Source organism: Hesperophylax consimilis, chromosome 13 (assembly GCF_061612785.1).
Source record: "Hesperophylax consimilis isolate HC1 chromosome 13, BYU_Hcon_1.0, whole genome shotgun sequence".
In the NCBI taxonomy this organism is placed as follows: domain Eukaryota; kingdom Metazoa; phylum Arthropoda; class Insecta; order Trichoptera; family Limnephilidae; genus Hesperophylax; species Hesperophylax consimilis.
In genome coordinates, this window is record NC_142848.1 from 11681894 (window position 1) to 11970251 (window position 288358).

Here is a 288358-nt window from a genome sequence, read left to right on the forward strand (position 1 = left end):
GACCAAATTACAACGTTCATTTTTACCCCTTTAGTTTTGGACAAATGCGTTATTATGATGAAATTACAACGTTTATTTTTACCCCTTTAGTTTTGGACAAATGCGTTATTATGAAGAAATTACAACGTTAATTTTTACCCCTTTAGTTTTGGACAAATGCGTTATTATGATGAAATTACAAAGTTAATTTTTACCCCTTTAGTTTTGGACAAATGCGTTATTATGATGAAATTACAACGGTAATTTTTACCCCTTTAGTTTTGGACAAATGCGTTTTTATGAAGAAATTGCAACGTTAATTTTTACCTCCTTAGTTTTGGACAAATGCGTTTTTATGAAGAAATTACAACGTTAATTTTTACCCCTTTAGTTTTGGACAAATGCGTTTTTATGAAGAAATTACAACGTTAATTCTTACCCCCTTACTTGGACAAATGCGTTATTATGAAGAAATTACAACGTTAATTCTTACCCCTTTAGTTTTGGACAAATGCGTTTTTGTGAAGAAATTGCAACGTTAATTCTTACCCCTTTAGTTTTGGACAAATGCGTTATTATGATGAAATTACAACGTTAATTTTTACCCCTTTAGTTTTGGACAAATGCGTTATTATGATGAAATTACAACGGTAATTTTTACCCCTTTAGTTTTGGACAAATGCGTTTTTATGAAGAAATTGCAACGTTAATTCTTACCCCCTTACTTGGACAAATGCGTTATTATGAAGAAATTACAACGTTAATTCTTATCCCTTTAGTTTTGAACAAATGCGTTTTTATGAAGAAATTACAACTTTAATTTAAAACTACATCTAGTCTTAGTGTTTATATTCTTACACCTTTAATTATGGGCGTGTATTAGATTTTTTGCAGCTGAGAAACAACCATTAATTACTCTACATTAAGGGTTGGTTATCAGTTGTGTAGGGTTTGAGACACGTTTATTAGTAAGGCCCAAAACCTTAATTTATATTGTTTACCCTTTGTTCAAAATCACTATAATGTAATGGTAACCATCAAAAAGGCAGTTGCCTTATTTGGTGATTAAATCTATCAATATCTTGTAAATGTTAAATAAAAAACCACGTATTTTATAAATAAAAAAATATGATGCAGATAAAATGAAAGAACCTTCCAAGTTCGATGACACTCCGAAGACTGGCTTTATGTGATTTAAAAAACACGTGTTGGGGTCGTAATGTTAGTCATTTATTATTATGATACCCGGTCTTCACATATCGACTCCTTAGTCAAAAGCTTATTGACTGGCTTAGTACTTTTAAGCAAGTACTTTTAATTTACTCGCCTTTAGGGTAGAGATATCTACAGGGACTGTTCAAATAAGGATAATAACATACTTACTGATATGAAATATTGCTAGTTTATTTAAAATCTGGTCAAATTATTCGTTTTCATGTTAAAAATGGGACTAGAGGCCTATAACGAATGATTTGACAACTTTTATAATAAACTATCAGTTAACACAAATAATAATATTTTCGAATGTCGTCCATTATTCGGACAAGGCAACCGAACAGATATATTCTGAATGACTAATATTTTATTAGGAAATGGTCAGGTAGTCACATTTTCAACAGTATCTTGATAAAACAAAGCCGTACTCATTTTTTATCTGTGTACTCTGCGTATGAAAAGGTAGAAATTAATCAAATATTTATTTAATTTTTTTGTCTATATTCCGTGTAAATTTATAATTTTAAATTACTCATGTGAATAATACATAACCCCACTTATTGTTAAACGTCTTTTAAATTTTACTTAACTAATAAACAACTGTTTATCAACGGTTTAAAATTTAAAACACGTTTATTTGTTAGGTCTTACAACACTTAACATAATTCATGCATAGGACGCGCAATAAGTTTTTGAACTTATATAAACTTAATAAAAAGAAAACTACAAGTCGTATGAAAATGAATGTTTATTTTAATAAATAATGTAGACAAATTTAAAAAAAGTCCTCTAAATGTTCACTATCGCGCCGCTGGCATTCCTGGGGGGGGGGGGGAATTAGAGTTTTCCTTGCTCCAGAACCTACAATTTTTTTTAATTAACGTTCCTGTTCATGTGAAAATGGGCAAAGTCCTAACACAAGATGTTGTAAACCGGGGTAACCTTTTGAGCAATGTGTCAACGTATATTTTTCATTGAAATCAAAAAAGGTTTAAATCTTGCACCAATTGGATCTTGTAAGGGTGTGATTGTAAATTGAATTTTAGTGCCTCGATTCTCGACGAAGCCATTCCACACGAAAAATGAGTGGTTCGACTCACTCGTTGTTCGAGTAGAATGACGTTTGCCGTGTGTACCTTCGACGAGAGTCAACGTCGAACAGTGTATGTACTTTAGACGGCGATTGCGAACGGCCTGGATTAGAGAATCGATACCCTGGTATCACCGAAGCAGCCGAACGCTTGCGGATCGACAGGCTCTTACTTCTCGTACAGTATAGACTAGTTAACTTGCACGACATGCTCATATCTCCTCCTGATCTTTAGCCGACCTGTTTATTTTTTAAATTTTGGTTTAAATCGGTTGCCACGAACTAATTGATCAATTTTAAATTAAATTAATACTGTGACACTGATTTACGTCGTGTTTTCGATAATGAACAGGAAACAGAAAAATCCCGCGTTAAAAATTCTAACGTAAAAAAACAATAAATAAAAAAAATAAAAAATCGTTGTCCGCAAAATAATTTTTACACAGAAAGTGCGGTGTTACCCATAAAGCCATCCAAGGCGAAAAAAATTCCAATTGCATTGCCTTGTGTTCATTGTTAAATGATTTAAAGCACGTAGCTTTTTGTGGTTCGGCCACACTACTGGAGTCAAAATCATAATTTGTTAATTAAAAATTTGCTAAAAAAGATTATAATATGATTTACTAGATAACTAAAAAAATGTCTATTGATCATCACCGAAAACATCTTATAATATGTAAAAGTCAAGCAAATTAATGATTTGTTGTGCTCGGTTATCGGTGTTCAACAAATATAACGAAGATGAGTCAACATGAACACGGGATTATTAATGACTATTTATTTATTAATGATTCGTTTGGGTTCTCGATGTCATCAAAATTCGTCTGGTATCAAAGTGATTAATATTTCTAGATATTTTTGAAATTTTTTCCTTATTTTTTGAGGTAAACAACACCATTTTAATGTCGGAAGATGTTGAGGCAGGATCTTTGTATGCTTTTTTTAATAGAGGTCACTGTCAAATAGAGGTCTGAGCCAAACGGCGCCTGGCGCTAGTAAATATGTTGGGTGTTAGGTATTATCAGCGCCTTGACTCATTGGCGCTGTGGAAAGTCGGCGCCCGTAGAGGACTGCTGCAGTTGCCCCTGCGCAGCCGACCCTGGTCGTACCAGGGCAGGTAAGGAATATCAAATTAAAGGCGTTGGCACAACCAGAAAACAGATACATATGAAATACTGTTAATTTCGAGGAAGTGAATGGAAGAAGAAGTCGAGTACGTCCTAGGAAGACACAACACATTCGAAAAGGGCAGACATTCATTATATGTGAAGGGGCTTCACGATGGAAACGCAAAGGAAACACCACACTTTATGTTTGAAACTATTCAAAATCTGTCCAATTTTACATTTTCCTGTTAAAAACCTGACTGCAGGCTTTTCAAGAATGAATTTTATTTTATTTATTTATTTATTAACGCCGATTATAGCGGCTTTTACAAAAGAATAACAATTGTTTTACATATGAATACAGAATATACATATATAAAAAAAAATATAAAATACATAAAAGAGAACAATAGAAATATTAGTATCAACATAAAAAAGTACAATGAGTAGGTTATTATAAATACAATACAATATATTATAAATCCCGGATATTATGTAATGAGTGTTAAGAAATTAATAATTTAAAACTGTATTTGATTATAGCCAATCTGAGAAGCGCTGACATAGTGTTTTTATGAGGTTAAACTAGCAATGTTTATAGGTTCATCTAAAATATATTTATTTTCAAGTACATGCAGGCGATTCATTATGGAATTGAGTTCAGCGTTAGATCCTGTATTGTTGCAATGATAGGGTAATTTGAAACGAACTGATCGACTAGGTACATGTAAACATATTAACGAAAGAAGTTCAGAGGAGTTCAACAGGTTGGTAACGATTTTAAATAAATTGATGAATTGACAGAGTTCCCAAGGTATCATACAAGTTCATACAAACATTGATAATCATATTGACATACTGATATCGTCGCATACCGTGATGACATTTATTATGAAAAGAACGTGTATTCTCCATATATTTTGAGTAACTAATATTTTATCAGGAAATTGCCACGCTATCACTTTTTTAACAGGATTATTTTCCTCCGTGTTAGATTCATCCAGGTATCAAAAGTTGAGTGAAACGTGTCGGGTGCCCACTTCATAAGCAGGCATCACGGGTTCCGTCCTCTGCCTAGTGTGCTAAGTCTTCCATCATTGCACGAATAATATTTTCTGCTTGTAATGACGGTAGTAGGAAGAAATAAGGTTATTAAACAAAATCGTAAGGCGCCGAAACAATGTACCCATTTGCCAAATGTTGCCACAAAAATCATGAAAAAATCGACATCTTTCACGACCTATGTTTAACGAGTAGGTGTGCCTATAACAAAAAAAAAACTGCATTATACTAGACACGGGTCTTACCTTTTGTTTTAAAAAAAGATAACTCAGCTTAGTTGTTTTAGCAGCCGATAAAAAAATTCTCTAAAAAAGGCACCGCGTGCGACTTGAAAAACTTCCCATTCGTTCGATCTCTTAGAACAATGAATGGAAAATATTAAATTATTTAATTTCCATTTGCTGTGCGTTTTTATGAAAACGATTATATTATTATGGTAATCCGACGACACTTCATCCCCCGGACAGTCGATCCCTCGAACAGTAGATCTCTCCGCCAGTTGATCCCTCGAGTTCTCATTGGTAAAATGCATAGTAGATATATGGCTTTATAACTGTTGTGTTCCCACAAACGGTTCTCCAACTCGTCATGGAAGGAGATTATAAATAAATGGTTTTTTGTGATAAAACAGGGACTTATTAATACTTCGCGTATTACAATGGTGACTCGTTAGTCGACCCAACTAGAAGCTGGCTAATTGAGATCTGAAACAGTAAGTTTGTCTGGGAGCATTCTCACTGGCCCTGGCGACTACTGGCCCCTAGCTGCCATCTTACGGACTTCCAAGCAAGCTCTTTGCACTGCCCTCTATGAGTGCATCTATGAAGCTCTTACTTCCCAACAATAACCAAAGTTGATCTGTAGGTGTCTTCAGTGGAAGTAATGAGGTACATGCAAGGATATTGTTCTTCCGGATAAAAAAGACTACATAATTATGTATAGTACAGTCAGCTTAAGAAAAAAATACGCTATATCATCATACTCAAAATATAACTAAGTGTCCCTGAAGTGGTAAAACAAAAACCATTATCTATTATTACCTATATCTGCAGATATCTTGTCTTGAAATCCGCTGTACAAATATTTTTGCTAATAATAATACGGTGTCCCCGAAGGAGTGCGTAGTGAGGACATAAAAAAGAAAACTTGAAATAAGTAGGTAATTATTTTCGTTTTAGCGCTTTTTACAATAACAGATATCAACAGAAGAGGTCATCCATGGATGGGGGTTTCCGAAAATGTCGTCGAAGAAATCTATCTTCCCTTGGTTCGTCTTCCATCACCTTCCACCTAATTAAGTAACCTTGTATACGGTGCCCCTCGTATTTTTGCAATTTTGACAAAGCCAAAACATCGTAATTCGACAAAAATCCTTGACATTGATCAAACTATTTTTTCCTTACATTTGGACATGCAGGACCGGCTCTGGCCAAACGACGCCTGGCGCGAGTAAAACTTTGACGCTCCTTGTCAAAACCAGTAGACGCCTGGGTAGGTGATCACTGTAATCAATAATATTAGAATAATTTGTATTTTAGTGTTGCGGTGCTTTTGTGAAAACTAGTATAAGGCGATGTGTTAGGACTGTTGAAGTGTTAGGTATTTTCAGCGCCTTGGCGCCTTGAGAATTTGGCGCCCGGAGCGGACTGGTCCGGCCCTGTGGACGTGTCCATCTGTTTGTATTTATACAATACAACACCTAATACCTATATACTATAAGTATTCGTAAATAAAAAACAGAAGCTTATTTACACAAAATTACAAGAACTTGACTGTCCTGTCCAACAGACAAAAATAAAGTTAATTGTGAATAATGAATTAAAAATAATTGTTCCGTAACTCGCTTACTGCCTCATTAAACACAACAAATCGATTTTTATTTAACTAGAACGTTACGCCATGGAATGGAACATGACTCCAAAGACGAAGAATGTCGGTTATGGTGAAGTGCCCATCATCATCATTGCAGAGGTCATTACCACCAACACAACTTCGAGGACATTGCAAACATGCAATTTGTTATTTGAATATTGCACAAGTGTTCCAACTACTCCCCACTGGCTGTCGGAGCCAGTGGGGAAATGACATTCCCATTGGGGTACGTTGGGAGGCTGAAGAGGGTGGGGAATGGAATGAGATATTGGGAAGTACCTAGCTGGCTCTTCAAATCTAGTCACCAAAGAGGGCTAAAGCAATTCCAATTCAGTGATGGTCACCAGGTCGATACTGAGAGTATTTAAAACTGCTGAGGTATATTGAAAAAAGAAAACTTAATAAAATAATAGTCTTTCCATATAGATTTAACCCTTTAGTACTTTACACACTTTTGTGCAGTTTGGAATGTTTTCTTTGTATTTCAAATGCGCTAAATACATCTTTTTTTATTTTACGTAAAAACAAGTACTGTTTTAGAAACAAGATAAAATTATCTTTACGGAGAACTCATTTAAAATAAACCTTACTATTTCAAAATATACATTTTTAATATAAAACGTGAAAAATGTTGTCAAAAACGCTAACAACATTTATACTTAATTTTTAACTCCAATCGTAGAAAAATTGAGAAAACTCGATATTTCGAAAACACATTCGTTTTGTTTAGGGAATTTTTAAGAAAACTGTAATTTCCCTTTTACCTCGTTCATATAATAAAAAACTAAGAAATATTTTTTAAAGTTAAGCCGATTGTTAGGATAGCTACGCGAAATAGGAATTATTCAGTTTGGCTATTTTTAGGATTTTATTAATGGCATCCAGTATAAATATTTGAGGCATACCAGGAGGAAATATTATTTTTCTTTCTAACGTTAAAAAAATTACGTATTTCTCCATGATAGAAAAAAAGATAAAAATACTTTTATAAAATATGTATGCCCGGTCATATATGACCCTAAAAGCTGGAGGGGAACCAATGTCGCCATTGACTGAATACCTTTTGGTTCTACCCCTTTTATCACTCCCTTACACTTACTTACCTGACATCATATGTCGCCACCCTATGTGAATTTCATGATGATGGTGAAACAGAGTTCTGCATTTCGTTGGCTCAATTCGTAGAATGCGTAACTTCAATTTGTCAAATTCTAGTGAAAAAAATTAAGGACATGTCATTATTTTTATTTGTGTTCAAAACATAACATATTTTCGATCACTTAACATTTGTAATTTAAGTTTTTATAACTTAAAACGGAGTTAGAAAGTTTAATTATTTCTACAAAATGGACATTTTACTACTTTGTGTTTAAAAACGAAGTGGATTACTGTTCGAAGCGAGGCTAATTTAAACACAAAATGGCATTAAAATCTTGTTTTAGAGAAAAAACGGATGCGTCTATTGGGTTGCGTTTTCAAGTGGTTTATATGTAGAAACGTTTCAAAGGTATTTATAATTAGTTAACCTATTTTTGGCGGCGTAATTTTCTTTAGCCTTCCTAAATATATACGTCCTATCGTCTGCGACGATATGAAATTTAAGCAAATAATGGTCAAACTTTTTGATCACGTTTTAAATAATTTTATATAATATTTAGTAAAAAATCATTACCAATCGGACGACGTTGGAATTGGATTGTCTGTAGCAGAGAGGTAAGATATTTTATTTAAGGGTGTACGGGTTTGAATCCCTCCTAAAGTGCAAATACAAGTGCGTAAAAATAAATAAAAAATCAGTTTTACATATGTAAGAAATCACCTTTCAGTCTCAGCAATAAAAAAAAAACGCTTTACCCTTCTGACAATAGTGGGAATTATAGACAAGTTTGTATGAATGTGGATGAAATATGAGATTTCATACATTTATAGAACACATTTTTAAGATCTCCACATTCAACGAATTTCTAAAGTCTTCAATCCGAGATAATATTTTCATCCTTATTTTTATCAGTTTCCAGTTTATAGGTATCATTTTCGATTGTAAATTCACGTTGTTTACGTTTTGCTTTAAATGTTAGAATATAAAAAAAATATAGATAAAGATTAATCAAAACCTCTGTAATAATAAATGGTGTCGTAAAACAGGTATTTTGCATGACAAATGTAGGCTCTCCGGTCGTTATTTTAGTAATCATTATCATAAAAAATAACTTAATCTATCTGAAATCCTACCGGTTCGCGGCTGCGCCAATGTTATTGGAAGAATAGAGTGTAGGATTATACAAATATTTTTCAGTACATGAAAATATTTATTGATTACGCGATACAAGTAACAATGGATATTGCGAGAACCAATTTCTGAGCTAGTGAATTTCTGGGTTCAAAAGAAGGCGAACGAGCACGCACTGTAGGTATATAGAACTTTGCCTGTTACTGTATCACTCTGACAGTGCAGAAGTCAAACTGACAACTTTATTATTCCACATAAAAATAGTTAATGTTGGTAGTTGAGTTTTTTCAAATATTTTGAAGTTATTCGTAACCCGCGAATTTTGCACTTTTTTAATTTTTTAAATAATTAGATACCTAAATCTTTTACCAATATTTTAATTTGTCACTTTGTTAAAATAAATTTAGGCGAAACAGCTATCACCCATAGATAGATTGAATTTTAAATATTTTTATCAAGTTTTCCAAAGCATTTGAAGGAAAATCTGTTCATGTGGATGACACTGCGTTTTACGACAAGGATGCTGCGATGGTCCTATGTCTTTGTCATCTGTCCAGGTACATTATATTATATTATAATATATATTATGTACTTAACCGTGTGTTTCAAGGTGAAATTCCTGACAGGAACACAAATCACCAGGTATTTCATTAACAACAGTTTGCTTTGAGTGGAATGCGTGGGTGCATTGATATCTCCAACATAATATTCCAACAGGCAAACAAGGTGGCGCAAAAGTCATCACCCTATCGGAAGACGCTTTCATTTTTGAAAACGGCATCTGGTGTTATCAAGACTTTAACATCTGCGAAGTAAACAGAAGCAGAATACTCGTTAATAAACTATGGATCACTACACTCCTCAAGAACGTGGAATTATTGTTGTGTCAGAATAATAAATTTGTTTACAAAGTTTTCTCAGAATATCGACTTGACTTTTGAATCGAAATCGAATTGACTTTTGCGCCATCATGTATTACCTCCTAAATCCCACACCTCAAAAATTCTGAAGATGGTCTGTGACCATCCTAAATTCTGATTGATGGCATTTAAAAATATATCTCTTACTAATAACTAAGCAGGTTTATTATAATAGAATACTTTTTGTGTTTATGATTTTATAACTCGTTTGTTTCTAAATTGACGATGATAAAACTTCGCGATTAACAATATTTACATCATGAAATAGAAATATCTAACATCTGCTTTTATAGCTAAGGCCGAGAATTTATTTATAGTATTATAAAAAAATACAAAGACACACTGTATAAAGCTCAGAAAACCTTAATAAAAGTAATACTTAAAGTACCAATACTAACACCCACTTCAACCATATTTAAAAAATTCCCAGTGTTGAAGATTCAAAAATTATATTCGAAACAAATACTTACTTTCCTTTACAAGAACCTAAACACATTTAAAACTTCACAAACTTCTCGCAATACCAGAACAAGACATGCACACCAACTACTAATACCAAAAACCAACACATCCTTTGGACAAAAACACTACAGATTCCAGGCTATAAAACTATACAATTCACTTCCAACACAATATAAAACATCTAATCTTACAGAATACAAAAAACACATATGGAACTGGCTACAATCCTTTTAATATTTAATTTTTTTTATATTTCACTTTTTTGGAATAACTATGGAAAAACTACTGTTATAACTATGGAAAAATCGATTTTATATTTTAATTTTTAATGTTTCTCTGTATTACCAACTCCACTGTATTGTTTTAGAATTATATAACTTTACAATTGAAAAAGTCCTCCACAACACAGGTGAACTCCTAGCGTGGAGGACAATATACTATACCATTATATAACAAATATATTAAAGAATAAATTTAAAAAAAAAATAAAATAATAATAATGTTTTATTTTATTCGGAACGATAGCGCAATCTGATATAGGTACATGTTGCATAAAAAAATAGACTGTAAATATAGAAGTCCCACTTTATTTGACCTTAGTTTAAATATTAATTAAAGTTTCAGGTCTTGAAGAAAGTGTAAATAACTCGTCGATAATGATATTCACTTAGATTATGTTTTATGTATGAGAGACAATGTACCTACATAAAATCTCTAATTTAGCTTTAAGCCCCCTCAAACCCAATTTCTACCTATTTATAACAAGTTTCTCGTCAACTCTTTAAGTTTTTAAGTTCCAAATAATGTACCTATGTTGTTTCTGAAGATAATATCTAGGCATTTGTTTTGCCGAAATGTTAAATATATGAAATTCCCTCGATAGAAAAAAAATCGCAAAGTAAGCTCCGAAAATTATTAAAAACACGTTTTGTTCTGTTATTTAATATGTTATAGGCATGAAAAAATTCACAGTGTATCTTTAAATACAACTAAAGCATTTGACAAAAGATTTTTGCTCTATTTCAAACGAGTCGTGTTTTATTAAATATTTTCGCTTCATTACTATCGTTTTTTAAAAACGATAATAATGAAAAAACTCCATTTCAAATCATCTTTGAAAGCTTACTTCGGGCTTTAAAGTGATAATAATTAGCAGACTAATACCATTATTTTGTAGGATTTACGCAGAGAGCGTTGGCTCCAATAAAAAGTTCGCATTGTATATTTGTGCATCGGTATGCGCTTCCACTGGCAAGGAACAGCCTTTGTCTGGTTAATCTTGTTTACGTTTACTTATTGTCACTAGCGGAAGGGGGACAGTAAGTGTACATGATACTTGCAAAATAATATTGTTAGGAAGATTATAGGGCGTCCTATTCATATCGGATTCGGTTCGATCGGGTGCATGATATTGCGAATGCAATAATTCCAGCTCTCATTATTTTCATTTCATGTCAGGGGTATTTTGTTGTTTTGTATGAAGTATTTTGTACTGATTCTGTACAACATGAGAATATCGGGTTGCTCCTCGACCGTATTTTTCTGTCATAACGTGCTAATATGATTATATTGCAAGTTTGTCTTATTTTCTCATCTTTTGAATGAGGATTCACTGCATAAGCGCACTTTAGAGAAAACCGCCACCGTTTTTGAGTACTGTATATGAATACAACTTAGGTTGATAGATATGTATATAAAATGGAATGTTTCTTTGTTTATCCCTTACGTGTTCCTATAACGCATTCATCCGATTAAGATGAAAATTTGAAAGTTAGTTCTTATTAGTGCCAGAAGTGTTTAGAGAGTGGTTTGAATGGTGGAAGAAGTCGGGGACGCCCGAGGATGATTTTTACGCATTATCTCTGCATTTGAATGAGATACAGAGGGGAAATAAATTGATATCATGTAGTTTTTTAATAGTGTAACAATATGGTATACAGTAGGGTGTATCGATTTTTAACTTTTTTTTTGTTTTCAAATTCCAAGTTCAAAAAAAGTTGCTACTAGGTACCACAACTTACCACAAAAAATTTTCGATTTTTAAAAAAATGTTTAGGTCTCCCGCACAAGGCCTAAAGTTTTAATTTTTTTCAAAAAATATCAAATTTTTTTTAAATTTAAAAAAATTAAATCGTAATTTTTGTGTTTATTCCAAGTTAAAAAACAGTAATATAAGGGCATAAAAATAAGTAAGAAACGATTTTTATTTATAAAAAATGGATTTTAGGTCTCCCGCACAAGCCCTAAAGTTTGTTAATTTTGATGAACTTTTGTAATTTTGTGTACATATATGAACCATGTTTTTTTAGTTTAAACCACCGGAATTAATTGTACTTTTCTTACAGAAGGCATAAAATGAGATAATATATAATACATAATTCATATATACATATAGTAAAAATGTATACCACTTATATACTATATATATATAATATGTTTTATACCTGAAAAAATATAGTTGGACGGTGTAAATTGTATGAGAAAGGTGTTGAAAGTTAAAGAGTTAAAAAAAAGTTAAAAATCGATACACCCTAGTATACAGTAGCGAATGGTATAAAAAGTCAGGACGCCCGAGGAAGACATACCGCGTTATCTCTGCACTAGAATGAGATACGTAGTCTATTTAAAGTCGATATAATATAACAGTAACAATATGGTATACATTTGTGATCGAAAGAAAAAGTTGAGGAAGCCCGGGGAAGACTTGAATCAAATAATTATTTGTGGTAAAATGAGTAATGGTTCAAGAAGTCGGGATCGCCCAAGGAAGACATGGCACTATCCAATTAATCAAATACTTATATGTGGTAAAATGAGTAATGGTTCAAGAAGTCGGGATCGCCCAAGGAAGACATGGCACTATCCAATTAATCAAATACTTATATGTGGTAAAATGAGTAATGGTTCAAGAAGTCGGGATCGCCCAAGGAAGACATGGCACTATCCAATTAATCAAATACTTATATGTGGTAAAATGAGTAATGGTTCAAGAAGTCGGGATCGCCCAAGGAAGACATGGCACTATCCAATTAATCAAATACTTATATGTGGTAAAATGAGTAATGGTTCAAGAAGTCGGGATCGCCCAAGGAAGACATGGCACTATCCAATTAATCAAATACTTATATGTGGTAAAATGAGTAATGGTTCAAGAAGTCGGGATCGCCCAAGGAAGACATGGCACTATCCAATTAATCAAATACTTATATGTGGTAAAATGAGTAATGGTTCAAGAAGTCGGGATCGCCCAAGGAAGACATGGCACTATCCAATTAATCAAATACTTATGTGTGGTAAAATGTGGTGTTTGTGATGAATGACGAATGGGATGTAAGAAGAATGTATGAGGTGGAACAGAATGGCAGGAGAATTCAAGATAGCCCGAGGAAGACAGGCACGTCCATGTGAAATAAATATTACAATACAAAAATGTTATTTCCACATTAAAAGGGCCCCTAGTTTTTAGGTGCACTAGAATTCAAAACACGTCAGTTAGTTATTCATAAATATGAAATAAATAAATAAAAAAAAACGGAAAAATTCCAAACGAAAGTGTTTTATTTACCAACTATAACAGGTATTGTATGCGCTCGTGATCACCAACGAAAAAATTAGCGATTGATAAATGATAAGGAGAGATCATTAATTCGTATAATACATAATATGTATATTATTATACTGAACTTCCTTATTTTGCAACATCCACTGGGGACTTTTTATGTTGGTTTTATGTTTTACGAATTTGTGGCTTTATCAATTTGAAAACAGATAAAATTAATTCAAAATAAAATAAGTCTGTCATTTAGTTTTTGATATCAAACTTGAGCGTGCCGATTTCGATAATTCTTTGATGGTATTCTAGAAATTTAAAATAATAAAAAAAATTATTAGTAATATAAAAAAAAAAAACATACGAGCTATGAACTGCTACTAGTACTAGTTGGCTACTGGTACTTAGAGGTGAGGCGTATTTATCGTACCCAGTAAAAGTACCGGTTATTTTCATGCGATACTTTGTACTTGTGACAATTCTCCAAAATACATACCTGGTTCCAAAATACTAACAAGTATTTTGTATTGGGACTAATATGATTTAAGATTTTCACGGTATTTTTGCAAAAGTATTTTTGCTATTCGTTTTTGGGGTGTTATGCCGTGTTGCGCTAACTCCTTCTTTAGCCAACGTTTCGGACAGCATTGCAGTGTCCATCATCAGGGCAGATGTGTTATTTGAGGTTGTGGTGAAATTTGAGCTTATGTATGAGGTTGTGATACCGTGTTGCCAGCTCCAACCCTCTGAGCTAACATTAGCGTATCATTTTTTTTATTTAAAGTGGTTTTCTTCGTTTAGCTCTGGTGTCAATTACCGGATACCAAGAACTATTGAGCTTAGCTCCATCGTCTCTATTAATGTTTACGGGATTTTTATGGATTTCAATGGCCTCCGTAATTAGCCGTGCTCTATAAGTTTTGGGTCTCCCCAGGACTTCAGGAACAAATCCAAAGTAATGCCCGGTGTCAATCAAATGCTCGGCAATTGCCGACTTGTCAGGGTGGCCAAGTTTACAAGCTCTGAAGTGTTCTGAGATCCTTTTGGAGATAGTCCGCTCTGTCTGGCCTACATAGACTTTGTCACATCCGGAACAGCTGAGTTTATACACTCCATCTGTTTCCAGAGGAAACTTAGCCTTTGCAGACCTCAGTAAGTCCTGTATCTTTGTCGTTGTTCCGAAGACAGTCTTGATACTTTCCTTTCTCAAAAGCCTGGCAATTCTGTCTGTCACATTGTGCACATAAGGCAGGAAGGCACAGCCTTTCGACTCTTGTTCAATTCTGTCTTCGTTTGGTGCAGATTTGGCTCTTATGATTTGCCTTGTCTGACTTGCTGGGTAACCGTTACGCTCCAGTGCATCGGTCAGCTTCGTAAGTTCCGCTCCGATTTTATGTTCTTCACATATTCTGGTCGTTCGGGTCACCAATGTATGGATAAGTCCTCTCTTCTGCGCTGGGTGGTGGTGCGAATCAGCGTGTAAGTACCGATTCGTATGGGTTGGTTTCCTATATACGGTATGCTCTAGGCTACCATCGTGTTTTCGCAACACCTCCACATCTAGAAAAGGCAGGATTTTATCTTCGTTTTGTAAATAAAGATTATTTTTGATGGGTATTTTTTATGGTCATTTTTAATAGTTATTTTTGATGGGTATTTTTTATTTTTGATCGGAAAAATGTGGGGAATTTTTCGACAGGGAATTATGTGGCCACCCCCCCCCCCCCATGGATTTTGGAAAATTATTATGTGAAATAACATATGAAATTTTGTTTTTGGGGATTTAGAATAATTAATGGGGGAATCGAGGTTACGTAGAAAATTTGTGGGGAATATGTGGGTAGTACTGGATAGAATTTATGTGAGTGTAATTTAGAAACTCCTTCTGAATCAATCCTCAGGTCGGTATTAAATACTTTTGAGTATTTTGTCACCGGTATTTTTACCAGGTATTTCTTTGTACCTGTACTCATTGTACCCAGTAACGAAAAGTACGCATAGGACCCACCTCTACTAGTACTACTAAATAGTATACTTTCAAATGTGAAAAATCAAATTTCCTATATAAAGTAGACACTAATCAGACACTACAGGAATTTTTTTTTTTTTTTTTTCAGTCTGTCAATATTTTATTTTCATAGTATAACATCAATCAACTAGCACTTATAGCACTGTTTTATGGTAAAGGCAACACCAACCGGTTTCTGTACCGATTCTTGGATTTAATATTTTAAACTGTAGACATTCTCTGCTATGTTGGAATATTATGGGTTATTTTTTTATGCTTCCGATTTTGTTGTCCGGGTTAAATCTTCCCCATAGGAAAAACTAAACCCTTCCACTCACTTTTCCACAAATGATCAGCTAGTCAATCAACACTATGCAAGTGCATTATATAAGTAAAATAAATACAAAACAATACAAGAACAACAACACGTCAACTCACCAGATATCAAATGGGAAAAAAAAATCACCGTCTCCAGATATTTTCATATCAGAGGGTTCGGCTCGGTAGAACTTCTAACAGGGCCTATAAATCCTACTGATCCCTCAACATAAATATTTAAAAAATCTTTTGTTATCCTACATGTATTCAAAATGACCGACTTTTGCATCTTTATACATTTATAAATTTTTTGATAGATCTAATACGCCTAAATTTTTAATTAGAGAGCTAGGTATAATGCCAGTAGCCGAAATAACGAATGGTAATATTTTTATAGTCTGAGAATGCCAAAGTCTTTTTATTTCATTTCCTAAATCTGTGTATTTTCTTATTTTTTCGCTAACAGATTTTTGAATATTACAGGAATTTGGTATAGCGACATCAATGATATAAGTTATTTTTTTAATTTTGTCATGTAAAACTATATCGGGTCTATTATACAGGGTGTCCGGAAACTCGTAGTACAAGCGGGAAACTGGTGAATCTACATCACATTTGGAGTCGATTTTGTAGTATATTTTTTTTTGATTTGAGCTTTCGTTATCGAGTAAATCGAGTTAGAAGTTGATTTTTTTTTTTTTTTTTTTAATCAAATTCTTATAAATTATTACTGAAGATCAAAGTACCCAACTAATTAAAACTATTTGAAAGTAAAACAAATGAAGAAACTCGGATTTGAAGCATTATTTTGAAATCACCCTTCATTTAATCCGGTGTAATCATAAAATATTTCTGCTCTGCAGGGTTAAAACATCTGTTGTTCAACCCTAAACACCAGAAAAAACTTTAACCCTAAAATAGCCGAAAAATATTTTTTTTGTTTTTTTTTTTTTTTTTGTGAAAATGCCCATTCAAAAAACTTTATGTTTATTTGGGTTCCCCATGTGGTGTAGATTCTCCAGTTTCCCGCTTGTACTACGAGTTTCCGGACACCGTGTATATGTTATTATTATTATGGGTAGGTACCTAAGTATGGAGTTATCTTGTGTAGCACCAGCCAATTAATAGGCTCTGCCACACGTACACTTCGGAGCGACGGTACCACGCGTCACTCCAGGCCGCCGCGCAGAAAAGTAAGGTAAGGGCCCGTTCCCACTTCCGTTTTCAAATCGGAGGCGGGTACCGTTTTAAAAACGGATGGCCAATGGCCCTGTTCACACTTCCGTTTTAAAAACGGATCCGTTTTAAAAACGGACCATACTCTACGAAAAAAAATAATTGTCGATTCAACAAAAACATGTTATTTGCTCATTCTTCAGTAATGGTTCGCAATGGACGACGATAAAGCTCTTGTTGTCATGTTGTACTTATTAAAAAGAAGGAAAAAAGTGAAAAGAAAATTTTGGGTACACCCAATCATAGCCGAATGATTTTCTGTAGGAATTTACCAAGTGTTAATTGGTGAGTTGAGAAGTGATGAACTAAAGTTCTTTAATTATTTTAGAATAATAATGATTGGATTATTTATATAGCGCCGTTTTCACCATGAGAAAATCACCTCAAGGGCGCTTAATGGCTAAGAGAATGTCTATCACTTCCTTTAACCATCTACTGGAATGAGTTTCAGAGAGCTTAACATATCAAAATACAAAATTGAGAAAGTGCATTTGTCCTGAAGAAAGGCTATCGATATTTTAAAGTAAGAAAACAATAAACACTCAAATATTTTTTATTATGTGTTTATTTAACTAATACGCTCTTCCGTGCATCTCATTAAAGCTTTAAAATTTAAAAAAAGTAAACTTAAAAAAATAAAAATAAAAATTTTGATGTACAAAAGTTGTGTACACCAAGTGTTTTGTTTTTATTTAGTTAAAGATGAAATATTATTATACTCTTTCTTCGACCAGTGGTATTAAATTTTCGGGATTTATTTATCTTTATCCATTATTGTAGTTTTGATTTATTTACTTAACAAAATAACCAAATACAAGCACGCAGCGTGTCTGCTTCCTTGCGACAGGGAGCGGGCGGGGAGGGGTCGGGGTTTGGCGGGGACTCTGCCGGAACGACTGGACGACAAGTGTGAACAGCTCCATACAACACTATGAGCGAGCGTGTTCCGACACGATTTGAAAACGGACGCGCTGCGTAGGCGAGCCATCCGACAAAAAATGTCGGATCCGTTTTCAAATCGTGTTGACAAGTGTGAACAGCTCCATACATCCACTACAGCCACTAGGGCATCCGTTTTTAAAACGGGACAGCCTCCGATTTGAAAACGGAAGTGGGAACGGGCCCTAACAGCAGAGACTATTGGGGAAAACATGCATACCTACGATAGTTTAAGAGCGCTCGCAGACGAGAGACTTTAGATGGGTATAATATATTATGGAGATGCTCACACAAGCGACGCTAGTAGGGAGACTTTTTGAATTTTGGAAAGCTTCCAACTGTCTCGCGGGTGCCCTATGTTTAGAGTTATCCAGCGGTTCCACTGGGTCGCTATCGGTGAGCAATCGGCATTAACCGTACACGCTGTGCAGAAAAGTAAAGTTCGCTACGGTTTGCAGAGCAGCCATTGTGTCAATTACTTACCAATACCTGACCCAGTGGGACGTCGGCTTTCGTAGGTAAAAATAATATTAAGTTCTCTTTTATAATGAAATTAATTCTCTTTTATAAATCTTGCAGTACCTAACTAAAGACGATGAAAACATGTTCGGGAACATTTTTTGAAATTTCCTAATTTATGGAAATCGAGAATTTGATAAAGTTTAATGCATTTGTGACTTTTTCATGTAAAAGCAACTATTTCAAGCTAGTAACGTCAATTCCACCATGAGCATCGGAGCCCTGAAATATTCATAACTGCACTTATTCATGGTCCACTCTAAATCTAATATCCACTAAGATCCAATGTAAATTTGCAGATGCATAGCTGTTAACGGAACTAATTGCCAGGTTTATTCACCTACCTAAACATTTGTCGAGCTTTGGTAACATTTATTTATTTAAGGATTCTAATATTGACATAAAACATTCCCAAGACTTTCCGTTATGATTTCCTTGAGAAATTTTACACAAACTGAACAGATATAAGCAGGATATTTCTTACAAGACAATACACCTATATTGTACTATACCAACCGGTCATTTGAAATAATTGATTTTTTTTTTTGGATTTAAAACCCAGTGAAGTGCAAATTAACTTTGTGTTTATTGATATGGGATTTTTCACGTAGGTAGTTACATGATATAAGTTGTAAATTTTTTGGACCCATCCCAGAATGATCTACTATCAGTATATCTCTGGAAATTTTTGTACTTCTTACAACCATGTCAATAGTCAGAATAACAGAATGGTATGTATGAATGTGAATGAAGTAAGGAGTGTGTGCCAAGACCGAGTTATACTGCATGATGGTTAGTTTTTTTTTTACTTACAAACATTAAGAGCAGAATTATTGTTTGAAGTGGCTCCTTGAGTCCGGAAACCACATATGGATGCCATAGTTCCACTGGTTCTGGGCAGTTGGGAGTCTTGTGCAGTAGAAATGGGCAGATTTATTCACTGCAGTGATTCGATTCAATCTTATTTCCCTGGTCTTGCGAATCGATTCTTTTTATTGTTGATTCTGATTATTTAATTTCCACAACAAAAAAGATTTATACCAATAATATATTATTTAGAAAAGTCGCGAAGAAGGCTTCCCTCAAGAAAATTTTGATTAAGACGCGATGAAAAAAAAAGTCATTGATTTTAGTGTTTTTTTTTTTTTCTAGATTCTGCACCATTCCGTGCAGTGGTACCATTATGTGGGGGTTGACAAAAAATAAAATAAAATTTTGGATAAATTTATTGAGGATGAAAAAAAGATTATAAAAAACAATTACATGTTTGTTTGCTAAAATGAAATTTGGGTAAGATCTCAATGATATTTCACAAAACAAAAATGTCCCAAAACCAAGAAACTTAAAAAATTTGCAGAAAAATATATTATATGAATAAAATCCATGAATGATTGATTCTTTGACTTTGAGGCAAATAAATACATTATTATTCTTAAATGCTACAGAATTTAATATATTTTTCTTTAAAGGTATTGTCCAAGTGGAGTATGATACATAAACCATGTAGATAAAATACTTAATTAATAGTGTTCAACAGAGGTAGAAACTAAGAGAAAAATATAAATTTAATTAAATTATTCTGTACAAATTTATACAAATCATAGACTAGATTAGTGCAAACAAAATATAGTTGCATTGTGAAATGAAAGAATAATGCTTAGTAATAATAATTTGTATAGCGCCCTTTTTCATCAAAAAAATCACTTGAAGGGCGCTGAAACTAGTTTATAATATACCTTATTCAAAACTATGAATGTACCAAGTGAAAGGAAAATTCAATTTTATTGGAACAATTTTTCTATAACTTTTTGAAGGTTTTACTCATCAATGTAATATATCATTGAAGAAGAAGATAATACTAACAAATATAAACGAAACACGAAACAGAACAAGGTACAGAAAATATTTTTTTAATTTTTATTTCTGTGTCTTGTTCTGTTTCAGGTTTCGTTTATATTTGTTAATATAATATTCTTCCGAGAAAATTTTTGGGTTCATTGAGAAGAAATAAATAAAAAAAATAATATATTAGACACAAATCGCCTCGCAAAATAAAGAAAGTATATATTATTGAATGCAATTAAAAACTTTATATTAATTGATCTGTAATTACTTTCGGTCACATATAATTACTGGAATTTAAACTGAGTTACTTCATTAACCTCTCAGGCCTATTTGTTCAGTTTTGCAAACAAGCAGCTATAACCTGTAGAGTCAATTTGTTCACTTTTTCGAACAGCTCATATGGTCACATAGAAATCACTGTCTCACTAACTGTCATGGTGAGAAATATGATCTAAACGGTGTTAGAAAGAGAAAACACCATACTTTAAATTGAAATCTAAAAGATAACCACAGAATAATTATGAAACAAAAGCTTCCATCTGCAATTTGTGAAACGGTCTGACAATTATCAAGAGTTGTCAGTTAAATATAAAAAAAATAGGAAGGAGACAAAAATGTTTATAACACGTTTGTCTAGCAAAATTTTGTGTTTTTTTTCATTATCAGCAATTTTAGTTCAGCGTTAGACGAAAAACATAAGGTGAGCCATTTTTAAAATGTTTTTAAGTTTGCATTAAAAAATTTCAATATTTCACAAATTATGTTTAGTTTTTGGAAAACATACGTGATCAACTTTCAAAATCAGTTTTTAGTTTTCGGATACAAGAAAATTTCCATTTATTTTATTTTTATTGCAAAGCAGAAATAAACACAAATACTACGATCTTCTGACAGCGTATTTAAGAAATATAAAGGTAAATTAAAAAAAGCGCCACAGAAAGATCGAAAATGGTACCGAAAACGAAATAAATTGAACTAATAAACACTTTTAAATAAAAGCGAATAATGTATGTATACCTATTTGGTCACTAATTAATTTCTTATATGAAATTTATTTAATTTTAAAGTGATTCTTATTTGGGTGAAAATGGACAGAACATAATTAGCGTGATTGGAATGCAATTATAAAATAACATTTTACATGTGTCAAAATCATGTTAGGTTCGGAACCTTAACATTATGTGCTATTTGAAAACATTGTGAACTTAAATAATGTTAGTATTTTTTAAAATCTTGTGCTATTTAAATAAAACACAAGAATAATAATAATAAATTGAGACCACATGATATTCCAATAATATTTGAAACTGAACCTTTTCCGTGTACGCATTTGTGTAACATCGGATTCAACAATTTTTTTATACCTTAATTTGTTCTGTATCACACGTCGGTTGGATTCTCTCTGAATGGTTGATTAACTGCCACAAGTTAAAAACATAATTAAAGATTGGGTTTATATTAGGTAATTGTGTAATTTTATTTATCCTACGAAGTACAGTAGAGTCAATGTATCAGATATTTTCATTTTATTACAATCGGGATACAGGAATACAATATTTTTTGATTCTCTGGCATTTCTTCAGCAAAAATATTAAATTAAATATAATTTGTTTTACATATATATCATGTATACATTTCTTACATTATTTATGTAGCGGATACTTAAAAAAGCAATTGGTTTTACAATATAAGTTAGTAAACTTCAAAAGACAGAATAAATTGAAACAAGTATCATTACAGTAAGTATCAAAACAGTTTAAAGTTTTCAGAAATATTCCATTTATTTGGATTTCATTGCAAAGCCGAAATACTCTGATCTTCTAACAGAATACATCAATAAGCCTGAGACTGCTGAGGGGTAAAATTAAGTTGAACCATTGAACTCAAAATATTGAAAACAATTATACACACCTAACAGATATTAAAGTTTTTTGAAATCTTGCAAAAAAACCAAACATGTATTGTTGATGTCCAAAAAATGACAGGAAAACTTATAATGCAGCAAATAAATATCGTTAATTTAATGAGTCATCAAATTGGTCAGTGATATATTTTTGAGGATAAAAATTAAGTTTATTCAGTTAGAATGCGCCAAGGCTAGCAGGTTTTAAAATTATTCATTTTAGCTAGATTTGGGGCAGTAGAATGATTAAATTTATACTTTTATTTGGGTACATAAATAAAAATTAGCATTCATTAGGGTAATAAAAATTTCATATGGTAGAACTAATGCAGAAATCAATAGTTATAATGAAAAGATTATTATTGAAAAATTTAAAAAATGTAAATGTTTGAATAATGTTTAATATTATAAATGACTACTCAAGAACATATTTTATGTATTTTTATTTTAAATTTATATATGACAATATTATGAACATTGTTTATAAGAAATTTCTTGTAAAAATAAGGGAATGTGAGTTCATACAATATTTCGCCTTGTGAAATCTAAATTAAAATGAACTTTAAAGGTTGCAAATCGGGAGGATATTTCAAATACATAAAGACAAAAATTATTGCAAACGGACCAGGAAAACGATGGACATCTTGAAATAAAACACTACTGTTGGATTTGAATTATTCAGCAGTTTATATTAAAAATTAATGACTGACTTAAAAGAAAACACTGGAAAATCAATCAAAATGACAGATTTGACTATTTAACTTACAATACGGCAAGCTGTCATAAAGCGGTCTCTAGAGCAGTGCCTTTCAAACTAGGGTAAAAATTACACATACATTAAACCATTTTTTTCTTCATAAAACTATGTACGAGGCGTATCCAGAAAGTAAGTGTACTGAGGCTCTCACGACCGAATGAATTTTATTTTCGATATGTTGGCTACACTTAGGTGTAGCCTGACTCTTCCCCTCCGAAACGAGACCTGTTCAAGGTCAGTACGTTGAGAAGTGTCGACGCGACAACACGTTTCGTGAAAAATGTCGATCCAATCTCCCGCCAAGTGCGAAATACGCGGCGTCATCCGTTATCTCGTTTGGAAGGAAAAACCTCCGTTTGAGGTTTATAATGAGGATAAAGCTATGAATTGTACGAGTGTGCACAAGTGGTATCGCGAGTTTAAAAACGGTTCTCACCTCTTCACCCTCCGCCAAAAAGTTCAAAACCACAATTTCAGCCAAGAAAATCGTGGCATCCGTGTTTTGGGACTGTCAAGGCATAATTTTGATTGAATATCTGCCTCAAGGGGAGACCATCAACTCTGCAAGATACTGTGAGACCCTAAAAAAATTGCGGAAGGCGATTCATAACAAGAGGAGAGGCATGCTGACAAAGGGAGTCAGCCTGCTGCACGACAATGCCAGACCACACACGGCCAACGCCACGAAGGAACTGCTTGCTTCGTTTAAATGGGATATCCTGAACCACCCCGAGCATTCCCTTAACCTAGCACCTTCAGATTATTATCTCTTTACCTCCCTGAAGCTGTACATGGGTGGAAAAAGGTTTTTAATCGACGAGGAGGTAAAGGAGGAGGTGGAAAAGTGGACGAAGGTGTTGGCGGGAAACTACTTCGAGGAAGGCATCAAAAAGTTGATCCCCCGCTTCACCACCTGCATTGAGAGGAATGGCGACTATGTCGAAAAATAGCTTACATATGTACTACGATAACCATGTAATTTTTTTGTTTCAATAAAAAAATTTGTAACCTACAAAAATTCAGTACACTTACTTTCTGGATACGCCTCGTATATGATAAAATAATTTTTTGTATGTATTTTGATACCGCATTGCTTCCTTAGTTTTTTTTGTAAAGAGTTAAAAATTAAGGATGATTTGATGTTTGTTTTCACGTTGCGTGAAAATAAAATTGATGATATTTATTTGAATTGATGTGTGTGGTAGATACTTGATTATTGCTGTTCAGATTACCAAAAAAAAAATAATGTACCCACTACTGTTTGAAAAGCACTGCTCTTGCGAATTATTCAGATTCATTGGAGGTAAAAGCTGCAATATTTTGTTTGTAACTGTTGAAATCTGCAAATGCATAAATATTTAATTGAATAAATGCAATACATTTTTAATAGTAGGAATAATTAAACCATAATAATATTATATTTGTAGGATATTATTGGTTTGAGGGTAAATAAAAAAGTATAAGTACAAAAAAGAAATCACATAACAAACTATACAGGTTTTTAGGGTAATTTTACTAATAAGTAACTTTATATGTTTACATATTTTTATGTGGACCTCACATTATAATATAAATACAAATATATTTAATATAACATGTTGCGTCGATAAATAAAAAATATTGCCCAAGCGATAGCATGAAGAAAATTTGCTTATTCAAATAAACATTGTCAATTTGGGCTCTATCATTTGTTCATCAAAGTTGTAATAATATAGGTATTAAAAAAAGAAAGAAAAATAGAGAGAAACGCAATTACGTATATGAGAAATAAAAAAACATATAATTTCATATTATATTATTAGTACTGTTTTTAATAAAATTAAACTGATTATTAAAGTATTTAAATAAAAATATAATGCAACAAAAATAATAATAGTATTATAAACATAGGATTTTAGTTTAGGATCACAGGGGCCTATCTACAAAAAACTGAAATTTCCAACAGTATCTGTGAAAGGGCTGTATGTACCATTGTGTCACTAATATGTATATATGATTATAGCATTACCGAAATCAAGCTTAACTAAAAACATCAGTTTTTGTAGTTAGGCCCCTGTGATTCTAAGACTCCGAACAGTAGAATATATTTTATAAAATATTATGTGCATTAACTAAAAATATTGTGACTAAATAAGAGTTAGCTGGTATCATTGTGAGATTATATCAAATATTAATAATGTAAGTTACAATATGTATACTTGTACACACTGGACTAACGAAATACACATATTTGTTTATAGGAGAGTTCATAGGCAATCTTAGGAAGGCATACATTTATAAACACTATCTATAACTTATTTATGTATGTACACATAAGGTAAAATTTAAAATATTTATTTTATAATGGGACTTTTATAAATTACTAGCTACGTTATTTAATTTAAACTTTAAACGCAAGATGAATACTTCCCCTTCTGCTCCAACTGAAATGAACTACATGAAAGATGTACATAATTTATATGTCAATAATATGTATTACTGTTATCAATAAAATTGGTTCCAGTACGCTTTGTCTAAAGGTGCTACGTTCAAAGCCGTCTTGAAGAAATGATAATGTCCAAATACCCTTTTTACAAGATTATTAAAAATAGGTATGAACACTGGTGTTTTTTTTTAAATATTTACTAGTACATAGTTACATGTCCAAAAAAGTATGTGTCTAATTTTATCTTATTTAATAAATTGAAACCAAAAATTCCTCTTAAAATCATAAGATTTGTAAGTAGGTACTTAAATACCTACATACTTATATATTTTAATTTTTAATAATTGTCCAAAAAAATGTGAATTAAAATGAAAATTCTATTTTTTTAAACCTTCTTCAGGCCGGTAGGTACCATATAATTGATTTCGATTTTACAGCTGGTAGTAAGAACCACGATCATGCGAACTCTGGCACGATAAAAGATAGTATCCAACCAAAACCTCCTAGATCAAAAGGCCGGGACACTCATTCAAAGCAGCCTCCTAACTTGTATGAGTTTCTGCAAAAAAAAAAAAAATTAATTTATTCATATTAATTAAAACATTTTAAAATTTTTCAGTTAATGTAAAAATATAAATAAAATTACATTTACTGGAAGTTCTCATACAAGTTAAAAGGCTGATTTGATTTAGTGTCCCGGCCTTGTGATCTAGGAGGTTTTGATCCAACAAGGCCACCCTCTTGAAATTGAAACCCTGATAAAATGCCAAATGGTCAAATTAAAACAGGACTTTCATTCTAACACAAGCACATAAGTCTGTTATTTTAAAACATGAGATTTATTCTTTACGCATATTTAACATAAGTTGAAAGTGATAAGAATTGGGAAATTATTAAATTATTATACAAATAAAAGTTAGGTTAGGTTCTATGGGCTCACAGCTCTATGGGCCTTGGTTATACATATTGGGAATCTTTTAGTGCCACGCAAAAATGACTATCCCAATTTTATGTGAAATCTGACATGGTTCCAATTTTGTCGCCGTAAATTTTAAAAGCTGCAGACTTATGCAACTAACTTCAACATCAATGACTTTGAATGCAACTTAGATGAAACTCTCTTGTAAACTTGGGTTATTGTTTCACAGATATAATATTATTGTATACATGTATACTTGTACATGAGAAAAAAATTTCATGACTTTGGACACAATATCTTTGGACAATTAACCGATTACTAGAAACAGATTTGAATAATTCACACCAAAGCTGCCTGCACATTTTCCATATCATCTAGTCTAGAATGCAAAACGAAAATAGTTACCCCTGACAGCGGAGGAAAAGGTTAGGTTTAATAATGTTACATTATTATTCATCTTGCGTGTTTGTGACCCCTGCCTTGTCTAGATTGTTCGCATGTAAATGACACCGGAGTGTTTACATTTTTTCAAAATTGGCACTGTCTCTGTTTCAACAGATAACCTGGTATACTTGGGTAAAAAAATATTGGCAATTCGCTTTGAGAAAAAATATAATATATACATGTCTATATCCAATAACGCCAGATTTTTACATTACACTTTTATGTTAGGGTGTTTCACAGAAAATCAAATGTAACATTGTCATCAAATGGTCAATCAGCTCCATTTTTTTTTTACATTTGAAACATTCCCGTTAAATACTGTTTCTAGGCCCGTTTCATCTTTTGGACAAAATGTGATCAGTTGACAAGCTTATAAACATGACAGTTGTGCCTTTCTGATCGCAAATTGTTCAAAAGCTGAAATGAACACACAATCCACGTTTAACGGGAATGTTTCAAATGTCAAAAAAACAATACGGCGCTTTTGGCAATTTGATAACAACATTACATTTAAATTGATTTGAAACACCTCAACCTTAGTTGTGTTAAACAGTATTGCACCTAACCTATCTATGCAAAATGAAAAAACTCATGACCATAGAAGGGTTGCTTGCTCGCAAGCGTAAATATGACAATTTAAATTTAAACCAAAAAAAACGGAAATTTCACGAAAGATCGATAACGGTTTTGTTTGTTTTACAAAACACCTGTTTTAATTTTTGTCATATTTTGTATGTATGCACTATAATCGACACTTGGCGAATTAATGAGAGAGGTACTGTAACATAATTTCCACAGTAAGTAAGAACTGAATAATTTTTTGTTGTCAGATGAAAATGGAAGTTAATTATATGAAATTATAATCTTATATAATAATTGGTAATCTTTGCACACAGAGGCATATAATTTACACCTTTTTACTTGACAGCATGCTACTGCCGCAGTTATGAAAATAAAAAATCCACACAAGTTAATTTGTAAAAAAAAAAAAGATATTTCACCAATTTGGAGGAATGTTAAATAATTGTGTTTTTCTACAAGGAAAAATATTAAAATAAGTACATATTTATTATTTGGACACAAGATTCCTATTAAATACGTACTAAAATGGTCATTATAAATGAATGTCAGATAATTATGGAGATTACAATTTCAAATCACTTTTGACAATCGTAACTTGAGTGATTAACAGGTAGAAACAGAATAATTGGTACGTCGGCTATAACGCTTTCTCTACGGGACGGAGATCAAATCAACATTACTGTACTCTAGTCACATTCAATTATTTCATTTAGAAATAAGTAAATTTAAGATAATACATCTATGATTAGGTAACAATAAGTATTTTGCATGAAGGTACACAAATACAATAATTAAAACGTCATTCAAATAAATATGCATGGTTTCAATACATGGTGCAATCTAATGGAATCAATAATATTATTATCATAATTTTTTTTTTAATATTCTTCAAAAGAAATCGGTACATAATAATAAAAAAACTTGAGCAGAATATGTAGCAACACTTTTTAATACTTAAGATGAAAAAACTTGTTGAAGAAACTTATGTTAGGTTCATAAAAACTATGATTTAGGAATTGGTAATGTTTTGATTTTGCTCAAGAAATAAGTACTAAATTAAATGTGTCTAATTTCCAAAATTGGAGGAATGTTTTCAGCCATACATTCGTACATCGTAATTATTGAATTAAATTATTGTACATTTGTACATTGTAAGGTTTGTATCTGTACATTTGTACGTTGTAATGCTTGAATCTGTACATTGTAATGCTTGAACTTGAACATTCGTACATTGTAAGGTTTGAACTTGTATATTGTAATGTTTGAATCTATACCTTATAATGTTTGAATCTGAACATTGTAATGCTTGAATATGTACATTGTAATACTTGAACTTGAACATTCATATATTGTAAGGCTTTAACTTGTATATTATAATGTTTGAATCTGTACATTATAATGTTTTAATCTGTACATTGTATGTTTGAATCGGTACATTGTAAAGTTTGGATCTGTATAATGAAATTGCTAAATTTATAAATTGTCCTCATAAAAGCAAAGCCCCGACCGCACCTCATTATCACGGTGAATCATTGTAAGTCTCGAATAAAGCTCACCCTAGTAATGGGTTACAACGAAATAATACATTAGACGAAAATGAGAATATTAAGTGTTGGGAAACTGAAATATTCCTGTGTTTGTGCACTAACTAATATTTAAGCTTCGTGGTCCTCGGGACAGGAATTGATGCCAATGAGGGCCTCTGTTTGTTCGTCCAAGTCTTGTACTCTGCAAATAAACAATTACAATTAATAAATATAGATTAGAAGAAATATAGAGGGCTTAAAGTTGCCGCAAATTTTTGTAAAATGATGTTTTTGTAAACGTAACCTTTTACCAGATAATGTGTTTACATATTTACAAAAATAGTATATAATCTTTCATATCTTCTTATTACCCGTAATACCATCAACATGAAAAAATAATATTTTACAGGAGAACGAAAAAACCATTTTTGAAGCAGGAAAATGAAAGTGGACCTCCAAATAATTCTTATTTATATTAATAATGCATACGTTATTTGTAGATAACGTTGTATGACTTAACGCCCTCGATGTGATATGGTCATAAAGGCTGATTAATGCCATGCCTGTTGTACCATGAAGCCATGAAGGGCAGCATCTTCCTCAGCTATGTCTTCCATCAATCTTCCCCTGGATTATTTTTATTTATTTATTACATTACATTAGATACATGTATATAGCAAAAATGACAAAATAATAATATTGTAATAACTGTATAAGTATATTAAAAATAAGTACAAGTGTTATTATGAATTGTCGATATTAGTTGCTAGCTAGGAAGATTGCCCGTTCTAAGGAACCAAATGCTGTTAAAATGGCTAAAAATTTATTCTGTAAAATTAGTGTTGTTGTTTTTTTTTTTTATAAAAAATGAATACATACATATTAAGTATTTAATAAATGAGACATTAATAGGCAACCATGTAAAATTTTAAGTGACATTATTTAATAGTTTTTCAGACTCCACCCTCCCCAAGCCAATCAACCATTTAGTTATTATTGAATCGATGAAGGACATTTTGCACGTTTTAATATTTAATTCTTTGGGGATTTTATTATATAATTTCGGTCCCAGATATGTATACGACTTTTTATAATTTGACGTATTGCTCCCTGGGACCACGAGATCCTTTCGGGTGTGACTTCTTGTGATATATTTGTGATCAATTTTATCAAGATTTTATAGATTTTTGTGTGCCTAAATAATAACCCTTTTTATGTAATTTTGACAAACATCAAGTACATTAAATTTTATTTAGAGTTAATCGCTAGAGTACCTATAGGGTTTACGCAAAATGACTAATAACGGATTTCTGGGCCTTCACAAGCGGATCTAAAATTGTTCTACCTGACGCTCCCCAACCAATTGCAACCATACGTTAAGATGGGGTTGCACAATCCGAAATATATTTTTCTTAGGTCTTATTGTTTAATTATATTTCGTAATGCAAAGAATATGCGTATTCATTTTCTTACCCTTATTGAAAGGTTTTCAATATGATATTTCCACTTAAGATTATTGTCTATAATAATACCTAGATATTTTTTATTTTTTTTTACACATTCCAAATCTTCACAGTTGCAGTTAGAATCAATATTATCGGAATTACAATTGCATGTGTATTTTTATTGTGTGTGGTGTGCTAGGTTGTCCTATCAGGTTCTATGGTCAGGTTCGCTGCCGCCTATGCACAATATAACTGATCCTAGGTGCCAAGCGGCACCACGGTTGAAAATCACTTAGCAGGTGCCGGCGGTTTCGTCCGTTTAGTCGCACTCTTTTTACTCTCTTCTTATTATTTTTATAAAACAAAAATAGACAATTTTTTTTTGTCTTTTGTTCAAATAATAACTAAAATACAAGTAGCAAATCAAATAAGATAACGAAAGTAATACACATCTCATGAAGAAAAAATATTTATAAAATTTGGTGGTACTCATTGAAGCACTCAAGTTCATTTTCTAACTCCCTCTCAATGTCTTCAACTTGCAGAGATTTACGTAAGGGACGAGACTTTTTAGGACGAGATGGTCCAGCATCATCACTCATTATGACAATAAGAAGATTTTTACACAAAAAAATTAAAAAACACAAACTTATCGTTTTCTTTTTTAAATGGCCCTTTACAACAATAACCTAATTTTTTCTTGAAAACCAATTGCTATAAAATGTTGGTACAATTGTCAACAACAACGCCAGCTACAGAAACAACCGTTCGCCGCGAGTGCCGGCAGGAAAATGATGTTTGTGCAGACATACTACTCATGGCTCCGGCTGGAGCCGCCGGCACCCAGTGCCAGACGCCGAATGGCTCCGACCGGAGTCGCCGGCAGCGAACCTGTTAAAAGTTGAGCTGAATCTTATTTTTGTCAAGCCACTGTTTTTTTATCGCATTGATTCCACTTCCAGCATGTTTATGAGTTTGAGTCCAATCCTCTCCTTCAAATATAACTACTGTATCATCTGCGAATGTAATAATTTTTCCGCCCACTGTTAGCTCGCATTACTCATTGATGTAAATTATAAATAGAAGAGGTCCCAATGTGCTTCCCTGTGATACCCCAAAGTAAGTGTCCAGTGAATTACTCACCTTTTTGCCCATTTTGAATTGCTGGCTTCGACCCTTTAAGTAACTTTTTAATGGTTCATAGGGCGTAGTTTATGCGATATTGTATCAAAAGCCTTGGCTAAGTCTAAGAACAGTTTTTATGTTTTTTCTATGTTTTTCTTTCCGCGATCTATATTTAAAAATAATGGCGCCAGGCATGTTACAGGAGTACAAATATGAAGAAGATTGATCAGTAGGTACCTTAAACTTCTATTATGCACAGCCAGTTTGTGCGTGATGCTGGAGTGGATCTTTTTCAGCAGCACCATGGCCGGGTCCCAGTTCTCATAATGTGCCAGCAGCGTGACGGCAAACACCGACAGGAACATAGGGAACGTGCCCGCGTAGAACAAGCCCGGATACGTGATGCGCTTCAGAATCACGTCCGCCAGCATAGACATGGGGATGGTCAGGCTGATGGAGACAGTCGCTATCAGGGATGACGTCAGGAAGCAACCCCTAAAATGGGATGCTGATTAAAAACAGTAAATGTGGCATGTTTTAGAATCACTTGGCAGTGACGTACAGCACTAAGACCAAAGGTAAGATATGTGTAGATTTTCAAGATCAGGTTTGATTATTATAGTGTGATATAAACAGATATTAGGACCAGATACAGGATTAATTTTGAGTGATGCATCCCATTTTTTCTAAAAATACTGTCTTGGGGAAGATCAGAGAGAGCTCATAATATGTACATCATTGATAAAAAACCTCCCTTCTCGCACATCTTTTATGAAAACGAAAAAGACATGATAGAACAATGACATCATACCTCTCTCTGGGACTACTATATCCAAACCCCAAAAATGACAAAGGCCCCGCGGGAAATTATTTTCCTCAGGGCCACCTGTGTGGGGTTAATGTAAAAAAAAAGAAGATATTATATATCTCTATAAACCATGGCTGGTGGCAGCAGAAAAGTAGAAATTTGTTGAGTTGAAATATTTTAGTATGGTAGAATGATTTAAAATTTAAAAAAAACTCATGGAAAAAATATACTTTTATCAGAGTGAATTTTAAAACATAAAATTAATTTTAAAGCTCGTTTTTCTTACGGTAGGCACAGAATTTCAGCTTTATGGACTGCACGCCACTGAATGTCACTTGGTGAAGAATAAATGGAATGCCTTCTCTTCGTGGGCCCGAAAATGAGTTTTTTTTATTGAGAAATAAGCAATAAAAATATTCTAATGTCTGGTAGGGATGAGCTGAAGAATGTACATATTTTACATGACAGTGAGGTGTAAAATAAGGTACATGTGACATATTGCCATCTCAGTACCCACAGTACAAATGTGAACAATGAAGGACTCCTTACCACAGCCAAAGCACCTCGGACAGAACGGTCCCGACTAGACCGTTGAGCAGCAGCCAGGCCCACTGCTGGCGGTTGGGCCACTCAAATGACTCCCAGGAGGTCAGGTGAAAGATGAAGAACATCGGCCAGAGAAGGAGCATATTAAAGAGCCCCACGAATCCTGCAAAAAATATGATATTTAACCTTCCCCTGACAATAAAATACCTTTGCGAAGGAGAAAAATATAGTAGTATGCTTATGTTCATAATGCCCGGGGAGTTGCCTGATTGATAAAAAGAGCTTGGTTAATATAAGCTCGCAGACTGCGTGTATCAGACCGGAGTCCTTTACATTGACTGTAAATAGGCGGTGTTGGGTTTTCTAGTCGGTGAGCTGCTTTATGTTCAGGGCTTGATCCGGTTGCTGTGATGTCGAATATCCACGGAGGGAGCAGTCGGTAGTCCAAGGAAGCACAAGGTCGGTTACAGTGGTTCCAGCGGGAGAAGCAGTCCAGAGTGAAGCGGTCAGAGTAGATGTCGGAAGAGAGATACTTGAGATTGCTGTTCGCGCAGTATATAAAGGGGATAGCGGGACCGTGCACAGATCGGTGTGCGCGCGTCAGGTGCGTTTTTGTGCAGCTTCGTGTGTTTTCACATGACTTTAGTAGTCAATATTAAATGATTTATTCAGTAGTACTGTTTACGCCGCTTCATCTCATGAAAACTGCTTTTCCCTAGCATTAATATATAGTTTTATAATAAATTGTACAATATGAATCATTGGGTCCTCAGCCCGACATTGGTGTGAGGAAATCCTTATAACTACTTAGTATTAATGTTTACATATTTCAATCTTACTTTACAAAAATATTTTTATTTTGGATTACTGCGGCGAGACTCACGCAAATCTAACATTAATTTGCGCAATTATATGTGAACAGAGAAATATAATACTAGCTATTTCGTGCATTGGGATGATTGGCTTACAGTCGCCGGTTTGTTTCGACAGTCGACAGTGTTTGGCCTGGCTTCGTCTGGCAAAAAAAAGGGAATGCGACGTAAATACTGTGACCGCAGCGCGCGCCGTGCTCAGTACTCTCCGGCCCGGGAGAGGATACGATGTAAATACTAGCATTCTCATCCTTCTACGGTCAGAAAGCTGCTTTGTGGCTTTTGGGTAGCATTGCTTTCGATACAACGCGCATATTGTTCTCATATTTGGCCTCCGTGGTCGAGGGGTAAGGCTCTTGACTGGCAATAAGAAGGTTGTGGTTTCTAATCTCGGCGTGCGCAAGTAAACTTTATTAGATGGATTTGTGTTATTTCACAATTTATTCATTTATAATTATATTTAGTATTGCGGCACGTTCCAGAGTGGAAGATACTCTAAGTATGGCCCTGGTGTAAGACTACCATTAAAAAATGAAATGTTTCTTGAAATGTGGAATATCTCAAATATAATATTCAAATCGGAATAGCCAGGTACTTCCCAGGTATACCCCAATTGGGGATACCAGTCTCACTGGCTCCAGACAGTTGGGAGCAATTGGGACTCTTGTGAGGTATTAAAAAAAATATATAAAATATAAATATTATTATAGGAAATTAACTTCGATTTTTGCATGTTTTTATTACACTAATACGAAAAACACAAATGCTAAAAGCATAATATATTAAAACCTAATAAACTACTATTTATTGTTAAAATAAAAGTCGTATTTTATAAATTCTTATTCTTTACCTAGTTATTTTTCAAGAATGGCAGTTTTTTTTATTATAGTGACTATTTAAACATTGCACATACAAAATATGATGTGAAATATATGTATTTCTTAGTCCTTCTCACTACTGACTAGGGTGACCTGTGCTGAGGCAGACTAAAGTTATTTATTTCTGTTATTGTAGAAAGCAATCACTTTGTGGTTTGACATATTTAATAAAATAAAATACTTTTTTGTTTTAAAACCACGATATTTATTAATTTAAGAACCGACCGGTTTCGCTTTACTTAAGCATCATCAGGGTACAAATTAATACTAAACAAGAAGTACATAATGTGTGTATATATATAACAAAATATAGAGGGAGACAACATGATACAAATATAAGCAACACAAAGACGGTCATAAAATACATTAACATAAGTGCACAAGTAATGGAAAAACCGCTAGATAATTATGTAGACTAATGGGTTATATCAATAAATCGGGAGAAACAAAGCATCAACTGGCATGGTGGTAAGGAAGTAAGGAGAACTGGGATTTTTTATGGGTTTATTGGAAACAGACCTAATATTGGACTACTTGATATGTCTAATTGATTATTAAGTATCTGACTTTTGGTTTTTACAGCTTTTTTAATTTCTAGTGCCTCTAAGTTGTTTAGTCTGTTACCATGCCCGTTTTTATGTAAGATGTTAGCACCGGTGCTATGACAGAATGTATGATCTTTATCGATCAAATGATTTGCGAATTCGGAAAACCCGTTATTATTGAGGCAACGAAGATGCTCCTTTATCCTAATATTAACATTACGTGATGTCTTACCGATATAGAAAGCCGAACAATTATTGCAATTTAATTTATAAATCCCCGAATGACTTAATTTATCGTCCTTATCTTTAGAATTAATTAGAAATTTACCTATATTGTTATTAGTATAAAAGGCCGGTTTGACTTCAGAAGGAAGGTTTTTTACACTTAAGGTAGAAAAGTGATTAATAAATAAAATTCGCCGCCATTGATAATTAATATTATTATCATTGATTTGAGGACAAGGACTAGCAAAGAGGAAGCGATTAATGGCTATTTGTTTTAGCTTTTTATTTAAGATTAAATCTATAAAATTCGATTCATATCCATTATTTACTGCTATGTTTTTAATTAGTTTTAGTTCACTATCAAAATTACTATCGGACATTGGAATTGTGACTAAACGATGGACCATTGAATGGAATGCGGAGTGCTTATGTGAAATAGGGTGATTGGAGGTGCTGTGTATGACAACGTCAGTATAGGAGGGTTTACGAAAAATGTTAAAATTAATTCTGTTATTAACGATCGATAAGGTAAGGTCTAAAAAATTTAAGGTTGAATTTATGCCTATTTCTAATGTGAATTTAATCTTATTATGAAAAGAGTTTATAAGTTTGAGGAAGGAATTCAGTTGACGCTTAGTCCCTGTCCATATACACAAAACATCATCAACGTATCTTTTCCAGTACAAGACATTTTTAATAAGATGTGAGGTACTAGATAAAATTTTATTTTCTAAGTTATCCATGAATATATCAGCAATCAGAGGACTGGTAGGGCTCCCCATAGCTAGGCCGTCACGTTGCTGATATATAACATTATTAAATTGAAAATAATTTTGATTCAGGCATATATTAAACAAGGAAGTTAAATCTTTTATAAAATCTATAGAGAGATCGGAACTATTTAATAAATCAGAAATTAAACATTTACTCTCTTCTATGGGAACATTGGGGAACAAATTTACAACATCAAAAGAAATTAGTGTAGAATTACTAGGGAGAATCATATCTTTCAATTCTTCTACTAATGAAAAAGAGTTTTTAAGGGTATGTTTAGGTGAAAAAACATTGGTATTTTGAAACACATTAGTAATAACGGATGATATTTTAAAATTTGGGGCGTTACAACATGAAACTACTGGCCTGACTATACTCTACTGACTATACTATACTGGCCTATATGACTATACTATACTGACTATACTATACTATACCTGACTATACTATACTATATGACTATACTATACTGACTATACTATACTATACCTGACTATACTATACTGGCCATACTCCCTCGAAATGAATATAATTCTAAAGTGGCGGACTTCATTGACAGTGACAATTTCGCAATACTTGCGAAAGACCCAACCAATAAGTTCCAAGAAAATGTGAAACAAACACTTCAAGCATGTAAAACTAAAATATTCAAAGATGAATCATATCACAAAGTTAAATTTTTAACTAAAAATCCCAAAACCCCTAAATTATACGGGTTCCTTAAAATACACAAGAATAATTGCCCCGTCAGGCCAGTAGTTTCATGTTGTAACGCCCCAAATTTTAAAATATCATCCGTTATTACTACAGTAGAACCTCGTTAATTCGAAATCCACGGGACATCAAAAATCAAATTTCGAATTAACGAATTCCCACGTAATTCGAAATTTTATGAAAAAAAAAAAAAAAAAAGACGCCGAAAATCGATTTTCTCGGCCGCCTCTTCAAATCCCGGTGGTATTTTAGTTGTAAATTCGTATTAAAACCAATTATTTCTTTATTTTCGCGGCCGATTACCATAGCGGCGGGCCCTTTAAATTCAGATATTCGCAATAAATTCGTAAAAATGCTATATATTTACGCGTAAATCGAGATTTCGCTGCCGATTTCGGTCGCGGCCTAACCTTTAAATTAAGATATTCGTAAAAATACTATATATTTCCGCGTAAATCGAGAATTCGCGGTAATTTTCCGTCGCGGCCGGCCCTTTATTTCTAATATCTGAATTTAAATTCGTAAAAATACGATATATTTCCGCGTAAACCGGGAATTCGCGGCCGTATTCCGTCGCGGCCGGCTCTTTAAATTCAGATATTCGTAATAAATTCCCAAAAATACGATATATTTCCTTGTAAATCGAGAATGCGCAGCCGATTTCCGTCGCGGCCGACCCTTTAAATTCAGATATTTGATGTAAATTCGTAAAAATATGAAATATTTCCGCGTAAATCGAATTTTATCGGCAGTTTTTCGTCGCGGCCGGCCTTTTAAGTTTCGATATTTGAAGTAAATTCGTAAAAATATATCATATTTCGGCGTGAATCGAAATTTTTCGGCTGATTTTCGTCGCGCCGTATTTTTTAACTCGGATATTCGAAGTAAAGTTAGTAAAAATACTATATATTTCCGCGTAAATAGAAATTTTGCGTCCGATTTCCGTCGCGGCGGGCCCTTTAAAATTCAGATATTCGAAATAAATTCGTAAAAATACAATACATTTACGCGTAAAACGAAATTTCGCGGCCGAGTTTCGTCGCGGCCGACCCTTTAAATACACATATTTGGTGTAAACTCGTAAAACTACGACATATATCCGCGTAAAACGTATTTTCTCGGCCCTTCAAACTCGGATATTCGAAATAAATTTGAAAAAGTTCTACATTCCAGTGTAAATCGATTCAGATTTACAAAATAATAATACCAATTAGGACGATGTATAACCACGTAAAAATACATTTTTCGGCGTTTTACCGCCACGGCTGACTTTTAGATACAGATTTACGAAATATTATGATTTATTTTTGCAAAAATCAATTTTTTTCGAATTACACGAACAAATTTTCGTGCGCGGACAAAAATAAATTTCGAATTACGAATTAACGAATTTCGAATTAAAAAAAATTTTGTATGAAAAAAATTTTCAGCGGAAATTTTTTTGGCGAAAATTTCGAATTACGCGTTTTTTCGAATTATCGGGGTTCGAATTAACGGGGTTCTACTGTAATGTGTTTCAAAATACCAATGTTTTTTCACCTAAACATACCCTTAAAAACTCTTTTTCATTAGTAGAAGAATTGAAAGATATGATTCTCCCTAGTAATTCTACACTAATTTCTTTTGATGTTGTAAATTTGTTCCCCAATGTTCCCATAGAAGAGAGTAAATGTTTAATTTCTGATTTATTAAATAGTTCCGATCTCTCTATAGATTTTATAAAAGATTTAACTTCCTTGTTTAATATATGCCTGAATCAAAATTATTTTCAATTTAATAATGTTATATATCAGCAACGTGACGGCCTAGCTATGGGGAGCCCTACCAGTCCTCTGATTGCTGATATATTCATGGATAACTTAGAAAATAAAATTTTATCTAGTACCTCACATCTTATTAAAAATGTCTTGTACTGGAAAAGATACGTTGATGATGTTTTGTGTATATGGACAGGGACTAAGCGTCAACTGAATTCCTTCCTCAAACTTATAAACTCTTTTCATAATAAGATTAAATTCACATTAGAAATAGGCATAAATTCAACCTTAAATTTTTTAGACCTTACCTTATCGATCGTTAATAACAGAATTAATTTTAACATTTTTCGTAAACCCTCCTATACTGACGTTGTCATACACAGCACCTCCAATCACCCTATTTCACATAAGCACTCCGCATTCCATTCAATGGTCCATCGTTTAGTCACAATTCCAATGTCCGATAGTAATTTTGATAGTGAACTAAAACTAATTAAAAACATAGCAGTAAATAATGGATATGAATCGAATTTTATAGATTTAATCTTAAATAAAAAGCTAAAACAAATAGCCATTAATCGCTTCCTCTTTGCTAGTCCTTGTCCTCAAATCAATGATAATAATATTAATTATCAATGGCGGCGAATTTTATTTATTAATCACTTTTCTACCTTAAGTGTAAAAAACCTTCCTTCTGAAGTCAAACCGGCCTTTTATACTAATAACAATATAGGTAAATTTCTAATTAATTCTAAAGATAAGGACGATAAATTAAGTCATTCGGGGATTTATAAATTAAATTGCAATAATTGTTCGGCTTTCTATATCGGTAAGACATCACGTAATGTTAATATTAGGATAAAGGAGCATCTTCGTTGCCTCAATAATAACGGGTTTTCCGAATTCGCAAATCATTTGATCGATAAAGATCATACATTCTGTCATAGCACCGGTGCTAACATCTTACATAAAAACGGGCATGGTAACAGACTAAACAACTTAGAGGCACTAGAAATTAAAAAAGCTGTAAAAACCAAAAGTCAGATACTTAATAATCAATTAGACATATCAAGTAGTCCAATATTAGGTCTGTTTCCAATAAACCCATAAAAAATCCCAGTTCTCCTTACTTCCTTACCACCATGCCAGTTGATGCTTTGTTTCTCCCGATTTATTGATATAACCCATTAGTCTACATAATTATCTAGCGGTTTTTCCATTACTTGTGCACTTATGTTAATGTATTTTATGACCGTCTTTGTGTTGCTTATATTTGTATCATGTTGTCTCCCTCTATATTTTGTTATATATATACACACATTATGTACTTCTTGTTTAGTATTAATTTGTACCCTGATGATGCTTAAGTAAAGCGAAACCGGTCGGTTCTTAAATTAATAAATATCGTGGTTTTAAAACAAAAAAGTATTTTATTTTATTATTTATTTCTGTTTTATTAGTTTTTATTTTGTTTTTAATATTTTGTTCAGAGTTTTTTCATTAATCTCTTTCAGCCAGATTTTTATTCTTGATTTGTAATCATTCAAATTTTCTATTTGCTTCATATCAGGGGGAAGAATATCGTGGAGTTTCATTGCAAAATAAATATAATTTCTTTGCCCGAATGTGGTTTTATGACCTGGAATATTTTTTATGTCATTGTGATTTGACCTTGTTTGACGAATAAGCGGTATTGTAGAGGATTCAGTATAGTATAGCATAGTTAGGTATATAACTTCAATAATTTGATTAGATTTTGATTTGATTGAATTAGAAGATGTAGCAAACCATCTGGTTATTATGCTAGTTCCAATCATATATTGATTAGTATCATTCCCGCATCGCTTCGTCTCTTACTAATCAGAGCGAGGGTCATAAGGTCACGTTTTGCTCTAGAAACTTCGGTTACCTCTGGCAGGTCTGGTCGGCTTCGAGATCAACTAAGCCAGAGAGGGAAAACACCCTTCTTGTAAAATACCCTTTTTGTAAAGGAACATATTACGTTCCTTTGGGAGGAATGACACAGGTGTAACTTGTTTCCTCATTAAACCCATAGAGGGGCTGTTAAAGTTTATTAAACTGTCTAACTATTGAACTGCTATAAATGCGTGTCATACTTGCAAATTGATTTTACCCAAAATAAAGACTAATTGTGTTCACCGTTAAAATTGTGCATTTTATTTATCAATCCTGTTACAGAGGTGTGATTTACTCACCAAAGAACAGTGGGATATCCATCTTATCCTCGTGATCCACCTTCCTCCGCAGGAACACCAGGTAGGCTGCGTAGAAGAAGGCACTGACCAGGGCCAAAATCACACCGGTCGGTACCCTCTTGGTTTCCGCGCTCATATCGGAAAGCGTTACAAGCACCTTGAAAAAATACACTATTGAATAATAGGTACATACATATTACTAGAATCCTACAATACGACTACCTTTATGATGAACATTTTCTGAAACCTGTGCAAAACGAAGACGACTGCCAACCCTTAATTTTCCATTTTCATCCATAAATTAAAATGAACACACATTATGTGAAATTATTTTGTCTTAATCTTGTTTAAAAAAAATAGTTTGAACTTGAAATCGAACATTGAAACTGATACTCCATTTCGAAAGTAATTTATTAATAAATTGAAGACACCGAGATATAACACGTAATTATTTCCATTATGAAGAAACTCCCAATAAGAACTCTTGGTCATGAGTTGACACATTCATTGATAATGAAATTTTTTTTTTTCGATTTGTAATCTGATAATTGTTCTACTGGAATATTTTTCCATTTCTCTAACGGTGACAACATAATGTTAGGACCGCACCAACATGATGATGCGTCAGCGATTTCACTTGGGAAAATTCCTTATCATCCACGAGATTTCAAGTCTGCCGAATTTTCTTCTGAAATGTTCATACGATATATCTTGAATTATAGTTTCAACGCGATTTGCGATAAAACTGTTTTTAAAAATTTTATATCTAGTTTACATCTATTCTAAAACTACTATAAAAATATTCTATTACCAACGTACTAGCATTGAAACTTCACAACAATGAGACATAGCCCACGAAAAAGATTTTTGGTTGAATCTATTAAAGCGATAATTCTTTCTATTTGAATTTCTAAGAGACTAGTAATATTAGCATTAATCAGGGTTAGCGATACTTTGAATCCATAGTTCATAGTATAAAAACATGTAAAAATAGAAGTGAAGGAAAACAAAAATACAAGTTCAATTTAAGGTACATTAAACTACATTTCCATGTCACACTAATACAAACAGATTGTGGTATTGAACTTTGTATCGCTCTCTAACACTTACAAGAGAACAATGTGAATTCTGTGGCAGAGTAAATAATTATACAATTATTATGAAAAAGGTCAAACAAATTACATTGTGCACACATATTTGTAAACAAGTACTACATACATTGATATTATGCTGTATTTAAATTATGAATACATATAATCAGTGTGGATTGTGTGTATTTGTTTTTCGGAATTAGAGAATTATTAACTTGAATAAAGCTTGCTATTGTAAAAAATTACATCTCGTTTACTAGATTTCATTTTTGATTACAGTTGTTCAAATGTGTCCTAGACTTACAGATTAATTTAATTTAATTTAGAACCAGGCCTAATGGTACCAATGCTGTTTCCCCAACTCTGATTCACACAAGTTATACATCTCTGTAAATATTCTTTATTCACTAAAAATAAAACAGTGAAAGTAAAAGTCATGAGTTTTTGACACCCCGCTCTCCTAATGGTCAAAGTTTAAGCAGTGTAATACTGTCTACGGACCAGTTATAGAGACTTGAGGCAACATATATTACAGTGGTCACAATGCGGGCTTCTATCAGTGCCGGTGATACTTCAAAAGTATTATATTTTACACTCACCACTCCCCCGATTGTCACACAGACGGCTATCAACTTAGACAGGGTGATCCTGTCTCCAGGCTGGCTGGGGAATATGGCAGCCAGCGCCAAGGTGAAGAGGCTCGATGCAGAAGATAGAGCCGTCACGATCCCAGCTTCAGTCAAGGCAAGCGAAACTTGGAATGTGTAGTTGGCTAGGAACCACTGGAAAGAAACAATGTTATTGACAAATCAAGTAGGCTTAGCAAATTTCTACATAATTATGGTTAATGACTTATGGTTGTAAAAACAAACATAAATTCTCCAGCAGTATTTTAAGATGATTAAAATAGTATGTACGTAATAAGGACAACGGTAAAAAAGTAGTCGAAATTACTGTCACAACCGGTTAGTATCCGAGTGGTCCAAATGACGAGTTCCCATCCAGGTGTCGTGGGTTCAATTCTGGGCTAGCCAAGTCTTCCATCAATGCACAAGCACATTTTCCGCTGATAATAATGAAAGTATGAGGAATTTCAATATCGTCAGGATATTTGTAATGTGGGAAAGTGTGTTTATCTATTAAAAAAAACATAATCACACTATGTTTGGGAATAAGTGTCAGACGACCTTTAGAATTCCAACACTACTGGATGGTGACTATGTGTACGAACACAAAGAACGCGTGTTTCGGCTTTCAGATTAGCCGGCAAGTAAGCGGCAGACTGGCGCAGGCGCGCCGACAAGAATGTTTGTATCTAAACGTGTGAGAACGCACATAGTGAAGCCAGGTTCAGATTTGTGTCCGCGCGCTGGCCCGCCGAGAAGCTTTACCGGAATGAATTCTTAATTCCGGCTCGCCGGTGCGGCTGGTTAGTGAGGCTTGTTTTGGAAGCTAGTGTCAAAACATAAACTAAACAAGTCCTGTCAAAATGAGCGACTTACTAATTGCTGCTGTTTTTAACAAATCGCCGATCTGGGATAAAAGAAACAGTTTACATAGCAACAGAAATGTTGTCGACAAGTGCTGGAAAGAAATCAGTTAGGATATGAATGAAAACGGTACGGAGAAAATTTTATAATAACCTCAAATGTCACGAGTGAAATAAAGTTTACCTATATAAAAAATCTTTCATCGTCCGCCTTAAGCTCACTAAACAAGTGATGATATTCACCATGACTTTTTCTACTACTATTAATTTGATGAATACCAATTGTTTTATTTCTTAATTCCAAGAAAGAATTCTACAAAAGTAAAAAATCTTCCGACGAGCTTGACATTTTGTTAAAACTGACAGCTGCTATCAGGCTACCGCGCAAATGGCGCGGATTTTACCGGCGTTCTATGTGTCCACAACTCGGCGCTCATCTTCTCCGGCGGACTCAGGCACTGAGTGCTGGTAATCTGAAAGCCGAAACACGCGTTCTTTGTGTTCGTACACTTTGGTTGGGAAAGAGAAACAGAAGTTGCCACCAGTTGAGATGGCTGATGACCTAAATATAACTGTCATCTTTGGATGATCGGCAAAAATGAAGACCTTCGAGGAAGCCATATATCTAAAGCTGGACACAGCAAAGGCTTATGAAAAACAAGAATAATACATAGTATGTAATAATAATAAAAAAAATATATTACAGTTATACCTTTTGATATACACAAGAATGCCTATTTTAATTTACCTTTAATATCCGTTTTCAATATCAAAGTATACTTACAAGGAGGCAGAAGCAGAGGGCAACTTTGGCCTGCCGTCTAGCGCTAAGTTTGGCAGCGCGTCGTCTAGCGGCTTCACTAGCCCGCAAAGACGCGGCGTGAGACAGTCGAGCAAGGAGAGACTCCACTGCACAGCTCTCAGACATGTGTCGGACCTGCAACGGAAGTTTATTTTATAGTAAAAGAACGAATAGTGGAAAAAAAACGGTGATAGTAATAGTATTTCAGTGCAATTATTTTCAGCTGAAATGTCATTTACATCAAGAGCTATGGAGTTTTAAAAGAGAGATTTAACAATCTGAAAATAAGTCAAGATGCCATATATCTTGTATGTTCCATAATAAAATATAAGTTAGAAATTTATTAGATAAACATTAAGGACGTGTTGTTTCACAGAATTTGAACAATTCATCAAATTTCAAAGTTGATTTTCAAGTTCTGTGAAGGTTCTATTATTATATCATTACTGACCAGTTACTTCACAAAACTGACATAGCAACAAAACTTGAACTTTTAACTGATATAATGTTGATTTTACAATATCAACCATTACATTCAGTATTATTATAATTTTATTTCAATTCATCTTCCTTTCTTAGTTTTAAGTTCATGCCAACATTATTTGTTTTCTACCAATTATGTACTTACATAATTTTTATTTACACAGCCATATTTAATATTTTTATGTAAAAGCCCCAGAGGGCGTAAATACATAAAAATTCCATTTCCCTTTTCCTCAATCGACAGGTTGGTACATCGAGTTCCCACAGTCATGGGTTCAATACCTCGACTGACTAAATCCTCATTTTACAAGCAACATCTTCTGCTAATAAGAGATTTTTGTCTTTATTTAAAAAAATATTAAAAAGTTAAATTAAAAACTTTAATGAAGCCGTGTAGTAAGGCTACTATAATTATTTCTAATATCTGTTAATCTGTCAATTATTTGATGTATTATGACTCACCTCGGCAACTTTGCTGAACCTAACAGATCTCTGTGCAGACTCATCGCTTTCCGTGACGGCCACTTCACTAGTTGCAGCCTCCCGCTCTGGAGTTCGAATGGGCACAAATGTAGAGTCACTCTGCAAAACGTAGCAGAGTGTAATATGAGGAAGAAAGCAAATATTATATTGGGTGTAGCAAAAATCAGCTGAAATTTTTAATGGCCCTTCACGCAATAGACCAACTATTATAAAAGCATTTCGAATTTTAAGATTCAATCGAAGACCTAAGCTTAAAAGGAAAATCTAAAATGCTTCTCTGCTACCTTAACATAAATATACATTTTAAGCTAACATAAATATATTTTTTACCATAATATAAATATATTTTTTACCCTAGCATAAATATATTTTTTACCCTAACATAAAACATTGAGTTCCGTATTTTAATTTCTAATTAATATTAAGACTGGTAAACAAGCAAGTTTTTACTGTAATTACTTGTTCTTGTTTTGTATTTTTAAGCACGATTTTTTTCAAACATCTTCTATAAGAAAAAATACAAAATAAAAACATTTAAGAAATACAGTTCAAAATTAAAAGAAGTGCAGTTCAAAATTAAAAGAAGTACAGTTCAAAATTAAAAGAAGTACAGTTATAAAATAATCTCGGTAAGTACTTTCTCATATACAAATAATACATTTTTCATACATATCTTATGAAAAGTACAAAGATTTGTGGTTTTCTTTAAGGCTTTTGGTAGATTACATTGTTTTTTGTCCTTTTTTTCTGGATAGCAAGATATTGCCGTCAAGGTTTCCGTATTTTCGGGCAAGATTGTTATGCATTGCTTATTCTTTTCATCTTATTGCCAGTGAGTAAGCTCGGCTACCGATATTACGACAGTATTGCTGTGTCAAATCTATTACATTCTCGCTTGGTTACATATTCGCATTTCTGCTCGCCACCTACCCACTACCAAAACTGCTGTAATTTCGAAAGCTATCAATTAATAATTTTGGGATTTTGCCTCCAACTTTATACGAGTTGAAATTACGGCAATATTTACGGCCAAAATCTTGCCTGGCAAGACAATTGACGGGCAAGACAATTGTTCAGCAATAGGCAAAATTAAGCAATGTATCTTGTTCTTTTTGCGTTTACCAGTACCTTTAGTTAAATACAAAAAAACAAATATTTAATTCAATCTGATATAGTTAGAAAATGTAAAGAGTTTCATAATAAGGTAGTTAGGTAATACAAATTAGAAATTAAAATACGGACATTGATAAAAAAAACTTTTATAAGAATTTAGTCACTACTGTGGAGAGGTCTGACAAGCGCTGGAATTACATGACGAATTACATAATTGCTCCAATTTAACATCAATTTTGTTACACAATCCAAAACAATTTTATTTATTTGAATAACCAACACTGCCTCACAGTAGAGTGTACAGCGGCAGAAACTTTGAAAGATGAAATTAAATTAGACGCAAGATTTTTAGTTGCACCACGTCGTATAACATTTGGAATCGGGACGCTAACACACCTTATGTAGATGGCGATAATGTTTCAATTCACACTTAACACCTGTTTTGATTTATGCAAGAAAAAAACATGGCCAAAAACTGTGTTTTATTATATTTTAAGAAGTTCACGCAAAAATATTCAAATGTAAATCATATGCTAAAGAACTTAATTTGCCACATTTTACAATAAAACCATAACCGAAAACGGGTTCCTAAACAGGAGATTTTGAACTTTAAAGCAGTTTTCATAGGTCCGATACTTACTTTATTTTTTTTCTGGACTTAAAAAAATACTTGATTATTTCAAAGGCCAAGACGTGTTCTATTCGCAGTATTTAATTAAAACATCTAAAATATTTCTAAGCAATCAAATTTTAAAACCAAAACACATGATTTTGCATTAATTCATAGTTTTTAGCCTTTAATTACTTTTAGTGAAAACTGAATTGCAATAAGTATTAGTCTAAAATTGAATCCATATTCAAAGTCCAAGCAATTCCTCAACAAAAAGAGTGCTGTGCAAACCTTATTGTTATTATACAGGGTGTATCGGCACTAACCCGACAAACTTTAACCAGCTATTCCTTAGCACATTTGGAGTAAAAAATGTTATGGGCACTTTGCTGTCCGGTAGCATTTTTTTTTCAATTAAAAATTTCCACACTACATCACTGTCATTGGCATTGCTTTTCGTGTTCAACAGCAAGTATGTCGAAAAGCGTCTTCGCTCTTTCGCACACACCAAATAATAATAGTTAAAAATGAGACGAATGGTGCTGTGCCATTTCGTTGTGATTGTAAAAGTGCGCCAATATAGGTACACACGTGCATTATTCAACGGAATTCGAATAAAATATTGCCAGATGGGTTTTCAAACTTTGACAAAGGATAAAACAGTGGTGACATGTGGTGAAAATATGAATAATAAATTTTTTATTAAAAAAAAACCTTACCGGACAGCAAAGTGCACATAAGATTTTTTACTCCAAATATGCTAAGGAATAGCTGGTTAAAGTTTGTCGGGTACGTGCCGATACACCCTGTATATGCACTGGGAATGCGGTTAAAAGGATATTATGGTTCAAATGAGTTAATTTGTACATCTTACCAAGCTCATTATGATTCAAATGAGTTTATTTGTATATCTTACCAAGCTCATTATGATTCAAATGAGTTTATTTTTATATCTTACCGAGCTCATTATGATTCAAATGAATTTATTCGTATATCTTACCAAGCTCATGTTGACATCTGCATAGAAGTTGTCATCTTCTGCATTGGGATCGACAAGCTGAAACATTAAGAAGAACACATTGATAATGCCTCAACGACTGGTAACGTTATTTCACTGCGGATATAATGTCAAATGTTGATTACACAGTTTTATAAAGCAATAGATGTACATACTAATACGTAAGAGCATTATCAATCTAATTTATCTGTTAGAGCAAACACACTTATTGAATTTATTGGTAGTAAATGTTTAGATCAACGTTATCTACTCTTGAGGAAAAACGAATAATTAATTTTAATTTATTGATATTACACCTGCGAGACATGATATTTCCAAAGCGTATTGTGTAAACCATGATGGGGCTGACACACTTGCGCTATACTCTATACGTATATATGCCTATTTCAGCATATCGCTCTCAGTACATTCCAAATGGGAATGTGTGGAGACCGTGGGCAAATGATATGCTGAAATAGAAAGCCATAAGAATATAGCGTGGTCTGAAACAAGCTGGAATCACTGTGTTATGGATGATGAAAGAAAGATGTGCAAGGTCGATGTTAGTGTAATAAATAAGGTTAAGAAAGGGAAAATGGTTTTATTTAATTACGGCGGATACTGCACGAAGAAAGGAGTATTGGGAGAAAAAAATTTGATGCGGAAGGAGATGAATGGAGCACGAAAGCCTGGAAAGTTATAGGCATTTGTCGGCCTTCATGGTCGAGGGTTAAATCTCTCGACTAGCATTTTGGAGGTAGCGAGGTCAAATCCCGGCGGGCGCAAGAAAATTTAATTTGATAATTTGTGTTATTCCACAATTTATTAATTTACAATAATATACAGGGTGTATCGGCACTAACCCGACAAACTTTAACCAGCTATTCCTTAGCACATTTGGAGTAAAAAATGTTATGGGCACTTTGCTGTCCGGTAGCATTTTTTTTTCAATTAAAAACAAAAAAATTTAAAATTTCCACACTACATCACTGTCATTGGCATTGCGTTTCGTGTTCAACAGCTGTTATAAGCAAGTATGTCAAAAAGCGTATTCGCTCTTTCGCACACACTAAATAATAATAGTTAAAAATGAAACGAATGGTGCCGTGCTATTTCGTTGTGACTGTAAACGTGCGCCAATATAGGTACACACGTGCATTATTCAACGGAATTCGAATAAAATATTTGCCAGATGGGTTTTCAAACTTTGTCAAAGGGTAAAACAGTGGTGACATGTGGTGAAAATATGAATAATATTTTTTTTATTAAAAAAAAACGTTACCGGACAGCAAAGTGCACATAAGATTTTTTACTCCAAATATGCTAAGGAATAGCTGGTTAAAGTTTGTCGGGTACGTGCCGATACACCCTGTATAGTACATTTGCGGCACGTTCCAGAGTGGAAGATACTCTCAGTATCGCCCTGGTTTGAGACCACCATTCAGAATTGAAACGGTGCTTGAAATGACTTATAAAATGGCAGATCTGAATAGCCAGATACTTCCCACATTCCTCTTGTCTATCTTCTTCCCCTCCCCACTAACTTCAGCCTCACAACATACCCCAATTGGGGATGCCTATGGATTTTTTTCAAAGTCAAGTAAATCATATGGTATAGACGGGACATAAGAGTTAAAATAATAAAGGATAATATAAGATATGAAGCAAGGAGTGTGTGAGAGAAGATAAACTTGTGGATTCCATTATCTTCCTTGCAGAGATTTATGGTAAATGATTATTTGCTGCTTTAGATAAAGTTAGTGCCGCAATAGACAAGCAGCTAATAGCTGTCGACATCGCCAGCTCCGAGTAGTCGCATCTCGGCAGTTTTCATAAAAAAATCTGATTTACAACACAAAGGATGTTTTGAGCTGTCCGCGTGCTCTTAGTTGGTAGCAGATGTTGCATTGCATTGATCACAACAACATTTATTCGGCCCATAATGGATTGCTACAAGCTGCTCATCTATTGCGGCCCCGAGGTTGAGTAGGATTAGATCAGGATAATGTTTTGAGCTGTCCGCATGCTGTCAAGTTGGCAGCTGATGTTGCATTGCTGGTGCGACATTCATTCTGCCTATAATGGATTGCAACAAGCTGCTCATCTATTGCGGCCCCGAGGTTGAGTAGGATTAGATCAGGATAATGTTTTGAGCTGTCTGCGTGCTGTCAAGTCGGCAGCTGATGTTGCATTGCTGGTGCGAAATTAATTCTGCCCATAATGGATTGCTACAATCTGGTAGTCTATTGCGGCCCCGAGGTTGAGTAGAATTAAATTAGGATAATTTTTTCATTCTCAAGTAGCTGATATATATAGCCTCATAAATAACAAATTTAAAGCATTGGTCGATTACGACTGGTTCAAAATTTATCATATTTATTTGTTGTTATAGAATAAAAGGAAATTTACCATGTAGGCTGGGGGCCTATTGCAGTTGTCCCTCCATGGGGGCCAGAAGCAGAGGCCAAACAAGTACAGGGTGAACATGGAAGTCTTGACGTAGGTGCTGAAGAATGGCTTCTCGTACTTTTCATTGTGGTAGATGTACTGGAAATAAAACTCTCGTTACATATGTAGCATGTTTTAATAATTATGTATCCAAATTGTTATTCCTCCTATATTTTAAACCAATATTTGGAATAACTAACACGCATTTTCGTTATCATTTTTGTAAGTTTAATGTGCAAATACCAAATATATCCACATACCTAAGTGAAGTAAAGTAATTAAGTAAGTAAGTAACGCAAATGTAACACAATGGAATATTGGATGACTCTTGTTATTTTTCTCAACAAAAAGCTGGAAAAAACAAGTTTTTCCGATAACCATGTTGTTCAGGAAAAAAAGTCCAGCACATCAGTAGTACAACGGTATTTATTGAGCAGCGGGTGAAGAAAATGTTTAGCCATAATATTCATTTGGGCATTGACCCAAGATTTGAAATGACATATTTTCTAATTACCTGAAACTCGGAGCAGGTACAATTAAATGCAATCATTAAAAGGTCTTATAATTTTTGTAATGCACTTTACTTAACCCTTTACAACCGGCTTCACACTAGAGTGAGTTTGTGTTTGAAGACAGAAAATAAATTTGTTTTTGTGAACGGAACCGGTGTCAATTGAACGTGCGGAGCTGCTTATTTAGGGTACTTTCAAGCGCACATGTTTCAACCAGTAAGTCGCCCAGCCCTATGAGATCATAACTAAGAGCTTTCACAATGTGGCCAATCACAATTTTAAAATTTTTTGCCGGTTGCAAAGGGTTAATCAATTATCTACAGAAGCGCCGACTTACACTATTATTGTTGTTAAAAGATAGTAAGTTAGGTTAAAACAATGATATTTTGCTAACATTGTCACATTGTCATTAGAAGGCATATTGAGGGTAAAAAACGAATTATGCGGTTTTAAACTAGCTTTATCAGTGGAAAAACAGAGTTGAAGAAAACAAGACAGAAAACAAATTACATGATAAATTTAAGGAATAACTTCCCAATCCTTCAAAGGAAATGTTTGTGTACATAAACCATAAATATACAACATCAAAAATAGTCAAATCCACTCAACATTATTGTCGATATCGGTCAAATCCTCTGTAGCCAATCAGGACGCTAGAAAGACATCACATGGATGAGGCATTAGTGCCGTATTCCAAGATGGCTGTTGTCCCGATGTTCTTGATGTTGTCTTGGACATTATTATATTTTTAATTGTGTATACATTGTATACCATGGTTATTTGTAAAAGATAAGGTAGAAAAACAATATACTATCTGTTAGGTTAGCACAACTGTAGGTACTTATGGATATATACGAATATAAATAATGGTGAAGTATTCTTATGATAAACATAAATGACCAATAATACAGGGTTTTCCAATAAGAGGGGTTATTTTGATATTCAATCGTAAAAGATCAATGGTTTCGTTGGTTGTGTGGCACGCAGCGCCGTCTTGTTGAAAGTAAACGTTGTCCAGATCAATACCATCCAATTCCGGCCATAAATAATCATTAATAATCTCTCGATAGCGCAATCCATTCACCGTAACTGTTGCTCCAGCCTCATTTTCGAAAAAGTAAGGTCCAATGACTCCGCCGGACCATAAACCGCACCAAACAGTCACACGTTGAGGATAGAGAGGCTTTTCAACAATAAATCTTGGGTTTTCCGAGCCCCAGATGCGACATTTTTGCTTGTTGACGAAGCCACCGAGGTGGAAATTGGCCTCATCACTCAAGATGATTTGCATTTGATTCACTCAAGTGAATTTTAATAATTTCAATGCGTTGTTGAAGCGTATATCGTTCCATTTTTATTAATGGCATAGTTTCTACTTGTCAAATGTCAAAAAATGACAGCTTCAAAAGTAACATCTACCGAAATAGCGGGCTATTCAAAATAACACCTCTTATTGGAAACCCTGTATTATGTTGGCATTAATAGTATTAAGCAGTCATTATCATTATCCCAGCAAATTATTAACAGTGTAAAATATTGGCTTAAGAAAGATGAAGAAGTGCAACAAGGTAATAAGTAATAACTCCAAACATAATAAATAATGCTGTAGTTAGAGACGAAATATGTACAATATGTTGGAAAAAGATCGGTGTAAACCATGTACAACTAACCTTTGTGAGTTCGGAAGAAGAAACCCAAATAATGTCCACAAGGAGCAGGATGAACAGCCCCAAAATGAGGCGTTGCGTTTTATTAAGCATGTTATCTTTTCCTTTCGAAATGTCAACCATTACGAAGTAAACAAAACGAGAAATCAGTGCCAAACATTTTAAATGCACTGATCATACATCACTAGATTGGAAAAATAAACAGCAAAATTCTAATAATTGGTTAAAAACCATTTTAAGTTCACATAACGCACGATTGTTCGTATTTTACTATTTGTTTAGCACATTGATCACGATAAATTATTAAAAAACAAACGCAGTTTGAAAAGAAATCAGACCGTTACGACGCACCAAATAAATTATGAATAAACCGTAATCCGATAGAAAAGTTTATTTAGTCGCATATGTTATTAACATAACCGTAATTATTGTAATATTGAGACTTGGAATAAGGAAACGTCACGGCAGTACGATATGAACGCAAACGTCAAAAACTGAATCGGCCATGTTAATTTCGTTCACGTTCATAAATGCTCGCAACTAAAACCATAGATTTGAAGTGCTAAATTTCAAAGTAAGAACTTATTGAACATTTCCGGACACACATAAAAACCGTTGCCATGGTGATATTTTCAAAGTAAACAAACAAAAGATTGCTACCATTATTTGTGCTCAATTTGTTTCTGCGTTCATGAATTGAATTGTAATTATCATGGATTCTACTGAAGCTCGACATTCTGTTAACAATGGATTACACTTGACGGATTCAAGGAGAGCGTCGACAAATAATAGAGGTTAGAAAATACGTACCTAGTCTGTGTCGCCATACAATAACAGATACATATTATTATGTGCGTATACATTTGCGACCCGAACGCTAGATATAAATGTTTGGTAGATATGTAGATGTTTCACTTTATGAAATGTTATCATTTTATATTACACAACATAAAGCAGGTAAATAAATAAAGGGAGGAATGCAGATCACGCCAAACTCTGGGAATTGACTAAAAATGCACTTTCTAGATGAAAAAAGTGTGTAGAAATTCATTAAAAAAATAATTAAGGCGCGGAAGAATAAATTGAGGGAGATACAGCCGATCAAAATTTAATAAATTGCACTTCGCGATCTGATATTATCACCATATTCGGACAGTCCGCCGCCATATTTTGTCACGAAAATCAAATTAAAAACTTTTAATACTTTTGAAATTTCAGTAGTGCCATCCAAAAAATAAAAAGTGTTGCCATATAATAATATCAATGCATGGAAAATTCTGAAAATTAAATATCATTTGCCAGATTGGTAGTTTATTATTTAAAATCTTGTAAATACTTAATTTATGTATATATATAACCTAACCTAACTGTGATTTTCTATAACAAAAAAATGACCCTTTAATAACGCCCACTCGCGTCCCCTTTAGAGTTTTATCCCAGTTTTCAAGTAGTTTGTGGGCTACGCTAGGTTTGTATAGACGGTTTGTGATTTAATACTAATACCTTTTTTCCATGTTATTTCCTGTTACACAAAATTGCCCCTTTAATAACGCCTGCTCGCGTCCCCTTTAGAGTTATATCCCAGTTTTCAAGTAGTTTGTGGGCTACGCTAGGTTTGTATAGACTGGTTTGTGATTTAATTCTAATACCTTTTTCCCATGTTCTTCTGCCTACTCTAACCCAAACTAAACACCTAACCTATTTTGTAAAAAAATATTATTATTATATGGCAACACTTTTCTTTTTTTGGTTGGCACTACTGAAATTTCAAAAGTAAATAGTTGCTAATTTGATTTTCTTAAGTCATAATTGATAAATAAAACATGGTTCCTATGTATCGCGTACGATGTTTCAAAACCCTATAACTCAGTTAATAGTGCCGACCCCCACCTAATTCTTTCAGATTCGGATTCCCCAGCCCTAAATTAGTCTAAATCAAGTTCAATTTCGGTTATACTCCCATAAACCGAATATTACCCTCAGATCGCGAAGTGCAATTTTATTAAACTTTGATCGGCTGTATCTCCCTCAATTTATTCTTCCGCGCCTTAATTCTTTTTTTAATGAGTTTCTACACACTTTTCTCATCTAGAAAGTGCATTTTTATTCAATTCCCAGAGTTTGGCGTGATCTGCATTTCACCCTAAATAAATTTTTAAACTCTGAATTTGCGATTTCGTACACAACAACATAGAGAATAAGAATAAAGAAAGAAAAAAATTGAGTACTGACTACATGTCCCGTGTGGCTTCTTATTTATACAGGTCTACAGTTTTATTCTGAGATCGATGAAATTTTGCACAATATTCGACCTTAAAACCAAGAGGTTTTCCTTTTCCCTTTTCCCGATCAGAATTTTACACATTCGTCCTTCAAATCAAGAGATTTTCATTTTCTTTTTCCCAACCCTTAGAGCAGAATTTTGCACATTCGACTTTCAATTTTTGTAGAGTTGAGGCGTATGTATCGTACCCAGTAAAAGTACCGGGTATTTCCATGCGATACTTTGTACTTGTGACAGATCTCTAAAATACCTGGTTCCAAAATACTCATGAGTATTTTATACCGGGACTAAATATTTTTAATGGTAGGTAGGTACTTTTACCAGGTATTTTTGGTAGGTATTTTTGACAAGTATTTTTAATAGGTATTTGTGATGGGTATTTTTAGAAGGTATTTTTGATGGATATTTTCAGTAGGTATTTTTGATAGGTATTTTCGATGGGTATTTTTGATGGGTATTTTTGATGTGTATTTTCAGTAGGTATTTTTGATAGGTATTTTGGATGGGTATTTTTGCTGGGTATTTTTAGTAGGTATTTATGATAGGTATTTATGATAGGTATTTTCTTGATGGCTAGTATTTGTGACTGGTATTTGATCTGATATTTAGCGACGGGAAAAATGTGGGGAATTTTTTCGAAATGGAATTCCGTAGCTACCGCCCCCCCCATGGATTTTTCAAAATTGTGTGGGGAGTACTTATTTGGAAAAAAAATTGTGGGGAATAATGTTTTTCAGAAATTCTGTAAAAACTCCCCCCCACCGATTTCTCGAATAATAAAACGGGGAATCAAGCTCCCGTAGAATATTTGTGGGGAATATGTGGGCAGAATTTATGCGAGTTCATTACAATTACTTATTCTGAATCAATCCTCAGGTCGGTATTAAATACTTTTGAGTATTTTGTCACCGGTATTTTTACCAGGTATTTTTTTGTACCTGTACTCATTGTACCCAGTAACGAAAAGTACTCATAGGACCCACCTCTAATTTTTTGAACATTTAACAAAATTAGAAAAAAATTTCGGTGTACAACTGATTTCAAAAAACTCTGCAAAAAGCCCGGGCAACGCTGACTTCGGCATGTTTCTGATTTTTCCAATTTATATAGGTGTTTCAGGCTAATAATAATAATAATAATTTATTTTTTTATTTATTCTTAAATATATTTGTATTACAAAGGTACAGTATATTGTCCTCCACGCTAGGAGTTCACCTGTGTTGTGAAGAACTTTTTCAATTGTAAAGTTATATAATATTAAAACACTACAGTGGAGTTAGTTACACAGAGAAACAATAAAAATTAAAATATAAAATCGATTATTCCATAGTTATAACAAAAAAAAGTGAAATATAAAAAATTAAATATTAAAAGGATTTTAGCCAGTTCCATGTGTTTTTTGTATTCTGTAAGATTATATGTTTTATATTGTGTTGGAAGTGAATTGTATAGTTTTATAGTCTGGAATCTGTAGTGTTTTTGTCCAAAGGATGTGTTGGTTTTTGGTATTAGTAGTTGGTGTGCATGTCTTGTTCTAGTATTGCGAGAAGTTTGTGAAGTTTTAAATGTGTTTAGGTTCTTGTAAAGGAAAGTAAAAGTAAAAGTTGCTTGAAAACAATTGTTACCCTTTGTGCTATCCATTAAAACCTTGTCTCGTAAACATTAGTTTATCATTAAAAATAATAATAGATAAATAATTGTAATTTTTCCTCTTATTTTGAACGTCAAATAGTGCAAAATTTCATAAAAAATATGAAAATACTGCTATAAAGGTAGGTATAGACTATAGGGGATGTGGGTTGTTTTTCTAAATCTTGTGTGGACAGTGAACTTCTTATTTTGAAGGTCTAACAAAACATATATTGTATTTTTTATGTGTCCCTGTGGAATACTCGTCTTTGATTCTATCTATGTTCAATAAATTATTAGGAAAATTCATTTTGATGTTGATTTCAGAGTCATCATGGCTGTCGCCCATGGAAAGTCACAACTGGTTGATGCATTTACACTATACTAGAGGAGAGACAGAAAAGGCGAGAGGCTTGATATTTGATCAGTTGGAGAAGAGTGCTGGGAACAATGAATTTGCACACTATTTACTGGTAAAAACGTTTTATTTTATTTCTCTCAATTATTTCTTCTGTATTTCAACCGTCTTAATTGCTTTTTGGGGTGATGCAACATTTTTTTAATAATATTATTAAAAATTATTTATTATTTATTTATTATTACACGCCCTAATGGGCTTTTACACACTACAAAGTTTAATAGTAGAGTATCACAGTTATTATAAATTCTACAAAATTAAAACAATAAAGGAAACATAATACAACGAAAAAAGAAAAAAATATTAAATGTTACAACAAAAACATATAATAAAATAATATACATTAGTAAAAATGATAAGAACTCTCACATAAATAGATATTCAAAATAAAAATAAATATATTGCGGAAATTATAGATGTCTATTTGTGTCTCGATATATAAAAGAATTGAAATAAACAATATTTATATTGATTATTTTTAAGATGAAATATATCTCCCAGATCAGAATATTTATTTCCGAGACTGTGAAGTCTTGGAATCGGGGAATTTTCTGGTATTGTAAAAATAAAAGGGTAGCAAATTTCGGCAAGATCTTTTGGGTATGTGGATGCTGATTAATTGGAGTAACTCAGGACAGTCAATTTTGTAATGAAGTATTTTATGTAGTACTATTAAATCTGTGTTTATTCTTCTTTCTGAAAGTTTTAATAGGGACAATTTATCTAGTAAGTAGTTATAATCAATGTTTTCTACAGGAATATTCAATTTATAGTTTATATACTCGTACTTCAGAAACTTATGTTGAATCTTTTCAATGTTATCGGAATTAATATTGTTATAGGTACACTTAAACAGTCTTTAGGAGTAAAAATCTATTTTTTCTAGCATTTTTATATTTCACAAATTTATAAAATTTACCTTAAACATATATCACGAAATATTTAACATTATTTTATTAGTTATCAAAGGCCATAACCAAATTATGTTAAAATAATATTCTATTATCCAAATGAAATTTCAATAATAATTGATCAATCGCTTTGATTCCACTAAGGTATTTATTTCAATATGCAGTTATGATTACAATTTGTTGATGTAGATAGTCATTGTCGATTCCCAAAACTACAGTAACAATAATTATATTAAAAGGATATTGAAATTGAAATTAACTTCAAACGTTCCTACCACTAATTAATGAATTTAAATCCAAGCATCAGAATATTTTGAAATGTTTCTGCATTACGCCCATCGATATTGGTCTGAATTTATTTCAAACCTCATTAAATTCAGTACCTACAAGTACTAGGAACCTATTCTTAAGTGTCAGCTACACTACTCGCTTCGACGCTTCGACGAAGTCCTCGACGAAGTTAGCCGAAGTTCGAAGTGCGTGCCCACACACTCGTGCAACTTCGCGAGTAACGCTTCGAGTCCTTTGACTCGGGCGCATTTACCGACAACAATCGGAAGTCGGGCGAAGCGAAGCGAAGTTGCCCGAAGCGAAGTGAAGTTCGTGCCCACACTATCGTATTCGGTCAACTTCGATCAACTTCACGAGTAGTGTAGCTGGGCTTTTATGGCAAGTTGTATGACTGACCATACCATTATTATGTGACAACAACACGAATCCGTGATCGACGCCACTTTGATTATTTTGACATTAAAATGGTCCCGGTATAACCATCGATTCTCGGGGCGGTTTGTAAAATTTTAAGTAAGGTTGTTGGATCAGCCATTGATTAAGACTTCATAGTAATGCCTGAATTACACCTGCCGAGTTCTTGGCCGAGACAGCGCATTCGGCCGAGTGCTCGACTGATGTGATCAGTACAGTCAGTACTCTGTATGGTTGCGAACGAGTGATTCGGGCGAGACGGTGTACAGAAGCAAGGTCAAATGACTGTCGAGTAAGCACACCCCCCACCTGCATACTCAACTCGGCGCTTCACTCGCTCTCCACCAAAATATCAGGAGATCTGTGATCTAGGAGGTTTTGTCTCCACTCGGTCAGTGCGATCAGCCGAGTCAGTCGGTGAAAGAAATAAAAAAAATGTTGAAGTTTGTTGTCATAATTTTTATCGTTCTCATACTTGGCGAAATTATGGCAACAGCGCTATAAACTAATCTCACCGAACCGACTCACCCACTGTCTCTTCTACATGTGATCACCTCTACTCTCCAATAAGTTGCTCGGCCGAGTAACAAAGCGAATGACTCGGCCGAGCATTCGTCGGGTATAAAATAATAACAATATGTTTCGAAAGGGAGATAATTTAAATACGAATGTTTTGCTGTGTATAATTTGCTGTGTATAAATTAACTTAGGAGAGGAACGAAGCAAAAGCGGCGTTTTGTGACGTCAAATAGCATTTAAAAACACTGAGTATTTTTCATACCTGTAACATGTTAAATAACATAATCAGATGTGTTTTTTAAATAAAATAACGAATAGCGATTCTTTTATATCGATGAACTTTCAACTTGGCAAGTGTATTGAGATTATCTTCAAAAATAATTTTTAAGAGCTTAAAACTTAAAAGTGTTCACGGAAAATATGTAGAATATATGTACAATATAAGTACCTCTTTATCATTCTGGAAGTAAATATTTACCATTTTGAAAGTATCTATTTACCATTCTGAAAGTACCTATTTACCATTCTGAATGTACCTCTTTATCATTCTAGAAGTGCCTATTTACCACTCAGAAAGTACCTATTTACCATTCTGGAAGTACGTATTTACCATTCTGGAAGTACCTATTCACCATTCTGAAAGTACGTATTTACCGTTCTGAAAGTATCCATTTACCAATCTGGAAGAACCTATTTACCATTCTGGAGGTACCAATTCATCATTTTGAAAGTACCTATTTACCATTTTAAAAGTATAAATTTACCAATCTGGAAGAACCTATTTACCATTCTGGAAGTAATTTAATAAATTTAACATTCTGGAAGTTATTTAATAAATGATCCGCAAATTCTGATTCACAGTTTCCCTTTAAAGCCCTAAGATGTTCTTTAATTCTGATCTCAAAGTTTCTATTAGTTTTTCCTATATAAAAGGAATTACAATCATTACAGTTGAGTTTATAAACACCTGATTTTTTTAGTTTGACTATCAATATCTTTATTATTAAGAATATATTTTTTAAATTTGTTATTCGTATAAAACGCCGGTTGAATAGTGAAGGGGATGTTTTTATTTATAATTTTGGAAGTATCATTATCTACAAATAAAATTCTACGCCATTGTTTGTTTGTATCTTTATAAATAGGATAAATATAAAGTTTAAAGAATTTATTTATTTATTTGTTTATTTAGACGCCGTAAAAGGCTTTTACAATATACATGATTTATGTTTACAGTGGTTCACAGGAGCGAAACAGTATTATGTTAAACAGAATAATTACTGAGAAATTATGTTGAAAATTAAACAAAAATAACATCTGGTATACATAGGTATATTAGCATTTTTATTTTCAATACGTATAGTAGTTTAGTATTGAGGTTATTGTTACCTTCAATATTGAAATTGGTTGAATTTGCTGAGAACTAAGAGTTAGCTCTATTGAATCAGGGCTGTCAGTAAGACATCTCATAACAATTTTGGGAAAAATTATAGTTTTGATTAAGTATATAAAATTATTAGATAACACTCTAACTACATTGATAATTACGACATAGGTATGTTATTATAACCTTCTTATAGCTATATTCCGTGCAGTTGAACACATCTACTACTTCTGAGAAAGCATTGCCAACTGCATGCAATCTAGGTATAAGGGAGTTTCTAAATGACGCAGTCCTGATATTGTTATTAAAATTAAAAAGAATTTTGGATCAAGTGGTTCTAGTGGGTATATGGAAGGTAATTAGGCTTAATATATCAGGGCTGTCTATAATACCATTGAAAATTTTAAAAATAAAAGTCAAATCGGAAATAAGTCTTCTATCTGAGAGTTTAAGTAGGTTTAATTCTTTCATCAAGTGATTGTAATTTATTGATTCTATAGGTAGACCGAGTTTATAGTTAATGTATCTTAGGAATTTATGCTGAATTTTTTCAATAGAATCGGAGTGGATTTTAAAGTAAGGACACCAAATAGGAGAATTGTATTCGATTTAACTTCGAACAAGTGAGGAATATAAGATTTTTAGTGTTGAAATATTTTTAAAGTCTCTGCCATTTCGGAGAATGAAGCCGAGCATTTTTAATCCTTTGTTGGTGACTGTTTCTACATGTGAAAGAAAGTTAAATTTTGATTCGAAAATAATGCCGAGATCGTTAATTTCACTTACAGAGGCGAGAGAAACATTGTTAATTTTGTATTGATAGTTAAGGGGTTGTTTTGTTCTGAAAAATCTTATAATGTGGCATTTACTAATATTGAGATAAAGTTTGTTAGTTTTGCACCAATCTTGAAGTTTAATTAAATTTATTTGAATGTGAATACAGTCATTTATTGTTTTTATAATTTTAAATAGTTTAAGGTCATCGGCAAAAAGTAGCACTTCAACATTTTTATCAAATACAGTAACAATATCGTTTATGAAAAGGAGAAACAGTATTGGGCCTAAATGTGACCCTTGGGGTACACCGCTAGTAGCTATGAATTTGTGTGAAAGGTTAGAATTATTTTTTACTTGAAGATTTCTATTTGTTAAGTAGCTATTTATCCATTCCAATAGTTTACCCTCAATTCCGATTTGACTAAGTTTATTGAGAAGAATTTTGTGGTTAACTTTGTCAAACGCTTTTACAAAGTCTGTATATATTGAGTCGACTTGGGTTTTGTTTTCGAGTGAACATGCTATAAAATTTTCATATAAGGAGAGATTTGTTAGTGTGGATCTGCCTGGCATAAATCCATGTTGATTAGTTACAATGATGTTGTTAATATGTATGGAGATTTTATCGAGGATAAGTTTTTCAAACAGTTTGGGGATAGTTGAGAGCATGCAAATGGGTCGGTAATTAGTGACATCATGAATATCGCCTTTTTTAAATACAGGTGTTAGATAGCCATTTTTCCATAGGTCGGGGAAGCAGCCAGAATTTAATGATTGGTTAAATATATGACATAGTGGATTGGCTATTATTGATGCACAGTTAATTAGAAAGGCAGGACTAATTTTGTCAGGACCCGCTTTTTTCTGTGTTTTTATTTTGCGTATAACATCAGGAACATTTATATGTAAAGCGGGAATGTGGACCGATTTCTTTGGATGAAAGGGTGGAAGTTGAACATTTGGGATATCATTATCATAAACATTTTTGAAGAAGTCGGCAAACAAATTAACGATGTCATTAGTATCACTACTACTTTTCCCTTCGAAATACATGTATGTTGGTAGGCTAGGTTTGTTTTTTCTTAGTGAGTTTACATGTGTAAAAAAGTTTTTGGTATTTGAAGGAATAGACTTTTCTGTGTTGAGTATGTATGATTGATATAATTTTTTGGAGAGCTTTTTACAGTCAGTTCTATATTTATGAAATATTTTGTAGTCTGAGATAGAGTTGCTCTCTTTGAAATTTTTGTGTCAGATTTTTTTGTTAATTATTAAGTGTTTTAAGTCATTATTAAACCATTTGGGGAACTTTGATGGTTTGAATTGAATTAAGGGAACATATTTTTCAATAGCCGTGTTGATGATGGAGTAGAAAGATTTTAAATTTTGGTTAACATTTGTGTTTTTGTCTAAAAAGGACCAGTCTGTACTTTCTAAGTATTTTGTTATCAGTGGATAATCTGCCCTTGCAAAATTGTATGAATATTTAGGAACACTATTAGAGTAAATGTTTAGGAAGTTGTTAGTAATGGTGATGTTTAAGGGAGGATGGTGGGAATCTTCGGGAAGAAGGGGGTCTATGGATTTACATAATTTTACTGAAGGATCGCTACTAAATGCAAGATCTAGTAAGTGGTGATTAGAATTGTATACGTTATTAATTTGTTTAAGACCTAGGAAATTTGACATATTTATAATTTCACGAGCATTAGCAGATGCATTAAAATGAGTTGTTGAGTTATCACTATGGGTAATCCAGTCTATATTGGGAGTATTGTAGTCGCCGATTAGCAGCATTCTAGCTTCCGGATATTTGAGCTTGAGGGCCTCTACATCTTCAATGTGGTTTACGTAAATTTGTGTAATTGATCCGGGAGGAATATAAACACATCCAAGAATGATTTTTCCTAGGTTCGTCTTGAGTAGTAGGAAAATTTGTTCTATATTTTTGTGTTTGCATTTTAGCCTGGATGAAGTTATAGATTTGGTGACTGATATTAATACACCTCCTCCTCTTGATTTGGTGCTGGTGGCGGTACTTCTATCTAAGCGGTAGGTGTTGTGTGAAGTGAAGCCTAGTTCTTCTGTGTTAAAGGACGGATCCAACCAAGTTTCAGTCAGGAAATATATATTTATTTATTAAATATATATTTTATATTTTTAAATATATATATTATGTTTAATTTTTTTTATTTAGTATTTCATCTATCAATTTATTAGGATAGCCGTTATTAGATGCTATTTGTTTTATGATATTTAATTCTGAGATATAATTAGGATCCGACAAAGGAATAGAAATTAATCTATTAAGCATAGAATGGAAAGCTGCGACTTTTTGAGAAAAGGGATAATTTCATTTTCTTAACAACATTATATTAAATGGTTTACGTAAGTTACTTCAATTGAATTGATTTGAAGGTTTGATGTTTTGTTTTGAAGTTTTGTTTGAAATTTTTTAAAAAATCCAATAATGCAGAAAAACTCAACCCTTTCCCCGTGTTATATTCAAGTGTTTGAAACAAATTTACGTGGTTCTGGTCCTGGATAATAACAATGATAACCACATGCGTTGTAACTTCGGCTGTATTTAACAATAAAATTGCACAATAAATTATTCGCACCAAACCAACCCAGGTCTATTAAATAACGCATTATTATTGTGAAGGCAGATATTCGTATATTGTGGCAAACGCAGATGTATCTAATGAGTTTTGTGATTTTATTTATTTAGAATTTTCGGGAACTGGTTGTCTAAAGGTAGTAAGTTTATCGGGGGCGAATCAAACCCTTTTACAATTATAAAAACCGTTAACAAGTATTTTTCAAAGTTTTCCTGGAGGAAATGATGTCTTTGCCAGTAAACATGTTTTTGAAAATTGAAAAACTTCTCTGAACATCTATTGATGTAAGTAACAGGAACAAATTTAAGTTTTAGAATGATTTTTCTTTGTACAAGTACCTAAATGAAGCACACCAAGAAAAGTCAAAGTAAAATTAAATAAAAATTAAGAGGTAAAATATTAAAAAAAAGTTTTTTGCTAAAATACAATAAAAAATATGAATTTTTGGTTTGATTGAACATTCACGTTTTTCCCCAGGGACTGGCTTTTAACTGCTGTGAACTTTTATAATTTTTTTTTGGTTTGACTGAAGATTGAACCTTTATCCTCAAGGAGTCAACAAAGTTAATACACAAGCCTCGTATATTAACCCCTTTAATTAAAAAAATAAATAAATATGATCATGTCATCCAATTTCAGAAAAAACGCGTATGTGCGAGCGAGTGTTTGCACAAGTACCACTAAATAATGTATGATAGAATGCATTGTCATCGACAAAGAGTCTATCTGCCAAGTTTCAGCTCGATTGGATGCATTGTCATCGACAAAGAGTCTATCTGCCAAGTTTCAGCTCTATTGGATGCATTGTCATCGACAAAGAGTATATCTGCCAAGTTTCAACTCGATTGGATGCATTGTCATCGACAAAGAGTCTATCTGCCAAGTTTCAGCTCGATTGGATGCATTGTCATCGACAAAGAGTCTATCTGCCAAGTTTCAGCTCGATTGGATGCATTGTCATCGACAAAGAGTCTATCTGCCAAGTTTCAGCTCTATTGGATGCATTGTCATCGACAAAGAGTCTATCTGCCAAGTTTCAGCTCGATTGGATGTGGGTTAATTTCCAGTTTCAAGATTCCACCTCATTCATTCAATCAAGAATAGAAAATCGTAGTTCAAATAGATGTACGATTTATAGATGTATGGATTTAAAAAAAAAGTCGGCCGATAAGAATATCGCCCTACGATGGCAAAACTATACATTTTTATCTACGATGTAGACGTAATCCGTTGTAAATGTGTTTGAGCTAGCGATAGTCGACTAATCACCGATAATATTGGTAAAAAATAGTTATCTTGTCAATGATGTCAATTCTAGGCACCTCAGAATGGAAATGGTTAATCGTACAGTATGTAATATATGAAACATCGTCATGACAGCGTTACATCAGCGTCGAATAAAGGGGGTGACAGATTATGCTATAAGTTCAAAGCGTTTCATATAACTCCTATTGCTTGCCATACAATCCCATACAGACCTGTCACACCTAAAAAGATAATGTACTAAAAGTGTGGGCGTGGCGACGATATGCGATGTGATCTGTTAGCCAGGCTATATTAAGGATTACAACAATTTACGGAGCGCCGTAATTACGCTACGCGGCTGTCATCTGCTAAGGTGACAGATCCCATACAAATAAATGATATTCCGCGGCAGTCTCTCAATTTATATGACCCCCTCTCCTGGGGAATATTATAGCGTAGTTCAGCCCAACATAAAATACGTAAATGCTACGCCCAATGTGTGCGCGCAAAATATAGCGTAATGTGTATAAGGCTTAATACTTTCTACATCAATGGTGTAATTGAGATAACAAGATACGCTTACTCGCTTACACTATACGACGAACACGGAATACTGTATGAAACGACATTATTTTTTTATTTTTATTTTTTTATTAATGCAATAAACAACATAATATATTATAATTTTACTGGTCTTCCATTAAAAGCCTTAGCTTGTGGATGGAAGAAGAGTTAACATTTCACATATTATGTACAAATAAAGTCACGTGTACAGTTAATACAATGCAGTTAATACAGTTAATACATTTCATATAATTACAATTACTATTTACTATAATCATGTATTTCAATATATATGTATGTGTAGGTAATATAGACACATGGCAATCAGACCCGTTAACTAAAATATGTAAACATAAATGTATTCAGTAAGAAGAAAAACAAGTAAGATTTTTAGTGTGACATTCTCTAAAATACTTTTTGATGGAGTTCAACAATTGAATTTTGTTCCTAATGCTTCTGATTTCTATTGGTAGGTTATTGAAAAAGAATTTTCCTTGGTGAGTATAATGGTGTTGTGCAAAAGAAGTGTTTAATTTGGGGCACACAAATACATGTTTAAGTCTAGTACGATTTTCAGTTATGAATGCGTATTTATCTTTTTCTTTTATAATTTGTATAATTGAATTTTTTATAAATAAGTTTTTAAATGTTGGAACTTTGAATTCTTCGAATATGCTGTCGGTTGGGAAGTCTGGAGGTTTTTTTAGTATAATTTTTATTATTAGTTTTTGAACAATTTCTATGGGGGTCAGATTAGTTTTGTAAGTTGCTCCCCAACTGATAATGGCATACTGAAGAATAGACTGTACTAATGCGTAGTATATTGAGTATAGGTTTTTCGTTGATAAAAAGTTTCGTATCCGTAAGAATATATGAATTAACTTCCTAACTCTTTTTATTGTATGGTCGATGTGATCTTTCCATTTTAGGTTTTTATCTATGATTATTCCAAGATATGTAATTTTATCCGCTATTTTCAGAAGTGAACATTTTTGTTGGCAGTGATTAGTATCGTGTTGTGCGAGAGAATGATTATGTAAGAATATTTGAAGATTTGGAGGTACAATGTTAGTGTTAATTTCGAAAGGAATGACATATGTTTTATCACTATTTAACGACAAGAGGTTATTGTCAAACCATATTTTTAGATTATTTATGTCTTCTGTAGCTTTTAGATTAATTTTTTCCCAAGTTTTTTCTTTTATTATAAGGACTGTATCATCAGCGTAAGAGATAATTTGGCCATGCAATGGTTGAATAAATATGTCGTTTACATACAAAATGAACAATATTGGTCCAAGCACGGTGCCCTGTGGGATACCAAAATTTGATGTTTCTTGGTCGCTAGTTTGGTCATTTATTTTAACAAATTGTGCACGATTGTTCAAATAACTTTCTATCCATTGGACGGCTTTATCATTGATGTTATTTAATTTCAGTTTTTTGATAAGCTTTGCGTGTGAGATACTATCGAATGCTTTTCTTAGGTCTATGAATATTCCTGCGCATTTATTTCCTTCATCAAGTGCAGAGTATATAAATGATGTTACATTTGCTATTGCATCTTGTGTGCTTTTTGTTTTTAAGAATCCGAATTGATTGGAATGTAATATTTTATTGTTTTCTAGAAAATCAACAACCCTTTTTTTCACAATCTTTTCAAATATTTTTGCTATATTCGATATTAGTGATATCGGTCGATAATTTGAAACATTTTGCGGGTCGCCGGTTTTAAAGATAGGGGATATTATAGATTTTTTATAATTTGTTGGGAATATGCCTTTAGTCAGACTGAGATTGATAAGGTGGTTTAGTGGTTTCAGTAGATACATTTTCATTTCTTTAAGAATTTTTACAGAAATGTGGTCGAAACCTGGAGAGGATCCGTCTTTCATGCTTTCTATTACAAGTTGTATTTCAGTTTCGGTAGTTTTTTTAAAAGTGGATAGTGTATTTTGTTTTTGGGTATTAGTTGTTATAGTTTTTGGTGTGTGTACAGATTTAGTGATTTTATCAGCGAGATTGTTTCCTACTTTAGAGAAATAAGAATTAAAAATGTTTGCTGTTAGTTTTGGGTCTTTGGATACATCTATGATATTATTTTCATGTTTTAAATATTTTATAGAATTATTTTTTTTCTTATTTTCAATTGCATAATTTACCGTTTTCCAAATAACTTTTAGATTGTTTTCTGAAGTAGAGATTATTTTTTTAAAGAAGTCGTCTTTACTTTTTTTAATTAAAGCTGTTAATTTATTTCTATATTTTTTGAGAACTATCTTAGCATTTTCATCGTGTGGATTTTTAATTGTATTTTTATATAGCCTTTCTTTTTCTCTGATAGATTTTATTAGGCCACAAGTGATCCAAGGTTTTATACGTCTGAATTTTGAATTCGTGTATAATGAGACCTCTGTTGTGGAGGTTTCAATATGATCCATAATTTGTTTTTCAAACATATTTGAGCATTGTTCGACATCTTTAGATTGTAGTATCGTACACCAAGTTTCTGCTTTCAATTTTTTCTCTAAAGTGGCAATATTTGTGGTTTTTTTAATAGTAATTGGAGCCTTAATTTGTGATTTTATTTCATTATCATACAATAATAAGCAAGTGTGGTGGTCAGTAATATTCGTTTGCCAAATCATTGTTTTGATTTTATATAGGTTTTGTAATTTTATGTTTATCCAAATATGATCTAAGCAAAGACGATTTTTGTCCGTGCATTTCTCTAGTATTTTTGTTTATGCATGATTTAAAATCTAATTCAGTCATACAATTTAGGAACTCATTTTTGAAAATATTTTCTGATTTTTCGTTAATGTTAATATTAAAATCACCCGCGATAAAACAGGTTTTATTTTTAAGCGGTAGTAATATATTTTTCAGTTGAGTTATAAAATGTGAGATATTTGATTCGTGTGTTCTGTAAATGGCAATTATGTGATAAATATATTTATCGAGTTTAATTTCGATTTGAATACAGTTAGTCAGTAATATTGGGTGTTCTAAAGTCATGACAATACTGAATTTGGTGTGAACGAATATTGCGATTCCACTATTTTTATTGATATTTATTTTAGTTGGGATGTATGTATGGTTAGGAAGCTGAAAAGCTGGTGACTCATCATTTGTAAATGTCTCTGTTAATATTATACAGTCTGGTTGTAATATTAGATTATTGATTTTAATAATAAATTCATCAAAATTTTGAAACATACTACGAATATTTTGGTGTAATATGAATAATCCGTTAAATTTGTGTGGGAAAAATTCATTACATGTCTCTGTGCTTGCACATTCGTATTCATGGATTTTGTAGAAATTTTCTATTTGGCTAGCTATAAAATCATCCATTGAAAATTAATTTTAATTCATTTAGAGCAATTGATAGCACAAACATCCATAAGCTTGCCAAAACTATGAAAAATTAAATTAAAAGAATTACGCTCCGTTATTATAATTATATCGGTATCGTGTCTATTAGTGAATAAAGTGTACTTATATCTGTTGCGAATGTATAACATGAGCATATAAATAATACATAACATAAGCATATAAATAATATAAAATATAAGCATAAAGAGAAAATAAAACATGAGCTTAAAGAGATTAAAAAACATAAGCATATAAAGAAAATAAAACATAAGCATATAAAGTATACCAGTGATATATGGATTTGGTTGTTGCGGATATTTAACATAAGCGTGAAAAGTATGCATAACATTGGCATAAGTATACAGAGTATGCATATAGTTGTTGCGAGTATATATCACGAGCATATAAAGAATAAGCATATAAAGCATATAGAACATAAGTATATAGAGAAAATAAAACATAAGCATAAGCATGTAAAGTACACAGGTGTTATAGGGATTTAGTTGTTGTAAGTATTTTACATAATTATAGCAGGCATATAGTGTAACTATGAATTGAAGATACATAGTACAAGATTTATATTGGTTAATGCTAAAACTAAATGTATTGTTTGGGTAAAGAGATAAAAGAAAACTAGAGAAATACAAATTAAATAATTTAAATTCCCCTGTAACCATATACCTGTGCCCTTCTGTTTCATATAATAGGTTGAGATTAATAGTTAAAATAGTGATGTTAATGAATTTTGAGTAAAGTAAAAAATATTTTATCAACATAAATACAATAGTTACAGTTCTTTTACAAGTTATTGGGTGTGTGAGATAAGATGTGTTTGTTTTTGTCATTGATAATAATGACTGGTGTTCCAATATCTCTACGGACGTACACTTGCCCTCCACGGGTCCAGGCGAATTTATATAAGTTTTCCCGTGTAGCCTTACGTGCAAGGAACCACAAGTGTTTCGCACGAAACGTCAGGTGTTCCGAGACGTATATGTGAGAGCGAGGTCCTGCAATTCCGACGAGGGTGGTGTTGAGTTTTTCCTCTCTATTGTTAGCTTGTTTGTTGAACTTTTTTATGTCTGACAGGAAAACATCACGGTCAATACTGGTTTTAAATGATATGATTATGGGCCTACATTGGTCTTTAGGTATTTTTTGGGAGATGCGGTAAGCTGCGTCAATCCTGTTCATTTCCACGTTTGAATTAGTAGTTTTTTGGATGTTGAATATGAGGTTATTTAAGTTTTCCCCATTATTTTCCGGGATCCCCCTGATTTCAGCGTTTTTAGACATACTGCTATTAAGTTGTGCTTATCATGCTTATGTGTTGCTACGTTCGCTATCTCACTTTCTATAATGGCGCTGGAAATTTGGGGGAAACAATCGAAATAATTGTATTTATAAAATTTATAAAATAATTTTTGTATACGAGTATTTACAAACGAAATCTTGTTTCTTGGCTTTTACCAGTGTTTGCCGAGTAAACATATTCTCATCACACACGAGGGCATTTTGGCACTTTTCAAATGAGGTAGCACACGACCTTACGCGACAGACAGTAGCAGTTTAGTACTAAAACTACGAAATCGGAAGCACTACAATTTACTCGCTTTTGGCTTCCCACGTTGAGATTTCTACAGCACATCTATAATATATTACATAGTATGTTGAAACTTCATTGTCCACCAAAGTTTAATTTTCTTAAAAAATCAATTTTTGTGGACAACTTATGAATACCCGCAGCAAGTGGATGAGTTTGCGTGTTTTGGAAGTTTGTTTATGAGAGATTTAAAGGCTGATAAGGATATTGAATGAAGGGCAAATTCAGGAAACTCGACAATTAATGGAGAATTGAGTGCCATTAGCGATGGTAAAAAAATCAAATAAGCGAAGCAAGCAGGTCGCAATGGAGTGGTGATGACAAAATGGATGTATGGCAGTGAGGCATTGAAATTGCAAAGGAAGGTTAAAAGTAGACCAGTAGAAATGTGACCCCTGAGGCGCACGCATGTGAAACCATGTAAGACGATATGTACCTACTGCAATTACCACAATGAAACAAGACCCAGGCAATACTTTCGCTAGTTAATACGAATTTTTTAGAGGTAATTTTAAATGTAATCATAAATCTAAAGCATGACATAAAACAACTGCTCACAATGTGCTAACCAAGGGTTGCCAAGCTATCGAACGTTGATTTCCGTACGCACTTACATTATTTTCTAGCGCGAAGCAGTCTTATAAGTTTGTCTCTTTCTCGCTTAGGAAACTCTCACTTACACATTGAAGTCGCGGTGTGTATCGGTATACAATGAATACTTTATGACGTGTTTTGAGTAAAAAAAATGACCTGTGATCAGACGACCGTCTAATAACACGTAGGTTGGGACAGCCATAAAGCGTGAGCCCACTTCAGACCAACGCTACCCAAGCCAACATAAATCATTCATAAAACCACATAAAACAACAATACAATTTACACACCTAAAAACCTGGTCTGTGCTTTCCGATTAACATTTTTACGGTCGATATTTTTATGATACCATTATTTTATTCTGTGGGCTGCCCAATAACTTCGTAGAAATTGAATTTCCCTTTCGGAAGTCAGTAAAGAATAAACATATTTCATTTTAATTAAAGCAAAACAAACTGTTGACGTTGACGGACAGAAAACACATTCTGACTAAAAGCTTTCATCCATATTAAAAAAATATATTTTTAGTGTCGAATTTCAATATGTACCTACTGTTTGAGCCATTTTTTCCTGTAGGTTTTGCATTAATTACAATATTTCACCGTTCCAAAAAATAATATCATTAAAAAAAACATTAAGGGCCATGTTTGTTTTGTTAGCAAATGATCACACATAGTCATCTCGTTTGGAGCGTGAGAATTGGTAAAGTATCTATTACAATTTATTATACATATACAACGTGAATTCAATGAACATTGTTAGGTGTTATTTGAATATACTGAATATCCATGAAATGGACTATCCTAAAAAACGTAAGGTGATCGGTTTTTAACTTTATGGGTTTGTTTTCAAAATTTTGATATTTAAAATACTATTATCGAGAAATATTATATTTTGTTACTAAGTATAATATATTGAGAAATACCAAGTAGGTACCTAATGTAAAAGTATTTTTTATCATACTTCTGAATCTTGTATAAATTGTTTCTAATCTTATACTGAGTGTAATTGGTTATTTTAATTTTATTTTAAGTTAAAAGAAATATAAAAATTTCACTTACTTAACTTAAAAATTCATACTAAAAATCTATATATTATTGTTTACTACCTAACTTAGGTACATAATACATTTTGTTTACTACCTAACTTACATAATACATTTTTGTCCCAGATGTGACCGTTTCCTTTTCTGATTTTTCTGTTTCAGATTTGCGTTTAAAAATCACTAATATTGTCTTCAATATTTAAATAATACATTTTAATTTTGCGAAGCTACAAGACAAAAATGTGTATATTCTTGGTATACCTACCTTATATTGTAGGTAATAGGCAATAAAATCGCTTGACAAACGGAGTCAAGAAACGTTCGATTTCAAGCACAAAACTGGTTTTTATTTATTTTGTAAATAATTTTATAAAAAAGCAAAAAAAAAATCAAATGAAACTGTCACAGATAATCTTAGCTATAATACTTTATTTTTTTAAAGTTGTTCCATTTACGCGTTCATACATAACTATTGAAAAAAAAAATTTAGTAGGTTACATTTTTTATTGAGTAATTTATTTTTTTTATTTGTATTCTACTCAAGCGAAACGATAGGAAAAACTTCAATTTATCTAAAGCTATCTATTTATCTAGGTATTCATTATGTACACCAATTCGTTATAAAGATTATTTATTTATTTATTATTATTATTTTTTTTAAATTTTTATTCCAGATCTCGGAGAGGGTGGTGCAATCCCACGAGCTCCATATTATACATAGAATATATATAAAGTAAATATAAAAAAAAATATTGTAAGATAATACATACACAATAAACGAAAACAAAAGACCATAATAATAATACCAAAAAACATAATGAGATTAAAGTTTTTTTTTTTTTTTTTAAAGAAAAAATATTTTAAAATATATATATATGTACATTTTTTTTTTCTCTCTATGACATCAGGATTTGGCTCCATCGCTTGTAAATAGGTCCCTGCCAGAAGTGCAGTGCTGCCATCACAAGACCGTTTTAAAATTAAAATAGTGATTTAGCATTAAGCTTCGCCTTAAGAGCAAACAGTTTTTCTTAAATATATTCATTATATTTACTGGTGTCAGGCTACTGGGAAGGAGATCGTATATGTGTACACCTTCGTGGCCTATCTTTTTACCACTTTCAGTCTTTGCTGAATGTGTGTATAGTTTATTATGTTGTCTCGTGTAGTGTTCATGTAGGGGGAACGTTTTTAAGTTCACGGAATGGGGGGTGGGGAGTGGAAATAAAAATCCAAATTTATTTTTCCTCTTATTTGTGATGTTGTTATAAATGTTGTATTCGTGTGTATAAATCTGTAAAAAGGTTAAACCATTTTACTCTGATATATAAGACTGATTGATTAAACAGGCAGATGGCAACGACGCAAAATAATAACGCCTGACGCACACGTTGAATCAATTTTACCTTTTTACATGAAAAACTCCCCTAAAATATGGAATTTCGAAAAAATTATCTATTTTTTAAACTTTCGATTTTGTTGTCCGGGTTAAATCTTCCCCAAAGGAAAAACTTAACCCTTCCACACACTTTTCCACAAATGATCATCTAGTCAATCAACACTATGTAAGTGCATTATATAAGCAAAATAAATACAAAACAATACAAGAACAACACGTCAACTCACCAGAGATCAAATGGGAAAATAATTCACCGACTCCAGATATTTTCATATCAGAGGGTTCGGCTCGGTAGAACTTCTAACAGGGCCTATAAATCCTACTGATCCCTCAACATAAATATTTAAAAAATCTTTTGTTATCCTACATGTATTCAAAATGACCGACTTTTGCATCTTTATGTATAAATTTTTTGATAGATCTAATACGCCTAAATTTTTAATGAGAGAGCTAGGTATAATGCCAGTAGCCGAAATAACGAATGGTAATATTTTTATAGTCTGAGAATGCCAAATTATTTTTATTTAATTTCCTAAATCTGTGTATTTTGGAATATTATATAACAGATTTTTGAATATTAGAGGAATTTGGAATAGCGACATCAATGATATAAGTTAATTTTTTAATTTTGTCATGTAAAATTATATCGGGTCTATTATGACTAATCGTTCGGTCTGTTAGTATAAATATATATAATTGCTATATTATATACTCAGTGGCGGATCCAGGGGGGGGGTCACGGTGGTCATGACCCCCCCCCCTGGGCCCCAGCCCAGGGGGGGTCATGACTACCTAGGTCCTGGGCCCATCCAGGACCTAGGTGGACCACTAATTAAAATTGTTAAACATAATGTTTTTATATATTTTTTGTCACAATATAAATTTTATTTAAGTACTTTCAATATTTAATTAATTTAATATAATACTTTACGGGGGTTCTAATACGGGGTTCGAACCCGCGATATCTATTGTATTTGTTTTAATAATGCTCTTTTAGGATAAATTCAGAATAGCTAGATGCAAGTTATTTATTTTAACCTTTTTTTTTAAGTGTATGTATCCATAAATTGATGCATCTATTGTAGAATATATTTAAACCTAGCTGTGAGTTGTTCCATCATCATTTCTAATATTGAGATTGGTTTGTTGATTTGTTTCCAAAAAATTTATTTGTAAATAAATTTTACAAAAATTTTAGATGTGGAAATTTGATAAAGTGTATGTAAATTTGATAAAAGTACATATACCTAGTTTTGTAAAAGAACGTATTAGTTACATTTTGTTAATATATATATACATATTATATTTAACTTAATCAAGTTTCTTTTTATTAATATTTATATGTACCTATTAATAATTCACTTTCAGAATATTTTTGTTTGGATTGTAAATAAATAAAATCAATTCAAATTTTATAAATATTTACTTTTATTAGCGTTCCCATAGTTTGAGGATTGTCGATAATATTGACTACGCTGCCGGCTCGGCCGCTGCTGGCAAAATAGAATGGACGGTATTCATCCACCAGGTAACAAGGTATTAACAAGTGTATGGAAGCATCGGCGAACGGAGATCTCGCTGGGCGCTTCTTACGTATTGCAAGCACCGCGTCATGGCAACAATATTTATTTCAAATTACTTGCCTCGTGCAAATCAGGCCAAAATATGACGGTGCAAGGCGCTCGGTTTTAAAATTTATAAAGCACAAGAATCGAAATATTTCCAGCGTTTATATTCCTCTTAAATATGGAAGTACAGTACTTACATTTATAAATAACATTTGCTGCACACGATTGGTCTTAAAGGAGTTCAAATTTTTAATTCATTCGGCCTCACTATTGAGAAGAGCACGCTGGAAGGCATTATTCTACTCTTCGATAGACTGGATAGACACTTCATACCTACAGTGAATATTACAGTGGAACGATTCAAATTCTTTACCAGGAAGCAAAGAAATAACGGTCAACAAGCTGTTATTATTTGTCTATTTTGTCGTGACAAGCAAAGTGTTACAATAATAATGTCGAGTCAAATTCTGCAAATTCAGAATGCTACGGATATGGTTGGCGAGTGGAAACGTTTTAAGCAATCATTTCTTTTATATATGATGGCGAATAACTACAACGAGGAAAAGGAAATTCAAAAAGTTGCAAGATTCCTACACACAATACTATGTTGAAGACACACCTGACACCATGTTATATTGTGGTGAAATAAGAACACGATTAATAATTGTAATCTGTACTGTATTGGTTGACAATTGACATTACACGAGCCTACGCCGCCCGGGCTTGCGGAGCAAAAGACAATCTTAATGATATACCTAGTGTTACCATATCCAACAATACCTACTTTTTACTTGTATATATTATTATCAAAATTAAATTATAACTTCTTGTAACTTTAACTGACCGGACCCGAAAAAATTTATTTGTAAATAAATTTTACAAAAATTTTAGATGTGGAAATTTGATAAAGTGTATGTAAATTTGATAAAAGTACATATACCTAGTTTTGTAAAAGAACGTATTAGTTACATTTTGTTAATATATATATACATATTATATTTAACTTAATCAAGTTTCTTTTTATTAATATTTATATGTACCTATTAATAATTCACTTTCAGAATATTTTTGTTTGGATTGTAAATAAATAAAATCAATTCAAATTTTATAAATATTTACTTTTATTAGCGTTCCCATAGTTTGAGGATTCCTCCATCACAACACGAGCAAGCATTTTCGGCTTTCTGTTGTGGTGGTAGGAGTTATTGTTGGGTTATTCGTAACCCGGGAATGTTTGTCTTTCTTTAAAAAAAAAAAAAAAAACTTGACCACGACTACGTGACCCCCCCCTGGCGCCAAAGCTGGATCCGCCCTTGTATATACTATAATTGTATTACATGTAAGTAAATGCACTTTACCACTTTGTAAATAAGCACTATTTTAAAAATATCCTCTCTTTACAACATTTACGCTCTGTGAAAATCGTCTGAAAATTGTTATTTCTTTCGTAAGCCGCCAATCTGAAAATAACAAAACTTATTTCTCATCATTTCGTAAATACATACGTTCATAAGAAAACTATACAATAGATTGCGGTTATAAACAAACCAAGTCACTTCTCCAAATTACTTTTGCATTTATATTAGCCGCCAATCTGAAAATAACAAAACTTATTTCTCATCTTATTCTGTCATAAGTATATACATATATACGTATATACTTATGTATTACTTATATTTACTATTTAGATACATACGTTTACGAGAAAACAATATGAAATAGATTGCGGTTACAAACAAACCAAGTCACTTCTCCAAATTACTTTTACAATTATATATGTCAATATAATAACTTCTTGGCACTACTATCACCATACTTATCATCCATTTTTTAAATACTTAAAACATTGTCTTTTTAACCGTAATACATAGCTGTCATATGATGCAAATGATAACTAACCACATCAGCGACATGTTTGCAGCTTTCCAGATGAGCTGTTATTGGGCAAAGATTATCAATAAATAATGTAGGTACTTGGAACTGTGAAGCGGGTCGTTTGATAAAAAAATTTCCATTTAATTTAATAAAGCTCATGTCCCGGGCTTGAAGCCCCTTTAGCTACAATTTTCATAAAGCGTTTGTTCACCCGCCGTGAAAGCCTTTGATATTGTGATTGAGGGGTCAATCACGGTGAAAAGCTTATTTAAAAAGTTAAATTCTCAATCAGCCTGTCTAGGGTTTGTGGGAACAAATCTGTCATAAAGCTCACACGTAAAATGGCCAAATGAGTTAGGTACAAGCAGCGGCAGCCGAAAAAACATAACAGTTACTAAATAGAAAATTTTAATAAGAATATCTTCAAATTATTCGCAATCCAGTTAAAAGCGAGATTGCAGACCCTTAACGAATGAATTGATAGGTTTCGTGATAAGCTTTTAGTAAAATACGAATGTATTCTCACGATGCGATGTCGGAACACGTGTTCATAAAAATCCTAATATTATCGCATTTTGTCATTTTATATTATCACGGCAAATGCAGATGCGTGAACACGTGTTCCGATATATTAAGAATTTACACTAAAATTTTATCAGGAAACGGCCTGCAATCCCATTTTAACTGGATTGCCAATAATTTGAAGAGATTCTTCATATTTTTTCTCCGTCATCTTTGATTAGGTGACGTTAGATTAGTTTTGTTTTTAATTATTTTATATCACCTTTCAAAAGTAAGTCTCGGAACCAAAGCAATAGTGGGGGAAATACAAAGTAAAAGGTGCGGGTTGTGATCAGCGAGTAAATTGAGGTTAGGTGGATTAGGTGCTTTAGAGTGGTGTCACTTTGCTGGTTGCTGTCAGTCTAAATTATTCTTGATTGATGGATTTTCAAGGAAAACTGATCGCACAGTGAAAATGTCTATCCAGTAGGTAACAGTGGCGTGATCTACATAATATTACATTATTTATCAATATTTAATTAGTTTATTATTTTATAAGATTCAATATATTCATATCTCCAACTTAATTACTAAAGTACCTAAGCCCGTTTTAGCAACTCTGCAAGAGAAAAAAATAACTTTTTAATAACATAATAATCGAAAATTTAGTGGGAACAAAATTTGTAACGCACGACCAGTTGTTTCATAGAATTCGAACAATTCATCAATTTTTGAAGTTCATTTTCAAATTATGTTCTATTAAAGTTCAGCTTTTATTTCGGTTTTGTGAAGCAACTGGTCCATAATAACAGAACTTGAATAGAACTTTCACAGAACTTGAAAATTTATATATTTTTTAAAGAAAATATTGTCAATTGATTCAGTTCATTTTCGAATCGCTTTAGGTACGTATATCGCATTCATAGCTTTTTGCGCATGGACCGAATATGTTGGTACTTACTTTTGTTTTTTATTTAACTTAAATTAGTATCCAATAATTGTATTGTATTGACGGCACGCCCCTGATACCGAGCCAGCATTTTGATAAATAGGATAGATTATCTGTCATGTTTCATGTCCCGCCATCGTTAGTAATAATTACGTTCACTATTCAACATTACAATATTGTTACAACATTCAAAGTAAAAGAGTGTCGAAGATTCCGAAGGCGTTTGATTCACTCCGAGCTTGCAACATATAGTGGTACGAATCTGGATTCACTCTCAATGGTTTCGAACTTGGAGTTGATCTAAATTTGACAGCAGAGAGATTGTTTTGCAAAAACGTTTTTTAAAAAGAAAGTCGCATGTCGTTATCTTGCAATAAAAAGAAAACAAGCAAATTTAAGTCTTCCAAACATCCAGCAAATTTTCGCCAACGGAATTCCAGTGAAGTTACTTAGATATTATTACTAGCTTTATAAAAACAATATCTATTTATAGGTCAAGAACAAATCACTGTTTAAATGTTCCATCTACTTAAATGAAATAATGTTTTAAGTCGTCGGATGACATGATGTTCAGATTTTTGTATATATTCCAAAGCCATCCCTGTCTTTGGGATCAGAAGCAAGAAGTTTATAAAAATAATAATGCCCGTGACATTGCAATTAATAATATATTGACCGGTCGGTGGCCGAGTTGACATCGCGTTTGGGTCCCACCCAGGCGTAGTATGTTCAATTCTTTGGCTGGCTTCCATCACAACACAAGCAACATTTTCAGCTTACTGTGGTGGTAGTAGGAGATTTTCAAATATTGTCAGGTTATTCGTAACCCGGGAATGTTTGTCTTTCTTTTTTAAAATAAATATTTTTTTTAAAATGTGTTCTGTGACTTAATATTTATTATTATTAAATGACACGTCTCTGAATGTTTCAAAAAATAATTATTTTTTATCTTCAAAACAAAATTTAGGGCATCAACTATTGCAACGAATACTTCTTTTATAAACAATGATATCGTATTTTTTGGAACTCTGCATATAAGCCAGACTTGAAAAAGAATCTCCCGTTGCCAGGTATCTAGCGTAATTTCTAACTTAGTTTTTGCCGGGACTGCCGCTCGCACAACTGTGTCATGTTTTTTTGATTTTTTCTTGAATCTTAGACAACAGTACATCAAATTGTTCTTCCGAAATTCGCAAATGATTGCGATAGCCTTCGGTATCTTCTAACGCCATCTCTCTCAATATAGTGTTAGAAGCACCCAATTCGTTTCTCCGTATAATTAATTTTCTAGCCCACATTCAACGTTTTTTGCGCTTTTTCATATTCTATAGTTTGTTCCGTAAAAGTTCCGAAATCATAGGGACGCACTGAGCGATAACTTCACTTGACATCTTGATTAACAATATCGGTTCGAGTTAAATTGAAACGTCTGAACGATATCTTGTTCAAATTTTGTCGTTCGATAAAAGTCGTTCAACTAAAATCACTCTTTCTGAACGGGGTATAAGTAAATGTGATAAGTTCAAGACTCCTATCGTTCCCGAACTCCGTGGCGTTCCATCGGCTCCGGCGAGTCCGGCGGAACGCATACACAATGAGTTTCGTTCCAACGGATTCGGTGAGTCTGGCGGAATGAAAGGAACGAGTCCAAGGAATCGAGTCCGTTCGGATAAACTCGGAATCGGACTCGAGTTTGTTAAATAAGTGGATCGACTTGCCATTAATTCAATGTATTTATTATTACCTTCCTTTCCTCCATGCCAAAACAGTTCACAATGCCGGAAAATTGTGAAAGGAAGCTGAAATAATTTAAAAGTAATTATACCCGCTGGGCCAAATATTATTTGTGTTTATTTTTCTTATTTGATGGAATAGAAAGGCACTTTTTTTCTGATTTTAATGCCATACAATTGAGACGTCAAACTAACATCCATTCATTGTAAATTATAATCAGAGCTGGAATAAGGATGGGGTAGGTAACTATTGGGTTTCTGGGGGCGAAATCCGAAGTACGATACTATCGCCTGAAAAATTCTTAACTAAAACAATATTATTTTAATCCCTTGGGTGATTTTGGGAGATATTATTTACAGAAAATAAACAGCCGTAGAGTCTTTTTGGACAATATAATATATATCCGAGCCTGACACGTTGACAAAAAAGTTGCTATCTCATTTTGTATTAAGGTGAGAAATAATATCGCGCTTTCAGATTTCATTGTTGCCTCATGTTGCGGGGGCTTAATTCTTGTAGTACAGGGTTGAACGCGTTGTATTTTGAACACCATTTAGCACTTCGGACACATCGTTGTATCTAATATAATTTATATCTCATGCGTAAAACGTAACAAATATTTTTCGTACACAATAAAAAAGTTCGTAAGGATTCCAGAAAACTACTTACTGTGATTTCTAACGTAAAATGGTAGATATCCGCATATTTGTGTGAGGTAATTTTAGTATTTTTTTAACATACGTTTTAAAGTAGTTGCGTGATTCCGTTTCAAATGGGAAGTAGTTATTGAATAATTGAACCATTCTTTGGCCGTAACATCGTTTATGGGTAGGGTATCTCGTATACTTACATTTAAGTTAATGTGTGACTGTAAATATCTCCTGTTTAAAACACGGCTTAACAATTAATAATAGCGTTTCTTAAACTAAAATTTGAAACAGAAAAAGATTTTTCTGTTACTAATTTTCGTTTGTGAATCGCTAATAATGTAATCAATAATAACAATTTGATTAGTTATTAAAAAATAGTACATTCATATTTATATGTATTCTTTAATGCAACAGTAATCAGCGCAGAAGAATAGTATTATGCTTAGCATAGTTATTAATATTATTGAGGTATGTTACTACAGCCTTCTTGTAACTATATTCCGTGCAATCTAGGTCCAGGTGATTATCTAAATGACGCAGTACTGATGTCGTTGCAGTGAAAAAAGTTAAAACCTTTTTATACGAGTGTGTTTTCGGTAAGTGGCTCAGCTATCAAGAAAAGTTGAAACAGATGTTTTTGCCATATAAAATATCTTTTTTAAATTGATAAAGTAACATTGGAAAAATTCTGTGGCTTTAATCGTGCAATGGATATCGATGTCTGAAATACGACAAAATTTAACGTAAATACCTTCCAAAAGTATCCATTGTCCCACTCGGTTGTGCGGTTTGACAGAAGTATAGGTTTTACACACCCGTTATAACGATAAGTCCCTACCTATAAAGGGTTACGCTAAACGTTTACAGACTTATTATTTTACGCCACCGTTTGCCGAACATCCCCCGAGTACGTCCGCCTCTAAACGAATTCAGATATTCAAAGCCGCCCTTCCGTCTCCCATGGGTCAGTATTTTTCCTAGGAATTCCATTTATATTTTCATATAAAAAAGGTTATCTCGTGAGAGGTCGGTTGGCTGTATCTACCAATTTCCCCTCGAGTCTTTAGCGACGAGATCTTTCCTCCCAGACAATGTGTCGCCAGGAAACTAAATAACGACTGGCATTCGCCGGCTTGCGCACCCAAAGGAACATATATTATTATTTATATAATACAAATTCACTAATGATCGCTGAAAATCTTTCCTCGATTTTTCAGAATAACGTGACGAGCGAACTCTCTAGAGAAAAAAATATATAAATCTGAGTCGTAAAATTAACCGTCACGCTATTTTACCGCCTAGGACAGACATGACGGAACGTTGAACCCTAGACATCTTCGTTTTGATATATAGTATGTATGTTAGTAGTATTTCTAAACTATTTTATATGTTTTCAACTTTTGACATGATTTTTTTTTACTCTTGCTTATTGAAATTATAATAGTATAAACATTTACTTATGTAAAAATAATATTTAATTATTTAGAATTAACGGCAGTAGTAGTATGGCAAGCATTTACGCACATGATAGTTATTGATGGTCATAGTACAATACAGAAAAAAAACATTATACGATTATACAAGTATAACAAGACGAAAGAAAAACGAATACCTATACATATGTACAAAGTTAACGAAAGCAATGAGGAAGAAACAATAACAAAAATCCTTTTTTGTAGTGGCCTTGTTCAATAAGTACTGCTAAAATGTTTCATCGGTACAGCTTTATACTCAGCTATAAAAACATGAGCTATCATTGCATAAGAGTTACCAATGGTGTGTAATCTATTTATAATAGAATTGTAGCCTGAGTCTGTAGTATAATTGTCACAATAATATATGCTCGTATATGCTCGTATGCTCGGAGATGATGAACAATATCCAAAATGGTTTACTGGAGAGATCATTCATCACATACGAGAGAAAAATAAAATGCACCATCTTTGGAAAAAATCTAAATCCGAACATGCCTTAACAAACTTTAAAAAATCACGAAAATTAATCAAGCAATTAATTGGTAAGGCCTACACTGACTTTACACGTGAAGCAGAGAATAGTATTATAACAGACCCCACTCGATTTTGGTCTTACACGAACGATAAACGCCGCGGCTGTGACAAACTTAATCACATGACCTTTGATGAAAATCAATACAATGGATATTCTGAAATCGCAGAAGGTTTCGCAGATTATTTTCAATCAGTATTCAGCGACAATATTCCCAAACTTGACATTTCCTCTATAGCTTCTTCGTCACACAATGCTTTACCTGTTCAAATTCACGAAATTAACGATGATGATATTGTTGCCGCTTTTCACAAGCTAAAACCTAAATACTCTGTCGGTCCAGATTTTATACCACCCATCATACTCAAAAGATCCTCAAAACATTTAATTCAACCTCTAAAGCACATTTTTAACCTTTCACTTCGTAATAATACCTTCCCTGAAATGTGGAAACTAACAAAAGTCACGCCTATACACAAAAAAGGAAAAAAAATCGGCAATCGATAATTACAGACCTGTAGCTGTCTTATCAGCACCCGCAAAACTTTTAGAAACCATAATTTACTCACAAATATATAATCAAACAAAACATACACTCACCGAGAATCAGCATGGATTTCGCCCCACTCTATCACCCTCAACAAACTTTATGAATCTCACCACCTATATAAATAAATCGTTTGAAAATTTTTTACATGTCGATGTGCTTTATACAGACTTCGAAAAAGCATTTGATAAAGTCGACCATGATATTTTACTAATAAAATTGAGTGACATCGGATTCTCTCAGGATTTTCTCGCTTTCGTAGCTAGCTACTTACACAATCGTCGTCAGTATGTCAGTTACGGACACCAGTTCTCTCACAAATACAAAACTAACTCCGGGATTCCCCAGGTATGGAATCTAGGACCCCTCCTCTTTCTTTTATTCATTAATGATATAGGCAAGACCATTAACCGCTCAAAATATCTACTCTTTGCTGACGATATCAAACTTTTCAGAGCTATCAAAAGTTATATCGATTCCATTCTTCTGCAGAATGATCTTGATTCTCTTGTCAAATGGTCGGAATTAAATAAATTACCCTTCAGCATCCAGAAATGCAGTGTAGTTACATTTACAAGATCCAAAGATACATTTCTATTCCCTTATCACATTAATAGAAATATATTAACACGCAAAAACGAGATTCGTGACCTTGGAGTGATCTTCGAAGCAAATCTCTCTTTCAAATCCCACATATATGACATTGTCTCCCGCGCCAACAAAATGCTTGGATTTGTTCTTCGTAATGCGAGATCATTTACTAATGGAATTAATTACGGAGAACATATGAAGCGCTTGTCCGCAGTATCCTGGAATACAGCTCCATTATTTGGGCCCCTTCTGAACAAAACCATATCTTAGAAATAGAAAAAGTACAGAAAAGATTTATGCGTTACCTGTATATGAGGGAATATACATACTATCCATTCCTGTATCCATCCTTGTTCTTAACAGGAATGCTCGATTTCAATACATTAGAAGCCCGCAGAAAAATATTTTTAGGCAAACACTTTTTTAAGTTAATCTCTGGTACAATACATAATCCGCCTATGTTGAAAGAGGTGTACTTTTATGTCCCTAACAATTATACTCGAGGGAGATCCCATGCACTCTTATATGCTCCGAAAGCGAGGACTTCTGCCTATCAGAACGCGCCAATAAACAGAGCGACTCAACTCCTTAACGATTCTGCATTAGCCATCGACATTTTCAATGTTACCTACAGACAATTCAGTAACTATCTTATAACGCATGTGACAAAATAGTAAAACTGCCTGTGTAAACCTTTTAATTTGTAATCTTCTCTATGATATATTGGTGTATAACCGTTTCATGGAGAACATGAAAAAATAAATAAATAAATAAATATACTAAAGAACCTTGTCCTAATGGTTGAAACATGAAAGTGAATCAACATAAATATATCAGGGCTATTCAATTTATATGTAGTGGTACGCCACTACTTGATTCGAACGGCATTCTAGAAGTTTCGGCTTTTTCCAAACAAGCTTCTAGGATGTTCTTTTATTTTTTAATTTTAGTTTGGCAATATCTACATAGCAACCAAAATGTTTGAGAAGCTTCTTCACCTTATAAAAGCGGCAGCGTGAAGGAACTAGTCAGTCAGTCATCAGTCAGCCGTCAGTTAACAAGTTTCGCGAGTGTTAAGCCGCGCACCTTTGCGCGAAGGACAATATTCCCGGCTCCGCCCGGTTTTCAACTATGGACTCCATCGGGACATAATCCTAGCGCCTTGGCCACCGTCCCTGGCCAGCGCTACAACGGATTACAGCGCCCTGGTTCCAGCGCCTCTGACCAGCGCTTCATCCACGCACCATGACCACCACGAGGACACGCAGCATCCTCACTGGTCTACGCAGCTCCCGCTCAACCGCTTACAAGGTCCACTGCACCTTTGGCCTTCCCGTCAGCACTGGAGCGCTGGAGACGGATACTGATTGCCAAAATTGCCAGCGCCTGACAGTCAACGAGTCCGGTCAACAGTGCCCGGCGTCGACTCACTGACCCGCGCTTGACCAGCCATCACAGCCTGCATCCGGAGAATACTACATCTGTCCTATGTCAACTCGCATCACGGCTACCTGACTCACAAATAAACACTGTGACTTTCACGACAAGTCTTTCATTTCGTGCCTCTCGCTAGATCCCCAAAAATAATTTACAATTTTGTATACAAAATATAAGATCTTATACTTTTCTCCTTCTTTTCTCTATAGATATTGTATAAAGATCCATTAAAATAATCATTTTGTGTACTTTAAATGATTTAAATAATATTATAGTGATAAAATAAAACACTTTTTTGTTTTAAAACCACGATATTTATTAATTTAAGAACCGACCGGTTTCGCTTTACTTAAGCATCATCAGGGTACAAATTAATACTAAACAAGAAGTACATAATGTGTGTATATATATATAACAAAATATAGAGGGAGACAACATGATACAAATATAAGCAACACAAAGACGGTCATAAAATACATTAACATAAGTGCACAAGTAATGGAAAAACCGCTAGATAATTATGTAGACTAATGGGTTATATCAATAAATCGGGAGAAACAAAGCATCAACTGGCATGGTGGTAAGGAGGTAAGGAGAACTGGGATTTTTTTATGGGTTTATTGGAAACAGACCTAATATTGGACTACTTGATATGTCTAATTGATTATTAAGTATCTGACTTTTGGTTTTTACAGCTTTTTTAATTTCTAGTGCCTCTAAGTTGTTTAGTCTGTTACCATGCCCGTTTTTATGTAAGATGTTAGCACCGGTGCTATGACAGAATGTATGATCTTTATCGATCAAATGATTTGCGAATTCAGAAAACCCGTTATTATTGAGGCAACGAAGATGCTCCTTTATCCTAATATTAACATTACGTGATGTCTTACCGATATAGAAAGCCGAACAATTATTGCAATTTAATTTATAAATCCCCGAATGACTTAATTTATCGTCCTTATCTTTAGAATTAATTAGAAATTTACCTATATTGTTATTGGTATAAAAGGCCGGTTTGACTTCAGAAAGAAGGTTTTTTACACTTAAGGTAGAAAAGTGATTAATAAATAAAATTCGCCGCCAAAACCAAAAGTCAGATACTTAATAATCAATTAGACATATCAAGTAGTCCAATATTAGGTCTGTTTCCAATAAACCCATAAAAAAATCCCAGTTCTCCTTACCTCCTTACCACCATGCCAGTTGATGCTTTGTTTCTCCCGATTTATTGATATAACCCATTAGTCTACATAATTATCTAGCGGTTTTTCCATTACTTGTGCACTTATGTTAATGTATTTTATGACCGTCTTTGTGTTGCTTATATTTGTATCATGTTGTCTCCCTCTATATTTTGTTATATATATATACACACATTATGTACTTCTTGTTTAGTATTAATTTGTACCCTGATGATGAAGTAAAGCGAAACCGGTCGGTTCTTAAATTAATAAATATCGTGGTTTTAAAAGAAAAAGTATTTTATTTTATTAAATATGTCAAACCACAAAGTGATTGCTTTCTACAATAATATTATAGTGTTTCGTGAACTCCTCACTAGGAGAACCTGTACTGAGGTGTTCATGTAATGTTGTAGGTAGTTTGAAGATGTGGTGAGTAGACTAATGAAAGAAAGATGTGTGTGGTATCCTAGCAGCGGCTTTAATGAGGTAGTCGATTTACGTAGTCTAATATAGTAACAATGTCGTCATGGTAGTTGATGTGCATAATGATGGGGTGCATGTAGGTCATATCACGGTGGGATGTTAGTCCGTGGTCCATGATTAGTGTCGGTGTCTCGACACCGCGTCGGTGGAGACGGACTTGCAGGTGATGTTTATCACTGGCCTTGGGTCTTCCTGGTACTTCAGTGTGAAGTAAGCCAAATGTACGCTAGACCTGGTTGGCTGATGATTGTGAGCTCGAACCGCGGGCGAAGCCGGATACGCTTGTAGGTACCTGCGGACCGTTGCGGGAGCGGGTAGCGCCGTGCGGTACAAGGTACTTTTCTATTGGCTGCCGCTACAGTAGTAATTTTGTGCATTGATTGTGTTTTACGTTCAAGAATATTATGAGATATTATAAGAAAGACAAAAAAAAACAAAATTGATTATATCTACGTTTGATAACGTGCAGGTTCCGTAAATGATTTAAAAATATAATAGTTTATGTTAACGTATATAATAAGTAATAATGTGTATAACGTATGTAATAAAGGGTTAACGTATAGTCAATTAAATATTATTAATAACCACATCTTTTTGAAATAGCCATCTCTTAAATTATTTTCAAATTAATAACTATGTTGAAAATATATTTTTTTGTTATTTAAACATCTTAGTTGCTCCATCATTCTTTTGTGTTGATTTGTAAATTTTTTGATATAACTATAGGTATATGCAATAATTACCTATTGTATACTAATATTATTTGTTTAATGTAATTGTTTTTTTTTAATGTAAATAACCACTTCTCCATAATCTTTAAATACTCAGCAGTCAACGAGATTTTAAAGCACTTTACTCTGTATAATGTCTCAGAATGATAAATGGAGTTTTGCACTTTAAATTAAATTTTGCTTGCTGCAGTGTAGATATTGAAACGAAGTCCTCGTATAATAAGAAGTAAATTTTGACTGTGCCATCTTTTCACAGTGGACCCAACTAATTTATTTTTCATTTTCTTTGAATCAAAATACTATAAAATGTCTATGCAGCAAAATGTAACGCCAAATGTCGCGAGTAACTAAAATTTAATTTTAAAAAAGCTTTCCGAAAGCGTCCGACAAACTTTCCAAAATGGATAATTATTTTCTTGAATTAAAACTTGCAATACGTGAACAGGTTTCTTGTGAGATCTATGAGAAATTTAGGAAATCTAATCAACTTGGAATTTCCTCACTGAGGAAATGCAGACAATTTTTTTTAAATTTCCTTCAACTTAAATACCTCTACATATATTTATATTTTTTAAGTTAGTATTAATATTTAAAATAATTATCAAAGTTTTAATTTTCCAATATCTGCTAATATGCCCGTGACGTCACAACGAGCCATGTGACGTCATAAGAAGCTTTTGTATCAACAGGGTCAACTCTGTACTAAATTGAAACGGACTCATAATATAGTTGTTACATTGACCTGGAAACGAGAATCGACGTCCTAGAAAACCAAATGGAACAAATTGACAGGCAAAATAAGTAAAAAAAATGAAGAAATTAGGGGGATCCCCGAAATTAATGGGGAAAACTTAAATAATTACATTTTTAACATTAAAAAAATAACCAAATCCAATAACGAATGCAATAATATCGATGCAGCTTACCGTATCAACCCAAAGTCCAAAAAGATCAACGCAGGCCAATCGTAGTGAAATTCAAAACCAGCGTCGACCGTGATGATTTCCTGAGAGACATTAAAAACTACAACAAACAAGCCCCGAACCGTAAAGACAAACTTAACACCGCCCTTATCGGAATGGCAGGACCAAGTTCGCAAATTTACATCTCGGAACACCTGACTTTTCGCGCAAAACATTTATGGTTTCTCGCGAGAAAAGCTACTCACGAAAATCGGTTTAAGTTCGCCTGGACAAAGGGAGGTCAAGTATATGTCCGCAAAGACAACGGAACACCTGCTATTATTATTAACGAAACAAACAAAAACATTTTGTCTCCCTCAATCAATATCTAATAAACAAAGCTCGTTTAGATATACTCATATAACTTACTCTCATATGTTTATACTTTTTCACATAAATCTCTATGTAAAACACAGAATCAAGAAGTATATGTTGTGTTTTAACATACTCATGCTCTATATACTTTATATGCTTATGTTATATATTCGCAGCAACTATATATATATATATATATACTCTCTATACTTATGATTTTGTTATATTTACCTTATATCGTTATGTAAAACATTCACAACAGCCAAATCCTTATATCTGTTGTATACTTTACATGCTTATGTTTTCGTTTCATATTCTTTATATATGCTTTTGTTTTATAATTTTTATAAGCTCATGTCTTACTTACTTAATATGGTTATACTAACTTATATCTCTTATGTACTTTATATGCTTATGTTTTCGTTTCTTATTCTTTATATACTTATGTTTTGGAAATATTTTTTTCCCACATTGCTTAACCATACTGTATTTTTATCCACCAACTTTATTCTTATCAACTTCACCTTATCTCTTATCACCAAATCTTTACTTGAAATTCATTTAAACATTGCATATAGCTATAGTTTTACTACATATAAATCTTGTATTTATGATATTGACTATAAGTGTCAAAATTTTTATATTATTATCATTATAAATGCCACTGTTATTGCTTATTATATATCTGTAATCGCTATAAAGGTCACTGTCATTGCTTATTTTGTTATTGCTTTTAATAACTGGCGAACTCCTTCTCGACTATTACCAACAACAGAAACCAGTGGTACAACTTATTTTAATAATATTCGACACATTGATACGATCATTCTTAAATGCAATATTACTTTAATTACTTACAAAAGTGAAATTAACTTTTTAAATGTTATTTTTTTTAGTTCTGCGAACAATAAGAATTTTTGGAAATATTTTTTCTTGCATTACTTAACCGTGCGTTATTTTTATCTAAAAACAATTTTTTTATCTCAAAATCATTATTTAAAAAATGGAAGACATTACAAATTTATTAGATAACATCTCACAGATTCCATGTACCGAAACAAATAGTGCTGTAGAAGTTCGTCAAATCTTAAATCAATCAAACTTAAAAATATTTTCCATGAATATCAGATCAATTAATAAAAAATTCAATGAACTCCTTATACTACTCACAGACCTTTATTCAGATTTTGACTTACTTATCCTGACCGAATGCTGGATCGAAGATAACTTTATTCCAAAAACTATAAAAGACTATAATCAAAATAGCACACAGAATAATAAATCTCAAAATGATGGCGTAATCATTTACATCAAAAATCACATACAACACTCTGTTGAAGAAATCTCAATCACAAATTCAAATTGTCTTAAACTCGAAATAGAAAATAGTGTAACGATATTATCTATATACCGATCACCGAGTGCGTCTAATATAACACCATTCCTAAACTCACTTGACAAATCCTTATCGTGTATGAGTGATCGTGAAAATGTTCTAATTACACTGGTCAACACATTTTTTGTCTCTTTAACGAAAGTAGCCAAATCTGACAGGAAATTTCACGCCGATTTCAGATATGTGATTAGTTTTTTTATATCACGTCAGGTTTTTATGGGTTTTAAGTTTTACTAAAATGTGTATTAATTCATTTTTATTCGTGAATTATCATTGATTTTTTGATTTTTGACCATCCATTCCATTTGGTCATGCTGCAAACATGAAAGAGAACTATGACAACATGAAGCTGCTGTAAACAAAAAATAAATTTGTAAAATACGAATGGAAAATATGTGGTGATCTAAAAATAATAGGGCTCCTACTAGGACTGCAAGCGGGATACACAAAGTATTGTTGTTTTCTGTGCGATTGGGACAGCAGAGACAGGAAAAACCAAGGACTGGCCTTCTAGAAAGCACCTTAAACCTGCCACGAAGAATGTTCAACATGCTCCCTTAGTAAAATTCAAAGATATCTTACTTACACCCTTACACGTTAAATTGGGTTTGATGAATTTTTTTCAAAAGGCTTCTCTAAGGATGGAAATGGCATGATTTACTTAAAGCAAAAGTTTCCTAAGGTCAGCGACGCCAAAATTAAAGAATGAATATTTGTGGGACCACAAATAAGGGAGGTCTTGACTGATCCGAATTTTATAACAGTGTTGAGACCAGTCGAGCTAGCCGCTTGGTCAGCCTTCAAGAATGTTGTCGAGAACTTTATTGGAAGTCATTAAAGTGAAGACTATATCAGCATTGTGTCTGAAATGCTCATAGTCTATAAAAATATGGGATGTAACATGTCACTAAAAATACACTTCCTTCAATCTCATTTGAATTTTTTCCCCGAAAATATGGGAGATGTCAGTGACGAGCACGGCGAACGATTTTACCAGGACATTGCGGATATGGAAAAGTGATACCAAGGAAAGTGGAGTCCATCTATGATAGCAGACTATTGCTGGACTCCGCAGAGAGACTCTCAAAATACTCACAAGCGCAAATCAGGAGCAAAAAAATTAAATTGGATTAGTTTTGAAATTTTGTTAAGTAAGTACCCGTCATACTATGGAAGGATTATGTAAAAAAACTTTGTTAAATAATAAAAAAAACTGACCTATTTTAAAAAATAATTGTTTCATTTCGTGTTTATGGATACTAAATACACATAAAAAAATTAGCTATGCTTAAGGGACAGCACTTAAAAAAATATAAATAATGTCGACCAGTGTTATTGGTGACCTTAATATTAATATCACAAATACGATGCATCCCCAAGCAAATGACTACATGAACTTACTAACTCTACAAGGTTTTATTCCAGCTATTACGGCCCCCACTCGGGTATCAGAATTATGCGTCAGTTGCATTGACCATGTTTTTGCTAAATGTAAATTGAATACCGAATCTCTCGTATACGGTCGCACGGTTACAGACCACTACGCCACTATCACCTCCCTTTCACATGCTATTAAAAAATTACCTGCATCGAAAATACCCACGAAGAAAATTTGCTATGACACTCTTTTTAAACTGGTCTCCAAGGAAAACTGGTCAAATTTTTATAAACTCACCGACCCAAACATAGCGTGCGAATTTCTTATCGACACCATACATAACCATTTGAAAAGTTCCACATCCAACATTGACGACAAACAAAGTAGTCGCACAATTAAACTTAAGCCTTGGATTAAAAATGGCATCCTACACTGTATTCACAAGCGTAATAAACTTCACAAATTTTGTAAAAACAACCCCAATAATCACGAATCTCTCCTATTTTATAAACGTTACAGAAATGCATGTAAAAAAATAATCTGCAGAGCTAGAGACGAATATTATAGGAAACAGATCAAGGAAGCTGCCAATGACAATAAACAAATCTGGAATATTGTCAAAGAGATCTGCTTTACCAACAAAACTACCGCACCTATAAATAAAATAACCATTGCAGACCAAACACTAGATACAACAAATCATTAAAAAAAATCGCAAATCATTTCAATAAATTCTTCTCCACAGTCGGATCAGACTTAGCAAATAGTATTTTAGATAAAAACGGAAAGACAGAATATAACCTTGCAAATAATATATCGATTGAAAATCTTTGTTATGATCCATTTAATCTCACTCCTACTACAGAACAAGAAATCACTGAAAATATTTCATCACTCAAAAACACACATTCAACTGGAATCGACAATATATCCACTAAATTGATCAAACACCTCAAACCAATCATCACAAAGCCCCTTGAACATGTAATAAATCTAAGCTTTCAAACTGGCCTCTTCCCAAATTCTTTAAAACACTCAAAAATTATTCCTATCTATAAATCAGGGGACAGATCATCAGTGAATAACTATAGACCAATATCCTTGCTGAGTCCGATATCAAAAATAGTTGAAAAAACGGTAAAACGAAGGCTATACAAATTTCTTGAAGACAATAACATTCTTTCAGGAAATCAATATGGCTTCCGCAAAGGTCGTAGTGCCGCAGATGCAATTGCAAATTTTACAAAAGTAGTCTCTGATAACCTTGATAAAGGCCGCAAGCCCCTTGCTGTTTTCTTGGATCTCGCCAAAGCCTTTGATACTGTCTCTCACCGCATACTTTTTTCTTGGATCTCGCCAAAGCCTTTGATACTGTCTCTCACCGCATACTTTTGAAGAAACTCCTTCAGATAGGAATAAAAGGTACTCCCCTTAAATGGTTTGAGAACTATTTAACAAATAGATCGCAATCGTCTCTTATAAATTCTGCTAAAGAATATAGAAGTACAAGTTTACCAATCACGTACGGTGTGCCTCAAGGCAGTGTATTAGGCCCACTTCTCTTTCTAATATATATAAACACTTTATGTAACTTGGCAATTGATGGAAATATAATTTCTTTTGCTGATGATACGGTAATCATCTTTGAATCTGATAATTGGAACTCAACTATAGAAAAATCAAATAAGGGCCTAAATAAAGTAAAACATTGGTTAGACCTAATTAGTTAGTTAAACCTTTTGACTCTTAATATTGACAAAACAAAATACTTACTTTTCTCCATACGCAAAGTCACTACTCCTCAAAACTGTCTTAATCTTATCATTCACTCATGCCCACAAAATCATATTACCCCTACGCCTCTCCTCAATAATTGCTCATGCACCAACCTAAAAAAATCCGACCAAATTAAATATCTAGGGGTTGTTATAGATGATCAACTACGTTGGGAGGATCATGTCAATTTCACAACAAAAAGACTCTTCAAATTTTGCTATATATTTCTCTCTCTCAGATCAATCCTGTACCTTCAAACAATGAGATGCATATATTTTGCACTTTTCCAATCAATAGCTACATACGGTATCGTGGGATGGGGAGGCTGTGCAGCTTCAATTATTAATCTCATGATCTTAATTCAAAAACTGCTACTAAGGATTATATTAAAATGTCACCCATCTCACCCTTCAGACCCACTTATAAAAAAATTCGCAATCCTAGACATTAGACAGTTATACGTTAAGACAATTCTTATACATATAAGGAAAAATGATTTAACACTCAAAACTCAACACAATATTTGCACCCGCTACTCATCACACCAAAAATGTAAAATTCCTCCAACAAAAACAGCCTTCGCCCAGCGACAGTTCTCTTATATAGCGCCTAAAATGTTCAACTTACTGAGTATTGATATTAAGACATCGAAAACTGATGATCTTTATGCCATTAGTGTACAGAACTGGTTATTTGCTCAAGGAAGGAAATATTATAAAGAATACCTTACAACTTAATAGTGTTCTTATTTTTCGAGTAAAAATTTTATCTCTAAATTAACTTTCAACAAAAACTTTATATTACGCTGATGCGATTATTTTTATTTCTATTATCCCTAGCATTATCTATTATGTTTATTAGTATCCTACCTTATTTTTATTTTTATCTTTATGTTTACAAGATTCACCTACTCCAATTCCTTTCCTGTATGTGATCATGTACATAATATTATATATTCAGTATTGGTTATTTATGAAGGGAAAGAACTATTTTAAAGAATACCTGACATCATTAAATAAGTTCATTTGCTTTCTTATTCTTTTTTTTCCATTTCAATTCTGTTTACAATTTCTTTTTAAAATAATTATTTAATTTATCTTTATTTTCATCGCTTTCTTATTTTCAGTTAAACCTATTTAACCTATACCTATTTCACAACTGAATGAATCATGTATTACATTTATATAATTATACACAAATTTTGACTACCATAATACGGACATGTGTCTAGTATGGTAGTCGAAAAGCATGTAAAAAACCTGTATCCAAATATATTTTGATGAATAAAGAAAAAAAAATACCTTTTGCATTACGGTGAGATATATGATTTAAGCAGTCTTTGAAAGAAATAACACCACGCTTTGAATTTTAATCTAAAAACTTACCATACAATTCCAAATAATTATAATATATTCCAAAAAGTTATCGTAAAACTTCACATGTTCGCGAAAGATTTTCCAAAGTTTGTGATTTATTTTTATTTTTATATGAAACGAAAAAAGTGAAATGAGTTAACCTTTATAATACGTCTGTGTAATTAAATATGTTTTTCAGTTTTATTCAGAAATAAACCTACTACCCGATCGATCTGAAACTCGCGATCTTAAAACTATCGAGCAGATAGACTCGTTATCGATGGCAATAATAATAATAATAATTTTTATTCCAGGATGTGGGGAGGTAAGTGCAATCCCACACGTCCCATATATATATACATATTTTTTTGTACATTAGGTATGTGAAATTGAAATATATATGACGAAGAATAAATTAACAACAACGTAATTAACAACTATGCAGGGCGTGGTCTTGAGTGAGCTTGGGCCCAGCGCTCACTCAGTAGTGGCGCTTGGTGCTGGTAGGCTGCGGTCACCTACGTATTGGCGGAGGCCATTAGCCGCATCCTGGCTCCAGTGACCCGGTGTTTCGTCAGGCCGGCAAATCCATTTAGTCATAGTTCCATGAACATTGTCGATTCGCTGCTGTATCTTCGGTATCCAAATATGATTCTACAGGCGTCATTATATTGAATTCGGAGTCGTTCCATCGAGCAAGTTCGGTAGTGACACCATGTCTCACACGTATTTATATATTTTTTTATTATTTATTTCTATACATACATTACAGTGTCTACCAAATATTTACATTTGTATATAATACATAAATTTAGAACTGTTGTTAATATGGTGTTTTTTTATTATTTTTTATGCTGGGTGTGAGGTAGGTTTGAGTAGGTGACACTGTGGTGGGTAATGTTATATGTTTCGTGAACACCTCACTGGGAGAACCTGTGCTGAGGTATACAGGCCAGTACAGAATGCGTTGCAATGCATTCTATCAATTTTTTGGCAGTCACGCATACACACGTGGACATACACGTATTTCTCTGAAACCAGATGACATTACTGCAGTCAATATACGAAATAAATGTCGGTCAAACTCGATTGGAATATTCTTATTTTTAGCGCGGTTGATAGAGTTTGCGACTCCAGTTCCTGGGTACGGAGGTTCAGTTTTAAGTATTTTTTTTTAATATTCGAAAAAATAAATATTTTAGTAAAAAAGAAAAAGTGTTGATTTAAAAAAAAAGTAAATTATGTTGACATTCACATTACATTTTACCACAAGTTTTAAGGTACTAAATATTAAATTATACGTAGTTAATGTACCTATTACTTATGTCCATAAAATGTCAATGAAATTTCGTCTGGGATGAAAATTATTGTTCTTATTAATCATGTAAGTACGATTCATAACAACAAAAAATATTAAATGGAATGAAGTAGTATAATGGTGTGAGAGATGAAGAGAATATGCACGGAGCTCACGAATTGTAAGCGACTATTAATACATTTTATTGAAAAATTAGTGCAAATGGTTTTAAAATGATTTATCATGCAAAAAAATGATATTTGCTTTGTATGTTAGCAAAGAATCATAAAAAAAGTCTAAGGTATTTCACAGTCTCTCAAAACATTGAAATCTAAACTAATTCTTCATTGAAAACTATAAATATGTCACTCCTGAATGATTTTTAGCGTACGATCTTCGCTTACTTGCAAATGCTTTTCCACCATTTGCACAATTCCGCTGTGAATGGAATAGTTTTTTAGAGAAAAGACTTAAAATTGAAATGCAAAACTTAACCCCTTTTCCACTATTTTAAAAAGTGTTATTTCACCTTTAAAATTTTTTATGTTTTCTGATATACTATTTCTTAACATTCCGACATCCAATTTCCAACGAAATTCGTTCATTCAAAGAACATGAGGTCACATTCTTAGGCACTGAAATTTTCCACATCTTCTTTGTCAATTATTGAAACTCTTGCAGGAATTTGTGTTTGTTGTATGGAGGGACCTTTGAGAAAAGAAAGGATGTTCTGGGAAAGAAAGGGGTATGAGTGGTGGGTAGCTAGTATCTGTAAGTCTGTGTGTACAAGAAGGACGACGTGAAGCCATATTGAAACCATGTTTCAATTAAAAACTGCTAGTGGAACACAACATTTTTTTGACAATTCATTTTATAAGCTCAGAAAAATATAAATTATCAAGCCTACGAAAACTGCTTTAAAGTTCAAAATTTCCTACTTACGAACCCGTTTTTGGTTATGGTTTTATTGTATAATGTGACAAATTAAATATTTTGGCAAAATGAATATGCGACATTTTGCCGGGGCATATAAACACATTACTGGCGCGGATAGAATCCCTCACCACTTTTTGACTCGCAGCCCAATGTCGGGTGCGAGTCATGCTTATTGCATATAAGCAGCCACATAAAAAAACAAAAATTAGTTCATCTTTACCACCGAAACTAAGCGTTTTATTTATCAACAAGTGACTCCTGCCCACCATCTGCCTCACCTCGCCAAGTCTTCTGCTCCAAACCTTCTGGCGTTACCTCCTCAAGACCAGCCGGCCCTTCTCTGGAAAACCGCCAACGCCAGGAGCGAGCAGAGACGAAAGCACACCCAGTGCCCAACATTCACCAAGCCTGGGTGCGGGAGGCAGATTTCATCATAAATATTTCTACTATCATCATCATCGGCCGTAAAGGAGCATTCTCATCGGTTGAAGACACGGTTTGGAACCGGCGCCCAAATCTACAGTCTTGTGCGGACTCCCGTCCAGTACAAGAATCTTCACTTTGAGAAAAAATGACATTTGACATTCGCGAAAGAAAAAAAAGGTGATACCACTCGATAAAATAAATTACCGTGAACTTGATAATTCTAAAACGACATGCATTAAGTATACACCAAAGAGTTAAAGGTGGTTCGAACGGTATGTTGCAGTTTTGCAACAGTATGCATTTAAGGGTTAAATAATTATCAGGTGATTCGCTATCCGGGAATTTTTGTCTTTCATTTTTTTTAAAGAAAAAAAAATTACGAAACTCACTCGAATTACAAAAATACATAATCTGGTTCTGTTATTGTATATAAAAAAAATCACAGTATTTTCTTAAATGCTACTTAAAATATTATATATTTACATTAGCGTGCTCCATGCTCCCCCTAACTCATTCATATTTACATATCATCTGCTGGAATAAAGTGTCAATTTTATTGTAAAATCCCAATCGAAAGTTAATAAATAACAACATGAAAATAAAATAAAATACAGCGCAAACGGCTTGCACAAAAGTTAATTTGCGCAAGCTAAATTTGCAATAATTTGCATAAGTAAGCATGTAGGTAAAGACGGAAAAAACTGTATTATGTGCTAATGGCTTGCGTACACGTCAAATGATTGCGACAGGTTTGCACAAACTGTTTGAAAGCAAGTTTTTTTAGTATTGACGCCGCACAGTGCACTGTGTTGTTTTGTGCAAACTTTTGCACAAACTGTTAACGTATTCAAGTTGCTGCGTGTAGACAGACCTTTAGCCAACAATACAATAAACGTTAACAGGCACTCAAACACACCGGGTGTCAAATTGAACTCGACGAGAGTCCAGTCTATTTTTTGAACTCAGATTTAACATTGTTTCCTCGGGAAAAAGGGGGGAGATTATTAAATTTTGAAAAACTTTCCTGTTGAATGCTCAGCTAGAATTTTATATAAAGGGGCAGTTAAAATAGAAGTAGCGTTGTCAAAATCTCGAGGTTTACTTTCGTAATATTTGCGCTTTGGGATATGGAACGTAATGAGATTGTTCCTTTCTGCCGTAACATGTGCCATTAACATACGTATAAACAACTATACTGTGTATGTGGATGAATTAAGAGTTTGCCTCGACTATGTGGGTTTCATTTATGCATTAAATATTATAATATAATATATTTTAATATGTTATTCATTATTTATACAAATATTTATCAAATTCCGCACAAATCGCATTATCGATCGTATAATTAATTTCTAGTTGCAACTGTGTTCTTCAAAATTTGATTCATTGAGTGTACGTAAATAGTTTGCAGATATTATTATGTAGCGTCGAGAAAAAAACTAGATTAAATAATTAATAATAAACCGCTCGACCTACTTAGCACCTACTCCCGAATTATGTACCTGCAATCCAATTCGCATCGTAAACAGAACAACCTACGTACTTCAAACACCTACTTGTCTACCAGGTGACAATACGTCACGGGCCGTCCTACACATACGAGAACTCGCCAGAAGGAACGAGTCTGCCGCCTATGCATAATTGCCACGCTATCGAAGGTTCCTGAAACATACAGTCTGTGCGAGTGCCTAGGATTTAGTTGCCATCCACCTACCTACTGCCGCCGTCGGCCGTGTAGTATAAATATGCCCGACGCAGCGAGTCAGTCAGTCAGTCATCTATCAGCCGTCAGTCTACAAGGCTCAACGAGTGATCACCCGCGCTCTTCTTACTAGCGCGAAAGACAACGTACCCGGCTTCGCCCGTACCACCATGGACTCCATCGGGACATCATCATAGCGCCTTGTCCAGATCGCCGTCCCTGGCAAGCGCCACTCGGATTACAAGCGCCCTGGTTCCAGCGTCTCTGACCAGCGCTTTTTCCACGCCATCATGACCATCACGAGGACACGCAGCATCCTCACTGGTCACGCCGTTCCCGTTCAACCGCCTACAAGGTCCGCCGCACCTTCGGCCGTCTCGTCAGCACTGGAGTGCCTGAAGACCTACGTTCTTCACCAGTGCCTGACCTTCATCGAGTCCCGATCACCAGCGCTCGGCGTCGCCTCACTGACCCGCGCCTGACCAGCACATCACCGCAGCGTCCGGAGTATTTCAACTTTTGTCCTACATCATCTCCTCGTCACGGCAACTGACTCAATAAACACTGTGACCTTCACGACACGCCTTTTATTTTGTGCCTTCACCATGGATCCCCAAAATTATACAAAATCGTAAGAAAACTTCACCTTACTGAATGTTTCAAATTATTAAATGAATTGAATTGAAAATACCCACGCGGCACAAGCATTTATGATTTATTTTTAATGAAAAACGTGGTAGACGAATTCGAATCAAAATGCTTAAGATTATGTTCAACATAATATAATAATATTCTCTCTGAAGTAAATATCTTCAATTGCAAAGAAAATAAATTATAAATATCTGTTAAAAATGTATTCTTATCCCAAGTAAACCAAAGTACATGCATTATAATAATAATATTTAGATGATTTGTATAGCGCACCTCAAGGGCGCTGTATAAATATATAATACATTTCTACAATGATCTATGTTATTACTAACTAAATATGGAGATAATATACAGTACAATACTTACCTGGTAGGTCACTTGAGATTAACACTTAGGATGGGTTGTTTCGGAGAATTTGAACAATTCATCAAATTTCAACGTTCATTTTCGGGTTCTGTGAAAGACTTATTCAAGTTCTGTTTTTATATCATTGTAGGCTAGTTGCTTGACAAAACTGAAATAAAAACAGAACTTGAAAAAATCTATCACAGTACTTGAAAATGACCGTTGAAATTTGATGAATTGTTCAGATTCTCCGAAACAACCCGTCCTTAGTTAACATTAACTAATTGTTTATTAGCGAAATTTAGATACAGGATTATAGGGTAACTCTTCTTGTAATTTTTTAATAACATGTAGTAGCTATACTGTATTATTATTAAATACATAATGTGTTAGTATAGTAATAAAATCTGTAATTAATTTCTCAGGTAAATTACAAATGTACGTCTACTATATTAGTACGTAGGAAATAGAATATTATTGTAGTAGTTTTAGAATAGGTATATACTAGATAAAAAATGTAAAATTTTATAGCTAAATAAAATATAATTAAAAATGTAGAATACAATATTATCTAAGTTTTCGTTCGTTGAAATTCGCTTCGAACTTTCAAATACAATTCTATTGAATGTGGAAAGTCAATACTGAAGTTTTAGTCTAATTGAATACCCAAGCGCAAGGTCTTATGAATTATTCTAGATCACGTATTATTTCAGTGCACTAGTGCAGTGGGATTACCTCTCACTTACTATGCCAGAAAATCTCCGAGCTTCGGTGCTGTGTAGGTACTCTGTACACATAGTACCTCCACATACGGGATTTCAATTTTTCGAAACTGGTTTTTAAGAATAATATTTTCAATCATTCATTATCTTCTATTTAAAAATGAATGTTTCTTTGTTTGTAACCTAATATTCAAAAACTACTGAACCGATTTCGTGAAAATTTCTAAGTTTGTTTTTATTACTGCCAGGAGTGTTTAGAGTGGTAGAAACAGTCAGGGACGCCCGGGGAAGGCTTCGCATTATTCGCAGTACTGTATGAGATACGGAGCCGAATAAAAGTAGATTTAATGTATTTTTTTTAGTAGTAGTTTTTTACATCTTGGAAATAGAGCCAGTTTTCAGGTACACTAGAGTTCACAACTACAACACCTTACTCCAAACCATTCATGACCAACGCCGGGTACAAGTCATTTTTAGAAATTCTAATAGCGGTTATTTCCGTGAAATCTTCTGAATCCTTTGGAAGTTTTGTTGTTAATCTCAATCATGCTTCTATGGCCAACAATTATTGAATGTACTCGTACCTTCAGTAGTAAGAAGAGAACTTTGTAAGATTAAAAACTTTTTCGAGTTTTTTTACCTGTTAGATTTATTTAGACATTTCTGATTCTAATGTCAGTGCTTTTCACAATTTTTTAATTTTTACAAAATTATTAAAAAAAAAATATCTGTATAACATGTATTATTTCGAACGCCTTATAAATTGGTAACTTCTAGAATAATTAGCATCCATAAAAAGACAAAAGCTTCTGGAATTGTGTGATATGAGTTACCGGATTACCTTGTAAAGTATTTGTACTTCATTTTATTTCTTTCATGTAGGTCCTGAAATTCATACTTGAGGGCAATTAAATAAACTATATTTTAAATATGGAACCTTCTTGAGAGACTTTACCTGTACCTTTTTTGTCGAGTTTGGACTATGAGCGATCAGAGAGTTCGTTTGTCGTTGACTACCTATAACATTATTTTACGTATATTTCACTAGCTGACGTGTACCCGGCGTTGCTGAATATAATCGTAATATGCATGAATTGTATATTTATTCAAACCTTCCAGAAGAAATTGTACCCGGCGTTGCTGAATATAATCGTAATATGCATGAATTGTATATTTATTAAAACCTTCCAGAAGAAATTGTACCCGGCGTTGCTGAATATAATCGTAATATGCATGAATTGTATATTTATTCAAACCTTCCAGAAGAAATTGTACCCGGCGTTGCTGAATATAATCGTAATATGCATGAATTGTATATTTATTAAAACCTTCCAGAAGAAATTGTACCCGGCGTTGCTGAATATAATCGTAATATGCATGAATTGTATATTTATTCAAACCTTCCAGAAGAAATTATCTAAATGATAGTGAAAACCCTATCAAAATCCGTTGCGTATTTTGGAAGAACTAAACGCACAAACAGACAGACGCGTATAGCGACTTTGTTTTATACTATTTAGAGATTTTTCAAAATTAAGACTTATAATAATTTATTTTCACCAGGGGATTATCTACTCCGATGAAGAAAAGCTGAATGAAGCCATCGTAGAGTTCAGATCGTGCAATCGTCTCAGTCCCACAAACATCGATTACATCAAAGAAATCGCCAAATGCTTGTAAGTTAAAAAATGTTTTTTTTTCATCCTTTCGCCTAACTAGTTAGATAACGTATTTTCGAGTATAGAGTACCAAACCAGTAAGGCCCCTTTAAAGTGCTCGAATATCATTAGTTTTTGGTTTCAGCAATAAAATCGTTTTCCTAAATTATTTTGAAAATAGATGCAAGACCAATCCTTCCATTGAATTTTTTCGATATTTTTTGATATGGTGTCTTTTTAAATATAACTATTTGTTTAAATTTCAATTTTAATACAATGGAATTCCACCACGAATTAACAGTCCAAAAACTAGACTCTTTATAACTATTTCAATTTTACTCTTTTTCGGGAATGAATGAATGCAAATCTTGCAAGTGGAAATTAACCCACTTGCTTGGCAGATAGATTTGTTGTCGATGCCATTGCATTGAAAAAACATTGTATATACGGGTTGATTTTTTACTCGATATTAAAATGGGACAGTTGAATCAATTTGAAAAAAGGATAGCCTGATATGGATAAAATTTCTAGGGCTAAAAATTCATGGAAAGTGATGAAACAAAAACTTTATTAACTGGGTTAAGTAGGTTCGGTTAGGTTAGGTGAGGTTTAAATTTTATTTTTTTCATCGTTTAAAATGACTTTATATCACTTTTTAAATGTGTGTTGAATTGTCACTGTATTGAGTTATCATGGAACCGTTTAATAATTATACTTCGTTGTAAGGAAAAATTTTGTCACTTTATCTACAGAAGGTCATACAGGTCAACATTGATGGCCTCTTCACCTTTCAATCTCACGATGACGTCACTACTCTACAGTCTCTCTTTGATTCCTTATCAGACATTGCAAGCACTCCGCCACTAGTCTCCGCTGCTCCTTTGTGCGCCTTGGTGCCCAAAGCGCACCGAGCAACAGAGCAACATGGAACGCAACATAAAGTTCAGAATATTTTTCACTTGCACCACTAATGGAAATTTATTTCGACGTGGCCATATTATCAACAAATGTTTTTTCATTTTATTATATTGATTTATCCCATATGATGATATAAAATACGATGGCCAATAAAATATGTTCGCCGGAACTATGAAAAAGTAAAAAAAAACAGGTGTGAAATATGTTGCAATTTCCGGCCAGCCTTAACCATGGCAGTAATTTATTGACCCCTTAAAACGGGGCGGTTTATGGGGCGGTAAAGGGGTGGTTATGGGAGGGGGACAGTCACATAGAAAAGTTTATTTCAATAAAATAAAATATTATTCCCGCCGCCGACTTTCTTCCAGATCTAAAAAATAGAAACTCTCCCTGTTTTTTGTTTGATCTGCGGTAAAATATTGCTTTTTACTTCGGATTATGTTCTTCACTTTATTTGTGAACCTTAATATATGTTTAATTCAGCGCTCTTGAAGTTATTTTTCACAACAAGTCACCTAATAAATTATCCAATTATCTGATAGTATTATTGTCCCAGCGTCTGGACGATGTAAGCCCTCTGATTGGTCAAATTAAAATTGTCTGTTTCGGGTAACTTGAATATTAAGACACGATTCCATACTAAAATAGGATCGCCTCATAATAATACGAAATTTCTTCAAAAGCATCGTTTCTGCTCATATAATTTTTGGATAATATCGAAGAAAATATGTTTTAGAAAGTTCATAATCCATTGGATTAATTACATTACAATGAAAATTCTCCACAGTTACGTGATTATGTTTGACGTTTATAAAAATTCACGCGTTTCTTCAAGATGGCCGACAGAGCGCACCTCTGGCGGTTTAAAAACGAACCAAATGCCTGGCGCGAATATTTAAATATGCAGCTCACAATACTTGACTACTTACCATTAACAAGCGTTTTATAAGAAGATTTCTTCTGGAAGATTATCACTTTGTAATGGCATTTATCATTATTATTTATATATTTTTTTCTTATTAATTATATCTGATTTTATATTGACATGTTTTCTAATTTCTAAAATTTCAAAATTATTTATTTACGATGCTTTATATCCTGAGTGAAGTATTTTAAGACCTGAATTTTTATCGAAAGTGTGATCATTATTCAAAAGATTATTTGCAAACTCAGATTCACTATTTCCATTTATAGCCCTGCAATATTCTTTAGTTCTGACTTCAAAGTTTCTATTGGTTCTACCTTTGTAAAAGAAATTAAAATCATCTCAATTGAGTTTTTAAACTCCTGATTTTTTTGTTTGAATTTTGCTATCTTTATTATTAAGAATATATTTCTTCATTGTTATTAGTGTAAAACGCCAGTTGAATGGTACCAGGATTGTTTATATATATAATTTTAGAAGTATCGTTATCCACAAACAGAATTCTACGCCATTGTTTATTTCTATCTTTAGAAAGACCGTTTGAAGAGAATGTGTTTAATTTTTTTATTTAGTATTTCAACTATCAATTTATTAGAATAACCGTTATTAAATGCTATTTGTCTTATGAATATATGCTATTTGTTTTTTTCAGGTCTTAAAATACTTCACTATAAATAATTTTGAAATTTTAGAAATGAGGAAACATATTAATATAAAAGCAGATATAATTAACAAGAATTTTTTTATAAACTCTCTTTTAAATATTTTCCCACTCAACTGGTCTTTCCCGTCTAACGATATTGTAATTCCTAATTATTATAAACCCAGCCTACTCTTACCCCTCCCCCCTCCTTCCACTTCTTCTTTCCCAATTGCAATCTATATTTAATTTTCGACTTCGGTGTATACACAATAAAATGTAAACATTATATTTATTTATTTATTGGACAATTTGCATAGCGCCGCTTTTGTGAGATATCACCTCAGGGGCGCTATATTGTAATAATCTACCTTTATATATAGATTTTTACTCTCCTGATAAAGGTGTATATATAATCTAGCTTTAAAAACTTTATTAGATACAGTAACAGTTGTAGGTAAAGAATTACCACCAGTTGGAGTAAAATTAACACATTTTAATTAAACCGAATGCTAATGTCATCGCACAATTACCCTCCTTTTATTCATAAACACGGGTACAATTAATCAATATGTAATAATCTATTATTTAAGTCAACTTTGTTAAAACTATCTTTAATTGTGACAAACTAAACGATATTGATTCAACTTCTAGACATTGACGGTTGTTACACATATTCAAGCACTGCAAGTCTCCTATGAGCTAATTATATTAGGTACGATAACAGTTAATATCAGTTGTAGACATGTAGTCAATAATAGTGTTTCATTTGAAATAATCCATCACAAATACGTAAAATTTCATTTATTCAAACAACTGTCATTCTTATTATGCGTAAATTTAGCATGTTATTATTAATTAACTCCTTCCTGTTCCGTGTTTTAACAATATATATACCTACTCACCCTCTCTCTGTGAATGTTCTAATATCTATCTATTAAATGTAACTGTTGTTAATATCACTTAAAATGGGCGAAGCCCAACTAAGAGCCGCCGCAGGGCCTAGCAGAAAAAAACCCGCGTAGCGGGTTTTTAACTGCTAGTTATTATTATTATTGTAACTAACAATATGTTGGGTGATTTTTATGTTTCACATTTTCATTCCTCATTTTTAAGCAAAAAATATTATTTTATGAAGCATCAAAACACTCTCACGGTGAACTCTGCTATCGTGAATTTTGTATATCTCTTATCATGTGAAATTTGTGATCACTGTAATTATTCAGTTCCACAAAAATTAGGGTAAATATCCAGAAGCGTTCTTTATTTAAAAAGAGGCTTCGTGTGAGTTTAATTATTTTAATTCTATAATAACTATTTCGTTCAAATTAAAACGACACAGTGCTCTAAAACATGGGTGGCCAACCTTTTCGCCAAAGCAAACAAGAAATATATTGTTTTATTTAGAAGATGTAACAAAAAAAACATATTTATTAGATTAGAGTTACGCAATACATTGTAAGAAAGTGAGTGAAGATTTTTGTTCTTAAGAGGAAGCTACATGCCGAAAATGTGTATATTCTTGGTATACCTTATACTGTAGGTAATAGGCATTAAAATAGCCTGACAAACGGAGTCTAGAAACGTTCGATTTCAAGCACAAAACTGGTTTTTATTTATTTTGTAAATAATTTTATAAGAAAGCAAAAAAGTTAAGTAGGTGAAACTGTCACAGATAGTCATAGCTATAATAGTGTATTTTAAAAGTTGTTTCCTTTACGCGTTCATAGATTTCTATTGAAAAACAATATTTTTAGTACTTTAAATTTATAATTTTTATTTAGTAATTTTTATTTTTTATTAGCATTCTACTCAAGCAAAACGATAGGAAAACCTTCAATTTATCTAAAGCATATTTTTTGGTATTCATAAGATACACCAATTCATTATAAAGTTTAATCAAAATAGTGATTTGGCATTAAGCTTCGCCTTAACTGTTGTTCCCAAAGCCCAAATTTTATTTGGAATGCGGAAATAAGATCATAGATGTTATTAATTAGTTGATCTTTCTCTTATAGACGAGTATTAATAACATTTGGGTGGTTAACTATACCGACCAGAAATGCACAGTCGCTAACCCACTCCTTGTCTTCAAATCATGGGATACTTGAATTGCTTGCGAAGAATGATTGCTTCAAATCAAACACTCTTTCCAGCATTTTGGCACGGTTCAGCCATCTTACTTCTGCATAAAATGTAAGGTCATTATAATGTGAATCCAAAACTAGAGAAACTATTGGAACAGACGGTGATTCAACCCCTTCGACTTAATAAAGTTCACTGTTTTGATGACCACCTTCATGCAAAGATATTAGAAGAACGAGATATGCTATGTTGGCCGCCGGACCGTAGCCGGAGTACTACCTAATTAGGGTACTTTGAACGGTATCGGGACGTGTACGCACAGAAATCTGTTCTATGTATTAGTGCGGATACCTTAGCGCAAGCGAAGGTGTGCAGTAGTATTGGTGAACAAAACCGGCGACACTCGGCAAAACAATTCCACTCAGTACGAACTGCGCGTAGCACATCTCGTTCTTCTAATATCTTTGCCTTCATGACATGATCCATTTTAAGGGACTTGGAACACAAATTCTCCTGATGATTAATGCTACAAAAATTTAACATCGAAGTATTACCAACTTCGCAGGCCTCATTTTCAATCAATTTTACTAAACCTTCGTGTTTCCAAACCATTGCTGGAGCACCATCTGTTGGTAAGCCCGATAGGTTGTTGAGTTGCAACAAAAAGCGATTCAATGTCGATGTAATAGCTCCTAACAAATCTCGTGAGCGAGTAGTGCCTTAAGTGGATACAGTGCCGCTAATTCTTCTATTTATTTTTTAAATGGACATCAACCAACACCCCTGATAAAAATCGCCACTTCGGCGATATCCATTAGGTCTGTGTTTTCATCCAATGCTAGAGCATAAAATATGAACTTGGATTCTCGATTTTTAGGTCTGTGTTTTCATCCAATGCTAGAGCATAAAATATGAACTTGGATTCTCGATTTTTCAAATTTTCTTCAATATGTTTTCCAATGTCATCGACACGCCTAGTAATTGTTTTCAACACGAATGTACGATAAAGAAAATCGTCACGGTAGTTGAATCAATGTACTGAAATACTTCCATGTGAATTACGCAAGTTAGAATGTTCTTTTGGTAGTTTTATGTACACTAAAAGAAAAAAAATGTGTGCATATGCAGCGCGGGCCAAGGGTTGGCCACCCTTTCTCTAAAATAAGTCAAAAATATTCGGCGCGGCCCCGGCGTTATTTATTTATTTTAATTTTCGGGAAATAGACAGTTTACATTTCATTCGTTTGTTCATAAGTATTATATCGCCAAAATAAAACCAATCATGGATTTCCTCCTTGTGACTTTACTGCGACAGCATAATATGGAATAAGTAAATTGAATTTGTAAGAAAGGAATATGAATTGACAAAATTATACAAAACAAAAGATTCTATAAAACTAAAAATTTAAAAAACAATACATGTATAGCCATGGAGAGGGGTTGTAAATATAAATCAAATCATAATTGAGATAGACAGTTATGGACAGGCCTACGGTCGAATTTGCATTAGCAGGCCTAAAAAATTGATCTTTCCTCGGGGTCCATTTTAATTAATTCTGATAAACTCATAAATAAAATTTCAGAGGATTCTTACTGAATACCTCTGAAATTTACTAATTAATTTTAAAAATACGAAACTTACAAGATAGGGTAGCGAAGGCGAAGTTGTCAAATTTCAATTCTCGTAAAATATTAATTGATTTTTTTTTTGCGGTGACTGAAATATGTAGTTTTAATCATTGTAATTTAACTGAGAGGAAACGTTTTTATTAAATTATTTGTGCGTATCTGAATAATTATCAAAAATATATTGGTGTTTCATTTGAACTGACAATATTTTCCATTAATTTACCCAACAGAAAAAAGATTTCGAAAAATTGTGTTGAATTCTATTTCCTTTGTTATGCGCTATTCGAAATCCACTTCCCTAAAAGATAAAACGTACGTATTTTGTTATTTAGTATGTTCTTCATTTATTGATTCGAATTTTTTTATTTAGTTGTATTTTCGTTTAACGGTATCCGGTTACCCGTGGTAGATCACATGCCAAAAATTGGAAACCGCGCTAAGGGCCGATTTGATCGTCAATCACAAAATGTGACGGGGATTCGAGTTCGAGCATTCATAAACGAAAATAAATCCATCTAGCATTCGAGTATGGTGCATTGCATTAGAGGTGAAATACGATAAAGCAAACGATGTAATAATGTTCACACATTATTACTAGGCATCTGCGAACGTAATTCAAGTCAGTTTAGTAATTCGAATAAAGAATTAAATAATTGCATTTCAATGTTTATATTTATTAAATTTATCTATTTCACCAAAAAAATTACAGAATATATAATATATCATGTAGGTAAGTAAAATACCTATATGTAAGTTAGTAACAATGACATTCTTGAAAAACTAATGTTACAATGATAGAACACTTTCTAATAGAAGAAAAAGTAAATATGTATATAAGAGTGTTGTATAGATATGGCATAATATACTCTATTTCAAGTTGTGCATAACCTGCCTCACTAGGCAAACCTGTGTTGAGGCAGATTTTTTAGTTAATTATTTCTGGCATTTTGTCTATGGTTTACTTATAGATGTTTAATATAGGTTCCTATACAGCAATTGTACATTATTTTAGGTTACATTTTTATTAGCATATACACAATACAAATAGAGCAAGTTTTAGCACAATACATACTATAATAACTATCAATGACAAGGCGTTTGGTTAGGTTACATTATTGTTTGCATATACGCAATACAAATACAGCAAGTTTTAGCGCCATACATACTACAATGACTGTCAGTGACAAGGCGTTTGGGTGAGGGCACCAGTATATGCTCGATCATTTGAATACATACAAATTTTAATATTATCAACTAGTGTATGTACAATATTGATTCAAATTATGAAATAATGATTTTTTATGTACACAGTTTTAACCGGGAGCAAAAAATTGCCAACGCTAATTGACCAAATATTTTGTGAAAGGCAACGTACATTTATTGGTATCACAATACGCAATCTCTTACGCATGATTTATGATATACAGGGTGCGCCAGAGAAACTTACTTATTTGAAAGCACAATAAAAACAAAAGCACTGTAGTGATTGTTGTAATTATTTTTTTATTTGAAAATGCAATGTACCAAGTTTTTTTTCATACTTTTTAAAAAATTACATCTTTTAAATGGCGACCCTCATCGCGCATACACTGGTTAAGTCGTTTTTTGAAGTTTTCGTCCACTCTTCTCAGCATATCAATCGGAATATTGGCAATAGCATCAGGAATGTTGTTCTTCAGGTGATCTATGGTCCGTGGTCGATCGACATAAACAAGGAATTTCAAATAACCCCATAAAAAAAATCACATGGAGTCAAATCCGGAGAGCGCGCCGGCCATGGGAGATCGTCTCGGAGAGAGATGAGGCGGTTGGGGAAATGTTGTTGCAGCAAATTCATGCCCGCTGCTCTCTAGACCACAGCATAATGGCAACTGACGAGAATGGGAAACAAACTTGGGGACGTCCTCCTCCAGATGCGCCCCCTCCCGCCCCTCTACTTGCTCAACTCAATGGTCGGGAATTTTTTCAAATAAGTAAGTTTTTCTGGCGCACCCTGTACTATTGATAAGTTAGTTGGTCCAAAGCGTTGAGGCATCTCGCAGCCTCAATCCTTTTATTTATTGCTTCTCACAGAATGTAAAGTATAATTTTTCACATAATAATCAACTTCACTCAGGACTAGGCCTGTGTCCTTTGCCTAGATAAAGCCCCATGATTGCTCAAGCATTCCGTTGGTTGCAAAAGGAATTCAAATTTAAATTGTCAGGTTATTCGTAAAATTCGTTTCATCGAAAGAAAAAGAAAAACAAGTAAACAAAAATCAAGAATTTTTTCTACTTTTACTATCATATATTTTTACGTCGGTGTGAAAATATATTTCATAGTTTTTACCTAGTATTGCCCGAGTTTCAATACACCTTTTAATTTTTGAAGAAAAGTTTGGCGTGTTGTCGTATGAAAGATAAAAGGATACATGTAATCAACTTCGATCATGTGGTGAAGATATTAAGCTAATTTAAAAATACTGCTATTGTCTTTAAAATTTTAAGGCATATTCAAAACGTTAGTGCTCACCGTTCGATGTTTTTTAAAACTTGTTTGGCCAGCAGTTTTTTAAATTTTTGATTTTTATTTTCAAATATTTCTAGATTCAAGCAAAAGCGCTACAAATTAGGGTTGGAAGCTCTCATGGAGGCCGAGAATCTCAGCAAGAAACTGGACTGGGAGATACACTTCTGGATTGGTAAGTACACTTAAGTAACAAAATAACTTAGTCATTTTAGATGAACGAAGTATCTGGATTGGTAAGTACTCTTAACTAACACAATAAGTTAGTAATTTTAGATGAACGAAGTATCTGGATTGGTAAGTACTCTTAAGTAACACAATAACTTAGTAATTTTAGATGAACGAAGTATATGGATTGGCAAGTACACTTAAGTAACACAATAACTTAGTCATTTTAGATGAACGAAGTATATGGATTGGCAAGTACACTTAAGTAACACAATAACTTAGACATTTTAGATGAACGAAGTATATGGATTGGCAAGTACACTTAAGTAACACAATAACTTAGTCATTTTAGATGAACGAAGTATGTAAGTATGCAGTGTGATTGAATGGTATTTAACAACGATTGTTAAGGTATATTTTCGTTCACATAATACTAAGAATTTGTTAAGTGCTTAATAATTTGTACGTATTGTATCGGCAATTTCTGGCAACCAAAACGTACGCTTATAGGCATCGCCATCAGAATTGACCCGAACACAATACTAAGACATTTGGAACAGATGCCAGTTCCGGTAAGACTAGAGGATCTGGGTTCGAGTCCCAGTTGCTACCGTCATCTTTTTATTTCTGGGCCTTTGTCTGTTTCATATTTTTAAACTAACATTTTTTTAAATTAATCTCTGCAACTATACTTAAACCACTTATATTGAAAGAGGTTAACTTATATGTCCCTAACAAGTATACTTGTGGGAGATCCCATGTACTTTTTTTATATTCTGAATGCGAGGACTTCTTTCAGAACGCTACAATCAACAGAGCGACTCAACTACTTCGATTAATATTTCTGCATTGACTATCGACAATTTCAACTTCAGTTACAGATAGTTCGGCAACTATCTTCTGACGTATGTCACAAAAAAGTAAAACTGCCTCACATGACCTGTACCATGTGCCTCAAATTTGTGATCTTCTTCCTAATATATTTGTGCATCACCGTTTTATCTTCTTCAATGATTAAACATTAATTTTTTAGCAATTAGTGACCAAATAGCCTAGTACTTCCCGATATTGGTCGTCTCTTCTGTTATCCCTTGCTCACGGAATATAATATTCTCTTTCTCACAAGTTTTAGTTTTAACCTGGTTTCATTTACAAGAATTCGATCCTGTTATCGTCATGTACCTTTATTGAGATGTAGTAAGTCAAAATGGTGAGGTGAGGCAAACCCGTTGAGACACAACTTAGTGATATTTCTGCACGTGCAATTGGGTGGGTCAGACACGTAAACTTAACAACAAATATGATTTTGTTATTTAAACCTTCACTCGAGATCATGCCATTCTTAGGAATATAATTTAGATCTCAATCTTTATTTACCTCTTTTGCGAAGAATTAAAATCAAACTCAGAAGTAGTAATTATTTTCTGCTCATTGCCTTTTTGTAGAAATTTTGTTGTGTTTCTGACCATTCGAACTAATAACATAACAACTAATAACAATTCTCCGTGGAAATATTCTCCCAGAGACATTTCAAAGCGATTTATCATATTTCGATACTTGATGATAAACAGACATCAAAACCAAATACGTAGAAGGATAGATTTTAGTTTGACGAATAATTTTCTACTTACTGTTGGGCAATTTGCGCTTCTGCAATCACCCCGGGAGTTTCCAGAAATGAGGTATAGATTTATGAAATATTATGTACAAACGGAAACTAAGCTCCTTAGTTTCGCATGCAGATAGCAATCCCCTATAATCAATAATAATTTCAAACCGTTAAAAATCTCTAGAATTCAAATTTATGGGCTCAAATCATTAAAATAGCAAGAGAAAAAACATTAGCAATAATTCGACTATTTAATATAAACGTTCTACCGAAATGTACTTACCCAAGATTGATTACACTGAATAATCAATAACGACATCGAAATGATGATTTTGGAATTTTTTCATCTTAAAAAATCTACTTAACATCGTTGGCTGATGTTAACGTCACTAATATCAGCAAATAATTTACTGAAGGATACGTTGTGATACAGATTTACATATCAACTTATATCTTATATTTATATAAATAGGAGTGTCTGTGGCGGTGTCAATTTTATACAGCTGATTTCTCTAAGCCCGAAGCTTTCATATTATTACGTCACTCTTTTGATTTTCTTCACTGTCTTAGTAAGAAGTAATTTATAATACAATTCTCCTGTTTGGTCATCATACTAAAACACAGCAAATACAAATTAATAGAGTGCAACACAAATTATTATGGAACTATCTATGAATCAATAAACTTTGTTAATTGAAATGACTTATTTATTTATTTATTTATTTAACGCCCAGAGGGCTTTTACATGTAGGTGGTACAATTTTAATGACAGTTTTGAAACATAAGAAAGAAATAATAAAAATAAAATTACATCAAAAAATAATATGTGAAAGAAACAAAATTAAAAATAACAAGAACATAAATTAAGAAGTACAGCGATTTGACTGGTTTACAAAAATATAACTTCCATTTAGGAATAGTGTTGAAATAAGTCTTTTACGTAATCCACAAAATTCGCAAAGTTAATATTAAATATATCGATATCATCTAAGTATTGGTTTCCCATAGTGTGAAACCGTTGTATTGTTTGACTTTATTTAATCTTATTTAGCCGAAGAACAAAGAGCGATTTGGCAATATTTTGCAAATAAGTTAATGGCTGAATGGATTCACTCATTCCCCGGTCCAAGGGCTTCATAGGCTTGGAAATAAATTCAGTTTTGTTGATAATTTCTAAAACTTAATTTATTTTCGTTTCATTGAAGTAATTTGTAACATACTTTTAGGTTTTTTTTTTACCATATACCTTACATTTTCTTTTATTGATGATTTTTATTATTTATTGTTGGCAGCATAGACATATGAATATTAGTAGACCTGCCTAAGTGATTAAAAGCGTATTATCCCCACTCCCCATACCGGTTACATTGGAGCCGGCTGGGCTCGCGTATGGCCTCAAGTGAAATTTGAAAACGTGACGTCATCATTCTTGTGCGAACTATGGTCGAGGCATCATCGGTTCATTTTACGAAATAACACGGCAAAATGTTCACTTGTGATATGAAAACTTGTAAAAATAGATGTGAAAAAGAGAATAAACCCAATTGTCGTATTACATTCCATAAGTAAGCATTATTTTACTCTATTTTAAGCTTATTCACACCGTATTATATGGATCAGTTTTAGAAACATATACTATCACATCACAATGTAGCGATTCTCAAGTGTGCTCATCGTTGTTTACTGGGGTAAGTAAATTATGAAACATTTGTAAAAGTGTCTTAACTAAATACTCTGAAACTAACTACGACTCTGCAAACAGAAGAAATTTACTTTGCCGAATTTGGACTTCGCAAATTAGTTCATAACGTGGCGAGTAATTTGCGCTCCCATGTAAAAATGTCTATTCATTCAAAAGCAGATTTTACTTTTAAGAAGTAAATGGTGATATTATAATGCGAGATGCCTATTTACTGTCAGATTGATTTATTGACGAATCACAGTCAGCTTCACCCCCTTCGTTCTTCAACAGTTGATTTTACCCCTCGCCATTATCTTCTCGTCTATTAATTCCTATGTCTGTGGTTGGCAGGCATATTCACACCATTTTTTCTCTTCTCCTTTCTTTGTATTTGTTGTCTTACGTTGATTCATTTTTTTCTCATCTTATTTTTTTAAATATTCTATTGTTTGTTAGTGGCAATACAGATAAATTGTATTGCATATCCCATTTATGTAGGAAATCAAAAAAATATATTGATTAAGTTAACTTTAATGCAATTATTAAGATAATGTAATTTATTAAGACTTATATATGGGGGTAAATAAATAAATAAATTTATGTCTTTGTTTGTTATAATACATATTTCTTGCTCTCTTGCTCTACTCTTAAGAGGAAACTACAAGCCAAAAATATGTATATTTTCGGTATTCCTTATATTGTAGATAATAGGCATTAAAATCGCTTGACAAACGGAGTCTAGAAACGTTCGATTTCAAGCACAAAACTGGTTTTTATTTATTTTGTAAATAATTTTATAAGAAAGCAAAAAAGTTAATCAAGTGAAACTGTCACAGATAATCTTAGCTATAATACTGTAATTTTTTTATGTTGTTTCCTTTACGCGTTCATACATTTCTATTGAAAAAATATTTTTTTGTAGCTTACATTTATATTTTTAATTGAGTAATTTACCTTTTTATTTGTATTCTACTCAAACGAAACGATGGGAAAACCTCTAATTAAACTAAATCATATTTTTTGGTATTCATAATGTAAGCCAATTCGTTATAAAGATTAATCAAAATAGTGATTTAGCATGCTCCGCCTTAAGTTGTTTTCTCTTCTTTATTGTAATTAATTTCTAAAAACGTTATTACATTAACTACAATTATTGCTTTTTTTAACCGTCGATCTCATTGTATTTTGCTAAGATTTTTAAATAAATTATATGATGTAGAATAGAAGGTAGAAGATGTCGTGACTCCCAAGGAAGACATGGCACGATCAAGTGATTCAAATACATTCAATTAAACCCTTTCAATTCTAAATAATATTATTATTTACACATTAAAACTACATCCAGTTTAATTCATCACCTTAAAACTTTATTCCGAACCGTTCATAACCCCGAGCAAAGCGGTGTTCACTTCGGCATAAACAATACTTGTACAAGTATTATGAAGATATGTTTTGAGAATCATTCGTAGACCCGACAAATGTGAATTGCAAGTCTGTTATAAGTTATATTCACTAAATAATATGTACGTCATAATAATTAACTTTTTTTACATTAACCCCACACAGGACAGAATATCAATCCCGCCGGGGAATAAATGCAGCGTGTGTTCTTTGACTTTCTTTTAAGTATTTTTAAAAGAGAAGTTCTGGAAAGATAGATGGTATGAGGGTTGGTTAGGAATCTAGGAATCAGTGTGTCCAGGAATGACGGAAATATTTTATTTTTATTTTTTTATTACAAGATAATACATTACAAAATGATAACAAAGTTATAATGTATTATTCCCAGTTAGTTTATAAAACTCATTTCGGGAAAGACAACATTAGATTAAAGACAAGACAAATAAATAAAATACATTAAAATAAATAAACACTAAAATAGTAAAATATAATATATTATTGTTAAAATAGTAAAATATAATATATTATTGTGGCGCCTTGCGCCACAGTGGGAAGGATATTATCCTTCCCACTGTGGCGCAAGGCGATGGGTCAAGATATCAGTTAGCTTCTCCAGATCTGGCACGTCACGCAGCTGGGGGGCAGGCGCATCCTGAACACACCTCACCCAATGAACCCGGGCACCCCTGATAATTCACTAAACGTAGAAAACCACTTGGTGTGACATATGGCCGAAGTGTTGGTTATCCGATAAATGGTTTCCGGGGCGGCGGTACCCAAACCCGCCTCTCAAATTAACCTCGAGTTCAGGAGCCAACTGAATGAAGTAGTTTTATATGTTTGATTAAGCGAATATAGATTAAAACATTGAATTAAATAGAAAACTACGAATGGCAAGGTAAGCGGCTATTACAGATTAATTTTACATTTATTTGAGATGTACCCATAGCCTCAAGCTTCTATTGAAACTCTAACAATACTGCATGAATTTGACCACTGGTATGAGGAGAGCCGTTATTGAAGAATAATAGGTATTATAAGAATGTTATTACTTATTACTTCCTAGTGAAATAGTATAATAGAGCGGCGTAATAAAAACATTTGTAACGTGGATCCGTTTTAATAATGGTAGAAGAAGAAGCACAATAAATTGTGTATTGGGTATCGACTATTCAATCCAGAACAAAAACTGGTCGACATTAATATTATACCTCTGTATTTAATAGCCACTATGGTATATTTGGGACTGTTTTATTGTCATCGGTAGCACATCAATATTTATAAATATCGTAAGGCGACTCCTTGAGGTAATTTTCCCACGAAAATGGCGCTACAAAGGTAAGAGTTCTTCGACCGAATTTATTGTGTCATTTCGGGTCCTATTCCTTCATTACGAAAATTGGGACTGCTATATTTGTTTTATTTTGTATTGTTTATTCATATTATGGACATAAATTGTACATTGGTTACATGAAACAATGTTCCGCGTATTAAATATTTCATAATGGTTAACTAAACCTTTATTAAATTACCTTGAAATATCTTTTTTTGTGGTTGGTATATTGAGTAATTACTGGGTAACTGGTGTAGTATACATGTAAGTATGTGTGGGAGTATATTTATAGGTAAGTGAAGTGGAGGTCTTTATAAGGGAAACGATATGCACACGTGCTAGTGAATCTTTAAGTTATTCTGCACCATAAATAAACCACTGACTTCTGCACGCTGTTGCTCGGCCACATGTAGCCACGGTCGGCTAGGTCCGGAAAAGGTTGGAACCATTCGGATGTGCACGCGCTCCTTGGGGTGTTGCTAGCTAGTTAATAAATGATAAATAAAGCAAGTTCCTCTTGATTGACACTTCATGACTCTTTCGAAGCGGTGATAAATATAATGATTGATGGATGGAAGAGAGAAACAGAGAATAAAAATCACCATTGCAGCATTCTTAGATTTCAAGAGAGCATTTTAAACGATAGAATTTTAAACATATATACTAGAACAATAGGTTGATTGGCCTAGCTCTAAACTTTTAAATACAATCTCCCATGAAGAAAACAGGTAACAAAAGTTGAAAGTTGAAAATCAGAACCGATAGAAAACAAACTGGATGTTCCAAAAAGGTTGGTATTTTAAATTATTAATTTTATTCATAATTTATATAAATAATATAATATAAACCCTAAAACGTTAGTAAATTAGACTATACACAGACGATACTTTAATCCATGTTTCATGTGAGGAGTATACAGACGCAACAAATCAAAAAGTGTGTATCTACAAAATGTAGCAAAATGGCTGAAATCAATCCCGCTGTGGAATAAATGCAGCGGGCATTCTTTGACCACATGTTCGGTGGGTCTTTTTTTAAGGAAAAGAACTTCTGGGAAGATAAAGGGTATGAGGGTTGGGTAGGAATCTAGGAATCAGTGTGTCAAAGAATATATAAATATATATAATATATAAATATGAATTTATCTTACCTACTGCGACGCAAGGCGATGATTCGAGAGACCTATTGGAGAGGTCATAGTGTCAACCCAAACCAGCCCCCCCCCCCGATCTGGCACGCCACGCAACTGGTGGGCAGACGCATCATGAACACACCTCACCCGATAAACCTGAGCACCCCTGCTAAATCACCAAACGTAGCGAAGCTCTTGTGACCTATGCCAGAGATGTTAGTTATCCAATAAATGGTTCCCGGGGCGGAGGTACCCAAACCAGCCTCCCATGTGCTCGTTGATTACCTTATATTATTATTATTAGATTACCCTTGCCTGAAGGTTGGTTGCACCTCTGTGGCTTATCCGAAAGATGCACTTCTGTGTGATTACTGTATGGCTGAGAAAATTTTCGAAATAGCGTACATTAAATTAAAAAAATTAAAAGAATATAAAAGTAAGAAGATGATAGGGGCTCAATGTTATTCACTATGACAATGTTATTCATTATTCATTATGACTACTGAATGAGTAACCCCTGAAGTGTGATCCATCGATTTGAAAGAAAACTGATGTCTACAATTCACATAAGACCTCTCAAACCTTAGACCCCATACAAGACAATGAAATGGAATATCTGCTCAAGAAAACAATTAGACATTTGAAAATGATTCCTCAATTTCAACAGAAAATTTAAGTTTACTAATTTGACTCCTCTACAAAACTGATTTTTCACTTTTCCTCATCAGTGAGTCTGGCATTTAAATTTCAAAGGCTCTCTAAGTAAGATTTGTGGCTTTAGAAGATATCCTCATAACATTTCCTAACTAACTAAAATTACGCTCTGATAAAATAATAAATATATATTTATATTCTCCATCTGGCTCAATTCGATTAATGAGAATAAAAGCAGCTTAGGTTCATTCAATCTAAATAATTTATTGTTAGAGGACTGATCGAGGCTTTTTCCATGTAAAGATTACAATCATCCCACTCTAACCCCGTCTGGAAAATTCAGTTTCTGGTACCTGCCTAGTAATACACGATTCTGCCGAAATAACCCACTGCTCTGTATTCTCTCATTCCAAATACGTGGCCAGGAGGATAAATAAATCAGCAGTGAATCCACATAGCCACACGGATGCCGCAAATCTGTTTTTCATATAAATGTGGACACAACACCTGGAACTACTTTTATCCATGCATACACATGGTCACCAAATAACTAACGAACGAACCTAAGATATGATATATGATTTTTAAATTTGAATTTTTTTCATGAAATTTGAAAATTTGCAATATTTTTAAATTCTTTGGAATTTGTATGGTACTTTAATGTGCATGAAGCAAAGGAGTGTGTGTCTACTTTTATATTTATGATTTTATGGTTGAATGTGGATAATGCAATGAGGGACAAAGCTATCATCTCGGATTGTGTAGGTAAAGACGTGCAGTTTGGTAACCATCTCGGGTACTTCACGGTTCCTTAATTAAATATTTAAAGAAAAATAATTCGTACTTACAGTACCTACCTACTCAGTAAACCAATGTACTCTAGGTAGGTAACTACGTATTTAATTTAACTTCATAAATGCATCGAAAAATGTTTGGTACATAATACGCAAGTAGATATCTACTTATAAAAAATAAAAGTATCAACAATTATTATTGATAAACAAAAATAAACAGTTAAATGTTAAGAATTACTAACTATTTTTTGATTCGTCAATGAAAAATCTTTATGTGGTGGGTCCACTTTTCACTTCACCATTTATTTTATTTTAGTACCTGTCTAATGACTGTCTAACCTGCACCTAATTTTAATTTTAAAAAAATATATAGATATGGATCCTACGCGTTTTTAGTAGGTACCTAACTGCCGCGAATATTCTATAATAATTATTTAATCCAGCAATACTGGACGTTTCTAATTTTAGTTTGTGTAAATGGAACATGCAAAATCGCGCCAGGCTCCAGCGGATGGAAATAGTACTAAGGCCGTTTTCCATAGACATTTAAATGCTCGGTAAAAAAACTTATTTTGATAACTCACCGCTAGATGTCTGTGTTATAAACTTGGCGTATGAACTTTTTTTCAGAATGAAATCTTTGAATCTTTTATTATTATTCGATATGACGAAAGTTTAAAACGTTATCGCGGAACAGTTTAAACGTAAAGTGTCGTAATGCGTCCTATTTTTAACCTTCTCAATCCTTCCGACCGCGATAAAAAAGGCGTACTCATTTTTCTCCGTGCAGATACTCCAGTCGAGCCATGTCAAGAGTTGGAATAACAGAATATTATGGTTCCATGATAACTCAACACAGTGACAATTCAACACACTTTTAAAAGGTGATATAAAGTCATAGGGAACGATGAATTTTTTTTAACCTAACCTAACCTACTTAACCCAGTTAATAAAGTTTTTTTATTTCATCACTTTCCATGACTTAATATAACTTTTTAAAGATGTGATGAATTATCATTGTGATGATTTATCCGGTCACCAAGTATTGTATAGCTAAAATGAAACCAATCATGGATTTTCTCCTTGTGACTACCTTTACTTAGACAGCATAATATGGAATAAGTAAATAAATTTGTGAGAAATGCAATATGAATTAAAAAATTTATACAAAATGAAAGATTATATAAAACGAAAAATTTACAAAACAATACATTTATAGCCGTGGAGAGAGGTTAGATAGATATAAAGGTAGATATAAATCAAATCATAATAGAGATATAAACAATAGAGACATAAACATTATTCACAAACCATCAGAGAAATAAAAATAAGACACGTGTAGGGGAGACCTGTACAAAACCGTATACCGGGGTAAAACCGTATTTCTCTATAAAAGCTTTATTTCTTTAAATATTCCCGCCACGCATTCCGCCCATGTTAAGCCCCCAAATCAACGCAAGTCAGCAGAAACTTGTCAAAACAAGCGATAATACGCTTATTAAGTTTTTCGGTGATCTGATTTAATTTTACGGTTATTGAAATAATTAATAGTGAAGTTTATATCATTTGCAGGTGAGTGACATATCACATACTATAATTATGTATATTTTAAATTTGATTTAGTAAAACATTTGGGTGATTTTCGTTAAAAGTTTAACATTTGTGAAAGAATGTGTGAATAGAAATTTCTCGGGCACAACCGTACGGGGTAAAACCGGCCAGTATACGATTTTGACCAGGAGTATTTTCGAAGCATTTTTTTATGTGTTTACAGACGTTATCATCATGCCTCGTAATTACCAAAGAAAAACTACAAGCCAAGACTAGAATACGGAAAAAATTAGGAAAGCCATTAAGAGTGTCGTCCTAGGAACTATGGGTTACCTAAAAGCATCAGAAATCTACGGAGTGCCGAAATCACTCGTTGATTACGTTCTTACCATGGAACGTCGCCTATTTGGGATAACTTACAAAGATCTTCGAAGCTTAGCATTCGAGTTGGCGGAATCCAACCAAATGGTGCATAATTTCAACAAAACTGATAAACTGTATATGGTATACGGTTTTACCCACCCCCCGGGGCAAAACCGGAAAAAATGGAAGTTTTGTTTTTTTTTTTTTAAACATATTTACGAATAAGATTTTCGTAAATTTTTCTATTATGTTTTGTACCTTATTAAATTTATTAATAAAAATAATTACTATCAACCTTATCTTATTTTTAATTACTGAACTACAGAGCTTCTGCCTTAGCTATACGGTTTTGGACAGGTCTCCCCTACTTAATAATAATGGGTTAAGCATGAATATAGGTAACTGTTGGTTGCATTGCATATTATATTCACATTTGGTAGAACAAAATAAAAAAAAGAACAAACTTAGTCCTGCATACATATATTGTAAGAGGAAGAAAAGTTGACATCAAAATATCAAAATTTGAAGTTCTGTTCTTTTTTTGTGTTTTGTTTTTGTTATATGGTGCTACATACATATTTTGTTATATGGTGCTACATACATATTTTGTTTATAAAAGAACTAAAAAGGGAAGAGAAGAGCAAGAATATAATAACATATACTATGAGAATAAAAGTTAGGTATATTTACTAAAGGATTAAAATATGTATTAGATTACAACATTAGGGGTATCGATTGGTACTCGACGAATGGACTGTAATTTTTAACAGGAAAATAATAATGAACAACCGTGTTTATCACAAGGAAAAAATAGGGTGGGAAAGGAGGTCTTTACCTTGTGAATGTTGTGGCTTCAATTGGAAGTTCAGATGTTGGTTTTGAATGTTATGTGGGCACTATAGTTTATAGATGTACATCTAATATTGTTTCACCACATGAACTCTATAATATACAATATTTTTTTTTATTTACGATGATTGGGGCTTATCAGTTATGCTGTTTTCAGATAATTATTAGGAGTGCGCGACAAATAAGCAACGACGAAAATAACATCATTAAAAAAGACACTTGCTTTTGGCTTTCCATTGTCTAAATCTTCTTGCTTCTTTTTTAGAAGGTAAGACCTCTATGAAATTGAATAAAAACAAAGGGAGGGCAATTTAGGTAGGAATGGAATTATTGGAATAACCATAAAAGTACGTATTTGTAAAAAGCATTAACTTTGTGGCTCGTCATAATTTACAATAAAAAACACATGACTTTGTTTTTGAGCACTTCAATTTTATTTAAGCTCTACCGTTTTCAGCAGAACCCTTTCTTCATCAGGAGAATATTAAAAACTAATCTACGATACAAAATATTGACATATATACCCATACAAAAAACTTGAGGGTATGTCGGTTTACGATAAATGTTAAATTCAATTCTATTATTATTATAATGTGTTTTAACTCTTATTTTGAAGGTTATTTTAGGTAAGCGGTTTTGTTGACGATCCTGGATGCAATTTAAATGTGATATTTATTCATCTTCGATTTTAACACCACATGCAGCAGTTATTTGTTGAATCTTTTTTAGTGTCATGTGAGCATTATGGTCTTAAATGCCTGTAATTTCTAGATAACATTTCAGTGTTGTCTGTTCCATCTCTGTTGTTTTCTTCACAATGCTTTTGAATTCTCTTGAGAAGATTCTTCTCTTCTTGAGATTACGTTCTCGAATCCTGGGATTTGCATTTATTGCATTCCCGATTGTCTCTGAGTATTTTTTTATTTTTTATATTTTTTTTATATATACAATAATATTATTATTGGGTTTATAAAAACAGTTTATTTTTAAACAAGTTCTGCTGTGTAACGTTTTAAAATAAACTGTTTTTATAAACCCAATAATAATATTATTGTATATATAAAAAAAAAAAAAAAAAAATGGAGTTCTACAAATTAAACCTCTGAGTATTTTTGTCATATAAAAACATATCTGTAATGCTATTAATACATGTGGAATGAAATGCATCGTAGCATCTGCTGCATTTTAGGCCTTTGTCGGGACTAAAGGAGGAAACACATTATTAAAACGCGACACGACGCCACATCTCGACACCCGATGTGCTGCGTGCACATTACCAACACGCGACGCCACGACATACTAGCAATTTCTGAATACAGTTAGCTAACAGCAGTGGAAGTGAATGGTTTTGAACTATGGATTTAATAAATAACGAGTCAGATGAAGACTTTGAAGAAGATTTGATGCAAATTATGGGTACATATATGATACTTAAACGACTCAAGAAAAAGAGAATAACTAGGCGTTAATGGGTTCATGAAATAAATCAAAAGAGAAGTATGTGTGGTGAATATCATACTCATGTATCCAGACTTACTTCAAGATTATGAAAGATTTCATATGTATTTTCAGGTTACTAAAACACAATTTGAAGAAATACACGAATTTATTCAAAGTGACATACACAAGATTATTTGTCACAGTATGATCCCTGTATATAGCTATACTCATGTCATATAGAACAGGATATTCTCACAGTATGATCCCTGTTTATAGCTAAACTCATGTCATATAGAACAGGATATTCTCACAGTATGATCCCTGTTTATAGCTAAACTCATGTCATATAGAACAGGATATCGTTTTACCAACTCAATTAATTGTTCGTCGGTCATTTCGCTAAATAAATGCAAAAATAATATTAAATTGGCATAAATTCCGTATATGCTCTGAGACAGTTCTCGAACGACTGACGCATGACTGACGCGTGGCGTCAGGTGTTGTCTAGAAACATACTGCGCAGGCCGCGTCGGGTGGCGTGTTTACCCCCACCATGGGCAACACCGACCTGGCACGTCTGGATCGGGTGGCGTGTGCGTGCATGGCGCCGCGTCGGATGTTCATAGTGTGATTCTGGTCTATAGAAAACAATACATTTGATTCGACTCAACACGCATCGCGTTTCATCGGGTCGCGTCGGGTTTTAATAATGTGTTTCCACCTTAATACTGTTGTTGCAACTATAACAGTCCATTTTTATTATACCAATAAAAAATGCCTTTTGTTTTGGAAATAGTGCACAGATTTTGGTTTTTTTTTTATCTATGAACACTGAATTTAATTTGAAACGTCAAACTCTTATGTTTATTTTTACTACTTCAAAAAGCCCCGTTTATTTTAGTTATAAGGAGAATATTTTTAACTGTGAATTTTTTGAACTGAACGGATCAATAACACAGTTTTTTAAGCTACTTACGAGTACTTCAGTTTGAGTATTTTATCAGAGGAGTATTCATACACGACTTGTCACAATAAAATTTCTGTGTGATAATTATTCTGATACTTTTAAACATGAATTAAATACAAAAACTTAACGATATCGTCAAATACAATCAGTAGAAACCGTCTCACCGATTTTGCCCCAGATTTGGATGTTTGCAAAATATGTAAATTTAACGTTTCCATATACTTCTTAGAGAAATGTTGAATAAAAATGGTGCTTGCTAGTAAAAAAACCGCGAGATGTGATTTCAACAAAAATAATTTTCTTATTCAAACACAGCAAACTTATTTTGAGGCATCATTTTAACTAAAAAAACACTTGATTTAACTACTTTTGTTGTTTAGGAGGTAAAACCGATATGTTTCGTAAGCTCTTCGGTGTTTACTTAAAACTAAATTACAAATACAGGTTAAAAAAAATTGTAGTTACTTTTGGATTTTCGTAGTGATGATGAATTTTTACAGTATATAGTATTAATGCTATTCATTAAAATAAACTTGACTATTTAAAAATTAAGAGAGAGTGTAAAGAAGAATTTAAATATCATCAATAATAGTCGGTTCTTCTTGGTGTGGGGTGTAACCACTGAAGAGATAAGCAAGTAGAAGAGTGTTGCGGGTGGTTCTGTTTTTTTATTTATTTTATGTATGTATGAATACCACACAAGAGTCCCAACTGCTCTCAACCATCTGGAGTCATGTTGTGAGGCTGAAGATATTGGAGAGGGGAAGGAGATAGGGGTAAAGGTGGGTGAGTACCTGGTTATTACAGATCTGGTCACCAAGGTAGCTAAAGCCATTTTAAGTGACATTTCAATTCTGATTGGACAATTACACCAGAGCGATACTGAGAGTATCGTTCACTCGGAAAGTGCTCGAGGCAAAGCTAATTTTTTTCCTTACTTCTGGTGAAATTGATCAAACATTTTGAAATATCGAAATTCTTTATTGATCTGAGCAATTTCACTGTCTTGTCTCTAGGGCCGAGGAGTCTAGAAATCGAATGGTGAATTGTTGACACAAGTTTTCTTCCAAATCATTGATCATTCTTCAGATTAGTCATATTAGAATGTTCAGATCATTTAAAACATATTTTTATAATTACTACTTTTCTGAAATATTCGTCCGGGAATTTCTCCATTCGTTTGGAATATATTTCTTTGTCATTAACATATTTTTAGCTTCAGTCAGCTGCCTAACTGCTATTTGGGAGATCAGGAGACGCGTCGTGGAATAGTAATGTGGGACCACAGAGTAAAGAACCCACAGAGATCATTATTCAAAAATGTTCCCGAAGGGAACAAACTCTCAAAAGCGGGGTTGTGAGACGCGTGGGGTGTAATTCTTCCGCTTGGTGCGAGGCAAGCGGACGAGGCAACCTAGCAACGTCAACACCGAGAGGCACGCGAGGCTAACTCGTGGGCGAAAATCGGGCGAAAAAAAAAAGAAAAATATATTTCGTCTCCGTAACTCCATCCTACCCTTCATCTCTCCCGATGTAACAAGCGACTAATTGTCATTCTTATTATGCCTAATAACGAATGGCTTATTATTGATCTGGGAAAAAAGGAGTGCCAGAACATGTTAAAAATATTACCTTTTTATTTCTTAACTCGTATAACGTACAATTTTAAAACCCACTGAATAACAAAAACAAACAAAAAAAACACATTACAACTAAACTCAATATTACTTCAACTTACACACACTTTAAAAAATGTATTTAATGTAATAGACACTATTTACAAAATTTTATACGCTTAATTCCCTTACACTTAATATCAATAAAACAAAATATCTAACATTTTCTATAAGAGTCAGAGGAGAGCCGAGGACATATTTAAAAACTTAAGTTTTCAATGTTTTATTTAAGCTTAGGATGACACAAGACACTAATAACGGGGGTTTCATTGGGGCTCATATTTTTATTGATTTCGACGAATTTGTAACTATAATACGTCCTTTTCCAGACCAACACCCAAGGATGCAAGTTATCTACGAGTATATTTAAGATTAATAAAAACAGTACCTTATAATTAATATTTTACGTAAAATGGTTTGAAAAATAAAAAAAATATATATTTTTCAACTATAAAATCAGCGGTAAGAATTTATTTTTTTAGGCGATAAATTGATAACTTCCCGAGGTGTTCATTTAAAAAGATGTGCGATTTTGGTAATGAATTAATTTAAAATAAACCCCGCGGAAAGAAACATTTTCTAGACCTGCTAGGGAAAATTCGACCGTAGAGCTCTCCAATTCTCCGGGCCGTGCGCCGAATATTTTAGTAGACGTATTCTAGTACGTTAAGATTCCCACTATATTTAAGCACATTTGTTAGGGCAAATTCGACTGTAGAGCTCTCCAATACGCAGGGCCGTGCGCCGAATATTTTAGTAGACGTATTCTTTACGTACGTTAATATTCCCACTATATTTAAGCACATTTGATAGGGCAAATTCGACTGTAGAGCTGTACAATACGCCGGGTTGTGCGCCGAATATTTTAGTGGACGCCTTCTTTACTCACGTAAGATTTCCACCATATTTTAGCGTATTTGTTGGGGCGAATTCGACCGTAGGTGCGTTCAAAATACCGCTTATATTCGTAGACGCGTTCTTCACTTACATCGTTAAGATTCCAACTTTATGTAAGGATATTGTGTCGTCTTAGAAAAAAAACTTAAATTAATATACCACTGCCCAACATCAAAACTCAACCAGGTCAATAAACCAAAATTTACTGGTTCCCAATTTGCGTACATTTTTTAGGGTTCCATGATAACTCAACACACTTTTAAAGTGATATAAAGTCATTGGAAACGATGAATTTTTTTTTAACATAACCTAACCTACTTAACCCAGTTAATAAAGTTTTTGTTGCATCACTTTTTATGACTTTATATAACTTTTTAAAGATGTGATGAATTATCATTGTTATGATTTATACGGTCACCATTTTTTTAGATAGAGGTATAAATAATGAATTTAATGATGCTAAAGTGTATAATGCGCTACCAAATCAACCAAAAAATAATAAAATAAACGAATCTATTTAAAACTAAACTAAAAATATTGATGAGTTGGTTAAATGACTGAGATAACTTTATGAAGACAATATAGATACAACTAGAGACTAACTACAAAAAATATATCGTAAAAACTACAGCCCGCCTCAGAACGGGAAAACCTAGTGCGAAAGACTGAAAGCTGTGGCTTTATTCTTAGGATATTACTTACTGGCTTTGAGCCGCAGCTTTGCTGGCATGGTATTAGGGAGAAATTACTGTACAAAGTTTTTTTCCCACAGCAATGAAATCTTTTTTAAATGAAAACCAACCTTTGTCCTTTCACAGCCCTCAAACTACATTTACGGAAAAAATCACGTCCATCGCTCGCTCCCAGCGACGTGAAAGAAGAACAAACAAACACACACACTTTCGCATTTTGTAATATTAATTAGGATAAGCTTTAGACTTACATCATGACAAACTGTACCATAGAATCTAATAAATAAAAATGCATATATTTCTATTAATCAAAGTAATAATACTTAATACTTGCTTTACTCCATGCTCTAGCCGAGTGCCTGGCCGCCTTGGGCAACAGGGAAGCCGCCCTGCAGTGGTCTCAAAGGGCGGCCCGAGCGGGCGGGAGGCTGCCGGCCTGCAGGCAGCTGGGGGACCTGCTGGCTGGAGCGGGAGACTTGCCCGGGGCCATACAGGCTTACACCACCGCCCTGGAGTAAGCTAACCTTCTCTGTAAATATGCCCCACTGCTTTCGATTATGGAAACCCTTAGAATCTTTAAATTTAAGTCAGTTCATCAGTTCAATAGTTAGGAGCCGTTACATGTAATTCTTAGAGACATCAGTAGTTCAAGCAATTCGCTCAAAAAAAAAAAAGGAGTATTTTCATAATAATGACCTCATGTCGCTAAAACAGATTCTTTAGACAAGTGCTTCTTATTTATACACGGTGTCCGGAAACTCGTAGTACGAGCAGGCAACTAAAGTGTTAAAAAAACTTTTGGAGCCGGGTCCAAGCTTTGACGCTTTAAAAGTCAGATTAACTTCCTAGCAACCCGTTTTTTTACAAATTTGACCTAAACATTTTTAACTTCAGCTATACCACAAAATGGACATCAAATGTCAAACCCGCCTCAGAACAGAAATTCCCGCTTCAGAACAAAAATTTTCTAGTGAGGCGGGTTACTTTCATATTTGTAATATTGATCATGTTACTGCAATAAACGCCCGGGTTGCCGGCAATTAAAAAAAAAAGTGAAGTAGTTTAATTAGTTTTCCCTTGTATTGTGAGTTTCCGGACAACGTGTATTTTACCCTTTATTCACCCGTAAACACTAACTTAACCACTTTTTAATTTATGACCAGTCTGAAGATGGCTTTGACGAGCTGAAACCGGTTACGGTCAAAATAAAATTAAGTGGAATAAAGTTTTTTATTTGTTTTATTATAATATATTATGAAAAAGAATTCGTCTTCATTTGAAAGAATAATTTATTTTATTTTATTTTATTTGGTACATTATTTTTTACAATTTATGTTTTCCAGTAATGTATGCCTCACTGGGTGGCTTGCCCGTGCTGAGGCCTTCATTTTATAATATGAAAATATAATCTACAAATTATTTAAAGAGAAAATAATACATTTAAAAAGAAAATAATACATTTAAAAAGAAAATAATACATATAAAATTAAAAATACGAAATACATAATAATACATTTAAAATTTAAAAAAAATAATACAATGAAAATAATCTTGTGTGTTTGTGAGTGATGTGTGTTTATATTGGTTTTGTGTGTTACGTGTAGGTTTTATTTTTATTTTATGCTATGACATTTTGGTAATATTGTCTTTTTTGTTCTTTAATCCATTTTGTAATTTTGTGTGTGAATTTATTTTTATTTTCCTCAATTTTAATTTCAAGTTTTACACTGTTGTAAGCTTTTATAGCATGGTATTGGTAGTGTCTTTGTCCAAAGCTTGAATTTACTGTCGGAGTTTTTATGTTTTCTTTGTACGATTGTCTAACTGGTCTGTTAGTGTTATTTTGTGTATGTTGAAATTTATTTTTTTTTGTCAAAAATGTAGTTTAGTAGTTTTTAACGTATAATTGGCGTATATCTAGTACGTCACAGCTGTTGAATATTTGGTCTGTATCAGTCAGTCTATGTTTTTTTAGTATTATCTTTAAGATCGTTTTCTGTGCGGTTTCTATGTAATTGATAGCCGAGTTTGTTGCTCCTCCCCAAGCAATAATTCTACATTCTATTAGTGATTGGCAAAGTGCAAAATATATTGTTTTCAATTGTTTTATTTTATATATGTTTCTTATGTTTAGGAAAATGTGTATTGTTTTGAGAAGTTTATTTGTGATTTGTTTGATGTGAGGTATCCATCTAAGGTTATGGTCCATTACGATTCCTAGATACTTTATTTGTTCTGTTTTTCTTGAGGAGGGCAATCGCAGATGTTGGTGTTTAAACATTCGTGTATTTTTATGGTGTTTGTGTTGTTTTGTGGCTGTCCCGTGCTATTTATACTGTATGTTGTGAATTTTGTCTTTGATATGTTAAGTGTAAGTATGTTTGAGTCTAGCCATGTTTTCACTTGCGAGATTCCCAAATTTGCTATGTTATATACATTATAATGTAATAGTAACATCACAGGCGGCTTCAGAGGTAAAAAAGATCGTCGTCTTCATTTGAAATAATAATGTAATAGTAACATCACAGGCGACTCCAGAGGTAAAAAAATTAATATGAAATGTTAATACATATCGATAATGCGTAATGAATATTATGAAAAAGTCAATGTATGTAATTAATTTGCCGGTACCCACATATTCTGAAGCCGGTAATACAATATTGTTTAATTTATAATTATTTATTTACACATAAATCTAATTAATGTTATTTTCTTCTTTTAAAGATCTTTTCCTATTAATTTAAATTTGTATTAACTCCTAACTCAGTCAGTAGACTTAAAAAGTAAACAATGATAGCAAAAATATCTATACGTTCATTTTATTGCACCCGCAAATGCACTGACAAAAATGATAACTTTTGTTCGTAACCTCTTATTTTTCTATCTTGCAACATAAACTAATTGTCACTTTATTTGAATACGTTTGTCATAATTCAATGAATTGTTTGCGATTTCTTTCGATGTGATATATCCACAGAATTTGATATTTTAAATTATTCCATGCAAGTTACGTCAACAATGGATAAACATAATTTCAAGTTCAAGATGGCTATCATTTATAACACAAAAAACTTACGACTGATATTTTTTACATCTCCCTCTAATACCTTAGTAATCTTAGGTCGTAGATATCTCTATCTCAACGCGGTCATGTCCAAAAATCCCTTGAAAATAAATTTTGTATGATACTAAGCACACGTTAGACATGATAGTATTGTCTCCTTTGTCTGTATAGCAAAGAGAAAGAAAGGAGATAGCTTCGGGATAAAACTTGAAGTGACCCAAGCTAGGAAACATACAGCAGCTTCTCATTTGGACCTTAGATGGCACTGGAACTCGCTATCACCGTACGAATATGCACGAGTGTTAAAAATATATTCATAATCGGGAAGTTCGTTAAATCCTTTTTATATTAATACTATTGCAGCATGTTTTGGCAGGACCAAAAGACCATCGTAGACGAGCCGCCACCGAGTAACATGATAACTACCAACTGGACTATTACTCGTTATATTCTATTTGGTTAGGTTATATTAGGCTATGTGAGGTTGTTGTGATAAGAATTATATTTATAATTTATGATTATAATTATATTTATAATTTATACTGGTTCGTAATAAATTCTTGTATTTAAACCAATACATTTTGTTGAATAAAGACCCTACTATTATTCACATACACAATAGCAAGCGAAATATTAGAATAGTCAACGAAATTCGGGACCCTGGAGTTTTGTTTGACACTCAATAAGTTTTTTTAAATCACATACAACAAATAACTAACAAAGGTAAGAAGACACTGGGATTTATAATCAGAACCATCAAAGACTTCGACTCGTTGGAGGTTAAAAAAATCGTGTATTTGTCGCTACTACACAGCTTTTTAGAAAACAATTCAAAAGTGTGGTCCCCCTACTACCAAATTCATATAAAGAATATTGAACGTTTGCAGCACAATTTTTCACGATTTATTAACTACAAATTACACCTATTCAACACATAAAGTATACATTCTTACTAAATACACTTAAAATACATTCCCTATAAAATAGAAGAAATAAATGACCTACCTTTTTTATTTCAAATTATTCACTCCAAACTAGACTGCTGTGAACTCCTGCAACTTATAGATTTCAGAGTGCCCACTCGAGCAACTAGGCAAAATATATTATTCTGCAACAATAACTTCAATAACAACCATAAACATGGACCTATTTCTCGCTTTCACACACATGGAAATAAATTCACCTCAAATATCGAAATTTTTTTTTTAAAATTATTTTAATATAGATCATAGTTACATTAATACATACATATTTTGCAAAATATAATATTTATTTACCCCTCCCCCCTCCTTCCACTTATTTTTTCCAATTGTATCTGATAGTATTAATACGCTTGCGTCTGGACGATGTAGGCCCTCTGATTGGTCAAATTTAAATTGTTTGTTTCGGTTAAATTCCGCTAACTTGAAAATTAAGACACGATTCATACTAAAATAGGATCGCCTCATAATAATACGAGATTTCTTCAAAACCATCGTTTCTGGTCATATATTTTTTGGATAATATCAAAGAAAATATGTTTTAGAAAGTTCATAATCCATTGGATTAATTACATTACAGTGAAAATTATCCACAGTTACGTGATTATGTTTGACGTTTATAAAAAAATCACGCGTTCCTTCAATGGCCGATATGCACGGCTATAGATTAGTTCGCCGACAGAGCGCACCTCTGGCGGTCTAAAAACGAACCAAATGAATGCCGCGAATATTTAAATATGCAGCTCACAATATTTGACCTCTTACGATTAACAAGCGTTTAATAAGAAGATTTCTTCTTTGTAATGGCATTTTTCATTATTATTTATATTTTTTTGTTTATTAATTATATCTGATTTTATATTGACATGTTTTCTAATTTCTAAAATTTCAAAATTATTTATTTGCGATGCTTTATATCCTGAGTGAAGTATTTTAAGACCTGAATTTTTTATCGAAAGTGTGATCATTATTCAAAAGATGATTTGCAAACTCAGATTCACTATTTCCATTTAGAGCCCTGCGATATTCTTTAATTCTGACTTCAAAATTTCTATTGGTTCTACCTTTGTAAAATAGGTTCATAACTGGTCATGTATACCTTATCAGAAAAGAGGAGCTCTTGTGCCTGATAAGGGAGCCACGATTCTTACTTAGATTCAATGTTATAATATTATGTTATGTGTAAAATATAAAATAATATATATATATATATTTTAATATAAGTTTTTTTGGAAAAAAAATTTGATTTTATTTATTTGTTCTTGTTGGTTCTATAATATAAGTTTGCCTGTGTTCGAGAGATACTTGAATGATATTTTTATATGGCATATTTAAAGAGCGATTGCGTTTATTTTTTATTTTCTTCTTGTCGTTTTCTTGTAGATTATAATATGTGTTGTGAACCTATATCGCTATTTTATATTATTTGTATGCCATCTGCAATTTTAAAACTCGTAAACGATTTTTTCTTTCTCTTTTCTTTTTTTATCTTATTTATTTTATACATTTAACAACTCAGGCTTCATAAGCATGCTTACAATGAAATAAAACAATAGCCGTCCAGCTTTATTAGCTTGTTTTCAAGTAAACGGTTGGTTCTCGCAAATTTCGTTATAACTCCGGATTTCTGCATCTGACAACCCTAAAATAAAAATGGCATATTATAAAGAACAGACAAGGCTGTACATTTCTTTGATAAGTTGTTCGTAAAAACAAATAATACATGCGCATTTAATTTCAAAGCGAAAATAAAACCAATTGTTTTTCAAAGTGACAATTTCCGAAGGCGCACAACCTACCGAAACAGTAAAAGCCCAAGTAGTTATAGTTACAATGTCATGTTCATCCAGTAGTTAGTTAGGTAGTTACAGACATGAGATGTATTAATTTGTTAAAGATTTGTATTTAAATTTAGTTATCTAAACTTTAAAAAAACTCCTGTGTCTCTGTATCATGCAGTATATCATGTTAAGTACACATATATGTAAAAGCCCAACAGGGAGTTTATAATAAATAAATACATCATTTAGTTTTTTCACTATCCATTTTTCAGAAGCGCTCCAGATAACGCCGAGCTGCTGACGTCACTGGGCATCCTGCATGTGCGGGCCCGGGAGCAGCAGATGGCGGTGGAGAGACTGGGCTCGGCCCTGGCGCTCGGGCCCCCACAGGCGAGGGCTCTACTGCCCCTGGCTGCAATCATGCAGGTAATGTCTGCTAAACGTAACCTGCGAACCTCTAACCTTATTATTGAAATAACAGTGGAACAACGTATTCCCTCCTGGCATCTGTTTTACAAACCAAACATTCAACCAAACGGAAAGTTCCCTTTGGTACAGAGTCCACAATCGAGTCTCTGTTTATTTTTAGAATTTTATTAGTTGGTATTTTATTTTTTTATTCCTTTCTGATATTCTAGAGCCACAACGACTTTGACGTTGCTTTGTCCAGATACAAAATCGCCGCTCAACAGACTCCCGACTGCCCCGCTCTATGGAACAACATCGGAATGTGTTTTTTTGGAAAACAGAAATATGTTGCCGTAAGTTTATTTATTTTTCATGTTCTCCGTAAAACGTTAATACACGAATATATCACAGAGTAGATTATAAATTTGTCATGGGGGGCAGTTTTACCTTTTTGTAACATGCGTCAAGATATTTGCTAATGTAAAAGTGACGTTGAAAATGTCGATGGTCAATGCAGTCGCTCTGTTGATCGGCGCGTTCTGATAGGCAGAAGTTCTCGCTTTCAGAGCATAAAAAAGTTCATGGGATCATTCACGAGTTTACTTGTTACGCACGTAGATAACCTCTTTCAACATAGGTGGATTGAATCCACAGATTGACTTAACATGTTTACCTAAAAATATTTTTCGGCGGGCTTCTATGGTGTTGAAATCTAGCATTCCTATTAATAATAAGGATGAATAATGGAATGGATGGTATACGGTATTTTCGCTTATGGGGTAGATATTTGTTTAAAATTTTCTGAACATTGAAGTTATTTTTTCTGGTTCTGATAGTCGCACTAAAATTATCCTAATCGGTTCATATTTGAGGGTGACGTAAGTTCCGCCTATGAAAAACAATAAATTGTCACCGGCAGCTGGGACCGCCTAGAAATATTAGCGGGCGTGACGTCACAGCCGTCTTTTCAAGGCCGGCTAGAGAACAGGTCTGTGGCGCGACAGATTTTGAAGTGCCACGTGATTAAGTCAGAGCCATTGAGCAACGACGTTTGCAAATGGCGGCGAGTTTTTTTGATACCCGTTATTACTGCTGATTTACTTGTTTATTCATTTCTATTTACTTACATACGGTTACACAAGTACCATTTATACAAAAAATGTTAATAATCAGAAACTGAATTGGCTAGTGGTAGTGTTCTTTAGACATCTCACTAGAAGAACCTGAGCTGAGTTGTTCGCATGTTTTGTATAAAGTGTTATTACGCCATCATAACAAACTGTATGGGCTAGTGGTAGTGTTTTGTGGCACAGAGGAAGGAAGTTTTGTGGACATCTTGCTAAGAGAACCTGTGCCGAGGTGTTCGCATGTTTTATATAAAGTATTATTATATCGTCATAAGAAACTATGGGCTAGTGGTAGAACAACTCAACACAATGACAATTCAACACACCTTTAAAAGTGATAAAACAAAAATTAGGTTAAATAGGTTAGTTTTTTCATCGCTTTTAATGAATGTACAAGGCATATCCAGAAAGTAAGTGTACTGAGGTTCTCACGACCGAATGAATTTTATTTTCGATATGTTGGCTACACTTACGTGTAGCCTGACTCTTTCCCTCCGCAACGAGACCTGTTCAAGGTCAGTACGTTGAGAAGTATCAACGCAACAACACGTTTCGTGAAAAATGTCAATCCAATCTCCCGCCAAATGCGAAATACGCGGCGTCATCCGTTATCTCGTTTGGAAGGAAAAACCTCCGTTTGAGGTTTATAATGAGGTTAAAACTGCATATGGTGATAAAGCTATGAATTGTACGAGTGCGTACAAGTGGTATCGCGAGTTTAAAAACGGTTCTCACCTCTTCACCCTCCACCAAAAAGTTCAAAACCACAATTTCAGCCAAGAAAATCGTGGCATCCGTGTTTTGGGACTGTCAAGGCATAATTTTGATTGAATATCTGCCTCAAGTGGAGACCATCAACTCGCAAGATACTGTGAGACCCAAAAAAAATTGCGGAAGGCGATTCATAACAAGAGGAGAGGCATGCTGACAAAGGGAGTCAGCCTGCTGCACGACAATGCCAGACCACACACGGCCAACGCCACGAAGGAACTGCTTGCTTCGTTTAAATGGGATATCCTGAACCACCCCGCGCATTCCCTTAACCTAGCACCTTCAGATTATTATCTCTTTACCTCCCTGAAGCTGTACATGGGTGGAAAAAGGTTTTCAACCGACGAGGAGATAAAGGAGGAGGTGGAGAAGTGGACGAAGGGGTTGGCGGGAAACTTCTTCGAGGAAGGCATCAAAAATTGATACCCCGTTTCACCACCTGCATTGAGAGGAATGGCGACTATGTCTAAAAATAGCTTACATATGTACTACGGTAATCATGTAATTTTTTTGTTTCAGTAAAAAGATTTGTAACCTACAGAAATTCAGTACACTTACTTTCTGGATACGCCTCGTATATGTATAACCTTTTAAAGGTGTGTTCAATTGTGTCGAGTTATCATGGAACCATATACCTAATGTAAGAAAGTCAAAATTGTACCTTCAAGCAACATTTTCAAAGCTGAGTTGGCCCCCCAACAGGCGGTGAGCTGTCTGAAGCGCGCCGCGTGCCTGAGCCCACTGAGCGCGCGCGTGTTGCACAACCTGGGGCTGGTGCACGCCGCGTGCTCGCAGCACGCCTCCGCATTCCACTTCCTGTGCGCCGCGCTCAACCTGCGCAGTGGCACCGCGCACACTTACCTGTTGATGGCTGGTCAGTTGTTTCTCCATTTCATTCTGTTTTCTTTTCATTCTTTCTTCATTTCAATATGTTTTCCTTTCAATTTGCTTATATTTCAATTTGTCTTCATTTCAATCTGTCTTAATTTCAATATGTCTTCATTTCAATCTGTCTTCATTTCAATCTGTCTTCATTTCAATCTGTCTTCATTTCAATCAGTTTTATTTTCAATCCGTCTTAATTTTAATCTGTTTTCATGTAGCATTATCTTCCAAGTTTCTAACTTTATTCTACTAAAGGCAACATTTTCCTCTAGGATGGCGAGACTAAAACAAAGATAAAAAAATACAAACAGATAACACGGACGATATTGTGAATATGTTTATTTTCGAAGAACGACAAACTTTCACACATATGAATTCCATGCCTAAAACATACTTAAAACATTTTATTTTAAAAAAGGGTTTCGTTGGGTCTAAACTAAAAATTTGTCGTTTGTAACCTTTTTTCCGGTATTATGACACCGTATATTGTACAAGTATCTACTTGTTTATTTGTATTTCCCAACTCATGAATTTCTTGGATTGCCCATAAAAAGGTGACTATGATTTAACACGATGTGTAAAGCGTTACGACTGTTCAGAGTGTCTGGAAAAGCAACATAAAAATAAATCTGCCTTAGAACTACACTGTTAATATGAACCAAGGATTAAGTAATATTTCCAGTTTATCGTAAATTAATATTATTATCATTCGATATCGATACATACCTATAGAAAAATACTTTGGATCATTTTATATTAATAATAATTAGACAACTGCAATGCTCTATCAAAATTTCGAAATATGTACTTAAACAAGTGTTCACTGTCAATGCTGAAATATGCACTATCAGTGCCATAGCATGCACTGAAAATGCCACAATATGGACTATCATTGCCTAAGTACACACTGTCAATGCCAAAATATTCACTAACAATGCCACAATATGTACTATCAATGCCAAATATACACTGTCAATGCCATAATATTCACTAACAGTGCCATAATATGCACTAACAATGCCAAAACATTCACTAAGAAAACAATGCCAAAATATACGCCGTCCATGCAAAAATATTTATTTATTTGTGGTGTTTTAAATAGGTGCATAGTTATGTATGCCCTGATACAATCCTTGAACACATTATATTATTTAAAAAAAAAATTTGTAAATCAATCACGAATTTTCAAAATATAACCACCGGATCGGATCGGAATAGGGAACAGTCAGGTACTTTCCAACCTTCATCTGTCCCATTTCCATCCCATCTCACCGCTCTCTTCAGTATCATAACACACCCCAATGGGGTATTTTATCACACTATGAATACCTTTAAAGTGTGTGAAAGATTGAAAGTTTACTTTTTTGAATCTGATCATTGTGCTAAAAATGTGTAATTTTAATATTTTCATTCAAAATCATTCATTATAAAAACGATCAAAAACTGAACATTTTGAAACTGTTCCAACTGGTTTCAATGTCATTTAGTACGCAATTGGTCTTACTACAGTCCAACTGACGTCGGACGACTGGGAGAAGTTGGGACTCTTTATTTATCTTTATTAACACCCAAAGGGGTTTTAAAAACTTAATAATAATAATAATTTATATTCCATGATATGGAGAGGTTAGTGCAACGTCACACGTCCCATATAGATGTATATATACATTGATTGTACTATAGATATGTGAAAATACCTAAGTGCATGTAAAACCACTAGTTTCCGAACACCGTTTAATCTATGGCCTATTTTAAACTCCACCTTTTTGATTGCAAATATATTCCAAGTGCTACCTTTTACGCTCTTTACGCACGTTTTTACGTCTTTTTACGTCCCCATTTGACAACGCACGTTATAATGATATTTTCTTCCTGTTTTGACAAAGGGGTCCAAGTAAAATTCCGACATAGTTGTTGATCTGCTTCAGAAAATAAAGCAAAAGTAATACAACTATTAATTCATTTGAAAAATTAATTGAAAACGTAAACATCACCTTTTTAATTGTAACTGACTAACTAACTAACCATCACGCCGTTTTCCGCAGGGGTAGGCAGTGAGGGCGAACCGCCAAACAACTCGGTCTTGGCACACACTTCTTGCCTCATGCATCGTATCATACATACTCTTGACATGGCCTGGTTCAAGTATCTGATTAACTTGATCGTGCCATGTCTTCCTCGGGCGTCCCCGACATCTTCTACCATTCGCATTCACATCACATATTCTCCTTACACTCCTTTCTTCGCTCATTTCTTTTTAATTATTCGTACTGCCCCTGAGAGTCTGGAGCGAGTGATACTATGGGATCACAAATTGGGATGTATGTATGTTATGAAACTGAAGATAATGGTGAGGGGAATAAGATGGGGAAGAAGGTGGTGGGGAAACGTTTGGATATTCAGATCTGGTCACCAAGCCATTTCAAGCAAACTTTCGATTCTGAATGGTGGTCTTTTACCTGGAAATGAATCGTTTAATGATAGAATCCCTTTGGATCAACGCACAGTATAAAAAAAACGACAACGTTTGTATATTTTTTGGACCATAGGCTAACGAAAAGGTGACCTAATCTTTATTACGGATTAAACCAACGATGTTATGATATGCCATGAAAGCGTGTTCCGTGCTGACTGTCGCCGAACTACGAACTGCACGAAAAAAGCGGCTGTTTAACGAAAGGTATCGGTGCTAGTGGATTCATACTAGTAGTGTTTCATGGCCCATCATTTTATTCGAAGGTAGGCACCTTCAATAGAAAACCTGATAAAGTGGAAATACGGATTATCCGAATCTTTTTACCTGGAAAACGGAGTCAGCCAGGGAGGATGCTTATGTTGTTTATTCTTTAGATTGTTTAGCGTTATCCCTGAGATCTGGAAAACAAAAGATTGAAAAAAATTTATATGGACGACCTTATTCACATATTAAACGATGCTGGGGTGGACCATCATATTGTCGAAGGAATTATACATTTTTGATACTATTTCTTGGTAGCTTCCATCGTCCTGAAATTCACACAATTATTCTATATGGCATATATCTGGTTTGTCTCAACCAATTCAGCTGTCATTTCCACCTTCTGCTACAAACTTCAAAACATTAAATACTTAACTTCCTTAAAAGATTAATCTTTCACAACAAGTCATTGTGGTTTGTTTCGTATTTCAAAAATAGTGTTCATACTCCTGCGAAGTCATGCACCTAAAAAGCTCTGGATGGAGCTATTCGAGAACAATTTGAAGCCGCGGAGTGAGGGGGAAGATGTATGAAAAATGCCAAAACCTATTTACATATTTTAATGATATATCCCATTCCTTGCCTCATCAAATACCCAAAAAATCACAATGTTATTACCGCATTAACACCACAAAATACAACAATAATAGTAAATTATGCAACACTTTGCGAACAAATCATTTCAAAAGTATGTCGTACAAGGTGGCTGGCAAGCCATTTCCCTTCATCCTAGATTTGGCTTCAATGCCATTCATACAAAATCGTACTACTGATCTGTCTAGTGCGGAGTTGGGTAGTATCTACTTAGGTACCAACTGAAAATATAGAATTTTTTTATTTCAAAAGGGTGTTTATTCAGCATTTATCTGAAATATACATATTTTTTTTATTTAGTTCGATTTTGCACTTGTCACTATTTGTTAAATGAATACACCTAACCCTACTAGCATAATGTATCACACAACACATTTTCCTTTAGAATTACGCGTCTTTTTACCGCTTTCCTCTACATATCATTCAGTCATTTCACACTGGCATCAGGCGCTTGTAGACCGGGAGCCCACAACACATGACGTCATCGAATACACAGTTGAAACCAGTCTGTGGTTAGAATGGACGTTAAGTAAGCTTAAAAAATGATTGCTGGTGTGCAACCTGAAGGGTTTCTAACAGCATGTAAAATTGTGAATCGTGTAAATCAAACTACGTCGTAAGTTATACGAACGTAAATTCTTTGCTGTTATAGTGGTCGATTAGTAGAGCAGAAACAAACTGGTCTGCTGAAATAATGTACACAATGCTGCATAACGTAATTCGGTCACAAAAAAAACCACTTCAGCCTCTCAACATCCCCCAATCGAGTACGCCAGTCCCACTAGCTCCGGCCGGATGGAACTCGTGTGTGGTGTTTACCTAAAATAAACTGCGCTATAACTTTCATCTTTGAGTGGCTAAATTTACACAGCAAAATGCATGACTATTGCGTATCGCAGTCTTAGCAGATATGTCGAAAGATGGTGAATCATGTTTTTACTGCAAAAAAATTCACAAAAATCTTGTAGCTACGTCATAAATACTTTTTGCGTGTTTATATAGTATATACGTACATATTATATTTGTTTTTAATCAGTATATCCGATGACGTACATGTGCTGTAGGCTCCCAATCTATTAACACTTGGCGTGCGACGCCTGAATGCGTATATTATTCTGTCTCTCGACGGCCGATCACTCTTCTTGAATATAACTTCACAAAAAAGACCAAACATTCTTACCTCCTTTCTAGAGTAATAAATATATAACATGTTGGAAATTTACAGCTAATAATCTAACAGGCTAAACCTATTTTTAACTGTTTTATTATCTATGTAAATCTAATCTACACAAATGGCTTCAGTAATAAACATTGATTTTGAACCACCCTATAACGAAGAATATAATATGCATTACAATAATAATATAATTGACACTATATTATATATACTCAGAACAATTTTTTCATACTTTTTTTAGTAGCCTTCTTTTTACTAGCACAGTAACAGAAGACAAAATCACAAAATCCAAAAATCAGCACAAAATACTCTCCCCCAAGAAAAGATTTCCTTTGAAACTCTCCTAAATAATGTTTCTAAAGAAAACTGGGTACATATCTATTATTGTACCGATACCACATCTGTATACAAATTATTTTTAAAAACTTTACACAACCATTTGGCCAAGCAACAACAGACACAAAAAGTTAAAAAAAAACAATCTGACACAAAACTCAAACCATGAATCACTGCTGACATCCTACACTGTATCAGAAAGCGTGATAAGCTTCATAACTTATGCAGGAATAATCTCTACGACTATGCATTTCTTACGTTCTATAAGCGCTATAGAAATAACTATGTTTACAATAATGCCACCGTTTTGAGTTTGGTTATGTAATGTATTATGGTGATTGTAGTTTTTTTTATCGTTTTAGGGATTTTTTTTTTAGGAAAATTTTCTTGAAGTCAACATTCGCTCAAAACAATTTCATCAAAATCTGAGGCAATTAAGAGTTCATCAAATTTTTTGTTTACCTATACTCCTGATATTCATAGTGAATACCTTAAGTGTAGAATTAAGTAATAATAAATTGACGCACTACATTGGAAATCAATAGTTGATGTATGTGGAATTCGTGTTGTGTTTTATAATAAATCTTCTCCATTTTTTGTTTCACATTAATTAATGCCCAAGCTCTAGTGACAAAATAAATAATTATAATAATAATTGTTAGGTTAAATTGGCATTAAATGCTACAAAAGTTGTGCTGATAAAAATAAATGGCATTAGTTTAGTTTACTAGTTTCGTCCTCCAACAGTGCACAAGCCACATTTTCCGTTTATGACGGATGGAAGTGGGTGGATTTTCAATATTCTGAGATTAATTTAATATATTTAAGGGCTTTCTTAACTAGATTCAAAGAACATATAAGATATGATAATAATAAAAGCACCTTTTCAAAATTCGCAGAACATCTCTTAGTAAATAATCACGTCCCGCTTGACAACAATAAACTTAAACCCTTGCATATAGAAAGAAAGGGCCTTAGATTAAATTTACTTGAACAATTAGAAATCAATAAAAGAACCAATGACCTAATATAACATTAATTAATAAAGTAAGGAAAATTATTTATTCCCCGCTTCTAAGTATGTTCACAAAACCTAAAAAATATAACACATTTAAATAAATTAATAACTGCTACATCATTATTAAACAATTAGGATAACATTAATGTGGGGAAAACAGACTTCAAAATACCCCCACAGAATATGAAATCTATTGTCACAATTATTTTATCAGTAAATTGGTTTAACCGGTAATAAATCATTTTAAATTGGGAGGGGGTAAAATAGAATCATATAAATAAGTCGTCTAAACGTGGCTAAAACCACAGTTTGAAAATGGCCTTGAAAGCCGTAACAGCTGTAACAATAACAAAAACCAAAAAATACTTGCAGAACTCAATAATTATATTATTAAATTTGATTTAATAATAAAATTTTAAAAAAATAAATAAATGGAGTTCTATGAATTAAACACAAAAACAATAAATATTCTGAGATTTTTTGTATCCCGTGAATGTTGCGGTAATAAATTAAAAAAAAACTCTCTTCTCTATGTAATATTTAAATATTAATTTAATGATTTAAAAAATATATATTATCAACACAAAAAATACTTTTAATACATAATAATCACTAATTGAACGATGCATCTTCAAGATTCTTGGAATTTCTTTTAAATTAAACCTTTTATCATCTTAAACCATGTGTTGCCATTGAAACATTTTAAAAGATAGCAGCGCCCTCCTGATTTCAACATTTATTTGTCATACCTGCTTTGTGAACGTGTCGAGTGTACTACTTGTCGTTTGTTAGTTTCATACTATTTTATGATTAGGTGTGATTTTCGCTTGCCGCATAAAGGCAAATGTTATTGCAGCCCAAAGGAAAATGTAAATTCATATTAATCGGTGGCTTCCTAACCTAAGGCAAAAATATCGACTTGTTACGCTGAGTAATTTGGAGATAAAACATGCCCTAAGCTGCGGCTCAGTGGAAATGCAGGAAAGCCGGTTCAGAGGCTTAAGCTCGCTAAAGTATTTTGCTAAGTGAAAGGGTAATTTAATAAAATGTTTTATCGCAAAATTTCGCCAATGTCTATAACCTACACACTTGTAAGTTTTTTAATTTTAATTTATTTAACTTAAAAAAATTATTATAACTTAAATACATACATAGATACATACATTTTTATACCTTATTACATTTTAGTGTTATTTAAATGGCGCCTATAACCCAGCTCGAATTTAATAATCGGTGCAGACTTTATGATTTCCGGTAACGTGTTATAATACTGTATTCCTATGTATAGTAAACTGTTTTGCGTATTGGCGTTTTCCTTTTTTGGTAGCCAAATTTCATGGCACGTTATTGTGTTATGTCTGTGAATGTCTTTGTTGTATATAACTTTATTTGAAAAGTATTTTGTTATATTTTCCGACATTATGTCCGGGTTAAATCTTCCCCACAGGAAAAACTAAACCCTTCCACACACTTTTCCACAAATAATCATCTTGGAAATCCACATTATGCAAATGCATTATATAAGTATATTAAATACAAAATAATACAAGAACGACACGTCAAATCACCAGAGATCAAATGGGAAAATAATTCACCGACTGCAGGTATTTTTATATCAGAGAGTTCGGCTCGGTAGAACTTCTAATTGGACCTATAAATCCTACTGATCCCTCAGTATAAATATAAAAAAAAAGTTTATTTATTATTTTATGAATAAATATCATCGCGTTCAAGGTCAGCCCCTGTTTCAGTGTTTTATTTCCTTTAAAATTTTAGTTACTTTTGTATCTATTTCGCCTAATACACGAATCAACACGATTAAGAAGGTTTTTTAAGCTGAACATTATGAATATATCATAAAAAATAAATGCATGTCGCAGTTACATACAACCGCAAGAAAATACTAAAATAACCCTGAAATGTGGCTTAGACTGTCCAATGACATCAGAAAGCTTACAATTTTACAATAATGTCAAAGTTAAATACAAACCGTAAGAAAATACTAAAAATAACCGTGAAATGTGGCCCTGAAACCCTGAACAATGACATCAGAAAGCTTACAATAATTGCATGTCACAGTTAAAAACAAATGTAAGAAAATACTAAAAATAACCCTGAAATGTGACATTAGAACATCCAATGACATTAGAAAGCTTACAATGAATACAAGATCTAGAAGGATAAAAGTGAAAGATGCAAGTAAATATAACTGGACATAGTTAAATTAATATTGATCGAAATGATATGACAAATTGTACCAAAATTAGCCTAAATATATTTCAGTAACTTTAAGGAATTTAAATACTACATAGTTTTTGAGGTGATATAGAAGTCTTCTTGTATATTCCTTCGGTGCAGTTAAGTAGATTGGCCACCTCTACGTATGTAACTTCATTTAATCGCGTTTCAAGCAAGTGTTAGAAATGCTCGGTCTAATTATAAACAAAATTGACATTATTTGTTTGTGATCGGCAATGATTCTGAGCAACGGGCATACATACAAGGCGTGAGGTAGAATTTTCAAATCCTTTATACCAGGCTTTGTGGGGCCTAACGAACTGAAATATTGGATTCGTAATAAGAACTGTGGTCTGCAGTGGAAATAATAAAGATAGCAGCCAAAAAATGATATGCGTCAAGAAAATGATGAATAATCTTTGTAGCTCTAAATCGAAGTATGATACAACTAAAAATTACGTAAAATGATATTGTCGAATTAGCTCACTGGGCAGAGATTTTTCCCGGCAAGGAAGAGGGCCTGGGTTCAATTTCTAGATGTGACTGAATCTTTTCTTGTCTTTAATAAAAAAAGGTGTTTATCTATAAAAGGTTTATTTCAGTGACCCTAGAGCGCCTAGACGACCAGGACAACGCTCTGAAAGCCTACGAACAGGCTACAGCGCTGGAGCCAGACGATCTGCTGGTCCGCATTAATTACTGCCTGTTCCTACTCTCCTCTCAACATCTGGACCAGGTCAGGCATCATCTCAGCGTAGCCGAAGAGATCGTGGGGAAGACTCATGCCGTTGATAAGGAGGTTAGTAATACATAGGTACATCATCATACATTAAATCACGCATATTAATATGACGTAGAAAAATGTCACTCACCTTTTTAACCCTTGGGACCTTCTAAGACCCAAACAGTCCCAAATGCCGTGCGCGCATTATACTCTCCTAAGATCATATTTGTCCCAGAACGACCGCACATTATGAAAATGCATATATCTCTCTTCCTCTCACCTAAAAATTAATTATTTCTTTTATGTCAGAAAGAGAAAGAAATAGTGCTTGTTACTGTCTTTGAAAAAATGGAAGCTTGTAGAAGGTTCGATCCGTGCAAATCAACAACGTCTCAAGGGTTAAGAGTGATAAATCTAACGAGAGCATGAAGCAAATTAAACTCGGGATTTGTGGAACAAGTCGATACTGTTTTCAGTCAGAGGGGCGAGGAATTCAGATACTTGATTAATGAAAGTATAAAAAATAAAAACAAAATGCTTCTAACTACTATCATTATACTTGAATTGATACTTCTGGATTGAAAGTAGCATTCTCTTCCAGGCATGTTCTTCTGGATTGAAGGAAACATTCACTTCCAGCCGTTTACTTCTGGATTGAAAGTAGCATTCTCTTCCAGGCATGTTCTTCTGAATTAAGGAAACATTCTCTTCCAGCCGTTTACTTCTGGATTGAAAGTAGCATTCTCTTCCAGGCATGTTCTTCTGGATTGAAGGAAACATTCTCTTCCAGCCGTTTACTTCTGGATTGAAAGTAGCATTCTCTTCCAGGCATGTTCTTCTGGATTGAAGGAAACATTCTCTTCCAGCCGTTTACTTCTGGATTGAAAGTAGCATTCTCTTCCAGGCATGTTCTTCTGGATTGAAGGAAACATTCTCTTCCAGCCGTTTACTTCTGGATTGAAAGTAGCATTCTCTTCCAGGCATGTTCTTCTGGATTGAAGGAAACATTCTCTTCCAGCCGTTTACTTCTGGATTGAAAGTAGCATTCTCTTCCAGGCATGTTCTTCTGGATTGAAGGAAACATTCTCTTCTAGCCGTTTACTTCTGGATTGAAAATAGCATTCTCTTCCAGGCATGTTCTTCTGGATTGAAGGAAACGTTCTCTTCCAGCCGTTTGCTTCTGGATTGAAAGTAGCATTCTCTTTCAGGCATGTTCTCCTGGATTGAAGGAAACATTCACTTCCAGCCGTTTACTTCTGGATTGAAAGTAGCATTCTCTTCCAGCCATGTTCTTCTGGATTGAAGGAAACATTCTCTTCCAGCCGTTTACTTCTGGATTGAAAGTAGCATTCTCTTCCAGGCATGTTCTTCTGGATTAAGGAAACATTCTCTTCCAGCCGTTTGCTTCTGGATTGAAAGTAGCATTCTCTTCCAAGCATGTTCTTCTGGATTGAAGGAAACATTCTCTTCCAGCCGTTTACTTCTGGATTGAAAGTAACATTCTCTTCCTGGCACGTTCTTCTGGATTGAAGGAAACATTCTCTTCTAGCCGTTTATTTCTGGATTGAAAGTAGCATTCTCTTCCAGGCATGTTCTTCTGGATTCAAGGAAACATTCTCTTCCAGCCGTTTACTTCTGGATTGAAAGTAGCATTCTCTTCCAGGCATGTTCTTCTGGATTGAAAGAAATATTCTCTTCCAGCCGTATACTTCTGGATTGAAAGTAGCATTCTCTTCCAAGCGTGGTTTTACAGTATTTCTTCTGGAATGATGTTAACGAGGTCCATACCTTGTGTCTGGAAATCAAGCGGCAATCTGTTTCCGATCGTTTCTCTGCCAACTGAGTACATATGATCGGGACGATGATAGCATGGCTTTCGGCATAATTTCCAGGGCTTGGTTTCAACACCGATCGCGCACTATACAAAGGAAACGCAGGCACTAGCTATTTTCAATAATGTTGGTAGACAACGAACGCAGGAGATCAAGCCGTCAATGGGAGAAACGACGAAATCGTTTGAAAACACCTTTAATTACCATTACTAGGTAGAAATAAAACACTCCTTTTAAAACTGCGTCGATATTCCAGGTAAAATCCAGTTTCAGTCTCTCCAAATGGCAGCGCCAGCCCAACCAACAAATCCACGACATTATCCATCTTTCCTCTTTTGCCACCTCCCTGCTTCCGCTCAATCTCTCCGATTCCGCCAGGCTCAACTTGTTTCTATTCTGTTCCTGCCTGTAGGACCAACCTGCCAATGGAAGATGTAAATTGCTCTCAAATCAAAATTCTTCCTTAATCGATATATTTTTAAAGTGAAAGATTAGATTTAAATTTCAATTACCTCAATGGGGCTTTACATTGCTTATTATCTATCTATCCTCATCTTATTTCAATTTATATAAAGGAGAGTGTCAGTGGCGGATACCGGGCGGGCGGCGTGTATTTGTTTTTTATACAAATCTACAGTTTTATTCCGAGATTGATAGAATTTAACACACTTGACCTTCAAAAGAAGAGAAAGGTCACTGTCTATAAGAAACTTCAAATTGAAAAGCTCAGACAGAGTCAGTAATAATAGCCAGTTGATAATAGACTCGAAATTTTAAAAATTATATTTTCCCTTGGGTTAAATGTTTTTTTCCAATAATATGAAACTAGCGCGTAGAGTGCTCGGTTTTGCAAAATTCAAAGATAATTAGTACATAGTTCAACTAAGTAGTTCTAGTTGTTATATGAAAGGTATTATGGCTGCGTAAATCAGGGCTGTCTATAATAGAATTATTTGAAAGCTTAAATAATTTAAATTATTTCATTGAGTGGTTATCAATTATGGTTTTTATACGTAGACCATGTTTATAGTTTATATATACTGAATATTTTCATTGGAATCAAAGTGGATTTTAAAGAAAGGTGACTTAGAGAAGAATTATAAAGTAGAGAAGAACATAAAAAAATAATACATATTAAGAAGTGAAAAATGCGTACATTAACCTAGGTACCTAATGACAATTAATTTTATGTACATTTTTAAACTAGGTTATATTTATATTTTATTGTGTGTAGCAAAAATATGATAAAATCGTTAAAAAAAATTATAACCACAAAAAAAATGTTAAGATTTCAAAACGGTCACATCTATAAAGCTTAGTTATTGCGGACAGAAATATGTATATTTTTTGCTTGCATAAATTTAAATAAATTACACCTAAAAAAAATACAATTCCTAACTGCGAGGTGGAGTTCCATTTAGAAAATTGTTTTAATTAAGAATTAGACGGCGCGTTTGAACAATATTTTATCCTTAATATCAAGGGACATTTTGAATGCCTCTTACACTATTCATCTCCCACTAATCATGGTGCTTTGTGTGGAAATTACATGACGTTAATTTAACTTTCCAGTTGAAATGGTGTCGTGTTAAGACAGCGATCCGCAACTCCGGTGTCGCAAATCATCAAATGTATGTGTAGTAAATGTATGTAGTTTCAATACCGCTTAACAGATGTCACACTCTGAAGTGTGTAGTTTCAGGCAAGGATATTTAGTTTATCTAGTTTTAAGATGTCCCCATAGACGGTAGTAGTAATACCACATGACAGAGACAACATGTCGGAAGTTTAGGTCTAATACTCGGATGGTTACGAGTATTGCCGATGCTAGCCGATCTACAGGCGAGCATTTCAGTCAGCGTTGCCTTCCGATGGTTGTCGTACATAGATTATATTGTAATGCAATAACTGTAATATAATATTATGTAGAAATAAAATATTTAGTTTATTTAGATAACCTAAATAAATTGTAATAAATACTAGTGGTCCCGGGCAGACGTTGTCCTGACACAGACCGCCTTCTGGAAGACAGCATTTTGTATACACCTCATTTTATGTAGACCGCATTTTGGTGGCGCTGCCGTCGGATATTTTATGCATTTGACATACACAGGAGCAAGTCACATGCATCATAGATATTGTTTTGACGTTTCATTTGATATAGATCATTTCATCAGATTGTGATTATTGTTCAGTAACGATTTATGAATATTCCGTTCAAAATGGTTTCTTCATTAAAACGTTCGGTGATCCGTTTGATGACCAAACGTGTGCGTTGCATAATCTGATGGGTTTAAATTACGAAGCGGAATTATCATCGATCCAATCATCAATCAAAAATTGTGTGGTGGCATTCCTGGCATATCTAGTGTTTTTAAATATTCAATTTGATAATAAAATAAATAAACTTATGATAAACAAAATAATCCAAACTCACGCGTTGTTCCTATTCAAACATTTCACAAAAATTCTAGCGTTAGGAAAATATTTAAATCATCACTGAGAATAAAACGATGTTTGAGTATGATGAATGCACATTTTACTAAATATAATAATAGTACACAAAATGATACAGCACAATTAAAATAAAACCGAAAAAAAAAATAATAAAAAAGGTAAACTGACACGTTGTTTATGTTCGTATATCCGTGGAACATTAATAGTATAAAATAAATTAAATCATCAGGGAAAAATTTTAATCAGCACTGAAAATGAAAAGATGTTTGACGAGGGTATTTTTTTCTATTTCCGTTATACAGATGTCAATAGATTTGTTTACACCGCCTACACAACTTAAAATCGATTGCGCGGTCTCGGAAATAAGCGTGTATGAATACAGTGGGAATTGATTTTTATATATTAAGATATGTATAAATGGGTTAATATATAAATCACAATTAGTATAAAACTGAATGATTAAAGTGGAAATTTTATATATATATATTGTGTATGGTAGAGAAAAAAACACTAAAATTTTAAAATTATAACGCAGGTATTTTGGTCCCTATCTTAAATAGTACGTAAATTTTCGTCATACACAATTCATTCAAAATAATATAAAGTGTCTAGTGGAAGATACTCAGGCGAAATACCCGGCGAAAATCTACCATTCAGAATAGATTATTTGCTTAAAATGGGTTTGACGTATTTGGTGGCCAGAACTGAATAGCCAGGATTTCCGAGACGCCAAAAGTGCATTTCGATACGATCTCCAGAGTTTTTAAAATACGCAAAACCGGAAAAACTTGTAATTGATTACCAAAAATGTTACGAATTCATTTAATTACCGTTTGTAGAAAAAAAATGATACTAAACGTGAACAGAAAATGTTTTCCGAAAAACCTATGTTTCTTTATTTATTTTATTTTAATTATACATTATTTGGAAATGAAGGAGAGGAAATTGTGGGAAGGTAAAAGGTATAAGGGTTTGGTAGGAATCTAGGCATCAGTGAGTCCAGGAGTGACGGACAAATACTTACATCCCTCCCACTGCGGTGTAAGGCAATGGGTCGAAAGACCAGTTGGAGAGGTCAAAGGGTCTCTCGATCTGGCACGCCACGCAGCTGGTGGGCAGGCGCATCTTGAACACACCTCTCCCGATGAACTCTGGTAACGGGTACCCCTTCTAAACCACCAAAAGTAGCCTGTCACTTGAGGTGACATATGGCAGAGGTGTTGGTTATTCAATAAACTGTTGCCGGGCGGCGGTACCCAAACCCGCCTACCAAATTGAGTTACAGTTAACAAAACGAACAATAAATTTGTATAATATTTACTTTTAGTAATGAGGAAATTCTTAAATTTTTGAACATTCATGTGATAAATATCTATGTCAGGGGAAAGTTATTTATAGCAGAATCATTTTTTCCAGCGATATTACCAATGGTAGGTTATTTCTAGTTAGTAAAACAACTAGCTTTGTTCACGCACATCCGTTCGTGAAATTATTTTTTCCCCACAGTATTAAAAACAAATAATATTAACTTTTTACATTTGATTGAACTAAAAATTACTAGAGAGAGCAATGGGAAAACACAAAGGCACTGCCTTTGAATGGGTAATGCAGGTTGAACATAATACATGAAAAACTTCTTTACTACATACGAGTACCTACTTCAGCTTTCAAATTGGATACACTTTAATTCATGAACAATTATACCTCTTATATCTGTTTTAATAAAAGTATTACCGTAAAATGGAGTGTCTTTGATCAAATAACTTTCATAAAAACACATTTGTGTTGGAAATTTTTTTACTCCATATTTGTCGCACAATCGTACATATTTTTTATGAAAGTATAAGTGTATGGCCTCCGTAGTCGGCGGTTAAGGCTCTCGACTAACAATCTGATGGTCGCGAGTTCTAATTCCTGCGTGCGCAAGTAAATTTTATTTAATGAATTTGTATTATTTCACGATTTATTAATTAAAAATAATATACAGTATACTGGAGGCACGTTCCAGAGAGAGAGGAAGACACTCTCAATATCGCCCTGGTGTAAGACCACCATCCAGAACTGAAACGTTGCTTGAAATAGCATTAGCCGTGTGTAGTGTCCTTCAAGGACCAAAGACCTCGCATTTAGAATTTCTACCGATTAACAAGATATTTCCTTTAACACTTTCGGTTTTACTAAAAAAAAAATGGTGAAATTTATGTAACTTATCCAGTCAAAGGAGTTGTTTATCTGTTGTATCAACTTGAAAAATGCTAATTTCTCATCGAATTTCGGAATTTTCCCAAGGTATTTTAAATGATCTATATTTTTTTTAAGAGGTTTTAAAAACAAATACTTTTTTATAAACAAGATAAAATAACCTTTTAGATTTTAGTTTTTGAAATATACTTTCATGTTTAAAAAGTGCAATAATTTAATTTAAAACATAAAAGGGTTGAAAAAAAGCTTATCAAAAAAAAAACTGTCGAAAAATGTAACGGAATTCAAAATTCAAAAAATACACTCCTATTTTTGAAATTCATAAGAAAATGATTACTTCACTTTTTATCATCATTATGATAATGATGATGGACACTGTAATGCTTTCCGAAACATTGGTCAAAGAAGGAAAAATAAATCACTTTAATACTTTTGGCCGTGACAATCTGAAATCACTTTCTGTTGTTGAACATGTTATAGATATGAAAAACTTAACAGTGTTTCTTTAAATGCTATTTTACACATTTATAGTGGTTTTAAGCTTTATTTGAAATAAGTCACGCTCTATTAAATATTTTCGCTTACACCTATTAAGTGTAAATGTTTTTTTTTAATATTATCGTGCTCCCTCTAAAATTATAATTTACATATCTGAAGCGTTTACTATCGAGCCTTAATGGTTTCTTTATCAGTTTTCGCGTCAAGACTCTACACGGAGAAAACTTACTGATATGAAATAAGTCTAATTTATTAAAAATCTGATCAAATTATTCTTGTTAAAAATGAGACTGCATGCCTATAACGAATGAATTGAAAGAGTTATAGGCCTGCAATCCCATTTTTAATAGGATAATTTGACCGAATTCATATTCAAAAGCGAATGTTGTATCAGGACGGCGAAACAGGTTTTCATACAAATACTGATACCTATTGATATTGACATACTGATACTGTCCGAATTCTGTCATGATATCTATTAGGAAAATAACACTTGATCGACATATATACTGAATGAATAATATTTTATCATGAAGTCGGCATGCTGTCACTTTTTTAACATGTACATTTTTTTCCGCTTAGTACATTTTTAATCAAAGTTTCTAAACGTTCCCCCCAGTCGATATTTTTTTCACATAAATACCCAAAAAACGTTTCTATTCTTTATTGTTAATTATTGTGTCCAATTTTAAATGTTTCAGTGCTCAGAGGCCTTGGACATGATAAGAGCCATGATTGCATCTGATTCTGCTGCTAAGGACAAACCTAATTCAGATTCGGAACCAATATACGAAACTATCAAAGAAAACAACCTTAAGGAATCCATGGAAACAACGGAGGAACGAGACGAATTCATTAATCCAGACGAAGTATGAGAAGGTGTTCAGAAAAAAAATCAATTATACTTATCTGCATACCCCTGTGAGAAAACGGCGTGATGGTTAGTTAGTTAGTTGTAATTCTTGATACAAGCTGGCAAACACATAAATATTTTGTAAAAGTAGATGTAATCAATTTATGATTTATATATTATCTCCATAAATTAACGCCTTCAATAAAGTCGATAGTACATTTTTTTATGTGATCTTCTCGTCAAATTTACTTTATGAAAAGAAGATTTTGGATGTTTACGAGTCTTTTCATGAAATCCGCACACGAATACCCACACAAAATTTTCTGTTTTCCTGCCAAAGGCTACGAAGTGGCCACGGAAATTGAAATTAAAACTACAAAACAAACTTATTTCTGTTTTTATTTTTGACGTTTTGTATGGAGTACGATATTGGAAATTATCAAAAATCTATAATGAACGGAAATTGTTAAATTTGTGGTTTCCTGTATGGTGAAATGTGCTAAAATTGTATTTTATGCTACAAACAATGGTGAAATATGTTAAAATTTTACGATTAATCATTTAGTCTCCTATTCACAGTTCACTGTGGGTTCCTATTTTATTTTTTATTTTATATATTTATTTAACGCCCAGAGGGCTCTTACATGTAGGTGGTACAATTTCGAAGACAAACAATTTTGAAACATGAGAAAGAAATAATAAAAATAAAATTACATTAAAAAATAACATATGCAAGAAACAAAAAAAAAAAAACAAAAAGTAAAAAATACAACGATTTGATTGGTTTACAGAACACTTGCCACGTTATCAGAACATGTCATGTTTCTTACCACAGTTATTATATTATGCTTATACTATGCTCATGTAATATATATATATATATAAATAAATATACATACACATTACAAATGTAGATATTTTGAGGCCGAAAAAATTATATTTTTTTAACGAAACTGCCCAACTCAATTGAGAAATTATTTCTCGTGGTTGAGTTGGATAATGCTTATATTATACTTGTATAGGCTTATATTATATTTATATAATGCTTATTTTTACTTATATAATGCTTATATTACTCTCATATAATGCTTACACAATGCTTTTATTATACTTATGTACTGTTTACTATGCTTACTTATTCATTTTTATCTATTACCTAATTTTGTTTCGATTCGAAATTTCCAAGGCGGTTTCAAAATAATCAGTTCGAACCTCATTTATATTATCAAACAATAATAACCAAGTATCTTTTTACATTTGAATTTTGTCAAAAATAAATATCGCCTGTTTATTATTATCTAATTTAGGATCCCTTACCGCCCTTTGCCCTGTGCTCCGGCCGCAGTCGAATAAACTTTTGTACAAATCTGCAAGTTTACTTCAGCAAGGCTCAATCTCTAGATCTGGGAGAAGTCAGCATGTTTATACGAAAGATAGTGAACCTCATTCTGTGCTTAGTATGTGCCATACAAAAATGTAACTAATTATTTAAAAAAGTAACAAAAAAAAAAACACGTTAAACATCCGTTCGTTGAATTTTTTTAGAACTTATTAATTTGTACATGGAACTGTCAACCATTGTTTCCCCATAATGAGTAAAGGTCGTTTTTTATTATTTTTAGTTTTTATTATTAGTTTTAATAAGAACAAGGTAACATTTCTTATTATAAAATTGCGCAGCGGACTTTCACTTATCTTGTACCTACTATATTTGATAAGATACCAATACATGCAAAAGACACCAATGAACTAAAAAATGGTTATATCAATTTTTGTTATTTGTTTTTGGGGTGTTATGCCGTGTTGCGCTAACTCTTTCTTTAGCCAACGTTTTGGTTATATCAATATTTTTTTAACATTGATATTTTTTCTAAATACATTGGTATCCATTGGTTTTGAAAAAATGCAAGTGAGTATTTTTAACTATGTTGTGGGCCTTTGAGTGTGTGTATGCCTATGAGTAGGTTGACTGTGTTATATCTGTCTATATATGTATGCTTTGTATTGTAGTCACTTGAAATTTTATTCTCCTATGTCTCTTTTCTATATTGTAGCTTCTGGTCATATGTGTTTTAGTGTTATAATTAATATTCTGAAATTGACTTTCCGACAAACTATTTTGGCAGTTTAGCGGATGCTTATAATGAAGAAGAAAAAACAATTCTGTGACTGTGTTTTTCTTATATGCGGCAATCTAACTTTATTGACATTTCTGGTTTCATAATTCTAACTTCAAATATATGTTTTTGTTAAAAACATTTTCATCTTCATGGGTTGTGATTATTTGAACATTCCCAAGCCTTTCACACCCGGAAAAAATACCACCCCTGTCAATAGTAAATCATTATCAAAATATGAAAAGTAAACAGGATACCAGCGACATCTAACCGAGATTATGGGACTGACAAAAGAAAAGTGAAATAGTAAAGAATATAAGCAATTTGCCTAATTACACTAGAGAGGTCTTTGAAAAAATAAGCGGATGTTGTAGGAGTTGACAAATAGATAACAACCTATCAGAGACAACTTCGATGAACAAAGGGATGATAGATTGCTAGAACTGTCGCACGGTTTCGGAAAGTTAAATGCACCTTAAAATGAACGGACAGACCCTTTGTGTGGAGTGAGATCGACAACGCTTGGGCTATAATTCCATAAATGCAATGAAAGGTCTGAAAATCAGTTTTAGGAAAATAAACGACAGTATCTGATGACAGATGGCTAGAAGTAGAAAAGATGTACGGATATAAATAATGGAAAACATAATCTTAACCACTTGAGGACTCTTTTACATGCAAGTATAATTTTAACAAAACCCTCATTCGTCCCAAATGGAAAAAACATCTGATTTTTAGGTAACGTGTATTATACCGCACGTATATCTAATATTCGTATGTCATATTAACCAATTTTCAACTCGATCTACTGGTACCTACTTAAAATTATGCTTATCTTCAAGATACTTCTTTCACAATCCAAGTGCGCATTAAGTACACTTTCGAAACTAGGTAAAAACTAGCTACCTACCCGCACAATGATAAACCAAAATAATACCGATCGATTATGAACTTCAAATTACTACCTACCTAAATCATCAGCTGATAGTATATATTACATTTTAAAAAATAGATCCTCAAAAGGGATTCATCAAATCTTACGAGATCAAGGCCCTTTTAAACAAATAATACCCATCCTAGTATTCCAGCTGTTATGAATTCGAGTGTAAACAAAGTACCCCAGTAGGGTAAGATTTTCAACGCACGTTTCTTCATATCTAATCTCGCTGTAGGCATATTCATGTCTCCCATATGCACATGCTAGATATCAAAATAATATCAACAAAAAACATTCCAAATACCTAACTATGGACGTTAAAGATGAGTAATCTACTCAAACATCTATTTTAAATCTTCGTTAGGGTAGCGTCCTCAATAAAGACCCATGCTGAAACAATCATTCAAAACCATTCATATCCATCTGTTGGATTAGGTATCAAAAAAACCTTCCTACCTACAAAACGAGGAGCTAGAGACCTCATTAAAAAAGGCTAGACACCAAATGAACTTACACACAGTCCTGTCCTTGGCATTTGGTCATGAACGCTTAGTCACAGTATGTGAAGATGTCACGGCTAGGTGTCATAACTCGACGGACTGGGAACAGTGTCATCGCATTTTGTAGCAGCGTCTACCTAGAGGAAAATGCAAATTCACGAGGGTCAAAGTTGCAATATTCTCTAGAGGTGGTATATGTAAAGAGCAATGGCCTATGCAAAAACATATCACACTTTCACAAGTAGAGTCGTAATAAGAAATGAAATGGGATTCTATTCTCTTCTAGATTCAGTCGAGTAGAGGTAAATCATGGAGATAAAGGAAGTTGGGGTTATTTTGGAATTAGCATGAGACCTAGTTTGTCTTTCCTTCGGCGTGAGAAGGGATGTCATTGAAGCGAGGTCGTCCGTCGAAGTGGATGTAAAGTGGCATTTGAACTATCCAGGACACGAGGAGATTGATGGTTTTGTTCAAATGACTTGTTAGAATATGGCAATATAAATGCAATTATCTTAGGTTGGCTATAAGGTATCTGTAAACATTGTTTTGTTGGCAATACTGTTTAACCTTGTCCTATTGTCTATAAGTAAGAAGAGACCTGTCAATGTGTACATTTGTAAGAAGAAGAATAAAGTTATTACTGCATAAAACTGAACCCTTTTATTGAAATAATCACATGACTATCCACCAAAATAAACTTGGTGAAGGAAGAGCCAACTTAATTTTTAAAAAAATTTCTTCCATTTTCCTTTACATTTCCCATTTACCCCCCAAAAATTTTGTGTTTAATAACGAAAATATAAAACTCTGACGTTATTTGGAAGTTGCAAATAAAGAAGACTTCGATTGAAAACTGATAACTTTACTGATCATTTAATGTATTTCAAATGTTAATATTTTTCTATTTGTGTTTATAACAGGTACACACCATCATTACTACGTATGTACACACCATCATTACTACGGCAAGGGATATATTTAGAATTCATGTCTAGAATCGGAATTCGAATAGGGTGGAAAGATTAGTTATATATAAATTTTGTTTAAATGTTCCGAGCCTTTCAATGGCTGAGTTTTAATCACTTTACTTTCAAAGAATAGGGGTTACCACACAAACAAATTACACTAGTCTTTACATATCTTAAAAAATAATCACAAAATCAGATGAGAGACTATTGTACGATAAAGCCACGAAGGTTTTATTTACTGTGCAATATATCATGAGGGCTCGTGGAAGGTGGTTTAGGAAAGGCGCACGAAGTATGAAAAGAGGGTTGGTGACATGAAGAAGACTCATTCCCTAAATTATACAGCAGAGGTTAAGATCATTATATTAGTGACAAGAGGAGGGGTGAGCAAGTTTCTCCTCCTACGATATTAAAATTATACAGCAGAGGTTAAGATCATTATATTAGTGACAAGAGGAGGGGTGAGCAAGTTTCTCCTCCTACGATATTAAAATTATACAGCAGAGGTTAAGATCATTATATTAGTGACAAGAGGAGGGGTGAGCAAGTTTCTCCTCCTACGATATTAAAATTATACAGCAGAGGTTAAGATCATTATATTAGTGACAAGAGGAGGGGTGAGCAAGTTTCTCCTCCTACGATATTAAAATTATACAGCAGAGGTTAAGATCATTATATTAGTGACAAGAGGAGGGGTGAGCAAGTTTCTCCTCCTACGATATTAAAATTATACAGCAGAGGTTAAGATCATTATATTAGTGACAAGAGGAGGGGTGAGCAAGTTTCTCCTCCTACGATCTTAAAATTATACAGCAGAGGTTAAGATCATTATATTAGTGACAAGAGGAGGGGTGAGCAAGTTTCTCCTCCTACGATATTAAAATTATACAGCAGAGGTTAAGATCATTATATTAGTGACAAGAGGAGGGGTGAGCAAGTTTCTCCTCCTACGATATTAAAATTATACAGCAGAGGTTAAGATCATTATATTAGTGACAAGAGGAGGGGTGAGCAAGTTTCTCCTCCTACGATCTTAAAATTATACAGCAGAGGTTAAGATCATTATATTAGTGACAAGAGGAGGGGTGAGCAAGTTTCTCCTCCTACGATATTAAAATTATACAGCAGAGGTTAAGATCATTATATTAGTGACAAGAGGAGAGGTGAGCAAGTTTCTCCTCCTACGATATTAAAATTATACAGCAGAGGTTAAGATCATTATATTAGTGACAAGAGGAGGGGTGAGCAAGTTTCTCCTCCTACGATATTAAAATTATACAGCAGAGGTTAAGATCATTATATTAGTGACAAGAGGAGGGGTGAGCAAGTTTCTCCTCCTACGATCTTAAAATTATACAGCAGAGGTTAAGATCATTATATTAGTGACAAGAGGAGGGGTGAGCAAGTTTCTCCTCCTACGATATTAAAATTATACAGCAGAGGTTAAGATCATTATATTAGTGACAAGAGGAGGGGTGAGCAAGTTTCTCCTCCTACGATATTAAAATTATACAGCAGAGGTTAAGATCATTATATTAGTGACAAGAGGAGGGGTGAGCAAGTTTCTCCTCCTACGATATTAAAATTATACAGCAGAGGTTAAGATCATTATATTAGTGACAAGAGGAGGGGTGAGCAAGTTTCTCCTCCTACGATATTAAAATTATACAGCAGAGGTTAAGATCATTATATTAGTGACAAGAGGAGGGGTGAGCAAGTTTCTCCTCCTACGATATTAAAATTATACAGCAGAGGTTAAGATCATTATATTAGTGACAAGAGGAGGGGTGAGCAAGTTTCTCCTCCTACGATCTTAAAATTATACAGCAGAGGTTAAGATCATTATATTAGTGACAAGAGGAGTGGTGAGCAAGTTTCTCCTCCTACGATATTAAAATTATACAGCAGAGGTTAAGATCATTATATTAGTGACAAGAGGAGGGGTGAGCAAGTTTCTCCTCCTACGATATTAAAATTATACAGCAGAGGTTAAGATCATTATATTAGTGACAAGAGGAGGGGTGAGCAAGTTTCTCCTCCTACGATATTAAAATTATACAGCAGAGGTTAAGATCATTATATTAGTGACAAGAGGAGGGGTGAGCAAGTTTCTCCTCCTACGATATTAAAATTATACAGCAGAGGTTAAGATCATTATATTAGTGACAAGAGGAGGGGTGAGCAAGTTTCTCCTCCTACGATATTAAAATTATACAGCAGAGGTTAAGATCATTATATTAGTGACAAGAGGAGGGGTGAGCAAGTTTCTCCTCCTACGATATTAAAATTATACAGCAGAGGTTAAGATCATTATATTAGTGACAAGAGGAGGGGTGAGCAAGTTTCTCCTCCTACGATATTAAAATTATACAGCAGAGGTTAAGATCATTATATTAGTGACAAGAGGAGGGGTGAGCAAGTTTCTCCTCCTACGATCTTAAAATTATACAGCAGAGGTTAAGATCATTATATTAGTGACAAGAGGAGGGGTGAGCAAGTTTCTCCTCCTATGATATTAAAATTATACAGCAGAGGTTAAGATCATTATATTAGTGACAAGAGGAGGGGTGAGCAAGTTTCTCCTCCTATGATATTAAAATTATACAGCAGAGGTTAAGATCATTATATTAGTGACAAGAGGAGGGGTGAGCAAGTTTCTCCTACGATATTAAAAAGAAGAAAAAAAGTTATGAGCTTCAATTCAGTAAGATTTACTTTAGTCACAAACCCGCAGCGTAGTATCAGTAGGGAAAACATCTAACTGGATTGTTGAGATGCAAAATTTTGTTGTTTAGATTTTGTTATCTCAAGTTGTAAAAATTTCAATAATACCTAACTACTGTGTATTTACATTAGAATGTAAGTTTATTTTAGATTTTCAGACTCATTATCATGTCTGGTCCTGTACCGAGTCTTTAATATCGGTAATTGGAGTGATTTTACAAAAATTGGGTATTAATAATATTTTTTCTAATGAATGAGTGAAATAAATAAAATGACGTCAACATCATTTCTAGTATTCTTGTAATAAATATCTTTACTTTATGGTGGTGTAATATCGACATGTTCTTAGAATTCTACAAGCACCAGATAATATCTTTTGAATGATCTCGACCTTGCTAGCCGTTTTAAGTTTATTTTTAGTAAGGCCGCATGTTTCCACTTTCATTTGAAAATAAACCACCAATTGTCTTTATTTCTCTTGAAAATGAACGTGACACATATTTTGAGTGACCACATGAAAAACTAGTGATGACCTCTTTTATGGGAATAAAAATGGGCGTCGTTTTTGAGAAGAATCACCTCATTAAAGTTGTACATTTATTAGTTTATACCTTAGAGGCGCTTTAAAGTTGATGCAGGTATTACAAAAAATTCAATATTATAAAAATCAAGTGAAGTGAAGTTAAGTAAAATGAAGTACAGGAACAGGTGACACGAATATAGAAGATGGAGACTCTGCAGCAAGAATCTTAGGTGGTGAAGAAACTGGACCAGCTTCTGCAGCGAGAGAATCCACCGCGTCCACCAACAGTACCAGCGCGAGGTTCGTCATCCGTCCAGGTATGTATTTGCTGCTAATAAAGCGCTGACACAATATCCTTACGTAGATAACAGCCCTTGGCACCACCGCTGTGACGTTCAACGAAGATAGAAGATGGAGACTATGCAGCAAGAATCCTAGAAGGTGAAGAAACTGGATCAGCTGCTGCAGCAAGAGAGTCCACCAACAGTGCCAGCACGAGGTTCGTCATCCGTCCAGGTATGTGTCTGCTGCTAATAAAGCGCTGACACAATACCTCAGATAGATAAGAGACCTAGGCAACACCGCTGTGACGTTCGGCGAGTCCATCATTCATCTCCATGTAATCCTGTTCCTGGTGATTGTTGAAGTGGTGCATTCTTCCCGCAATAAAAAGCGATGTTCGGGATGATAAATTACCCTGGGCTTAGCGAAACACTTGCTAGGGCCTTCAGGGTTTCCAAGAATTCCGTTGAAAACATCTGGGGTGCATTTACCGATCGACGGTCGTTCATCGCGAGTGAATGTCGAACGTTTTAGAGCAAAATTTCTGAATATTCACTTTTAACACACTGCACTCAACTCTGATTACTATTAAGTTTTAATAACTGGTTGTAAAGTTTATTTGAAATGTTGATTTTAAAAATAATTTCACATTTCTCTTGAAAATACGAATAAAAATACAAAGCACTTGGAGGACACGTTCTAGGACGCATCCGGCTGCCACAAAGGCTACAACTTATTTATATGTTTCTAACTTGCTAACACTACACTGGCTTTATATTTATACCACAAAAAACTTTAACAAGCTATATTTTAGGCACAAAATGATAATATTCGATTGGAAATTCGACAACTGTGTCATGTCCCGCTTGGTCTCGAGCGAGATGTCACACTCTAAGCCAATGAGATCTGAGCTTTCAGCCACAACATTTTTTTCTATAAAAAAACGGAGTAGAGCGTGTCGGTTTCAATTGGGTTTCAAGACCAGACTGGAGTAACGAGTATATGCCCCTGATTCTACGATTAAACAAGCTTAGATAATTTGTGAAATAGTAAACTTGAGTTTCGCCGTGAGAGAAGCTCGATTACCAACAAATTTGTAATTGGCAGTTGCCAACCAGTTCACTTAAGTTTCAGTTGCCCCGTGAGCGGATGGACTTAATTTGATTTTAAAAATCTCGCAAGAGGGTTACTATCAGATTTTTAATGTATTCAAGCATCGTGTATACAAGCTTCGAAAGTTTTTTAGGTGCTGAAAAGAAAGTAAACCAACTAATCGAGAACGTTGTTTTTGTTCCATTATTCAGTATTAGTCAGTAGTGAAAGATGTACTTGCATTAAAAATTTATAATTTTGCGCAAGAATTTATACAAGAAAGCACATTACACCAATTTTCAAGAAAAAAGACAATTATAATCACAGTTCTAAATTATTTTTTCACATAGAGATACTAGTAATCATGTGTGAAATTTTAAGCTCATACATGTATTCTCATGGAGTTGCTTCCAGCTTAAAATGAACTTTTTTCAGATGAAGGAAATCCGGATTATAAACTTTGCTTGAAATGTGTCTCTAATTAAAAAGCTTGTACCAATCCCTATATTCATTTCAGCTTGATAAATTACAAAGATTGAGTGCTATATTAATCAGTTCTTGGCTGAGCAGTTAAAGTAACAAATAAAAATGATAACATTTTTATTAAGATTTTTTACATTAGATTTTCATATTTTTTGTTGATACTTATTACTTTAACAATATTTAACTTCTAAATAGTGTTTTAAATTTTACACAACTGAACAATTATTAATTGTGTTTGTGTAAAATTTAAAACACGTTTATTAGTAAGTAATATTAGAACATTTAAAAAAAAATAGTATATAGATGGTCCTAAGGTAAAAGCATTTTAGCGACATTTTGCTACTTTTATGAGAGTGAAAATAAAGTGATTGATTTTTTGTTTTTAATTTGGTTATTTTATGGTCGATTTGCTTTTACAAAATATATCACTGTTATTTTCAGTTTTGTTTTCGCGAATGAATTTTGTAAGGAAAAATTGATTTTTTTAAATTCTACTCAAACGAAACGGTAGAAAACGCTTTAATTTATCCAAATCATATTTTTTGGTCGATTCTTAGTAAAGATTAATCGAAAATAGTTATTTACTGCTGTTGATGAAGAAAATCCGTCTACACAGAAACCATACATTACAACCACTTAACGAGATTGCAACAATAACATTTGGCTGTCATCAGTTGTTTTGTTTTGCTCTATCTAAAATTAATTTTTTACCATTCTTTTTTGTTTTCTGGCAAAAAAAAAGTGTAGTGTGTTGTGCTTTGAGGTTTCTTCTCCCTCCTGATCTTTCAGGAGTCACTTTTCGCTGCTGATTTCCAGATATTTATAAACTTTTTTACTTCTGTCATTTTTCATACTATTATTGTAGTTGTTTACTGTTGTGAATAATGGAGGAAGATTTCCCTCCTGGACCCCCTACAAAGCCCCCAGATCCCTCTCCAGACCCCCCAGACGGGGAAAATGTAGAAATTTCTGACAGTGATTCTGTCATGTTGACTTCTACCAAAAAAAGGAAATTTACTCCTTCTTCCCCAATAAAACTTGACTCGCCTTCGACTTCACTGTCCCCACCAGCACTTTCTCAACTTCCTCCAACAAACTTTTATTCTCCTCATTCCCGTGGCCCATTCATAGCATACGCCCAAAAAACTGAGCAAGGAAAAACCATCCACCCACTTGAATTTGGCAAATTCCTATCAAATAGCAAGAATCTTTCAATCAAACCTGGAGGTGTAAAAGCCGAGGGTCGCTTCCGAATCTCCGTCGAATTCCTCTCAGGGCCAGCTGCCAACAGTTTCATCAAAAATATCTTCATTTCATCTAATTCAAAGTTCAAGGCATATATCCCTACTTTCAATGTCACTCGCATGGGCCTGGTCAGAGGTATCTCGACCGATCTGTCCATCGAAGAAATTCTGTCTTCACTTTCAACCCCCCAACACATTGGCAATCCCATAAAAGCCAGGAGGCTAAATTACAAGGACTCCTCTGAGGGTATAATTACCTGGAAGCCCTCCCAATCTGTTGTTATCACCTTTGAAGGTCAATCTCTTCCTTCCCATATATATTTATTCTTCAACTCATTACCAGTTGAAATGTATACATATCCCACCACTCAATGTTTCAATTGCTGCCGTTTTGGTCATACCAAAGCTGCATGCAGATCTCAACCCAGATGTTTTAAATGTGGAGAAAACCACGCAGCTGACCAATGTCCTTCTTCCTCCTCACCTAAATGTTTTAACTGCTCAGGCTCACATACAGCTATCAACACATCTTGCCCAGAACAATCTCGCCAAAAAAATATTAAAATTTCTATGGCCTCTCAGAACTTGTCTTTTCTGCAGGCTTCTAAATTATTCCCGCCTGTCAAAAAATCATTTGCTGAGGCTTTATCCAGCAACTCCTCATCCAACCCTCTTCCCTCCACTACAACAACTTCTTCTCGTTCAACTAAATTCACATACAAAAACGCTATCTCTAAACCGGCTCCTGGATACGATCAGCAACAACACAACTCACTGCTCTTAAATCCCAATGGTTCACCTCTTTCAAATGCCACAAATGGGTGTGCAAATAATTATAATCCGTCCTCAATGAACTCTCTTAAACTTTCTGAAAAACTCTCCCAAGACAATTCTTCATTTATCCAAACTCTTATTATTCTTCTAATTGACCTTATTTCTTCTCAAACTAATCTACCGTCCAACGCTGCTACTATTATTTCCACATTAAAATCATTTATTCAAAATGGATCTTCAGGATGTCAGAATACTTCAGTGGAATAGCCGAAGTGCTATTTCTAACAAATCTGATCTCCTTAACCTATTAAATTCCAACTTTATTTCTTTGGCTGCTATCTCGGAGACTTGGTTTACTCCATCCACCCACTTTAATGTGGGAGGGTATTCCTGTCTCCGCGACGATCGCCCGGAAGGTTCGGGCGGCGGTGCTGCCCTTTTTATTAAAAAATCCATATCATTTTCCCCAATAAATAATATCAAACCCCCCAATGCTGACTTTCAAATGGTTGCAGCTAAAATAAAGGACACATCCTTTATTTCAGTCTATCTTCCCCCAACAGCCCACTTCAATAAACAAACTTGGTTGCAAATTGTAAGTCAACTAAGCCCTCCTTTCTTTATATTAGGCGATTTTAATGCCCATTCCCCCGTCTGGGGTTCTGCTTTCTCCGACCGAGATGGTCGAAGTGTGATGGATTTCCTAGATCAATCCAACCTTTTCCTTTTGAATGACGGATCTCCTACTAGGATCTCACGCCCCAGCACAAACCCCAGTGCAGTGGATCTCTCGATATGTTCTACTAGTCTGGCTTCTCTCTCTTCGTGGGTGGTGTCCCCCGATCCTTGCTCCAGTGATCATTTCCCGATCATCATTACTTATCAAACTTCTTTCCAATCGGACAAGTCTCATATTTCGACAAAGATTAAAACAAAACACACCAAATGGGATGAATTTAACTCTCATATGGACAAGTTCCTACTAAATTCACCCGCCACCGATATATTTTCCGTCAAAGATGATTATAATAACTTCAAATCAATGCTCATAACTGCAATAAATAAATCAAATCCTCCCCCTAAAACTAAATCTCTCAAAAAACTCCCTCCAACTCCCTGGTGGGATGAGGAATGTTCCAAAGTAGTAAGAATTCGGAAAGCTAAATCTCTTTCCTATCGTTACAATATGACTATGGAGAACTATCTTATATACAAAAACGCTGAATCCAATGCCAAAAGGGTATTGAGGTCAAAAAAAAGATCCGGGTGGTACAACTTTTGCAGTTCAGTATCTCCGAACACTCCAATTTCGGAAGTTTGGTCTATGATCCGAAGATTTCGATCCTCCTTCAGTTCACCATCTCCTCGAGCGTCCCATTCTAAATGGATAGATGAATTCTTGGACAAAATTGCCCCCCCTTCTGTTCCTAACTTAGATGAAATAACGCCCATCTATAATACTCCCATGTCTAATCATTGGCTAGACTCTCTCTCCATTCACCTTAATTGAGCTAAAAAATGGTTTATCAACAGTCAAGGACTCATCTCCAGGCAGAGATGGTATACCTTACAGCATAATCAAAAATAGTAGTGATAATGTTCTAAACCACTTCTTAAGCATCTTAAATAAAATCTTCCAGACTGGTATAATGCCTGATGACTGGAGTTCTCAAATAATCATCCCTATTTTAAAAACAAACAAATCTCCAAATTTTGGATCCAACTACAGGCCAATCGCTCTTTCATCCACCCTCAGTAAACTTTATGAAAAATTAATTAAAAACCGATTAGAATTTTTTGTCGAGAGTAAACAGCTTCTCTCTCCATCTCAATTTGGATTTAGGAAAAAAAAATCCACTCAGGATAACCTTGCCATCATCAGCACTGATATTAATTTATCAATTTCTAAACAGGAAGTTTGTCTTGCCGTCTTTATAGATATAGAAGGCGCCTTTGACAATGTTTCCATCCCAATCCTGAAAAAAAAACTTCTAGGCCTTGGCCTTCCCCCCATGTTTGTCCAATCAATTATTAATCTATTTCTAGATAGAAAAATTTTCATTGAACTTCCAGATATTTCTCCTCAAAGTAGGTCTATTAGGAAGGGTTTACCACAAGGCGATGTATTGTCCCCCTTACTGTATAATATATACACATATGATATGCATGTCACTATTCCCCCACAAATAAAAATTATCGAGTTCGCAGATGACATAGCTTTCTTCTTATCATCCAAAATCATCCCTCTTGCCGTCAAATATCTTAACGAAGCCATGAATGCCCTTTGCACATGGCTCACGTTACATGGTCTTGAACTTTCAATCCAAAAGACTCAGTGTGTCACCTTCTCAAACCGACATAAAAACCCCCCCGTTCAAATTTTATTTAAAAATTCTCCAATCTCCAACGCTTCTGAAGTAAAATTTTTGGGAGTAACATTTGATAGGAAACTTAAATGGTCTTCCCATATTAATAATTTAGTTACTAAATGCGAAAAAAATTTAAATATCATCAGATCATTATCTGGCGTTTGGTGGGGAGCTCACCCTACTTGCATTAAGTTGCTTTACAATGCACTTATTCGAAGCCATCTCGACTATGCCTGCCCACTTTTTAGTACTGCCTCAAAAAATGTACTTAACAAATTAGACAAAATTCAATCTAAATCTTTGCGAATAATAACTGGAGCGATGCAATCGTCACCCATCAATTCCCTTCAAGTAGAATGTTCTGATCCTCCTCTTTATTTAAGGCGTCAACTATTTGCTGACAAATTTGTTCTTAAATGTTTAAATTCTAAATGTCATCAGGTTATCCCCAGCGTCTCGTTGTTCATTGTCTCAAACCATTCATCTACAATCAGAGCTTCAACTAAACCTATTCCTGACATCTGTAAAAATTTTAAGTCTCTCTCAGAGCTCCAGATCATCCAAAATGATCTACTTCCCTTATACAAACTAAAATATAGTCACGTCACCCTATCCCCAACAATATTAGAAGGGATCGGAATCTTTAAAAGTCATTCCAATCTCCCGGCCCGAACTGTCAATAATATGTTCAATGACATTATTTTATCTAAATGGCCCAACTTTTCTCTTTTATTTACTGATGGATCCAAATCTCCCGACTCTCCTAACTGTGGTATAGGTATTAACGTTTACCACAATAATTCTAATGATAGAATATTTCATTCAATTTCAAATCAATTTTCAATATTTTCAGCTGAGTGCATTGCAATAATAGAATCTCTCAAATATATAATCAAAAATAATTTTGAACATTCCCTCGTTCTCTCTGACTCTCTCAGTTCCCTCCAAAAACTTAAATCCAGTCCTCTTCTTCATCCTGATGATAATTTTGTATGCCTTATTCGAGTGATGATAGCATCCATTCAAAGCTCTGGTAAATCTGTAACTCTGATTTGGATTCCTGGACATGTTGGTATCATGGGTAATGATATTGCGGATGCCTTGGCAAAACAAGGAGCGTCCAACCCTGTTGTTACCCTCGTAAACCACATTCCCTTATCTGACATTTTTTCCATCATCAAAGAAAGATCCCGCAATGTTTGGTCAGAGTATTGGCACATTGCTAGTCAATCCAAGGGAGCCTGCTATGCCTCAATACAAAGGACTATACCATCAAAACCGTGGTTTCAGCAATTCCCTCATTTTTTCAAAAAAGAAATTTCTTCACTCATTCGAATGAGGATCGGTCATTGTTCCGTTCCTTCCCATCTTTTTAAAATTCACGTCCTTGACTCCCCAGATTGTACATTCTGTGGTCTAGAAGTGGGAACTTTAGATCACATATTTTTTGGTTGTCCCTCTCTAAACAAATATCCTCTCTTCTATCAAGCCTTAACTAAAATTGCCTCCCCTCCATTCAACATTTCATCTCTTTTAAGTCTGAACTCGACTCCAATTTTCATTATAATTTTGAAATTTGCCTATTTAAATAAAATTAATATTTAAATTCACCTTTCAATACACCTTTCTCAATAATTTTAAATGATGGCCAAGAACACCCTTGAAGGGTGAAAGCCAGAAATAATGGAAAAAAAAAAAAAAAAAAAACCACTTAACGAAAGCATTAAAATATATTTTTTTATTTGTTTATTATTTTACATTTGTTGAAAAAAATGTGACGTTACTGGGGTACCCCTTCCTAAGTTCACATTGTATATGGTCATATGTGTGAATTATAAATTGTAAAATTTGGTCAAGTTTTTTTTGGTACGTTAATTTTTTTTAAAGTAATTTTTGTAAACGTTCAAAATATACAAAAGGTAAATAATAAAGTGAAATAATAATAATAAAAAACATAACATTATACAAGAAAAATGTATAGTGGTGAAACATACAGAAGAAAAACATAATATCAGGTTAATATTTTTTAGGTTGCAACATCTATATTCTTCCTTCCCGTAATCCATGTCTTAATACTTTACAGTATTATTTTTGTTAATTTTTACTAAGAAATTAATTCCTAACTTAATATATCGTACAACCTACTTTAACTTCGCGATTAACAGGTTTAATGTCTGATACCTGTATAACTTTTAACGTACACCTTATTTCTTAGAACTTACCGCTTAGGAGCAAGCACCAGAAGATTTAAACAAAACATTAACCCCCATCTTAAAACGTATAAGCAGAGAACTTTTCTCTTACAACTTAACGAGGGTTTTATAAATTAGTTTCATCTAATACTTATTATTACAATATCTTAAAATTTATACGTAAGATACACCGTAGAACTAGCCACCGATTGATCTTAATTTGATTAAAAATCATATTTACACTATAATCAAGATAAAAATAGGTACCTATGTTCATCTGTAAAGTTGGTTATTTTATAAATGGCTTTTATTGCAAGAGGGAGGATATTAAATTGTTTTATAGAGAAATGTTTCATATTCTTTGCCCAAATTAAATTATTAAATATTGAATCTCTCAAACAGAAAACTTATTTCGAGTTAACTTTTTTTTTAAATTATTAAAGGTATTATAGACAGCCCCGATTTACTCATTTTTTAATTGCTGCAACAATATCAGAACTGAGTCATTTAGATATTCGTTTAACGTACCTACCTAGAATGCATGCAGTTGGCAATACTTTCGCAGAAATCGTAAATGTGTTCAACGACACGGAAGAGAGTCAAAAGAAGGCTTTAACAACATATCCCTTAATAATAATAATAATAAATATAGTTCTATTTAATTTGAAAATCATATTATACTTCACAATTACTGTTCCACTAAATTATGATGTATATCACATGATATTAAATGCCCTTATGGGCGTATAATATAAATGAATAAATAACCATACAAACTAATGTGTTGGCAGAACTCGATAATAAAATTAATAAATGTGATTTACATGAAATTTAAAAAAAAACGAGACTAGGTACAAGATCTAAATTCAGAACATTATATAAAATGTCTGATTACTGGATTATTGATTCCATTCTGATAGGCTTTGTAAATAAAAATGAATTAAAAGGTCTTTAAAATGTAAAATCTGAACTTTACAGTACAATGTCCGGTTACTGAATTATTGATTCCATTCTGATGGGCTTTCCCTCAATCGTTTTCATTCCGCTGATTCCACTTTATTTTGTCTGAATAAATAATAATTTTACATTTGTAAATAACGGATTGTCAGACAATCTGATTTAATTTTGTCCGACATTGGTATTGAAGGGAAATGTACAAGATGAGCGGTAGGGCTGGAGTACAGTAAATAATGTGAAAAATGTTTTTGCCTTTGAAAAATATGTAAAAACAGAAAAATTACCATAGAACTATACAAGTAAAGGCTATACTGAATTCTTATAACTCGTCGAAACATGTTCCACTATTAGACTGCGACAAGCGGTGTGCGTATAGCGGATTCGGTAGTTTTTGTAGGAGCATTAAGAGTGTTGGAGGTCAAATGGAGGTAAAAAAGTGGAACAGATTTTTTCACTTCTCGTCTCATCTAAGTACAATAAATGCATCAATGCAAATTGCACCTAGGCTTGCCAGATGGTCCAGATAAAAAAACATCTTTTTATGAAAGGGATTTTGAATTTGATTTCTTTTAGTACTATTTGTCGAAAATCAAAGGGTCCTTTGATAATCATAAACCCCTTTGATTATGAATTAAAAACAAAAAAAATATATAATTACCGAAAATTTCTGAGGGTGAACACAATGAAACATTTAGTAAACTTATATTTATTATTCCTATTGGTAAGCAAAGAAACACTTTTTAACCTATTTGGCACTAGATAGAATAATCGTTTATTGCCTGAAATTGTATCTTTAAATTCAGTGCAATTGACATTTAAATTGAACAAAACACATAATTCGCTTTTTACGGTATTCACACCTAGTCGATTTCTTTCGTCAGTCCATACATTACCCTTTTAACTAAAAACTCTTTCTACGAAGGCGTATAAGACGGGAACACTGTAAGACTGACACATGTTTAAGACTGACACATATTGTACCATTTTCAACAGATTTGACCAAGTCTTGCTACCACCCGCCAGAATCGCTCACGGATTTTGCTCTGAAAAATTATCTCGTGAGGTTATACTTGTGTATGTCGCTTATTTTCAAAAAAACCGGACATTGTATTGTCCGGTTTTCCAAAATTTTCTAGACCGGACAGCCGTTCAAAAAACTGTACTGTCCAGTCCAAAACCGGACATCTGTCAACCCTAATTGCACCCCATTGAATAGTACCTATATGAAAATTCTACAAGGCAATTAACCTATTACTATCAAAAAAGGAAAATATTATATTTAAAATAAACGACGGCCTTCGTGGTGAAGAGGTAAGGATCTCGACAAGCATACCAGAAGTTGCGTGTACAAATCCCGGTGTGCGAGAGTAAATTTAATTTGAATAATTGTGTTATTTTACAATTCAGTAATTTGAAAAAATAAATAGTTTATTTATTAAATAGACAAGATCTGAATAGCCATGTACTTCTCCCATCTTCCTCTTCCCCATCTCCTTCCCCTCCACGCTACCTTCAACCTTAACATTTTCCAATTGGGGATGCCATGGTATCACTGGCTCTAGATTGTTGTGAGCAGTTTGGACTCTTGCGGTATTCACATAAAAATAAATTTGATTTACGTATTCTATGCAAGGGTACGGCTTTTTTAAAGTGCTAAATCAGACTCAAAAGGCTTCAACTGGTAGTTCTGTAAATAGTGTTCACCTCGCGTAGTGTTTATTATTTAGATTGCTTAGATGATCACCTTTGGATTAAAAGCGTACTATCAAACACTGTTACATTTTGACAGGATTTACCAGACACTGAACACATAACCTAATTTACATAATAATACTAAGAGACTAATTGAAAAGCGCTCGAGTTAAAACCGCTAATTTCTTCCGTGAGAATTATTTACGATATTCTTATAATTTTTAAATGACTGAATAACTTCATCGACTGCCCTCAAATGTTAAGTGTTATAAAAAATATCCATGTCATTATTAAATACCGATGGTTGAGCCGAGACCTAATAGACAAAACATATAACATATACCTGTAAATATTCACAAACTCTCCAAACCTATATCAAAACAAAAATAATTAGCTGTGGACATAAGTGATATGTAAAATGATAAGTATTTATTGTACTGATATGTATTTATATTTATATTATTTCTGTATAATGTTTGTAAATTTTCAACATGTATTTTGTTTTCAACTACAATACATTTATATGTTAGCGGGCCCGAGCAGACGTTGTAGACCACATTTTATATAAACCTCATTTTATGTAGACCGTCTTTCATCTGTTGTCGAATATTTTATGCATTTGACATACACAATAATACATGCACAAGTCACATCTATCGTAGATATTGTTTTGACATCGATCATTTTAGCAAATTGTGATTATTGTTCAGTACAATAGAAAATAAGTAAAAATGCGACCGGTACCGTTCTGTACTCTCAAAACTACCTTGAAGTATATGTATTTTATAGGGTGACAGATTGCCGTACGAATACGATCCATTGAAAACACTTTTCTCGATAACAACACCACCTATCGGGTCCAAAACTATCCCATGTTTCAAGTTGGAACCAACCATACACATTCACAAAATTTTATTAAAATCGTTTTGGCGGTTTCTGAGATTAGCGTGTACAAACACAGTGACACGTGATTTTTATATATTAAGATATATATATATATATATAGTTTTAATTACAGAAGAACTTTTCTAGTGACTTAAAGCAAAATATAAAAAAGCTTTTCGCAGTAGAAATTGTTACCTTGATATATTTTAAATGGTTTTTGCCTTTCTTTAGATTTTCTTGTGCTGCCGACCGTTTTCATCTTCTTAGTGCCGGATAATTGTAGAATTTTATGTAAACAACCTGAAGATTTAGTCAGAAAGGACGAAGAGCATAATTTAATTTTCTTTTATCCAATTAAGGCTTCCTTCTTAATTACTCTTACCCATTTCCTGTAGGAAGTGCGACCAGCACTTCGCTCTGCTTCACAGGTCAGCTATTAAGAGAACTAAACCGGAAATTCTTATTTTTACCTAGGTAGTAGGTATTTACATCCAATATATTTTTTGTTTACACCTTTATTTCAAAATCTTATCGAAAAAATAACTCCTCTCGATCTGGTCCCCCCATTTTTAAATACATTCAAATTTAATCGAAAAAAAATCTTAGGACAAATTGATTTTAAACTCGGTATTCCCATTGAAAGCGTAAATTATAACTAATTGATGAAATAATTAAATTTATTAAAACTCTCAGATCGAAGAATTATATCCGACTTAATATTTATGTTCAAAATTGTAAAAGGTAGGATAGAAAGTCCTGAAACTTAATTGAATTTCATATACATATCTACGAAAGCTACTCGTTCCAAAATCCTGTTCAAATGTAAAAATACCAGGATTGAGTTTTCAATCACTCAATTGTACCTAGATCACATTTAAATTTTAGTTTTTTATTGTTGTTCAAAGTATCATTCCGTAAAACTACAATTAAGCAGTTTTTTAACATAATGTAAACATCATCATTGTCAACATGAGGTTAGTAATAGATTCGCAGATGTGGATGAGGCAGATAGGAGGCTATAATTTCATATCTTTTCAAATAATATTAATTCAACTTCAGCCTATTTATACGACTCAGCTCCACTTCTTGTATTTAGGTGTGAAATGGAACAGTATATTATTGTTCAAAAACAAAACTTTGAAACATGAATAATTCAAAAAGCAAAAAACTCCCTGAAATTCGATAATTATATTTTGTACCCTAAGTATACCTAATCTATACTATCTAGCATTTGAAAAAACTTTGGCTATTGTTATAATACTAATTCCCTAAAATTTTTCATATTGAATTATGTTAATTTGTATGTTGAATTACGTTTTTAGTTATTTAATTGTTTTTGAATATTGTTTACACATCGCCTTTTAAGCATTATTTTTAGTTTTGTATGTTCTTACTCTTCTCATAATCACGAGCTCCTGGAGCTCACCTTATGGAGTAGTAGAATAATTAGGAAAAAACATATTTTGTTTACTTCTATAATTAAAAATCATGTATTATTTTATAATAAGCATTAATTACTCGCCTGAAATATCCATACAAATTGAAAAAATCTCTTGAGTAAAAATAAATGCAAAAATAGCAGGTCAAAATATTTCACCAACAAATGTAGATATTATACAGGGTGTCCGGAAACTCGTAGTACAAGCGGGAAACTGGTGAATCTACATCACATTTGGAGTCGATTTTGTAGTATATTTTTTTTTTATTTGAGCTTTCGTTATCGAGTAAATCGAGTTTGAAGTTGATTTTTTTTTTTTTTTTTTTTTTTTTTTTAATCAATTTCTTATAAATTATTACTGAAGATCAAAGTACCCAACTAATTAAAACTATTTGAAAGTAAAACAAATGAAGAAACTCGGATTTGAAGCATTATTTTGAAATCACCCTTCATTTAACCCGGTGTAATCATAAAATATTTCTGCTCTGCAGGGTTAAAACATCTGTTATTCAACCCTAAACACCAGAAAAAACTTTAACCCTAAAATAGTCGAAAAATATTTTTTTTTGGTTTTTTTTTTTTTTTTTTGAAAATGCTCAAATCAAAAAACTTTATGTTTTTTTGGGTTCCCCATGTGGTGTAGATTCTCCAGTTTCCCGCTTGTACTACGAGTTTCCGGACACCGTGTATATCTCGATGCCATCTAGTGGGAAATTCAGCACTAACAAAGACTTTCCTACAAAAAATAAATTTGCTTGTTTACAGGTAAAAAATGTAATAAGCAGTAATTGTCGATTGAAGGACTTGTACATATTGAATTATTTGGCGGGTCGGGAATAAGCCGACGTAGCGCAGTGGTCCAGAATACCTGACCGGATATCAGAAGGTGCGGGTTTAATTCCCGTCGGCGGCATTTATTTTTGCTCAGGAGATTTTATCAGGCGAGTAATTAATGCTTATAATAATTTGTTATACTTTGTGCTATGAATAAAAACCCTGTCTTATAAACATTACTTTATCATAAAAAAGTATTATTTTGTAATAAATTAAATTAATTCAATATAATAATTTGCATGTATTTTCATCTGCAAGTTTATGCCATTCTAGAGTTTGTATTAATTTTATACCTTCTGTCGTCATTTTACGATCAAATGCCACAATTAAAAATATCTAATATTTGTTTACGCTTGTATTTTGAGACATGTAATTATTGTTAATTGTATTGATGTTGAATAAATAAATCTCCATTGATTATAATTGATGCCTACTTAATATTAACACTAATAAATATATTGCAGTTTAGTTATGTACTAACAGTATTTTTATTAAAAAATTAACAAACATGAACAAATAAATTAAACGTTGTGTTTCAATATAAAATATTGTAAGCAGAATTGTATTACCAATGAATCTACCTGAAAATAATAATAATAGTTTTGATTTGAAAGAAAACTCTTATCGCCATTTTATGTTTTGACTTCTAGATTCCAGACAGACCATTTATATTCTGTTAAAAGGAAGAATTGAAAATGGTAGATAATTTCAGCAGTAGTAGGGAAACATTGAGGTTATTTAGGGTACCCGCACACGCCTCAACAATTTTCAATCCATTTGCTCTACCTTAGCGTATCTTATTATTCTCGCGTATCATCAACTCATTTGAAATAAACTGTCCTCAATACTTATTTGCTGCAATCTATGCACACTTCGGGTTTAATCAAAACATCATAGATCACAAGGCGAGGACACTGAATCAGCCTTGTAACTTCTACGGGAAACTCCAAAAGTTGTATTTTTATTTGTGTTTTTTAAATTTACTTAAACATTTTAAGATGTTTTAATAAATAAGAATATATTTAAAAAAAAATAAAAACGAATTTTTTTGTAAAATCCCATACAAGTTAGGAGGCTGCTTTGAATGAGTGTCCCGGCCTTGTCATCTATGAGGTTTTGGTTGAGTAATTGAAGTGGGGACTGAAATATTTGGTGGGGGAAATAAAATGACTTACACATATTTAGGTAAGTTTTTAGATTCTCACGGCCAAAAGCATTTTTATTGTTTGTTTTTGGGGTGTTATGCCGTGTTGCGTTAACTCCTTCTTTAGCCGACGTTTCGGACAGCGTTGCAGTGTCCATCATCAGGGCAGATCCGGTAGATCATCACCACATCTTCGGATCTACCGGATCTGCCCTGATGATGGACACTGCAACGCTGTCCGAAACGTCGGCTAAAGAAGGAGTTAGCGCAACACGGCATAACACCCCAAAAACAAACAGTAAAAATACACATATTTATGTTATTTAGTTAATGTTATGTATATATAAACATATATATAAACAGTTTATTTAAATATAAAACAGTTTATTCCAAAAATAGATGGAATATTATCATGCGTTGCCGTAAACTATAAAAACTACTCCGACATTAATCAATTCAAAATCACGTAGAATGTAATAGCATGAGAGCTATTATTATTTTTACTAGCTGAAGTGTGCCTGGAGTTGCTGGGAGTTATCGTAAGAGGAAAGACCAAAGATATTAGAAGAACGAGATATGCTATGTTGGCCGCTGGACCGTAGGCGGAGTACTACCTAATTAGGGTACTTTGAATTCTATCGGGACGTGTACGCACAGAAATCTGTTCTATGTATTAGTGCGGATACCTTAGCGTAAGCGAAGGTGTGCAGTAGTATTGGTGAACAAAACCGACGACACTGGGCAAAACAATTCCACACAGTATGAACTGCTCATAGCACATCTCTTTCTTCTAATATCTTTGGGAAAGACATAGGTATACCATCGCGGAATATTCTGTTTGCCTTTTTTTAAGATATACAATTCCGCAGTACATTATTTTGATGTATCTTATAAGGTTTAGCCAGCGTTAGCAATGTAAGCACCCGAAAATATTTTTTTACGTCTTTTTACAAAACCTCTACTTTCGATGAGTATAATATACAAGTATTAAATACCTCCCCGAAGAAATTTTCTAAATGATATTGAAAACCCTATCAAAATCCGTTGGGCAGCTTAGAATAACTTGGCGCACAAGCAGATAGACGAAGACAGCGACTTTGTTTTATACTATTTAGAGATCTGTAAACTTAAATATACAAATAACTAAAATAAAATAAAATGTTATAACAGTAATCTATTACTATCTATAGGAGAGTTGGTTAATAAGATAAAGCAGCGGTCGGGGAACTTTTTTAATCATTATCCCAAAATATTTTTGCGTAAGTCGATATTACCCCTTCCCCCCATTTTGAAAAGAAGACAATCAATGTATATTTAAATAAACATTATTTATTGAATTAATTTACACGGAAAAAAAGTTACATAAAAATAGTAAGTATGTAATAGACAAACAAAATAAAATTCTCAAATTGGATCAAACAAAAATTCAGATTTTCAGGTTTCCCTTTCAGTTTATGGAGAAATGATGCTGCTTCATGTTTGATACAATTACTTCAAAATTCGGACTTTTTTATGTAAGAGCAAATTGAATACAGTCTTCGGCGTTTAATCGATTTCTGTTCTTCTTTTTTATGTTCATTAGAGTGGAAAAGCCTTGTTCACAAAGATAGGTTGTTGCAAATGGCAGCAACTTTTTTACCCCCTCCTCATGTGAAATTTTGAAAGCCTTCGTAGCTTTTGACATCCAAAAAGACGACAGATTGGCTTTGCTCTCAAATTGAATACATGCTTCAGTATTAGATCGAATTTCAAGTATTGTTTCTGCCAAAACCGGAGGTTCTTCTGGTGTGTAAGCAATTTCACATTTAAAAGGATCTACAACCCAATTTAAAGTATGTATATCAAGATCTGGAAAGCAGTCAGAGAACCGCTCTCTGAGTTTGGTAAGATGTTTTATAACTGTATCTTTGATGTCATCAAAAGTAATATTTTCACAGACTTCCAAAATAGCAAACTAGAAAAATTTCCTTATTACCCCAAAAAAACATTTTTACCCCATTTGGGGTAATTTACCCCGGTTCCCCGACCGCTGAGATAGAGCATTGGAAAAAAATAAAAGTAAAAAGTGTTTTATTATTTTCCTTTTTTTATAACAAAAACTCACTGGGATCACTCGTGCTGAGGATTTCATTTACATATTTTTAAAATCTAGTGGTATGAAAACGTGAAGTAAATATAAATATATTAAGTACTGTTTTTTTCTGATTTAGTTTTTTAAATATATTACATGGTGTTTTTTATTCAGTTGAGTGGTTTCGGTTTCAGTTTGTTTTTTGTGTCAGTATATTTTCTATTTCTGATCTCCCTGTGTTTTGTATCTAGCTTTTCATTAGAAATTTGAATAATATGATATTGTTCACAGTTTTGAATGAGGGTGGAATTTCGCTGTAGAGTGCCAGAATGTTGTATTTATTGGTTGTTGGATTTTATGAATGCATATTGCATAATACAAAATTATGTATTATGCAATATGCATGCCATTTCTGTTATCGAAATGGCCTAAATCTGACGTCACATAACTGGGGTAAACAACTACTATTTTTAATGCACATTTAAAAAAAATGTTTTTCAAATAAATGAAAAACATAAAAGACTTCTTGCATTTCCGATAATGAAAATAAGTGCTATTTAATATCATTTTCGTAAATATTATTTCGTACACTATGCATGTTCAATATTTGAATATAATGATATTTATGTATTCATAGATATAAGTAGGTATTTTGAACATGCGTAGTGCTCAATATTTGAGTTTAATGATATTTATGTATTCCTAGATAGAAGTTTTCTTAAATATATAGATTTTTTTAAACCGGATTATTAAATTCATTTTTCATATTGTATCGAACATGAAAACATGATTTTATTGCATTTAATTTGAATTGCTACTGCGACTTCGAATTGACTTTAAGTTGAACACCTGCAAGTTTGATGACTACTTTTCCAAATGATAATATTTACATTGAAATATCTAAAAATCTTGTTACCAAGCGGCTAAAAGACTGGATCTAACCTGAAACAGTTCGATAACCCTATTTTCTAAAACGAAATCAAAATATTGACAAAACAAGTCGCTGGGCGAAATTATTATTGGCACTAAAAATACCTGCCATTAGAAAAACGTACACATGTTTTTGCAAGCTGACGTCACACAAACGCTGGTTGGAGACATTATAAATAGGCCATTTAAACAAAATATTGGCAGTCAAAGTTCAAAAATTAACACGAGTGGACGGAACACCTCCAGTTAAAACGTGATCTGTTAAGTATAATTTAAAAATTATAAATTCCTGAGTGACAACTGAAATCTGTAGTCGCTTCTGTTCCTCCATCACGGCACAATCAATTTAAAGATTTCAACTATTTGCAACGAGCTGTTTACGGCCGGCACTCTATCAGCTGAGCCAGACGCATCTGTCATCATTACAATAATGAGGCGTCTCCGTGTGCCGGCTCTTATAATCAAATGACCACTGCCGCTGATCATCTTGAGGCTGGCCAATCCCTGCTGCATTGATGCTGACAACCTAGATGCTGGTGAATTCCTCCTGGCTACCGAGTGAACCAGCCACAGATGCTGATAACCTAAAGGGTGACGAATACCTGCTGGCTACCGACTGAACTTCCCACTGCCGCTGATAACCTAGAGGCTAGCCAATCCCTGCTGCATTGATGCTGACAACATAGAGGCCGGCCAATTCTTCCTGGCTACCAACTGAATTAGCCATTGATGCTGAAAACCTAGAAGCCGGCCAATTCTTCCTGGCTACCAGCTGAATTAGCCATTAATGCTGAAAACCTAGAGGCTGGCCAATTCTTCCTGGCTACCGACTGAATTAGCAATTGATGCTGAAACCTAGAAGCTGGCCAATTCTTCCTGGCTACCAACTGAATTAGCCATTGATGCTGACAACCTAGATGCTGGCTAATTCTTCCTGGCTACCGACTGAATAAGTTATTGATGCTGAAGCCTAGAGGCTGGCCGATTCCTGCTGGCTACCAATTGAACTGGCCACTGCTCCAGCAATCGCCTACGCCATTTGCTGTATCTAATGTGCTACAATCTGCAATTCTCGCTGAAAGAATTTCGATTGTCTCAGTTTTCTGTCTGTGTTTTAAATCCCAGTTGTATTGAAATACATATAACTATTTCTTGTGAATTGGGTTGGCTGTAAAAAATTGGAAGTACCTATAAGCTATACCCCTTTGTACTTTCTGTATACCAGTAAAATACTTGTAATTAAAATTCGAATCGTTTTTCTTTTTTGATGGTTTGGATAAAACACCTCACGGTGTTTTACTTATATCATTACCCAGGTTGAGGACTGATGTGTGCCGGTGCTTATTATTTACAGTCTTTTCTTGTGCAGGCAAACACGTCCCGTACACATATTATTATAAAGAAATGACCCGGGGTTTTTTATGTACATATTTTTTTCGTTTAAGTCTGTAGTTAAGTTATAAGTCTTAGTCGTAAGTCACTAGCTGTAATTGTTAGATGTACGTGACTGGTTCACTCTCAGAAACTGGGTATTTATTTATTTATTAATCTTAAGTTAGCTCACATCTTCGTGTATGCTAATAGTTTTATAAACATATAAACATGTACATTGTTTGGCAAACATAATCTTTCTTTAAATATTTCACTAAAGTCACAAAAAAAAGAAACATTAATAATTGAGATAGACATATTTTCTTAATCATTTTTGAACTTATTAATATTTTCTATCACAGCAATTTCCTTCGGGATTTTGTTATAGAGTTGAACGGCCTGGTACATCAGAGATTTTTGGGTGCTTGTTTTTTTTCTTGTTGGCAATCTAATTTGCTTAGAATTTTTCGTCCCGTGTCCGTGTATCTCGTTATTGTAATTTATTTTTCTTTTCAGTTCCTTAGACATCATCCCTAAGTTAATTTTATGTATAAAAATAAGTACATTCAAATACACAGTTTGCTTCACCGTCAAAATATTCAGCTCCTTTAACATGTCTCTTATCCGTGTGTATATGTATATTATACAAGATATTATATTATACGGTATATTGTACAAGGCCCATAGACAATAGTAAATAATTGCTGACCCTGTACGCTAAATTGCAAGTGCGCTCCACTGTTGAAATTGGCAGCCACCTCTGGTCTGGAGCCCCAAAATACCTGAAAAACACCCTTGACTGAGCAGAAACCGTCAAAGGCGGTCCGTTTGATATATTCTGCTGTTTTAACATGTGGATTGCGATCTTTAGAGCACAGGCTTCAGTTAGTTAGGCTGTACTCGTTCTACCGGTATTACAATGGAAGATGATCCGAGGAACTAGCGTCATTGATCCCTTCGGCATCGGTGCATAATCAGGAAACATGTCAAACGTGCGCCTGACATATGTACACGGTTGACATTTTGTCCTGTGAGAATGGGTCGCTTCTACGACTTGTTCGTGAGTTCAACAGCTCGGCTGTGGAACGATTTGCTGGCTTCTGTGTTTCCTCAAATTGATTTTATTATATACTATCTTTTACCCACGGTGTCAGGGATAAATTACTGTACAAACAATTTTCCCACAGGAATGAGATTTTTTCCGGGGTGAAAAGTAACTTATGTCACTTCTAAGTTCTCCAACCATCCCTATGCCAAAAATAACACCGATCGGTCACTCCGTTGCAACGTGAAAGAAGGACATACAAACACATTTTCGCATTTACAATATTAGTTGAAATTTATTTGTACAGCGCCCTTGTGATGTTTTTTCACAAAAACGGCGCTGTACAAATCATCCAAATATTATTATTATTATAAAATAATTATGTTTATTATAAAAAGCCCTGGTATTTTATTATTTTAATTAAAAAAATACATGTAAAAAAATCGAGGGTTTTATAATACATATAATTTATTAATATAAAAATTCAGGGTTATTTGTTATAAAAAACATATTTATTTACATAATTTAGTTTTTTTTTAATTCACATAATTTTAGAGTATTCTGATTGGAGGTTTGTTGAAAAGTTAATGAATACATTATTACGAACTATTTTTACATTTTCACACCCAATTTCAACTAAGGGGACCCTGCGTTTAAGTGAGTTTTTGGGTTGGCAGTATCTACCTATCAAATTTTACATCGATCAGCTTTCAAAATGTTATGTCAAATATATAAGATTTTATGCGTTTATTTGTATTCACGAAAATAATATTAAGTAGAACTAATTTCCATAATAACTAATTGTCATTCAGTTGAATTAATGGTGTATTTTTGAAATGCGTATTAAAAACGTAGTTGTAAGTAAAATTTTACCGAAACATTAAATAAAATAGCCTAAAATAGCTACACATGTTCGTAATTCCTGTTTCAGAAAACAGCTGGAACAACTTTTGTTGTTTACAGAGGACTAAGTATGTTTTTACAGACCAAAGTTAGTGTTCACTCGCAAATATTACTTCACCATCAACATTTTCTACAAAAAGCTCCCTTTCATATCAGCTTACGGAACACAATAGATAAGTAAATATTAAAATATTTCAAGCGGCAAATAATGACTTTGCTGTTTGTATCAGGTTCTTGGCATAATATTCTAGAAATTTAATAAATTGTTGAAATTTTTTTTTAAATTACTATAATACGTCAAGCTACACACTTTGTCTTTGAAAGTTATTCTTAATATTCGATTATGCAATCAACGCCCAAAAGGAAACAACATAATTTATTGGAAATATTTTTTACTTTTTTTTTAGATCTTTTAGGCATATGTGTGGTAAAACCATGACTGATAGTTTGAGAAATTTGGAGATCCGCAAATAGTGCAATGCTGACGTAAGCGCGATGAGTAAGATTAAGAAAGGGACGCTCAGATGGTTTGGGCGTGCAGAGCAAATTAATGAAGAAATTAATGAAGAGAATTATGACACAAATGTGAATGTAAGAAGAAGTCGGGGACGACCGAGGAAGACATGGCACGCACAAGTGAATCAGATCAGATCACTGGTGTCGTGCCTTATCAAGAGTCAGAATATTATAAGAGTATGTACGAGATGATGTATAAATGTGAATGAGGCAAGGAGTGCTTGCCAAGACAGAGATGTTTGCCAGTCCGTCTTTTATGCCTACCCCTACGGGGAATCAGCTTAATGGTTAGTCTGTTAGATAGATCTGTGGAAATAGATATTTTTCATCTCAATGTTGCTATTTAAAAACTTTTAAACGATCACAGCGTCATCAATTTTTGTCTACTATTAAATGTCAGACTGTAAATAATATTCCCTGCTTAAACTTTGCTTTACATAAACACATATGTACATAAATTTGATATAATCAAAACAAAGAGAGGCGAACACACCAATCAATAGTCAATTAGGCTATTGTAATTGTGACGCATATTGTAAGTGTGCATGTTTTGTAAGGCAAATCAAAAACCCATGTACCTTATATATAAAACTTTGTGTTATTGTAATAAATCTACAGATAATGAATAGTCTAGAAAAGAAATTGTATTTGTTGTTGGTCTTCATGATGTAATATTATCTAAAACAAAGTTAAGCTGTAGTGCTGTAATCATAAACTGGGCCTAAAAGTTCCAAAACAAGACTTTTTGACACCCTATTTTCCGGACATCTTGAAGTAAGTTATAAGAAGTTTTCCGGAGAGAGTACATAACAAACTTAATTTAAAAGAACAATCCGAAAACAAATTTAACTGCAATTCCTTGAGGAGCTCTTCGTTGTCACATTTACAAAAAAAACTTATTTAGGTGTAGATAAATAAAGAAGTTTAAATTAGATGTTAAATTAATATTTTGAAAAATAGGTTCATTGTTATCTAATTTAAAGAGAAACTTCATTACAAAAACAAGAAGGAAAGTCTCCTCTGGGCTGCGATTGGATGATTTTAGAAAGAATGCACCACATTTGATGATTTCACAGCCAGTCAGGAGCACTTTTTTCCCGCTGTGGTCGGTACACCAAGGAGACTGTTTTGAGGATGGAAAATGAGTTGGAGTTTAATTTGATGATACTGTTACGCAATACAATCACCCTGTAGCAACATTTGTTACCCCCCACTCCGGCAGACCAAGCTGCCAGATGGTCAACACGTGCGCGGTCGCCCAAGCGGCTTCACTGCTTCAGTCAGAAATCCACTTCCATTCAAGATGGGGTTTTGACACATTGTTTGGTTGTTACTTGTTCCATTACTCATATGAATAAATAACTCTTGTGCCACTGTCCCTGTAGCAGGAAACAACAAAGGGAAATTATTTTCCACAGGTTATTTGTCTTTTTTCGGAAATGAAAGATTGAACCTGGGTTTCGAAGAGACTTTTGTTGTAGGGGGAGGAAACACAGCAAACTAATTTGTCTAACAGCTCTTTGGCCAAATAAAACCTGAGCGACTGACTAGACCCCGACTAATGGCTCATCAATCAAATAATATCGAATTGCACTTTGAGCGAACGAACTTATTTGTTCAAATGACTCTTTGCTGGAACGAATCTTGTTTGGTCGAATAACACGTAATCATGCTCTATTGCGCGTATTATTATCTATTTATTAACTTTATATTTTCCTATGTAAGATTTCTCCTATACAGGTCCATCAATTGGAAAGTTGAGGTGTTTGATAAAGTTAGTTTGTTTGCCAACAAAATTGGAAGCTCTCAGAATTTAAAGGATTTATTTAGTATTTGAATTGCAAACAAATAGTCACTCCATTTGATACACTACACAAGGTTATGTATTATAAAATGGCAGCCATAGGTTGATAGTTGCTTTATTTGGAACTTTTAAACAAATTAGTTAATGACCTGATGGATGCACCTGACTTCACAAAGCTAAAAACATTCCGAGTACCAAATTTAAATACGAGACTTCCAGAGTGGTTCTTTGTTTATTCGTTGAAAACTATCTAGGTATTTCATTAATTCCCCAGTTCAAATGTTTGTTAATATTTTCATTCATTTCATGTTATCAGAAATTTATAACATTTTGTTTCACTAACATGATCATATAATCTGTAACTGTAAATTTTTACCCTCTAACCCGTTTTTTTATTTTTTTTTTAATAATGATTTTGTTCTATTATTATACTTTACTATATTTTTTCTTCTTTTTATTTCTTGACCGACGAGTATTAACTTTGGTTCATTTTGTTCTTATCTTATTTGTTTATTTACTTGCTGTGGGTTGATTAGCATATTATCCCATTGGCGTAGGTGACAATACAAGTATTAACATTTTTGTAATTATTATGTTAATTTTAAAATACTAAAATAATGTAATTTAAGAGCTGTAAAAACCCCAATGGCATGAATAAAATAAAATAAATAAACAAATAAAAAAAGTAATTAGAATCATAATTAGCATGAAGTACAAATAATATTAGGTGATCTCTACTTACTTCAAATACTAATTAAAACACAAGTATAAAATTATTGTTGGTCTGTACAAATAAATAAAACATTTCAATTTAGATACATATATATTTACACAGTGAACAACATTTGTACAATTTTCTCATGCGATATATACAATTTTACTACCTAGAAATCAATGCATGGTCGGTTTGATGTATGTAGATAGGTTGCTGTAGCTTTAAGAAACATTCATTGAATTGAACATAGGGTAGAACTAAACACGAAATTTAAAAATAATATTTTTTGATAACTGTGGAAAAGTATCTTTTTAAAATCTCTATAAAGGAAAAAAAAATAGGTTCTGAAATATCCTATTTTATTGGCATAAATTTTATCATATTTTTAACGTGAAAACATCTTTAAAATCGATTATTGGTGTGGGGAGGCAAAAGAGCCCAAATGATCGAGAGTTTCTGTCTGGTTAGCTTCAAACTTAAAGTAGTCGGCTAAGGCTAGCTTTAGACTTGTAAGTTTTTTCGTAAATTTACGACTTCTAGCCAATGGGCATATTGGATTTTCAAAATGCAATATGCCCATTGGCTAGAAGTCGTAAATTTACGAAAAAACTTACAAGTCTAAAGCTAGCCTAATAATAGACATCGCGCGTCGTCTTGTTTTAAAAAGTAAGGATGAAAAAAATGTATAGTAGATACTGTTATGACATTCATAAGGGCTAAATATCACAAAGGGTGTACGAGCAAAGTTAACTCACGATTTTCAACAATCGGGATTCGGCACGTGTCCATAAATGGGATTATATCTCAATTCAAGTTACTAAGTGTTGTTTGAATGTATATTTTAATAAATTTCAAGTGTGTATCTCAAAACTAAAAAGAGAACGAGGCTGTGAATTAAAAAAGTTGTGAAATTTACCGATCTTCTTGAAATGTCGTGATAAAGCAGGGTCAAAGTACAACCAGATTTACAAAAATTGAGAATGAAAGAGTCAAGCACGAAATTTCGAAGAGAATCATTCATTCTTAACGCCCAGCCCGAACTCAAAACCAACGCGTACTCTTTCTAACTTAACTCTTTCTTACGTTAAACATGATTAATGGATTTTGACAAACCGTGGTTGGTTAAAAGGAACCGAGGGAAAAATTGTATTGATTTTAAATTTGCAAGAATTATAAAGATATATTATTACCTATCCTACTTCTCTTAACACTGAATGAATTAAAACAATATTTTTTATACGTAATTAAAATATACTATACACATCGACTAAGAATATATATTCTTGACGTTTTCACGATAATAACTGCGGCAGTACCCAACACCACATTTCTACAATTTTTTTCTAATCATATTAATTACAACATTATCAATCCAAACAACTTATCAAATTCTAGTTCCAAACTAAGGCATTTTCTGCAGTGCCAATGTGTTTGATAATGTCTACGGACCGCTGATGAAGCTTCAGTAACGTGTTACTCATTTTAATCGCCTAGGTCCTAGTTGCATTAAGGAAGCTGTGGAAATTCTTATTCATTTCCTTCTTATCGTTCATTCTGAGGTAAAGAATATTTTTAATTCAGGCTCAGAGATACTGTTTAGCTACCAGCACATGAGATCTTGGTATTTAACGTTGAAGTTGACAAGTAGAATAGCAAAAGTATGATTTTGTCGCAGATACATTAAGTATTTCATTATTTCAAGCTCTCGAAAATGTTTTGTTCCATCAGTAACAGCGATTATTTTTTTAAATGAATAAATCAGTAATGCCGTTAGTAACAGAATCTAAGAATGATGAAGAATGGTGACGCAATACTTTTATTGCTTTAAATAGAAGTCCTGAAATGAGACAGTTTTCTCTTTTTTTAGATATTTGAGATGTATTTGTGGCAAACTTTAATTTTTTGTCCTGTCTTTCGTTTGTTAAAATATTCTAAAAAGGCGTTGTCATTCAACACTAATTTGTCTGCTCTCTTACGTCGCATGCAAACTCTTGCCAATTTAGAGATATATTTTAATAATTATAAAGATTTGAGTGAAATTTATAAACCATTCAAGTTATGGCATTTTTGGTTAGATTCTAAATTGGGCAAACAATCAACGATGTTTAATATCAGAAGAAAAAAAACTGTATTCAGTATCATCTTTGGAATTATGACATTGAATGCATTTCTGCTTATTTGGTCATGCAATATATACATTTAGCTTCCTTTATAATATTTTGCGCGAACTTACGCAAGTAGGGAAATGAAAGCATTTTTAGCATAAAACTGTAAAGTACAGATAGTACTTTTGTGTAAGACAATAATGGAATTAAAGCTTTTTGCTAAAATTCTTAAACGATTTCTATGTTTTAGCTATATTGAATCACTATCATTTCACAATTCTGTGAGGCATATCCTTAAAAGCCAGGTGCTTTTCCCATGAATCAAACTTCATTAGTAGATATTATAAGTCTCTCATTTTATTTTGTAGCACCAATTATCACACGAATTATTTCCTTTCTTTCCCCTTAGATAAAACCGTTTCCATTTTTTTATCTGGCAGAAACATTTAAAATACCTACTAAGGTATAATATCTATCTTAAATTTACACAACATGGTCAGGTTTAACTTATCAGAAAAACAAGAGTGTCTGATTTTGGCAAAGAGGGCAGATCAGTCAATGACCGTCTGGTGCAATGTGATGGGAACCGGCTCAATTGTCGGGGCCCAATAGAAGCCCAAGTTAATCTGGATTCCAAGCAACTGGGCGTCTTATATAGAACTAGCAGTTTCTTTATTAGTGACCAGATAGTAACCCTGTTCAAATCTGAAGTACGTTTACCAATTGAATTTGGGAGCCCCACAATACATTATAAACCCACTTGATTCTGTGCAAAGGAGGGTGAAGTCTGATCCATTGTTAACAAACCGATTGCCACCTCTAATGCATATATGAATATAGGTTTTTTGAGTCTACTCTACGGGTATTTAAATGGAGCTTGTATTGATCCCCCGAAACTTGACAGACACAAGCGGAACACCCGTTCACAGTTAATATCGGATTCATAAGAACGTGCAGTTTGTACAACTCGTTTTTTTGTGTAAGACGGCATGAAAGTGAAACTAGATATCCTACATCTGTTTTTCTCCTTCATTTCATATTATCCAGACCTCTTCAAGACTTGCATAAATAAATCCATTCCAAACCCCCCACCTTAACACGCCTCACAACGCTTCCCAACCGGGTGGCGATAGAGTTCCCCAGTCTCTATTATTATACCGTACAGACAGGAGCGCTCCTGTGAGGTGTCGTATAAAATTAACATTAAAAAGCTTTGTATTTACAATAAAATAAATTGAGTTTAAACCTTTATGTTTTATTTGAAAAAATGTATGCTCTTACACTAGCATATTTCGCCAACCACTGTAGCTTAAAATGTACGCTCTTACATAAGCATATTTTGCCAGATGCCGCATCTTAAAATATATGCTCTTACATTAGCATATTTTGCCAGACTGCAGAACTGCAGCTTTACATTTATGCTTTCACATTAGCACATTTTGTCAGCCGATGCAGCTTAAAATGTATGCTCTTAAATTAGCACATTTCGACAGACGTTGTAGCTAAAAAAACTTTTAACTATATTGACTTATAAATTACGCACCAATTCGATACATTCCATTTCAATAAAGATCTGTACCTACTCAATGCAGAATAGTTTTATCGAAATATTATAAAAAGACGATTTTTTTTTACCCTTAATCATTCCCTAAAATGTCAACTTTTCCACACCATCAGAAGTAATTATTTTTAAATGTACTTATTTATTTTTTCTACCCTATTAGACAACCTACAGTAAACATAATTTTGAAAGACAAGCATATATTATCAGAGTACATTAGAAAAATTATTCTTAACATTAAAAGCTTTAAGCATATATATTATTTTAAAAAATGTTACATAAAAATATTTTTTTAATTACACACATAGTTATGAAAAAAACAAGAATCGAAATAAAATAGAAATGTTAGATAGAGTGCACGTCATTTACCAACAAACTATCAGCACATTCAGAATATATCTAAACAATGGTTCACACAGCTGCGCTTATCCTAATAAATATAAATGACGAAATGCGAAAATATCAGAACTTTTATGAACAGTTTTTCCGACATCCCCATAGCATATTCGTATTTAAGGGTGGTGACACATTACGCTATTCGCATCAAAGCATTTCATATAACACCATATTGCTCGCCATACAATCCCATACAGACCTGTCACACCTGACAGCTGATGTGTTTTAAGTGTGGGCGTGGTGAAGATGATACGCCGTGATCTGCTAGCCAGGCGATATTTAAAAATGATTCGACCCCCTCTCCTGCCTGTGGTACGAGAGTGGGTCAGATTAATTTACGGAGCGCCATGATCACGCGGTTGTCATCTATCTAGGTGACATATCCCATACAAAGAAATGATATTCTGCGGCAGTTCCCCAATTGATCTGACCACCTCTCCTGATGAAGAATATAACGTAGTGTGACACCTCAATATGCAGGGTGTATCGGCACGTACCCGACAAACTTTAACCAGCTATTCCTTAGCACATTTGGAATAAAAAATGTTATGGGCACTTTGTTGTCCGGTAACATTTTTTTTCAATTATAAACAAAAAATTATAAAAAAATCCACACTCCGTCACTGCCATTGGCATTGTTTCTCGTGTTAAACAGCTGTTATTAGCAAGTGTGTCAAAAAGCGTGTTCGCTCTTTCCTACACACTAAATAATAATAGCTAAAAATGAGACGAATGGTGCCATGCCATTTCGTTGTGATCGTAAAAGCGCGCTAATGTAGGTACGTACGTATATTATTCAACTAAACTCAAATAAAATATTGCCAGGTGGGTTTTCAAACTTTGACAAAGGATAAAACAGTGGTGACATGTGGTGAAAATATGAATGGTAATTTTTTTATTAAAAAAAAATGTTACCGGACAGCAAAGTGCCCATAACATTTTTTACTCAGAATGTGCTAAGTTGGTTAAAGTTTGTCGGGTACGTGCCGATACACCCTGTATAATCTTTACTGGCCACTCCCAAATAAGCTTAATGTTTCCTTGGATTCACCGACAGTTTGTTAGGAAACTAGTCAATTAATTTGTTAAAGGCCTGCAGTCCCGTTTATAGCAGGAATACGAATAATTTGACAAGATTTTTAATAAAATAGCAATATTTTATATAAATTAGTTTTCTCCGTGCACATTTCAATATTTTAAAAAGAGATTTGTTATTTTTAATCAAATCGTAATTCATTCAATTAAAATGTATTTCCATTTACAGTGGTATTCATGCATGATTTTTTTTTGCTTATTGTATTGAATTTTGTTACATACATAGTTTTTAAAACGATTCATTCTTATTAACTAAACATTATACTTGTAAACTGTGTACTGTTACATTTATATACATGTATGGCGGGCTTCTCATATAACCATGACAAAACGTATTTAAAAAGAAACATATATTCTGTAACTTAATTCATTTGTTTCCGAATCACAGATATCTTGTGAATGAATTTCATAGTTGTAACGATTATTTTTTGGTGAAATCAAAAACTTTAGTGCTGTATTTTTATCTTATGACTCCATGGTTGCTGTCGCATTTTCATAAAAGTATAACTTCGAAAAGTGTTCGAAAAAGTTTGTTTTGTCCAAATATGATTAATTTGAAATATGAATCTCACAATAACTAGAGAGTATTTAATACTCAGGATGCAAGCAAGTATGTTGAAATAGACATTAGCTGGCAATTTTTATTGATAAATTGATACTTAAAATGAAGCACAGATAGCAGGTGGGCTCTACGTACTACAAGTACTCATTTAATCGCTAATTGAAGATAAAGTTGACGAGTTGTAGGTTAATTGAAATAAATAAACTCAATACATTTTCAGATATACACCACATTCTGCGCTCATATCGCGAAACTTTGGAAGGGGGGGATTATTCATGAAAAAATTGTGGACTTTTATTTTATTAGTGACAAATAAAAAGTTATGATTAATCTCTTGCTTTTGTGTGCTTGGTGAATTATAGCTATAAATTGGTGAATATACAATGTTCTGTAAATACACTACAATTATAACTGTACAATTGGTGTATTTACACTCTTAATCGCAGTGGTTTTACGGCATGAGTATCGAACATGGTGTATTTACACCTTAAATAACTGTAGTTTTGCGGTTAGAGTATGGAACACGGTGTATTTGCAATATTAACGACAGTGGTTTTGCGGTAAGAGTGTGGAACACTGTATATTTATACTAAAAATGAAAAATAAATTTTAAAAATGAAAATAGTTTTGCGGTATAAGTGTGGGAGTTGGTGTATTTACACAATGAAGGTGAGTAGTATTCGGTAAAAGTATAGAACATGTTGTATTTACACTATTAATGACAATAATAGTTTTGCGGTTCAAGTGTGGGAGATGGTGTATTTACACAATGAAAGTATAGAACATGTTGTATTTACACTATTAATGAAAATAGTTTTGCGGGTCAAGTGTGGGAGATGGTGTATTTACACAATGAAAGTATAGAACATGTTGTCTTTACACTATTAATGACAATAGTTTTGCGGTAAGAGTGTGAAACGTGGTGTATTTACAATTCAGATGACAGTAGTTTTATGGTAAAAATATAGAATACGGTGTATTTACACTAGTTTCGACATTTTGTCACACAAATTAATTTGTTATACGAATTAATAAATGATCGATTGGCTCTAATAATATTACAATTGGACATGATATTAGAGAGACAGGTCGATGCATTAAAAAGGTAATTATTAAAATCACATCTATGTTTTCTATAGTGGAAATTATGTCATAATTCTATTACAATAATTATTGTATAACACAAGTGATAAACCACCCCAAGTGCGTTTTACTTAAGAAACCTTAATCTTTAACAATTATTATTATTATCTATAACAGTTTTATAATGAAGTTTAATAGATAGTTGAAAATACCTTATTTTGACAAATGTACAAAGCTAGCAGAAGAAATTCACTGGTAAGAATAAGTTATTTAAATTTTAATAAATAAAATAATACTCATATTTACATTACGAGAAAATTTTATAATTGAGATTTGTCAATGATGTGACGTACTAGAATAAATGTTTATGTGGGGTACATGCATACAATAGTAAAGTTATTAATTAGTATTAACAAAATACCATTTTAAAATTTGTTTTTTTTTTTTTTTTTTAATTTGCATCATTATCATTATAATTATTACATTATTTAACGTATTAAGTTACCATGCCGTGTGATTATAGTAACATTGTATGCGTGTAAGCTCAAAACAAGTCTTTTTAACACCCTGTTTTATTCCGGTTTTCCTGAAATAAGTCAGTTGTCTGAAGAGTGTGACACAGCAACTAGAAAACATCTTAGAAAGAACAAAATAGTATAAAATTCTCTATCTTGTTTGTTGGTTCACCAAGAAGAAACTTCGATCAATCCAAGTTTAAAAGAGATAATCATTTTTTAATAATTGACGATTATAAAAAAACAGTTACTTAAGTATTCGATTATTAGAATGTTTACTTTCTGGCTTGACTAGATTAACTTAAAAATAGCAAGTGATGAATGCATAGATAAGTGTTGTAATCGTTGGATATTAACCAGTTCATTTTTTCCTCTAATAATACTAACAATTATGCCACAATAAGAAAATAACTCTTTGGCGGCATGACTTTGACTTTTTTGTCGAATGACTCTAGGGACGTAAAGCCCATTGGTCCATCAACCCTTTGGTCGAATTACAAGTCGAACAATTCACTAATTATTTATCTAACAGCTCTTGGCCGAATTAAACCTTGAGCGAATGGCTTAATTCATCGAATGACTCCATCAATTTATGCTGTTTTTACCGAATCAATGATTACGTAATTTAATCGAACTTTGAGCGAACGACTTTTTTGTTCAAAGGACTCTTTGTTGGAACGACTATTCTTCGTCGAATAACACGTTTTTGTTATATCACAATATGAACGCATTATTTTTATCCACTGACTTTGGTTGGTTTTGTTTGTATTCTCCTAAAAGTTTGACAATTTGGCACAAACGGGTCGATTCGGAAAGCTAAGTTGTTCGACAAAGTTTGTTCGCAAACAATATTCGACAATCTCCAAATTTTACCGATTAGTTTGTATTACCTTAAAACTCAGGGTGCAACCGACATTATTCTTAAATACCGAAAGGGCTGGCAATTTTCGTTATTAAATTAATAATATTAATGAAGTACGGATTGTAGGTGGACTCTACCTACTTCAAGTACCTTCTCATTAATTTACAAATTTAATAGAAAATGTAACGGTCTGCAGAGCGAAATACTCTTTAAATGTTCAATCAGGCGTAGACGGGTTTAGATATGTTTATATAAACTTCATTTGTGCCATTTTATTACGCGGTTTATACAAATTGAAACCTAGAAATCAATAAATGATCGGTTCGCAGTAGCTACTGGTAGGTGGCTGTAGCCTTACAAATCATTCAGTACGGCCAATTTGATATCCGCGTTACGTTTGCATCATACGTACGTGCTCTGAATTTCGGTCTGCGAGCCGTTAGTATTCCATTTACCCAAGATTTTCGGTTTGAACAACTGTCCAAATGTCATCCGGAACTGGCGGCTCATGGAGCAGTAAAGAATGAAGTTAATGGCCCCATTTATTAGTGCGAGAATGTCCATGAGCTCCCCGAATAAGTTATAGCAATTCACGAAGAAAGATCGTCCTAAAATTCCGCTCAAGAGTCCTAAAACCCCTTGCGGAATTTCTGTAATCAAAAACAGAAATAAAACAGCGACAAGCATTCTCGTTGTGCGGTCTGTTCGCTTGTCTGACTTGGTCTGTTTTCTGTCCTGTTTTTCAGAAGCTGAAGGGCAAGTGTTGTAGTTTCTGAGGGCTACTTTTCTCTTGTTCGCGCTGTACAGTGCTCTGATCAACCAGAAACTGATGACGGTGAGGATCATGCAAGGCAGGAGTTTGATGACTACGGCGTGTATCCAGAAGTAGGCCTTGTACAAGAGGCTGTCGTATTCTGTGTCCACGTGGTAGACCAACACTGTGGTGGAGTTTTCGATGAGGACTTTAGTGTGTACGTTGAAGAGCTTGAATGTCGGGGCGCAGAGGATGGGTGGAATCATGAAGCTGCACAGCACGGCGAGACTGCAGCGCCGTTCCGTGCACAGCACGTGGTTTAGATGAGGAAATCTGCAATGGAGAAGGAATATTACAAAGTGGCTTCACAATCACATACGCATACTAATAACAAAATATTTAGCATTATTTTATTTTTTTCACACAAGATAAAATTAAATAGGGATATACTCAAATTAAACATAATAATTTCGGTGGTGTGTCTCTGTGTCTGGGTGTAAATCCGGTTCAATGAACTCTAGAACTGAGATTTGCTTTTTTTTTTAAATAATAATTATTAAACTCCGGATCAGTGGAAACGATTCAGACATGCAAAATTTTGTCATTCATTTATAATTCTAATATTTTTTTCTTTTTTTAAATATTTATGTGTTTCTTTTGTTTAAAATGTTGACAGATTTCATATTTTTTCAATTTAATAATGGGTTGAATCGAAAGATAAATTGGTGATCATCTATGTAAGGCAATGATTCTCAAGCAAAAAATATTTTCGTAAATGCTTTCAACTTCAAAAACCTCCAATTACTATAACATTCCGTAATTTTTCATAGGTCTGCCCCAGTTACAAATAATGTCAGGCAAGGGGAAGGGACACAATTATTTAAATGTAAATTCACAGTATAATATTGTAATGACATTTTAGAAGTCATAAATCTTTGCGACTACGCAAACAACTTTTTTCGTTTCGAAAAATAGAGGTGGACAAACTAACCAAAGCAATTTTATTATTCACATTGCCGAATCACGGACTTTCAAGGTAGATACTTTATATTGTAATTAATCACTAGAGGAAGCTTTTTCTTGCATGGGTTTTCTCCCCATTCGTTTCGAAATGAATAACATGACTTAACCCCTGGAACGCCGGCCTCCCGCACCCTTCTATTACTTAATGTGCCAGGGCTAAAATTGCCCGCTTGCCCGGCTGCAATTGTCCGCCGTACGCTGCCTAGTACTAATTTCTTAGTAACTTACTTGTTTTTCTTGTAAAAACGATATTTTGTAAATTATACCGTCTTACAAGATAGTTTTTTTATGTATTAAAAAAGGGTGTATTTGTCTTAAGTATTTTCCCAAGATTAAGTACTTTACATTTGAGAGTGTTTTATTTTCTCTCTAACGTTATAAAAAAATGTACCTTGATCGAAAATATTCTTGGGTTTTATTATATTTCTCATAAGGCGAAAAAAAGTGATCTTCATATAAAAAATAAATTATATTAGACTTTTCTTACATAAATACAATATGACTCTAATAATCGGAAATATTTTTCACTTTCAAAAATATAAAATTAATATATTTAATTATTATTATACATTATTTCCTTGCCAGGCATATTAAAACATATTTTCGTATACAATAAAACCGTGAAAGTGCTGTGAAGTACTAGAGATAGAGAATTCGTCGGGATACAAACGACGCATACGGTAGATTTCATGCACATTAAGAGTTGATTAATAAATGATCCAGTCTCAGGCCAAAATTAATCAATCTGCTAAATTTATCTATACGGGGAAGTATTTTTGATATACGTTTTTAAACTGATATTTAACCCCTCCAGCTTTTTAGGGTCATATATGACCTGGCGTCCATATTTTATCTTTTTTCTATCATGCGGAAATACGTAATTTTTTGACGTTAGAAAGAGAAATAATAATTCTTTCCAGTCTGACAGAAATGAAAATAAATTTAAAATAAATTTCCAAATGCCAGTAATAAAATCCTAAAAATAACTTAAATTAAAAATTCTTAATTATTTCGCGCAGCTGTCGTAATAATCGGTTTAATTTTAAAAATATTTTTTTTATTTTATTAACGAGATAAAAGTGAAGTTACAGTTTTATTACAAATTCCTCAAACAAAATGAATGTGTTTTCGTAATATCGAGTTCTCTAAATTTTCATACGATTGGGTAAAAATATTGTAACAATGTGGTTAGCGTTTTTGACAACCTATCGCGTTTGATATTAAAATTTTATTATTTAGAAATAGTTATGATTATTTTTAATGCGTACACCGGAATTTTTTTATCTAGTTTCTAAAACAGAATTAGTTCTAGAGAAAATTTAAAAAAAATGTATATTTCGCATTTGAAATACACAGAAAACATTGCAAACTAAACAAAAATGTTGAAAGTAAAAGGTTGAAAAAAAAATATATATATAATAATTTCACAATAATTACACAAATTATTTTTATATAATTTTTCGCAAAGTAAAGAAAAATTATTATCACTTTTCCTCACTATAGAAAGAGAGGGATATTGTGTTTGGTGAGGGTTTCAAGCTAAAATAATGAAATCATGCAGCAATTAAAATAAATATTGTGAATTATTATTATTACAACAAGATTTTTGTATAACAGAATACGAAGTTTAAAAAAAAAATAAGGTATTTGAACTGTTATACTCGTAGATAGTAGTTTTAGATATTTTTTTCAATTTCAGCTGAAATTCATTAATATTTTAGATATTTTTTAGATATAGAAGGAAGGTAGTTTAAATAAATTATTCATAAATGAGGATTTTTTAATATGCTTGGTGGCTCAATTTAGGGATTTTAATGTTATTCTGATATTTCGCTGATGTATTAAATTGTAAGTTTTCTTACATTTTGTCCATTTAAGGTGCACTGAAAACTGTAACAAGGGTTAATTTAAATACTGTAAAATGTAGCTGTTTTTTATAAATTTGTATTATTATAATTTAAAAAAAAATTTAAATACAATTTTTTTTTTCATATTTTCATAATATTTTATAATTTTCGCTAGGTGTTTTGTATAAATTGTAGTAGCGCAGACAAAAAAAAACTGTTTTGAAAACTTCGGTATAATTTGTAATTATGTATAATATTTACTAAAAATGTTATCAAAAAAACAAATTTCGGTTGTGTGTTTGAATGTAAGTTTGATTCAATGAATTCTAGAACCTTTGAATTTATAAAGCGATAAATAAAAACTCACTCACCAGTAATATAACATTTTTAACATCTTTTTTTGCACAAAATTCTTTAGTACTTTTTAAAAAGTACTTTAGGTAGGTACATTGTTAACGTTAAAATTATTTTAATAATTTTCTCAATTGATACTTAACTAAGATGGTCGAGAAATTTTTTCTTTATTTGAATAAGTAGTGTTTTATTAAATATTTTCACAACAGTCGCTTGAGCTTATTGATTATATTCTTACATTACACATTTTACGCATTTACATTATCTTCCTTTCAAACCATCTTCAGTAAGCTTTTTCTTCTTTTTGAACTCGTATACCGGAGTCTTCAGTAGATATGTATTTAAGAACCTACTTAGGTTTTATCTTTCTTCCTTTTTTACCTTTTTTCCTCCCTACATATCTTTTGATTTCAGAGGAAGTTTTGGTTTTGGTTTATTAAATAAGAAAAAAATTGGGAACACACTTTTTTAGAAGCGATGTCTACTGTTAACAGTACTAATAGTGATTTATTTAGAAGCGGCGTCCACTGTTCACAGCACTACTAGAGATTCGTTTAGAAGCGATGTCTACTGTTCACAGCACTACTAGTGATTTGTTTATAAGCGATGTCTAATGTACACAGCACTACAAGTGATTTGTTTAGAAGCGATGTCTACTGTTCACAGCACTACTAGTGATTTATTTAGAAGCGGCGTCCACTGTTCACAGCACTACTAGAGATTGTTTAGAAACTATGTCTACTGCTCCAAGCACTCTAGTGATTTGTTTAACAATAACAATTAAATTTCAATTTGAAAAATTTATGTGAGCTTTTTTAGAGAAAAGTATGATATTGCAAAAGAAGTCGGTTCACTCCATTCGAATTACCCAATTGCCTTTGCAAAAAAGTCATAAGCTCCAACGGCGGTGAAATAACTACTCCTTGGGGAGAGGTTAACGCGCGAATATTGCAAAAATAATATGTTTTGCTGAATAATAGTTTTTACAATGTGACATCTAATGGGGCGCACTGGAATTAAGTGCTCGTAGATTATCTGATATCAGATGGTTATGTACCTTACAAATCTCTAGCGAAAAAAGTATAATTGAATACTCCGCCTTACCGAATGTTCTCGTATTTTAACGCTAAGCCACTGAGAGCGAGTAAATTAATTCACTTCAATTAATCTCAGTTATCTTTTGAACAACGCGTGTCCAAAATAATAGGTACCGACGTACAGATCAAACATTATACTTACATATGAATATAAACATATATGAAAATTTTATTTTCACTATTTCGTGGTGTAATTACTTCAACTCGGAAAGTTAAACTAAGGAACTTGAAAAAAATCAGATTTTTCGAGTTATGCACAAAACCATACCTTTATTTCCTCGCCCGCGTATGAAAATAATACGTAGCTCCATTTTCAGAACAGATTTATCAATTTCCATATGGTATATACATATTCCCGCGTCCATTTTCTAAACCTACCTAAGTGAGCGATTACCAACTGAAATAAGATTACCGACTGACAATGAAAATTATGGTTTTTAGCGAATAATATATTTATGTTAGGGTAGTTTCCGTGGTCGAGGGGAAAGGATTTTGTCTAGCAATCCTGAGGTCGCGGAGGCGCGTGCAACTACATTTTATTTATTTTATTGGAATAATTTAATGAGTGAAACCACAAATTCTAATGTTTAATTATTGAAAATTTGAAACAGAAAATTCAGAAAAAAATTGGTTACATCTAGGACTTTAGCCCAGGAGCTTAGCATAACCCGTTAGCTCAGTTTGTAGAGCGGCGTCTCGGCAAGACTTGGGTTGGGGTAAAGTCCTAGATGTGAAGAATAGCTACGAGCTAGCTCGTAGTTCATAGTTGGTGTAAAAAACCGCTAAGAATAATCATGACATACTTAGTTGAGAGAAAATAGAGGACAATTTGAAATAAAGGCCGTAAAAGTATTTAGGTACTTCTTAATGAAAAGCTTAGTGGGTTAATCAAATAAAAAGCCTGTACATAAAGGGCTGATTAAAAGATGAACAAAGATTTTGCTCGCCGCAGCGATGGTCGCATCTTTTGTAACAACTGACTATTCATAAATAATGTTGTAATTTATTTAGAAGCCAGTTAATGGTTCTTCTGAGATATGCATTTTTGGCGATTATTCCTATTGTGCAGTGAGGAACTGTTTTAATTCATCTAAAACATAAATAAATATCATTTAAGCATCCATCTGAAAAAAGGTATTGCAGTTACAAATTCGTATGAATTAATTTAAAAAGCCTCGAGCAAACCCCCTTTATTAGAGACTTGTGGGGTCTGAAGATAATCGACTTTGGTGAAATTTCCTACCAACTTTTCTACCACGAGGAGAAGAAAGTAAAATAAAAAAGCGGATTTTTAATCAAATTAGTTCTCGGAGATACTTTTATTTCACCTTACATAGTATGGATGAGAGGTTAATTAAATATAAAAAAATATTTAAGCCTAAAATAATCGTCCAATTTCTGTTGGCAACAGACGCAAAGATAGAGACGAAATTAAGCAAAATATTTCATAAATCGTCAAGAAAAACAAAATTGAAGAGTTATAAAATTAGAGGTAAAATTTAATTAAATTTTTTAATTATTCTTTTAGATCACCTGTCGGTTAAGTGTCTTATCTGGGAGAAGTTTCTGCAAATTCATGTAAAATAAGTTATACAAAAAATCTGTACTGATAATATCTTTTTAAGGCACTAAAACATTTTTTCCAATTTTTTGTCAAAATTAAGTCCTTTTCATAAATTATATTGGTTTCTGACTTAAGAAAGCTTTGACAAGATATACTAGTTTTTCAAGCAACCTTAATTCTACAAGCGACTTTTTAATTAACGCTGCTGACACCAAAGATTTGACACCGTCTATCTGAACGTCCAATCGTGGGCCGCGGGGTTAATAAGTCGCAAAAATACCTACCCGCCAATTAAAATGTTTTTTTAATGAAAAAGTATTACTTCGTTTTAACCATTATATTTTTTTATCGACTGATTTCGGAACAAACATTCCTTCCTTCGTTAAAATATCGTGATCATTGCAGAATCGTTAAGTAGTTGAGTCGCTCTGTTGATTGGCGCGTTCTGATTCCTCGCTTTCAGAGTATCAAAAAGTCCATGGTATCTTCCACAAGTATATTTGTTAGTCACCTTTTTCAATGTATGTGCATTAAATACAGTTCCAGGGATTAGTTTGAAATTTTTTTTACTTTAATATGTTTTTCGGCGTGCTTTTAAAATGTAGAACTCGAGCATTCCTGTTAAGAACAACGATGAATACAGGAAAAGGTAGTACGTATTTTATATCATATACAGGTAACGCATAAAACTCTTTTATACTTTTCTATTTAAAGGATATAGTTGTGTTCAGAAGCGGCCCAAATATTCTCCATTGTTCCAGAATACTGCGTACGAGGGTTTTTATATATGTTTTCCGTTTTACGATTCTGTTAGAAAATGATATCGCATGATGAAGAACAAATCCAAGCATTTTGTTGGCGCGGGAGACAATTTAAAATTGGGAGAGATTAGCTTCGAAATTCACGTCAAGGTCACGAATCTAATTTTTACGAGTATTTTATTTTACGGGAATCTTGTTAATATGACGGCAATGCATTTAAGCATCCGCTTAGGGGATTTGTTTGGTTCCGGCGATTTTACAAGAGAATCAATATCATTCTGCAGAAGAATTGAAACGATGTGACTTTAAATAGCTTTAAAATAGGATATCATCGGCGAAAAGGAGATATTTTGCGCAATTAATGATCTTGCTATATAGTTAATGAATGAAAAAAAGAGGAGGGGTCCTAGGTTGGATCCCTGAAGAATCTAGGAATGGTTTTGTATTCGTGGGAACGATGGTCCGTAACTGACATACTCACGACGATTGCGTAAGAAGCTAGGTACGAAAGCGAGAAAATTTTGAGAGAATCTGATGTCAATCAATTTTTAATTAAAGAAGAGGTTTACAAACATACAGTTTTATTCCGAGATTGACGAAATTTTGAACACTTGAGCTTCAAAATAAGAGGAAGGTCACTGTTCATATGAAATATCAAAAAATCACACCTCAATCCTCTTTTCCGATCTCTTAAAAAAATAAAATATTGAAACGTTTTGATGAAATTTTGTATACTTGAAGTTACTGTTACTAAGTTAAGTTACTAAAAGGAAAGTTACTGCCTACTTCTGATTTCGTAAAACTAAGTGTAAAGCTGGGGCGACGCCGGGAACTTCATCTAGTAAACAATACAATACAAATATAATTTCATAATCATGATTTTTATGTTACCATGTTAACTACATTCAAAGAAACTACTCGTTAGTTCGAAAAAAATGTGTACTATTTCACAAAATTGTGAACGTTCCATAATATTACTGAACTGTTTTTTTTTCCAAATGTACACTCCTCTTTCATCCACAAGCAAATTATTTTAATGTACACTCTTTTTTCCAAATGTACACTCCTCTTTTATCCACAAGAAAATGCTTCTAATGTATACTTCTCTTTCCAAATGTACACTCTTTTTTCATCCACAAGAAAATGCTTCTAATGTATACTTCCCTTTCCAAATGTACACTCTTTTTTCATCCACAAGAAAATGCTTCTAATGTATACTTCTCTTTCCAAATGTACACTCCTCTTTCATTCTTAAGAAAATGCTTCTAATGTACACTCCTCTTTCCGAAAATACACTCCTCTTTCATTCACAAGCAAATGCTTCTAATATACACCCTTCTTTCCAAATGTACACTCCTCTTTTATCTATAATCAAATACTTCTAATTGAGATTACCAATTATTATAAAATCTGTCGAAAATTTGTATTAATAAAAAAAGAGGTATTTTATAATTCAGGGCACAAAAGGTTGAGGAAATTTATTGAAAATTACCGACATAATTCTATATTGTTCTCGCCTGCTTCGTAGCATAATGTTTACTATGGCTTTTATTTAATTAACTTTTTTATCACTTTTTTTCACTTGTGTATTTGATATTACCGTTAGATTAAAATGGAATTTGGTCTTACATAATGAACTGTTTGAAAATTAGATAAAATAAACTGTTTTCATTAAACTTTTACCTTGGGTTGTAATATTTTTTTTCGTGGTGTCCGAGGGTTTGAATTTTATTAGCAGATAAATTTATAGAATCATCAAACTTATTCCCGAATTTGATATTGCTGCCGAATGATTACTTTGTGTTTTATTTCATTATTTGTTGAAATAATCTCTTTCCTAATTGTCTTATTTGTGAGTATACCGCACAAGAGTCCCAACAGGCAGCCACAGATTAAGGGTAAATGTTGTGAGACTGAAGGTAGGGAGGGGAGGGAGATGCAAAGGATGACGGTCGGGCAGTATCTGGCTATTCAGATACGGACACCAAATACGGCTAAAGCAATTTCAAACAACAATTAAATTCTGAATGGTGGTCTTTCAGCAGGGTGATACAGAAAATATCTACCACTCTGGAACGTGCCGCTAATTTACAATATTTTGTTTTGAATGATTAAATTGTGATATAAAACAAATAAATAACAATATAAAAAAAACTATAAGACAACAAAAATAATAATAATATTATCGGTCTTATTCATAATTTATTTGAAATCTACCGCGAAATAGCAGAGTTTCGACCGGCGCACAGTGGTCCCAAATCCCGATCTAGCTAGACAAAAATATTTTTTCATGGCATTTGATACAAAAGGGTCACAATGCAATAAAAAAAATACTTAAAAAAATATACATTTATTTTAGCCATTGTTACAGATTTTTTAAAACAAAATTAATTAATAATAAAATGCCTATAGTATAATGGTTCGGTTAAATCAAAACGAAGCACTTATTTTAAGTTATTAGTTAAAAATATTTTTTTAACATAATATAAGAACAAAACCGAATGACATTTTTTGTTTATGAATTACTGGCCGAGTCACTATCGTCACTACTATTAAATGCTAATGTTCCAACATTGGCTTTGTTAACAGACTTCTGTATTTTCTTCGCTAGAACTTCTGGAATCGATAATAATTTTAAGACACCACTAGGTAAGACATCGCAATGTGTTGTTGATATTTTGGCAGCATCCTGTTTTCGATGTGACCTCAAGCTAATTTGAGTAGTATAAGAGAGTTCTTGTGGACTTTGAGAGTTCAGAAGACATTTAATTTTTCTTCTTTTGCTTTTTGACGAACATTAACCAAATTCTTTTTTCTGGTCTACTACGTAGTCCCTCATCACGCGTCTCTACAGGATGAATAAAAACTGTGTTAAGCCATTTTGCGTGTTTAAACTTCAATTTTAAAGTACTTCTTCCGACTCCAAACCATTTTCAAAATATTAATATAAACGAAGGGATTTTTTTCTTAAGTAAACTATCCTCGAGACTTTTAAAACTGTTTTTTTTCAATAAATATTTTATATGTTCATAAACACACTGCCGTATTGCAGCACAATTCAACTTTGACGTGCCCTTTACTTCTAGAATCTCCAAAATATTCAAACAATAGATTGTAGGTAGAGGCTATGTAAAAGACAAAATAGCAAGTTTGAGCAAACAAATTTTATAAGATATTATACATAAATAATGGTTTTATATGAAACTAGTTTCGTTTGGTGGTACAACTCGGTACACGATTTTGAAAGTTTAATCAAACTTTGCCAAATAATTGTAAATATTGATATCTTTTTCACGATTTTTAATTAATAATGAAAGTAATGTTGAATAGGCAAATTATAAAATAATTAAATCAATGTTAAAGAACATACAATATACTTCAATTTTTAGCTGTTTGTAATTTCTCTCCAATTTCAAATAACAACACTAACGATCGAACAGCGTGCACACCCGAAAGCGACTGACCGCTGGGCGAAAGATTGGCACATCCGAAGTGTCTTGTTTACAACGTTGCTACGTATTGCGCGTATTGTTTTAAATTTTTTATCGTTGTGAACATAATACTATGGACATTTTTCAATGTTGTGAGAATATTTTTGTACATAAATAAAAACATCGTTGAAATCTTTTTGTCTAGCTAGTTTCCTCTAAGGGAACCATAGTGCGGCGGCGCCGAATGACGAGCAGTGACATCTATTGTCTCTAATCGAAGCTTTCACTCACAAGTCCATACGATTCGCTGGGTCAATTTAAAGAATGTCCCCGGCTTTGGCATATTCTGTCCCTATGCGCTCCATAGAATAAACGAGATGGCACTATGTCTTTCGTCTTAGTAAAAATTAGGTCCCAAAGAAAGCTTAGGGACGCTTAGGTCACGGCCGTAAGGGAGACTTATGAACTTATGTTTTAAAGAGATGGTGACATAAACATATGTAGGTTTTTCATTTTACACGCTTGTCGTGAGTGGAACAATGGGTGTTTTTCAATCTGGAAAGGTATGGAATAATTATTTATGTTGTTATTGATGTAGAATGAAGCTGACGAATGAAACATTCATTGCAAGATTATTATGAAATAGAATTGCGTCTAAATATAAATGAAATTGACAAACGTCGCGTCGGTTCGCGCTACGGAACCACCATACTCTTAGCTTTGAACCCAGCATCTTTGGATACTGTGGACGGGCGTTTCAAACTCTTATTTTATTTACTTTGTTGTGCACAACTACATTAATCTCTTAAAAATAATTTGCCGTAAGTACATGGATTGTGCAGTTATTTCCAATTTAATATATTAACATTATATGTACTTTGAGTTGCGGACTCATGACGTACCTATCTACAAATTGATATAGATAATAATAAATGGACATTTTCACAAAATCAAATAAAGATTGGTCACACATTTATATCAAATGACCTACTACGCCTGGATCCCTAGAGCCGCCTCTGATCCTCTGAATTTTATGTTTTAAAATAGATTTATTACAGTAGAACACGTTTTTTACTGGTAAATTTTTTTTAATTCATCCAAACGCGTAGTTAAAAATTTAATCATTATTTTCTTTTATCTGAATCACAAAGAGAGACTTGCGCATTTCAAATTTCGACTACTGTATTAATAATTTATTCTGTTTATCTGATACTGCGAATTTTAATAACCTTTCTCTTTGTTTTTGGTAGTTTTTCCAAGAATGTTTCTGTAATGAAAAAGGGCAATATTTAATCAAAAATAAAAAAAAACAATCTCTTTTCTTTGTAATGTCATTTGTACTCAAGGATGCTAAACCTATATGTCTAACTTGTACGAGATCAGTTCCCTTTGGTTGCTCCGGACTGCAGCTTGCAGGGAAAAAATTGCCCTCCTGATAACCATCTTTCTAAAATACATGAAATGGTGGTTTATAAAATAGCAAAAATCATTTCAACATCATCATTATCAGACACAGTTTCGTATATTTAGTTTATGAACCGTATGCAGTAGAGTGTAGAGTATAAGTACAAGATACAGTACTGGATGAAGGCATCTCTTAGCTAATTCCAATCCCCTTAATTCCATGATTTTCTGCCGCGCATTTTTACATAATGTAACCTATAGTGATTTGTTTTTGGGTTATTATGCCGTGTTTCGCTATCTTCTTCTTTAGCCAACGTTTCGGACAGCATTGCAGTGTCCGTCATCAGGGCAAATGTATAATAACTTATGTAATAACGTGTAATGTGTAATAACGTGTAATAACTTACACATCTGCCCTGATGATGGACACTGCAATACTGTCCGAAACGTCGGCTAGAGAAGAAGGTAGCGAAACACGGCATAATACCCCAAAAACAAATCACCACAATACTTTTGGCCGTGAAAATCTCAAATCATACCTAATGTGACTTAGCCTCGTTTATCTCTTCAATCCATCCCCTTAGGGCTGATATCATTTAATATTTTGTAATTAAAGTATTTATTTAAATATGGTCCTGACTTTGAGAATTCAGTTTCAATCTCTCTCTGTTACATGTTTGGAGGATAGTGATTATCGCCAATTTAAATAGGTTGTTGGCTAAATGGTTCTGTTGTTCTCCAATCCGCAGAATCCAAGGTTGCGGATTGTCAATTCGGATATCTTCAATTTAGTTTTTATTTTAACAAAACTCACGTTACAATAATTTTATGAACAAAACAGATCGCGTACGTTAGAGGAGATTTAGAGCTAAACCAGCGGCTAGACCACTGGAGATAGAATGAAGTTTACAGTGATACCAGTCTCACAAGAATGTGGGTAAAAGTAATGTTGTCATTATTTTCGGAAGATGTAAACTCCCTATAATTTACCCTACACATGCGTCGTTTATGAGAAAGATACGATAAAACAGATCTTCATACGGTATGCCTTCAGATACTTAAGTTCGAAATAAAAAGGAGGTCCCTTTTCAGTTAGGTACCAATGTTACTTGAGAATCCTAGGCCATTATTTACCGACCAAATATAAAATGAAATAATAAACCTGCTACGGCGATTTATTTTGTTTCAGTCTGGCCCAAAGCCAAACTCAGGCTTAGTATTTATTTTAATTCAAGCATAAACGAAAGTGTCTTTTGACCCTCCAGTCAGTAAATACTTCAAAAATTCAATACAATCTTTCTTGAAAGCTTTCTATCAATGCCATTAATTTATTAATATTAGCTTTGCTGCTGAAAGCAACTTGAAAATAATGAATTTGTAGTAATTTTCATTGCTTTTCTCGTACTCATTAAAATATATTACAGAAGGTAGGTAACATATTTTGTTATCTTGGATTCAGGAAAGATAAATAAATATATTAAAAATGATATTTTTTATGTGAAACCGCAGAAGAGTCCCAACTGCTCCCAATCGCCTGGAGCCAGTGAGACTATGGCATCCCAAATCGGAGTTTGTTGTGAGTCTTCTTAATACGTTATTAATACGTCCCTAATCCTGGAGGTCAGGTGGTTTAAAAATCTGTCAGCCACTAATACTGCGGTTTACGGCTAGTATACGCAGTGCGCGTGATTATATGAAAGGTTTTCTACTAACCTGTTCTTATTCCTTCCGTATTATTATTGTGAGTAAGACGTATTATGTTTAATCATTGAAGAAAACATTACATTGGGCCAGCCTAGTGACTCGTCGGTACTTTCCATTCAGCCGCCAAAACTCTGTGCGGAATATTTTCACTAAAATTGAATATGGATCTATTCAAAAAAAAAATTGACTGTGTGTGTTTTAATAATAAGAATATAATTGTTTTATTATCAAAGATTTTTGATTTCCTTTCAGGAAAATGTGTTTTGTTAGTTTTTATGGGAATATGACACAATCGTATTTTAAAATTGTTCAACGAAATAATCTGTATTACTGTTACTAATAAATTCCCAATGAAGCTATATATATTAGATGCGTAGTCGGTTACATAGTCGGCTTGATGTACCACGGGTTTCCATGTAGCAAAATTGTACCATAATTTAAGTTTAGGGTGATAAAATTCATATTTATTGGCAATAAATAATATGATACTGTTGTACAATTTATATTCTATGTCAAAAGAATAGAAACCAGTATTCAGATACGTGACAGAGTGTCAACATGTTTGAGATTTCAACAAAATCTCAAAATGTTTGAGATTTCAACAAAGTCTCAAAATGTTTGAGATTTCAACAAAGTGTCAAAATAATGAGGTTTTAACAGAATATTAATTTTTTGAGATTTCAACAAAGTGTCAAAATAATGAGATTTCGACAGAGTATCAAAATTTAGAGATTTCAACAAAGTGTCAAAAAATGAGGTTTCAACAGAGTTACAAAATTTTGAGATGTAAAAAATTTGTGGTAGTTACAACAGGAAAAAAGGAAATGTTTGAATTTTTAAAATCACCGAAAATATTAAGAGGTTTTGGTTTTGAGTTGTATTTTTGTGTTTGTGGTACACATTCCCACGATAATTTAATTGTTTGACCTCTTAATCATTAAATAGTTTTGAACAATGTTAACTACGATATAATTGATACAATAATATCGTGAAATCATTAGATAAAAAGGGTTAGCCGCAAAGTTGATTCATGATCTTTGTAAAAACACTTTTCATTGGAAGTGTTTGTTTTTTAATGAAAACCATCGTTAAGAAAACTATTTTTAGTTGACGCCGCTGCCTTCAATGTTCACTTTTTTAAAAGAATGACTTCCAAACTGCAATTTATTACTTTATTTACTAACAGAATAAAGTGCGTATAAAATTAAGATAGTTCTTAATAAATAATATCTTATAAAGGGTGTCTCATATTGTTTTTCGTTTTTGATACGTAAAAATAAAACACAATAATGGGTTCAAACTCATTTTCATTACTTTTTAATAACAGAGCAGTTATTTTTATTTATGAAAAACAACCATTTGTAAATGAGCACTATCCACTACTTCATACTCATTTAGCCTGGAACTGGAATTTTCAATCACTCACTAAGGCACTGTTCATGGAATTGCATTGATTTCGTCTGTGATTCTTTGCTTTAAATCATTCAAGTTGGGTGGTAATGGCTTGAAAACTTGACTTTTCAACTAGCACCATAGGAAAAAATCAGCAGGCGTAAAGTTTCGACTCCTCGGCGACTTATTACTCTTTCAGTAAATAAATCGTGAAGAGCAGCTAAAAAGTCATTTGTTACACGTGAAATGGGTTTATCTTGCTGGAAAAATGTAATGCGATTGTAGTAAATCTGATTTTGCATTTCTGGAACCAGAAATCGGCCGGATCAAATATGGCAATATATATCGCCACCAAAAACATTCTGAGACACCCGCTATCACGATTAAATATCTTACCCTGGCATATCACGTTGGTGTCAATCTGAGGGTGCCCTTAGGAAGGTAAAACCGGACAAGCCTAAGCCAAATAAATGGAATAAAGTCATATGTTAAGCCTGTGATAGACTACGCTATATTTTCATGGCTTGGCCTATTTCAACGTATCGCTCGACATACATTCGCAATGGTTGTGTATGGCGAGCGATATGCTGAAATAGACCGAACTGATGCGTATAGCGCAATGTGTCGCCTACCTTAAGGCAATGCAATGAGAAGCAATTCGAAATCATGTGTTTGAAAAATTGATCGCTTAGAAATTTTAAAGATTCTTCAATTAAATTCTGTGGGTTGAACACACGAACACATCTGGACCGAGCTTATAAACGTCTAGTGGATCGCCTTAAATCGATACATAAATAGTATAATAATGAATTTCTGGAAAAAAATCATTATTTTAAATAAATCCATTTTTTAAGAGTTTTTTATGCGATTCCGTTAATAACACATCAAGTCTTCAATTTTTTTTATAAATAACTGATTTAACTTACGACCTGTAACCTTATATAAGGGCAAAACGACGAATCTTTAAACCAAACAAACTTATTTTTTTAGAGAAAAACTAACTAATTTAACCTTTAAAAATCTTTTCAATGGTTTCCTGGAATATGTTGAAAAAGTGTGCCAAGGGAGGAAATGTTTACAAAAAACTACAAGAAATTTAATTGGTACTTTTCCAACTCGACAAGTTTGCGAAATGTTCTAACGTAATTTTCGTTTCATCGTGTTTCTTTTATGAATGAACATGCGTGGAAAAATTGTTGTTTTTTTATAAATTTACCAACGCTTTTTAATATTCATTCAATTTTAAATAGAAAACTCCACGGAGAAAAATTACCGTTAAAAAATATTGCTAATTTATTAAAAAATCTTGTCTAATTATTCGTTTTCCAGCTGAAAACGGGACTGCTTACCTTTAACGAATGAATTGTCAGATTTCCTAACAAAATATCTGTGATAATGAAAATTTTTATATTTTCGAATTTCGTGATTATATTTATTAGGATTAGCGCAGCTGTATGAACACGTGTTCCAATGTATTCTGAATGAACTAATATTTTATACATAAATGGCCATCACAATTTTTAACAGGATTTTAATAATTTTTTCAGTTTTCGCCGTGTAACGATATTATTAAGAATTTATTAAAAGTTTTGTCAGGAAGCGGCTTGCAGTCCCGTTTTTAACCGAATTACCGCCCGCCGCATTCAACAAGTAGCAACTATGCAGATATTGCTATTAATTTATTTGTGTTTAATTGTGTACATTATTAGTTGCATTACTTTCTACATTATATCCTGATATCCTGATTAAGATAAAGTTATAGATTAAAGCACTACGAAATAATTAAAAACTTGTATTTTTTTAGAACCGGTCGGTGGCTGAGTTGACATCGCATTTGGGTCCCACCCAGGCGTAGTGTTTTCAATTCCTCGGCTGGCTAAGTCCTCATCACAATACAAGCAACATTTTCCGCTTACAGTGGTCGTAGTAGGAGATTTTCAAATATTGTCCGGTTATTCTTAACCCGGGAATATATGTCTTTCTTTTATATTTACATATATTTTTATCTAGGGAATTCTCGTGCATTTTGTAAATAATTTATTTCAATAAAGATAATTATTTTATTATGTGCCTCTTTTTTTTCTTTTTTTTTAAATGCATTTTCAATTTTTTGTAGTTGTTTTAAAAATTGCGTGCTATTTCGGCTCTGAAAATGGTCATGCGCTATTTTGACCGCTACGTCACAAGTGCTACGTCACACCTTTGCCGCCGCCGCCGCCATCGGTTTGCAGGATCTACTCAGGCCGGTCAACAGTGACGTCATCGTTCGCCCTTGAACGCTTGATCAATCACCGGGCGTTTTTAGCTGCATTGAAATATTTCGTTCGCGCCTGTTTTTAAAGTCGTTATAACTTTAATAAATGATTTTTGAAAATTATAAAAACTATGTATTCTTGTGTCTGAAGTGTTTCTACATGTGAATAATTAATAATAAGTGATTTTTTGGTGTGAAGAGAATTCCCTATACAAGAATTTTTCTTGATGAGAAAGATGAATTTCTTAGCACCCAACATATTCGAAATGTTAGTTTAATATGCCCAAACGTCACAAAACTTTTTCTTTGATCTTTAATTATGTCCGATGTCTTTTATTTGTTTGATGTGTCCGGTAATTTCAAAAACTGCTAAATTATTACCTATAAAATGTAATGTTTTTTAATTTTTAAACTCGAGGTAACAATTTAGATCTACTGCCTCGGTAGTCGTTCTTATTCTGAAGGTCACCAGGTAAATTTTTTTTTATTCAAATCATCTAAATAAATTCAGTACTATCCGTAGAAGGAGAAAATGTTGACACCTTTAATGGAATCGAATCGAGGTTTAAGTAATTTTGAATAAAACTTCAATATTTGGTTTTTGCAGTTAAACCTTTCTGGAAAAGGACATAGGTTTTTCTAATAATTTTTTTTTCAGATGGTGCGCGGTGATTCTGGGACACTAGAATTTAACGTGTAAGCAATTAGAGTGTCATATCTTTCAACCTAATAGCTCTAATCTGTGGCCTATTCAACTTATCTAATGGCTCTAAGCTGTGGCCTATTCAACTTATCGGTAAATCCTGCCGTATAAAAATTAAATAAAAAGGTAAATTTTTACTTTCCCATTTTTTTTAAACGAAGTAAAAAAAACAAATATTTGATTCAATTTAATGACAATAAATAACAAATTTTCGCATTTACGAATATGGAAAATAATACTATTTAATATTAATTTCGATGGTATAGTCCTTTGTATTGTAACATAGCTCCCTTGGATTGACTCAAAGATATTAGGATTGACTGTAAATGTAATACTCTGCACAAACATTGCGGAATCTATCTTTCAGGATGGACAAATAGAAACGGATAGTGTTAACATTATTATTTATTTTAAATATGTGGGTGAGATGAAACACGAAAATAACACACATTCAACATAATACAGCTAAAAATATTCTATTCCTAAAACCAAAGTTCGTTTTTTAGAAGTTCCGTATTTACGAATAGTTACATAACTTACAACAATTCAATTTGGACGTGTAATTATCGTTTTTGCAAAATACGTTTCGGTGAGTTCTTCTCTTAGATTTTTTTGCAAGAATTTAAATCCAAGATTGTTGTGTAGATAATAGTGAAGTACTATGTACACACACGGTGTCCGGAAACTTGTAGTTCAAGCGGAAAAGTGGTGGCTCACATTTAGAGTCGATTTTGAAGTGCATTCTTTTTAATTCGATCTTTCGCTTTCGAGTAAATTCCACAGTTGGAATTATTGTTTGGGTCAAATTTAAAAAAAAAAATAGATGGCCAGGAGGTTAATGTCAGATGTTAAATTTGTTTTAAAATGCTCCGAAGCAAAGATCTAACTTCAAAAGCTCTTTAACCCTGCAGTTGACGAAAAAAATTGGAAAAAAAGTTAAATAAAAAAAAAATTTTTTTTTTCAAAGTTATTTATGTGATGCAGATTCACTAGTTTCCCGCTTGTACTACGTTATTTATGTGATGCAGATTCACTAGTTTCCCGCTTGTACTACGTTATTTATGTGATGCAGATTCACTAGTTTCCCGCTTGTACTACGTTATTTATGTGATGCAGATTCACTATTTTCCCGCTTGTACTACGTTATTTATGTGATGCAGATTCACTAGTTTCCCGCTTGTACTACGAGTTTACGAACACCTTGTATATATATATACTTTTATTTTTTTGTGTTTTGATTATTATTTAAATACTTTCAACCGAACAAGGTATTCTTTAAGCACCTTACTCCATTACAGCAGAGTCTTTTTTCAGAACCTTGTTGGCTTAGCCGTTCCAAAAGTCACTTATCCGATGAATTATGGTATGACGTTATTGCTGTTTATCGCGTTCAATTAGCAGAGCAAACCTACCCTTAGCCAGCACTGAGCTAGGGAGGCCACTACCCCTCAATACATTACCATTTCCATGGCCGAGGCTCGGCGATCCTCCCCTAATAATCAATTACTCTTATGGGTACCTACCTACCCCGCTAAAACCACCATCGAGTGGAGTGTCACTAAGGTTCAGATATTTCTAGAAATATCTAATCAGAAGAATATATCGTTTTATATCTTTCATGTCAAAGGCATTCTTTTTTGCCCATATTTAACATAAAATATTCATTACCAAGATTGAGTTCGTAAAATTTATAATGAAGATATTAAGCAAATTTGAGAATCCCATGCAAGCAAGATGTTGGGTTCAAATCCTCGTAGCAACTTTTATTTATCTTTGCCTTCGTGTTTTTTTTTTATTTATCTTTGCTTTCAATAATAATATTTAAGTTCTAAATTCAACAAATAAGTATAAAAAGTTTAGAGTTCGATGTTCAAATTTCAATTATCATTTAAATTTTATGTTCAAATTTCGAACTCAATAAAACATTCTGAAGCAAAGGCAGATTCGCCACCTCTGCGCATGTATTACTACTAATGCAGTATTTTAAAATAACGTTATTAAAAATAATAATGTCAGTTGCCGGTGATGTTAATTTTCAAAATATTATCAGAAAAACGATAAAATAAGTACCACGAGGTAGATACAGACCGATCTATATATGAACAATGATATTGATTAAGTAAGTACCATACGGTAAATACAGACAGATCGGTATTTAAATAATAATAAAGTAGGTACCATGAGGTAGATACAGACCTATCTGAATATGAATAATGATATTGATAATGTAAGTACCATGAGGTATATACAGACAGTTCGATATTTGAATAATAATAAAGTAGGTACCATGAGGTAAATACAGACAGATTGATATTTGAATAATAATAAAGTAGGTACCATGAGGTAGATACAGACCTATCTGAATATGAATAATGATATTGATAATGTAAGTACCATAAGGTATATACAGACAGTTCGATATTTGAATAATAATAAAGTAGGTACCATGAGGTAAATACAGACAGATCGATATTTGAATAATAATAAAGTAGGTAGCATGAGGTAGATACAGACCGATATATATGTATGTGAATAATGATATTGATAAAGTATGTACCATGAAGAAGATACAAACCGATGAGGTAAAAAACAGACAGATCGATATTTGAATAATAATAAAGTAGGTACGATGAGGTAGATACAGACCTATCTGAATATGAATAATGATATTGATAAAGTAGGTACCATAAGGTAAATACAGACAGATCGTTAGTTGAATAATAATAAAGTAGGTACCATGAGGTAGATACAGACCGATATATATGTATGTTAATAATGATATTGATAAAGTAGGTACCATGAAGTAGATACAGACCGATGAAGTAAAAAACAGACAGATCGATATTTGAATAATAATAAAGTAGGTACCATGAAGTAGATACAGACTTATCTGAATATGAATAATGACATTGATAAAGTAGGTACCATGAGGTAGATACAGACAGATCTCTATCTGAATTATTCATTTTAAATTTTTGATCGTCACTCATTGTATTTTCGGTAGGCAATAATGATCCAGAGGAAATTATTGTAAAAATAGTTCAGCTTCCCAATTCTACATTTATAATATTCCGTGATTTTTCACAGGTCTGCACTAGTTTAAGATATTAATTTCTGCTGTCGGTGTATAGGTGCAGGCGTTGTTTGAAATTTTATTCCTGCGTGATGCGTAAAATTATTCATTTTAAATTAACTTTTATTTTTCATAAATGGAACTGAAGCAGGTAGCTTTCAACTTTATTTCATAAATTACTCATTCTAGATATTCAACGTATAATTTCTTTTGTTCAAATGCATGACAAAATTTCAGTCACTAATGATTTTTACTGTTTACCAATGGTGTTCATTCGAAAGATAATTCTGGTCGTCTATCTAATGTACTGTCAAAATAACCATAACAACATAATTACAGAAAATTAAAAAAAATATTATATACTTTTTGATAGGCAATGGTCACAAATCCTACAATTATATCACGGGTTCGCACTAGTATGTAATGTGAAAGAAAACATAAAACATTCTGGCATCAAGAATAACCTGACAATATTTGAAAATCTCCTACTACCATCACATTAAGCGAAAATGTTGTGTCGTGATGGAAGACTTAGCCAGCCGATGAATTGAACTCACGACGCCTGAGTGAGTTGGGACCCCGACATGTTACAAATTCAGCCACTGATCAATCTAGGCACCAACAATCAGACTGATAGTATTTCTACAGAATTCCTGTCACATTATAAACAAGATGTATTTTCCCAAGAATAATATGAAAACATGTTATTTGACATATTATCTGGTTTCAATATACTGGGAGTAAAGAATAAATGCGCCAGTTTTTCATAACACGACTTATTTGTACAATAAATAATCCTCGCTTTTACCTCGAATATCTACTAATTCATTCCTGAAAGGAAACCACGAGAGATTTCATATTAATAAATTCAAGATTTATGCTGTACCTATACATGTTGTTGCTATAATTATGACGAATCCCAATACAGTAAACACAAATCATACTTGTTTTTATATCAGAGGTACTAATTGAGTGAGCTTTCTTTCTGGTACGATTATTTGATCAACAAAATTGTTGCGTTCGTGAAATTCTTTCTATATGGTAAAATTGCTTTATTTGTTTCAATTTTATTGCTGATAAAATGTTTACGAGCGTGATTAATTATTATATCTAGTGCAGATCCGTTAAAAAAATCACGGTTTATATAATTGTAGGATTTCTGAAACTAAAAGTTTATGAAAAAAACATCAGAATTTGGAAAATTGCGCAGATTGATCAAGAAAAAATATTCACGAAAATGTACCTAATTTGCAGGTAGATACTTTATTATTTGTCTGAATTCTTCACGCAATCTGTTTCCTTTTTGAAAATGACACTGAATTTTAATGCTGATGTTCCAGAGTTAAATTGAACCAGGGTTACACAGGACAGTTACGCAAACGAAATTAGTAGGTTTTTTTGAAAACGTTCGATACACTTGAAAGCTTAGTTTATTTGATGTAATATGTTTGTATTGGTTCGTACTAAGTTATCTATTCGTTTCTAGTAGTTGTATAGATATCATGTAGAAAACGAAATTATGTTTTTATTTGATGCAACACTTTTTTTCACTTTTTAATGAAGATATATCTATACAAAGGTCCCCATAAGATTTCCTTAGCCGACAGTTACGAAGGTTCTAAACCAGGGGTGCCCACTGCCCAACCCAAATCGTTTGGTAGGCCGAAAAAACCACGAGTAAACAATACAAACAGACCACAGCTGTCTCACTCTCATTATTGGGGTTTCAATCTATTGATAACCATCTCTAGACACGAATTGGTGATTGGCGTCTTATATATTTACAGAGTTATCATTCTCGTTTAAATACTGCATCTTCCACTTGTTTGCCCTTGGCGCGTTATAAATAAAAACAAATGACAGATGTTTAATCGGTCTGTGTTTAACCGAGGTCTAATCACAAAAAAGTTCAAATTTCGCAAAATGTAATATGAATGTGATAAACTAATGAGAACGATTTTTTTATCAATACCAAAATCAAAAACCGAAAACTTTTGGGCCGCAAAAAATCTTCAATTAGGCCGCCTGCTCTAAGCCGTTTTACACTGTTTTAATTATAAAATTTTAGCATTCAAAGAATCATATTGAGGCAGAATTTTGTAAATAGATATTTGAAGAAATCACTTCCTTAATGTAAGTTTTTTTCACATCGGCAGACGGCGCGCCCTAAAATATCTGAAAAAATGTCAGAAGTGACCGATGACACATTGTTTAAACTAGGTTTTCGACGCATAGATTATGGATATGAGCGTAGAATATAGAATAACACTAGAAACGCCTTCCATATGTATGTATTGGATTTTAATGGAAACTTTTGCCGCCGCTCGTAACCGGACAACTCAGAACAGTGGCAATTCAACACACTTTTGAAAATCGATATAAAAGTTATGAAAACAAACTATATTAAATAGGACTTTAGATTATTATTTTATACTTTTCAAAAGCGTGTTGAATTGTCACTATCCTGAGTTATCATGGAACCGTCTCTATTTATTATTCTTTTGATTCTAGCCCTTTCAGCACGCGCTCTGTCCCGCTTAAATTTGCCTGACATCTCATCTGATGGTGAAATTTTGCATATGATATTCCAGAAAATAATGGTCAGACTTTTGGATCACGAACACGCTCACGTGAAATTTATTGTGTTCTTATTTATTCTATGCGTGTACGTGCGTGTATGCGTAACCTAGAAACTGTCCCACACGCCACTACGGATCTACATATCTACGTAGTACGTGTTCCCGGGTTGTTAAGGTTACAAAACACAGGTTAGGCCATGTACAATATAATTAATTCAAAATACAGAGTTTAGTTTGGGAACACGTTCATCCAAAGTTTGTACATTTGAAAGATTTTTTTGTAACTTTTCTTGATGGAAATTCAACACCAAAACTGATGCATAATATTAAAGTAGATGGGGAAAGTTCACAGATGAGTTTTTTTTTGGTGACCCGACGCGACAGTTGATTCCCCGGCAGTTAGCCACAGACAGGGGGCCCAGCGACAGTTGATCCGCTCGACAGTTCCCTCTGCCAGTTGATCCCACGGAAAGTTGATCCCCTAAATGATTATTTCTTCAAAATGAAACAAACACTTAGTTTTAAACCACTTTAATTTCGAGTTATATTAGTCGACCGGTTTCGATTGGACTCAATCTTCATCAGGACAATAAAATATAATACTAAATTATAATACAGAGTAAGGTATAAGGTAAACATAAAAGAAAGAGAAAGTATGTAGTAGAGGGAGAGAACATCAGAGACTGGTTGGTGGAGGGGATGGGGAAGGGATAGGGGGAGGGGTTGGGGAAGGACCAAAGGAAGGGTGGGGGTTATGGGTTAGGTTGGAGCAAGGAAACAACTTTAAAATCGGGCTGTTGGTTAATTCTATCTGTTTATTTAAAATTTGGGAATTATTTTTCGTTGATTTAGAGATTTCCAAAGCTTCTAAGTTATTCAGGCGTATTCCTATTTTATTTTTATGAATTATTTGGACTCCCGTATTTTTATTAAATGTGTGGTTAGTATTGATTAAATGTTCAGCAAATTCTGAGAAGCCTGTGTGTGTTAAGCACCTGATATGTTCTTTAACTCTAATATTTATATTTCGCGCGGTTTTTCCTATATAGGTTGCTGGGCAATCGTTGCAATTTAGTCTATAGATGCCAGAGTGGCTTAATTGATCCTCTTTGTCTTTAGAATTAATTAAAATTTTTGCTAAATTATTGTTAGTATAGAAGGCCGGCCTTATTTCTGAAGGAAGTTTAGATATGCAAAGGGAAGACAATTTACTTATATACAAAATTCTACGCCATTGGGTGGGAGCATTAATATTATTAATAGTTGGGAGGGCATTATATAGGAATTTATTTGTTGTGATTCGGCGAAGTTTTTTTGAGAGGATTTTATCAATTAGACCGGAGTCATATCCGTTGTTGATGGCTATTTGTTTAATTGTAAGTAGTTCATTAGAAAAATTATTATTAGATAAGGGGATAGTAACAAGCCGGTGAATCATGCTGTGGAAAGAGGAGTGTTTGTGTGACATAGGGTGGTTGGAGGTATTATGTGAGGTATTATATACATAATACCTCCAACCATAATACCTCCAACCATAACTCCAACTCATATGTGAGGTATTATATACATAATACCTCCAAATATAATACTTAATAAAAATACGGGAGTCCAAATAATTCATAAAAATAAAATAGGAATACGCCTGAATAACTTAGAAGCTTTGGAAATCTCTAAATCAACGAAAAATAATTCCCAAATTTTAAATAAACAGATAGAATTAACCAACAGCCCGATTTTAAAGTTGTTTCCTTGCTCCAACCTAACCCATAACCCCCACCCTTCCTTTGGTCCTCCCCCAACCCCTCCCCCTATCCCTTCCCCATCCCCTCCACCAACCAGTCTCTGATGTTCTCTCCCTCTACTACATACTTTCTCTTTCTTTTATGTTTACCTTATACCTTACTCTGTATTATAATTTAGTATTATATTTTATTGTCCTGATGAAGATTGAGTCCAATCGAAACCGGTCGACTAATATAACTCGAAATTAAAGTGGTTTAAAACTAAGTGTTTGTTTCATTTTGTATAATGTCAAGCCACAAAGTGTTTGCTTTCTTCGATGATTATTTCTTCTATACGTCCCCATTAGTAAAGTAACACGCGTTAAAAAAATAATATACGACCGTGCAACGAAATCGAAATACTTATATATTCAGGCGTCTTGAGTGGAAATCCCGCGATACAATATTTTTACAAAGAATGATCCCCAACAGTTGGCTCGCAGACAGTTGATCCCCCGGATAGTTGACCCACAGGATAGTTGATCCCCAGAACAGTTGGTCCTTCTGTCAGTAGATCCCTTGGACACTCGATCCCCTAAAAGATTACTTCGTAACGTAATTACGTCCTCATTCGTAAAGTAAGTACGCAGAGAGGATATACAGCAGTATAACAAAAGTTTATTCACTTATATCTTCACAAATATTTTTACTCTGTTTCTCTAAACAGACTGCATATATAAATATGTCTTATTTTGTTATTCAGTCTATTTTTTAACTGCATGCTCCTTAGGGGACACGGCGTTATTGTTATCAAAAATATTTTTATAGCGGATTGGAGACACTTATTTATGTTATATGTGGGTAAATATAGCATATTTACCTGAACAGACTATATATATATATAGGTATGTCGTATTTTGTTATTTGCCCGGATAACTTCACTGCATGTTCCTTCGGAGACACGGCGTTACTGCTATCAATAATTTTATGTGGCGGATTTCAGGTCAATGAGCCTGTCGGGGGCCAACTGTCGAGGGCCAACTGTCGGGGCCAAGTGTCGGGGGATCAACTATCATGGAATCGACATTTAGCTAGTGCACTACTGTCTAAAGTCGGAAGTGTTCACTTATGCACTAAGACACACAATCTTAAGCTTGTATTGTTTGAGTCAATTCAATTGCCCGACGGGTAAAATTCTTGCGAAGCACTAGTAGCTTACTAGTATTCAGACAAACATCTTTCAAAATGTTACCCTTGTCATATTATATTATATTTTCATTCGTCGATCCACGATAAAAGTTGATATCTGTATCCTGAATTTTATTCGCATTAGACTCCGGCAGGGCCCAACATAGTCCCGAGGGAAATCTTAGTAGATGCAATCCAACGTTTGTAAAACAACCATTTTTCTTTATTCCTTTTATGTCACATCAGAGGGACTTAAAAAACCACTTCTACCTTTCGAAGTTTTTTGCTGCTAGGCCCCGCAGGCAACTGCAGTGAGAATGTGAGCTATACTGGTGTTAAATCAAAACCATCTTACCTGATTTAGGTATTGTATCGTGTATTGCAAATTATCAGAAGTTATCCATGATTCGTAATTTGAGTAGTTGTAGATTATGTACTTTTATTTATTTTCAGAATTCTAACATGACTCAACCACCTGGAACCAGTGGGACTATGGCATCCCTAATTGGTCCTCTTCCCTATTTCCTTCCCTTCCCCACCTCCATCAAGCCTCACAGCGTAGGAACCTCAATAATTGTCATATCCGCAACGGCTGTATTATTTTTGGATCAATTAGATACCATTAGTGCCACCTGTAAAGGATTTGTTATAGTATTTATGAAAGGTTCTCGCCTCTGCTATTTGTTTGTATTTAAATCGCGTCGGCAAGGACAATTCCTGTATTACTGACTTTTGAATTTGAAGTTTGTCAACTGTCTTTGTCATATAAAAGGTTAGGTTTCATTAAAAACGCTCTCTTGCTGAAAAACAACCAAAGGTTTCACCTTCCCTAAAGAATCACCGGAACTGGCCTGTATCTAGAGTATTTTACTGTAAAAAGTGCCTTGTCATATCATGTGAAAGTGTATATTCATTTGTAATTAAAATAATTCAGTTTGCTCTCAACAAACACAGAGTTTAATTTAAAAGAACCCTAATTTATAATTGTAGTGCGAATGAAACTAGTGAGGGATATTTTCACAATAAAAAATGTTTAAAAAGGAAGTCTTTATTTATAGAATCTTTTGGAGGGTCCTCTACAACATGTACGCACAGTTCACACGATACTACTAGTTCTGTAAACAGTATAACTCGCGTCCAAAAATTTTGTTCCAAAAAACAGAGGCTTAAAAATAAGAGACGGGCCCTTGAAGAAGCATAAAAAAACATAAGACTCACCGTATAGCGATGTACCTCCACACTGCTAAGGATAGTGTCAAACAGATAGAGACGGTGTGAAGAATCTGCGCGAAGTGCATGTGGAAGAGCAGGTACAGCGCCCAGGGCCGAGAGAAGTCCATGTGGTGAGGTAACACCTGGAAAAAATTACATCAATCTATTACAGCGTTTCAACAATGTTTGTATACAGCTCAAGACGCTCTCAAAAGTGATTTAATCTAAGATAAATTATATTTGCTTGTTTTATCAGATCGCACTTAATAAAAACCTGTTCGAGTATAAGCCAAATTTTTTGACGATTTTATAACTTTGTAATCCATTCTGCAATCCGTAAATTTAATAAGAATCATAAATTAATATAACACATAATTAAGGTTACATAACGCATACATATTATGTGGTTCTGTAAACATGCCAACGGAACCACACGCTTTGTTTGAAGTACGCTATCTGCGGCCTATTCATTATTCAAAATAAATTAGAGTTTCTGGAAAGCTGTGGTAACATTACGATATTATTAGTCTTTCGTTCGGTCACAGAAACTGGAGCTCTTTGTAATTTTTCCAGAATGTTGCTCGTTTTTACGTTGATGTTCATCTTCAATTTAATAATGGCTTCCCTTCTACCGTATGTATTGCATGAAGTTAACAGGGAATCAGCATTAAGATAATTAGACAAAATGGGTTCGATTGGACGAGGTCAGGGCCAGCCTTGTGCAGGCCCAATTGGAGCAATCCAATCTGGGCGCCGTCTTTCCAAGGCGCCAAGGAGCCAAGGATTTAAGACACTGATGCTGTTATTTAGCTGAGTTCCCTTAGCAGATAACACAGCGCTCTTAAGGTTTTTACTAGCTCTTACCAAATAACACAGCGCTTTAAAGATTTTTACTAGCGCCAGATACCCTTTGGCTCAGGGCCTAACTCGGTTGGTTGATTGGTTGATTTTTGTATAAGACGCGGTCTTGCGTTTCAGGGGCTATAATCATAATACGGTAAAACAATAATAAATTGATGTTTGACCATGAAAAATAAAAGATTAACAAATACTTCTTTGATAACGATGGATGGATGGAAATATAATGGTTCTTCTTTTAAAAATGTTTAACAGCCAATAAAATTCTGAATTTAAGCGAAAACTCAAGAAATTTCAACACAAAGCTAATCACTCATCAAGAAGAAAATTTGAAATTAGAATTCCCTTTCAAAAGAAGTCGAAACTACAAAACTCGTTACTATCAATATAATGAAGATCTTAAAATAAACGCATACTAATATAAAATAAAAGAAAAAGGTATTTAAATTCAAGAAATAAATTTTAAAATAATGTGAAGCGTATTTTTTCATTTTTGAAGTTTTTTGCATAGTAGTGTGTAACTTTAACAGCCTGGATCAAAAACCAAGATATTTTATTTTTTTCAAAACATAATAACTCCAAACCAAACATAACTAAACCATAAAAAGTGTATAATAAATAAACACGTTTTTCGAGATTTTACCAACTATACTCACACTTACAATACAAATATATGCACTTAATAACTTTTTTTTTACATATTTATTATGAATATTCAATTTACAAAAACTATTAAAATTTTATGAATATTCAATTTACAAAAACCAAAAAAAAAAATAATAATAATGAAAATTAAAACTTGTAAAAAGTAAAAACTTTCTTGTACAACACATACATACTTGTCACACCTATATATAACCACGTAAACACCTCAGCACAGGTTCTCCTAGTGAGGTGTTCACGAAACATACATTATTAATCACATACAGTTTCACCTTCTCAAACCTACCTTACACAAAACATATTATAGTTATAAGTTTGAAATGTATCATGTACAAATATAAATAATGATGTGAACACTGTAAATATTATATAGAAATAAAAAAAATAAAAATAAAAACTTTTTATTTGAATTGCGCTGTGTAATATTTAAGTATTATAACTAGACACCCATTCATAACTTTAATTTTTAAGAATAATTATTAATAAGAATATGTAACATTAATTAATGAAAAAATAGCTTTTATAGCTTTAATTTTACGTTTTCATAGCGTTTATAGCTAAATAGGAAGACGTCAAGGAATGGGGGTCGGCAAGAGGAGAAAAACAATTAAATTAGAAAAATCACTTGAAACATGTTTATCCTGTTATTGATTGAAACTCAACATGGCACATATTTCTACAGTAGAGTGTGTCATGTTCGTTCTACGATCTGCCAATACAAGATTATAGCGACTAGATTTTTTTTATTTATCGCTAAAAACACCATTTATCGCTTTAATTTGCGAAAATATCGTTAATGCTATGAATAGGTGTCTCTAATTATAAAATATTTATGAAAAAAAAATTGAACACGTGTAACCAGCCAATGTGCATGTGTAACCGTAACCATTGTACAAACCTTTGTGCTGCTCTATTTGAAGTTAAAGTCAATCCGTAAAATAACAAAGTTATTATTAGATATATTTAAAAAAAAATCTAGCCATCTCTTTGCGCGTGAGCACGGCGATGTTGTTATTACGTTGAGTTCTCTTACCAGGTATGTATAGACAGCGAAGAGGATATACTCCAGCACGACGAACATGTCGGTGACGGCGAGCCACTTGAAAATGCGGTTGATGGGCGCGCTGGCCATGTCTTTGAGCGATAGCAAGACGATGTTGTTATTAAGTTGAGTTCTCTTACCAGGTATTTATAGACAGCGAAGGGGATATACTCCAGCATGACGAACATGTCGGTGACGGCGAGCCACTTGAGGATGCGGTTGATGGGCGCGCTGGCCATGTCTTTGCGCGTCAGCACAGCGATGTTGATCACGTTGGAGAACGTTCCGAACATGCACACCTAAGAAAAACAATTATTATTTTAAACAATAAGTGTGTGTGTTTTATTTGAAAGTTTGGATTTATGATTCTAGGGATGGAATCATTAAAAAAGTTCACTGATCTGGTCTAGAATGAACCCTCAGGCCTCTGGCATTTTCTGTCAGATTTTATAAATAAATATTTACGAAAGTTATTTCCGAAAACAAAAAACTGTCTTTTTAGAGGTGATGAAATACGCTTTCAAATTTTATTTAAAAAAAATAAATTCCATTCGAAAATTTTGAATCCAAACGTAAAAAAGTTAATAAAATGGCTCACGTTTTCTAAAAGTAATAATCAAGCGGAAATGGTGAAAATATTTAATAAAATACGACTCGTTTGAAATAGAACAAAAATCTCTCTACAAATGTATTAGTTTCATTTAAAATGCACCTTGGATTTTTTCATGCTTATAACATATTAAATAACAGAATAAAACCTGTTTTTAATAATTTTCGGAGCTTAATTTGCTATTTTTTTATATCAAGGGAATTTCATATAGTTAACGTTTCGTCATAACAAATGTAGAGATATTATCTTCAAAAATAAAATATTTTTTTGGAACTTAAAACTTAAAGAGTTAACAAGAAACTTGTTATAAATTAGTAAAAAATATGAATGCGGGGGCTTGGGTAGTTTCCGAAATATTTCTTATTGAAAAAAAAATATGCTCGTAGAGTTAATTGTATTATCTGATAACATTATTTTATAGCTAGGTGATTGCAGCAACCTTTAAATCAATTCATAATATCAGCGCTCATTTTCAGTTTTCAGCCATTCAGCATATATAATATTTTCAAGTTTTTCGAGAGAGAGGCTTAATGGGTTATATACAGTTAGAATTTTCAAAAAAAAACATTTTTTTATTCCATTTTCGTAACATTTATTTAAATACACACACAGAAAATTTCAAGTCAATCCGGCTATTATTTTCGAAGTTACACGCATATTTGTAAATACGTGTCAGAGCGGAGACGGTGACTCCAAAACGTATTCGGGGATTTAAAAGTTGCACCTTACGGCAATCAAGAAGTTATGAAGAAAGAATGTATTGGACTCGTACAGAAGAGAATGGGCACGAGACACCGAGATTGTGTGAATAAAAATGTGAAAAAAATTGATAGTAAAAAAGAAAAAAATACAAAAAAAAACTTTTGGTGGAAAAGACAAACTTAGTTGTAAAATTATCGACAAGTTGACATTTTATTATGGCTTAGCAATTAGGAGAAAATGTGATTCCGTTGAAAAAATGTATAATGCTATCTGGGCCACATATTATCATTATTGTTCAACGGACAAAAACCTCAACACGAGAAGTGCCCGGCCGGACCATAGTCATGATGCAGTTGGCAACGGGCAGTGGCACAATGAATTACCCACTTTCGAGCATGATCATCCGTCATTACCACAAGATTTTGCTGAGGCTATACTTCCCATTTATACAGATCTCAGCAATGAGAAATTATTAAAAAGATGTGTGGGTGTTTCACCCAAAACAACAACGAGAGCTACAATCAACTGATATGGAAAATCTCTCCAAAAATAGTTCAGGCCGGTTCCAAAACTGTAGAAACGGCTGCATACATGCTGCTGGCATATTTAATGAAGGTACAACATCATTATTATATTACATGAATGCAATAGGGGTTTTACTTCGGCCCAAAGCGCATTCTTACGCCGAAAGAGAGGATAAACAGCGCGTGGCCGTTTCCGACCGCAGAGCACATGATAGCACACGAGAGGGAAGAATGGTCCGCAGACAACACCAACTCGAGTTATTAGAAGCTGCCGAAGGGGCGGAGGGTGTATAATATGGCCCTGGAATAGACGACACGATTTAAGTTGAAAAAAAATATTTTTTCTGCTTTTCAAACTTTAAACGCGTCTTTCTCAAAACTGTGTTTTTAAAGTCAGTGACCAAGATTATTCGGAAACGGCTCAACCGATCAGTCTCAAATTTTAACGCAAGATTCTTAAGTATATTTTAGAGTTATTAATCGAAGGCCTATTCTCACCGATAAATATATTTTTTTAAAGCCAAAATTTTGGTAAAAAGTGGATTTTTTTTTGAGAAGCCGCCATTTTGTCAAAAAAAAAAATTTGCTCTGTCCTTCGATCAATCAGAGGGATATTTATCATCATAAAGAATTCCGTTTGGTTTTTTCATTTTAGATGATCCAGTCCAGAGATATGATGGTCACTGCAAGATGCCTTTTTTAGAGGAGCTTCTAGAGATCAGCTATAGCAGTTTGACAAATAAAAATTCTTAAAATACTGTTTAAGGTGACCTTAATATGTGCAAGAAATTTTTACTTTAATAAATTAAAAAGTCTTCTCAGAAAAAAATCTTACAAATCCCTTTTTTTGGGCCTCCTGACTGTATATAACCCCTTAAAAAATCCTCGATAAACAAATACTTATTTTTTTAATAATTTGGAACAGAAGGCCGTGCTTTAGTAAATTTATAATATCTCTTAATTTACAAAAGCTTTTAATTTCTTGTATCACTTAATTAAATACGGCCCGTTTTTTTCCGACCTCTGAAAATACTAATTTGATTTGCTGGTTTCATTGTACGCCAGCGTTTTCAAATATGAACAGAAAATTGCTTTCAACACATTAATATTCTCATTTCTGACGTTTAAAATATACTTGTTTTTAATCGCAAAGTTTATGAACTTTAAAAAGTGAAAAGATAATAATTTATTACTACGCCATTAATCACAAAGCTGTTCTTCGAATTTATTAAATGTATAAATTAACTCCCACAAATACTTTGGTTTACAAGCAATATTTTGGCTTGTTTTTCAAAGAGGTATTTTTTATCTTTTTATCAACAAAGATTAAAAAATATTTCGGGAATATTTACCATTTTCTCGATAAGCACCATCCATAAGAAAACGTTTATTTTAGATTATAAAAATATTTTAGATTACTAAAAATATAGTATTATAGGATTTATATGTCTTAAACTGATTTATAAATGTGGAAATTCTAATTAAACCATTGTAAATGTTCTCCAAAATGCCCTGGAAAGAATCTCAGACTTGTGATATCCCGAAAGAAACCATTCATCTGTTCTGAATGCAATTACTAATGTTACCCAAATTGACCCTGGTAATAAATTACATCTTTGCGATTCTTTCAAGGATAAAGAAACCATCTTGTCGCTTCGAATGCAATCAATAATGTTCTCAAAATTTGTTTTGACAGTATCGCCATTCCATTGTAAGAATATTATGTACTAAATACACAATTTGGCTGTGATGTCTGAGTATTAATATATAAGTACTATTCGGTACTCGAACGAATGAATATTGCTGCATACATTATAACAAAAATACCTACACAAAAGTAAAAATTGTACAATACTAAAGTAAAAAATACCTCGCAGAATAATATGACGATTGTGTGCAAAATATGTGTCAGCTTATAGGTTAGTTATCGCATAAATGGATTATAAGAATCCATTATCGTTATTATGTTTCTCGTATTACGTCTCAAATAGGTCAATACTGAGACTGAGTTTCTCTGGCCCGGCACAAGCACACGTTAGCATATCAAACACATCACATTAATAATGTAGTTTTATTAAACACAACTTCAATTAGAGTTGGGCGTGACAATTGAGTCATCACCTAGCTTCAATAAACATATAGATACAGTTAAAGACTTGGGCATGACAAGTGACTCATCACTTAGCTTCAATAAATATATAGATACGATTAAAGGTTTGGGCGTGACAATTGACTCATTGCTTAGCTTTAATAAAAACGTAGATACAATTAAAGACTCGGGCGTTACAATTGACTCGTCACTTAGCTTTATTAAACATATATATACAATTTCAAAAAGTGAATAAAAAATATTAGGATAAATCACAAATTGTTTTAAAAGTGCAGAATTAACTTAAAAATTATATAAATCAATTGTGCAAAGTATTCTAGAATACTCATCCACTATTGGATCTCCCGATAATGAGATAATTATAGAATCGAAATCCATAAGAGGTTTATCTGATCAATTTTGGAACGCGTAATGACCAATTTGTGCACTATAAACTACACTTTGACAGCCAGACGTAAATTTTCTGATGTATTGCTTTTGCAGACAATTATTCATGCATCAGTTGATACACCTAACATTTTATCCTTAATAAACATTAACACACCATCGAGAAAATCAACAAGTAGTATGAATAATATTTTCACTGTTAAAGCTTACCATGCAAATACAGAACATTTTTCCCCTTTACCGCGAACATTAAGAAGTTATAATGTTTCCAACCACAAGCTAATGCTGACATGACAATAGTGACAATAGTATGATGAAGCCCTTTATTTAAAGATATGCAATGGTGACCATATTGTGATGAAGCCCTTTATTAAGACATACAATAGTGACAATATTATGATGAAGCCCTTTATTTAAAGACATGCAATGGTGACAATATTGTGATGAAGACCTTTATTAAGACATGCAATGGTGACAATATTATGATGAAGCCCTTTATTTAAAGACATGCAATGGTGACAATATTGTGATGAAGCCCTTTATTTAAATACTTGCAATGGTGACAATAATTAAATGTTTATGGACATGATATTTGTATTCTGTCTTTAAACCACTTTGTATTAAAACATCCATGTATCTAATTTTTTGAGCCAGTTTTGTATACTGAAATAAAAAAAGCAACTAAAAATTGATAACTCACTAATAACAGAGGAAGTGACATCACTACAAAGACATGTATCAAACTAATGTGTATCAATCTGGGCGCCGATTTTTCCTTTAAAACTCAAGTGAACAAACCAAATGTAATAAGCAATGGGTTCATTCAATTAAGGCAAATAAAGGAGTGATGAAAAACCTGCCAACAGAGGCGACTAAATTTTTAGTCAATTCTTATGTTGCTCCACGTCTTGATTTTTGCAGCGATTGATCTCCGGCGTATCTAAATAGTCCCACATTTCAGAGCTTCTCAAAAATCTTTTCTGGCTCAAATGTCCTGAAAGAATCCAGTTCGAACTCTGCTGTATGGTATATAAGTCAGTCTCATCAGACTCCGGCTTAATTATCCGAAAATTCCAATTCACGACAGTCAATTCTTAGGTCAGCAGCGTCATCAGCGTCATCAACTATCGGAAGTTTGAAGAAACCAAGGCGTACACCAAATACTAAGGACGGGTTGTTTCGGAGAGTTTGAACAATTCATCAAATTTCAACGTTCATTTTCGGGTTCTGTGAAAGTCCTATTCAAGTTCTGTTATTATATCATTGTAGGCTAGTTGCTTGACAAAACTGAAATAAAAACAGAACTTGAAAAAATCTTTCACAGAACTTGAAAATGAACGTTGAAATTTGATGAATTGTTCAAATTCTCCGAAACAACCCGTCCTAAGGACGGGTTGTTTGAATTTGAACAATTCATCAAATTTCAACGTTCATTTTCGGGTTCTGTGAAAGTCCTATTCAAGTTTTGTTATTTTATGATTAAAGGCTAGTTGCTTAACAGAACTGAAATAAGAACAGAACTTGAAATTGACAGAAATTGAAAAGAAACTTTAATGCATGGACTAGACTGCCACATAATTTAAGAATGACCACAGACTCGACACAATTTAGAGCTAAACTTAAAACCCTCCTTTTCAGACAATCAAATCCATAAAGTAAAAAATCTTTCACATTCCGCAACATTGTAAATAACTAAATGTGTAACAAAAGGTAAAGAATTTGTAAGCTCTTAAGGTCATTTCATAAAAAAATTTCCAGTCTTTTAAAATAAATATCAACTCTTCTTCTGAAACTAATTTTATAATAAATAAGGGACAAAATAGCAATCGTACAATCATGTTTCTACCAGTAATATAGTGTCCATTGCATCCAAAGTGGTATCTTCCCCTAGCGTAAACCTTATTATAATTGTGTTATAATAAAAGTATGTTTACCTGGCAGGTAAGTATGTTTTCTTTATCTGTTTTTAAATAATAATGTTCGAATTTGCTCCGAGTTTCAAACCAATTATAATTTATATAAAGTAACTGATTTAGAATACAGATGGCGCTAGTTTACACTTTCTTTAAAGGCAGCCAAATTATGTTATTTAAGTCCCATTTTTGATTAGGGAACTCACTTCTCTTCAATAGTTTCTAGCTAAAGGAACACAAAGTGACAATTATATTTCGCTCTCCGTTGGTGGAGTGATTTCCATAGTGTCGGTAGCAATATAAGCTTTGGAAAAAGCAACAATAAATTCGGTGTAATTTCAACTTCCACAAAGTGTTTTATTTAAAGAGGAATCTACCCTTTTGTTCTTAAGCCTAATTTAAATATTTGGTCCTTCGAGCCGGATAGCAAAATACAATCGGAGTGCGCGATTTTTAAAGAAAAATCATTCGACGGAATCGCGTCGAAGCCATATAAAGAACCAGCATCCAGGAACAAGAGGATCAGAAGATTCATCAAGAAAACAAGTAAACCACGGGCAAGTTGACCATCCCTTTACACCTTATTATCCTTTTAGAAAGAACGAATTCAATCAAATCATATTGTGGTATTTTATTGTTCTGAAAAAAAACGGGCTAATTGTTGCAAATGATATTCGGAGTTAAGTCAAAACATTAATTATTAAAAAGGTTTAGTTGTGACGAACTATATGATTATAGTACCGCAATAAACATTTATGTTGATTATATTCAAATAAAATTAGTTGGATCCTAAGATCTCATAATAAATCCCTGAAGTGATTTTTCGTAATTTTTATTATTATGTAAATATACAAATCAACCTTGAAAATATTTACGAGCGTTAACTCCGAGGAGTTATTATTGAAAACAATAATGAAACTGGAACAGTACAATTTACAGCTTTCAGAAATATATATACCACACTGTATCATTTCTTACATGGTATTGCTTCATACTATTAAGTGTGAACTATTTTTTACTTAGGACGGGTCGTTTCACAGATTTTGTACAGTTTATCATGTTTCAACGTTAATTTTCAAGCTCTGTGAAAGTCTTATATCATTATGAGCCAGTTGCTTCACAGAACTGAAATAGTTATAAAACTTGAATAAAACTTTCTCAGAACTTGAAATTTGATGAATTGTTCAAATTCTGTGAAGCAACCCATTCTAAATAATTTTATTTACAAAATTTTTTAAGTAAGTGGAGTGAATTATTAAAAAATAAAAGTGACCCATTTCGGCGAAGAAAAAGTAAGCATTATGTTATATTAAAAATTAACCTGTAGTAGTCATCGAATTCATAACTAGATTTTTTTCTTTATAGTATCTACGCTAAGCAGAATTGTAGAAGTGTTTTTGACAGATGGTAAAAAGGATTTTATGAGGGAAAACCGAAGTGAGATGGGTTCAAAAGGCAAATTTAACTAACTTAGGAGACGAAAAGCAAAACAGTACCTTTTGTTGCATTTGCAAATTTTGTACATGATGTAGGTATAAAGAGTAATAAAAAAAAAATTCACAGTCCTTCTCACTAGAGTTTCCTGTTCTGAGGCGGCCTGCAGTTTTTAAAGTTTTGTATTTAGTGTCAAGTTGTTTTTACATCGTCTTCATAATGTTTGTAAGTTGAATATCACTTTTTTCTCTTAAACCTTTGTTTTAAAAATATTAATTTCCGTTATTTTTTTGTTTGATTTGGTAGAACACTGTATAATTTTATAGCATCGAATTTAATATTTCTATGTCCAAAAAATGTGTTCAAACTGGGAGTAACCAGTATATTTTGGCTTATTTGAGTATTTATGTTGGGCAGTGAAGTATTTATAAATATATATTTTTAAATTTTAAATTTGAATAAAATTTTTCTTCATTCTTGGAATTCTTGGATTTGGAAGTTTTTAAATATTTTTCCTGTCGGAGGTCTAACCGGAACTTTTAGAATTGTCTTTAGTACTCCTTGTTGGGTTCGTTTAGCCGCTCTGTGTGAGTGCTCAAGGCAGACCCCCAACCAGTTATCCCGTACTGTATTAGCGATTGACACAAAGCGTACTCACTTTTTTTAATGTCGTTCTTGTTGAGGAAATTACGAATGTATCTAAAGAAGAATATGTAAATATGTACCTGGTGAGTTTTTTTTTAATTACGTCAATGTGAAAGTTCCAATATAACCTTAAGTTTGTATTTTCAACTCGTTTTTGGTCTCACTACAAACTCTGAAACGGCAAGCTCTGTCTTTTCTTTCTGGCATTTCTAAGAAAAAATATCAACGTCATTTCTGTCATGATCCACGAAGCTATGAAGTATTCATTTGTATTAAAAAATAAGACAAAAATAATAATTTAAAAAAAAACTGTGCTGGAATCAACTGAGATGCGAGATAATTCATTGGTCTGCAGGGCGAGTATTAAATAAAACACAAAGAGAAAACGAATCACAATGAATTGTTTATTAGGGATGAAATTGTTTAGTAAGAAATGAATTTAATCAAGAACACTAATCCGAAAGCCAAGTAGTAAAGCTAGTGCCAGGGCCGCCGTGAGTAGGCGTGCAGGTCGTGCACCGCAAACGGGCAGCACGCTCAGGGGGCTACAAATGCAGCGATCTCGTCATGTTCAAACTCATTCAATCAGTACATCATTAAAATCTAAATTATATATATATATATTAAAACAATGATGAATTTTAAAATTAACAAACTAATCAAAACAAAAATGAAATTAAATTTCGTGGTGCATTAAATCTATTAACTTTCACTTCCTTCATAATTATATTGAAATATGGCGTTGAACACCCTTAAGAGGAAGCTACAAGCCAAACATGTGTATATTCTTGGTATACCTTATATTGTAGGTAATAGGCATTAAAGCAGATAATCTTAGCTATAATACTGTATTTTTTAAAGTTCTTTCTTTCATACGTTCTATTGAAAAAAAAATATTAGTTTACATTTATATTTTTTATTGAGTAATTCATTTTTTTTTATATGTATTCTGCTCAAGCGAAACGACAGGAAAACCTTCAATTTATCTAAAGCATATTTGGTATTCATAATGTACACCAATTCGTTATAAAGATTAATCAAAATAGTGCTTTGGCATTAAGCTTCGCCTTAAGGGTTGAAAGCTAAAATAATTGAAAATACACTCACCAGGAGACTGATGTATCCGTGTACGTTGTTATAGGATGTGACAATGTCTTTGACGTTTCCTGTGCAGTAGTCATCGGCAGTATTATCACTCAGCATGCGACTCTTCCAGTCTTCCAGCGCCTTGATGAAGGCGTCCATGTCTATATTGGAACTGTTCCTGCCCAGATTCAGGAAGGTCAGACCCTCGGTGGATGCCTCGTCGTCGTAGCCCGGCATCAGGGCGTCCTCGGATGTGTTGAAGCCGAACATGCCCCCGATGGACTTGATCGTGGCCATCATAGGTTGCTCATTTCTGCAAAAGAGAAAATCATTTAACAAATCATCACAAAATCAAAACCTCTCGAGCATTTTAAGGTCACATATGACCGGTCGTCCATATATTATAAAAGTATCATATGCGTAATTTTTTGGCGTTAGAAAGAGAAATAATAAAGTTTCTCAGTTTGGCTCAAATATACTCTTATACTAGATTAAATTAATTAATTCGTATTTAACGCCACCAACATAACATTCAATTATAAATTTTAAAAATATATTTACTGTATGAACAAGATAAAAAGTGAAGTTATAATTTTCATGCAAAAATTCCTAAGCAAAAGGAATTTGTTTTTGAAATATTAAGTTATGTAGTTCCTAACAGTTTTTTTTACGGAAAATTAACAAGAAAAATATTAAATACATTAGAAATGCATTTGAAATAAATAATGAAAATATAAATAATAATGGGCAAAAATATTGAAAAGCTTGAAGGGTTAAATGCGATACGAAATATCCCACAATATGTTTATCGTTATTAATAACCTGACAATATCCCACAATATGTTTGTCGTTACTACTAACCTGAAATATTTTCAATTTCTCCTACTAACATCACTATAATACGAAAATGTTTCTTGTGTTTCGTTTTTGCGATTTTTATGCAGTATAAAAAATAAATTGTTGAATTTCTACAATATATTTACAACTAGCTAGTACCTGGTGTTGCCCAGGCTTTCAGGTTCCTCTTTTTTTGAAGGTCAAGTGTTCAAAATTTCACCAATCTTGGAACGAAACTATGTAAAAATAAGTCCACGCCCCCCAGCCTGCTACAGAGACCGTTTTTTTATATAAATAAATGTGATTTCTGCTATGATTTGGGATTTTTACGGTCAAAAGTATTATTAATAATAATTCTTCAATTTGGAAAGCGGGTATGGGTACCATCGCCCCGGGACCCATTCATAGGATAACCAGCACTCTTGTCATAGGTCACATATAGTCGATTTATAAGTTTAGTGTCTTCACAGGGGTGCCCGGGTGCATGGGATGAGGTTTGTCTAGGTATTGGCGACGGATGCAATTGCCCACCTTTTGACTTCTTCAGCCGGACTTTCTCGACCCATCGCATTGCACCGTAGTGGGAGGGATGAATTCATACGTCCATCACTCCTGGACACAATGATCCCCAGAACCTTCTCCATCCCTCATACCTTTTCCTTCCCAGAACTTCCTTTCCCTAAAAATACCCTCCCCACAGCATCTTCTAAGACAAAATAGGCCCTGATGGATTTTATTTCCTAAGGACTCGTATTTTTTGTAGTATTCTTTCTTTAGCTAACTTTTCGGACAGTGTTTAAGTGTCTTTTATAAGGGTAGAAAATTATTTTATGGATTGGAAGTAGCGCCTAACTTATGTTAGTTTTTCTTTTCAAATGAAGGCAAACGTTCTGAGATTACGAATAACCTGACAATTATTGAATTCCTCCTAACACAAACGATATAAGTAGAATATCTTGCTTCTGTAGTTATGGTGGACTTAGCTAGAAGAGAATTGAACTCGCGATTTCTGTACGTAGCACCATATAATAAGAATAAATAAAAACAGAACTAAAAATTTTGATGTTTTGATGTCAAATATTCTTCCTTTACAATATCTGTATGTAATTTTGTTTTTTTACTGTACCAATTATGTATATGCAATGCAACCAACAGTTATAAATCTTTTTTTTTTAACCCTTCATTATTAAGTACATGTATCTCTTATTTTATTAATATTATTATTTTAATAAATTGGTAATCAAGCGTCAACTTGTCACGTTATAATATATTTTATTATTTTCATTCTTACTCTATTTTTCTATTCTTTTCTTATATTTTTTTTATTTTTACTTGTCTATTTGGATAGACAAAACACTACAACTCTTTTCAACATTAAAATGTGGAAATCTTCACAAATGAAGATCTCTTGAAAATAGATTCTAAACCAGAAGTATTTACATGATCCTCGGCGCTCTTCACAAACAAAATCCTTTAGACCATTCTATTTTCCTGCATTCTTTACGGTACAATGGCTCAAGACAAGTATGCCACAATCCACATTCAAGAAGCTCGCTCAGTGCACACGACATTCACTTATCTCAAGAACATGAACCGACATTATAATCTAATTTTCGACAAATACTGTTGTTGAGTAAAGACGTCTGCTCTGTGATATTCCACTATTTACTATTTTTAGTATTCCCAACAATGCACCTACTGTATTACATTTTGCTTACCAGTGAGTATAAAGTCTCTGGGATGACTATCTGTAATTTGCCAGTTGTGAGTCACATTATTTTAATTATTTACAATGCCTAGCAATCAGAATCTAGTGCAAACTAGATTAAAAGCATTGGATTCTCCAGCAGTAAATGAGGATCGACTTTTATCCAAGATATAAAAAATTAAAAATCGTCTGGCTGATATGGAACAATAAAACATAAGCTATAATTGTGCTGAATTTTTTGGGGTTATTGGGGTTTGGGAAAATTTGATGGATGAACATTCTTTGAAAACCGTTGAAAGATTTATAAAAAAATAACATAAAATAAAATAAATAAAAAAATAAATAAAATAATCTATCAATAAACCTTGAGCTCAGAGTATGATCATTTATTTGAAAGATGACGAGTCCCAATATGAATTTCTTAATGCACGCAAAAAATAAACCAATTGAAGGACTGTAATATATTCATTGGTGAAGTTTTATCCTCTTAATCCAAATCCTTCTTTGGAAAACAAAACAAAAAGCTAAGGAAACTAAGATTTAATTTGTATGGTTTCGTTACAATAAAGTTCGTGTAAAAAAGAACCCAGGACAATCCTCAAGAGTTCTAATTATTAAACAAGCGGATAACTGTCACTTTTATTTTAAAAAAATTGATGATATTTATAACATGATTGATTTGGCTGACAATAATGAAACTAACTTAATATTTGAAGATTCACTTTCTTGCAAAAATTTTTTGAGGTATTCAATTTTTTTTTTTGCATGAATATTAGAAGTTTAAGCAAAAACTTTGATGGAACTGTTACTATTCTTGATTGCATTAATTATCGTCTAGAAGTACTAGTCTTCGCAAAAGCTTGGCTGGGTAGTTTGATTAATATTTCAAGCATTCCGGAGTATGTAGTCTACAAAACAAAGATGAACTATTTGAAAAATGGTGGGAGTAGTTATCTTTATAAAGGAAAACAGATTTTTTTGAAATATTTTTGTTTGTATGTATGTAGTATTACTTTATGTTTGTGATTACTCAACGTTTGCTTCACTCAAATGTAAATTGTTAACCTCGATACAGGCTTAGTCCTAGTGAGGTTGATTAAAAAAAAAAAAAACGTGTTATATGTATGGTGAGATGCAATAAATAAATAAAATAAATAAATTTCGTTATCCCAGTCACTGACGTATTATATTCACCATCTCTAAATAGTATAAAACAAAGTCACTATCCGAGTCTGTCTGTTTATGCGCTCAGTTCTTCTAAACTGCGTAACGTATTTTGATATAATTTTCATTATCATTTAGATAATTTTTCGCGGAAGGTTTATATATATAATACATGTATATTATACTTATAGAAAGTAGATAAAAGTCGATGTTTTGATATCAAGTCATTAAAAATATTTTTTCGGGCGCTTACATTGCTAACGCTGGCTAAACCTTATGAGATACATCAAAATAATGTACTGCGTAATTTTATATTATCTTTAAAAGGCCCCTAGAAAAGTCCGCAATGATAACCCCCAGCAACGCACAGTGGGCTGAAAATCGCCTTTCATAGACATAGAGACTTGAATTTTCAAGGGTATTTTTTTTGGCTAGAAATGGATTCTGCTGATCATTACTATGCTATAAAATGTCGTACGAAGCAATTGCGTGTACAAATGAAGGAGTTATAATTTTTTTAAGAAAAATTTGTATGGCGCTGACATTAAAAATGAGGCTATCTCTGGAATCATAAGGTTGGCCGTTCTATCCTTACACACAGATAATACTACTATTTATTTGTATTTTTTTGACATACTTCATATTGTGGCGCAAGGTGCGATTTTTTTTTTAAATCCTAAAAGTTGAAAAAAACCCTTTTTAATGTTATATTGTAAACTAGACAAATCATACTTATATGTAAAGCATTTAAGCATTAAAATAAATCTTCAACATAAAAAAGTTTTTTTTTTAACTTTGAGGATTTAAAAAAAAAAAACACAAGTTTCGCCACAATACGAAGTATGTCAAAAAAATACAAATAAATAGTAGTATATTTATGTGTAAGGATATAATGGTCAACCTTATGATTCCAGAGATAGCCTCATTTTTAATGTCAGTTCCATACAAATTTTTCTTAAAAAAATGATAACTTCTTCATTTGTACACGCAATTGCTTCATACAAAATTTTATAGCATATTAATGATCAGCAGAATCCATTTCTAGCCAAAAAAAATACACTTGAAAATTCAAGTCTCTATGTCTATGAAAGGCGATTTTCAGCCCACTGTGCACAGTGTTTTGGCTTGCAGTGTAAATAAAATATTGTAAACTAGACAAAGCATACTCATATGTAAAGCATTTAAGCATTTAAATGAATCATCAACAAAAAAAAGATTTTTTTTCCACTTAAGGATTTAAAAAAAAAAAATCGCACCTTGCGCCACAATATGAAGTATGTCAAAAAAATACAAATAAATAGTAGTATTATCTGTGTGTAAGGATAGAACGGCCAACCTTATGATTCCAGAGATAGCCTCATTTTTAATGTCAGCGCCATACAAATTTTTCTTAAAAAAATTATAACTCCTTCATTTGTACACGCAATTGCTTCGTACGACATTTTATAGTATAGTAATGATCAGCGGAATCCGTTTCTAGCCAAAAAAAATACCCTTGAAAATTCAAGTCTCTATGTCTATGAAAGGCGATTTTCAGCCCACTGTGCAACGCCGGATTCACGTCAACTAGTACTAAAATAAAGTCGCTATCCACATCTGTTTATTTCTGCTCTTAGTTCTACTAAACTACGCAACGCCAACATTTTGAGAGGGATTTAGAGAATTAATTAATTAATTTAGATTTACAAATCATTTAGAGAATTTCTTCCGGAAGGCCTAGATAAATATAATACAAACATATCATATTACCGAAAGTATAGAAAAATCCACCACCGGCTGGTACACGTCAGCTAGTATTAAGTAATTGTCAAGTAAATATAATTAATGTGTTAGGAGCCACTGTGGAGACTATTTTGAAGCAGATTTGTATTTTTGTGTTATGTAATAATTGAATTCGGCATATAATCTGGCTAAGACTGGCGAGATAATCATATTTTTTCGTTCATTTCACAGTTTCGTAATGCCTGCAGAAGGCGAAACATCTGTCAGGCATAGTAATATTAGTTACACAAAAGAACTTGTTTGTAAATAAATTGTTTTTTCTGTAAATAAAATAATAATATTTATAAACTTAACAAAAACTAAAAAAAAATGTGCAACTTCATTGTTTTTCCTACTGTTATTCAAATTTCTAATGAAAATCGCTGAAATTTCACTTGAATTTCACGTTTTCTTTGAAGACGAGACAATATCCTAAAATAAAGCCAGAATCTTAACGATATAATTGAAGAAGACCCGTGGTTGAATTTGCCTTATCAAATCTCTAAAATGAGTGGGAATCTTAACGACATAAGTAATCAACTCGTGTAAAACAATATTCGGCGCGTGGCCCGGCTTATTGGATGGACCTACGGTCGATATTGCCCTAGCAGGCCTAGAAAATAGATGCTTCCATGGGCTTTGTTTTAATTATTTTTTATGAATGTATTACTAAATTCTCTAATGTTTCTAAAGGGATCCTTCGGGAAGTTACTGATTCATCGTCTAGAAAAATAAAATCTGGTGCTTACCGGTAATTTTACAGTTGAAAAACGTTTTATAAAATTTTTAAATCATTTTAGGTAAAAATATTTGTCTCGTTTTTATTAAATATGAATAACTTGCACCCGAAGTGTAAACCCCCGCTATTAGTTTATTATGGCGCCTTAGCAAAAACACTTCTCGGTATTTGTAAAATAACAAACCAGACTAGAATTCTACTTGTGAAATGTTCCCGCTTTATAATAAATGAAACATGTGATTGATGTCCAGACAAAGAAAAATCTCAGAACCTCGGCAAAAAGCACAAGAGGCATAATATGCGGTCAGCCGAGGTCAGAATTTTCGGTGATAAATTAATATTTCTGACGACGCACAAATGTTGTGGCCAAAAAATACAATTTAGAAAATCTTATTTAGAAAATCTTATTTAGAAAATCTTATTTGAATCATTATAAATATATCTTGTCAACTAGAAAGACGCCACTTCGTCTACGTATATTAATTTAGCTAGTGTGATTTTGTGTGTGCTTATGTTCAAAAGATGTATCAGCCTTCGAGGCGAATTCTTAAAATTTTTTTCATTTTGAGCGAATCAATCCATGAAAAATCAACTATGCTTCATGAAGAAAAAAATATAGGTAACTCAATAAAACGTATGTTAACAGTTACTCTACAATTGTTACGGTTATGATGATGATTATTTAATGAATGTTTATAGAATTTAAACTATTTCATTAATATTAGTATCTACATTATATGTGTAGTGTAATGATCTGATTGCTCCTTGAATGCTTAATTGTTTTCAGACTTACCACATTATTTTCATATAATTTTGTAAGAATTTGATTGAACTCAAACAACCTTTATATTTACGAAATAATTCTAAGGAATTACGATAAAATAAAACCTAGTTTTTTGTGAACGTATTCTATATTATACGTTCAAATCTAATATAAAATCTTATTTTCCTTATTATAAAGACCTATCATAATTAAATATCTACCAAAAATGGTGGCAAGAACATTTTTTTTGATTGCCCTAAAGTTTTTATATTTTTCGATTATATTTTAGTTCCCCTTTGTTTGAAAATTTACCTATGAAAAACTGGATCCTTAAAAACACTTTATTCAAGCAAAAAGTTAAGAATAAAATAAATATGTTATTGTTACGCCCTCAAGAGAACCTAGTTTAATAGTAATTAACGCAAACAAACATTTTCTTCTGAGAAAAAATATTGGTTTTGTGGTTTTTATACTTTTGTGGTTTTACAAAAAATGTTCAAGAAATGTTCTGAGAAAACATTTTCAAAACACACCGGCAAGGATGAAAGTAGAAAAAAATGTAAATATTGTTGGGCTATTCGTAACGTCGGATTGTTTTTCTTTCTTGTCGTAAAAAAGGAGAATCACTTTTTATCCCTCAAACAAAGGGTGACATCTTTCAAATTGATAAAACTGGAAGCGGTGCACTTAATATAAAAAGGGTCGTCATAAAATATCTCGGTTAGACATTTTTCTAGATACTTTAGTGAGCATTTAAGAATTCTGATTTTTGGAGAGGGTGCGGATGAAAACTGACTTTAATATTTCTAAATACCTACCTACAGGTGTATCAGAACGTAGATGACAATCTTTAATATTTGTATTTAAATACCTTCTTACGGTTGTATTATAACGTAGATGATAATATTGAATATTTCTAAATCCCTACCTACGGTTGTATCAGTACGTAGATGACAATCTTTAATATTTCTAAATACCTACCTACAGATGTATCAGAACGTAGATGACAATCATTAATATTTCTAAATACCTACCTACAGGTGTATCAGAACGTAGATGACAATCTTTAATATTTGTATGTAAATACCTTCCTACGGTTGTATCATAAAGTAGATGATAATCTTGAATATTTCTAAATCCCTACCTACGGTTGTATCAGTACGTAGATGACAATCTTTAATATTTGTATGTAAATACCTTCCTACGGTTGTATCATAAAGTAGATGATAATCTTGAATATTTCTAAATCCCTACCTACGGTTGTATCAGTACGTAGATGACAATCTTTAATATTTCTAAATACCTTCCTACGGTTGTATCAGAACGTAGATGACAATCTTCAACCAGCGATTCCTGAACATATTTAAAGTAATACTGTAAATGGCGTAGTATTATTATTCTTCTTAAGCATATAATTGATTCTATTGTCTTGTTTGTGACCTGGCGGTAGAATGGTTTTATGGATTTTAAATCACCTTTAATTAAATCGATAAAGATCACTCTACTATGGATTATTGGTTCAATATGTGTGTGTTTCTTATTCGACACTAAGGCCTGGTATATCAGTTGGTCCGTATCCTTGCTAAGTGTTCTTCGCTAAAATTTTAGCAGTCTAAATCAGCTACTCAAACATTGATAAGCCGCAGAAGTGATTGCCTTTTAGGCAGTATCAAATGTCAAAAATGATGTTTACGTGAATAATTACGTACTTTTATCTCACCGAAATTTACAAATACATAAATTTCCCAATTATCAGTATTTTTTGCATGTTTTAATTAAGTTATAAAAAATTACATTTTTTAATCTGATATAAACCGTTACTAACAACAAACAACTTATTTCTATGATATTTAGATAAACTTTATATTACATCTAAAACTTATTCTTTATAGCATTTACGCCTAACCCACGAAAAGAAGAAAGGCTTTCAGCTTCTTTAACATCCGTCGGTATGTAAATCTTAAATCCTTTAAAAAGGAGATTGTTTTGCTTTCCGACAATTTTGTTTTCGGAAGTCTAAATATTGATTTTCAGCTTAAATATAAATTTTAAGGTATTGTAAATTATACGCTGTCTCACACTCAACATAATTTGTTTTTTTTTTAATATTAATTATCTATAAGAATATCTACTACACTTCAATACTGGTTGCATGCTCTAATTTGAATTATTTGCAATTCATTTATCTGTGTTTGATTGCACCATAAAATGTCAAGGACTATTAATTCAACGAGCGATGAGGGGTGTTGATGTAATTAATTGAGATCAATAGAAAATATGTAAATATATAAATAATGGAAAGGTAATAAAAGCAATTTTTCAACGTCAGGACAGGATTTGCAGTTGTTTTTTGTTCCGGATTTGTAAATTAAATCCGCCTTCAGAGAGCATAGATATACCACTCACGGAGACAGTAATAGGTTTTACTTTAAATAAAAATAATCACACTCCTCTTTTAAAATCATAGGCAATACATGTAATATTGCTGATATCTAGGCTTACGACCTGTATACGGATTATTTTCAAGTTCGCGCTAAGCTTAACATTCCAACCGAGCCGAGCTTAAAATCAACTGATAAATCGAGCCTAAGAACTCGCAACATTTCTTTTTTAAACTCCATTTTTAAACATTTGGTCTGGCGAAAACGTTCGACTCTAGCTACTTTCTAACGATCTCCGCCATATTTTCAACTCCACGCTTGTAACTGACAAATATCACAATAAATAATTCATAATGGAGTCACAAATAATGAAAGTAAATGACCCCTAAAAAGGTCGGCAACGTTTAAGCCTTACAAATTCAACCCGTCATCTCCAAAACCCACAAAGTTTCATACGGTTTTTTGAAAGCGTCATATTTAGATGATTGTGAATCAAGTCTCGGGTTAGATATTTTATTATCAGCTTTATAAACTATATTCACATTGTACTCAGAAACTGGAAAGCTCCAAAATCTATTAAATAACCAATAAACATCTAAAATTACCTATTTTACTAAACGTTCAAATCATTTCGCCAAATTCTCATTAGCAGATCAACATAATATTAGAAAGCAATATAGTCGCTCAGTGACGTACCACACACCCAAATATTTACAAATGAAAATATAGCAATTTTTAAACATTAAAGTACATTCCATTTTTTGAAAATCTAAAAGGAAATTTTATCTATTTTCTAAAATAGCAATAGTTTTTACAACTTCTTTAAATTAAGAAATATAATATAGAATATTTTAAATACTTTAATTACATTTCAAAATTATTATTATTTCAAGTTTAAACAGATAAATAACCAATTTGATGGATAAGCAATATATATATATATAGATTTATTTTTTTTATTTTTCGGAATAACTTTATTGAGTAAAACCTCAAATTGTAATATTTAATTATTGAAGACAATATTAGCGATTACTAAACGAAAATCTGAAACAGAAAAATCAGATTAGGATACGGTCACATCTAGGACGTGACCGTATCCAGATGTGACCGTATCCTTTTCTGATTTTTCTGTTTCAGATTTTCGTTTAGTAATCGCTAATATTATCTTAAGAATTATATATATATATGTCTTATGTATCTTTCCACGAACTATTTTATGTTTTTCTATGTTACGTTTCATTTGGTAAGGTTTTCACATACACGGTCGTTGATCAATTGAACAAAATTTACACCACATTTTTATTAAGACCGCAGTTATAGCAGTTATATATATATATAACTATATATAAGTTATATATATATAACTGCCATTTAGGCACTAACATTATTTGAATCATATTTTTAACGATAAATCTGGTTGCGCACTTTTTCAGACATAATTTGATTTTGAATGACAAACTTGATTTTTTAAATAGAATGATGACTGCAGAAAAACATTAAAACCGAAGAAAATTCTTTTTTCCTCACAAGGCGCAGTCCGTTTCTGAAATTTTATCGTCGCGAGGTTGCAGTACAATGATTGGTGCATAAATAGAATTCGTTAATCATTGCAAAGCGCACATTAATTTTCCGACAGTGGGTGTAGTCCGTAATAATTGTGAGATCCCATAATCCACAGTGATTGAACCAGTACCAGTTTAAGTAATACAATACCAATACACATATTATCAACGCATAAAGTGCAATACTTCTTCTTCTTGGAAAAACTTCTATATTTGTATATATTTTTTGTTATGGCTAGGGGCACCCTCCCCCAGGTTCACAACTGTCGTCGCTAGTGTGGGTATATGTTGTGAAAAAATAGTTCATCGCTTGAGCGCCTTTAAAGATTAGCGTGTAATATTAAATAATTGATCTTAGTCATTAATAATAATTTTTTATGTCAATTTAACTTGGATGTTTTCTAAAAGACACTAATAAAAGTTTTTACCCATTATGATTTAGAGACGCGTGAAAGAATCATTTAGAGACGCGTGACAAAACCATTTAGAGACGCGTGACAGCGCCTTGCAGGTGATTTTGCACACAAAGGGCGCTATACAAATCATCCAAATATTATTATTAGAATCATTTCGAGACGCGTGACAGAATCATTTAGAGACGCGTGACAGAAAGAGTTCAGAAAAACTATACTAGTTTTTAAACGAACACCAGCAATAAATTCTTTATTATGTTAGAACTGATATATTTTTAATTGTTTTTAACTGTTGTTTTATTGGGATCCGTTTTAATAATAAAAAAACTTTTCATTGGTTTTATGTTTATTTCTGCGTAAGTCGTGAACAAAATCAAAACGCGAATTATCTCGTTATGCCAAGTTTGCCAAAACGTTTTGAGCGATCGCTTGCTCGGGATGAAATCCAGGCGGATTCATTGGCTTTGAACTGGAATAAGCAGTTTCCTTTGTGCCCATATTAATATTTCAGGAATTGGTATTAATTAAATCATATGGTAAATGTATGAACATGACACCAATCGCTCAAGTGGATATTGTGCGGCTGTTTCATAGTAAGTTTTCTTCTTAATTCTTGTATTTAATTTTGTTCTATCTTAAGGGTCTAAGTACAATATTATTTCCCTTCACCTTTGAATATTTTCTTCTTCATAACTCATGTCATAATATTATTTAACTAAATTCCTTCTACCAAGCTACTTTCACGAGTAGTGTGGTATGTGCAAATTTAATTTAAATTTAAATTAATTGGACACAGACTTAGTCGTGTAGTACCTACCTGAGTGGCTACGCGACAACCCTAACACCTTTTTCTTATGGTACATATACATTTGCGAACCTAAACGCGAACCGAGCCATGAACCGTTTCGCGCCATTTACGGTTGCTTTGTTCCTTCCCATAAATTGAGGTTCAGTTCAGCAGTTCGGCTCGCGTACGTATAGGTAGCATTAGAAGGTATAAGCAAGCTTATGGACCAGTTGATCAAGTGTATTAACGAGATAAGTGACTATGTTGAAAAATGGTATATACATTGGACCTAACATTTGTGTAAAAAAAATTTGGAACGAAAAGTGTTAATAATTTTTTAAATTACCTTCGTAAAAACAAAAGAATAACGCGTGTCAGAAAGTTTTATTTTATCTGTCACTGGAAAACTTACACTAGGTACTATAATCGATAATTAATAACACAATTAAATAATTACACGTGAATTATTATTGTAACATGCCATATCAAATACATTCTACACATATCCTTGTGAACACCTGTGCCACGTTGTCATGTTTAGTTAATTAATTTCTCTTCTTCTCTTCTTCGATGGCGCTACAGCCCATATCGAGCTTTGGCCTCCTGCAACAGTCGCCTCCAACTCCTCCTGTCCTCAGCGGCTGACTTCCAGTTTGTCACCTGGAGAAACTGTGCTGCATCCCCTCTTACCTCATCTTCCCACCTCAGTCTGGGTCTTCCCACTTTTCTCTTTCCACCTGGGTGACCAGTCAGAATTCTTTTTGGGACGCGTGTATCCGGCATTCTCTGTACATGCCCGGCCCATCTCAGCCTGAGGAGTCTCATGTGTGCAGAGATGCTAGGGGCCTTATATATATCGTACAATTCTATATTGTGCCGGATACGCCACTGTTCGCCCTCTTTCACGGGTCCACATATTCTTCTCAGCACCTTTCTTTCAAAAGTATCCAGCATTTCAGCCATCTTTACCGTCAGTGTCAGCGCCTCACATCCATATGCCAATACAGTTCTTACAATGGTCTTATATATGGTTATTTTGGTTTTTCTGTGGACACTACGTGACTTAAACACTGGCAGCAAAGAGAAGTATGTTTTGTTGGCTGCTGTGATTCTCCTTCTGATTTCTGCTGGATCCTCATTGTTCTCTGTCAGGCTGGAGCCCAGGTAGGTGAATTGATCGACCACTTCATATGAGTAGTTGTCTTTAAATAGTGCACTACTTCTTCTTCTGTGTGAGGGGTTCCTGCTCTGTACCATCATTTTTGTTTTGTCACCATTAACTCGCAGTCCTACTTCCCGCGCCGCTGTTTCTAAAGGGTCGAAGACCTCCTTAATGGCTGAAATTGATCTTCCGACAATGTTGATGTCATCCGCATATCCGACAACTTGACTGCTCTTGAAACAAATATTGGAGCCAGTGTCTATTAGTGTTTTTCGTATTACATGTTCGAGCACAATGTTGAAGAGAGTGGGAGCCAGACTGTCCCCCTGTTTAAGTCCCTGTGATACTGTAAATTCTTCCGACAATTCTCCGTCTATTTTGACCTGACATCTTGAGTCTGACATTGTGGCTTTTATGAGCCTAACCAATTTAGGTGGAATCTGGAATTGTAGTAGTATGTCATATAGACACTCCCGATCTATGCTATCATATGCTTGCTTGAAATCAATGAATAGTTGGTGTATGTCTATGTCAAATTCCCAGCACTTTGCCAAGATCTGTCTGACGGTGAACAGTTGGTCTGTTGTGGATCTACCGGTGTTAATTAATTAATTTAATTAATTAATTTAACTCATCGTAAATAGACATTTCTCATGTGGTGTATTACGAAATCATTCCTACTGTTTATATATAGGTATGTGTTATATCTACCTTACTTTGCATATTTAAGTGTTGAAAACTCTTTGTTAAAAAGTAAAAGGTTCTACATATAATTGTGACTATTTACGTTACAAATAATAGGTCTGGATTTAGCTACACTGTTCATTAACCGAGGGTTGGTAATTCTCTGGTTCGAGTAGCTTGTTCCCTGTCAATCTCATCTCACAAGTAATTGTTGCACTCTAGCGACATCTGTCGGACTCTGGAGTAAGCTTTATGACTAGCGCCATCTATCGCTTAAATACTCAACTTATTACCATACATCACAGTATGTATATAGCACGTGGTTTAGAGGGGAAAGCTTCTAGGCTTCTCGTCTTAAAAATCGTTTACAAAAACCAACCGATAAATCTACCAAGCTCGCCAAATGCCGATCGGGTAGGACCGATATTTATTTCCCATATGAACTGTCGTAATATTCAGATTTCAGAGAAATGCGTATATATACGCGTGTGAATACGTGATTTCCACCAAAAGTTGATAGAATGTATTGCCATTGATAAACAGTCTTTCTGCCGAGTTTCAGCTCGATCGAATGACGGGAAAAGGGTTAATTTTCACTTATATATTCATTCGCAAAAGCAAAAGTGAAATTCAAATAAACGTATGTAAGAATTGATATATAATTGAAAACAAATTAACATTCTCTCCAGCGTATAAGATACATGATATTCCATTTAATTAAAAATAGTACATTCGGATTAATTAGGCGTTATAGCCTTAATTAAAAGCCCCCGCAGTCATTCCTATTAATGTTACAGAGCAATGAACCTACCTATAAAAATAATGTACCAACTTCGACAAACGTAATATTAACTAAAAAAAAAATTCGAAAAGGATTCTAGTTCAATTCTCTTCATTGAATCAGTATTTTTGTTTCACTATTCTTTGTATTACAATCATACCAGTTCAAAAGAGAAATTATGTCAGAATCCTTCAGGTTTTGATTTTGAACAATTCGCTTGTTCTTCTGTCTCGTGGAGGCTCGTGACCTTTGGGTGTACATATGTTAATATTATACAAGGGTCATTATTATATAGATTATTTTAACCCATTAATATACATTATGGTCGTTTGGGTTGTTTCCCCATTTCGTTTTATTAATATAAATTTATTCTACTTACTGTATTGTTATATTTTTATCTTGTTGTCTCCCTATATATCTGTCTTTTTGTGTATAAGCACACACTTTATACTTCTTATTTAGTATTAATTTGCACCCTGATGATGTTTGATCTAAACGAAACCGGTCGGTCAATTAATTAATAAAAAATCATGGTTTTAAACAAAATAACTGTTTTATTTTTATCAATAATTTTATTACTGGCCTGCGAGTAAAAATTTGAATAAATATTCATTAAGATTTTTCGCTGTCTTTTTATATGCTTGGAATATGATCGTAGGCCTGTCAAATTCAAGTATTTGATTCAAGTTAAATTAGTGAGTAGCAATTCGTGGTTCTTTCGAGTTACTGAACCACACAAAATCTTGAATAGACGTTACAAAACCATTTTAATCTTTAAATTATTTATTTAGTCCATTAAAAATCAATACACATTGCGGCATTTATAAAGAGTTTCCTGGAAAACCATGAAAGCCGTTTTACATAAATTAAACGTATGCGTAGTTTCACTACCGTCTAATACAGAGGTTCCCAAAGTGGTCTATATGCACCCCCAGGGGTCGATATCAGCTTGCTGGGGGTCTATGTCAGCGAGAAAAAAAAATTGGGGTTCACGAGATTCAAATGGGGATACATACGAGCGGACCCACATTTCGCTTAAGTCAACATTTAGGAGTTCCGTAAATGACACAATAGACCTAACACAAATATAATAGACTGAGAAATTACTTATTTGATATTTACATTTTTTTATATTTCGTAAAGTTGTTAATTGAGGTATATGAATAGAGTCTACGTTCCTTTTCTCGACGGAATTAATATATTGCACATTGGAAGCCGCGAATTTTCCTAGTTTCCCAACTTGTTTTTGAAAAACGTCCAGGGTAATAATGACGTCCAACATTTAAATGCATTTCACACAGACTTCAAAACTATGTTTAAGGACATTTCGACTATGAAAATGCAACGTTGAAGAATCCGAAAACATATGGCAAGAAGAAATGACCGGAATAAGCACTGACAAAGAACTTAAGGGAAAATTCTGTAGGACTAGCTACAGAAAAAAAAATCCCGTTGCTTATCCTGCTTCATTTTCATTTGGTGTAATACCTCACAAGGGTGCCCCTGTCTGCGAAATGTAAAGACAGAGCAACTATATCGCCACCCGGTTGTTGGACAGGCAAGGGAAGGAAATCTTGTTACTAAAAAAATAAATGATTATCACATGGGACGTTAATATTTTTAGGAAAATTCGATATTCGGCAGGCAGGGGGTCTACGGAATTAAAAAAATTGGCAAGCGGTCTACGGGGCAAAAAAGTTTGGGAACCTCTGGTCTAATACTATACCTACCTATTATTTAAAATAATATGTATGTAGTTTTCAGATAAACGATTATGAGAGTTTATAGAATTATTAACTAAAGCATCCGTCTATGTTATTTTTTTCTATATAACAATGTGTATTTTATAATGTAAGGGATTTTCTGGATCCTTCACTCGAAATTATTTTTTTTGGTTTGTCATTGTTTTTCTAGGAGTAAGATAAGGATCTTTTAGCGGAATTTTAGATCTATAACAGTTAATTAATGTTAAAAGCCAGCAATTCCGAGATATTCTCTTGGCGTAATTTATTTATGTTTTGTAAAACGCAATCCAATTAAAACGTCTATCAATCAAACCGCGTACAAAAATGAAAATATTTGCTGCTAGACTTGGTCGAACCGATAAATGCTGTCAATAACTACATAGGGACATTAAAAAATAAATCATCTTAATTTTACTCAACATTGCCAATATTCCATTGTCAAATTAGCTGAATTTAAAAAAATACATGATTTATCTAATTAATTAATTAAATTAAATATTAAAACTGGTTTACCTTACGTTTGTTCTTGTGAATACTGAATTAAATTTACTAGAACACGTATTTTATTAGACAAATGTATTAAAAACACTACTGTCACCTCACTTTATCGACGTTTTATTTAAAAATAATTAATTCAATTCAAAAAGCTTAATATATAATTTTTTAAATTGCTGTCGGAACCTTTGGTTTCATACAGTGCATTCATCTATGGTTTATTATTCTGTGGTTAACTTCTGTATTTAAATGTAAAGCTTTGTATTATTTTCTTTCTAACACCGTTTAGTTCATATATCCAACTAAGACAGTAAAAGAGACACAACAATCTATGAAACCAAATGAGCTGTTTTCAAAAAGTGAACAAATTAACTCTGAAAACACATGTTTGTTAAAAAAAACAAACAAACAAATTAGCCTGGGGAGTTTACAAAAAAATAACATTGTATAATCATTACTCATTCAAAATGGATCGACATGTTTCAAAAGTAATTCGTCAGGAAACGTATAGTGAAAATTAACAAATGACATATAAGTACCTTAGATATAGACAATGAGCGGTGATTAATTATCAATTATTATTCGAAGACACTTATCTACTATAAATAAAATAGCTATTTATTGCGATCATCGAAAACATTTTTAATATATTTAACAATTCAACATTTTTAATATATATAGCAATTCAACATTTTTAATATATATATAGCAATTAAAAATTTTATATATATATAGCAATTCAACATTTTTAATATATATATAGCAATTCAACATTTTTAATATATATAGCAATTCAACATTTTTAATATATATAGCAATTCAACATTTTTCATGTGTCTCTTTTTAAGGAATTACCACCAAATTTTATTTAGCCACATTGGTCGCAGTAAATTTTCCAGTGGATTCCATTTCCCACGCGTTCTCATTCAACTCAAATCTTTTTCTTAGAACCCTTGATAAGTTTTCCGACATTTTTTGATGAGCACTCTAGTTGAACTGTTTTCTCGGAAATTTTGGATATTCCTCTTAACTTTTCGCCCGACTTAGAATAATAAGGGGTGATTTTTCACGAAAACGGCGCTATATAAATAAGCCAAATAAAAAATAAATAACTAATTATTATAAGCAATAATTAGTCGCCTGAAATATCCATACAAATTGAAAATATTTCCCGATGAAAAATAAATTCCGCCAACGGGAATTGAACCCGCACCTTCTGATGTCCAGTCAAGTGCTCTGGACCACTGAGCTACGTCGGCTTATTCCCAACACGCCAAATAATTCAATATGTACTAGTACTTCAATCAACAATTACTGCTTATTACATTTTTTCAACTGTAAACAACCAACTTTATTTTATATTATTTTTCTTAGTAAAATTTCTTATCCTTTGTGCTATGCATAAAAAACCTTGTCTTATAAACATTAGTTTATCATAAAAAAATAAATAAAAAAAATAACTATAAGGTTAGCAGTATACTTCCGCAGGTTCCAAGTTAGAAATTTTCTTCCGATTCCAATTTAACACTGTAATGTTTTTATATTTTTTTCTAAAATTTCCAATAAATTGAATGTACAGAGTTTTCCAATAAGAAGTGTTATTTTGAATAGCCCGCTATTCCGGTAGATGTTACTTTTGAAGCTGTCATTTTTTAACATTTGACAAATGTTAAAATTGACAGCATTTAACAACGCATTGAAATTATTAAAATTCACTTGAGTGAATCAAATGCAAATCATCTTGAGTGATGAGGCCCATTTCCACCTTGGTGGCTTCGTCAACAAGCAAAATTGTCGCATTTGGGGCTCGGAAAACCCAAGAGATACTGTTGAAAAGCCTCTCTATCCTCAACGTCTGACTGTTTGGTGCGGTTTATGGTCCGGCGGAGTCAGTGAACCTTACTTTTTTGAAAATGAGGCTGGAGCAACAGTTACGGTGAATGGATTGCGCTATCGAGAGATGATCAATTATTTTTTATGGCCGGAATTGGATGGTATTGATCAGGACAACGTTTACTTTCAACAAGACGGCGCTACGTGCCACACAAGCAACGAAACCATTGATCTTTTACGATTGAATATCAAAATAACACCTCTTATTGGAAAACCCTTTACTTGTTAATTAATTCATTTTCGTCAAATATTGTCCCATTTTAAATTTATATCAGTCGCATTCGTCTTGATTTTTTTTTTATTAATGAAACTTATATAAATTACAATGTATTTTTCGATAGATTTAATTTTAGTCCGGTATTAGAAGCTTACGGAGTTGGTAAATATTATAGCTAAGTAACTTCGATTGCCATCTTGGGTACAAGAAGGTCCTTTATGGACCTTACACTTTTTTCCGAAAATTTTCCATTGTCGGTCGAGTACTCAAGCGCGTTGAAAGCCTTGCTCCCAAGGGATTAAACAATACTAAATCAACAATAAAGACCCCCTTTAGTTAAGGGTCTTAAATGCCTCTCAGAATACGTTAGCAAAGTGCAAAGTGGCAAATATTTACTTTTCAGATTAAACGCCCCACACCGTTTGAAGAAAGTCGTGAACCCCTACAAGAATCAATGTTCCATTTATGAAAGAAACGGGCTAATGTGTTCGCTTTTGGGAACACCTCACATAGCTCTTGTAAAAATTGTACTATCCCCCTTACTGTCATAGTCATGAATATGATCTAAATGATGTTAGATAAAGATAACACTACGCTTTATATTCAAATCTAAGAGTTATCCACGGAATAATTAAAAGGAAAACCTCTATGATAGCAAAGGCTTCTACAGCGATTTGAAAAAGTATTATGAATCTTTGTGAAAATTTCACTATTTACTTTTGTATGAAACGACAAAAAATTAGGTGACAATAACGTTATTCTAATAAAATATGTGTATGTTATGATATTTTTTCATTATCAGTAATTTTATTTAAGCAAAACGCCAACCATTTAAAAATAAATTATGTTTGCATTAAAAAATAAATATATTTTAAAATGATATAATAATTAAATTTCTAATAATAAAACTTGATAGCTTATTTCAACACATTTCTAAAACAGTTGTTAGTTTTCGCATAGGTTCAAAAATACTCGGTTTATTTGGATTTATTCGCAAAGCCGAAATACTCTGACCTTACGACAAAATATGCCGGAGGCCTGAAGGGCATAAATTATTGTTCACGGATATTTAAATTAATTGCGAGGGGTTTTTGAACATGTTATTTTCAGCCAGGAGACCATTGAAAAGTGACCATTTATGTATAAGCCCTCACACTGCTGTGCGCTGCTTGTGATTGTTCGCATCAAAGATAATTCAATTCTACCGCTACTAGACATTTGTACATTTGCAATAATTCAGTGGAGGTCGAAAGCTAGTTGGTTCCCCAAATAATGTTTTCCAATATACACTTTCTGGTGTTTCTAGTGCATGCTCAACCGTGAATAATTAAGTTGGCTCGTTTTGTGGTGAAATGCTGAATTATTCTTGGATTTGCAATGTTTACAAGCTTCCGGAACCTTTCCAGGTATTTTCCTTTGCACAAAAGCAGTATTTGTTGAATGACTTTGCTAGGTTTAAGTGAGATTATGTATTTTGCAACAGTTAAATTATTATACTGCAGAATTGCTGCAGGAAATCACTGCTTTTTGGCCAACATAATTGGTCTATCCGATTCTCTTGATCCGATCTACAAATAAGTGTAAAAGTTTTACTTCCACCAAGTTTACTGAATTACCGAATAGGTAAATAAATCGAAATTAGCCATGTAAAGAAATGTAACATGCTGCTTTTAAGTCGATAAAGGTGGTTGCGGTTTTGAGTTTCCTTTGGAAACCTGCTCCTGTGTGGCTGGTAAGTGCAAGCACTTGATCACTACAGCTGCGTCCTGGACGGAAACCTGCTTGTTCACGAGGATAACCTTTTCTAGTATTAGCGTACGCCTTCTCAATAGTGTCTAGCAGTTCTCCACAGGTTCTGAATGGGGATTTGGCCTATGGGATCCTATGGAAGTTTTGCGGGCTTCAGAATGGCTATAATTGTGGCCTTTAAATAAACTTCTGGAATCTTTCCACTGTCGAAAATGTCGGAAAAAGTTTTGCAAGACATAGTCAAAATTACAAAGTACTAAATTTTGGCTAATTGTTAATGAACAGGGAGAGATTGAAACTCATGCAAATGAAGTTTCAACGGTTATCACGGGTTATACAACTAATGTCTATTGGTAACAACTCAATCAGCAAATGCCTAAAATGATTCAGTAGATCAGTTTAACAATTGGAATGCTTTTGGATTAATTAACCAACTAACCATCATGCCGTTTCCCCGCAGGCGTAGGCAGAGAGGACGGACCGCCAAGCAACTCGGTTTTGGCACACACTCTTTGCTTCATTCACATTTATACATCGTTTGATACATCCTCTTCTGTTATTCCGAGTCTTGACATGGCCTGACTCAAGTATTTGATTCACTTGATCGTACCATACCTTGGTCGGGCATCCTAGACTTCTTCTATCATTCACATTGGCGTCATATATTCTTTTCATACTTTTTCAAACGACACTACGCAACATTCATATTATTTGAGTGTTGCCAAAAATAGAAAATGCCAATGTTAGAAAAAATTATTAAACGATATTGTTAAAATTATCAATATATTATGCAGCTCCATGCATCGCGATAGGGACATTAAAAAACTAACTTAGTTTCACATATTAGTTCTGTTTAGTAGTCGAAATGAACAAGCCAGGCTCAATGGACTAGGTGGTTAGTTAAAATGTGCCTGATATCTGTAGACATTATGGAAAGTAATGGCTAGGGATAAGAGTCTGTGATGAAACTTAACTTGTGGAAAGGGACAAATCTCACCAAAGTATAATGAGATGATGATGAAGATGGTTGTATGATAAAAGATTTGCTGTGCTGGTTAAAGTGAAGCCAAACTTAGGTTTAAATACTCGTACCTTTGAAACAGAGACGAAACTTTCATATCAAATTAATCTTTAATCAAACACCTGTTGATTTTTTGTTTACAAACTTTATATATCTTTTCTAAGCCGAGGAGCACGTTTAAGACCTGTACCTTAGTCGAAAATCCAACCGAAAGATCTTATCTTACCCAAAGGAGACAAAGACAAACCAAACAAAAATATTATGTGTGAATATTTCTGAAAAATATAACATACACATAAAAAAAATGTGACAGTTGTTCAGAAGTATTTTGTGTGAATAATTAAAAAAAAACTGTAACAAATAACAATGTATCACGAATATCCATCGCCGAACAAGAAATAAAAAATAATTCGATATTATACTACAGAATTTAGAATTTCATTTATCTATTAGAAATCATCCAAAAAATATTTAAAAATATGATTTTAAATAATTACCGCAATATCAGATTCTTTCAAGAATTTAAAGTTCGATATTGCGGTAATTATTTAAAATCATATGTTTAAATATTTTAATAATTACCGCAATATCAAATTCTTTCAAGAATTTAAAGTTCGTTCATTAAATTATTTGAAGAAAATAGTTATTTTACAAATTCACGAAGATGGTTTCAATAACGAAAAGTTTACCTTTACAACACCTGTAGACAAAGTGTTAATTAATGGTTGATCACTTGCTGTAACACCACCACCAATAGACCAAGTGTTCATTAAAGGTTAATTAAAGGCTGTAACACTACCACCAATAGACCAAATGTTAATTAAAGACTCATCAAATGCTTTAACACCACCACCACAGTTCAATAATTTTATATATATTGGAGTTAACCCTTCAGGTTTTTTAACAAGTCCCAACGACATTGTGATATTTCTTTGAATTTCGAAATGCTCTCGAGGTATATAAAATATACTACATATTACTTATTTTTGAATATATCTATAATCTTAATAAAATTATCTTTGAAATATTTGCATGTGAAAAAAACATAGATCTTTCTAAAGAATAATTTTTTCATATCAAACATGAAAATGTTAACAAAAAAACTTACCTGGACATTTTGACTAGGAACGTCCATAATTTTGAAATATATTCCCTTTTTGTAGGTAATAAGTAATAAAACTGCAATTTTTCTTTTGACGCCGTTTATACAATAAACAAATTTAAAAATGCCGAAATTCGTAATCATGCACTTTGACAATTTTATGATGAATATTTGATATAAACTTTGAAGAATAATTATTTATCTTTCCAATGACCAACAGATCACATATCTACGCATTATAAACAAAGATATAAATATTTTTATAATGTATTGACGGCCCGGTCAGATCTGTCCTTCAGAGTATATAATGGAATATGATGTTTGTGGCTAGTAATGTCCTTCTGAGGCCTGAAGGGGTGGTTAAATCAATTGCGATACGAAACAAATGATTTCAAATTTCAAAATTACAAAAAAATTAATTCATTTATAATTTTACACTTTTGAATTTTTTATTAATAATATTTGACATGCCTAGTGCATTATTTAATTTATTTTCTTTTTTATATCTATTATTTACCACAGTTGGGTTATGTATTTTTTGTTGCTCTCTTGCTCTTTCCGAAAAGTTTCTTAAAACTTTGTATTAAAACTTATTTTCCTACTTTCCTTCACGTTGCAACACGTGTGTTATTACATACAAAATAAACTTTTTATCAATAGTTTGTTCATATTATGATTAATATAAGAAATCATAGCTGTAACATTAAAACAAAATTCATAAGTTTTAGAAGTTAGCTACTATTTAAAACTAGGAACACGCTTTATTTTTATAAATATTTGAAACATTGATTCGTAATCTTTCAGGATTTTTTTAACAAACTCTTTAAAAATGCAACACACATAAACGGGCTTTCGCTTTTCAGTACTTAGAAGAACTTGTAATTGATTGTAAAATATCTATCTACTATATATAAAAATGTAAAAGTTTGTTTGTTCATTATTTTAATTCTTCGAAAGTTCTACGATTACGTTGATATTTTTATACAACGTTGCATTCGAATACGCGTGTGTTTTATATAGCTATATTATATTAAAAAAACTTACTAAAAAAAAAAAATAATTTTAATTTTTTGGGAGTTTTTGACTTTTGTTGGTATAAAAGTCACTATCACAAAAGCACGTTAAAATAATGTCAACGAACTGACTCGCTCACTGTCTCTTCTACATGTGATAAACTGCACTCTCAAATAAGTTGCTCGACGGAGTAACACAGCGAGTGACTCGGCCACGCACTCGGCTGGTGTAATTCGGCTATGGATACGCGCTATTGTTTCTCTATCTGCACAGAAAGACTGAGCCATAACAACGCGTGGCGGGGAACAGCTAGTATTCATTTCAAAAAATATTTAATATATAACTTTTTGATTCACATTAATTACAATAAAAGGAAACTGACATATTATCGGTGTCTAGCGATCGGAATAATTACCCAAATTAATTATCGAACCTACATTTATATCAAAATTAAATCTATTGAGTAATTATTAGGGGGTGTGTTTCTGATGTTTTTGTTTACACTTGTATTATTGGAAAATTGTAAGGGAGATTGGATGGTACAGCTTTTATTTGTGAAATTTGATTGAATTTGTGGTGAACAATTGCCAATATTTGGTAATTTTGCCATCCACTGTACACTACATTAAGCAAACCCTTATTATTTCAATAATAATAACAACAAAAATAACTTTTACATGCATGTGTGATAGTTTAAATAATTATTATCAGAAAGGGGAACCCACAAACACGTTACCTGTGTTTGGTAAACATAAGAATTGAATATTATGGTTCCATGATAACTCAACACAGTGACAATTCAACACATTTTTAAAAAGTGATATAAAGTCATTATAAACGATGATAAAAAAATAATTTAAACCTAACCTAACCTACTTAAACCAGTTAATAAAGTTTTTTTCATCACTTTCCATGGCTTTATATAACTTTTTAACGATGTGATGAATTATATTAATTGATGATTTATCCGGTCACCGAAAAGTATATTAAGATTATGGATTTTCTGATCATGTCAATATTGTATTAATTACCGGATCTCATTTTTTGCTAAGTTATTAACAACATACATACTTAAATAATAATTTCTATTATTTGCTATTTTACACGCTCTTTAGGCCTGTTTATAATTTAGACATCGTTTCAACTTGAAATATACCTTATTTATTATGTGCCTATCTGTTTACGTCATTTTTATCTAAAGTAAATTACATATATATTTTGACACATTATAGGCATTACTAATAAACTTGTTTTGAAGTTTACACAACGGAGAGACAACCTTTAATGTAAGAAAAATAGTTTTTTATCAGTAGTGTAAAATTTAAAACACGTTTATTAGTAAAGGGGTAAGTATATACCTACATATTTTTTGTAATCCAATATTGTATTACTTACCAAGATCTCATTTTCCTTTCTTACTTACAATTTATGTACGTAAGTTCTAATTACTATACTTTGATGTTTTAAACGCTAATAAGGGTTCTTTATTACGTTTGTCTAATTTCATGTTATAGTTTTGGTCTTATACTATAAGTTACATATATCATGTAAAAGCCGAAAGGCGTTAATGATTTAAATAAATAAATTCTGTAGTACCATCATGAAGGTATGTAGGTAATGGTAATTTGAAGTTACAGTATGCCTATGTTAGCAAATATAGCCCGTGTTAGCAATTATCATAGTTAAGCTAAACGGATATAATTAACAAAGAATCTATGGAGATTATTGTTCATCGCATTTCAATACAGTAATAATTTTACATGTTTTAAAGATATTTCATTAACCTTTTGAACTTTTTTCGAAGAAATAACACTTTTCAAATATGGAATGAAAATAATTTTCTGGTTAAAACGTATATATATAAATGTATATACACTTATATATTATACTTATGTATGTATATTATCACTTGTCCGAACTCTTAGCCGATTAGTTCAAATTTTTAAAATATCTTTCCTTAACAGAATCAGTTCCAATTTTGAAAATGACTCTTAAATTTTCACACCGTTGACTACCCATAAGGGAGTTGATATTCTTATTTTAGTAAATAACGACAAATACATAATTACTAATTACAAACAATTTTACAAATTTTACGGAAAAAGAAAATACACGTAGAAATAAAAATCCTAAATAAAATACGCGTATAAACGATCTGACCTGAATTAAATTGAATTTATTAATATTAAAAAAAAATGAAATAAATTCATGAAATGAGAAAAAGCGATAATAATAGCTTATTATAGTTAAATAAATATCTAACTAACTACATAAATAAAGCTATATAGTATTAATGCTGGTAACTAAAACAATGAAACATAACTTATTATCCTTACAATTATTCTACATAATAGGAAATTCTAATTTTTTTCACTTGTCTAAGATTGAACAGCCACCCGGAAGGATGGAAGTAAAATGTGTATACCCCCATGGCCTGTGTTTCTCTAACCACTTTCAGTCTTTACTGAATTATGTAGTTGTATTTTCTTGTATATTGTTCGTGTACTTGTGACGTCCATTAAGATTTTTGTACATTTTTCAATAAGATCATTTCTTGGTACAGTTTATTCGTAGGGGTTTCTAGGTTATAATTGTTTTTTTTTATAACTTTATTCTGCATTATTTGTAAATCGTTAAACAATGTATTGTGAAAGTTTTCCCATATTTATATTAGATGGTTTAGGTGGGACTGGATTAGGCTTAAGTGTAAGCCCCTTTTTACTTCTGTTGGTAGGAGATTAGCTATTCTACCAAATCAACGAAATAGAGGGATGATTTTTATTTTAGTCTTTCTATGTGCTATTTAAAGGTCAGGTGTGTGTTAATATGTAGGCCCAGGTATTTTTCACCATCTAGAATGTGTAAGTTTATTTCTTCTTTTAGTAACCGTTTATGCGACGGCGTTAATCTTTTAAGTGAGCCTAAGATCATTAAACCAGTTTAAAAAATATATTTATTGTAATTTTGGTTTTGATTAGCCAATTACATAAATATATTGACAAGGGTAAATAGATATGAATGTATTGTGTTATGTCATCGTGTTTTGTGCTTGATTTACTGTATAATATTTACTTCAAAGTTTTAAAATTTTTAACACCTTTGAAAAGTGATATAAAATCATTAAAATAAAGTGACCAAAAATCCAATTCAATAGGAATGAAGTTGTTTTTCCTTTGTGTATGTCCTATGCTCGTGGAACACTTTTCAATTCACTATTTATATTACTAGCATAAATATAAACATTTAAGTAGGTACCTGGGGTAAATTGTGACGATGTTGAAATTATGGGGCATCAAAATGGACTATAAAAGTCTTGTGCCTACCTAAGAGTATCATTTTTGATGTGACTGGTAAAACTCTCATTAAGGGTTGACTTAAAAATTCACAATCTGGGTATCGATTCTCTAATCCAGGCCGCTTGCAATCCCGTCGAAAGTACAAACATTGCTCGACTTTCTTTCTCTTGATTCTCTACTAAGGTACGTACTTACATACGCCAAACGTCAAGTCATTCAACACATTATATTACATAACCCAACAATTACATGTTAACAAATGTATGTAAATAAAAAATAAAAAAAACAGAGGTATTTAATTTATGTAAGGTATTCATTTAAGGTGTAGTGACATTTGTTTAAAAGAAATGTTTTTAGTGACGATTTAAATTTAAGTATGTCGGTTATTTGTTTGATGCTACGTGGAAGGTTGTTATATACTTTAATGGCCATGTAGCGTGGTCCTTTTTGAAATATAGTTTTGTTTGCTTTTGGGGTTAATAAGTTTTCTGTGAACCTTGTAGCGTGTTTATGTGTTGAGTTTTTTTGTGGGAACTTTTCTGGAGATGATCGAACTAACAGGCGTAACTCCATTATATACACGGTGTCCGGAAACTCGTAGTACAAGCGGGAAACTGGAGAATCTACACCACATGGGGAACCCAAAAAAACATAAAGTTTTTTGATTTGAGCATTTTCAAAAAAAAAAAAAAGAACCAAAAAAAAATATTTTTCGGCTATTTTAGGGTTAAAGTTTTTTCTGGTGTTTAGGGTTGAATAACAGATGTTTTAACCCTGCAGAGCAGAAATATTTTATGATTACACCGGGTTAAATTAAGGGTGATTTCAAAATAATGCTTCAAATCCGAGTTTCTTCATTTGTTTTACTTTCAAATAGTTTTAATTAGTTGGGTACTTTGATCTTCAGTAATAATTTATAAGAATTTGATTAAAAAAAAAAAAAAAAAATCAACTTCAAACTCGATTTACTCGATAACGAAAGCTCAAATAAAAAAAAAATATACTACAAAATCGACACCAAATGTGATGTAGATTCACCAGTTTCCCGCTTGTACTACGAGTATCCGGACACCCTGTATATGTCCGTCACCGTCAGAAGTTTGAGATTTTAAAAAATTGGTCTAAATGAATCCCGGTGATCAGAGTTTGTGATTTTTCGTAGGCACCTCTTTTGGATGATAAAAACATTTTTGGCGTTTACTGAGTTTCCCCAAAAAACTATTCTTTATTTTATCATTGAGTATACGTATCCATAGTATGCGGTGATTACTGACTCGATGCTTAAGATATTTTTAAGGGTGCCTAGAACAAAAGAAAAGCTAATTCGTCGAGAATCGAGGCCCTGGTCTGTATCGGTGATTTAATCAAATAATGTAATAATAATAATAATAATAATTGGATAATTTGTAGAGCGCCGTTTTTGTGAAAAATCACCTCAAGGGCGCAATATACTTTTAAGCATTTCTCGAAAGAATTGAGTTTGTATACTGACAAAATAATTTATTCATATTACCTACGTACGGGCGCAAAACAAAGATCATTTCCATATTTTGAAGCACAACTAATTAGAAAAAACGTGTTTTTTTCTAATTAATTAAATTAGCGCCATCTATAAACGAGCATTATATGAATAATTTGAAATCCATCCTTAAATAGCTAAATACTTTTATCGGCTAGGAGTGAGTACATACATTGCATTTTCATACTCTTTTGTTAAAATATGAAAAAAATAAATTTGCTATTATGTTGCAATAATTAGGCATTGTTATCTCCGTTTGCAATACTATTTTTTTACATTATCATAATCGGTTAATTAAATCCCTTTTTACGAGGCTTGTTTAATATGCTCCATAGTTTTTTAATCAAAACTTTACCCCTTTTTCCCGGCCTTCGCAGCCCACAGGGAGCATTTTTATAATACAAAAGAGCTGGTCATGTATATTGTATAAGGAATGGGCTAATTCAAAGAGCCCAGCCAAATGAAAAGATTGTTTCTAACCCCATCTCTTGTTTAATCTCCTCGTCTTGTAGATAATGCAAGCTTCCACTCAGCTATGGGGTTTGTATTCAAAGTACTGAGGTAACTCTCGTATTTAATATTATGCTGTTGTTCTCAAATATATGTACCAAGGCGTATTTTGTGTACTACAATATTAAGTAGCTTAATACTACTCGTATATTTGGCGATCTGATAGTGAGACAATGAAAGATAATGGTTGTTGTGTCACAGCGTTTTATTTGGGTGGTGAGTCAGTAGCGCAGTTGTGAGATGACAGATCAAAATATGCCAGACAACTACAGCATTCATAATTCTTCCACTATTCATTGTATTGAAGTTGACGAACGTCTGGTGCAGACATATCTGGAAAATTTAAAACTAAATAAAGGCGCAGGCCCAGATCAAATCCCCCCCTTCTTCATCCTGAAATGCGAAAGCAGTCTCTCTAAGCCATTATCCATTATATTCAACCGTTCTTTAAAAGAGGGTGTGGTACCTAATACTTGGAAAACTGCCTTCATGACACCCATTCTCAAAACCGGGCAAAAATCTGACATTGAAAACTATAACTCCTATTTCAAAATTGTGTGTCTTCAGCAAGGTTTTTGAAAAAATAATATACGATCAGATGTTTCCCGCTTTGAAATCCTCACTCAATGTTAACCAACATGGGTTTATGAGTGGAAAATCAACAACAACCAATCTAATAGCATTCACGGAATTCTTGCAAGATTATATGGATCAACGTGTACAAGTAGACGTAATATAATATATACGGATTATAGCAAAGCTTTTGACCTAGTGAATCACGACATATTATTACGCAAGCTTATGCAAATCGGAGTCCACGGTGATCTTCTCAGATGGCTCTCATCTTATGTATCAATAATATGTATTAATCATCTTATGTATCAATCAAACCGTAGTCAAGTTGTAGTTGTGGGTGACTTTAAATCGGACTGGGTAACCGTCCCATCAGGTGTGTCTCAAGGATCTCTATTGGGACCGTTATTATTTAACACTTTCATCAATGATATAGGCCAATGCTTCAAATACTCCAAAACATTACTTTACGCAGATGATATGAAGGTTTTTTATCCCATCAGATGTACTGCTGACTGTCAAAAATGCAGGAGGACCTAAAATGTCTTAATATTTACTGTACACAGCATACACATTATTCACAATTTTACATAAAAAATACCCTTTAAATTAATGTTAAAAAGTGTTTCGTTGTGAATTTCACACGAAATAAAAATATCATTATCAATGAATATAATCTGAATGGCTCAATATTAATCAACAAAACAGAAATCAAAGATTTGGGAGTGACATTGGACTCTTAGCTTATTTCGATATTCATATAGACTCAGTCACATCAAAAGCCTCTAAAATGTTAGGATTCATTCTTAGGATATGTAAAAAATTCAATAACTTTCGAACAATAAAAATACTATATTTTGCTTTTGTCCACAGCTTACTAGAATACGCGTCACAAGTTTGGAACCCGCAATACATATCATATGTGGAAATTCTAGAATGTGTTCAAAATCGTTTTCTATGATACTTGGATTTCCGCATCTACCGCCCACACCTAAGTCACCAAGATTCAGCAGCGTACTTCAATATACTATCATTAGAAGTTCGAAAAAGCTCGGCCGATGTAATTTTTCTTCAAAAAATAGCCAGGTCGGTTGTTGATTGCCCAGAACTCCTAGAACGAATACAGATACGAGTTCCTAACAGACAAACCAGATCAAACATGATTTTTAGCCTCCCTCGATGCAACACTAATTCTAAGCAGAATTATTTCATCTATCGTGCGTCTAACACTTTTAACACACATTATTCACAATTTGACATATTTAACTCTTCACCACACTCCTTAAAATCCCAGACACTCTCTCGATGCCTTACAATAACAATAACTACAGATACCTTCTAATACAACCACCACTCTATTAACTTCCTTTTTTTCCATTAATTTTTTGTTACGCATATTTTTATTACTATACCTCAACCTAACCGATCCCCCCCCCCCATCCTACCCCCTCCCTATTCCCACCTAAATAACTTGTCTCTTGAAATGTAATTTTCCTTAGTAAATATCTATTTATTATTATGCTTTTATTAATGTAAACTGTTGGTATCCCAAATAAAATAAAATAAAATGACTCCGGATCGATGACGACGATACCGGGTGTAATCGGCAATTATGGTGGTGGAGTGATCAAAGCGGTAGTCCGTGTGTCAACACCGCGTTGGTGGAGACCAGATTCGTAGATGTGTTCAGCAATGTGGATGACGTGGCGCCTTCCGGGTACTCCAGTGTGAACAGGGTATGCAAGGTGTGATGGACCTGGAAGGCGGAGATTAAGGCAGGAGACGATGCCGCGGGGCCGAGGCGCAGACCGGCGAAGGTGTCGCAGGGTCTATGCGCGTGAGAAGCGCAGGCCAGGGATGATATTCGGGGCCAGGGCGCTGATGTGATCCCGAGGACTCCATAATGATACTTAATCCGTGCAGAACCGGGCGTTTCTAGATACAATGCTAGTATTGAGTCTAGAGAGTTTCAGCTACGATGCTTTTTGCATTGGCGATCGTTCCCGAATATTCTAGTAGCATCGCTACATATATAATATATTCATTTAAAACATATGTTCCTGAATTCCTCCACCCAATAGCCTGCCCTGTCTGACAGTGTAGAGCACCTACATCAGTGACATTGCAAAAATTTACTAAAAATTACCAGTCTTTTAAAAAAAAACTGTGCAGTGAACATGTTTCCTCAGTGCGTTTAAGTCGAGTTTACTAGAGAAGCTTGCGCAGTGATCTACTCAGTGCCCCTCAATACCATAATATCGATTTGCAACAAAAACCAAGGGCTGGTCATAATCCCTTTCCAGTGCTAACACTTAACCATAGCTACTGCAGTAAATAGTTGTATTAAATATTATTTAAAGTCCACAATACAACCACAAATCGATTTGTATACAATATTTGCGAATCCAGCGTAATATAAAAATATTTTCACAGTTTTCGCAGTTCTCCTCACTAATGTTTCCGGTTTTGAGGAGGCTTGTTTTTATATATTTAGTTTCTAGTTGCCTTTATAAATTAACAAGTTGATTATAACTGTGTTCTCTCTAGCGTGTTTTACTTAAGTTTTAAATATAATTTTTTTTTGTTATTTTATTTGTCTGATTTGGTGGAGCTTTATAAAGTTTCGAGGCATGAAATGTTACATTTCTACGTCCAAAATATGTACTTATTCAAAATGGGAATAGCCAGCATATTTTGGCTTACTGCCATGATTGAGTATTTATGTTGGGCAGTGGAATATTAAGATATATTTTTTAAGGTTTGAATAAAACCTTTTTTTAATAAAGCTCTTGTACATTGAAAACACTAAAGTTTTTTTTAATTCTATCGGAGTCCTAACCGAAACTTTCAGAATTGTCTTAAGTACACCTTTCGGGCTATGTTGTGACACACAAAGTAGGTTCCCATCCATTTACCCTACAGTACTTAACAATCCACTTTCCTATTTTCTTTCCCATATCTTTTCCCTCCCCATTTCGTTCAACCTTACAACAAACGCTGTTTTGTTTAACATAGTTTTAATGGCTCCGGGGACTAAGCACGCTTAATTTTGCACTAATAACCTACAGTGTTTTATAGTAAAACACTGGGATAGACAGCTACAAGAAGAAACATGACTATAATTTTTTTTATTAAGATACCGTCATATTAGTCATTCAGAATATATCTGAACACATGGTCCCGCGGATGGTCCTCTCCGAATAAATATAATGGACGAGATGCGAAAATACAATTATTTGTAAGAACACGTGTTCGGACTTCCTCATGGTACCTACCTAGTAGTTAATTGGATTTATTCGGCCTCCGTAGTCGAGAGGTAAGGCTCTCGACTAGTAAGCTAGAGGTCGCGGGTTGAAATCCAGGCGTGCACAAGTAAATTCTATTTGATTAATTTGAGTTATTTCATAAATTATTCCTTCAAAATAATGTATGTACCGGACAGCAGATGGATATACCTAAATAGTTATTGAATAATCAAGAAAATGAATATTTGTCTCATGTCACACATTTTACGATGCCGACTCCTTTGAGGCTTGTCTCGTACGACGATAAGATTTGTAATCACGCACACGTGTCATATCGCCAGTTCAAGGATGAATTACTCGCTCGACAAACTGTGGGACCTTAGTAATTCATTCTCGGCGCTGTGACGCCTTATCATATTTCTGTTTAGATATAAGAATAATTGCTCCACATTAACACGTGTAGAAATTGTTGAAGTCGAACCCAATAAATAAGCAAACAACTGGCCTAACCAGTCAGTTGTCCGACGACATTCGCCAAGCTGTGTTTCATTGCAAATCCTTACCCAAGGTACCCCCGAGAGGAAACCGGCATTTACAGTCGATGTCACTGGCGTAGGTGTCCAGTACAATGTATATTATATTTGCTGCACGTTGCATCGCCCTGGTGTAGGACCACCATTCAGAATTGAAACTTTGCTTGAAATGGCTTTAGCCGTGTTTAGTGACCAGATTTGAATAGTGAGGAACTTCACCACCTTCCTCTTCTCATTTCCTTCCCCGAATTTCTACCTTCTAAAATATTATCGTTGTTTTTATCGCTGTAAAAAAGAACAAAACTTAAAGAACCAACGCCACCAGGTACCTACTTACTGTTATAAAAAACGTTCGTAAACCAAACAAACAACATATATAGTTATTGAATACAATATTAGCAATTCTGAAACGAAAATTTTTAAACAGATAAATCAGAAAAAGATACGTCACATATGGGACAAAAAGAGATTTAAAAAAATTAATAACATATTATTCAAGGTTAGCGCAGTACATTTTTTTTCATCGGTAGGTACGGGTTATTTCAATGGTTTTAAATGTGTATAGAAACGTAATGAAACAAGATAAAATATAATATTTAATATTTTCCACCATTTTCCATTCAGAAATGTGAAATATTCTTTAACTTTCCTACAATTCCAAGAGGTTGAATTTGTTTTTTAATTTCCGTGTAAGTTTTTTTTTTATTTCATCACGCTTGTTATCATTTCAGTTCTTTTAAATTACAAATTAGTTTTTCAAAAAATATTTTCTCCATTGAAGTATTTCTTAATTTAAGTGAACGCAAAAATGAAGCTCTAAAATATTCAAAGGCAAGAAATTCTCAGAAATATTAAAAATGTTTTCATAACATTAATTTGTAGTAAAAAATGCGACTTCAAAGACTTAGTCTCGTATTAATATGTTTTAAACAATGTTGCTCTCAAAGCTGCTAAGAACGGATGTATTCATTCACGAGGAAAGGACGCTTTTACACCAAACTTTCAATCAAAGGACAGGGCCGCATTTAAAAAAAAAAGAAAAATATTTTATTTATTAACTTTTTTAAAATACGGTTTTTTACTTTTAAGTCCCTTTAAACTGATTGATATCAGTTTGTCAACGGAAATTACTTTTTTAATACATCTACAATTTTAACAAGTACATAAAATATACACATTATTACATTAGTACAAAAAAATTCTTTCAAATAAACATTTTTTTAACATAAATTTCCTTCTGTGAGTCAATTTAAATCTTTTTATTGAGTTTGGTAACATGATGTAAATTATTGGAACGAGGTATTCTAGAGTTCTTTGACCGTATTTATTCAGGTATCTGGGAACTACAAGTCCATCGTTTGCAATTAGTCTTGTATTATGTATATGTGTCACCATTTTATTATGTTCAGATTGAGATGTATGCTGACTCGCAATTTCAAGCCACAATATAGCACGAACAGAAAATAAATTTACAAAATTGTGTAGTAATGACTTTGGTATGTCATTGAAAACTAATTTATAAGAATTGACCGCAGAAAATAATAAAAAAACGTAGTTTGATAGACGAGTTTCAAAAGCAAATTATTACAATGTACGCTAGAATATAATGATATTTTTTTAATTGTCCAAAGAAGCGAAGTTAGCAGTTCACAATGGAGTGCTGGTACCTACCCTGATGTATATAAGTAAGGGATGGAATATGGCAGAAAAGGATTAAAGTAGACTGAATGCTGTTGAAATGAGATTCCTGAGGCGTGTGTGTGGTAAGGCAAGGCTAATGTAAGCGGAATGAAGAATATTAAGAAAGGGACACTTAGATGTATTGGGAGATTATGTGAGGAGAATATATGATGCAAACGCGAATGGTGGCAGAAGTCGGGGACTACGACCAAGTGAGCAGATACTCGAGGTGGGCAAGTGTGTGACAAGACCGAGTTGTTTGGCGTCCGTTCTATCTGCCTAACCCTGCAGAGAAACGGTGTGATGGTTAGTTACTTAAATTTAAACCTAAATTTAATTGAATAAATTACACCTACCTTAAAAATAAATACTACATTCATATGTGCGCCTTTGCTTTGCTACCCCGTGTTGGTTTATTTGTTTTAGTTGACTGAGCCCAGTTGAGCGTTAGTATATAAATAAATTAATGTATCTAAATAATACACTGGATGGAAAACTCAATGACATGTCACAAAATAATTACTCGTGTAATTTACAAATGTTCACGCAAAAATCGATATTTATAAATTTCTGTAGATTTGCAATGAATTTCAGTAAATCTTCCGAAGTCTTTCGTCATCCTGACGAGAATCAATTGATTATTTATTAAATAAAACAGTTTAAAATATCAAAACTATGGAGCATTCAAAGGAGCGCACAACTATCAAAATAAATATACAAGTAAGCAAACAAAAGTAAGTAAGTAAGCAAAATACTAGAAGTGCCTTCCATACAAATTTAAATGAAAACAATTGTTACATTTAACCCAATGAGCGCTTGGTCTCACTTACACTCGGACATCGTAGATCTCCGCCCCATTTGAATTTCTAAAACACATTTTTGTCTTGTAAATTTAAACCTCGATTAGGCAAATATTTGCATCAAGAAACTCGCTCACAAGGCATTTCTTGTGTTATTCCTTATTTTATGATTATATCACTACTATTCAGCGTTCTTGTAGAATAAGTATAGCTATCCATAGTCAGTCAAGGTGTATTCTTTTTTGATTCACTTCACAAATATCGCAATGTACTTTTACTGGGAGTACTTGGCATCTCCTTCAAATCTTAATCACGTTATCTCTTAACACTAGAACGACCGGGTACTACTCCATAACCACAAAAACCTCGACCGTCATATTGACGGCTGATCACATGTGAGTGTAATTTTTCAGATAATGTAAAATAAATAAAAATTATTTAGGTACACATTACTAAAGTAATGGTAGAACATAATCTACAAAAACACAAACGAAACGAATATTCTGTGACTTGAAATACGTGCGCAGAAATCAAACAGTAGATAGAATACTAACAACTGACACCAAAAGACAGTAACCAATAGTACAGATCGAGTTAGAATTATATGCGATACCAAAAGAAAGAGACAGACAGATTAGTACTTTAATTTTGCGATGTGGAATGGGTATGTTGTAAACATGGAGGGTTTACAACATACCCAATGTATGTACAAAGTATGAAGTACCTTCACTACTTACCACGTCAGCTCAAAGACAATTTTTCTTCCTAGCTCCTAAAATCTTTAACTTTATCCCTGAAAACCTAAAAACCGTGAGTCAACCCCATTCCTTTAAAAAACAAATTACGAAATGGATACTTACACACGGAATACATTACAACTACAATACCCATTCATTCTACACTCTATCAATTTAATCACCTTTCAGACAAAACATAACATATCCTTATTCCCTAACTTAGCGGTATAGTATGTAAATAAATAATTAGTCTGATCTAGATAGATCTTATAATCTTCTTATAATTCTCTAACTTCTCCATTCTCTTCTTGCAACCCAAACTAGCTTTTCATCATTTTTCTTATTTTTCTTTTTCATATCATAGTAATGTATACTCTGTTCAAACTGTAAAATTCACCCGCCATAACACAGGGTCATCCCTAGCATGGAGGGTAAAATATCACAAAAACCATTATGTACCCTCTAAGTCTTGTATTAATAAAATAAAATAGATAAATGTTGTAAACATACATTTTGTTGACAATACATACAGTTTGTTTACAACCTTATCCAAGGAACAAAATCAAAATCCAACAAAATCAGCCCAATGGCCCAAACCGACGCGACGGTGGCGATCTTTGCAGGTGTAAATCATTATATTTCACAAACTAAATAAGATGCGTACCTGTTTATTCACCATAGTCGTTAAATCAAGAATCATGAAAAGTAAAAAGAATATCAAGTCAATACTCGTACAATAAGCTTTAAGCAAAATATCGTGACTTTTGAGCAACGTTTTGTTTTTTTTTAAATAAAACCTGAATTTTTATATGTTATGTTTTATGATTTACCTACATTTTTAAATCAATCTTCATACTTAATTTTAGATTCGTTCCCACAAAATTATTTCAATGACAATTTAATAAAACATTTTCCATTAATATTCTCTATGCACACACATAAACGCATATCATCATCAACACAGATATCAACAAAGAACCCCATATTGGACGACAAAGGCAGGCAATCAGAATGCCATTGAGAAGATCCTGCCCTGGGAACAGAATGTTTTTCATTGCATTCTGTACGAATTTCAACATGAAGGATCAGTGAGTTTTTTTTTTTATTTATTGTTTTATTTTAGTAATTTGTACATTTAAGTTTACAAATGACTAATTAATTATTACATACAAATATACTATGTTTTTTTTCTTGCTTGATGTGGCTCCTACACAACATCTTGAACTTTTCAATTGGGGCAGACTTAAGGTTTTCCGGCAGCGCGTTATAGTATTTCATCCCTTTATATAATATACTATTCTGGGTATTCGCTTTGTCCTTCTTTGGTAGCCTAATTTGATTGTACGTCCTAGTTTTATGTTTGTGTATGTCCTTGTTGTATACAATTTTATTCGAAAAATATTTGGGTAGCAGGTTGTTTACAATTTTGTGTAAAAATATCATCGTGTTCAAGGTCAACATCTGTTTCACCGTTAGCCAATTTAGTTCGTTTAACATTTTACTTACTTTTGAATACCTATTTCGTCTGAGTATTGTTCTCATTGCCCTATTTTGGAGAATTTGAAATTTATTTTGCTCTCGGTCGTTACACAGGAAAAGGATAGTTGAGCAGTAATTAAAATGTGGAGCAATAATGGAGTTATAAATGGTGATTGCAGTTTTTTCGGACAGTTTTTGGCGAATTCTTCCCAAAAAAGATATTTTTTACCAATTTTCTTTTGGGTATATTCCGCATGTTTGTTAAAGTTCAGTTTGGAATCTATTATAACTCCCAAGTATTTTATATTGGTAACATTTTCAATAATTTCACCATCAATTTTGATTTTGCTTTCACTGGATGTCTTCTTATAACCAATTACCATACATTTTGTTTTTTTTGTATTTAATTTAAGCTTATTTATTTTTAGCCATCTTGATACATTATCTAGTTCATTATTTAAAATATGTATTAGTTCTTCATAGTTTTCTCCAATTATATATATAAGTGTATCATCGGCAAATAGTCGTACTTTGCATTTTGAAAATATTTTCACCGTGTCATTAATATAGAGTATGAACAATAGAGGTCCAAGGACTGATCCCTGTGGTACTCCTAATTTATTTTCCATTGGTTTTGAAAATTGATTATTAATTTTTGTTACCTGTATTCGGTCTTTCAAATACTCTTTTATTAATTTAATGGCTAGAGTTGAGAAACCAATTTCTTTAAGCTTTCTTATCAATATTTCTCGATCTATGGTTTCGAATGCCCTTTGAAAATCCAAGAATATTGCTAAGATAAATTTATTACTATTCATTCCTTCTTTCCATTCTTCAACAATTACATTTAACGCTGTTTCACAAGAATTATTACATCTGAATCCCGATTGTTCTTGGTATAAAATATTGTGTTCATCTAAGTATTGCAATATTTGTTCTTTTATTATCACTTCAAGTATCTGTTCATATTTCGGTAAGGTGTTTATTGGTCAAAATTCTTCACATTTTCTGGTATTTTTAACCTTTGGGACCGGTATAATGGTAGACAGTTTCCATGACTGTGGAAATTTTCCCTCTTCAATTGTCTGATTAATAATATTTAATAGAGTAGATCCAATTACTGGAAAAGCATCTTTTATCAGACTAATAGTTAATCCATCTGAACTATTTTTTGATTTAATTTTGTTTAAAATGTTAAATAAATATTCTGCAGTTATTTTTCTGAAGACCAATAATTCTTTGTTTGAGTTGTTATTATCATTTGTGGGGTTGAAAACAATGTTGGGTATTAATTTGTTAATTTGAGTGATGCTTTCTATAAAATATTTATTAAAGCTATTAGCCATGTTTTCTTCGTTTATATCTTTTGGGAAGTTTACTATTTTTATGTCGTTTTTGTTATCGCCATGTACTAATTCTTTAATGCTCTTCCAAATTTTTTTGGGATCCCCTTCTTCCGAGTTTATTTTATTTTTTATGTACTCATTATGCGTTCTTTTTATGTCTTTAGAGTATTTATTTCTCATTTTTTTGTAGTTATTCCAATCCATAGTACTATTAGTAAGGAGTGCTCTCTTGTAAAATGTATCTCTATCGTGCTGCATTGTGCGTAGTTCTTTTGTGAACCATTTATTATTGTTTCCTTTACGTATCTTCTGTTCTGGAACTACTTCATCAATGGATTTTTTAATGTTTAATATCATCTGGTCAGCTTTTTTGTTATATTCCATTTGATTTATTTCATTCCAATCAATAGTCTCTAAGGTCTGAATGAAGAGTTCTTTATTGTATCTTTTGTAATTTTTAAATGTTATTACTTGTGTTTCTTTAATGGAGTTGTAGTTTTCTCCGTCATTTAATAGAATTTGAATCATATTATGGTCGGTAATTTTAGGTTTATCTAATACATTAACACATAGGTTAAATTTATTTGAGATAACCAGATCAATCAATGTTTTAGAGGTATTAGTAATTCGTGTGAAATCTTTAACTAATTGTTTCATACCTGCAGTTTGAATAATAGATTTCAGTTTATTTGTGTATATGTCTGCATTTGCTTTAACATTTATATTAAAATCTCCAACTATGATATTAATATTTTCATCTTGCAAATTTTCTATGCTCCATCTTTGAAAATATGTTAAGAAGTCGCATTTACTTGTGTTTGGTGATCTATAAATAACAGTGTATACACCTTTCTTGATTCCTGATTTAATGCTGATGGTTAAAATCCAACAATTTTTTTTCATATTGGTGATTTGATATCACTTCATATGGAACTTTATTACTTAAGAGAATCATCACTCCTCCTGTATGTCTGCTATGCGAGTCACAACGGATGGTATTATAATGATCAAATATAATTTCACTATCTTGGATATCTTCAGTCACATGTGTTTCACTCATCATAAGCATAAAAGGTTTCTTCTCTTCTAAAAGTATTTTGACCTCTTCGTAATGTGCTATGATGCTTTGTATGTTCAAGTATATAATTTCATATTTCTCGTAACTTTTGTTTATAAAAAAGAAATTCTGCTCATTTTTGCTTCTAGTTTTCTTTTATAAATTGGGCATTCCTTGCTCATGGCTGAGTGACTACAATTTAGTTTCAGTCCTAATCTTTTACTCGTCATTATACAATTGATGCACTGAATATCCTCATCCATGCAATCTTTTACGTCATGATTTTTTGCGCATTTTGGACAAGATTTTAGGTTTCTGCAATCTATAGCCTTGTGGTTGAACCCATTACATTTAAAACATCTCATGATATTTAAATTGTCAAAGACCCTGCATCTGTCCCATCCAATATTTATTTTTTCTGCATTTAACATTCTGTCGTAAGTCTTTCCGTCGACGTCGGTATATATAGTAAAAGTTGTTTGATTTCTTTGGTTTTTTAGTTCTTTCATATATGTCACCTTTATTTTTGAGTTTTGTTCACAGATGGTCTCATTTTGAGTTTTTATTTTTCTCTCTATTTCTTCAAAACTGTATTTTTCAGATAAACCAATAATTTTGACGGATGGGTTTTTTGTTTGAGGAATCTTTACCTCATATTTATCTCCCAGTTTGGCTATCACCTCATCATGAACCTTATTAATATCTGTGGCATTTTTAAATTCTACTATAACCCCTCCATCCTTAAAATTTCTCATGCCGGTAACTCCAAAATTTGCTGGGTCAATATTGTCTTTTATTTCACTCTTTGTTTCATTATTTTCCTGATCCTTCTTTTTTGGTTTTATGATAACAACTGGTTCGTGTTTTTTACCTTTTCTGCATATGTTTCAGGTAAGATTATTTTTTTAATATCATGTTTAATGTTTTCTAAATTACTGATATATTTTCTGTCACTGTTGACTATATTTTCTTGTAATCTGATGATTTTGTCTTGTAATGAAAGATTTTCTGATTTAATTGCATCTTCTAACTTCGTTATTATGAGTTCTATAGTATTTTTTGTTTTTTGATCCTTGACTGTTTGAATTTTTGAAACTTCATTTTTAAGTTCATCTAGATAGTTCGCTACCGTCATCGTAGTATTTTTGTTTGCACGGTTTTGTAGAATTAAATCGGACGTACTGTGCACATTTCTCACTAGATGGCGTTATACGTTGAAAGTTAGCGAGTTGGTCGTCTTATTATAATTTAATAAAAAAAGCTTTCACTGAGAAGCGAACTCAGCTCCTTGAGAACTCTGACCGCTACCGGAACGGGCAACGCTATCGACGTTATTCTCCAGGCCACGGCCCACTTATCAGCGAGCGTGATAATGTTCGTATATTAAGTGCTACCAGTTTTTAAACAGACAGGTATGGTATTCTGTTAGTTATTTTGCGACAATAACTAGCATTGATCACTGCACAGATTTTAAAATCACTTAAAAAGAGTATTTCGAGGGCGTTTTAGATTAATAAAGTAGTAGAAAGTACACTAGTCTTTTACATTTTTATATTAATCGATATCTTTGTGATTATTTCGATTTATAAACTATGAATTTAAAAGATTTTAGTGGAGTAATTTTTTGGCGTGCACACACTTCGTAGTGTAAACAGTTTGAGTTGTACAATGGAATGCAATAATCCAACAAACGCATTCATACAATATTGTTCCAATCATGTCAGGATGAAATTCTCGCATCAACTGTTTTTATGCTGAAAACCAAGCTAAAGATATTTTAATTTTAGAATCGACTGGTAAAAACCAAGTTTTTTAACTTTAATTTTTATCTATTTCTCTTGAATTTCTGAACCCCGGGTTGACAATACCACGAACCGCTACTGGATAGGACTGATATTTATTTCGTACATTAACTGCTGTAATGTCATATAATTTCAGAGAAATGCGTTTATGTCTGCATGTGTAAGCGAGGTTGCCACCAAAAGTAAAATGAATACATTGTAATTGACAACGACTCTATCTACCGCGTGTCAGCTCGATCGGACACCGGGAAGTGGATTAATTTCCACTTCCAATCAATTCATTAATTCACTAAAAAAAAAAAAATCAAATTGTTGTGTTTTAAAAATATCGTTGCCTTTAAAAAAAAAGAAATTTAGTTTTCAAATTTTGATAAACTTGAAAAATTATGAAATCTATCGAATGACAAAATACAAGACACGTTATATTCATAATAATCGAACTTTTTTTTTTTTTTTATAGTGAATACCTCACAAGAGTCCCAACTGCTCCCGTCTGGAGCCAGTGAGACTATGGCATCCCCAATTGGGGAATGTTGTGAGGCTGAAGGTAAGTGGGGAAGGGAAAGAGGAAGGTGGGGAAGTACCTGGCTATTCAGATCTAGTCACTAAACACGGCTAAAGCCATTTGGAGCAACGTTTCAATTCTGAATGGTGGTCTTACACCAGGGCGATACTGGTAGTATCTTCCACTCTGGAACGTGCCGCAAATATACTATATATTATTTTAATTAATTAATTGTGAAATAACACAAATTAATCAAATAAAATTTATTTGCGCACGCCGGGTTCGAACCCGCGACCTTCGGAATGGCAGTCCAATGCGTTACCACTGGACTATGCCGGCCGTCAGGTAGTATGTTTTACCGGTATTATAATGGAAGATACTTCGAGGAACTAGCGTCATTGATCCCTTCTGCACCGGTGCATAGTCATAAAATTGCCGAACGTTATTTATGATTTCCGAGTAAAATATAGGAAATTATTAATGTTTATTAAAATAATAACTACCCTTTAAAGTTTGCCACAAGTATTGTATTTTTTTAAATTTTTTTAAAGCCTTTTTATTTTAAATTTTAAACTGTCAATTCATACAAATTTACGATGATTTTAATTAGAGTAGTTTTTACTTTTTGTGTGTAGAGTTTTACTATGTGTGTGTTATGTTCATTCTTTGTCAATTTTTCGTATCCCTGTACTCTAAACAGTCTCAACATGGGTTAGATTAAAAAATATTATCAATTTCATACAGTCTTCACCTCTTTCACTTCCTTCTGCCTCACAACGTTCCCCCGGTATGTTGAATGCTATAGACCCACCGGCTTCGGGCAATTGGAATTCTTTTGCGGTACAACAAACGCTTTAATGAAAACATAAACACTTATATGTTGCTCTGTTTTTTAAAGTGAGAGTCCTATTAGTTGCGTCATTGAATGACTTTATATACAGCATGTAATAATTAAATGATTGAAAGGTTTAAATTATGAACTATATTAGTTTAATTGCCATTCATCCATTGTTAAAGTTTTTAATATAGATCCATTTAATTCTGTGCCGAGTCAGATATAATTATGATGAATACCGGGAAAAATTAATGGTCTTTGTTCGCGCTGCCATTCATCGCACATATAATAATGATCATAGAAATATATACAGATTTAGAAATTATACAACTGTGCCATCAAGAATCTCAAATTGACAATTGAAAAAGAAGATGAGTACGAATAAAGTTTTAACATAAGACGTCTTCTGGGTGTTGAGATCACGCAACTAAATATATCTGAAGTCATTTGTACCTAACATCTAACATGATCGAACTTCGCACTATAAACTACACTGTGCGATAGCCAGACGTATATTTCTCAGTTTGTACACAAAATTACGCATAATACACCAAATATTTTATCCCAAATTAACTTTAACCCTTAACTGGTATATAATATACATATTATCAAATACATACACGGTATATATGGGTCTAATAAGACTCAACTTCGATTATGTAGTATAAACTTAGGATTAAGTAATTTTATTATTTTTTTTAAATTGTCCTTAATTAATTGTAATGTCATATTTTACGCCAACTAATAATATTATCCAATAATAAGGTTAACGACACACAGGTGTACAAGAACACACACTTTTATTGACTAATATTTTTCTGATAAAGTCTTTTAAACTCAAAATAACTTCTCCTCTAAACTAAAATTGAGACATTTCGATAAGTAAAATCGATTATTTTTTCTTGTATAAGTAGAGAAAAAATTACAATCTTCCCTTTTCGTGTTTTTTTTTATCTAGGTATTAAAGAAAACATTCTTTGATTAAGAGCCCAAACATAAAATAAATAAAATGTTACAAACATTGTTGTAAGCATATTGCAATGAAAATTACAAAATATTTCACCTTTGTGCCGATAATTTCAGTTTTATTGTCCTTTTCCTATGGAAAAAAATTACGAATCCTACGGGTCAAATCTGACCTGAGAAAGGACGTAACTCCGATAGCAACAGTTGACAATGGACGCGTTGCACCTGCATTGCAGTGTTCTGTGGCATTACACGAAGCTGAGGAATACTGGGCACGGGGTGTGAATGTCGAAAGACTTTCAATAACAGTTGATCATAGGATTCTTCGGGTCTGTTTGGAGCCTTGTATACCATTTAAGTTAGTTAGGTGTTAACACATCATCAAGAAAATCAATAAGGAAGATAAAATACGTTTTCTGCGTTATTAAACCCTGCCACACAAATAGGTACAGGTTATTTCTACTGGGTTAAGAAATTATGACATACACACTTCTCTAATTGTAAAGACATTTTTATCGACCGAATTAAACACATTTTAAAATGTTCTACCATCAATCACATCAAGCTGGTAATGTGATGAAGCCCTTTACTTTATATACAGTTATGTACCAAATAAGTGGACAGGTGCCAATAACAGTTTCGTAGGTAATTTTCTAAAATGTTGTTTGACATTTACTTCATTTTTAATTGTTTATAATGAATTATTATTACTCAAAGCATTAAGTTTAGAGCATCGTGCCTGTTTTAAACACTTAATGAAAATAAATGAAAAATCCTTAAAACTCGTAAAAAATCATTTAATATAATATGTCTATTAAACTTGATTAGATTGAAGATTATATTTTCCTTCCCAGGAACTGAAGTCAACTGCGCTAACAACCTCGGAAGACCAATAATTGTGATCACCTCTTTGAGAACACGGTCCGGAAACTTTTCCCGTAAAAGATCAATGGTTTTGTTGCTTGTGTGGCACGTAGCGCCGTTTTGTTGAAAGTAAACATTGTCCAGATCAATACCATCCAATTCCGGCCATAAAAAATCATTTTATGGCCGGAATTAAATACACATAACACCTCTTATTGGAAAACCCTATAGAATGCATAGTCATTGATGAAGAGTCTATCTGCTGAGTTTCAGCTCTACCAGATGTCGGAAAGTAGGCTAATTTCCGCATCCATGATATACATTCATTCATTAAAAAAAGTTAAATTTACAAGTTTAACAAGTTGTAAAAATACAAAAAAAAACAATTCGTTTATTTTATTACCGAAATAGAAAATCTGTGGTGGGGATCGAATATTGAACTCTGAATTTTTCACTTTCCGGGCCGGTGCATTACCAACTGTACCACGGAATCCTTTTGCTTGCCGGGCCGGTGCATTACCAACTGTACCACGGAATCCTTTTGCTTGCCGGGCCGGTGCATTACCAACTGTACCACGGAATCCTTTTTTTGAGCTGCTGTTTAAATCAATCACATATTTACACTAAAATCTCAATTAAGTTCAAACTCAAAACATTGCTGACTAAAATAAAGATTGATCAATGAAAATAAATAATAATTTAAAACCACATTTTATGTGGTTTATCAGCTGTAGTTTAAAATACTTCATAACGTAGACCTGACAAAAATTGTTTTAACCACTTGGTTGTCAAAAGAAATGGAAAACAAGTTATTAAAGAATTATAAAAAAAAGAAAAGAAATTTTTGGGTTCTCTACATGGTGCAGATTCGCTAATTTTCCGTTTGTGCTACGAGTTTTCGGACACCGTGTAAATATACCATACGGTAAACAGTTGCATTTTTGGCAGTTTCCAATTGCATTTCACTAGCCACAAAAGCTCATTATCGATTTTTACCAAAGTGATAAATTTACAGGCATTATTAATAAAACATCAATTTAAGATTGTTTTGATAATAAATTATCTTTACGGTACAAAGAATTTTCGTTGTAATGCAAAAATATTTGGATTTTCATCAACACTCCTTCCGCCATCATGATGATACATAATTTACTAAAAAAATATCTGGACACCTATTAATTCACTCTTAAAGCTTTCAATCCCGTTTTTAACCAGAATTACCATTAATTGGAAGAAATTCTTAATAAATAAGCAATTTTCATTTTTCTCCGTCTAGAGAGGACAAGAAAAAACACCCACAAAGTATGTGCGGAAAGGGGAAGCAATTTTTTTTATTCCTTACGTTGATTGAAAGAAATTGCCTGTAGACAAAAAGCAAAATTTTATACCGCCATGAATTACGTACGTGCGTAAAGTGTTACATGTATAAACTGTGCTGTTAAAATGATACGAAAAGGTGCCGATAATAAATAGTTAATGTCCAGTTGTTAAATTTGAACTGTTTACCATTTTCATGGTTGTCGGGTTTATTTTGTTGAACCCATATAACCTTCTATCGGAAAGAAAACATTTCAAATTTACAGGCGATTTGGTTTAGGTACCGTCATTATCTCGAGAGAGCATTTATTCAATGAAATTTACGAACGGCACTTACGTAAACTTTGTATATTAAAACTAAGTGAAGGCGATCTATTTAATTTCACACGTGACATGATAACGTGAGTCGACGTCATTATTATATTAATAGGTATATATTGGAGACGCCTCTAATGGCAGACGAGTTGGCTGTTTAATTTGTTTTGTTTAAGTATTTTTAACAAATTTATTACCTTTTTTACTTTCATAATAGAGATGCTTCACTTCGACCATACATGGCTTGAAAATTATGAATGATTACTTTGGATATTGAACATATCGTCTGGAGATTGAACAATTCGGCTCCCATAAGTTTGAGGTATTTTTTGTTCAATTAGCCAATTAGTGGTAAATTGTATATACAGGGTGATTTTCAGATTTCAAAAACTTTACTTTTATCTTAGGTAGTAGTTGACTAAAAGTATTACTTTAAAATATATAAACAGCGTCCTTGAGGTGATTTTTCATATAAACTGCTCTATGTAAATCATCCAAATATTATGTAAGTTTGAAAACAACGTACAAGTACAAAGGTACCTACCGCTAATATACTACTATCGGTTGTCGGTGCATGCGTGATGTGAAATATTCTTACATCGTACGTATTACGGCCTCCGTGGTCTAGGGGTACTCTTGATTATAGATCCGGAGGTCGCGGGTTCAAACCCCGGCGTGCGTAAGTAAATTTTATTTGATTCATTTATGTTATTTCACATATAGTTTATTTGCGGCATGTTCCAGAGTGGAAGATATGGTGTAAAGACCACCATCAGAATTGAAATGGCTTTAGCCGTGTTTGGTGACCAGATCTGAATAGGTACTCACTAATCTTCTCTCTTATCCTTCCTCCTCCTTCCTCTATTTCTCCTCTTCATCTCCTTCCCCTCCACACTACCTTCAGCCTCACAATATACGAATATATCCCAATTGGGGATTCCATAGTCTCACTGGTTCCAGATGGTTGGGAGCAGTTGAAACTGTGTGCGGTATTCCATCAAAAAAAATCCCGAGTGATGCGTAAAATTATTAGTTCAATTGAAAATTGAAAATTGGAACTAATCAGTATTAAATCCAATAAATTAATCAATATTTTTTTATTTGAAATGTGTGTTGGTTTGTTTTTTAATATTTCGTTACCTACATTTGACAAATGTAATTTTTTAAGTTTACTTACTTTAGAAAAAAAAAATTCTAGAAAAGTGAGCTTATGTTGATTATCGTGAATAAAATATTGTTTTTTTAAATACTTTCAGCTCTTAAAATCCTAAAATTATAATATCCCGCAATTTGGGTTATGGGTCTGCGCTAGTCTAACAATACATTTATTATTGTTAATCGTGTGCCTAGTTGGTTTTATTGTAGTTCCTACATAAGAATATATTTATTGTTTTTTATGTGACTAAAAAACAAAAAATCGAAAACTTTTAATTGAATGAATTCAAAATTTAAAATTTTGACTTTTTCAGCGATCTCAGCAGTGATAGCGGACTAAATATGTGTCGTAGATGTCTTTCAATCAAACTATGAGGACAGTCGACTTCTTGCACATTTCCATGTCCTGGCTCTTTTGTTGTATTTCTTGAATAAAAATAAGTTTTAATCCACTAATATAATATATTAAGACTTATTTTAGGTAAAAGCCCTAAGGGAGTAAATAAATAATTGAAAAAATAAATAATAAATAAAGCATTCTGTATATTTGCCTAGCAAATTCAAGAAGTACATGTGAAATATGGTGAAAAAGCCTATAAATGTCATAATTTTAAGACTTACCTTTCTATTTGAGCTACTGGTCTAAGGTTTATTGATTCTGGAGTCGGTGAAGTCATTTTTCAGTTTAAAAACAGTATATATTCGCAATTAAACGTATTTTTAGTTGAACAATTTAGTTGTTAGAAAACAATTCAATATCAACATGGCCGCTCATTTTAACTAGCCGACTCCTGATTGGTTAAAAGTGGAGATTGAACATTCAAGACCTCAACGTTCGGCGGGATGTTGAACAAATATCTTTTAAATATTATATTCATAACGTTGAGTGTTTGAATGTTCAATATCCGGGATTTTGAACAAATAAGAACTGAAACATTGTTCCGTGAGTGGATATTGGCACTCCAAAAATGCTGAAAATGTCACTGAAAAACCAAAAAATATGTTTTTTAGCTTCATTAATGCGCAATAGGCTAGTGAACATATAAGCATTCATAACTCAGTTTTACAAAAAAGGTCTATTGAATATATAAGAACTAGGACAGCGAACCGTATTACAAAAAGGATGGATCGCGAATTGCCGCACTGAGTGAGGCGCTCGCTTGGTACCACTACTCTTGGTATCTTCACTTATTGCAAATTGAGGCACGCTCCCGCTCATGATATATTATTTTCTTATGTTCTTGAGATGTAAGTATATTTCTTATTACCCTCCACTTTTTACTTTTTATTTTAGTTTTAATCAAACGGGAGAGAGAAGTGGTGTGCTGTTCGAACAGGACGCGTCTATATTGCACCTGGCTCGTTTTTCAAATAGGTAACTAGTGTTTTGTACAAGCTACACACATCTGAAACTTGCTAAATTTGAAATCTGCTAAATTTCGCGAGATAATTTCAACTTTCCCGGAAAAGATGTTTTGCTCGATTTAAAGTAGATGTTTTAGAACCTTATTCATTTCAATTCGTTAACAAAAGTATATGAAGCACAGACGCATCGCGACAACTCAAGTGGTCACTGACAAAAAAAATCAGAAAAACCAAGAAGTGGCTAGAAGAGCCAAGATGACCTTAAAAGAAGCAAGAAATGAGAAAAAAGAAGACATAAAAAGCAAGAGGAACCAAAACAAAACAAGCAGAGATTACTAGAAGCAATTACATGGCAGAGACTGGGAGATACTAAATTAGTCAAGAAAAAACGAAGAAGAGCCAAGATGAAGTAAGAAGTGACAACAAAAGATCAGAACAGGCAATAAAATTACATGAGCGAGAAACCATCAATCAATCATTTTATTCCTGCCCATCCTAGTATAATATATAGTATTGATTTATTGGGTTGCCATTCGTACCGTTCGAAAGAAGAAGCAAGAAGAACTAAGAAGAGACAAGAGAAGCTAAGAAAAAATAAGAACAGCCAAGAAGAAATAAAAAAAATACAAGAAGAGACAGGCAGAGACAAGAGGAGCAAAAAATAGACAAGAAGATTTAAGAGGGGACAAGAAGAAGGAAGGCATGAAGAAAGAAAAAAACAACGCTCAATCAATTCCTTTATTTCTGCCCATCCTAAATTACACTGTTGGCTTATTAGGTTGCGTGTATACCGGTCGATTAAACTCCAAACACCTTCCCATCCTCATACCACGTCTTCCAATTCCTAATAAATAAGTGCCCCTGGTATGCCGGTCGCACCGGGACAGGAGTGCTCGTGAATGGGGTTGTACAATCGTATCGTATCGTATTTATTTTAATTTTAGTCAACCTCTTTTTCGTTTCTAAAAAACAACAGATCAGATTTTTGTAAATTTTTTATTATGCTTGAATAAATTTTTACTTGTTTATTTTTGCAGGGCACGTTTTATACGAGAAGATGACATCCTACGCTTCTTTCATGTATGAGCTGTCTGAAATGTGTCAAGAACGTTTACAAAAATCATTCTGTTCGGGAAATAGTGTATGAAACCTACATTGCCACAGCGAATTGAAGATGAGGATGAATAATGAACGGAGAAAAACAATGAATGCTGTTAGGGTATCCAAAGCATTTTTTTCATTACATTACATTTGTGTTTGCATTCTGTATTTCATACTTTTATGACACTACGTTGCATTTTATCATTCTTGAAATAAATATGAATAATACAGAACAACTTTATCCGTCCCAAACATTAATTTTCCACATATATAAGACAACATTTTGATTAAAATATTGGATTTTATATATATGTCGCCCGGTCGTGTGATTCGCCCGTCGGTAGGTTAACTTAAAAATACATATTAAAAGAATCTAAATATTATTGTTTACCACCAACTTACATAGGTACATTTTAATTTAGCTTACTAATCTTAAGAGAATACAGTTTTTTAAAATATTTATTCTATTTACTATTGTCAAATTAAAGGGAAGGAGATTGTATGTTTGCACACTCTCGTGGCCTATGTTTTTTTATCATTTACCGGAATTGTGTACAGTTTATTATTTTGTCTTGTGTACTGTTCATGTACCTACTTATGATGTTTTCATAAATTTTGTATTGGTGTGTATAAATCCATTTTGGATTTTATGGATTAATTTTTAATCTTGTATTAATTTTCAGTAAGTTTGTTTCATAGTATACTTTTTAAAAATAATAATAAGCCTTTTATTCTGAACTTCTGTTTGGTACATTAATATTAGAAATATTTTGTTATAATATATCCCGAAGCTCAGTTTGCCTCTTGGCATAGGCCTCCTCTAACAATTTCCATTGGGACCTGTCACGCGCTACTCTTCTCCATTGATGTCCAGCCGTGAGTTTTAGGTCGTCTTCCCATCTCATGTGTTGACGTCCTCTACTTCTCTTGCCATCTCTGGGATACCAGTCAGTGACATTTTTACACCATTTCTCTTGTGGGTCTCGGATCATATGACCTGTCCATCTCCATTTTTGTTGGTCTATTCGGGTAACTATATCGGCAACATTAGTTATCTCCCTTATTTTGCTACATCTCACTCTGTCCTGTTTTCTTATTCCTGTCAAACTTCTCTCCATGGCTCTCTGGCAGCGTTCCAACTTTTCTCTGTGGCGTTTGGTGAGTGCCCAAGTTTCGCATCCATAGGTGATGACTGGAATTATACACGTGTTGAAGACTTTCCTTTTTATTTGCATACTTAGTTCCTTGGATTTCAAGACTTCTTTCAAAGACCAGTATTTCTTCCATCCATTTGCTACTCTTCGCTCGATTTCTTTAGTGGTTTGATCTTTGTGTGATATTATTTGTCCAAGATAGATGTACTCTGACACATATTCGAGTGGTTGGTTGTCAATTTTTATAGTTACTGGATCAGAGTTTGTAAGCAATTTTGTTTTGTCTTTGTTCATGCATAAGCCGACTTTCACACTTTCCTCTTTTAGTGATTCTATCATTTTATTTAGGTGCGTTGGGTTTTCCTCGAATAGGACTATATCGTCTGCAAATCTTAGGTGGTTCAGTTTTGCACCTTGCACGTTGATACCATATTTTTCCCAATCTAGTTTGCGGAAGCTACTTTCTAGAGCAGCCGAGAACAATTTTGGTGATAGAGGGTCTCCCTGTCTTACTCCTCTCTTGATCTTGAACTTTTTCCCCAAGGTTTCTAGTTGGATCCTCGCTTCGCAATTCAGGTATATATTTTTTATAATATTGATGTATATTAAAGGTATCCCCTGCTGTTTAAGACTATCCCATAAAGCTGTGTGTTTTATGCTGTCGAAAGCTTTGGAGTAATCGATGAATGCCATGTATATTTTCTTGTTATACTCGTTATATTTTTCTACTATTTGTTTCACTGTGTGTATGTGGTCCAGGGTAGAGTATTTTTGTCTGAAGCCGGCTTGCTCCCGTGGTTGGTTTACGTCTAACTTTTTACTTATTCTTTCCAGGATAACCTTGGAAAATACTTTGTAGATATTTGACATCAAACTTATAGGTCTGTAGTTCCCTATATCTTCCTTTTGTCCTTTTTTAAATATAAGAATAATGTTTGATGTTTTCCACTGTGGAGGGATTAGACCAGTTGTTAGTATTTCGTTGAATATTGAAGTGAGTATTGGTAGTAGTTCTTTTAGGGTGCCTTTAAGAAGTTCGTTTGTCACTTTGTCTGGGCCTGGAGCTTTTTCCATCTTCTGACTGAATATGGTTTTTTCTACTTCTCTGGAAAGTATTTTTGGTTCGGTTATAACGTTTTTCTGCTCTTT

The 288358-nt window shown here is 33.1% G+C and overlaps 3 protein-coding genes and 1 pseudogene across 3 annotated transcripts; 2 read left to right on the forward strand and 2 right to left on the reverse strand.

The window, feature by feature from the left end:
- Positions 1–28342: 28342 nt before the first annotated feature.
- LOC149418441 (solute carrier family 35 member F5) lies at positions 28343–52992 on the reverse strand. Its single transcript, XM_089638497.1, has 10 exons — positions 52511–52992; positions 50290–50427; positions 47884–47940; positions 45140–45259; positions 44177–44329; positions 42503–42685; positions 40813–40969; positions 32835–32994; positions 31715–31972; positions 28343–29109 (listed from the first exon to the last, which is right to left on the reverse strand). The coding sequence occupies exons 1-10, from the start codon at positions 52628–52630 to the stop codon at positions 29037–29039; spliced, it is 1419 nt and encodes a 472-aa protein (XP_089494623.1). The 5' UTR covers positions 52631–52992; the 3' UTR covers positions 28343–29036.
- Positions 52993–53166: 174 nt separating this feature from the next.
- BBS4 (Bardet-Biedl syndrome 4) lies at positions 53167–154375 on the forward strand. The gene is made up of 10 exons (XM_089639110.1): positions 53167–53301; positions 56748–56893; positions 102665–102777; positions 111545–111639; positions 129023–129185; positions 134769–134922; positions 135135–135257; positions 137505–137676; positions 146390–146586; positions 154202–154375. The coding sequence occupies exons 1-10, from the start codon at positions 53220–53222 to the stop codon at positions 154373–154375; spliced, it is 1419 nt and encodes a 472-aa protein (XP_089495236.1). The 5' UTR covers positions 53167–53219.
- A 41069-nt stretch (positions 154376–195444) lies between these two features.
- On the reverse strand, positions 195445–235209 carry LOC149418443 (G protein-coupled receptor dmsr-1). The gene is made up of 4 exons (XM_089638499.1): positions 235099–235209; positions 225807–225965; positions 223110–223246; positions 195445–196129 (listed from the first exon to the last, which is right to left on the reverse strand). The coding sequence occupies exons 1-4, from the start codon at positions 235192–235194 to the stop codon at positions 195445–195447; spliced, it is 1077 nt and encodes a 358-aa protein (XP_089494625.1). The 5' UTR covers positions 235195–235209.
- On the forward strand, positions 227032–227826 carry LOC149418444 (uncharacterized; annotated as a pseudogene).
- Positions 235210–288358: the final 53149 nt, after the last annotated feature.

Excerpts from the sequence above, each read along its gene's own strand:
- BBS4 (XM_089639110.1), top strand. The coding sequence starts at position 53,220 with ATGGATTCTACTGAAGCTCGACATTCTGTTAACAATGGATTACACTTG. Across the intron at positions 56,894-102,664 it reads AATTTGCACACTATTTACTG|GGGATTATCTACTCCGATGA; the intron begins GTAAAAACGTTT and ends TATTTTCACCAG. Across the intron at positions 135,258-137,504 it reads GAAAACAGAAATATGTTGCC|GCGGTGAGCTGTCTGAAGCG; the intron begins GTAAGTTTATTT and ends GCCCCCCAACAG.
- LOC149418443 (XM_089638499.1), bottom strand. The coding sequence starts at position 235,194 with ATGCTGAGTGATAATACTGCCGATGACTACTGCACAGGAAACGTCAAA. Across the intron at positions 225,966-235,098 it reads ACGGATACATCAGTCTCCTG|GTGTGCATGTTCGGAACGTT; the intron begins GTGAGTGTATTT and ends TGTTTTTCTTAG. Across the intron at positions 223,247-225,806 it reads TCGCTGTCTATAAATACCTG|GTGTTACCTCACCACATGGA; the intron begins GTAAGAGAACTC and ends AATTTTTTCCAG.
- LOC149418441 (XM_089638497.1), bottom strand. The coding sequence starts at position 52,630 with ATGGTTGACATTTCGAAAGGAAAAGATAACATGCTTAATAAAACGCAA. Across the intron at positions 44,330-45,139 it reads GGTTCAGCAAAGTTGCCGAG|GTCCGACACATGTCTGAGAG; the intron begins GTGAGTCATAAT and ends CTTCCGTTGCAG. Across the intron at positions 42,686-44,176 it reads CCCTCTGCTTCTGCCTCCTT|TGGTTCCTAGCCAACTACAC; the intron begins GTAAGTATACTT and ends GTTTCTTTCCAG.